This window comes from Macaca fascicularis, chromosome 15, assembly GCF_037993035.2.
Source record: "Macaca fascicularis isolate 582-1 chromosome 15, T2T-MFA8v1.1".
NCBI classification, from domain to species: domain Eukaryota; kingdom Metazoa; phylum Chordata; class Mammalia; order Primates; family Cercopithecidae; genus Macaca; species Macaca fascicularis.
In genome coordinates this window covers 113,583,988-113,827,780 of record NC_088389.1, presented here as the reverse complement: position 1 = coordinate 113,827,780, position 243,793 = coordinate 113,583,988, and the positions used below count along the sequence as shown (strand labels likewise).

Here is a 243,793-nt window from a genome sequence, read left to right as displayed (position 1 = left end):
AAAAAAAAGAAATACATTTAATCTAGTATTTTACACACTTATTTGACCGTGGGTCTCTTTCTTATGTAAAACAACATTTATTATCCCAAAGGATGTACTGTGGTCTGCTAACTTGGTCCTAACCTTCTCAGCCCCTTCCCCTCCTTTCAGCAATAATTCATGATTCGGAAGTTTGAATTGGAGGAAGTGCATTCTATGCGAATATAGAAAAAGCTGCTCTTACTATATGCTGCTAAAATAGAGATCATAAGCTGACCGAATGGACTCTCTGTGGTAACAAGATACCAAATTATAAACAAGACCGAAGGCGGTGGTAGACAAAGGTTAAGTCCTACAGCCCCTACAGTTAAAGAATAAACTATGTTCTAACTGCCTCAAGGTTTTTCTTTTTCTCTACCAGCAAACAAGCACCGGTCTCCAGATAAGCAATATTGAAACAATTGCAGCTCACCAACCACCAGACACTGACTAACTGACCTCCTGCTCCACAAAGCATATTACAGCTCTTGACTGGACAAGAGACTGATTTCAGTAACTTTCTTCTAAGAGACCACAAGCCGGTTCTGGCTGATTTATAGAGGCTGAGCATTGATTACTTTCATGTCCCTGCTTCACCTTTTGATGTGTGTGGTCTAAATTTTACTGTATCTTAATGTTGTCTCCACCCCAAAGTAAACATGGGTTTTATGTTACATACATGTTCATTCTGTTTATATATGTTGACTCACAAATATTCGTAAGATCCTCCTATAACCTACTGAATATGTATGTATACCTAATTTCCTTGGGCATAAATCTCAACCTCTCCCTTTTTTCCTCTGAAATGCCTGCTATTGTCCTCTGCCAGAGGCTAACTTCCCCATGTCAGGATGGCCACCCTGCAAGCTGCAACTTCTTGTAAGAAATAAAGTCTCCTCTCCAAATTTAAGATCTCAAGATTTTAAGTTGACAATGCCTATATATGAAATAATAGAAGTCAGACCTATAAACAGGTTATCAAAATAAGGCATAGTAAATGCATAAGGTATTAGAGACCCATAGATTATCCCACTCTATTGAGCTGAGCGTCCCGTAAACCTCTAAGAGAGGCTACGCAGATATGACAGGTCCTGATTTTATAGCCATTGAAGCTATGGTGATCCCGATTAGTGCAGAAGCGAGTCCTGTCTCACCATCACGCTGCCTTCTGATGGTGGTCAGGTGAGGCTCATAGTTATCCAGGGTGCTGCCAAGGCTAGAGCTTGATGCATCAATCCTGAAGTCCCACCTGATTGCCCAATAAAAGATAAATCTCAGGGGGCTGAGAAACGTGCCCTTCAGTTCACGTGTATTATCCTCAAGGGGAACATTATTGCTTTACAAGCTTGGATTCTTTGTTCTGAACCCTAACTGTAAACCAGGAATTGGGGCTGAGAGCTTCTTCCACGTACAGCCCTAGGCTCGGCTCTGCATCCAAGCTCCGCTTTCTAGAAGTGCTTATATTATTAACCAGGCTGCAGCCGGAATTCGCTAGAAACCACAATGTGGGCTACTGCTTTGCGGAAGGAAGAGGAGCGAAGGACGAGGCTGCCCCCTAGTGGGAAAGCCACAAGAAGCAGCGACGCTTCCAATCAGCTCACACCTTGAAGTATTGCAAGGAGATGAATGGGCTCCGCATTTCCAGCTTCAGGGACTCCATTTCAGAGCCGCTGGGGAGGATATTGGGGTGCAGATTCTTTTACCATTACGGAGTGGTGGTATGGCGTTGAGAAATAAGAATAGGCGAACATCTTATCTACCAACGTCTAGCCTCTATAAACAGCCCCTGGTTAAATCCAGATTCCGGGTCCTGGTTGGGAGATTTTGATTTAGCAGGGCAGGAATGGGAAACAAGGGAGGGTTTGGGTTTTAAATCAGCGTGATTCTGATCATCTCGCAAATTTGAATATTCTGCGCTGGGAGGCGACTTTCTGTTTCACTTTCCCAGACCCGGGTCAGGGGCCAAGCCCTTGCAAGTCGAGAGACCCAGGACTTGCTCTCTTCCCTCTGCGTTCGCTCAGCCTCCAGCTGCATCTCCGGTGTCGCGAGGGTAGCCAGACCCAGCCAGCCTCCCCGGGATCCGCCCACCAGCCGCGGTTTCCATGGCGACCCGATGGCGCCGCGTTCCGCAGCCTTAGGGCGGGGCAAGGGGCGGAGACCTATCTCTCTCTCTAGGCGCTCAGCGCCCGACATGCAAGTGGGAAGGGGATTCTCGTCCAGGACGGTGAGGCTAAGAAGTAACGTTTCTTCTACTTATTGTTATTATTTATTACTTTGAGTACTTCTTGCGCCTATTTTAAAAAATAAACTTTAAGTGTTTCTTTATTGTTTTTGTTTGGTTCGGTGGGGAGAATATATGTGACATATTTTTCTAGGATTTGTTTCTTAACATTTTCTCTTCAGATTCAAATACTTCGGACAGACTCACCGACTGCCCGGCTGAGAGAATCTGTGAGGTCTACCTGCCTAGCAGTTTGCCTTTGCACGGTCCTCCCGTGAGGAGTGAGAACACACAGGTATGTGACTTCTGTAACTGTCCACGCTGGGGTAGTTCCCAGGCCGTCGACTTTCTGTCCCTTTCTTGACTGTCCAGTCTCACCTTTCTCTCCAAGGGCTGCTGCTTCAGCGGAATCCAGATGTGGGAGGCCAGGTTCTCAGGTGGCCTAGTGGGAATGCAAGGGCTGTGCTCTCAGAAGCATCTGGGGGTGAGCTTGCCACACAGAAGCAGAAAAAACTGTTTCAATCAACTTTCTTTATGAGAGAGACACACCTGGCTGGAGGTGCTGGTTTTTCTACTTGACAACCCTGAGGCCTGGGCATACCTCAAAGGTGCTTCAGGTAGCTTGGTCAGCATGTTTCAGCTAGTCAGGTCCTGCCCCCGCGGTCTGTGGGCTTTTAGTTTTGGAGTGGGTATAATGGATTCCTAGGATCCTGGATGACCTCACATTCAGGGTGCTTTCTTGAGGGCAGTTTGGCTGTTCAAGCTGGCTGGAGGCCAAATGGAAATCTGGACATCTCAGGAAACTGGTTGATATGCTGGGTTAGTGAGGATGAGGGAGGGGGGTGTTGCTTTACTTTTCACACTCACCCAAAGAGTTACCATCTATTACCATCTCCATTTTGTAGAAGAGGAAAGGGAGGCACAGAGAATTTCAGAAACTCCCAGGATCTGGCTTCCACGCTCACACTCAGTACTTTGAATTTAGCTTAATTATCTTTTTCCCTAAATGGAGTGTTTATTCATGCTACCTTTTGCCCACTCCTATTAATCTAGCCAAATTCATTCACTCATTTATCAGTGAGCTCTTTCATTTCTGACCCCTCCCCTGTGACTGTAGTTCCACGGGACCAGAGACAACCACATGTGTTTTATGAAGTTATGTATCTGGCATGCAATTAGGCTCCAAGGAAAGTTTGATGAGTGGATAAAGAGCAAAGAGAGTGAGTGCCTCAGAGTTTTTGCATTTATTGGATAAATTAGGAGGAGAAGGAAACATAAGTGACATTTATAATTACCTTTTCTGGACCAGGCACCTAAGATATTTTATCCCCCTTTATTCCTGTACCATGAGATAGGAAAAGTTTAAGACCCACTTTGCCACCCCCCCCCCCACTCTGTTTTTATGAATGAGGAAACCGAATGTATTAGTCCGTTCTCACGCTGCCGATAAAGACATACCTGAGACTGGGTAATTTATAAAGAAAAAGAGGTTTAGTGGACTCACAGTACCACATGGCTGGGGAGGCCTCACAATCATGGCGGAAGGTGAAGGAGGAGCAAAGGCATGTCTTACATGGTAGCAGGCAATTTAGTGTGTGCAAGGGAACTGGCCTTTATAAAACCATCAAATGTTGAGAGACTTATTAACTACCACGAGAACAGTATGGGGGAAACTGCCCCCATGATTCAGTTACCTCCCACTGGGTCCCTCCCATGACATGTGGGGATTATGGGAGCTATAATTCAAGATGATTTTTGGGTGGGGACAAAGCCAAACCATATCATTCTGTCCCTGGCTTCTCCCAAGTTTCATGTCCTCACATTCTGAAACCAATCATGCCTTCCCAGCAGTCCTGCAAAGTCTTAATTCATTTCAGCATTAACTCAAAAGTCCACAGTCTCATCTGAGACAAGGCAATTCACTTCCACCAATGAGCCTGTAAAATCACAAGCAAGTTAGTTAATTTCTAGATACAATGGGGGTAAAGGCATTGGATAAATACACCCTTTCCAAATGAGAGAAACTGGCCAAAACAAAGGGACTTATAGGCCCCATGTAAGTCTGAAATCCAATAGGGCAGTCACTAAACCTTAAAGTTCCAAAATGATCTCCTTTGACTTTATGCCTCACATCCAGGTCATGCTGATGCAAGAGGTGGGCTCCCACAACCTTGGACAGCTCTGCTTGTGTGGCTTTGCGGGGTACAGACCCCCTCCCAGCTGCTTTCACAGCTGGTGTTGAGTGTCTGCAGCATTTGGTGCATGGTGTAAGCTGTTAGTAGATCTACCATTCTGGGGTCTGGAGAATGACTGCCCTATTGGATTTCAGTGGTTCCCAAACCTCAGTTCTTGGCTTTTGTGTACCCATAGGCTCAATACCACATGGAAGCTGCCAAGGATTGGGGCCTGCATCCTTTGAAGCCATAGCCCAAGCTGTACCTTGGTCCCTTTTAGCCATGGCTGGAGCAGCTGGGACACAGGGCACCAAGTCCCTGGGCTACACATAGCAAAGGGGCCTGGGACCTGGCTCAGGAAACCATTTTTTCCTCCTATGTCTCTGGGCCTGTGATGGGAGGGACTTCCACAAAGCTCTGTGACATGCCCTGGAGACATTTTCCCCATTGTCTTGGTGATTAACATTTGGCTCCTTGTTACTTATGCAAATTTCTGCAGCCAGCTTTAATTTCCGCTCAGAAAATGGGGTTTTCTTTTCCATCACATTGCCAGGCTGCAAATTTTCTGAACTTTTATGCTCTGCTTCCTCTGGAACACTTTGCTGCTTAGCATATTCTTCCACCAGATGCCCCAAATCATCTCTCTCAAGTTCAAAGTTCCACAGATCCCTGGGGCAGGGGCAAAATGCTGCCAATCTCTTTGCATAGCAGGAGTGACCTTTACTCCAGTTCCCAACAAGTTCCTTATCTCCATCTGAGACCACCTTAGCCCGGACTTTATTGTCTATATCACTATCAGCATTTTGGTCAAAGCCATTCATTAAGTCTCTAGGAAGTTCCAAACTTTCCCACATCTTCCTGTCTTCTGAGACCTCCAAGTCTCTAGGAAGTTCCAAACTTTCCCATATTTTCCTGTCTTCTTCTGAGCTCTTCAAATGATTCCTAGCTCTGCCTGTTACCCACTTCCAAATTTGCTTCCACATTTTCAGGTATCTTTACAGCAGCACCCCACTCTGCAGTACCAATTTACTGTATTAGTCTGTTCTCACACTGCTAGTAAACACATACCTGAGACTCGGTAATTCACAAAGAAAAAGAGGTTTAACAGTTTTGAAATGGGAGAGTTCCCTGATCCCCTTAGGCTGTGTGACAGGAGTGTGGCTTGCCCCTGACAGAAGGGGGAGCATGCAGACAGGCAGGAGCTGGGGGAGCACTATAGGCTCCAGCCCTGCGGTAGTGTCTAGTGTCTAGGGGTGGGTGCCTGTGGCCACAGTGTTACGAAGCTCTCTTAGCCTTGCCATCCAGAGATGGCTTGAATGTTAACCAGTTCAATGAACCCTCTGCCTTTTTGCAAGGGTAGAGGTGCAGTGTGACAGCTTTCTATATCCTGAGCTCTTGCCCAGCATCCCAGAAGAATCGGGTCACACATGGGCTTGAAGGATGAATGCGAAGTTTTATTGAGTGGTGGAGGTGGCTTTCAGTGGGATGGATTGGGATCTGGAAGGAGGGGATGGAATGGGAAGATGATCTTGCCCTGGAGTTGGGCTGTCCAGTGGCCTAACTCCTCTCCAACCACCCCCAGCCCAACTCCTCTTGGTGTTCAGACGTTCCTCCTCTTCTCTTTTTCTCTGCCACATCGTTTGCTGTCTGTCTGCTTGTCTCATCTCTTTGTCTGCTTGTCTGCTCTGGATCCTGGGGTTCAGGGTTTATATGGGTACAGGATAGGGAGCATCGTGGTCCAAAAAGTAACTTTTTGGGTGCAAAAACAGAAACGCCTATCCTCGTTTAGGGCCATGGGTCTTTAGGCTTGAGAGTGGGAACTTTGCCAGGGAACCGCCCTCTTCTACTCAGTGTTTCCCTGTCTACTGTCTGTATCAGTTCCACATGGCTAGGGAGGCCTCACAATCATGGTGGAAGGTGAAGGAGGAGCAAAGCTATGTCTTACATGGCAGCAGGCAAGAGAGTGTGTGCAGGGGAACTGCCCTTTGTAAAACCATCAGATCTTTGAGACTTATTCACTATCAGGAGAACAGCATGGGAAAACCCACCACCATGATTCAATTACCTCCCACAGCGTCCCTCCGATGACACCTGGGGATTATTGGAGCTACAATTCAAGATGAGATTTGGGTGGAGACCCAGCCAAACCGTATAACTGAGGTTGAGTCATTTACCTAAAGGGATATTGATAGCTCATGGTAGACCTGGGATTTAAACCCAAGATTATTTGCCTGACTCTAGAATCCACACATATTCTTTAAATTTTTTAAAAAGTTAATTAATATTTATTTATTTATTTTTTGAGACAGAGTCTTGCTCTGTCGCCCAGGCTGGCGTGCAGTGGCATGATCTTGGCTCACTGTAACCTCCACCTCCAGTGTTTTAAGAGATTCTTGTGCCTCAGCCTCTTGAGTAGCTGAGATTACAGATGCACACCACCATGCCTGGCTAATTTTTGTATTTTTAGTTGAGATGGGGTTTCACCATGTTGGCCAGGCTGGTCTCGAACTCAGGTGATCAACCTGCCTTGGCCTCCCAAAGTGCTGGGTTGCAGGTGTGAACCACTGTGCCTAATTTAATTAATTAATATTTAAAGATGAGGTATCACTGTGTTGTTCAGACTGTAGTGCAGAGGCTTTTCACAGGTGCAGTCATGGCTTACTACAGTCTTGAACTCCTGGGCTCAAGTGATCCTCCCACCTCAGCCTCTCAAATAGCTGGGATTACAGGCACATGCCACTGTGCCTGGCAGAATCCATATATTTTTAATATATGGATTAAAGCTCTACCTGCTAGAGCTTCCAGAATGATGAAGTAGTGTCCAAGGGGAAGGTAGAATTTTTTTTTTCCTGAGTGAAAAGTTAAAAATGAAAATTTGATTCTTTAGATCAAATTAGATTGATTCTTTAGCTAGTCAACAAGAGTGTGTTGAGGTTCCATCATATACTGGGCATGAGAGGAGAGATAAAATATATGTAAAACAACAAAGTACTGAGGCTGGAGAAGAGAGTTCTTTATTTAGAGGAGACTGTTCTCTCACCTGGGTCCTGGCTTAGAGAATCCCGAAGCTTTGGCCTTAAAGTAGGGGCGGAGAAAATGAGGAGAGTTTTATCCATCAGCTACTTCCATTATAGACTTGCCTGAGATGGAATTGCAGGTTGTTTTGTTTTGTTATTTTAAATGAGACAGATGTTGTATAAGCACCAGAAATAGAACAATGGTGTCTGTTAGATTTGAGGAGGGAAGGTCTTGTTTTGCAATATGTAGTGTTATTTCATTTTATTTTTTTATTTTTATCTTTTTTTTTTTCAGATGAGGTCTCGCTCTGTTGCCCAGGCTGGAGTGCAGTGGTGCAATCTCGGCTCACTGCAACCTCTGCCTCTAGGGTTCAAGTGATTCTCCAGCTTCAGCCTCCCAAGTAGCTGGGACTACAGGCACACGCCTGGCTAGTTTTTGTATTTTTAGTAGAGATGGGGTTTCACCATGTTGGCCAGGCTGGTATTGAATTCCTGACCTCAAGTGATCTACCTGCTTTGGCCTCCAAAAGTGCTAAGATTACAGATGTGAACCACTGCGCCTAGCTTTTTTTTTTTTTTTTTAAATGTCTGCATTGTGCATTGTTTCCCAGTTTGTTGTACTAAAAGAAGAAACTATTTTGTGTTCTAATAATTTACCGCTGTGCAGGTAGTTTGGCTTTTGATAAAAGACAACCTCTTGTTTCCAGTTTGTAACTGATGTATCATTCTCCTTGTTTCCCCTGCCCGTAATTTAATGTGGTTACACTTCTGTTTTCTTTCCTTAAATTCACTTGCTGCTTTTCTTCCCACTCTCTCTCTCAATGTCAGCAGTTTTGCGTGAACCATTCCCTTTGCCTCTCCCTTGACTTCTACTCTGCCTGCTACATCTTTGGGGATTACAGCCCACTAAGCAGTCCCGTTGGCCATTCTGGAGAAAGCAAGCATCTTTTTCATGCCTGTAGGTGGCATGTATCCTGTGTACATGTGACTGCACCCTGTGGAGGAGCTGGGAGGCAAAGTTTATTTCTTGAAAGTTTTCAGTGTCTTGCAAGGAACAGCTGTGGACACGGTGAAGCACAGAGGTCCAAAGAGAAATTCTGTCATTCAAGAAGGAATGAAATAAAGGCTTATTAAGCTACTATCTGTTTATCTGTATACACCGACACTGTCAGTTGTATACCATGCTCTTAATAATTACAAACCATAATAGTAAAACTTTTTTTTTTTTCTGTATGGCTTCCGATATTTTCTTTTCCGTGGGCAGACCAGTTTATTTGTATTTGAATTGATGGCTTATCAATTTGGGTTCTAAAAACACAACTTGGGCTATACATTGCTTATGACAATGCAGAGCCAGCTAAATAATTAAAAGTGAGAGGTAATATATCCAAGAGTTAAGAAAAGCAAGACCTCTGAAACCAGTAGGCTTGGGCTGAAATTCCGGCTTTTCCATCTATAGCTATGTGACCTTGGGCAAGTTACTTAACCTATCTGTGCTTCTGTTTTCAGAGCGTTAAGTGCTATGTGTTAACAGCTACTGTTATTATTGTTGTTGTTATTATTATTACACATTTTTCATATATCTCACTGGACCCTGATTTTATATACATATATACGTACATATAAATATATGTACACACACACACACATGCATACACCCACACACTAAGGTTTTTTTTTTTTTTTTTTCAATTTAAGTACTAGTTTTTGGGTTTCTGAGGTCCTAAGTATACAGTGATACTAATTATACATTGGTACAATTTCCTGACAGTGGGTCTTCATGCTGTTATTGTTTACAGTGAGAAAGCTGTGGAAAGAGCGCTGGGCTTCCAAAAGCCACGGGTTCCTTTATAAGTTGGCCACTTACTTCTTGTGGGCATAGCTATGGTCCTACTCTCTGGAGCTGAGTGTCCATCTCTAATAAGTGACAGGCACAAGTGGCCTAGACAATAGCTAAATCATCTTTACTCCACTGTGGCCTTCATGACACCCTTATCTGCATCATGATGAAAAATAAGGTTAGTGCAAGGCAATGTGCAATGTAATGAGAAAAGGGGAAAAAGTTGAGACCATGAATGGTCTTCAGACTAATTTCCACAGTCCCAGTATCCCGCTCCTTGAATTCGCTCATCTGTTTAGTGTTATTTAGTCCAGTCTACTGAGATTATTGATTGGGGCCAGCCTAGATGAAATGTTCTTGACTTCAAAGAAGAGCTGAAGCATAAAGAGGCTTCTCATTCTTTGGCTTTGCTGGAGTGTGAAAACCAGACCCTTTGGGAGTTCACGTTGTTGGTGAGAACAACCAGTTCAATATCCCAGCAGAATCATAGCTACCTTCAGTTATGCAGTCGGGCTGACTTCATGTTTGTTGATCAGTTATTTATGAAGCACGTTCTATGTGGTTAAAAGTGTTATTGGTGCTCTAAAAATATAAAAGAAAAAAACCCCATAACCTACTATATGTGCCCTAAATCAGAGAGACTAGATGTGGCTACCTTAGAAATTAGATACATCATTAAGTCAAGGAAAGACTGAGGATCTGTCCAGATTGAAGGAGACTAAAGAGGCTTGGCAACTAAATGCAGTGTGTGAATTGGAACTGAATCCTTTCCTAGAAAGGACATTACTGGAACAATTGGTGAATATTGAATGGAGTATGAGGATAAGATGGTCATAATGTATCAATGTTACTTTCCTGGTTTTGCTGGCTGCATTGTAGAGTATGAAAGATAAAGTCCTTGTTTGTAGAAAATCTACACTAAATTTTTCAGGGATGATGGACTATTAGGTTGGCAGCTTACTCTCAAGGGGATAAAATGACTTTTTACTTCGGGTGACTGACCAGCCTTGTCTGTCCAGGATAGTCTCAGTTTCAGCACTGATGGCCATGTGTCATGGAAATCCCTCAGTTCCAGGCAAACAGGGATGGTTAGTTACCCTATTTATACTATAAATAAGGTTTCAAAATGTTTCAAAATAAATATTTTTGTAAAACATTAGATAACTCAAGAAATGAAAATGAAAATTCTAATGACCAATAATAAGCATGAATAAAGAAGCAATACATGATAGTTTCTTTTTTTTTTTTTTTTTTTTTTTTTGAGACGGAGTCTCGCTGTGTCGCCCAGGCTGGAGTGCAGTGGCCGGATCTCAGCTCACTGCAAGCTCTGCCTCCTGGGTTTTTACGCCATTCTCCTGCCTCAGCCTCCTGAGTAGCCGGGACTACAGGCGCCCGCCACCTCGCCCGGCTAGTTTTTTGTATTTTTTAGTAGAGACGGGGTTTCACCGTGTTAGCCAGGATGGTCTCGAACTCCTGATCTCGTGATCCGCCCGTCTCGGCCTCCCAAAGTGCTGGGATTACAGGCTTGAGCCACCGCGCCCGGCCAATACATGATAGTTTCTAAGCAATGTACAGACACTAAGTGGTATCGTTGGTAGACGGTGTCATTCATGGTGAGCTAGAATGGTCAGATATGGTAGATGATACTACACGAGGGATTGCAGGTGTGCTGCCAGTCTGAGGATGTCCCACTACTGTGGTGCAATGTAGACAGGGCTCTTATCATACATGACCTTGCTGTTCTCAACCAGGCTGACCTTGAAGAAGTCACTTCATCATTCTAAGCCTCAGTCCCCTCATCTGCAAAGTAAGAATATTGTATAGAAGATTTCAAATGCTTTTTCGTGGCAGTTGAATCCTTTCCTTAAAGGAAGTCTTGCCATTTAAAATGTACTAGAATTGCTCTAGTTGAAGTGCATGAGGGGTTTCAAATCCTGCAGTTCCCTTGGCCCCTTCTAAGCCCCTTCTGTCATGGTCTCTGATTTTCCTTGCAAATGTGGAGCTCTGCAGAATGCGTTGCGAAAGCCACTGGGCTAGAAAGGATTTCTTTGTCATTTATAATCACTCCTTTGCCTTCTAAGATAGATGGCTCCTTTTTCTCCTGGAAAATTCCATGATACAAATATCTGTTACTTCCAGAACAGACATGATACCTTCAGAAATTATTTGTCAAAGTTCTTAAATACATGTTTCAGAGAAAGTGTCTGTTTAGTGTTATTTAGTATCAGCATTATGTGTATAAGATTATAACGTCTTGTCATTTAGCAACACCTAAACATGCGTTTATTTATGAGATTGATTTGCTATTGGGCAGAGACAAATGCAGCCTAAGAACACTAAACAGGGGTCAGGGAAGGGGGAGAGTACAGGCTAAGTCCAGGCCAACATGGACCATGACTTTTTAAATATAAGGTCATGGTTTCATCCTGAAATTTTTTCTCCAAAAGTGACATGACAGTCATTATACTTTTTGTCATTATACTTTTAGTATAAGGGTTAAGAAAATACATAATGTCAAAAGGCTTCTCTGAGTTCAGATGTCATTTGCATGTGAATATGTATCTCATGAATTGCAGTGTTATTTGTTTATTATTCAGGCATTTTTTTAGCTCACATAAGGATTCTCCAATGACTTGCAGCAACTGTGACTCGCTCCATCCCCGGGGGTCTGCAGCCCTTGGCCTGGGCCAGTTTCTTCTGGCCAAATTCGCTCATCTGGAAGCCTTCACACATGCTGTTGCTTCTTCCTGACACCGCATGTTTTTAAAAAACGTCTCTTTTTTAAAAATTTGCAGATGAATCCATTACCTCCCATACAGACTGGACATTCTCCACGGAATGAAGCAGACATGCCTCAATCCCATGGCCTAAAGCTCTTGCGAGCCAAGTGTGTAACTTACTATGAAAGCATTGGGATCCTCGAGGGTGATTCTTCCAGAAATGGCAGCCAATCAGTGTTGAAGGCTTCCCAAGACACCCAAGTGAACCCCACAGAACATCAGACCTTCAGGCTGAGGAGCCCTCAGGCATTACCTCATTATTTAGCAAATGGAAGGAAACCTCCACTCCTTGAAGTGTCCGAAGTGACTCCCGGAGAAGCAGAGCAATACTGGGACCAGAGAGCCCAGTGGGGGCCCAAGAGGAATTGCTGCCCGACTGAATGGCATCTCCATATGGTGGCTGATGCCTTGGTTCCTGGGACACAGAAGCTGAGTCATATTATAAATTGGGCCCAGAAATTCTTGTCCAGCTCTCCTGAAGAGCACAAGTTGAAAAGTCCCAAAACTGCTGTAGGACTCCCTTGGTCTAACTTTTGCCAAAGTTCGAATGCTCTAGGAAATAAGAAAAAGGGTTATCTGAGATCATCTGATTCTCCCCCTCTGCTCAGAGACCAGTCTGGTACCCAAAAGCATATTCCTAGTTTCCCTTTAAGCTCCCAGAATAACTTGTCAGAAATCGCCTTGTCTTTGGAATTTTCAAATTCCTTCCTGAAGGATTTTCCTGGCTATCAGTCTTGTGGGTGGCAAGAAACTACAGTTAGGAATGAGAGGGAGGGAGGAGCTGCCATGCCCCCTGCTAAAAGTCTTAAGCAGGAAGATTCTGCTCAGCAAAAATATGACAGAGCAGGAAATAGACATATCAGAACCCAGTGAGGATGAGACGTTTCCTGAGAGGTCGGGGTTCAGCCACAACTCAGATATACTTATGTAGATAGTAAGGTTTTAGAGGAGACTGGGCAGAGCCCACCAAGAAATGGTTACTTCTGGAATCCACTGACAGACAGCTCAGAGGAGGAACTTTTAGATGAACCTGGGAGAGGGAAGGGAACTCTCAGAAGGGGTGTTGTAGGCAGGAAATGCAGAGTTTCCGGGAATTTCCTTATCTCCCACAAGGGGTAGCACACTGGTGCCAGAAATCACTGTGCTGGAAGGTAGCGTTTCCTCTCCTGGAGACACACCCCTGGGGGAGGATGTCAGGGTGGAGTTCAGAGTAAAGCCTGCAGGGATGCCCAAGGGTGCTATAGCAGGATGTCAGGTTGACAACTGCAGAGGTGATGACCCCATTCAGAGGCTGCCTGAGGGTCAACAGACAGCCCCCTGCGACAGCTCCAATGGATGGAGAAAGGAATCGGACAACACAGTGTTCACTTTAAGCTCCCCCCAGATCGATACTAATAAAAATGAATGGAGACATGCCACTACAAGGACAGAAGGAGAGACCGATGGGGAGAGTACCAAGAGGCGGTCAGAGCAGTTGTGTGCAGAGTTCTGTTAAAAGCAGCCCTTGGCCAGGTGCGGTGGCTGACGCCTGTAATCCCAACACTTTGGGCGGCTGAACTGAGACGGGTGGATCATGAGGTCAGAAGTTCAAGACCAACCTTGCCAACATGGCGAAATCCCATCCCTACTAAAAATAGAAAAATTAGCCAAGTGTGGTGACTCATGCCTGTAATCCTAGCTACTCGGGAGGCTGAGGTAGGAGAATTGCTTGAAGCTGAGAGGCAGAGGTTGCAGTGAGCTGAGATTGCGCCACTGCACTCCAGCCTGGGCTACAGAGAGGGACTCCGTCTCAAAAAAAAAAAAAAAAAGCAGCCCTCCTGAGATAACTCTGAGGCAGTTTGATCTAGCACATCCTGAAAGTTATCGGGGCCCTCAAGTTGCCACCCTCTCGTTGAATATGTTGGAGGGCCCCCTGGAGAATGTGGCCTTTCATGTACATTCAGGTTCTGGTACCTTCCATGAACCCACTGCAGATGGCACATGGTATATGCAGGGCAGCACCTGGTTTCACCAGTTCCCACCACCTGGGATGGACAGAAGATTAGTGCAGACCCCCTGAGTGGAGACCCAAGGAAATAACTCAAGAGCAAAAGGAAAAGCCGCTGCCTTCAATTTATCCCACTTCCGGGGACTTTTTCACAACTGGTGTGAAGGGATCCTTGCCATTCCAGGATGTCCGTGATAGCCTCTCTTGGAGTAATGACCCATCACATAAACCAGAGCATGGAGTCGGTGTACTGGAGACATATTTCTGCTATTTGCATGTGTGGAACAATATCAGGGGTCTCTTTTCAGAAGAGGGAAACTCCTCTTTACCTTTCCAGGGGCCTGGACTGAATCAGAGTCAGTTATTGTATCTCCAGGAGGGAAAGGCAGGTCTGAAGGGACCGGCATAGAAGGGAAGACGCAACAGTGGAGAGATGGAAGCAGGAGCAAGGCAGCCATGGAAGGTGAGGGGAGTGTCCACCCCCAAGGAGGAGGCTGGGCCAAAGAGGCAGCTCTGGAGGTGAACAGCTTCTGGAAGCCTGAAGGCTACTATGGTATGAAATGAGAGTTGGGCAAAAAAGTCTCATGAGCAGCAATTTGTTGGCACTTGTATAACCTGTCACGTGGCCACTGGGGATGAGACACAGGCCTCCGGGCCTCTGGCTTCATCACGTACTCACTGTTATTAAGACCTCTAGGCTTCATTTTCCATAAACATCAAATGGGGGTAATTATCAGCATATAGTATATACTGTAAGATGCTATGCCAATATTTGTTGTACTTTGTCAGACCAAAAGCCATTAGCTGGTTAAAAGTAATCTTAGTAAATCGTTATTCTGAAAGGTAAAAGCTACAGCATTTTTCTGATTGGATCTGCCTCTCTCTGAGGTGCTGGCATTTTCCATGAGCATGATGATTCTATTCATTTTGCTGTCTTGTAGTTTGTATGGAAATAAGCATTTTATGCCTTTCATCTGAAATACGTTTTAATAACCCAGCATTAGAAAATAGAAATTCGCCTTTCCAGTTTGAATGCTGTGTAGATTAAAAACAAAGATTAGTTCCTTTTTCTTTCATAGAATAAACCCAGATTAGGAATATAAAACATTTTGCTAGATCTTAATGAAAAAATATTCTTATTTGAATTCACTTTCTTTGTTTTTTGGAACTAGGTTACATGATTTGTTGTGAACAGTAGTAAAATATAACATTTCAAAGCTGTTTTGAGAACCAACTGAAATGGTAGAAGATACAGATTATTAAAATATGCTTATAATATTTTTATAGTATTTGCGAGGTGGAGGGACATGCCTTTTATTAGTACAATTAACAGAGTATATCTGCAAAATAAAATCTATGTGCTTAATATGAAATGTGAAAGATTTGCAACTTCTTATTTCGTATTTTTAGGGTGGTTATATTCTACTACCCCCAAAATGATATTCAGAATGACCAGCTCTAGGAGGTCCTGGGAAATGTCTGATATGGCGTGTTCATCTAATTAACGTGGAGAGGTAAAGCCAAGGTTTGACCATTCTTTTGTTTTGTCACATAATATTAATATTTTAAACATTTCGACATTTCAACATTGGCAATCTTCTGAGAAATTAGTTAGTATTCCAGTTTATACAGTGCGGTAAATTGATTATGTATTGAAGGTCTACCATGTGTAAGATACTGTACCAGGGGAAGAAGAGATGCCTACTCCAGGGGATGAAGTTCTGTAAGACAAGTGCATATAAAGTGCCTGGGGAGCAAAAGAGGGAGAAGTGATTGTCCTGGTGGAGTCAGTAAAGGTTTCATTTTGGAGATCAAAGTGAGGGGGTGTTTGAAGGATGGCGAGGAGTTCAACAGGTGAGAAAACGAATACCAGTTGGTAGAAATAGCATGAGCATAGTCATAGAGGAAGGTTGTGTGGATTTGGTTGAGAAAGTACTGAGTTGTCCAATGTCGTTGCATTTACTAGTCAGTATTATTTTGATTGCAAGTGATAGAAGTGCTACTCAAACTAGTGGGACAACAGAAAAATGTATGGCTTGCTTATCTGAAAATCTGTTGAGGCTTCATCCAGCAACTCTGCACAGTGATATCAATTCAGTACTCAACTTTTCTCCATTTCTTCACTGTGCTCTCCTTCCAAGATGGCAAAAACCTTTGTATTTTTCATATTGTATTTGGCCTCAGGCAATCTTCTATAGCTGCATTTCTTAAAGGAAACTCCTCCAAAGATTTCATCAGCTCTGTTTTGTGTTTCTTCTGGGCTCCTTTTAACCTGTGTTGGTATACAGAAAATGAAGTCAAAGATTTGGATGAATCATGGCTCTGCCACTTGTTAACTGAGTATCTTTGGTTGAGTTTCTTAAGCTCTTTGAGATTTACTTTTGTCATCTATAAAATGGATATAATATTTGTCTCACCTGCTTTAAAGGATGATTTTGAAGATTATATAAATACAGTATATGGAAGAGCTTTGAGAATTATAATTGGCAAAACCAGTATTAACAATATGGCTATTTGGGGCGACAGAGTGAGACTCCGTCTCGGAAAAAAAAAAATTAAAATTAAAAAACAATATGGCTATTTGGTACATAGCAACTTATCCTAGAACTAAATGATCTTGTTGGCATATGTTTATATCCCTTTTGTAAAACATTCCCATGTCATCATTGTTACCAGTATCAGAATCATCAAATCAGTATATGTTTATTATGTACTTAGTCCATGTGTGCCAAGCAAGCTGATTTTTTTCTTGTATTAAATTGCAGTCATCATGTACTGTTAGATGACATATTTGTATGGTGTTTTTGAGCTTTATAACATGGAATCCATTTTTCTTATTTCATCCAATGTCTTTGGAAAGTGTAAGTGGTCCAATTATCTGAAACAAAATTTATCAAAAGCACTTTTCCCTGAGAACCTTTTTTGTCCCCTCCAGTGATGAGTTTAGCAATAGAAATCTTTTGTCCTTGTAAGTTCTTAGGACCCACAGCCAGTGTAAGTGAAGAGCTCGAACCTTATATCTTGAACCCAGATGTGGCCTCTGAACTTCAGGTACATACATACACCTTTCTTGACATACCCATTTGGATGTTTCACAGGACTCCAAACTTTGCAAGTTGAAACAACATTGATCAGTCCCTGCCTCACCCCACGTGGTATTCCTGTGCCTGTGTCGTGTCCTCCATCTAGTGGCCAGCCCTGTGGTGCTCCCAACTGCCCAGGCCAGAACACCGAGGCCTCTTACTCCTTCCTCTTCCTCACCATCCAAACTCAGTCCATCTCTAAATCCTGTCCACTGTTACCTCCTAAATGTTTTTGAATACAGCTATTCATCTTCATCCTCACCTTCTTACCATCAGCTCTCCCTGGAGGACTGCGACACCACCTGCCTTGTCCCCCTTAAGCAGTCAGATGCTCACTCAGGCTCTCACTTTGATCTGTTCTACACACTGCCATCAAAATGAGTTTTTCAAACATCTTCGAAGGGCACTCTGCAGTGAATTGCCACTGCCCGTAGAATAAACGTTATCTACATCAGCATGTGTTTTGCGTTCCGAGTGTTTCCACCCCGGCCTCTCATCCTCTTGCTCCAGCCACAGGACCTCCCTTAGTTCCGCTAGCACCGTGCACTCCCTCTCACCCCAGGGCCTTTGCATTTGCTGTTCCTCCTGAATGGAGCGCCCACCCCTAGCCAGCGCCTTACTTAAGTGATACTCACTCTTCAGATCTGAAATTTAGGACCCCAAGGGAGCCCCCCACCCTACCACCTTCAGAACAGATCTAGTCTATTTAACCTATTTTCTCTCAAGGCACCCTATTTTTCACTTTCAAGGAACTTACCTAAAATGTAATGGAATAGGCCAGATGTGGTGGCTCATGCCTGTAATCCCAGCACTTTGGGTGGCTGAGATTGATGAATCACTTGAGGTCAAGAGTTTGAGACCAACCTGGCCAATATGATGAAACCCCATCTCTACTAAAAATACAAAAATTAGCCAGGTATTGTGGTGAGTGCCTGTAATCCCAGCTACTGAGGAGGCTGAGGCAGGAGAATTGCTTGAACCTGGGAAGCGGAGGTAGCAGTGACCCGAGATTGCGCCATTGCACTCCAGCCTGGGTGACAGAACAAGAGTCCATCTCAAAAAAAAAAAAAAAAAAAGGAAGGAAATAGAACACGAGGAGGGTCTACAAGGGCAGTACCAAGTCTGTCTAGCTCACTAAGAACTAGAAGTGCTCAATATTTATTTATTGAATAAATAAATGTAAATTTTGTAGGAAGCCACACTAATTTTTAATGGATTGTTGTCTATCATCTATCGATTATATATATGGGACATATAATATCCGTACATATAGATTCCATATATACAATAACTTCCATTTTGCTAGCTTTAAGAATTAAGAGTTGGATCCTTATAGGAGAATAATCTAAATAAGTACATCTTTTTCTTTTAAGTACTCCTGTCCATTTACTTATTGTTAATTAACAAGTAAAAATTATATATATTATGGTGTACAACATGATGTTTTGATATATGTATACTTGTGGAATGGCAAAATCAAGCTATTTAACATATGTAGTGCTTCACATACTTAATCTTTTCTGTGGTGAGAACACTTAAAATCTAATTTCTTGGCCAGATGTGGTGACTCAAGCCTGTAATCCCAGCTGTTTGGGAGGCCAAGGTGGAAGGATCACCTGAGGTGAGGAGTTTGAGACCAGCCTGGCCAACGTGGTGAAACCCTATCTCTACTAAAAATTAAAAAAAAAAAAAAAAAAAAAAAAAGCCAGGTATGGTGGCGGCTGCATTGAGCTGAGATCAAGCCACTGCACTCCAGTCTGGGCAATAGAATGAGACCCTACCTCAAAAAAAAAAAAAAAAAAAAAAAAAAAAAAGTACTACTTTCTTTTAATGCCATTTCTGGTTAAATTCCTTTTAAAGTACATTGGAAAGCTTTCTATCGTTACAATGTGTGTTAGTTGTAGTTAAATATTTGCTTGACAATTGTTTGTCATTACGAATATTCATTATTTATAGTTCTGTTTGCTCTTTTGTTATCATTGTCTATTACATCTCTGAGTCATTGCAGCTGCTTGACTCATGTCTTTTCTCTTAGCCAATTTTCCTTTCAATCTGCATAGATTTGGAAATTAATTAAACATACTTATTAGGCTTATGTGTTAAATAATAGTTAATAAGGTTTTGAATGAGAACTTAAGGACCAAAGTGCATGTTTCTATGATGGGTGCTTTTTCTTTTTTTTTTTGGGCAGGAAGTAGGATTTATTGGTGGGCATTAGGAGGGAGCAGCACATGGAGAGCCCTCATGAGTGCAGGGCCTGCCACTTGTCCAGAGGGCCATAACTGGAGATGTATTTGACCCCACAGCCATCTGGGATGAGTCACTTCTCAGTCACCGTGTTTTCAAATCATCCGCATGATGCTGTGTTATGTTAGCATTTTCATCTGTGTCCTGGTCTGGCTTCTGGGTGCTTGAAGGAGTTGTAGGCCTGATAATCTGGGAAGAGAGATATTATTGCATATATTCGTGCCCTTAGGAGCTAAAACATTGAAAACAAAATGCTAAACCACTTGAGAATAGAACTGAAGAGAAAACAAACCAAGCATGAAATCATTCTGAGCAATTTTCCTTACCTACATATTCCAAGCATGAAATCATGCCAAGCACTATCCCTTACCAACATATTAAGTAAAATTAGATCTCAGGCAAGTAACTAATTTGTAGTGAGGGGTGGAGAAATAGAAAAAAGTACCATTAATATTTACATTGAGTCCAACTGCTATATTCGTCCACGTGATAATATATGTTTCACTCCAAAAACATTTCTCACAATTATATTTTTTAAAAATTCTGAAATAGCACTAGATTGGTTAAGTAGTTGCTCCCAGAATCCACTTACTACTTGGGAGTGTCCCCTCCGTTACCAAGGCCTCTGCAAAGAGAATATCCAAACTCTGGCATCCTCTATCAACATGATGATAGGAATATGCTTTCCCCACTGCTAAGAACCCTGGATGGGCTTTTGCTTGTCATTCTCCAGCACCTTTTTGGTTCCACGTCGAATGCAGTGGGCTATGTGGAGGAGAACTGCGTTCCACACAGGGACGCATGGACAGTCTGGCTGTGACTGCTGTTCTCCCATCAACAGCCGGGGTACAGCAACCTAGTCTGACTTGCTAGGCAGGTGTCCTTCTTCCCCAGCTTCTCCAGGATTCTCCCAAACCTGTGTCACTGGATGGAGTGGATGGCCTTTCTAGGAGGAGGAAAGCCCTCTTGCATTCACAGGTCTACATTAGCTGCATTTGTCTGTTAGATCCTTTGATCAAACTCACTCCAGATATTGAAAGTCTTTATATACAAAATCCTGGTCTGTGACCTAAGAGAAGGGAGATGCCCTTGAGTTCTTGGACTCACCTTTGGAGCAAAGTCAGCTGGAGGTCATGTCCAGACTGGCAGCCTCAACACAGCATTGTTTCCTTGGTAACCTGAGTAACTCCTAGCTCTTTTCTCACTTCAGGGAACAACAACATAGGCTATGACTTAACTAATTCGTGTAGCAAGTTCACTGAGGCCCTCCTATGAGCTGACATCGATTTAGACTCTGGGGATACAGCAGTGAACACAACAGACAAAATCGCCTCTTCCTTCATGGAGCTTACATTCCAAAGGAGTGAGATAAAAAATAAAACCCATGAATAAATGAATAAGCCACGGAATGTGCCAGATGATGACAGGTGTTTTGAGGAAAATAAGGCAGCAAAGGGAGACAATAGTATTAGAGGCACAGATTTTTAAATACAATGGTAGGGGTGCCTTGCTGAGATGGTAAATGAGTAAAGAACTCAGTGGGGGTTGATCTGGGAAAGGACCTTTCTGAACAGGGCCAGTGGCAAGTGCAAGGCCTCTAATTGGGAGGCTTCTTGTGTTTGTTTGTGCATCTTTTTAGAATGAATTTTTGTTTTTTTTTTGAGACAGAGTCTTGCTCTGTCTCCCAGGCTGGAGGGCAATGGCATGATCTCGGCTCACTGCAACCTTCGCCTCCCAGGTTCAAGCAATTCTCCTGCCTCAGCCTCCCAAGTAGCTGGGCTTACAGGTGCTTGCCACTACACCCGGCTAATTTTTGTATTTTTAGTAGAGACAGGGTTTTACCGTGTTAGCCAGGCTGGCCTCGAACTCCTGACCTCAGGTGATCCACCTACCTCGGCCTCCCAAAGTGCTGGGATTACAGGCGTGAGCCTTTAGAAGGATTTTATGTGTATGTGTGTGCATAGGCATCCTTAACAAATTCACACAGACGTCATCGTTAAAGAGCATAGTGTCTACTACTTTCTTAAGCATGTCTAAGAGGTCTTCCCATACCAACAGACAGGCCTACCTCAGTTGTCAGGTGGCGGTATCATGCTCCATGCTATGCCTGTGCTACGCGTTTTTAACCAGTTCCCCACTGATGCACGAGGCTGCAGCTAGCTCCCAGTCCAGTTCCAGGTCCGGGAACTCCAGAGGCATTTTCCCTGCCCATTTCTCTGTTCTCCTCTCCTGCCTCCTATATCAGATACATATTTGTGTCTTGGCCCCTCTCTCACCAGCAGCCATGCTCTGCCTCCTCTTTTCCTTCCTTCTCAACTTCAATTCAGGAAAGAATGGTCCATTTTTGTTACAGTTTCTGAGTCTTCAATACAGTGTCAGCCTCTTGCTGACAGATGTTGTCCTTTAGTGCCTCATTTACCCACTGATTTAGATGTGGAAAGAAACTGCGTAAGAGGATTTAGAAATGCATTTTGCCAGCATGTCATCTCCAGTATTGGTGTCACTCCCTGATGCTCTGGTGCTTCCAGAGTCTGTATTTGATTTGCCTGTACATGACAGTCTCATTCTGGCCTCTAGTGGATGATGCCATCTCAACATGCAGGCTGGCCGTGTTAGCAATCCCTGCTACAAACAGGCCGCGATGGTGCGAGCAACTCCGTAGCTACAGATGCACATTCTTTTATTAAAAATACTTAACTCTTTATAGCAGATTTCTAACAGAAAATAAAGCTGACTTTGTCTTATGAGCTTTTCAAAGGTCAGGTGCTTTTTTTTTTTTTTTTTTTTTTTTTTTTTAAATAGGGCTGTCCAGATGCCTCCAAAATATGTGAGGAAAAATTGTAACCTTCTTAACTTCCACCTTCCGAATGTGCAAACCAGTTTGTTTCCTGACATAAAACTCCTGCCAAACTTTGAAAAAGCATTGCATCTTTTTTCTCTTGTGGAAAATCTTGAAAACCTTTGTGAAATTGCAATTAATAGCGAAAGTAACTGAGGATGAAGGCATTTCATTGCTTAGCGTAGTTATTTGACAGTTGTCATGTCTCATGTGAGCCTGTATGCAGAGTGACTTTTGCGGCAGTTCTTTTTGCTTCTTTCATTGTCTAAATATTTAAGATTTGTATTTCTTTCTATAGTAAGTGTTTTCTTTACATTTATCCCTCCCCCTCATCTATTTATAACTCTCAAAATTGCCTGGGAACAGAAAGCTGCTCCTTCTGCCTTTTCTCATCTCTTTGGGCTTTGTCTCCTGAATCTCTGCTTGCTCAAGGACTGCAGTGTGCTCTGTGGACTGGTCGCTGAGAGCAGAACCAGTTCTGTTTTTCAGGCTGATGAAGCAGGAGTCAGACTGCCTGAAATGTTACAGGGCTGAGGTGAACAGCCTGCGTTAAGTGCTAGGAGGAAACCAGAGTCCGTTTGTCCTCTCATTGATTGGCTTCTGTATCTCCCTGTGGTGCTGCCTTAGTCAGTCCAGTGAGTTAACGAAATGGGGCCGCTCCCTAGGGTCTGCCATCCAGACAGCTGGCCGGGTGGTCCATCCATGTGTAAGGACATGCAGAGAGTGGAGTGAAAGGCACTGAATTATGTATAAGGAAAGAGGTTTCCTTATGCTTGTTAAAGGAGACAATACTGTTGCCATTGCAGTTTTTAGACAGTGAAGAGAAAGAGAAAGGGGTAAATTCTGTTGAGTAGTCTTTACCTAAATTGTATGGTGGGTTGTCTGTTTCCTTTGAGCACAAATGTTATATAGTCATAGTTTTCAGGTGCCTCCTTATTTCCAAATGATATGTTTTGGGGTCATTTAGCAAGGAAAACACTGGGGAGCCTGATGTTATAGATCTGTATTAAAGGCCTAATGAGCTGTGATCTCTTAACTGAAGTAAATAAAATCATCCAATAAGTCATTTTGTTCTAGGCATATTTCTCAGACCAGAGAGATGAGATTTTGTGAGTTTGTCATGGCTTCGAGGAGATGTACACATTAATTTCCAAAAGATGATTCTCTCTGATAAGCAACTGCAAAGCCGTGCTACCATTAAGCAATTAAGTGGTTTCCTTGTGCTGTTACTGCTGTAGATCTCAAAGCATTTCAAGACCAAGCTCAGCGGAAGCAGAGGAGAGACCCTCCGCTGGGATTTATCCCGGTGCTTATGCCATTGGTAGGTGGCCAAGTCGTTAATAAACCAACTGGCCTAATCTGTCAGACTAACGGAAGCAAAAAGGGAACAGTTGCATGCGCCAGCCCCGATTAAACCGTAAAATCCAGGAGGAACAGATAAGGAGGAGTGAAGACGTGGAGCCATGACTCTCCAAGTGCCCAAATGTTAGCATCACTCTTGGAAGAGCACTCATGACATCTGTGGTCTCAGGAGGAGTTTTTAAAACTTGACTTCAGAGATTTCTGATTACAGAACCATGGTTGAATGGCACCAGCCATTCAAAATAATTTTTTTTTTTTTTTAAATCATCATCTTTTGGCCGGGCGCGGTGGCTCAAGCCTGTAATCCCAGCACTTTGGGAGGCCGAGACGGGCGGATCACGAGGTCAGGAGATCGAGACCATCCTGGCTAACACGGTGAAACCCCGTCTCTACTAAAAATACAAAAAACTAGCCGGGTGAGGTGGCGGGCGCCTGTAGTCCCAGCTACTCCAGAGGCTGAGGCAGGAGAATGGCGTAAACCCGGAAGGTGGAGCTTGCAGTGAGCTGAGATCTGGCCACTGCACTCCAGCCCGGCCTACAGAGCAAGACTCTGTCTCAAAAAATAAAAAAAATAAAATAAAATAAATCATCATCTTTTTCGTCTTACTGCACTGGAATATAAGCTCCATGAAGGAAGAGGTGATTTTGTCTGTTGTGTTCACTGCTGTATCCCCATGGTCTAAAGCGATGTCAGATCACAGCAGGGCCTCAGTTGCTGCATGAATTAGTTGTCATAGCCTACGTGTTGTTCCCTGAAGTGAGAGCATTATAATATGCTCTTACTCCTCTTCTTCTTACACTTGAGGAAGGAGGGAGTGTCTGGCTCAACTCTGGTAGCTCTGTGTGATGAGGGATCGACATGCCTATCAGAACCTCTGCAAAATCTCTCTGCAGATCAGTCTTTCTGTGGTTTCCATGACCTGTGTTGATGTGATGATAGAGATGATTCATGAAGTGGTGAAGTGGCTCCTGTGACCAGGGACTGTTCTGCTCCTGGTGAGAGCACAGCCTTCCAAGGAGAGGGTGGGACCATTGTGTGCATGGTCTGTCTTGGCCTCTGCCATGGGCCATTTTGTTCCGTGGTTTTGGTGGCCACCAGCACAGAAGACCAGCTCTTTCTTTCTGTTTAGGGAACCATATGTTCATCATTAAAGGAGCAGCACTAGAGACATTTTGTGGTTCCAAGTGTTGGGTAAAGATTTAATAGTTCCGACAGTGTTGGATTTTCATGTCTGCAGTTAGCTTCTTGCCTTCTGAGTTACTATAAGAATGATTTGCATAAATCACAGCCACCGAGATGGGGAAATTTAGGGAGTCAATAATTAATACCATTCTCTTCCCTCCCCAGTTTTAGAATTAAAGGAGTCAGACAGTCAGACAAGGAGAAATTAAAATAGCTGCTTTATGATGCGGTTGTGGTTGTGGTTATGGGTTCAAGTCAGCATCAAACTCATGGGACACAAATAGGTTTTAATATTATGTTTAGATGGCTTTATAGCAAGACCCATAGCAGGAGATACAGCAGACACAGCATCTCCATCTTATCAAGGGGCCTGGCAGTGATCCACATACCATCCCTTTTTGCCCTGTCTCCCACTTGGGGTATACAAGGCTGCTATGGATGAGAGTCAAGGTTTATGGGGTCACCTTGACACAGAGAAGCCATAGTTCCTTTTTCTTATTAATGTTTTATATTATTCAAGTCATTTGCAGTTCTAAGACCTGCATGTCAAACCCACAGGTCCCCTATCCCAGGTGCAGAGCCAGTCAACAAACAGTGGAAGAGACACTCCCCATTTATCTTAACTCTGCTGTTTCTTAGGAAACATTTAGGGAGACCAGGTTTTCGCAGGCCTGACATTAACCCTTTCCTCTCCATGGCTCACTTACCATGTTTCAAATTGAATATGTTCAATTCCACTTGATCCAACTGATCCTTTCCACTTCAACCTGCCCCTCTTGTAGGTCTCCCATCTTGGTGTAGTTTGGCTCCACCTGCCAGTCACTCATCAAAACACCTTGGAGTAATCGGAGGTTTCTTCTCTTTCATGTGCCATGTCCACTGCCGCCACTGTGTCCAAGCTGCTGTTCTCTCTGGTCTAGATTATCCCAGGAGTTGCCCAGCTGGGCTTCTGCTTTCACCCTTGTTTTTTGCTGTCCCACTTCCCACTACTCCCATCAGCAGGCTGTTTTGAACATGGCTAACCATCAAAGTGATTCCTAAAAAACAAGAAAGGAGAAGAAATATATTATTCCTGTGTTCAAAGTCATCTACTGGCTTCCAGTGTCCCTCAGAGTCAGTGGCTGTCAGAATTCGGCCCTTACTGCCTCTGTCCTCCCAGGCACTCTCCTGAGTCAACCTGCCCCGCCTCTTTATATCACTCATATATACACAAAAATAGATATGTATCACTTACATACCTATGTTTCCTTATTATCTGTGTTCCCTGCTGGTATGTAAGCTCCATGAGGGCAGGAAATCTGTTTCTTGCTTGTCCGTTTTTCCACTGCTGTATCGCTAGCACCTAGAATAGTGCCTGGCATGTGTAGGAGGTAAATAAGCATTTGTTGAATAAGGATCACACAAATGAGTGAGTGATTGGTTGACTTAGCAGCATGGCCACAGTGGGCCTCCTAGGTCTCCACCCGTAAATGAGATTGACTTTCCCACCCGATTGTCAGCGTATTAGATACCCAAGATCCTTTGGACTGTCAGACAGCTAACCATTGCCTCTGTTCTTCTGTCAGGCACGTTGGAAAGAGAGAGCCCTGAAGGGGTTGGGCAAACTCAGTTTCCTTTTTCAAAATCTCCAAGCAGGTAATTCACACTACCTCCCGTGGGTGAGTGATGGGTGTAAGAGAGGGCAGGAAAATTACACAAACTGAAGTCCCGCCACATAGATGGATGAAGCCAGAGGCATAGAGGTTGCCTGTGACACATGACAACCCCAATTCAGTAAGAAGATGCCGGCAGCCTAAGGACATGCTCCGGAGGAAGGCCAAGCCTGTCACAGACAGTTGTAGTGTGATCTGTGGGCACAGAAAGTGAGGGGTAGCACTCAGTGCACAGGTCTTGTTTTCTAATACTATTCTCTAATAAAGAAACCAGGTCTCCTTGGAGAGATGGCCATTCTAGAGCTGGGGCAAGGAATATGCAAAATGACCTATAACCTCCTATAGTATTAGAAAGTAAGGAATTGCTCAAACAGCAAAAGACTGGGGCATATCAAAGGGGCACAGGAGCAATCCTGAAAAGAGCTGAACAAAGCTGGAACAATTTGAGCAACAAAATAAATAATGTAGCATTAGTTTATAACTGAAAGTATAAAATAAATGTCCCTGAGGCCATAATGATACAAATGACTGAATGAGTGATTAAATAAATAGGGGGGAAGAGATAAATTTTCCCTACAGAAGAATCCCAAATATTTTATGTATTATTAATGTATGCAATAAAGAGGTAGAACTTAGTCCTTCCTTCTGATTTGAGTGTGGGCTATAGTTAGTGTCTTATTGAAACAAATAAGGGGGAAAAAGTGATTTTTCTGGGGAGAAGCCTAGTAAACACTATGGCAGCCAGGTGGTCAAAGCTAACATCATCGGTGATGAGTCGTGTTGAAAGCTTCTACCCCTCATGTAGGGCGAAGGGTGCAGCACCTGTGTAGAACTGTCCCTCCCACACCTAACCCCAGTCTAACCATGCGAAAGCATTAGATAAACCCAAATTGAGGAACAGTCCACAGAATACCTGATCATTACTCTTCAAAGTGCCAAGGTCATGAAAAACAAGAAAAGCCTCAGAGGCTATCCCTGATGAGAGGAGCCTAAGAAGACATGAAGACTAAAGGTAATGTTATCTCTTGAATGGGATCCTGAAACAGGAAAAGGACATTAGGAAAGACGCTATTAAAATCTGAATGCAGCGTGGAGTTTATTAAATACTAATTTGCCAACGTTGGTTTCTTAGTCGTGACAAATCTCCCATGGTAATGTAAGATGGTAACAGGAAAAACGAAGGGAGGGGTATACAGGAACTCTCTGTGTTCCTGTACATCCTAATTATTCTGTACGAAACAGTTTATTACAAAAAGAGAAGAATTAGTAAGCTCTTTCGCTTGCAGTCCACCTAAGCTCATTTACCCTCCAACTTCATAGGCTGACTCCTTGATCCTTGGGGGGGCTTTACTGAATGTGGCTGAATAGACCTAATATAAAAATGCCTTTGATTTCATCAGGCTTTATTCTAGATGTTTCACCTGTACATGCAAATGCTATATCCCTCGGTCCCTGCTCATTTGTCTTCAGCCTAATTTACGTTCTCTGTCCTTATTTTCCAAGATATATATGATTCTCCTAGTCTCAGTTACCACATTCAATACCACAAACAAGCATGTATTTAGATATTAATATGTATCTCCATATTTATGAGGCCATTTAGAGGAAGAAAACTACCATTGATTAGATGCCTGTTGTGTACCAAGAACTATGCTAGGTACTGTTCCATTTGATCCAAATTATGGAAAGGATTTGAACTCTGCTTACTCTGGTAATGGATTTTCTCTCTAAAATTTGTTGAAGTACTCAGAGTTACTGGCATTCTAATTTTCTGCATAAGATTCCATTTGTCATAGTGATACTGGGGAAAAGATATTCATGGGGTGAGTGTCCACGGTACTTAAATTTTCTTCTTTCTCTGATTCTACATAGCTGTAGGTAGTTATACTTTAGGCAAGAATGTAAACCCATTCTTCATTTTTCTCATCTTTCACTGCAGGGAAGGATTTCTTTACTGCCCTGGTGTAGGTCTGTGTGAGGAGTGCGATGCTGGTTATGGTATATTGGGACAGGTGGGGCAAGGACCTGGCTCTATAGCTGCCTGCCAGGAAGGCGTGTGGGAGCTCAGTCTGATGGCGCTCTATCCCATTTTCTGTTGTTGGCCACTAGTCTTGTTGCGCTTGGCTCACAGAGGCAAAGTATGCCAACAATTCTGCATACAAACACATCCATTCTGTACTTCAAACCTCTAAGAGGTCTAGTATAGAAGAGGATGTATTCATTTAACTGCTGGAACTTGTAACCTTTTTCTCACTAGAATCCCGGGCACATTGACCAACACACATTCTCATGGTTTTACAACAGTAAAGGCATTTTTGTAAGAAATAGTAATAAAACATCAGTTTGCATGTTAGCATGAAATTGCTGTCTTCATTGTTTCAGTCAATCTAGAGCAATTAGCTTTCCTCGCTTGTGATGTAGTGAGCAATCTTTATCACTGTTGTCATTATCTTTTTTTTAGGTTCAGGGGTACATGTGCAGGTTTATTATACAGGTAAACTTGTGTCATAGGGGTTTGTTGTACAGATTATTTTATCACCCAGGTACTAAGCCTAGTTATCAATAGTTATTTTTTCTGCTCCCCTCTCTCCTTCCACCCTTCACTGTCTGGTAGGCCACAGTGTCTGTTGTATACCTTTTTGTGTCCACATGTTTTCATCATTTAGCTTCCACTTGTAAGTGAGAACATGTGGTATTTGATTTTCTGTTCCTGAGTTGATTTGCTAAGGATAATGGCCTGTAGCTGCATTCATGTTCCTGCAAAGGACATACTCTTATTCCTTTTTATGGCTACACAGTATTCCATGATGGATATGTACCATTTTTCTTTATTCAGTCTACCATTAATGGGCATTTAGGTTGATTCCGTATCTTTGCTATTGTGAATAGTGCTGCAGTGAACATACACGTGCATGTCTCTTTATGATAGAACGATTTATATCACTTTGGGTATATATCCAGTAATGGGATTGCTGGGTTGAACAGTAGTTCTGTTTTTAGGTCTTTGAGGAATTACAACACTGCTTTCCACAATGGTTGAAGTAATTTACACTCCCACCAACAGTGTGTAAGCATCCTCTTTTCTCCACAATCTCGCCAACATCTGTTATTTTTTGACTTTTCAATAATGGCCATTCTGACTGGTTTGAGGTGGTATCTCATTGTGGTTTGATTTACATTTCTCTAATGATCATCTAAAGCTCTCTATTGAACTTTTTAAAATATGCTTCTTGGCCACATATCTAACTTTTAAAAAAAATTTTATTTTGAAATAATTTTATGTTTACAAAAAAGTTGCAAAAATACTACAGAAAGTTCCTGTATACCATTCATCCAACTTTCCCTAACGTTAATATCTCTAAATAATGTTTTCATTCAAGTCACTGTAAACAAAACATTTTTGACAGGGGCAAGGGAGGTAAGAGCAGGTGAACAGCAGTTTGATACTTTGAAGTTGGTAATCCCTCAAATAAAAAGAATGGTCAAGGTAAAGGCTTTTAAGCATCATGAGCTTCCATTTTCTCCAAGGATTGGTGTGGAATGGGCTTGTAGCTTTGATATAACTAATCACAGACCATGTGGTTCTTTCCCATAGGCTCTAAATGTTTAAAAACTGATGCCTGAATATTCTGACAAAGATATACCTTACAATTGTCAGATGAAATGAGGGAATCCATCCAGTGGCTTTCTCCTTTTCATCACCTGGTATTCTTTTATTCTTAGTCTGTCAAGAAATAACAAAGGAGTAATTATGAAGTGGAAGAGGCTCTTCCTTAGGGCATTGTAATTGGTGCCTGCCAGTTCATCACTCTGTAATAGGAAAATATAATCAAACTAAAATGTCCTCTGTTTGCTGAAAGGCCATGATCTTTTCTGGAGTCTTTGTTAGCAAATTGGTTTTCTCGATGATTGAAAGTTTGAAATCTGCAGGCTTGTCACAACTTCCCAGGATAGGTTTTCCTTTCTTTGAATTGAATGTGGTTACTTACAACTTCCTTGGGGTAGCGGGGATAGTCTCTCAATAGACTAGAGGGATATGTCACTGTTTGGTTTCCTCTGTTTGACCTTAAGCACTAAATTTCTTTTCTTCTTCTAGGATCTGTTGAAAAATTCCTTTGTAAGAATGTCCCTAAAGATGTGGAGAGAGAAAATAAGGTACACGGGCCATGCACTGAGTGAATAATCAACATCCTGATCTCATTATTTAATTTTGAATAATCCTAGCGTTTCCAAAAGGGAAAGACCTTGCTTGAGAAGGAAAGTCATTTGGTAATTTCCTGGGCATGAGACATGGTAGATGGGAGAGGCTGAGTCTGTGAATTGTGTCTTTTTTCCCAAAGCCAGGTGGGGATTTTAGAGTTTTTCTTCACCAATCATTGCTTTCGCAGAGTCATGGCAATTGGAGTGAAAACGATTTTAAAGTACATCATTGGCAATTATGTATATTAACAAGTGATTTAATGCAGGTGGGAACCTTGGCAAACAGCCATGCCTTTTCCAGGTGTTCCTGCTCTTATTTAGATACCCTTTAAAAAATTCTAATATGCAATGTTGGCATCATTAAGCACAAGATAAAAAGCACAGCTTTCATAAAGTAAAAATATTGAGTGTTGTGAAATCCATAATCATAAGTAAAATAAAAAGCTAAGAGTGTCAACCTGAATCCTCAAAGACTCGAGATAGCACATAAATGAGAGGCAAGCTCATCAAAGAACAGATGTTTTCTTGTGTGTCTCTGTGTGTGTTACAAATGCCCATTGATCCACTAGAATGAAATGGATAACTCATAGGTCACTTTTATGATTTACAAATATATTTTTAAATGGTTTAGTTTTTAAAAAAAATCATATAGTGTACTTTCCCTGCTATTTTAAAGAGCGTGTTTTCCATGGGGCTTATATTGTACCTATAGTTTAGATGCTTCATGTAACAAGGATAACAAATTTTAAATACGTGAGTACATACAGCCTTTCTGGCCTCTTGAATCCTAGAAATTTATGTTGCTAATTATAATATTGTGAGGAAAATGCTGCAGAATTCAAGAAAGCATAGGTCACTGAGATTTTATACTAGAAAGGAATAAAGCTAGTACAAGGAAATAATTAATCCAGACTGCGGGGCGGGGGGGAAGTAAAGTGGGTGAGCAGAACATTTGGGGCAGCTTAGAGAGAACAGCAAAAACAGCCTAGGCCACTCCAGAGTGAGAGAAGAAAGAGGGAGAAACAGCAAAGCGGAAGTTTTAAACATTGTATTGGAATTGGGTTCCCTTTGATGTTTTTCAAAAGCATCCATTAAATATTTGAGTTGCCTCTTATTCTTGATGGTTGAATTGATGTTTATTTAAATGAGAAAACAAAGGGACAGGCTCTAGAAAAGACATAATTACATTTTTGCTACACTAACATACAGAATCCTGGATTGGAAGTGAGCATTTCAGATTTTTTTCCAGAATTGAGACAAGAGGACAGGTTTATCACATTTGCCTTATTTATGTAATGTATAAGATTACACAGTGACTAACAATAAAACATGAAATATGAGCATTTTTTGTCAGTTACTCTGAAACCCAGAAGGGCACCATATTGAACTGGGATTACAGCTTTTCAAAGAATACATGGTTTAGAGCTACATGTTCCCGGTGGAGACCCAGTTCTGTGTGATATCATGAGCAATCTCTAAAATGAGAAAGTCTGAACAACTTCCTGATGTCTGATCTGGGAGGGGCAAGAAAGCTTGTGTATTAGTCTGTTCTCACTCTGCTAATAAGATATACCCAAGACTGGGTAATTTATGCAGGAAAGAGATTTAATTGACTCACAGTGCAGCATGACTGGGGAGACCTCAGGAAACTTAGAATCATAGTGGAAGGGAAAGCAAACACATCCTTCTTCACATGGCAGCAGCAAGAAGTGCCAAACAAAAAGGGGAAAAGCCCCTTATAAAACTCTCAAATGTCAGGAGAACTCACTATCATAAGAAGAGCATGGGGGTAATTGGCCCCATGATTCAATTACCTGCCACTGGGTCCCTCCCATGACATGTGGGGATTATGGGAACTACAATTCAAGATAAGATTTGGTTGGGGACGCAGCCAAACCATATCAGCTGGTGATAAAGATGCTTTGACCAATTCAAGGGTCTTGTCCAGCACCAGCAGCTAAGGCTGTCTCCCCTCATGTAGACTGGGCTATGCCTGGGGGATGTAGTCAAACAGGGAGCCACAGAACTGTGGTCAGGGTTTCTCCTTGCCAGACACTAGTAATATTTGTGGACAGCACCACACCAGAGACAGATGTGGAAGACCTTGAGCCGTGGTTGACAAATACCAACAAGATGGCACAAAGTAGTGAACCCAGAGGGATTTAAAATTCTTAAGTTAGGCTTTTCCATTGATGTTTTTCATTTTGGTTTCCAAACTTTGGGATATGGACTCTGTTGTGCGTGAGCTGGCCTGAAGTAGGGAAGGGAAGAAAAGAGATCCTGGTCTCTGTGAGGTATATGTGTTTTGTGCAAATGCAGTACATTTCATTTCTTTTCTTTTGGAGATGTGTGATCTTTCCCTGCTGCACTAGCCTTTTAATGGTACATTGTCTCTTGTTGCATTTCAAGAACACAATAGAGATGCCAATTTTTCTCAGCGGCTACTACTGCCTGATGAAATATGGATTTGCATATTTTCCCTTCTGTTGCACAAGGAGCTTGCTTGGGTTGCACAAGTGTGTTATCACTTCCACCAACTTGCCAGTGACAAAAGCCTCTGTAAGCAGACAAAACAATATTTGAAATGAATGGGCTATTACTGGGAATATGTTCATATGTTGTTGTCAGGTTTGCCTTCTAATGTTTCTTTTGTCTAAAGAAAGTCCTTGGGCAAGTACATTACACCTTCCTGGCCATTATTGTATTAGTTAGTATAATCCTGCTATTTGTTCATTTGTTCATCAATCCACCTAACCTGTAAATTAGATGCTAGGGGAATATGAGGAGGATGAGTCATTGTCACGTACTTTTATGCTCTCAGGGAGACAGACAGACCTAAAATCAATGAATGGAGACACAAGTATAATAGTAATAATAATAATAATAATAATAACCATTAGGGGCATTTATTGAGTACTTAGTTATGTGTCAGGCATTACACTGTTTCATGTACTATATCTCATTTATTTATCTCAATAATAATATGAATCAGAACTTGCTCCATCCCCGTCTTGCAGATGAAGGAAGTCAGCTTTGGAGAGGTTAATGATGTGCTTACAGTCTCATGGTGTATTGTAGAGCCTATTGTTGAGCTCTCATGTTGCTGTTACAAAGGGGAAAAGCAAAGTATTGAGTAGCTGTGGAAGGAGGAAATAATTCAGGAGGAGTTGGCATTGGTGCCACATTTTGAAGACTGAGTAGCATTTTGAAAAGTGGAGAAATGGAAGGTAGAGGAAAGAAGGGCATCCTCAAGAGATTGAATAGCATGAGGAAAACACAGGGCTATTGTATCAGCTGGAGATTACATTTGGCTAACTGGTTACAGAGACCTGAAATAACAGTGACTTAAACTAGGAAGGATTTTATTTTTCTCTCACATTACCTGAAATTCAGAGGTAGATTGCCCAGGACTGATTTAATTGACTTAATATCATCATGGAACCAGTTTCTTTGTTTTTGTTTTGCCATCCTTAGGTCATGACTTCTATCATCAAGGTCACTTCAAGGCCACAAGGTGGCCCCAGTAGCCCCAACCATCATGTCATAGTTCCAGAAAGAAGATTTTAAAAAAGAAAGAAAAAAGCAGGGAAGAGCAAAAGGGCAACTACCATCTGAGTAAACCCCATATTTTCTATTTTTTTTTTTATGTGATGCCAGACAGAAGTGGCCAGAAGACGAGACAGGAAAATAAAAGTATATTATACTCACTTGCCCTTAGAGGCAAGAGGTGGGGCATGCCAGACAGGACTACACGGGAAAGATACCAGACAGTCAGGAAGCAGAAGACAGGAGACAGAAGGCTTAGACCACAGCCTTTACTGGGGTTTACATAGGAAGAGCAAGGCAAAACTGGGTGAACAGTTTAGGGTTTGCTAGTTTGAGTAATATGAGGGGCTCTAAGCTGTGGAGATGGTCTCTAGTTTAGCTGGTGCTTGGCCCTGGGATGATTTAGCCAGAGGAATGTCTTCTCGTGGGGTGTACAGGCCAGATGGAGCAGGTGGGGCTCTGGGTTAGTCTGCAGATCGTGGACATGCTGGGGCTGAACCCTTTGCTATCTCTAAGAATTGGCCAAGGTGTTGGTTGGGGGCAGTCTCTTCCCAGCTAGAAATGTTTTTTTTTTTTTTTTTTTTTTAAGATGTCAAAACATCATAATATATTGAAAATAAAAATATATACAGTATATCCTATTAAAGATTGTTTTTCCTTAAATTTAAGAGAAAAACATTTTGTTTAAAAAATAAGTCATTTTCCAGCCAATGACTTTCTATATCCCATTGGCCACCCCTATTTACAAAGTAGGGTAGGAAATACTGGCTTTTTAAATGTGAGTCTACTGTCTTCCCCAACATTATGGGGATTCTGTTAGGAAGAAGAGGAGCAGGATACTAGGCAGGTGATTAACAGTGCTTGCAGCAGGCAGGAGTGCTTGGAGGAGTGAGCACACTGTGTGTGCAAAGCAGTGCAGGAATAGTGTGCAGGAGGAGGCTGGGGCCTTGCTGTGGAGGGAGTTCCTTAAATGTCATACTAAGAAGTTTAGATTTTAGATAACGCAGAACAGGGAACATTTAAATAACAGAGAGCATTTAAAGGGTTTTGAGCAGGGAGTGGCTGTTTGGAAAGATCAATCTGAAAGCAACATGAAATGCAGGGATGCATTTCTAACAAGGGACTGGGTGATGAGTGAAGAAGGAGTTTCCTAATTTAGATTACTTTGGTTTTCAAAATAGCTTACTCCTGGGTGTTTGTAGTAAGCTTTTCCCCTAGGCAGCAGGAAAATTACAGATCATGAGCCAAATTTAGAAGCTACCTGTTTTTGTAAATAAAACGTTATGGAAACACAGCCACTCCCATTAGTTTACATGTTGTCTGGGGATGCTTTCCTGCTGTGATGATTTTGTTGAGTAATTTGCACAGAGACCATGTGGCCCACAGAAGTGTCATGCGCGTCCCTGTGAAGAGACCACCAAACAGGCTTTGTGTGAGCAACATGGCTATTTATTTCACCTGGGTGCAGACGGGCTGAGTCCGAAAAGAGAGTCAGCAAAGGGAGATAAGGGTGGGGCTGTTTTATAGGATTTGGGTAGGTAAAGGAAAATTACAGTCAAAGGGGGGTTGTTCTCTGGCAGGCAGGAGTGGGGGGTCACAAGGTGCTCAGTGGGGGAGCTTTTTGAGCCATTATGAGCCAGGAAAAGGAATTTCACAAGATAATATCATCGTTTAAGGCAAGGACCGGCCATTTTCACTTCTTTTGTGGTAGAATGTCATCGGTTAAGGCGAGGCAGGGCATTTGCACTTCTTTTGTGATTCTTCAGTTACTTCAGGCCATCTGGGCGTATATGTGCAAGCACAGGGGATGCGATGGCTTGGCTTGGGCTCAGAGGCCTGACAAGAAGTTTCCTTAAAACCTTTTTTTTTTTTTTGAGACAGAGTTTCATGCTGTCACCCAGGCTGGAGTGCAGTGGCACAATCACAGCTCACTGCAACCTCAATCTGGACCCAAGCAATCCTCCCACCCTAGCCTCCTGAGTAGTGGGACCACAGGTACATGCCGCAATGCCTGAGTAATTTTATTGATTTTTTTGGTAGAGATGGGGGGTGGGAGGTCTCACTATGTTGCCCAGGCTGGTCTTGAACTCCTGAGCTCAACCTATCCTCCCACTCTGGCCTCCCAAAGTGCTAAGATTACAGGCATGAGCCACCATGCCTGGCCCTCTTTAAAACTTTTAAAGAAAAAGTTTGCTGACACCTGACTAAAACATTAGACTCTGCCTGATTTCTCTTTTTCCAAGATAATTTCTGTGGAAGAAGAATACTGTGGATATTTTTGCTCATGGGCCTGAGATTTAGGGGCTTAAATAGTACTTACGAAGTTTCAGTTTTCTTGAAAAATAAGTTTTAAAAAATAAACGACATCAAATAAAACAGAAATAAAATAAAATTCTGTTTTATTTGCCTACTCTCCCCTCTTGCAAATCAGGTAAATAGCAGAACATGTTGGAGATGAGTTATGAGCCCCTTACAGGCCCTTTTTATGTTGCACATTTCATGTGTATTTTTAAGTACAATCTCAGTGTGAATACTGAGTCCTCAAATTTAAATTCTCCTTCAGTAGAGCAAATAATAAAAGCAAACCTGTTAATTTGTGGCCAACCTTAAGTAAGGGTCATTTTAAGATTATGATTTGAGGTATGGAAACAGAGTAACTCTTCCCTGTTGTGAAAGAATAATTCTTTCAGCAGATCTTTCTTATGCAAATGGTTGCTCAGGCAGCCCCTATACTTACCACTGTAGCTTCACACTCACTCAGTTGAAAGGGAAACGATGCAGGAATAAATCAGGAATTAACACCTCCTCGCCCCCCCATTCCCCAATGCACGTGACTACGTGACTGTGCTGGGCAATTTCCCATGATGGCTGCACCCCAGCATTTAACTGGGTGGAATCTCGGGGTTGCTGTTGTTTTGTGTCGGAAGTGCAGTGAGAGAAAGTGTTTATGGAGAAGTGGTTGAGGGTTTGCAGTTCATCTGTTCCTCTGGGCACCTGAGATGATGTCCCTGCATTGAGTTCAGATCTTCAGGAGCTGCTTCTCTCCCTGCCCTAGAGAGTCCCCTCAGAGGCATTGCATCTGGCCTGCAACAATCATCAACTAATATTGAGAAACAGCCTTGGGAGACTCATTGTGTTTTGGGGAACATTCATGTATGTTTTGTTGTTGGGAACATTGGACTGTAGGTTACGCTGCCGTCTCCCTATGAGGATGCTCCAGGAGGTCTCACTACCAGAAATCGTGCTTCAAAGTGACTTTTCTTCTCAAGGCACCGAATTGATAACTGACCGTGCTGCTTTAGAGAGCACAGAGTCCAATCCCAGGACATTGGAAGGCCGAGGCAGGAGGATCACTTGAGCCCAGGAGTTTGAGACCAGCCTGAGCACCATAGTGTCTCCACAAAAAAATTTAAAAAAAAAAAAAAAAAAGAAAGAAAAAGAAAGCACAGGGGCCCTTTAATGGTCCACCTCTGACATGTGTAAAGGATTTTGGAGGTATTTATTTTGCGCTAAGCACAGTGTTGGCTCTGTTAAGTTTTCCTATACTTGCTTTGTCTTCGAAGCATTTTTTATTCCTATTTAAATTATTTTTATCATTAAAAATAATGATAAAAATGATCACTGTGCAATCTACAGACCCTTACAAGCTATCTGAACTTGTTTTGGGATTCAGGCTTTGTAGAAAGCAGTGGTTTGTAAGCTTGACCATGTATCAGAATCACCTGAGAGACTTGTTTTAAAACAGATTTCTGGCCCCACCCCACAGTTTGGGATTCCCTGGGTCTGGGGCAGGGCCTGGGTCTGGGCCTTTCTAACCCATTCCCAGGGGATGTTGATGCTGCACATTCTGGAACTGCCCGTGTACCACTAAAATAAATAAAACCTCAACAACAATTGCTGATTATGTGTTAGTAACCTGCCAATCGACCAGTGAAGTATTTTTTTTTTCAATTATTACCATGCAGCTGGCACCAAAATGGACATTACAGGGTGACGTGGCCCTTATCCCAAGAGAATTTTCTGATTGGTTGCAGAGATGTCAAATACATGTAGCTTAGAGAAAAGGGCAATGCCTAGCAAGGTGTAGATCGGGGTGGGACAGTTCAAAGTGAATTGGGTCTTCAGAGAGAAACACAGGATGAAATAGGGCTTGAACTGGTCTTTGAAGTGAAGACTGAGTTTGAGTGACAGAGTGAAGAATGGTGAGAAGGTCCTTTTCATTAGAGGACCAGCATGAGCAATGGTCCAGCAATGGAAAGAAAAAGCCCCCATAAAACCACGTAGGGCTGTGTGATGCAGAAGATGGAACTTCTCACTCCACAGAGCAGCGCACCCTCCACAGCCATGGAGAGGAGCATTCCCCACAAGCTAACACCGCCCTCCCATCTCATTTACCCCTGCTTTCCCTTTGATCAGATCCTCCGTTGTTCCCTGACAATATTCTGTACTTCCCAAGGCTGTTCCTTTGCCTCCAATGTCTCCTTCACCGATGTACACTTTTCCCCTATCTTTATCAGTCTCATAAGGTACAGTTCAAATGCTACCCATCACTTAGTAAAAAGGCTTTGGTCCCTCCCAAGCCCTACCTTAGTGATTAGCCAATAGCTTGCATTGACAAGAACGTCATTCCTTCCCTCATTGACTTGTGGCCAAGCTTTACTCATCCTCTGTCAATTCTAGTTTCTTCTTTGCTCTTCCTCTGTGGCCACTCCTGTTGTCAAAGTATGGTCTGTAGACCAGCACTATTGGCTTTCCTGGGAACTTGTTGAAGTGCAAATATGCCCCACCCCAGACCTGAATGGAAAACTCTGGGCATAGGGCCTGGCCATCTGAGTTTTAACAGACCCTCCAGGTGATTCTAATACATGCTGCTGTATGAGGAAAGCTAATTATTGGCAAATGGCCACCGAAGCCCTCCCAGAGGGACTGCTGTTCTCTAATTGCTAAGAGTCCATTTTAAGAGCTGAGATTTTGCATTTCTTATAAGATGAACAGTTTTAATTTCCTCAACAGTTTGCTTTAAAAATAAAATGAGAATGTTTTCTCCATAAGTTTAACATTTCACTGACTTTATTAGTAGTACAAATGCCCTGACCGCTTTTTAAAATGATTATAATTCAAACATAGATAATGAATGCTTTGGACTACTGCAACAAATTGGATAATAATAATGATTTAATGGAAGTCAAACTATCTAACAGTAGGAAGAAAAACCCTGCTGATTAATTTCATTTTTAAAAAAATCATGTTCATTTATAGTATATTCATACCAAAAGTATTCGAATGCCTTGCTTACTCCGTGTCTAGCTTATATACTTTCTTATAGGAAGAATTGGAAAAATTACAAGGAACTCTTATCTAAAAATACTATATTGTTCAAAGATTTGAAGTATATTGCTTATTTTCTAGTAAAATTGTAACTGCTTGGCCATATATGTAGAGTATGTAGGAATTTTATTTTCTACAAAAACACAAAGTTTTATATATATATATATACACACACACACAAATTTGTATATATACATATATTTGTGTATATATATGTATGTGTATATATATACACACACACAGAAATCTGTGTATCTATGTGATCTAATGGATATTCCTTTTATGATTTTTTTCTTTTTAAACTTTATCGAAGTACCATTAACAAAAGAAAAATGCATCCATTTAAAGGATGCATTGGATATGGAATATAATTTGATGAGCTTTGACAGCTATACTCATGGAACCGCCATCACACTTAAAATACAGAACATTTCTGTTACTATCCCAAGTTTCTTTGTTTACCTTTGCAGTCTATCCCACCCTTCACCCCTGGTCTTAGGCAATAAAAATGGAGTAACGGCTGTATGTACTCTTTTGTGTCTGTCTTCTTTCCCTTGGCGTGATGATTTTGACATTCATCCTTTTGTTGCATATATGGCATATATTAGTAGTTAATGCCTTTTCATTGCTAAGGTATGGCACATTCCATGGTATGGATATATCACATTCTGTTTATCCAAAAGTAAAAATTTAACTTTCTTTCCAAAGTTAGAGAATCTAACTTTTTTCACCAAATGTAAATCACCCAAATACTTACAAGTATTTATTTTTTACTAGATTTTTATATTCTGTTTTACTAGTCTGTTTGACCATTCTGCTAATGATAATGTAGTTGATTAATTGAAGCCAAAATTTGTTTACACTGATTCTTTTTTTTTTTAAGTATCGAAAGCAGAAATTTATTAGAGAAAGCACTCCACAGGGTGGGAGTGGGCTCAAACAAGCAGCTCATGGGCCCCGTTACAAAGTTTTCTGGGTTTTAAGTACTCCTGTTGAGGTTCCTACTGTTACCCCTTATCTGGATGAAGGATTTGGTTTGTGGCTAAAGGCTGAGGTGAATGGGTGCCCCGTGCAGATGAAGGGATGGCCCCCAAGGCCAATCCAAGGCACTTTCCATCTGAGGCATGGAGGAAGGGGAGGGTGGCAGGAACAGTAGCCTTTGATCCTTTGCTACTCAGGTGGTTGTAGGGAGATGGAATTCTTCCTTTGGTTTAGCGTTAGGAAGTTGGCCTGAATTGACCTTAGAGTCCCTGCCTCCAGACCCAGGTGTTTTCTCTCTTAGAAAGTTAGCATAAATTGACCTCAGATTCCGTGCCCCCAAATCTTGGTGTTTTTCCTTGATTCAGCATGAAATGGCCTTCAGTTCTCTGCCTTCAGACCCTATTCTCCTGCCTCAGTTGGGGAAATGTGTATTTCTTTTTTTTTTTTTTGTTATACTTTAAGTTCTAGGGTACATGTGTACAACGTGCAGGTTTGTTACATATGTATACATGAGCCATGTTGGTGTGCTGCACCCATTAACTCGTCATTTACATTAGGTATATCTCCTAATGCTATCCCTCCCCGTTAACCCCTCCCCACAATAGGACCCGGTGTGTGATGTTCCCCTTCCTGTGTCCAAGTGATCTCATTGTTCAATTCCCACCTATGAGTGAGAACATGCGGTATTTTGTTTTCTGTCCTTGCGATAGTTTGCTGAGAATGATGGTTTCCAGCTGCATCCATGTTCCTACAAAGGACACGAACTCATCCTTTTTTATGGCTGCATAGTATTCCATGGTGTATATGTGCCACATTTTCTTAATCCAGTGTGTCACTGATGGACATTTGGGTTGATTCCAAGTCTTTGCTATTGTGAATAGTGCCACAATAAACATACGTGTGCATGTGTCTTTATAGCAGCATGATTTATAATCCTTTGGGTATATCCCCAGTAATGGGATGGCTGGGTCAAGTGGTATTTGTAGTTCTAGATCCTTGAGGAATCGCCACACTACTTTCCACAATGGTTGAACTAGTTTACAGTCCCACGAACAGTGTAAAATTGTTCCTATTTCTCCACAACTTCTCCAGCACCTGTTGTTTCCTGATTTTTTAATGATTGCCATTCTAACTGGTGTGAGATGGTATCTCATTGTGGTTTTGATTGGCATTTCTCTGATGGCAAGTGATGATGAGCATTTTTTCATGTGTCTGTTGGCTGTATGATTGTCTTCTTTTGAGAAGTGTCTGTTCATATCCTTTGCCCACTTTGATGGGGTTGTTTTTTTCTTTGTTTACACTGATTCTTATGATGAAATCCTTTACTAGACTATTACTTTTGAATTAAATAGCCTTATTGAAGATGTTTTAATGAAATTGTACTTGAATTGCAATTTCATTAATCACAAATTTCCTCTGATTTACAGTAATTTTTGGTTGTTGAATGACAGTGCTGATATGTGTGTGGGAAACTACCAATTTTGATGATCCAGTCAAAGGATGATTTATGACCGTTTATGACAAAACACTTCTGCTGTGGTGCCAGTGTTGGTGGATTGGTCTGAACTTCACCTGATACTTGTCAAAGATTCTGGTTTCTGTGACAGTCTCAGGGTGAAATTTGAAGCTAATAATTAACTCCCTGGGTTAACAAGACTGAATGGCTGGAAGCAGCACACTTGTGTCTGAGACCCAATGCAGCAGTGTTTGAAACACTGGGCATGGTGTTTTTTATAGTGAGAGGGACTCCTGTGCTTGCATCCTGCAGATGAGGCCAAATGTTTAGAGCCACCACATGGTTACAGGGCGGTCAAGGAGAACTTGTGGTCATCTTTGTGCCACCCCAGAGACTCCTTCATCTGAAATGCAATTCAAGCAGCCACAGATAAGAAGGGACTCTGACTCCAGGGAGTGTTCTGAGCGGGGGATGCTGGAAAGAGGGAACTCGAGCTTTCCTGTTTGCAAAAGTGGATCGATGCAGAGAAAGCAGTTTGCATGGGATATTACCATAGAATTTTCATTTTGTTTGCCAAAGTGTGTAAGAAAGTAGGTTTATAAACACTTAAAACCATTTTTATTATGTTACTTTCTACTTATTTGCTCCCTACTTTTTCCTAAACCAATTCGAGGTGTTTATAAATATATATAAATCGAAGAAGTCTTATTTTATAAGATGATGATATCAGGGCAAAAGGAAAGTAGGAGTCAGATAGAAAGATAAAGGCAAAGGGGAAATAAACACATAGAAATGCCTGCTCTTTTTATCCTTTAATAATTGTAGAGTTGCTTCACAATTGACTGAATTTTCTCGGGCCTGGAAAAAGAGGCAAGAATGATTAATCTTCTTTTAAAAATCTGTTTCTTGATTTCCTGCTGCTTTATCCTAATGCCTGCTTTAGGTCTACCCTGCCTACTCTTGAAGATCTGTCTGATGGGAATCCCATCCCATGACTCTTAGCAAAACCTTTCAAAATCCAAAGATCTCTTCTGTTTTGGTCCTTCCTCAATATGATTGAACAAGTCCAACCGATGTTGATAAATTTCTTTCCTATATGGAGATGAAATCTGCTCCTTGTAACTCTACCCATGATACTGGTTTATCTTCTGAAATCACACAAAACAATTCTATCCCCACCCTTCTTTTTAAGTGACTCTTATGCCTCTCAAGCCTCATGTTAGCTTTCTCTTGGATAAACATCCCTAGTTTTTCCAGCACATTTTTTTTTTTTTTTTTTAAGATCAGGCTTTCCCCATTCTGGACATATACCCTCCTGATGTTCTCTTGTTTGCTAAGATCTAGTCTTGCCTTATAATTTACTTCTCAAAACTTAGAACACATTTGAGAGTAAAAGGGGTGCCTAATAATTACAGTGAGACAAAAAGTGTAAACAGGAATCATCCCAGGGCAAACCAACGCATAAGCTTTCCTGGCCAAAATATCACTTGAATGTGCCAGAAAATAAGGCAGACAAATTCTGACCAGCAGAACTGCACATATACTCTTACTTTCTGAGATCTGCATACTTTAATTTTTTTTTAATGTAGCTAAAGCTAAATGTTGTTGCAGGTGAGTGTTCCTCTTACATGCCTAGTCTCGTTTCCAATTTGGTAACTGCATCCCAGTGTTTCTTTGGAGAAGCATTTTTCCCTCAGTTGAGTATACCCTGATTTCCAAGGGTGGATACATGACCCAGGTCTGGCCAGTCAAAGCAACATTTCCCCTTACCTTACAATGACTGTTATAAATGGAACAGAACATTAAACATCCACCACAGTGCCTGGCACAGTAATACAATAAATGCTAGCTCCCTTCTTTTTCTTAGCTTTAATGATTGGTGCATTTATTAATGTGCTCTAGACATTTTTCTGTGATTCATGCTGTACTTGTTGACAAATATTTATGAAACATTTCCCCTTTTGTCATGTTTTGAAAAAAAAGTAATGTTTACCCATTTCTAGTTTTCTGGGAGCCTCCCCATTTAGTATGACAAGATACTGACTTCTATAAAATTGCTGTGATTTTTCTGAACCTAGAGGCCTGGTTGAATTTAAAATAATTGGTTACTCTTTTACCATTTGCTTGCTTCTCACAGGCTGACATTTCTTCCTTAGACATACTTGCCTTTAATTTTTTGTTTGATTCCAACATGCAGGGTAATATTATTTTTAACTATCCTAATATGCAGGTACAGGTTATGTGACCTTTTAAAAACAGAATTATTTCCTCTCAGTTATGGACTCCTAAATTTTGTACTTGGCTTAAACCATTTTCTTAAAGTAATACACCTGCATATGGTATATTAACATATGCATTATAGAAATTTAAGTTATATAAACAGGCATATAGTGAAAAAGAGTTTTCATCCTCTCTAGAATGAATGTACTCGCTAAGGGTGTATGTGCAGTTCTGTTGCTCAGAATTTATCTGCTTCCTTTTCTGATACATTCAAGTAGTATTTTGGCCAGGAGAGCTTATGTGTTGGTTTGCCCTGGGATGGCTCCTGTTTACACTTTCTGTCTCATTGTAATTATTAAGCCCCCTTTTACTGTCATTTTTAGGTAGTCTTCACTTTTCTCTGCATTTTTAGGTAGTCACTGTACGTGTGTGTGTGTGTGTGTGTGTGTTTTACACAAATGGTGGCATATTGTACACACTAGGCCTTGCTTTTTTATTTAACAAAATATCTGGATTCTTTTAAATATAAAAATATTTATCAGAGAAGCTTATTTGCAATGATAGTATATCTTCTTCTTAGACACATTTATTCAGCAAATATTATGCACCTAAGACACTACAGGCACTGTGTTTGATAGGATATGTGGTGGTGAATGAAAGACACATGGTTCTTGCCTTGATTCAATTTGATTTCTGTTGGTTATCCTTTCCCATTGGACTGGTTTGATGCTATAGATACTAAAGACTTTCTTTTTAGAAAAGAAAGAAATGACAAAATAACACTCATTCCTTGATGTAAATAAATAGTTTGTATAAAGGTACCCAGGAAGGAAACAGCCTGATGCTTGAACCATAAAATGTATTTTAGTGGGAGTAGAGGGTAGGGTGTATGGAGTGGGAGATAAAGTTTGAGAGTCCTTGCTTTATATATAATTCCCATGACTTTTCTCTGGGCCTGTGTGTTCTCAAGTATGGTAGGTGTACTAATGCTGTGATGCAAGAAGCTTTTAGTGGCATACAGACAAATATTCTTTGTTTAATAGCTATGAATTTATTTTTATATTTTCCCTATGATAAGTGATACTGATTTTTCAAATTCAAAGATCACATATCCTTTTGTTATAAATCTAAGTATGTAAATAATGGTATAAGTACTATGCGAATAAACATGATGATGGTTGTTATGTCAAAAGTCACAAAGGTAGTGATCAAATGACTGCATTTGGGGAACACAGTTGTAGACAATGCTGGCGCTAATGCAAAAGTTTTGGAGAGGGGTAACATAATCAGATTTGTGGTTTAGAAAGATCACTTTAATTGCCCTATAGAGACTGGATTGGCAGTAGCGGAATATGGAAAGTTATGCTAGCCTGGTTGGCAAACAGTAGAGGCTTCAACTAGGCAGGGGCATTGTGGAATAAAACTCATTTCTAAAAACAATATAATATGAGTTGAGAAGGGAGGAGGACCTGAGGAAAGTTCCTTAATTCCTAGTTTAGGTGGCTGGACACTTGGATGTAATCAACCGGAATATGAAATATAGGAGAAACTAATGAACTTTGAAGAAAAAAAGGAGTTAAATCTTAGATGTATTTATTAATTTCGAGGTGTCTGTGAGCACTTCAACAGAAATGTCTAGTAGGCAGTTGGATTCGTGGCGCTGGAACTTAATGGGAGCTTTTGACTGGAGATACACACTGGTAGTTAGAAGACATACATAGCAGTGGAAGCAATGGCTGTGGATAAGACTTCCAGGGCATCTTGAGTACCAAGAGAAGAGAGACAGTGAAAGGGGCTTTTTCTGAATGCACCAGCACTTAAGAGTAGGTAGAAAGAAAGACAGCCATTTTATGGCTGGGAGTGGCTGGAATAGTGAAACTATGGGAAGGGAGAATTTCAAGTATTAATGAACGTGAGCCATAGTGCCAGAAGGGAGAAGCAAGAACTATCTAAAAGATTTGTCAATTAGCAGGTGTCGGGGTAGTACCTTGGTATAAGATATGTAGTGTTTTTGCTAGTCAAATGGGCTAAAGAAGAGAAGAGATTTTACCCCTGAAGAGGTAAACAATTAAAAGCAGAGAAGAGAAGTCCACTTCTAAAATGACAGCACGAACAACTCTAAGAACTCACTCCCCATTGAAGAACAATTGCCAGTGAGAATGATAAAAAACAAAACAAACAAAAACCAACCATTTGTAGTCTCTAGAAATTATCAGTACAGGGGCCTAACAGTAAATGTTTACTGGCAGAAGAAAGAATTAGTAAACTTGAATAAATATTAATGGAGATTATGCAATCCAAAGAACAGAGAAAAAGGAAAGAATGAAGCAAACTGGTAACCATGCCAGCGCACATGTAATGGGAGTGCTAGAAGAAGAGGAGAGAAAGAACTAGAAAAAGGGCTAGAAAAAATATTAGAAGAAATAATGGCTAAAAACTTCCCAAATTTCATGAGAAAATGTTCATCTCACATCCAAGAAACTCAACAAACTCTAATGGGATAAATACAAAAAGACCCCCACACAGACACATCATAATAAAATTGCTGAAAGCCAAAGATAAAGAGAAAATCTTGAAAGTAGCAAGAGAAAACTAAATGACACATCACATACAAAAAAAAACAAAAAACAAAAAACAAAAAACTAAATCCAATCCACACACATCTGATAATCCAGTAAGATTAGCATCTCACCAGAAACTTTTTAGCAGAAACAATAGAGGCCAGAAGACAATGGAATGACATATTTGGAGTTCTAAAAATAAAAATAAACAACACCTGTCAAACAAGAACCTTATATCCACGAGACAGTCTTCCAAAAATGAAGATGATATACAGACTCTCAGATAAACAAAAATGAGGAATTTGTTGCTAGCATAGCAAATCCACCTTATAAGAAATACTAAAGGAAATTCTTCAGTTAAGTGACTCTAGAGTGTATTAGGTTGGTACAAAAGTAATTGCGTTTTTTTGTTGTTGTTGTTGTTACTTTTAATGGCGAAAAACCACAGCTACTTTTGTACCAACCTAGTAATTTGAACCCATTCACACATGCACAAATAAAGAACACTGGTAAAGGTAATTTATGTAATTATAAAAGAGAATGAGAATGCACATTTATTCCCCTTTTATTAATTACTTTATAAAGAAACTTTACAAAACAATATGTACATAATTGTATTGTGGAATCTATAACATATAGAAATATAATGTTTACTAATAAAAGCGCAGAGAAGGTGATGGGAATAAAGCTATATTGGAGTAAGAAAATGACAAGAGGTGGTAATACAAATCAGTACAAATAAATGAAGAGAACCAGAAATAATAAGAAGGTTACCATAATAAATACTAGGAATATGTATTTGCTTTGTGCTCTTCTCTTGGCTTATTTACAAGACATACAAATATATAAAGTAATAGATATTACAATTTGATGTTGGGTTTATACCGTATATGGATTAATAGGTTAATGTGTGTAATGATAATAGCACAAAAAAGGGAAAAGGGTGAGAGAGCTATAAAGGAGTAACATTTATAGGTCTCACTTAAATTAATTTAGTATAAATCTTAAGTAGATTTTGGTAAGTTAAGATTTATATGGCAAACACTAAAATAACCACAAAAGATAACTTTAAAATATAGTGAAAAAATAATGGAAGGAATTAAATATTGTGAGAAAGTCATTGAAGGAGTTAAAATGTTACTTTAGAAAATAAATGTTCATGTAATGCTGAAGAAAGCAGTAAAGGTGTAATACAGGAACAAAAGAGAAATGAGATATATAGAAAACAAAATGTGGATAAATTAAATAACCACATCAAAATGCAGGGATTTTCAGATAGGATAGAAAAAGAGACTCAACTATATGCTATCTATAGGAAACACACTATACATAAAGAAACATACATTGAAATAAAAAGGTGAAAAAGCTATTTCATGTAAACCACAATCACAAGAAAGCTAGAGTAGCTAGACTAATATGAGACAAACAGATATTTAAAAAAATTAGTAGGCAGCAAGATTTCATAATGATAAATGGGCCAATCTATCAGGAAGATGTAACAGTTATAAACATACATGCACAGCAGAGCCCCAAATGCAGAAAGGAGAATCCAGCAGAACTGAAGTGAGAATTAAACAATTTCATGATAGTTCAAGACTTAAAAACTCCACTTTCAAAAATGGATAGACTAGGCAGAATATCAACAAAGAAATGGGATAATTGAACAACACTCTATACAAACTAGACCTAACATACATCTATAGAACATTCTACCTAGCATAACAAGCAGAATACACATTCTTCTCAAGTGCACATGTAAGAATTTACAGGATACACCATATATTAGGGTATAAACCAAGATTCACAAACCTCAATACATTTCAAAGAATTGAAATCATACTAAGGATGTTTTAACGACAATGAAATGAAATTAATATACACAAAAAATCTGCAACAAAATACTAGTAAAACAAATCTAGCATCATATATAAAGGATTATACACTACTACTACTAGGGTTTATCCCAGGAATGCAAGGTTGGTTAACATCAGAAAAGAAAATAGTTAAAGCCATATGCCGTATCAATAGAATAAAGACAAAAGGCACATGATCATCTCAATAGATGCAGAAAAACAACTGATAAAGTCCAATGATATTTATGATAAAAATATTGAACAAACTGGAAATAGAAGGGAACCTCCTCAGCTTGAATAAAGATGTCTACAAAAAGTTCACAATTATTATAGTAGTCAAAAGTAGAAGACTGAAGGGTTTACCCTAGGAAAGAAACAAGACAAGGATGTCTGATCTCACTGCTTCTGTTATAACAACTAGAACAATTAGGATGGAGAAAAGAAATAATAGGTATTCAGATTGAAAAGGAAGAATTAAAACTATCTCTATTCATGGATCACATGCTCTTTTTTTTCAGTAGAAATCCTAAGGAATTTACTATAAAAAACCCCAGTAGAACTAATCAATGAGTTTACCAAGGTGATAGGATACAAGATAAATACAAAATGTAGTTATATTTAACTCACATTGAACAACCTGAAAATGAAATTAAGAAAATAATTATATTTTTAAAAGTATCTAAATAATAAAATACTTAGAAATAAAGTTAACAAAATAAATGCAAAGTAGACTGTTACAACCAGAAAACATTGTTGAAAGAAATTAAAGAAAATCTAAATAAGTGGAAAACATCTCATGTTTGTGAATCAGAAGACTTAATATTGTTAAGATGGCAAGTGGATTCAATGCCCAACAAAATGCCATTTGGCTTCTTTATAGAAATTGACCAGCTGATACTAAAATTTACACAGAAAGTTAAGGGACCCAAATAGTCAAAACAGTGTTGGAAAAGAATAACAAAGTTGGAGAACTCACACTTCTCAATTTAAAAGCTTACTACAAAGATATAATAAACAACACAGTGTAGTGTGGACTTAAAGACAGACATATAGATCAATGGAGCAGGATAGAGAGACCAGAAATAAACCATAACATTTATATTAGTTGATGCTTTACAAGAGCATTAAAACAATTCAATGAAGAAAGAAAGAATAGTCTTTTAAATAAATGACACTCTGACAACTGGCTATACACAGGCAAAATAATGAAGTTGGGCTCCATCATATCATATACAAAAATTAACTCAAAATGGATTGAAAATATGAACATAAGAACTAAAACTCTCAGAATAAAACAGTGACAAATCTTCATGACCTTGTACAAAACAAAGATTACTAAGATATGTCACTAAAAGCATAAGCAACAAAATAAAAAAATAGATTAATTGGACTTGATCGAATTTAAAAATTTTTGTGCTTCCAAGGACACCATTAAGGAAGCGATAAGACAATCCATTGAATGACAGAAAATATTTTCAAATTATGTATCTAGTATTGGATTTGTGTATAGAATATAAAAAGAACACATACCACTTAATAATTTCAAGATGGGAGAAAGGCAGAACAAGATGGCCAAATAGAACCTTCCTGCAAGCAAACTTCCTGCAGGAACATCAAATCAAACAACTATCTACATAAATAAACACCCTATGAAGAACCAAAAATCAGCCCTCTAAAGAATTGGTACACACAAGGCTAGGCTGTGAAGAGTGAAATAAATACCTAACTTTTCTATGCCAGAAATGGAGAAATTTCCAGAAGCATCAAGAACTTTCAGGAAAATATGACCTCACCAAACAGACTAAATAAGGCACCAATAACCAATCCTGCAGTGACAGAGATATGTGACCTCTCAGGGAATTCAAAATTGCTATCTTGAGGAAGCTCAATGAACTTCAGGATAACACAGAGAAGGAATTCAGAATGGTATCAAAGAAATTTAACAAAGAGATTGAAATAATAAGAAAGAAATCAAACAGATAACCTGGAGCTGAAAAATCAAATTGAAAACCAGAAAAATGCAGCAGAATGTCTCAGCAGCAAAATTGATCATGCAGAAGAAAGGGATTCACGAGTTGAAAGATAGACTATTTGAAAATACACACTCAGAGGAGAAATAAACGATGAAAAAGAATGAAGTACATTTACAAAATCTAGAAAATAGCCTCAAAAGGGAAAAATCCAAGAGTCAGTGGCCATAAAGAGGATGTAGTGAGAAAAAGAAGTTGGGATAGAAAGTTTTTTTCAAAGAAATAACAACTTTCCGAACCCAGATAAAGGTATGAGTATCTAGGTGCAACAAGACACAAAGCAGATCCAACCCAAATAAAACTACTCTGAAACATAAAATAATCAAACTCTCAAAGGTTAAGGACAATGACAGGACTCTAAAAACAGCAATGGAAAAGAAGCTAATTAACATATAAAGGGGCTTGGATATACCTGGCAGCAGACTTCTCAGTGGAAACCCTACAGGCCAGGAGAAATAAAGATGACAGATTCAAAATGCTGTAAGGAAATAAAACATTTAACCAAGTATACTATATCCAGCAAAGCTCTACTTCAAACATGAAGGAGAGATAAAGACTTTCCCAGACAAAGAAAAGCTGAGGGAATTTATCTTACAAGAAATGCTAAAGAGAGTTCTTCAATCTGAAAGAAAAGGATGGTAATGTGCAACAATAAATCATCTTAAGGTATAAAAGTCACTAGTAAAAGTCAATCTGCAGACAAATTCATACAACTGTAATGCCATAATAGTGATGTATCAACTACTGCTATCTTTAGCATGAAAACTAAAAGAGAAATCTATCAAAAATAATAACCACAATTTCTTAAGAGATAGACAATATAAAAAGATATGAAAAACAAAAAGTCAGAAAATGGGGGAATAAAGTTAGTGTACATTTCTTAAGTTTTTTTTGATTATTTGTTTCTTTTCATTGTGTCATCAGTTAAAAATAATTTGCTATAGCTATAATGTGTTTTTAGTAAGCCTCATGGTAAGCACAAAGCTAAAATCTATTAATAGATATACTAAAAGAAAAAGAAAACATGCTAACAGTGAAAATCACTTGTCCACAAAAAAAGACAGTAGAAAAGGAAAAAAGGAAGAGAAGACATACAAAACAGCCAGAGGAAAAAAATAACAAAATGACAGTAGTAAGTCCTTACCATCAATAATAATGTTAAATGGAAATGGACTAAATTATCTAATTAAAAAATGTAGAGGGGCTAAATGAATAAAAAGACCCAAGTATATGCTCCTACAAGAAACCCACTTCATCTATAAAGACACACATAGACTGAGAGTGAAGAACTTGAAAAAGATATTCCATGCAAATGGAAACCCAAAAAAGAGGAGGAGTAGCTACACATGTATCAGATAAAATATATTTCATGTCAAAACTATGAAGAAACAAAGGAAATAATTATATGATAAAGGGTTCAATTCAACAAGAGAATATAACAATTGTAATTATGTATGCAACCAACATTGGAGTATCCAAACATATAAAGCTAATGTTAACAGAGCTAAAGGTGTAAATAGACTTTAATACAATAATAGTAGGGAACTTCAATGCTCCACTTTCAGTAACAGGCAGATCATGCAAATAGAAAATCACCAAAGAAACATCAGAATTAAATTATACTCTAGACCAAATGGAATTAGCTGACATTTACAAACATTTCACCCAACCGCTGCCAAATACATGTTCTTCTTATCAACACGTAGAACATTATCTAGAGGAGTCCATACTTAAGGCCACAAAACAATTTCAACAACTTCAAAGAAATAGAAACTGTATCAAGCATCTTTTCTGACCAGAAGGGAATAAAACTAGAAATTGATAAGAAGAGGAACCTTGGAAACTATACAAATAACTAGAAATTAACATGCTCCTGAATGACTAAAGGGTCATGAAGAAATTAAAAAAGAAATAAAAATATCTTAAAACAAGTGAAAATGGAAACACAACATACCATACCTATAGGATACTGCAAAGCAGTGCTAACAGGCAAGTTTATAGCAATAAATGCCAACGTTTATAGCAAAAAATAGCAAAAACATCAAAAATGTAGAAAGACTTCAAATAAACAACCTAAAGATACACCTCAAGGAACTAGAAAATCAGGAACACACCAAATCCAAAATTAGTAGAAAAGATTACAGATCAGAGCAGAACTAAACAAAATAGAAGCTAAAAAATGATAAAGGATCAATGAAACAAAAAGTTGGCATTTTGAAGACATACAAAATTGATAAACCACTAACTAGACTAACAAAGAAAAAAGAAGATCCAAATTAAAAAAAACCAGAGACAACAAAGGAGACATTACAAAGGAGGAATTCAAAGTATCATTAGAGACTATTATGAGCAACTATATGCCAATACATTTCAAGACCTAGAAGAGATGGATATGTTTCTAGACACATACAACTTACCAAGAATAAAACATGATGAAGAAACAGAAAACTTGAACATACTGGTAATGAATAAAAAGATAGAAACAGTAATAAAAATTTTTCCATCGTGGAAAATCCAGGACCTGATGCCTTCACTGCTAGAATTCTACTAAACACTTCAAGAAGAACTAATGCCAATTCTACTGGAACTCAGAAAATCGAGGAAGAAGAAATACTTCCAAACTCATTTTTGTGAGGTGAGCATCATTCTGATACCAAAACCAGACAAAGATACAACAACAACAAAAAAGAAAACTGCAGGCCAATATCATTGATGAAGATAGTTGCAAAAATCTTCAATAAAATATCAGCAAATTGAATTCAACCACACATTAAAAAGATTATTCATTATTATCAAGTGGGGTTCATCCCAGGAATGCAAGGATGGGTCAACATACACAAATCAATAAATGTGGTACATCACATTAATAGAATCAAGGGCAAAAAACCCATATGATTTAAATCATTTCAATAAATACCATAAATCACTCAATGAAATTTAATATCTCTTCATGATAAAATCTCTCAAAAAACTAGGTACAGAAGGAACATACCTCAAAACAGTAAAGGTCACATATGACAAACTCACATCTAGCACCATACTGAATGGGGAAAAATTGAAAGCTTTTCATCTAAGATCTGCAACAAGACAAAGATGCTCACTATCACTACTCCTATTGAGCATAGTACCAGAAGTCATAGCCAGAGCAATCAAACAAAAGAAAGACAGAAAAGGCAACCACATTGGAAAGGAAAAAGTCAAATTATTCTTATTTGCAGGTGATATAATCTAATATTTAGAAAAATCCTAAAGACTTCACCAAAAAAACTGCTAGAATTGGTAAAGGAATCCAGTAAAGTTGGAGGCTACAAAATTAACATACAGATATCAGTAGTGTTTCTATACTAGCTAATAGTGAACTATCCAAAAAAGAAATCAAGAAAGCAATCTCATGTATTGTACAATAGCTACCAAAAATTACCCAGGAATAAACTTAACCAAAGAAATAAAAAATATCTGCAACGAAAGCTATAAAACACTGATGAAAGAAGTTGAAGAGGACACAAAAAAGAAAAAATATCCCAGGTTCATGGACTGGAAGAATTAATATTTTTTAACATACATACTACACAAAGAGATACATAGATTCAATGAAATCTTTTCCAAAATACCAATGACATATGTAAATATATATTTTTAAATCTAGAGTTTGTATTTAACTTCAAAAACCCAAATGGTCAAAGCAATCTTGAATATAAAAACAAAGCTGGAGGCATCACATTACCTGCCTTCAAAATATACTACAAAGCTGTAGTAACCAAAACAGCATGGTACTGGCACAGAAACAGACACATAGACCAATGCAACAGAATAGAAACCCCAGCAATAAATCCTCACATGTATAGCCAATTCATTTTGATGAAGGTGCCAATAACATACATTGGGGAAAGCACAGTTTCTTCAATAATAGGTGCTGTGAAAACTGATGGCCATATTCAGAAGAATGAAACTAGACCTCTATCTCTCACCACAGTCAAAAATCAAATCAAAATGTGTTAAAGACTTAAATGTAAGACCTGAAGCTAAGAAACTACTCGAAGAAAATATTGGGGAGCCACTTCAGGACATTGGTCTGGGCAAAGATTTCTTGAGTTAGACCTTAGAAGCACAGGCAACAAAAGAAAATAAAGAAAAGTGGGATTATATCAAGCTAAAACGTTTATGCACAGCTAAGGAAACAATCAACAAAGTGAAGATACAACCCACAAATAAAAAGAAAACATTTGCAAAGTGTTTATCTGACAATGGACTAGTAACCGGAATATGTAAGAAACTCAAACAACTCAATAGCAAAATGACAAATAATCCAGTTAAAAATGAGCAAAGGATCTGAACAGGTATTTCTCAAAAGAAGACATACAAATGATCATTAGGTATATGAAAAAATGCTCAACATCACTAATCATTGAAGAGATGCAAATCAAAACCACAATGAGATATCTCCCCACAGTTAAAATGGCGACTATTCAAAAGCCAAAACAAACAAACAAGCTAACAAACAAAACCCAACCAAACAAAAACCCAAATGCTGTTGAGGATATGGAGAAAACGAAATGCTCATACACTACGCTGTTGGTGGCAATGTAAATTAGCATAGCCACTATGGAAAACAGTATGGAAGTTCCTAAAAAAAACCTAAAAATAGAGCTACTCTATAAGATTAAACAATCCCACTCGTGTGTGTGTGTGTGCGTGTGTGTGTGTGTGTGTATGTGTATATATGGAAATCAGTATATCAGAGATATTATTTGCACTCTCATGTTTATTGCAGTGCTATTCACAATAGCCAAGATATAAAATCTACCTAAGTGTCTATCAGTGAATGAATGGATAAAGCAAATGTGGTTTATATACACAATGGAAAATTTCTCAGCCATAGAAAAATGAAGCCCTGTCATTTACAGCAGCATGGATTGAACTGGAGGACATTATGTTAAGTGAAATAAAACAGGCACAGAAAGACAAATATTGCATGTTCTCACTCACCTGGGTGCTAAAAAATTGATCTCATGGAGGTAGTGAATAGAATGATGGTTGCCAGAGGCTGGGAAGGGATGAGATAAAAAGGGGTTGGTTAAGCACAAGAAAACAGGCAGATAGAAGGAATAAAATTCAGTGTTCACTACGAAAGTAAGATGACTGTAGTTAACAATAATTTATTGTATATTTCAAAATAGCTAGAAGATAAGGCTTGAAATATCCCCAATACAAATAAATGATAAATGTTTGTCATTTTTGTCTTTTTAATAATAGCTGTTTTAACTGGGGTGAGGTTATATCTCATTGTGGTTTTGATTTGCATTTCCTTAATGATTAATGATGTTAAGCATTTTTTCATATACCTGAAAGCCATGTGTATGCCTTCTCTTCAGAAATATCTGTTCAGATCTTCTGTTCATTTTTAAAATGGATTATTTGCTTTTTTGCTCTTGAGTTGTTAGAGTTCCTTATATATTCTGGTTATTAATCCCCCATCGGATGGATGATTTGCAAACATTTCCTTTTATTCCATAGGTTGTCTCTTCACTTTGTTGATTATTTCCTTTGCTGTGCCGAATGATAAATGAGGTGATGGATATCCCAGTTACTCAGTTTTGATAATTACACATTGTATAGTTGTATCACAATATCACATGTACCTCATCAATATGTACAACTATATGTATCCATAAAAATAAAAAAAAAACCACAGATAACTCAATTTCAAGTAGTCAAATAACCTGAATAGACATTGCTCCACAGAAGACACACAAATGGCCAACAAGCACAGGGAAACATGCTCATACCATTAACCATCAAGGTAATGTAAATCAAAACCATAGTGAAATACCATTTCTTACTCAGTAGGCTGGCTACAATAAAAAATAAATCATAGCAAGTGTTGGTAGGGATGTGCAGCAATTGGGACCCTCATTCACTGCTAGTAGGAATTCTGGTGGTCTTTCTTTCAAAAATATTTTGGCAGTTCCTCAACTTTAAACATAGAATTAACCATCTGACCAACTCAGCCGTTCCACTTGTAGGTATACACTCAAGAGAACTGAAAACATATACCACACAAAAACTTCTACATGAGTGTCCATTGAGGCATTATTCATGTTAGCCAAAAAGTAGAAGTGATTCAAATATCATCAACTGATGAGTATATAATAAAATGTGGTATATGATTCCATATAATAGAATATCTTTCAGCAGTAAAAGGGGTAAGTACTGACACAACATGATGAATCTTGAAAACATTATGCTGTCAGAGAGCCCCGTCACAAAAGATCATGTATTGTATGATCCCATCTCTATGAAATGTCCAGAATAGGCAAATTTGTATAGACAGAAAGTAGATGAATGGTTACCTGATTCTCAGGGGAATGTGAGGAATGAGATTACTGCTAAAGAATATGGGGTTTCTTCTGGAGGATGATAAAAATGTTCTAAAAAATGATATGGTGATGGTTGCACAAATCTGTGAAAATACCAAAAACCTCTGATTGTGTGCTTTTAATGAGTGAGTTATATGTGTGTGAATTATATGTCAATAAAGCTGTTACAAAAGAAAAGAAATAAGAGGGCTTATAGTCAACCACTGTAGAACACAAATTTACGTGTTGGTGTCTCCATCTCACAGGCTTTTATAGCAGTCCTGTAGATTGCTATTGCTAGATCAAGTTGCAAAAAATAAAAATAAAAATAAACCCCAAAAACCAAAAATGCCTAAAGACTTTAAGTGATTTACTTAAGACATTGGCTAACTTGTGACAAAGCCAAGAAATGCCAGTCTCCACCCACTCAGGCCAAGCTGGTCTTCTTTCTAATATATTGGATTTTTTTTTTCTGAGGTTATCTACTCACTCCTTATGTACTTTGCCCCAATTGCCTGATTTTGAGACTCAGAAGTCTGATTTTGTGGTAGGAACTGTTCTAAGCCCTTCAAGTATATTAACTAATTAAATCCTTACAAAAGCTCTGAAAAAAAGTGCTACTTTGATCCCATTTGCAGATGAGAAAATGGAAGTATGGAGATTAATTTTTCCAGATCACGTAGCTAGCAAATGGCAGACCTTGGATTTGCACCTCAAAGAGTCTGGCACCAGGCCCTATTGCCTTTAAACCAATGCCTTTAAAGACAGATTCTCTTTCTTTAAGTCTCATATCTTAGACCTCAGTTTCCACTGTAAAACAAGATAAAGAGATCTGCCCTGTTTAGTGGTGCTGATGTTTGATACTGGAGCTCTACCTGAGTGTGCCAGTGGCCTTGGGTTCCCCTGCACTACAGCCAAAGGTGAATGGTGGTCATTCAGTGAGTTCTCTGCCTAAGAGCTCAGCCAGGAGAAGTGTTTGCTTTGCACTAACTAAACAAATCCTTCCTCTGTCAGTCTGTCAGGTGACCAGGCTGGGGTGGGGGTGCAGCAGGCGGGAGGGAGGAGGAGCCGCAGAGTTTGTGTATACTCAGAGCTTGTACGTATTCCGTCCAATGAAACCATACCACCACATGTTATTTTACACCCTGGCTCTCTGGGTTCTGCGTCAGTGTGGCAGTCCTCAGCTAGTCCCTGGACTTGTCTTTCTGGTTAGTTGTTTAGAGAAGACTTAAAGGTGTAATAGTGCTTTACTTCTTTCAGTCTCTATTGACAACCCTGTGTGTCAAGTGTAATTAAGAGTTCTTGCCAGGACACACAGGCTTCTTTCTCCTAGTGTGTCTGTACCTGGATTTCTCAGCCTTGCATACCTAGAAAAATTCCACTTGGTTGTGGTGTACAATTTTTTAAAATACATTGCTGTATTCAGTTTGCTGATATTTTGTCGGGGATTTTTGCAGCTATGTTCATTAGAACTATTGGTCTGTAGTTTTCATTTCTTGTAGTGTCTTTGTCTAGTTTTGCTATTAGGACAATGCTGGCCTTATAGAATGAATCCAAAAGAATTTTCTCTGCTTCTATCTTCTGAAACAGATTATAGAGGATTTGTATATTTTCTCTGTTAAATGTTTGGTAGAATTCACAGATAAACCCATCTTGACCTGATGTTTTCTCTTTCAGAAGATTATTAACTGTTGACTACATTTCCTTAATAAGTATAAGACTATTCAGATTATCCAACTTTTCCTGTGTGAGTTTTGACAGATTGTGTCTTTCAAGGAATTGGCCCATTTCATCTAGGTTATCAAATTTGTGGCCATAGTGTTTTTTTAAAAATGTTATTTATTGATTATCCTTTTAATGTCTATGCAACCTGTAGCGATGTCCCCTCTTTCATTTCATTTCTGATATTAGTATGTTGTGTCATCTCACTTTTTTCTTAGCTAGCTTGGGTAGAGGCTTATGTATTGTACTGAAGTTTCCACAGAACCAGCTTTTGGTTTCATTGATTCTCTGTATTGATTTCCCATTGTTAATTTCATTGATTCCTGCTCTCATTTTTATGATTTCATGTGTTTTCCTGACTTTGGCTTTAATTTCCTCCTCTTTGTCTGGTTTCCTAAGATGGGAGCTTAGATAATTGATTTTAGATTTCTTCTTTTCTGATATAAGCCTACAATGCTATTAATATAAATTTCCTTCTACTGCTTTGTTTGTGGCTAACAACATTTGATAAGCTGTCTTTTCATTTTCATTTAGTTTCAAATATTTTAAAGTATCTCTTGAGATTTCTTCTTAGACCTATGGATATTTATAAATGTGTTACGCAATCTCTGAGACTTGGGATTTTCTGGCTGTCTTTCTGTTATTAATTTCTGGTTTAATTCCTTTGTGGTCTGAGAGCAAACATTGTATGATTTCTATTCTTTTAAATTTATTAAGGTATGTTCTATGGCCCAGAATATGATCTATTTTTGGTGAATGTCCCACATGTGCTTGAAAAGAATGTGTGTTCTGCTGTTGTTAGGTGAAGTAGTTAACAAATGTCCATTATATCCAGTTGATTGATGGTGGTGGTGTTGAGTTTATGTCCGTACTGATTTTCCACTTGATGGATCTGTTAAGTAGTAATATAAGGGTGTTGAAGTCTCTAACTATAATAGTGGATTCATTTATTTTTTTTCCTTGTAGTTCTGTCAGTTTTTGCCTTATGTATTTTGATTCTCTGATGTTAGGCACATATGCATTAAAGACTGTTATGTCTTCTTGTGTTATCAACCCCTTTATTATTATGCAATGTCCTTTTACATTCATGATAACTTTTCTTATTTTTATTTATTTATTTTTTTTTTTGAGACGGAGTCTCACGCTGTTGCCCAGGCTGGAGTGCAGTGGCGCAATCTCGGCTCACTGCAAGCTCCGCCTCCTGGGTTCACGCCATTCTCCTGCCTCAGCCTCCTGAGTTACTGGGACTACAGGCGCCCGCCACCGCGCCCGGCTAATTTTTTTGTATTTTTAGTAGAGACGGGGTTTCACTGTGGTCTCGATCTCCTGACCTTGTGATCCGCCCGCCTCGGCCTCCCAAAGTGCTGGGATTACAGGCTTGAGCCACCGCGCCCGGCCTCATGATAACTTTTCTTGCTCTGTCATCTACTCTGTCTAAAATTAATATAGCTACTCCAAGTTCCTTTGATTAGTATGAACATGGTATATTTTTCTCCATTTGTTTCGTTTTAATCAATATGCATCTTTATATTTAAAGTGTGTTTCTTGATATTTCTGACAATCTCTATTAATTGGTACATTTAGATCATTGATGTTTAAAGTTACTGATATCATTGTATTAATATTTCCCACGTGTGTTACCATTGTCTGTTACCATTTTTCTTTGTTCCTATTTTGCCTTCTACTCTTTTTTTTTTCTGCCCTTAGTGGTTCTAATTTGATTTTTTCTCCTGTCTTAGTAAACCAATTATGCTTCTTTTCTTTAACTTTTAAAATTCGTTGCTCTTGACATTGCAATATACATTTCAACTAATCCATGTCCACTTTCAAAAAACACTATAAACCTCACAAGTAGTGTGAGCACCTTATAATAAAATAATACTAATTTCTCCCTCCCATCCCTTATATCATTGTTGTCATTAATTTCACTTATATATATACATATACAAATATATATATTTGAATACGTTGTCGCTATTTTTTTTGAACAAACTATTATCTGTTAGGTCAATTAAGAATAAGAAAAATAAAATTGTATTTTATCTTCATTTGTTCCTCCTCTGATGCTCATACTTTCTTTATGTGGGTAGATACAGGTTTCTGACATATACAATTTTCCTTCTCTCTTCTCTAAATGATTTCATTTACGTTTCTTAAAAGGCAGCTCTACTGAAAACATCCACTCAATTTTTGTTTGTCTGAGAAAGTCTTTATTTCTCCTTCATTTTTGAAGGATAGTTTTGCAGGTTACAGAATTCTAGGTTGATAAGGGTTTTTTTCCTCTCAAATAAGTAAGATTTGTTTTCTCTGCTTTTTAAAGTAGTGTTTTCTTTATCTTTGATTCTCTGTAGTTTAAAAATGATATACCCAGATGTATTTTTTCAGCATTTATTTTCTTGGTGTTCTCTGAGCCTCTTGGATCTGTGATTTGTTATGACATTACTTTGGGGAAATTCTCAGTCATTGTTTTAAACATTTCTTCTACTCCTTTCTCTCTTTCTTCTCCTTCTGGTATTCCCTTTACAAGACATTCCACACTTTGTAGTTGTTCCACAGTTCTTGAATACTCTGTTGTCTTTGTTTTTTGTATGTTTTCTCTTTGATGTTCAGTTTTGGAAGCATTGATTGAGATATTCTTGGAGATTTTCCTTTCAGCAGTTTCCAGTCTATTCATACCCATCAAAGGCATTCTTCATTTCTGTTTCAGTGTTTTTGATCTCTAGCATTTCTCTTTGGTTGTCTTAGAATTTTCATCTCCTTGCTTACCTTGCCCCTTGGTTCTTGCATGCTGTCTACTTTATCCATTAGAGCCCTTATCATATTAATCATTGTTGTTTTATATTACCAATCTGATAATTCCTACATCCCTGCCATTTCTGAGTCTAGTTCTGTCTCTTCAAACTATGTGTGATGTCTTTTTGTATGTCTTGTCATTTTTTCTTGATACCTGGACATGAGTTACTAGATAAAAGGAACTACTGTAGACATGCCTTTAATCATGTGGTGATTAGGTGTGTGTGTGTTCGGGGATAAGTGCTTTATTGTCCTATTATTAGGTTTCAGTCTTTTATGAGGCTATGCCTATGGAGTGTGCATTGTACAAGTGTTCATAAGTATTTTTCCTTCTCTTTAGGAGGAATGGGATGGATACAGTGGGCTGGAGTTGGGTATTTCTTTTCTCCCAGGTCACTTAGGCTCTGGTAAAACAATATTAGTTTAGGCTCTGGTTAAATAGTTTCTCCTGTGGGCAGACCTTGCTAAGAAGAACAGAGTACACTGGCATATTTCAAAATGGTTACATTTCCCCTTCTCCTGATTGAAGCACAAGGGTATTTTTGTTTAATATTTACTGTGAGAACCTTGTCAAGTTCCTGGAGGTAAAGTTCAACCATGTGTGGGGGCTCCCCTCTAACTGGGTCCCCTGGAGTTATTTTTAACTCTCAGCCTTGTCCACATTGAGCTGCCAGCAATTTGTCAATTACAGTTCAGATTTTCCTCTCTGGCAGTGGTTCCTGCTGTGATTTCTGCTCGTGAGTGTCTACTGGAAGAAGCTGGAACTCCCTATACTTGCCTCTCTCTTCAGTCTTGGGGGCAGCAGTGTTCCCTGTGTCCTCATCTCTCATACAGACCTAAGAAGAATTGTTGGTTTTTTTAGTCTTTCAGCTTTCTACTTATTGTTTGGACAGAGTAGTGACTTTCAAACTTCCTGCATGCTGGACTGGAAACCGCAAGTCCTATAGCTACAAATTAATTTTTGTATTTGTAGACCTGAAAAATATTTTTATTCAAAAACTATTTCCCAATAAGATTTTTAGTAAATACTAATTTATATCTGTATTTACCAAATAAAAGACAAAAATTATTGTCTTGGCTACATGGTCATATTCTTTAATTATTTTGTGTCTTTCTGTAATACCATCTCTGGCAGTTTTCTGAAGAATGTAATTTTTTATGTAACCTTCTTTGTAAGTAAAAATTTCTGCTGTCTTCTTCAAAGCTTCATTTTATGGCTGCAAAATTGGAAATTATTGACACCTTTAATTGATTTTCCTTTGTAAATCATATTTTTATTGAATATATTATACTATGTTCTCCAATCCTGGAGGCCTAATGCCTAGATACCTAGTAAACCCACAGTAAGTTCTGCTAGAGGAAAGATAATCTCAATCTATTTTTTCTGTATTAAAATTTATATGTATAGCAGCCATAATATTTTCACAAATTTTGTGCCTGTATTAGTCTGTTTCCATGCTGTTGATAAAGACATACCTGAGACTGGGAAATTTACAGAAGAAAGAGGTTTATTGGACTTACAGTTCCACGTGGCTGGGGAGGCCTCACAATCATGGTGGAAGGTGAAAGTCACATCTCACTTGGTGGCAGACAAGAGAAGAGAGCTTGTGCAGAGAAACTCCTGTTTTTAAAACTATCAGATCTCATAAGACTCACTATCATGAGAAAGGGCAGGAAAGACCCGCCCCCATAATTCAATCACCTCACACTGGATTCCTCTCACGACACGTGGGAATTGTTGGAGTTATAATTCAAGATGAGATTTGGGTGGGGACACAGCCAAAACTGTATCATTCTGCTGCTGTCCCCTCCCAAATCTCATGTCCTCACATTTCAAAACCAGCCATACCTTCCCAACAGTCCCCCAAAATCTTAACTCATTTCAGCATTAACTCAAAAGTTCACAGTCCAACGTCTTATCCGAGACAAGGAAAGTCCCTTCCACCTATGAGCCTGTAAAATAAAAAGCAAGTTAGTTACTTCCTAGATACAATGGGAGTACAGGCATTAGTTAAATACAACCATTCCAAATGGGAGAAATATGCCAAAACAAAGGGGCTACAGGCCCCATGCAAGTCTAAAACCCAGCAGGGCAATTAAAGCTCCAAAATGATCTCTTTTGATTCCATGTCTTACATCCAGGTCACGCTGATGCAAGTTGTGGGTTTCCATGGTCTTGGGCAGCTTTGCCTCTCTGGATTTGCAGGGTGCAGCCCCTGCTCCAGGCTGCTTTCATGGGCTGGCATTGAGTGTCTGTGGCTTTTCCAGACAAATAGTGCAAACTGTCAGTGGATCTACCATTCTGGGGTCGGGAGGACAGTAGCCCTATTCTCACGGTTCCACTAGGTGGTGCCCCAGTAGGGACTCTGGGGGGGGACTCTGACCCCACATTTCCTTATGTACTCCCCTGGCAGAGGTTCTCTATGAGGGCCCCACCCCTACAGCAAACTTCTGCCTGTACATTCAGGCATGTCCATATATCTTCCAAAATCTAGGTAGAGGTTCTGAAACCTCAGTTCTTGATTTCTGTGCACCTACAGGCTCAGCACCCCATGGAGGATGCCAAGGCTTGGGGCTTGCACCCCGTGAAGCCACTACCCAAGCTCTATGTTGGCCCCTTCTAGCCACAGCTGGGGCAGCTGGGATACAGGGCACCAAATCCCTAGGCTGCACACAGCACAGGGACCCTGGGCCTGGCTTATGAAACCATTTTTTCCTAGGCCTCTGGGACTGTGATGGTAGGGGCTGCTGTGAAGACCTCTGACATACCCTGGAGACATTTTGCCCATTGTCTTGGGGACTAACATTTGGCTCCTCGTTACTTCTGCAAATTTCTGCAGCCATCTTGAATTTTTCCTTAGAACATGAGATTTTCTTTTCTATTGCATTGTCAGGCTGCAAATTTTCCAAACTTTTATGCTCTGCCTCCCTTATAAAACTTGAATACCTTTATCAGTGCCCAAGCCACCTCTTGAATGCTTTGGTGCTTAGAAATTTTTTCCACCAGATACCCTAAATCATCTCTCTTGAGTTCAAAGTTCCACAGATCTCTAGGGTAGGGGCAAAATGCCACGAGTCTCTCTGCTAAAACATAACTAGAGTCGCCTTTTCTCCAGTTCCCAACAAGTTGCTTATCTCCATCTGAGACCATCTCAGCCTGGATTTCACTGTCCATATCATTATAAGGATTTTGGTCAAAGTCATTCAACAAGTCTCTAGGGAGTTCCAAACATCCCCCCATTTTTCTGTCTTCTTCTTAGCCCTCCAAACTGTTCCAACTTCTGCCTCTTACCCAGTTCCAAAGTCTCTCCCACATTTTCGGGTATCTTTTCAGCAGTGCCCCATTCTACTGGTACCGATTTATTGTATTAGTTTGTTTTTAAGCTACTGATAAAGACATACCCAAGACTGGGAAATTTACAAAAGAAAGAGGTTTATTGGACTTACAGTTCCATGTGACTGGGTAGGCCTCACAATCATGGCAGAAGGTGAAAGGCACATCTCACTTGGCAGCAAACAAGAGAAGAGAGCTTGTGCGGGGAAACTTCTGATTTTACAACCATCACACCTCGTAAGACTCACTATCACAAGAACAGTGCATGAAAGACTTGCCTCCATAATTCAATCACCTCTCACGGGGTTTCTCCCACAATACATGGGAATTGAGGGAGTTACAATTCAAAGTGAGATTTGGGTGAGGACACAGCTAAACCATATCAGTGCCATTCAGCAAATATTTTACAAGACAAAACTCGTATAATAAATTGTGATTATTTGGAAATTCTTTTCAAATATAAATGCTGCAAATTTGTAGGTTTTCCCAACTGTATTTCATTTCAATGTAGGACATAAAATTATGCAATTAAAAAATAGGAGCTCCATAAAATGTCTTACAATAAGTTGACATTCCAAACACAATTAGAAAATTTCAAAGCTAAATATTGTTTACCATGAGAATTCTGATCATTTAATTGTTTAAGTTTCTCCCTTGCTTTTATAGGAAATTCATAAACCTTGTTTTTATAATTGGAACTTTTCAAAGCAAATTGCAAAAGCTGAAGTTTTTTATACTTCATTCATTGCATACTTGACTAAAATATTTCAAATGATGCTGAACAAACCAAATCTTAGGGGACTTGTTCATAAAATTTTCAATGTCCATGTAGAACACTTAAGGTTAATTTACAAAGTAGTTGTTAAAGGCTCAAGCTTTCCTAAAATTTGATTAGTTGGGTGTATCAAATAGAGCAAGTATATTCTGCCTTGCATATAAATTTCTCTTTCTTTTCTTTTTTTTTTTTTTTTTTGAGATGGAATCTCACTCTGTCACCCAGGTTGGGGTGCAGTGGCACAATCTTGGCTCACTGCAAGCTCCGCCTCCTGGGTTCACGCCATTCTCCTGCCTCAGCCTCCCGAGTAGCTGGGACTACAGGTGCCTACCACCATGCCTGGCTAATCTTTTGTATTTTTAGTAGAGATGGGGTTTCACTTTGTTAGCCAGGATGGTCTCGATCTCCTGACCTCGCGATCCACCTGCCTCAGCCTCCCAAAGTGCTGGGATTACAGGCGTGAGCTATGGTGTCTGGCCACATATAAATTTCAACATCAGCTTCAAGCATAACTTCGTAATTTATTTACCTACCCCAGGCGAGCGTGTGTGTATGTCTGTGTGTGTGTGTGTATATATATATTTATATGTATATACATATATGCATATATGTACATAAATATATAGGTATATGTGTGTGTATATATATGTGTATGTGTGTAGAAAGCTTGACAATGTGAATTCTGATTAGCAGATGTGATAGCTTATCTGGTTCTAAATATATACTATGTTTGTACTACAACCAATTTCTAGTACATTTCTGCCTCATACAATTCTTAATTTAGTAAGAAAACTAAATTTTTACTATGACAGTTTACTTTGCCAAAATTTATATTTCTACTATTATTTCAGAAATAATTTTATCTTCAGTACTATCCTTTTACATTAATTAACAGTAGCATTCACAATAATGTCAGATGTTTCAATTTTAGGAGAATAGTCTTCTAAAAGCTTTACTTTGATTCAATTAATTGGATGAAGAAAATAATCCTTATTGAAATTACCTTGCATGATTGTCCATTTTTAGTGTGTGACCATGTTAAGATAAAACTGGCATCATTTAACTATTGTCACGTTGGTTTTCTTACATGTGCAGAAAAACTTGGAATAAAACAATGAACCAAATTTTTTAAGAGCAGTGATTTAGTTTAGATGAAAATTCATGCTCTCCAGATGATATTTAAATCCACCTTTTGTAGTTCCATGTGCTGAATCATCTCTAGGTATAGTGTTCTTGCAATAACTATTACATTAAACTTGAATTAAGTGCTGATATTTCTTCAGCAGATTTGCGTCTTCTGGTTTTCAAGTAGTCACTGTTATTGCAGCCCCATGGTGGATAGTAAATGTCAACATTTTGTAAAAGTTACACTTTGGTTGTCAACTATTTTTTAGATTGGTAAATTCAGCGCTCAAGTTTTTATCAGATACGTGCTTTCATTTGTTAGCTCATTGTGGTTGAAAAGATCTATTGCAGAAATTAAAACTATATTATGAAATAGTAAAATAAATAAGTAATTGTAGATTTATATTATGCAGCAAGTGAGAAAACCTCTTTATCTTAGTCTGCCTTCTGTTGTGATAACAGAATACTACAGACTAGGTAATTAATAAAGGAAAGAAGTTTATTTAGCTCACAGTTCTAGAGGCTGGGAAGTCCAAAAGTGTGGTGGTGACATCTGGTTGAGGCCCTTCTCGGTGCATTATAACATGACAAAGGGCATCACCTGGTAGGAAGGCAAGAACAAGACAGACAGAAAGAGCTTACTCTTATAACAAAGTCACCCCTACAATAACAAACCAACTCCTGTGATAGTGGCATTATTTCATTCATAAAGGCAGAGCCCTCGTTAATGCATTCATGAGAGCAGAGGAATTAAGTTTCCAACACATGGATTTTGAGGGGACGTATTCAAACCATAGCACTCTGTCACAAGAACACGTAGACTAATCTACTTGTAGAACTGCTGAGTCCCTGTTTTATGCATGCTTTCATGCACACTAACCTATCACTTATGTTTCCCACAGATCTTAGTTTTGGCTACCTACATCTTTGTGTGTCTTGCAGGCCATTTTGGCATTGCACAGCACAACTGGCTGACTGTAGAAGTAGCTTCCAGTAGTTTTCCTAGAATTAGCTCTCACCAGAAAGCGTTAGCCATCTCCTGTATCTAGGACTTTAAATAAACAAACAAACAAAAACTAACAAATATCCTCCATGCTGTCCTTGAGAAAGAGGCACTAGTTATATTTCATCTGGAAAGGGCTGGGGAAAGAGATGAATTATTTAAAATGTATCCATATGTTACAGTGAAAACTGTTTATCACCGTGCATCTTACACATTACTAGACAAAACCATGACAGAACCATGAAGTACAAAGTGGAGGTCTCACTAACCCATCCCAACTTAGCATAATTAAACTAAAAATGACAATGCTTTATTAAAGATGAACAATCCAGGACAATCAGATGGGTTGCTGTTGAGACCATAGGCACAACCCAGAATTGTTATGTGCAAGCCAGGAAGGTTCTGGATAAACTGGGATGGATGATTATCCCACTATTAGTTAAGTGAAGATAGTCAAAGAGGCAGTTATATAAATGAGTGTGGAATCCCTGGGAGGTGCCTGTTCCCGATCTACAAATTTGGGAGTCATCAGTAAGTTGATCATATTTAAAGTCATAAGATTGGATGGGGCCACTAAGGGAAGTGAGTGTAATTAGGAAAGAAGAGGGGTTGAAGATCTATGTCCTGGGCATTCCACCACTGGGAGGGTAAAGAACATGAGGAACCAGCAACAGAGACTGAAAGCTGGAACTCCAATTGTAAAGTTTCCCTTTATTAGGTTGCAAACAGTGCTCAGACTTCAGAGAACCAGAATATTCACTGAGTGCTCGTTATCTGCTGGGAGCTTTCATATTTTTGTGGAATTCCTGAAGAAGAGGTTGAAATTAAGTAACCATGGGCCTGAGGAGGGAACACAGACTCCTGATGCAGGTCAATATAAGATCAGAGGAAGAGTATGTGTGTGCCACATAGAAAAAGGCAGGTGTCTTCTAAAGAAATTTTTTAGAATAATTTTTGTAATTGTGTGAGACAAGGAAATTACCTCTTTGGACCAGATATGATGTATGGGCCATACATTTGTGACACCTGCTGTCTATAAAGTCTTCAAAAGATATATTTTTCTTATGTTTTCAGGCAGGTTAAAGGAATCCCAGGGTCATATAACTATTAAGTGACAGATCCTGGGATGGAAACTTAAGTCTGCTGACTGAGAGCTGGTGTTCTTTTTATTGCATCAGACTGCTTTCCTGGAATTTCTGAAACCAAATCATGCTGGCAGTTGACTGCTGAATCTAACCATCATGCTGGCTCTGTCTTGTATGACTGTTGCAGTGAACAGATAAAGTGGAGAAAATTATGTTTTGTTTGTTCCAGAATATTCTCATTAGTACTTTTATAGTTCCACCCCAACCCATTCAAGCTGTAAATGGAAAATGAGGAAGCTTTGTGTATTTGTCACCAGAAGTCCCTTGTCTTTGAAGTCTGAAGGAAATGTAGGGAACCCAATGATAGGGTTTGGCTGTGTCCCCACCCAAATCTCATCTTGAATCGTAGCTCTCATAATTCCCATGTGTTGTGGGAGGTAGCCAGTGGGAGATAATTGAAACATGGGGGCAGTTTCCCCCATACTGTTCTCATGGTAGTGAATACATCTCACAACAGCTGATGGTTTTATAAGGGGAAATCCCTTTTGCTTGGTTCTCATTCTCTCTTGTCTGCTGCCATGTAAGGCGTGCCTTTTACCTTCTGCCATTATTGTGAGGCCTCCCCAGCCACATGGAACTGTGAGTTCGTTAAACCTCTTTTTCTTTGTAAATTACCCAGTTTTGGGCATGTCTTCATCAGCAGCATGAAAATGGACTAATACACCCAAACACAGATAGAAGAAGGGTCACAGAGCATCCAGGTATTCTAAAGGCCTTAAAATATATTTATGGCCCTGTAACCTGACTTGGGAATTGAATGGCTCCAGAATGCTGGCCATTGTTCCTGGACTCCACTGCCTTTGCGTTTATTCCTCTCTGGTTTACCTCTGGATTCAGGCTGCCTGCTTGTACTGGGTGGCATGAGTGTTCTCCCTTGGCTGTGCCTCTTGTTTTTCTTACTAACCCGCAAGAGGTGATGGGAAGAAGGTTAGCTCTGACTCAGCAGGCTGGTAGATGAGGCTAAATGTTGCTACCTACTTTCTGTGGGATCCTGGGGCAAGCCACACACAATTTCTGGGCCTCCTTTTTTCATTCTAAAGTAGGAATGAAAATACCTCCCCCCATTATTTCCATAGATAGTTGTGAACCCATAATAAAGTATTTGTTATTTCACCTACATGAGAACACTTTATTAATGCAAGGAGCAAGGATTCTTATTTTAAAAGCAAGCAGGAAAAAAATAGTAGGCCAATGTAAAGAGAGGAAAAGGCAGGCTTTAGAAAAATTGGATTGTGAGCAAGGAAATCACCATGGGGTAGAAAGAGAGATGGCCAACCTAGGTAGAGAACTTGTGGAAATCATGCTCTGACTCTTTGTGCTTTAGAAGTTCCTGACTTTTGAATGTTTCAAAGGCCATCAGGTACACTCAGGAAGTGGGAACACAGGGTGAGGGCAGAGAAGGGGAGGAGACTAGCTTCTTGCCCAGCTGTGAGTTTTCTCACTGTGACTCATGCAGAGAGAAATCTAGTATTCAGAAGTGCCTGGCCTGTCTGAAATTACACGACTGAAAATAAGAACTGTGGATGGTACTTTCAGTGCTGGGAAGAAAGGGTTCTAGAAAGGTTTGAACTTTCAAATGAGACCTTACAGTCAAATAGATAAAGCAAAGAGGCCAAAGGAGAGTACCAGCCAGTCAATTTGCAGAAGACTGTAGTTCACAGGGCTTTTCACATCCCTTCTCTCCTTTCCTCCTGACAGTGACACTATACAAACCAGGCAGGTATTGTCCTCAGTTTTAAACTAAGGAATCTGGACCACATTGATGCAAAGACCTGGTAAGTAGCAGAGTGTACACTAGAACTTGGGTCTGCCTCTTAATCTACTCTTTACTTTCCAGCTGTTTGGGGTCCATATTTGCCAATGCCCAGACAAGTTAAGCAACTTCTAAAAGGTCACACAGCAGTAAGCAGCAGAACCAGAACTCAACCAGATGTTGAGACTCTATACCCTATGCACTCTCCACTATTCCATGCAGCCTCCCAAGTGGGTGGTGGAAATGTTGTTTGACAACCGTCAGGTACTCAGCATGACTAGGAGAAATATCCTGGCCTCAGTGAGATGACATTCCGTGGCAGTAGGTGACACACTTGAGCCTACCATATCTGCCAGGGAACGTGCCACACAATCCTCACTGTATGGCTAGGCAAAGCTTCTGGAATTTTATCTTTTTATTTCCCTTCTTAAGGCTTCCCTGGTTATGAGGACTAGAAAAGAACATCCAAAGGAGGGAAGCGTTCAACAGCCTTGTGCAACGGGTCTGGTATGAGAACTCTACTGGCAGGGGGTGACAGTTGTGAGTCTTTGACAAATAGCTGAATTACTGGGTTGGAGAAGAAATGCTGTAACTTCCAGGAAGGAAAGAAGACAGCTCAAGGTCCCTATGATGGAGAAACAAAAGAAAAGGGGCTCAGATAACTTTCTATTGATGTAGATCTTTTCTGAAGTTTTGATAGCATTAGAGAAGGTCTTCTTAAACTCAGCAACAATTTTTTAGGGTTTTGGACAATATAAATGGTGGGTTCCTTTGAATGTACAATGAACAAGAAATTTAATATAAGCAGTAACATATTAAAATGAAAAGAAAATGAGTTTAATGAGATATATACACCATTTAATACATGTCTTGTGGAGGAGCAATATGTCCTAAATTGAGAAAGAAAGAGCAAGACTGAGAGTGAGAACAAGAGAGAGAAAGAGAGAATATGAATATACATGGTGTATAAGGGAAGTAGTGATGTTAATAATGTGTCTTTTAGGAGAGAGAATCGATGGGACCTACGAAACTATGTCTTAACTAAAATCATTATGGTTGAGTTGAAATTCATGAAACATTTCTAATTCCTACTATAATTATATTATATAGAAATATGTGCAAAAACAAGTTTTCTGAAGTGATCCTTCATGATAAAATTAAGCAGCACAGAGTATTTTATTAAGGCACAGTAGAAGACATTGCTGTACCAAGTTCTCCAATGATATGCTTTATTTTGGTCTGAGTGTATAGTCACTAACTGCCATAGAAGGGGTGTCTGTGGCTAGCAAGGATTAGTCTTGTCAACAGTACCTGACGTTTTCCTAGTTATGTCTCGGTTACAGTTGGCACTATCAATACTGAGAGACCAATCGAAAACAAATAACTAGGTTATGAGTTGGGCTTCAGTTATAGTTTCCTGAGTGTGTATGTGTGTGTGCGGGTGTGTGTGTGTGTGTGTGCATGTGCATGCATACATATATATTCAGAGAATCAAGTAGCCTTCATTGATCATTTTCAGTATGTTAGAACATGAATATGGAATTCCAAGGAAGGAACCACGTGGTATTTTTAAAGACAGAAGCCTGGAAAACCCCCATACAACATTTTCATTTTGTTTCCATGCATGAAGAAAGGCAATGGATTAAGGCAGTGGATTTATAGGCTTAAGCAGCGGCCTGGGAGGAAGAAGATGTGTATCAAATCCAAACGCACCTTCACCAAGGTGTGGTCTCTTTTCCAACCTGGGTTTCCTTAGAATGAGGGGCAAGAAGAAGAGAGATGGTGTATAAGGCCCCTTCCAGCTCTTTATCTTTGAATCTGTGATGCATTGTCATGAGTGAAGAGCAAAATGCTAATTATTCAGGAACTGGTCATCCTTTCTGTAAAATTTTAGAACTAAAAGAAGCCATTTAGACTAACCTCAGAATAGTTAAACTATTTTATTAAGGCCACACATTTAGTTTTTCCTAGAGCAGGGTCAAGATTTAGGTAATTGATTCCAAGCCTAGTGTCCCATCTGATTTTATCCTCTTACAGTTACTGGGCACCTACCATGAGTGACACCCTGTGGTTAGGCACTGGGATTGTCAGAAAGCATAACATTCAGTCATATTCTCAAGGAGATCATAGTCTTACTGGGGAAGGGAAGATAACTGTCTGGGGAGATATTGACAAACACCAGCACAAATAGCCTTTGGTCCTTGAAGTATCCTCCCCTCTTGGTTTTGCGACGCCATGTTTGTGGGCTTTCTTTTACATCTCTGGCAGCCTTCTGGGACTTCCTGGAAAAAAAATCTATATCTGTATCTAGAGGAAAAAAGTCTCTATTGTTCCTTCACACCACCTGCTTTTCAGGTCTGAATTCCAACTGTCAGAGACTGACGTCTGTAGGAAGTTTTCCCTGGCACAGCAGAGCCATAAGCCCTTGTGTGACTTTTCAGTATCTCCAGAGGTTTTAGGAAGGATGGTGTCTTCTTAAAATGCATTTAGATTAAATAACTGGGTGCCCAGAATGAGGCCAAAAACTAATCCTGGCCCTTCTGCTAACTTGCTTTCGGAAAGTGATGTAACTACTCAGCCTCTTGGTCTTCCAGTTGCAAAATGGAGATAATATTTGCCAATGTATCCTCTTTTCAATGTTGGAGTTCATTACAATTTATAACTATTATATAACACTGTTTCCCCATACAATGGCATCCATTCCTCTGGCTTCAGTCCTTATCTACATACCAAGATGTCTACCTCCTACCTGCTGACCCATCTAGAAAGCTGGGGGCTAACACAGTCTGTTTCTGGTCCCACCTGCGTGTTCAATCAGTCACCAAATCCTATCACCTAAATTCCCTAACAGGCCTCCTGCAAATTCCTTGCTCTCACTCTCTTTCAATTCATTCTCCACATAGGTGGTGTCCCAAGGGCTGGGTTGGAAGAGAGATTTGTCCAGGATATAGCTGGGAAGGGGTGCATTTACTGTAAATAATGTAAAAGCAATAATAAAACATATTAAAAATCAGTCTGTTTTTTATTATCACTCTGCACTGGCAATTCTCAACAATTTCAGCAGTAAAATACAAATTCCTGAAGAAAATTTTTTTTGATGGTCTGAGTTCTATATAATTACTGCAGTTGCTATTGAGTCTTAATAATATACCAACTTCAAATTAGCTCATTTTTAATACTTACTCTTTAATAAATGTTGTATTTTACATGGAAATTAACTCAGAGAGCTCCCAGTTACATAGCGGCCCCTGACATGTGTGAATTTGGGTATACACATTCGTATGGAGAGTTAAGTTCATGATGATTCTGGGATCAGAGGAGTTCACTTTGGTTGCAGTTCTTGTCTCCAATTCTTCTGGAACTACACAGTCAAGCATTTAATCAGTAGATCCAAAATAAACAATGAGAATACAGTGACTATAAAGATGAATAAACAGAACTTAAATTTATTTCACGTAACCACAGAGACTTTATATGTTTAACATTTATTATGGTGAAACTATGAGGTTTAATATCTTTGGTGTGTGCTCACTTTAGTTCATACATGAAGTGATTTACTAAAGTTAAATAATGCTTTTAAAGTTGAGAGTATTGTTTTTAAAAATATGATTTTAAAACCAAATAATTCAAGAGAATAATGATTATTACTGAAAATAGTTTGCCCTTGTGGTATAATAAGAAATATACATCTGGTCTTTGTCTCCCGTTTCTGACACAGAACTGCTCCTAAAATCCCTCGGAATTCCCTGAGTGATAGGAGTGTCCTTTGTTCTAATGAGATGACTCTTGGTGGGCCCATAGATGGCTTCGTTATGGGGGTGGTTGTCAGAAAGACCAAACTTTGATTAGAAGCCTGAAACTTTCAGTACCACACTTCGACCTCCAGGGAGGGGAGAGGCGCTGGAGAATGAGTTAATAATCAATCTCACCTACATGATGAAACCGTCATAAAAAACCCTGAACAATGGGTTTCAGAACTTCTGGATTTGGAGGGTGGCACCTGGAGAGCAAGGCCGCTCCATGCTCCCTCTTCACACCTTATCCTGTGCATCTCTTCCATTTGGCTGCTCCCGAGCTATGTCCTTTATAATAAAGCTGGAATAGTGAGTAAAGTGCTGCACAACTTCTGTGAGTGGTAGCAAATTGTCAAGCTTGGGGGAGGGGATGTGGGAACTCCCCATTTATAGCTAAGTTGGACAGAAGTGTGGGTAACCTGGGGACTTGGCACTCCTTAAACGTATGGAGTCCGATGTAACGTCCTGGTAGTTAGTGTTAGAATTGAATTGAATTGTAGATGCCTTGTTGGTGTTAAAGAATTCATGAATTGGTCATTGGTATAGAACCCCTATCCCTAACATTTGGTGTTAGAAGTGCTGTGAGTAAAAACAGCTCACTGCCCTGTAGAAGAGGGGGTGTTAAAAACAATCTGCTGTGGTTGGCTGTTGAGTACCCAACATGGTTGTCAAGTACCATGGTGCAGTGTCACAGCTTCATGGGGTGGCCAGAGTGAGATTTTTAAAAGCTCGGGTCTGATCCGTGCTTAAAGCTTCTGGGTTCAAGCCCTCATTGTGGCCTCTTAGGCCACCACAGTCTGCCCCTGCCTACCTTGCTGCCCCATCTTGGGTCATTCCTCCCTCACTGTCTAAGCCACACCTTCCTGCCTCAATGCCGTGTTACACACCGTTTCCTTTGCCTGGAGCAGTCTCCCTGGGTGCCATGCTCCTCTTTATCCTGTATTATCCAACCTCCTTCCTACTTCAGTGTAATGTCTCTTCCTGGGGAACGCCTTCTCCAGTTCCCTAATATAGCCTCCCTATGATCTCCCCATGTGCTGTATTTCTTTAGCATTAACCAAGGGCCACTAAACATGGGACCATTTGATTGCTGAAGCCTTCTACAGCTAGATTCTAAGTAGCCTGAGGACAGGCACAATATCTGTATGGTAACATTTCCACTGGGACTTCAATGCCTGTCCCACTGGTGTGCCATAATCTTTGTGGCCAGTGAGAGGACACCTGGCAGCCGGCTCTTTCCTAGAGGAGTTGACAAAGGGGGCTCTTTAAGGTCCTTGTGTTTTTGTTTTTACAGTCTTTAGGGAGGCAGATCCAGATCACCGATTGCCTTGTCTTAGAAGACGATGGGGTGGTTGCTGTGGCTTGTCATCAGCCCCACTCTCTCACTCTGCCTTGCTGCCATGGGGCCGGCCAAGCTGTGGCAGAATGTGGGCTGAAGAGGCTTTTCTAGCAATGCAGGGATGTTCTTCAGGCACTCAGCACTGCCACTTTATAGAACATCTCTGTCCTCCCTGCCAGGAGAATCCTGTGGACTGGATTTGAATGGTTTTCTCCCTGTTTTCCCCACCAGCTCCCCATGAAACAATATCTCATTAGCATGGGATTGTATAAAAAATATGCTATGTTGAATGGATACTACATTCACTTGGCTTAAAAAACTAGCACGATATAAAAAGATATCCTTTGAGAAGTCTCACTCTAACCTACATCATATCAGTTTCCAAGGGCTGTTGTAACAAAGAACCACAAACTGAGTGGCGTAAATATCAGAGATGTATTGTCACACAATTCCAGGAGCTAAATCTGAGATCAAGGTCCTGGCAGGGTTCGTTCCTTCTGAGGGCCGTCAGAGGGAATCTGTTCCATGCCTCTCTCCCATCTTGTGGTTTGTTAGCAATCTCTGGCGTTCCTTGGCTTGTAAAGCATCACCTTAGTCTCTGCCTTCATCTTCACATGGTGTTCTCCCTGTGCATGTTCCTGTACCCAAATTTTCCATTTGTATAAGGATACCAGTCATATTGGATTAAGGGCTCACCCTACTCCAACATTCTCCCATCTTACATGCTGAGGCACTGGGAATTAGAACGTCAAAATATGAATTTGGGGGATCACAGTTCAGCCCATAACACATATCTCACATGATGTTTTAATATCAGATTAGACATTTATGCAGGTAAAAAACACTTTATGATTATCTGAACATAGAAGGTAACACTGATATAGACAGGAGGCAAGGAAATACTGGATAGAAGAGGGCACTTCCCCAGCAAAGGCACCACCCTCAAGCCTGGAAACCTGCAGACCTAGATGGGAATGGGCATTCCTGTTTTCACACCCAGTTGTTACCCTTTGGCCTGCCATAGCCTCCTATCCTGTACCCATGTACACCTTAAACCCTAGGCTCCACAAGCAGATGAGCAGAAGAGCAGAGGAACAGAAGAGCAGCACAGCAGAGGAGGAGTGTCTGAGTGTTGAGAGGAGTTTGGCCACGGGATGACCAAACTCCAGGGGAAGATCATTTTCCCACTCCATCCCCTTTCCAGCTCCCCATCCATCCTGCTGAGAGCCACCTTCACCACTCAATAAAACCTCCTGAATTAACCATCCTTCAAGTCTGTGTGTAACCTGATTCTTCCTGGATGCCAGACAAGGATCTGGGTACCAAGAGGGCATTGAGCTGGTTAACATTTAAGCTGTCTGCAGATGGCAGAGCTAAAGGAGCACTGTAACACATGCTTACTGGGGCTTTAGGAGTCACAGGCACCCATCCCTAGACACTACCATGGGGCCAGAGCCCAAAAGTGCTCACCCTGGCTTGTACACCATCCCATCTGCAGGCTGCCCCTCCTATAAGGGGTTTGAGTGCCTGGCAGCTGAACATACGCACCACACCCCTGTCGCATGTCCTGTAAGGGGGTCAGGGAACTCTCCAGTTTCAACACTATTTTACATATAGGCTCCTCAAAGTAATTTTTGCACAGTTTTAATATGCACCAGTCTTCTCAGAAATGTAGCCACCAGATTTATTGTAGGAATGGTGTGCTTTTGTTTGTTTGGAAATTTACCAAGAGTTGTTTGTGTCTTTAGAAAGTCATGTCATTAGCAGCACTGTGCATAATATTTTTGTCACCAAGACAACTTACTTAAAGCACTCTAAAAATTCCAGGTTCCTGCTACTGTAAAAATGATCTGAAAATGCTTTTTGTTACATAATTGTTCTTTCTGAAGTGGAAAGAATGTGATTGCACAATGTTCTAATCCAGGTTTACCAATATTTCCTCTGAAAGTATTATGGGATGTACATATGAGAGATATATATACACACACACACACACACAGACACACACATACATTTGGTGTATGTTACATGTTTGTGGCTCCTAGGAGGTATAGAGCATAGTCATATTGTAAAATGCTCTGAAGATTCTACTATCACTTTTTATAATTCATACTAAGATTATTAATTTTTATTAGCTTCACATCCATCATTCTCATCCAGTTGCTGGGGGCTCTGTCTGCTCTGCCTAATTTTGTTCCTGAGGTTTCAGAAGCCCAACATAATACTTGTGTCTTCAGTTAAGGATTTGTAATGATGGGAAATGTTCCTGAGATTTTTAGATATGATGACTCTTTAAAACAGAAGGGTTCCTTGTTTAGCATATGCACCCATACAATTTAGTTTGAAAATTTCGGTCAGACAGAAGCTGTCAAAAAGAGAACTGAATATTCGGTTAGAGTTTTCAGCTTTCACCCAAGTTCACAGATGAACAATTTAGGAGGGCAGAGGCTGTGTGCTCTCTGTTGACATTCATGGATCAATTGGTGTGCAAATATTGGATTCTTTCTTGGTGTAATAACAAGCAAGTAGCATCAATTCTACTCTCCAAAATAGCAAAATTATGAAACACTCAAAGGGACATATGTGTGTATGTATGGATTTAGAAATCTTTTTTATCCAGAGAAACACAGCACATAGTAGGGGATTAGTAAAAGTTTAATTAAGAATCACACTTTTACTCCAGCCTGGGCGACAGAGCAAGACTCCGTCTCAAAAAAAAAAAAAAAAAAAAAAAAAAAGAATCACACTTTTTTAGGGCTAGAAGGACCCTTAGGGATAATCTAGCCTATTGCACCTGTTTATAGTTCCCCTTTTCAAGTGATGACACTGAGGTCCACAGAGGTTAACTGAATTGCTGGTGATTGTTCATATCCTTGCCCTGTTTTGAGAGATCTTATGAAAAACAAACTTCTTGCATTTTTATGTGGATTTTTTTTGAGGACTTACCTTATGGGCTACTAGATGGCTCTCTGAGGAGTATCCCCATAAGAACTCTATTTTTGGCTTTTTTAGCACTTCATTTGTTTGCTTCAAATATCATAGATAATGAAACTTTAAGGTAGATGCTTCTTTATAACTACCTTTTAAATTATCTTGTTTATGAGGACCTATAAAATAAATATCTCAAAAAACTCAGACCTAGGGATACTTGTTATTCTTCTGAGTTACTTTGATACTACTTAATGGAAAGTAGGATTCTACTTTTTTCTTTGCCTTGGCTACTGGGGAATCCAGACTCAAATTTGTGAAATTAAACATCTTAATAGCACATAGGATGTTATAATTTTCATTTGGTAAACTAACCTAACCTGTGGCCTTATTTTATTTTTTCTACCCATTTTCCCGTCTTTATTTCTATTTTCTCCCTTCTTTATTCTTATCTTACTGAATTGTAGGTATTTTAAAGTTATATGAGATCATTTTTAATATTAAGCTTAACACTCTTCCTTGGAACTATTATTTATTTAACACCAAAACATGCTACACATTGCCAATAGACCAACCTTAGAAGTTGTGGTAAGACAGGTTAAAATGATAGAGAATCTACATAGTTGTCTTTTTGAAATAAATTTTAGGGCCCTACTGGGTAGAAAAAATAGAAACGAACTCAGGGTTATTTTGAGCTCCAAGGCCTCTTGAGCTAACTGGGAAAATATAATATTTAATACATATTATACAATATGTATTTAATACATAAAATACAATATTCCTTAAAAATATAAGAGTGAAATTAATTCAAAATTCTCTTAAGTGGTATAGTAACCCTGGATGGGGGATCTGGGCTCAAATCTGACTTGGAAATTCTGTCGTGTTACAACTCTACTCCAGAGATGTGGATGTTTGATTATCTTCTTCTGTGTGTTTTGTAGTCTTTGTTATAGCTATAAATAGGGTTCTGTCCTGTCTGTATTTTAAACAAGAATTCAGTCTGCATTCAAACTAATCATTATCTTGTTAAGAAATTTTTTGTGTAGCAAATTGAAGAGGCAACTCCAAAGATTCCTTGAAAAGATAGCTTCAAAATTGTGATAATTAATAATTTTTTAAAAAATGAGTTAAAGGACTAATCCTAGAAACATTCAGAATTAAGACTATAGATGTTTATGAGAATAAAAATACATGATATTAATATTTTGTGTAAAAATATGTACATATTTGTTTTAGGTATTTGTACTCTTTTACAGGATTTGGCTTATTAAAGTAACAGATTATCCTTGTGATTCTGATTTAAAATGTATAATTGATTAAATGTTTTCTAGTTGTAAGCCAACATTTTAGTTCATGCCACTCTGAGCCCTGGTTTATCTCTTCCTCCAAGAAGTGACTGTTAGTGTAACTCAGTTATCAGTAAGCAAGTGAATGTTTAATTTCTGGGTGCTGTTTCCTTTTGTGCACAAGCTGTCTCACTTTCCCTGGATGTACTGTGCTCTTTCACACCTGTGTGTGGTTCTTCGACCTACACATTTGTTCCAGATACCCACCACCAGTCCTCTCTCTTCTCTAGCAGGACTTTCTTCCTTCCTTCCTTTCTTTCCTTCCTTCCTTCCTTCCTTCCTTCCTTCCTTCCTTCCTTCCTTCCTTCCTTCCTTCCTTCCTTCCTTCCTTCCTTTCTTTCTGTTTCTTTCTTTCTTTTTTCCCTTCCTTCCTTCCTTCCTTCCTTCCTTCCTTCCTTCCTTCCTTCCTTCCTTCCTTCCTTCCTTCCTTCCTTCCTTCTTTCCTTTCTTTTCTTTCTTTCTTGTGTCAACTTTTATTTTAGGGGATTTAGGGGATATATGTACAGATTTGTTACATGGGAATATTGCACCAAGTAGTGAGTGCAGTACCCAATAGGCAGTTTTTCAAGTCACAACCCTGTGCCTCCCTTCCCCTGCCCCATCCTTACTCCCCTTTCTCCCCTCTAGTAATACACAGTGTCTATTGTTGCCATATTTATGTCCATGTATGCTTAGTGTTTAGCTCCCACTTGTAAGTGAGAACATGTGCTATTTGCTTTTCTGTTCCTGAGTTAATTTGCTCAGGATGATGGCCTTCACCTCCAGCCATGTTGCTGCAAAGGACAGCATTTCATTTTTTTTATGGCTGCATGGTATTCCATGGTGTGTATATACCCATTTTCTTTATCCAGTCTACCACTGATGGGCACCTGGGTCGATCTATGTCTTTGCTATGGTGAGTATGGCTATGAACATATGAGCATATGTATCTTTTTAGTATAATGATCTACTTTCCTTTGGGTATATACCCAGTAATGGGATTGCTGGGTTGAATGGTAGCTCTGTTTTAAATTCTTTGCAAAATCTTCAAACTGCTTTCCACAGTGGCTTAACTAATTTACATTCTCATCAACAGTATCTTAGGGTTCCCTTTTTTCCACAGCCTTGCCAGCATCTGTTGTTTTTTTTTTTTTTTTGACTGTTTAATAATAGCCGTTCTGATTGGTGTGGGATGATATCTCACAGAATGGCTATTGTTAAATATTATTACTTAATAATATTAACAATATTAGCAATAAGTTAAATATTATTATTAAATTGTGGTCTTGATTTGTATTTCACACATGATTAGTGATGATGAGCATTTTTTCATGTGTTTGTTGACTGTTTTATGTCTTCTTTTCAGATGTGTCTATTGATGTCCTTTGCCTGTTTTTTAATGGGGTTATTTGTTTTTTGCTTGTTGCTTTAAGTTCCTTATAGATTCTGGATATTAGACCTTTGTCGGATGCATAGTTTACAAATATTTTCTGCCATTCTGTAGGTTGTCTGTTTACTCTGTTGATAGTTTCTTCTGCTGTGCATAAGCTCTTCAGTTTAATTAGGTACCACTTGTCAATTTTTGTTTTTGTTGCAATTGTGCAAGCAGGGTTTGTTTCAGCCTCTGTGCTGCTCTTCACTCCTGCCTGAATAAATATCTTTGACTGTCGACTGTGGAATCATGAATCCTTCAAGGACAGATCATGACTTTGGCCCAGAATCTAGTCCATAGCAGTCACTTAATACATGTTAAATTGAACTAAACTGATGAGTTTAATCAGCATAAATTGAAGATACTGACCAGCTAGATAACAGACCATTAATTACTTCACCAACTCTTACTCGGGATCCCATAACATCATAGAGAACTCTGAGAGATGTAAAAGAGAATCTAGTTCTGTCTGTTTTATATTTTTTTGTTCTATGGAGAATTCGATTTGAAGCAAGACTTCTACATAATAAAACAGCATGAAAGCCACTGATTGTTGATAAACTCCTTTATTTTTAGATGAGTAAGCTGAAGTTTTTAAAATATAAAATAGAGATATCTGATTTCTCTCAAAAAATGAAAGGATCCACCAACACAGGTTCCCATCCTTGAAAAGTGTTAAGCTCCTGGAATCCTCTCCGGTTTGCTGCAGTCCTCACCACTCCCTATAGTTTCTCTGTTGCAAAAGCTGAATATCAAGAGCAACACTCAAACCCAGAAATGCTTACTCTGGCATATCACAGTGATACACCTGGCCTTCTCACTTCATTGATGTTACTTGCCTGTCACTGAAGATAGTTAAACTTCAGGCTCTAACTTTTGCAATAGATGTATTTCTTTGAAGTATTATGGGAAAAATATTGTTTACAAATCAAACTGTATCTAAAATGCATGGAGTTTGTTATTCAGAGGGATCAACTGTAAACTCTTTTGTACATCAAATAAGCACACCTGCTTATGTTTCTATTGTTTTGACAAGAACTACATCTTAACTTGGCATATAATTCTGAGAGCTCAACTTGTTCTGTTAAAATTCTGCAAAAATGTCTTCCTTTGATGAGCATAACATTTACTTTTCCACAGGGGAAGCTTGAGTTCAGTGTGATTGTTTTTTCTTTGCAAGTCATCTGTTTGTCTGGCTTTCTTTTCCTGCATGAATAAGATCATATCACTTATAAAATTTTTATCATGAAAATAAAACTATTGCCAAGACAGGTTTAAGGCTGAGCAGCATTAGTTTTTGCCAGGGACATGGTGAGCTCATTAGAGCTGTAGACTCCAACTCTCTTTCATCCTACAAAGTTTTCCCTTTTGTACATAGTTTTATAAAAACAGTTTTACTGCCATATACATGTCATATAAAATGTACCCATGGTAAGTGATTTTTCAATGATTTTTGGCTTCAGAAATTTTCCATCATCCCAAAATTTCCTTTGTGTTTATTTAAAGTTATTCCCTACTCCCAACCCCTAGCTCCATGCGAGCCCAAGCTAGGAATGTGCTTTTTCCAGTCATGATCTCAACCTTGGGCAAGTTGAGTTATTGGCCCTCCCTCTCCCTAATCACCAAGACCATCACCTTCACCAATGCCATTGGGCACATGAATCTCTACCACTCCAAATCAAATAGCAGCTGCCTATTGTTACAGCCTGTCCCCTGTCTGGGCAGACCTTGGTGGGTACTGAGCTGGAGGAGCCTGGGAAAAGAACTGGAGCAGCCCCGGACAAGAACGCCTCAGAATCCCATAGCTTTTACTTGAAGTTCAGCTGTTTTTAAAGCATAAATCCTTCAAGATTCTTGTTTACAGCTGTTTTCGGTAAGGGGCTTTGCTGACCTCACTCAGCCATAGCCAGAAGTCTCACCTTTTCATATATGTTAGATCTTTTCTTCCTCAATTTTTTCTTCTTTTTTTCTCAAGGATGTCAATGACCAACTGATGAGATCTTTGTGCTCTGTAGTCTGTTGCTATCTCTTTTTATCTTGTAATCTTCATCTGTTTTCTCATGGAGCTTTTCTAGTTGATCTCTAATCTCACCAATTCTGCTTTCTGGGATGCATCCTCTGCCCTGCACTGCCTTGGAGGAGAATTTTCATTAGCTATTGCAGTATTAGTTTCTTTACACTTGTTTAGTTCTTTACACTTGTTTTTTGTCCTTGCTATGTACCTTTTTTTTTTTTTTTTTGAGATGGAATTTTACTCTTACTGCCCAGACTGAAGTGCAATGGCGTGATCTCAGCTCACTGTAACCTCCACCTCCCAGGTTCAAGTGATTCTCCTGCCTCAGCCTCCCAAGTAGCTGGAATTACAGGTATGCACCACCACACCCAGCTAAGTTTTGTATTTTTAGTAGAGACGGGGTTTTGCCATGTTGGCCAGGCTGGTCTCGAACTCCTGACCTAAGGTGATCTGCTCACCTTGACCTCCCAAAGTGCTGGAACTACAGCTGTGAGCCCCTGTCTACCTTTTTATATCAGCCTTGCACCTCAGTTACTTCTATTTCCATCAATTGTTTTCTTAATTTTGTGAAGTTATTTTCCTCTATACTTTTGAAAATAAAAGTGCTTTCTAAATTATTTTTCTGATTCCTTAGTATTAGCAAGAATAATTTTTCTCTGCATCTTTAGAACAATAATTTCTTTCTTTGATGTTCAAATGTTGTATTTATATAATTTTCCTGATTACTCAACCTTGAATAAAGTGTGACTCTCTTCTGGTGTTTGCCAGCTGATAGGACCCACATATTCTATTTGGATTCTCTCGCTGTTCCCTAAGGTACCATCCGAGTTCCTTTTTCAGAATATAAGCTGTAAGTCAAGCAGATACCTAAGCCCCTTGCTTAAGTTGTTCATATCTAGAAGACTTTTATCCCATTCAATGCTACTCCAAAGAGGCAGGACTACTTTTCTTCCCATTACCTAGTTTTCTAACTGTGAGCCAGTGTAGTTATGACTAAAAACTTTGAATCAGCATGAGGTCTTGCTGCATTAGAGGTAGAATGTGGGGAACTTCAGTCTCTAAAGTGGATTGCTTCCTGTTTCTGTCCCCACCTGTACATGATTTGACCTCACAGGGTGCAGTACACTCACAGGATGACCAAGTTTAATGACTGGGTATTATAGGCTTCAACATCAGTCTGGTAATGAAGCACTGAGGAATTCTCAGGGAAGAATTCCTTCAGTAAAGAAGGTCTCCTTCAAGGAAATAGGTTTCTTGCATCATCATGGTAAGCCTTCCCAGCTGTGTTGCTCTCTTTCAGAGACCCGTATATGAGCTCACTGAAGACATTACTTAGTACAGTCCATCTACATTACAGTTAGTACAAATTCCTCCCAGTCATTAAAAACATCATTGATTTATAGCCTTAGTTTCCACCATTGTTGTGATTTTTCCTCTATGTTGATATTTTAAAGTGGGAGGAGAAATTAGTAACCAATACAATTTTTAGTATTTGCTAAAATACTAAAAATACTGATTAAATTGATGAAATGCTTTCGTATTCAGAGAGAAGTTGTTTTCCATGACCCTTAAGATTTTTAGCATAAATTTCAGAAAAATACATTTTCTGCTCTAGTTTATACAGTTGACCCTTGAACAACACAGATTTGAACTGTGTAGGTCCACTTATACATGGATTTTCTTCTGCCTCTGCCACCCCTGAGACAGCAAGACTAATCCCTCCTATTCCTCCTCCTCCTCAGTCTACTCAGTGTGAAGATGACAAGTGTGAAGACCTTTATAATGATCCACTTCTACTTAATGGGTAGTAAATATATTTTCTCTTCCTTATGATTTAATTAATAACATTTTTTTCTCTAGTTATTGTAAGAATAAGTAGATAATACCTATAACTTACAAGTTATAGGTATTATAAGTAGATAATACCTATAACTTACAAAATATGTGTTAATCAACTGTTTATGTTATCATTAAGGCTTCTGCTCAATAGTAGGCTACTAATAGTTAAGTTTTTAGGGAGTTAAAAGTTGTATGTGGATTTGTGACTATGCTGGGACTGGGGTTGGAGCCCAAGCCCCCATGTTGTTCAAGGGTCAAATGATAGAGAGTAATATTTTGGGAGAATCCGTGCTAGAACAGTGAATCTCCTATCTTTATGTACAGTGCTTCTCAAACATGAATGTGTGCATGTATCCTCTGGGATCCTGTTAAGAGGCATATCCTGCTTGTCTAACAAGCTCCTTACTCTTAGGATAGGGAAGGTGGCAGAAGAGCTGGGGTGCTGTGTCCAATCATTCTTGTTTTGATTGCCATTCAATTCAGGAAGACACAAATTGGAAAAATTCTGCAACGCTGCCATTTCCAGACTTACAGAGAGCCTGGTGTTTTGTGACCCCTGCTTCCAAAGCAGAAACGGTCACCAAATGATTGTTCTGTCAATAAGTGTGTGTCATTTCATGTTCAAATACTCGTGGCTTTTTTTTTTTTTTTGAATCTGGGAGGAGACTATTAGAGTAAGGAGGTGGTAACCACAGATAAGTCTTATCATTTTCATGACACTAATCATAAGTTTTTGTTTTTTATAAAGCTTCTAAGGGTTTGAAGTGGGGTTTGTTTATAGCAGGTGACATCTTAAACATTCACAGACAGTCCTTTGAGACCTTGGCTACAGCAAGAGGTCTCAAAGCTCCACGAGGGGATTTATGAAACGAATACAGCTGTCTTTCAAATAGGAAAATAGCCAGGTGTGTGTTTGGGGCTATGGGAAAAGACAGTGAGTGATCTGCTTTTAAGGAAGTGGTTCTGCTCTAGAAGAGCTGACTTGATGCGTTCACATTCAGTAAAAATGCTCCTATTGATTTGCAAGATATGTTGTGTTTTCTACACCTTAAAATAGATTCCATTATAATTCTTTGTTTGCAAATTAGGGCATGTTTATGGTGTCAAGTTTAAATCAGAATTAATTTTCAGAATAAGATTGCTTTTATCCTCTTGTCTGCTTGACAGCATGATTACTTCCTTATTCTAATATTTTCCTTAGAGAACTGTTTTCATTGTTGACAATTTCAGTTTATGGGTTATGTTGTGGCTAAGAATTGCAAAGCATTTAGTTGGAAATATCTAAAAAGTAAATTTGGGACCTCACTTAAAAGAAAGATAATAGTGGCGTTTTCAGTAATAGTGCCATCTGAAACTAGCCTGCTGGGATTATTTGGACAACAGATTCAGACACAAAAGCAACATACCAAGGATGTTTTAGACCTTAGATGTTTGGAAAAAGCAGATTAACATAAGTACCACCAACGTCAATTCTGTAGACTTGGACAAATCATTGCTATGGTTAATTTTTCTTACTATCTAGTATTTGCAAAGTATCTAAAAATTAAATTGTATCTATATCTTAAAATAGATTAGCTCCTTCTGAGGGTAAAGTTCAAGTTTTATATATCCTCTATAAGGAAGTCAATCTTTAAAGAATCTTTTATCTTTCTCTTTAAGAAACATAATTTGTTGAGAGCTTAACCCACATCCATCTCTCCCTTCCTTTTACCTCCCTCCTGCCTCTGAGCATTTACTGCTTTCTAGTCATTGTTTTTTTCAATCCCTTCATGTATAAAAATCGCTTGTGGCTGATCTACCACTCCCTACTGAATGCCCAGTCTCCTATCTCTGCCTAATCCCAGACTGTGCCTAAATAACTTTTTCATGCCTTTCCATATCATTCTGATAAAAGGACTTTGAGTGGCTCCCTGCCCCAGCCGACCTAGCTTCTGACTTCGTTCAGCACACCTTTTGATAATTGTTTCTAGCACTCTATTTTTCTTATTCCCAGCATGAACCCATCTGCTGTTGTCTTGCTGCCTCTAGCTCTTTCTTCTTCTATGTCAGCATTTACCATTGTCCTGCGTTCTGTATGCTAAATGATGTCCTATGTTTTTCAAGATTAACTTTTAATACAGATATTTCACAACTTTTAACTCTCTTCTCCAAATTAACCAGTTTTTATGATTATTATCTTTTTATTACATACTTACTATCTTACTTACTCATTTTGCATCCCATGACTATGTTCTTTTTTAGTATCTACTATCAGGTTCAGTCCATAAACCAACAATCCCCAAAGAGTATTTTGCTACATAAAAATAGGAATACTAATTAATACCACAGACTGGAGAATACCAATATAAGGCAATTATATGTAGGCAAAACTGTATGTGTTTAAAGAGATGAAAGAAGGAAGAATTGTTTAATATAGGCTGTTACAGAAATAGGATAACATTTCAGTAAAACAATCAAGGTGAATTCCTACTTTATCGTGTTTCATAATTAATCTATATGGAATAAAGAATTACATATAAAAATCTCACCCAATTATAATAAAAACTGACAAAGAATAGAACATTTGCTCAATATGTGGAAGAAGAATAACTTTTTCATTTTTGAAGAAGTAAAAGAAATTGTTAAAGGATGATTGACAGCTTCAAAAATAGGCATGTTTAAACATTTTATGTAATTTAAAAAACTCAAGGGACTGACATAGTTCACATTTTTAAAATGTTATACCCATGAAGAAGACACCTCAAATTTAAAGGATAAATAAAGTGTAAGCTCTGCAAGGAAAAACCATTTTCTTGTATTTCACACATAGTAGATAGATAATACGAATGATTAAATGAGTAAGGGGGAACAAATAGAAAGCACACTTTTAAAAGCTTGTCATTGCAAGAATAAATATGTGAAATAAACTCTGGACAGCTCAAACATGCCAAATGAAATCATTGTTAATTTATACCATACGATACCAGTGAGGTTGTAGTGGAATTGGCACATATTTCTTGCAGTGGTTCTTTAAATTGGTTTGTACCTTTTGGAAGATAATATGGTAATTTGTAATAAGAGCTAATAATCCCCTATGCATAAGTTTATCTTCATGAAGTAACCAAGGTTAAATAGGTCATATGTACACATTAAATGATATAAATATGTAACATTTCCATATTCGATATCTATTTCTACATTAAACGTGTTCAATCTAACTTTATCTGCAATACTATTAGGGGAGTGGTTATATGCATTTTCGGTTTGCACAAAGGTATGCTATGAAACCATGCAAATAATATAAATTCTAAAGGTGTGTGAAGACTGTTTCTTAAGTAAAAACGGAATGCAAATTATCATATGATTGTAACTATAAACAATTCCATAAGTTCATAGAAGACAATATGCATACATGCAGAAATAAAAGCAGTTTTATGAGGGTGGTAGACTTATGGACTTATTGTTATTTTTTTATATATTTTTAATATTATAGCTTTAATTACAATACACAAAGCAGTCCCTCTACTATATATCTCATATATGTATATACATATATACATATATGCAAATATTATTTACATTCTCATAAGCCTGGTAAAGCTATTGTTCTCCCAAGGAAACTGTAATAATTACTTATTGACTAATAGACTTTTCACTAACCACATTGATACACTTGCTACTGAATATTTACAAGAGAATGGGAAGTGCAGTTTTAACTAAGGGTCAAGGGGAGCAATTTTTTTGAAGAAATCCTTGGAAGAAATTTTTTTTTTTTTTTTTTTTTGAGACGGAGTCTCGCTCTGTCGCCCAGGCTGGAGTGCAGTGGCCGGATCTCAGCTCACTGCAAGCTCCGCCTCCCGGGTTCACGCCATTCTCCTGCCTCAGCCTCCCGAGTAGCTGGGACTACAGGCGCCCGCCACCTCGCCCGGCTAGTTTTTTTGTATTCTGTAGTAGAGACGGGGTTTCACCGTGTTAGCCAGGATGGTCTCGATCTCCTGACCTCGTGATCCGCCCGTCTCGGCCTCCCAAAGTGCTGGGATTACAGGCTTGAGCCACCGTGCCCGGCCGGAAGAAATTATTTTGAAGCCTATTCTCCTCTAACATACCTGTGAAGTTCGAAGTGGGTATTGGTTCCTGCCTACAGAGAATGGGGCTTGGAGACGTTCAGGTTGTGTTTGCATCAACAACAGATGGGACCATTTTCAAGTGGATTGACTGGTGATTATCCATTAGTAGATAATTTTCAACATTGAAAATATTAACTGTACTTATTTTTATGTCTTGGATTTATGGGTGGCTTTAAAAATAGTTGGTTTGTTGAGACATAAATTACACACTATAAAACTCACCCTTTTAAAGTGTGCAATTCAGCATTTTTTAAAAATTTATTTTTTTAATTATAAGTTCTAGGGAACATGTGCACAACGTGCAGGTTTTTCTTACATATGTATACATGTGCCATGTTGGTGTGCTGCACCCATTAACTCGTCATTTACATTAGGTGTATCTCCTAATGCTATCCCTCTCCCTTCCCCCTACCTCACAACAGACACCGGTGTGTGATGTTCCCCGCCCTGTGTCCAAGTGTTCTCATTGTTCAGTTCCCATCTATGAGTGAGAACATGCAGTATTTGGTTTTCTGTCCTTGTGATAGTTTGCTCAGAATGATGGTTTCCAGCTTCATCCATGCATTTTTAATATATTCAGAGTTGTGCAACCATCAGCACTATCTAATTTTGGAATATTTTCACTACTCCAAAGAAACCCTGTACCCCCTAACAGTTACTCCCCATTACCCCTCTCCCCAGTTCCTAACAATCATGAATCTACTTTCTGTCTGTATGAATTTCCCTAATCAGGACGTTTCGTGTAAGTGAAATCATACAGTATGTAGCCTTCTGTGTCTGTCTTCTTTCACTTAGCATAAGGTTTTCAAAGTTCATCCATACTGTAGCATGCATCAGTACTTCGTTCCTTTTTATGGCTGAATATTTTCATTATATAGAGATACCATTGGTGGATGGACATTTGGGTTGTTTCTACATTTTGGTTGTTGTGAAAATGCTGCTACAAGCATTTATATACAAGTTTTTGTGTAGACATGTGTTTATTTTCAATGCTCTTGGGTGTACCCTTAGAAGTGGAATTGCTGGGTCATATGATAACTCTGTGTTTAATATTTTGAGGAACCGCTAGACCGTTTTCTAAAGCAGCTGGCACTAGTTTATAACACCATTGCAAGTGGCTCTTACTTTCTTCTTTTGTTTACTTATTCCTCTGTAACGGACATATATTAATAATTAGAAGTAATTTTTAAAAATCTATGAGCTCCAATCTGTGGGTAACAACCCTGGTGTAATGAGGTTTTATTTCATTTGGTACCATCTCTGTCTTTAAACTGAAAAAAGGCCCTGTCTTATATGAGATATATATATATATATATATATATATGTGCTATTGTGATCAAAGAGGGACAAATTCTTTGTTGGGGGAAAGAATCTGTTCACAATCAGTGTGATCAAATGAGAAAGCTCTTTAATAAAAGGTGTGGACTAAATGTTCTTCACAGGATTTTCTGGACAATCCTCAGGTAGCTGAGAGGAGGGAGGGAGAGAAGAGGGATCAGAAAGCCTGGATGTAAGTGGGAAAATTTCATATCAGTACGTTTGATGTATACCTATGGATGTTAATATTGATGTCTGTACAGATATCTACACGTATGTCTATGTGTATACCCATACCTATATTGATATCTGTTCATGTTGACTATCATAATTTGGACTACTGCAGAATCCTGAAGTGATTTGCTTCAATAAATAGATAAGTGTGATCTCTATGTAAAAGAATACCTCTGAATTGCATGGGAGAACTGAAATAAATAAGCATTGGTTTCTTATCTGTCATAATTACTGTGTATATGATGAATTGGTGGAACTCAATTTTTGTGAGTTTTAGAGTTCAGTGAGACCACCATTCTGAGCCATATTGGAACCTCAGGGAAAGGGGAAAATCAGTATTATTGATAAATTTTTATTGAAAGTTTTGATCTTTTGTTAATCATAAATTTTGTTTGAATTATTTTGATTTTTAAAAATGATTGCACTAAATATTATTTAACTTGGTTACTGAGATTTTCGGTGTCCTTTAAAATTTGCACTGATGGGGAGTGCCTCATTGTCTTCATCCCAGTCCTAGCTCTAACTTGAACTGGACTTTAGGTAAAGGGGCTAGAAAACAGAGTGGCATTTTATTTGTGGAGAAACTGAGTCATAGGTTAGATCATTTGACGTATTCATGTAGTGACTAATTGGGAATCAGATGAGTAACTCCTCACTCCTGTTCTTTTATCAAATCAGTAAGTGATACTCCCTTGTTATATATTTACTAAGGTTTGACTCCTTTAGCTTAATTACCATTTCACATATTTGATTTTAAAAATGAACTATTTCTACATTTTTCAATATTGTCTCTGGTTTTTAAACAACTAAACATTGAGCAAAATTTTCCTAATCACTAGCGGTGGAGTCCTTTTCCTAGGTCTTCCAGAATTTTCTGGACAGAAGAAGTACTCTATTTTAAAGCCAGGTAAGGAACTGATATTACACCGAAGTGGAGTTTTCTGCTTAATTCTTTCATTCCTCTCAAAGAGATTAGGGACAAAATCTCTCTCTCTTTCTTTTTTCTTAGAGCTTTTCAGTTTGAAAGTAAGATAGTCAGAAGGGCCAGAGGATTATGAAAATTTCAGTGCATTGAAATGTTTGTTAAACCCATTGGAAGAACAGTACATCCTGGAACTATTATTGGCAAAGCAAATAGTGAGTGACATTCAGAGTTTATGCTGTTTGCTCTGTGATACTGCTGGAATGAGTTTATGTCACACACAGGGGTTACCAAGTGGTGGCTCTTTCTGGGCTGGCCAATAGCTGTTTGTTCTTCAATTTATTACCATGGTAAAGTAAAATCTTCATTATCTTTAGCTCAGATCACTGGAAAGAGAGAAATCTACAAATGAGAAGAGAGCATTAATTTAGCCCAGCGTTTTCCAAAGTTACCCCTTGGTAATAGCTATAGAAATAGTTGCTTGGGGAGATAAATTGGGAAGTGCTGCATAATAATGTCAGTCGTGGAGATGAACATGCTCATTAGCAAATGAAAGGCTCTGAAAAAATCCTGAAGGGGAAAGCAAAAATCTATAGAGTTTGGTTTAACCTAGTTTTGCCCAAATTTTGTTATGAGACCTCTTAGTATTGTTGTGAAACTAATTGCCCCAAAATTTAGAGGCATAAGACAATAATCACTTAATATCTCCTAGAGTGTCCATGGGTCAGGAATCTGGGAGGGATTCACCTGGCTACTTCTTCTGGTTTAGGATACTTCAAGCATTGTAGTTAGGAGGTTAGGAGGTAGTTGTCCAAAACAACAAGTGGCAAGAGCCACTGGAGACTTGCTGGTCATCTCTCTTCCTGCCATGTTAGAGCTTTTCCTTGTAGCTTCTCTATGTAGGCTAGATTGGGTTTCTTCACAGCATGGCTTTCTCCAGGTAGGAGTATTAGCTGGTAGCTCCGAGTTCTGATGCCAGTATGGCAACTCACCAAGTAGAAGCTGCTATGACTCTTAAGACATAATTTTGGAAGTTATGCAGTGCTACTTTCATTGTATTCTGTTATTACAAGTGATCACAAGCCCACCCAGGTTTAAGAACAGGGGAATTCAATTCTACATCTTGTTGAGGGAGTAGTAAAGTTCTAGAAGAACATGTAGGATGGGAAATAGTGTTGTTATTAATACTATCTTTGGAAATTGTGTTCTTTCACCAAACCCTCTTTTTAAATTTAATATTGGTTCTATGAAACATACTTTGGGAATGTTGTTTTAGACCATTATTACCAGAGTTGTCTCCATGTAGAAAGATGAACTGATCAAAAAATATTTGTCTTTACAAACTCCGGAGACATCCATATATGCAAGCCACAAAGGGATGATTTGGCTTGACTATATTAAAAGGTACCATTATTTTAAATCTTATAGCTTAGAGTATACCCATTTAGATGTTTAGTTTTCATGGATCAGAGAGAGTTAATGCTGTAACTCCTATATCAGTGCCAGTGACAAAACCAGGTTGTGTGGAGTCTCTTGGCATTTATGTATCTAGACTAGAAGAGATTTAGACATGATCCACTGCAATCCAGAATGGCTCTGGAAAATCTTGGCCGAGTGAGATGAGCCCTTATCAAATTGAATGGCTTCTCGGTAGCGTAGCCACATTTTGAGAGACTTGTCAATAAGCTTTCTATTTTTGAGATTATGGTTCAGTGTGATGAGCTGTCTTCTAACCCTCTAGCTTTCATATGTTGAAAATCTAGTACACAGTGTTAGAGGATACCTCCTGCTGGGTGACACCGTTCTCAAGTCAGCCTTTTGGATAAATTGTTTCCTTTTAATCCAACAATACTCCTCCTCTTCTCTAACAACCTATCTCATATTTTTTTTTGTCCTCAGATGCAAAATAATTTTTTTCTCTGTTATTGGCATTTATGTAATGGCATGTACAGTATTTGTTTCCTGCAACATTTCTGTAATTGCTTATTGGTCACATGACTTTTTTGTCCATTTAAAATATTTTATACATAGATGATCCTGTCATTTGTGAACAAATCCTGTTGTTTGAATAAATGCCCTAGGGTCAGAGTTAGAAAGGACCCAGGAGATCACATTGTGTGATTGTTTCATTTTTTTTTTTTCAGATGAGGAACTAGGAGCTAGAGGTAGAGTGTTATAGAAACATCACACTGCTAGCTAGTGTTAGAGTTAAAACCAGAACCTAAAACTTAGGATGCCAATCTAGGACACCTGTTCAGTGCCTTGCACATGGTAAGCTTTCAACAAATATTAGGTGACAAGATGATTTAGTCCCTTTTATTCTTGAATGGTCCTGCCAGCTTTGCAGGAACTAGGACGACCTGGGTATTTGCTCTTTGTCAGTGTTTTGTAGCACTTATACACATTACTTATCACTCTGTGCAATTGTAAGCTGTCTGGGTTGGATATTGGTTTCCTTTCATGAGACTGTGAGTCACTGAAGACAAGAACATTATACTTGTTTCCTTGTATGCTGACTGCTTGGCTCAGTGCTTAACACGCAGCAGGCACTCAATAAGTATTGAACAAATGATTGAATGAATGAATAAAAGCTAGTGTGTTGCTCCCATGTGAGTCAGATGGTTTCAATACTGTGTCAGTGTGGTATTTAACAAATTGATTCTCAGGAGAAAATGTGGTTTTATTCTGCTGAATAGAAAATTACAAAAGATTTGTCCAAACCCATAGAATGTACAGCACCAAGAGTGAACCCCAGTGTAAACTATGGACTTTGGTGATAATGATGTGTCCATGTAGGTTCATCACTCTTAACAGATGTGCAGTTCTGGTGTGGGATGTTGATAACTGGGGAGGCTATGAACATGTAGGGGCTAAGGGTTTATGTAAAGTCTCTAGACCTTCCACCTACTCAATTTTGCTGTGAAACTAAAACTGCTCGAAAAATGATAAAGTCTTAAAAAAATTATACAAGGATAGATTACAAAGTATTTTAAAAGATGGGATTATCCAGAAAAGTCATTTAGGTATCTCAGGTTCAGGGGTAAAATGGGAAAGAGAAAGACTGACTTCAAGAATGTGAGCTCTAAAGAATGTCGTCTCTGAAAATGGAACTCATTCTGCCTTTCTTCACTTTGTATTACCGAGACAACTGGCTTTTCTGAGCCAAAATATACCTAGCCTTTTGGTGACATTAAAGCATTTGGTCACACCATGCCTTGGAACCTCATGGATACAGCAGACATATACTGCAGAATCATTCCTATAACAAAATAAAATCTATTTTGTACCTAAGGATGTGTTGTTTCCTTGTGTTGCATATTTCTTTTAAGGCAGCCTGTTTTGATGGTTGTATAGTGCTTTTGGCAGAAATTAAAACCAGTGCTGTAGCCTTTGGCTCTCATCTGCGACTCTACTTGGAGAGTTCAGAGTGTGAGCAAATATCCAGGATGTGAGAAGGAAGGCATTGAACTGGGTAGAATTTTTCAGTGGCTTCAATGGCTACCTATATATTTTTCCTCTTCCTATATGTTCTCCATAAATACTTATTTTCAGGTTAAGCCTAGCCTAAGGAGGAGACACACTCTAAAACTAATGATCAAGCTTCTATTTAATATCATACTCCTGTATAAAGTTTTGACTTAAACGGGACAAGTGCAATTCTGTTAGAAATAAATACTCCCTAAAGATAAAAACTTAAAGCAGTAATTGGTTAATTTTAATTGACTTTAAATAAAGCTACTTAGATTCTTTCTCACACTAGTGGTGGCCCTTTTTTTTTTTTTTTTTTTTTGAGACGGAATCTTGCTCTGTTACCCAGGCTGGAGTGCAGTGGTGCAATCTCAGTTCACTGCAAGCTCCACCTCCCGGGTTCACGCTGTTCTCCTGCCTCAGCCTCCCAAGTAGTTGGGACCACAGGTGCCCGCCACCACGCCTGTCTACTTTTTTTGTATTTTTAATAGAGACAGGGTTTCACTGTGTTAGCTGGGATGGTCCCAACTTCCTGACCTCATGATCCACCCGCTTCAGCCTCCCAAAGTTAGTGATGGACTTTTATTGATTTCTATTGCAGAACCATTTTGGCCCCAAAGGCACTATTTGAAAGTCATCTGACAAAGGAATATACAGTTTATGACAGAAGATAAATGGAATTTTTATTCTTTATTTTTGTTTAAAGATAACTGACCTATATGGGGATAAAATTAATTGATTTGAACACTTTTCTCTGAATATCTATAGGCATCATGCTGTTTAGTGAAATATTGATTAACAAATTGCTAGTGTATTAATGCAGGATTTTTCTTGATCACTTTGTCAACTAGAAACCTCTGCTGGCTATATCTCTGCCTGGGCCTTGCTCAGCCATGCTACCTGCCACGGGGTGGGGGGGGGGTGGGGGGCCCACCCACTCAGCCTGCCTGGGCTGTGCCTGGCTTGTGCACTGGTTCAGCCTGTGGCTGGGCCGGATGTGCCCCAGCCCACTTGTGTTATAGCTCATACCCACGGTTAGTGGTTCCTGAGTTCTTGTCCTGTGTCCGGGAAGAATGAAGATATTTCATTCTTCACCCTGACAATTGAAGGGTGAAGAGGACAGAGAAGAATGTTATTGAGTGATGGAACAGTTCTCAGTGGAGAGAGGACACAGGGGTGGCCTCCCACCCCAAATTGGGTGGTTTCTTCCCCAGTGCGTCTGGGTCCAGGGTTTTTATGGGCTCAGAATGGGGGACTGCATGCCGATTGGTTTGTGAGTATGCAAAAAAAGGCTAAAACAAAGGTACCATTCAAAGGTGGGCATGACAGTGTAGAAATCCAATTAGGAAAGAGTAGATATATGTGAAATAGGTGAAGGGTGGGGACCAATCAGAGGAAAGCTACTAAATGGGAAGAGAGTTTTCAATCTGGTCTAAGGATTTACCCAGGACTGTCTTCAGCTTGAAGATAGGTGTCACCAGGGACCTGCCCCATCTGCCTAGGCATTTGACTGCCTCCTGCCATTGTCACTATGAAGTTCAAGGAACAAAGTAACATGGAATAAAAACTATAATATTGAAGCCATCATTATTATTTTTAAAGAAGAATTGCTAAGAATTGCTAAGATGCTTCATAATTCAAGCAGTATGTCCTTCCATAAGTTATAGAGTAGAAGTGGAAGTTGGATATCATTCAAATAGTTTTTGCAAAAAAAAAAAAAAAAAAAAAAAAGGAAAAAAGAAAAAGCCCCTTTGTAGTAGCAGGTGTTTCCTGGCTCTGTTTCTTGAGTTTTAGATCAAAGAATAGGAACAAATATAATCTCATCTAAGAAATATGGGAAATATTGTCCATCAGTAGCAGGTTTGATTGTTGTTGAAATGCATGAAGAATTAGGAAAGTCATCCCTAATTGGTTTTGGCATCAATGGCTACTGCAGGTTGTGGGGTATGCATCTTGGTAGACTCGCCAGGTTTCCCACATCCTTGTGGTTAATATCCTGTTTCAGAGCTCCTAGCAGACAAAGGATTGCCTGTCCCACCCGAGGACCCAGGACTAGGGTTGTAACTAACCCCATCTGTGGTGCTTTGGAAATAAAGCTCTCTTTCTTGTTCCCAGTCTCTTGTTTTGTTTCTGTTCCCACCTTTTCTTTTTCCACTCTTACTGGCAGCACATACGTGACACTTTCATTCACATTACTAGAATTGTTCTACTTGGGATCTCAGTTTCTCAATCTCATTCTCTCTCTTTGAGCCGTTTTCTTTTTTTCTCTCTCTTCAACTTTCCTTTCCCAGCTTATCCTAACAGAAGGATAGCTAAAGTTTCAACTATGGGCTCCTGGGGACTGTAAATAAAATTCAAGAGATCTGCAAACATGGATGGGAAAAAAACACGTATATTTTTACTTCTGTCCTACAGAAAAAAAGCATCTCCTTCTACCTTGACTATAGGCAACCAGTCATCTTGTATTAGCAAAACTTGTGTCTGGTCACCAATAGAAATCACAGTTATTTTAATTTAACATTATATTTGTTGCAGAGTCTCAAAATGTACTTTATGCTTATCAGTACTTCAAAACTATGGTAGTCACTGGATTAGTGGCTAGCTCATATTATTTACTGCATTAAAGAAGCATATGTATTACTATATCACAGATTATTTTTTAAACTTTTGGTAATGGTAGATGAAGATAATAGGTTTTCTTTACAATCTATGTATTGTATTTTATTCACTTAGAAATATTATTCTGATATAGGTCCATAGGCATTACCAATCTGCTCAGAGCATACAAAGGTCTAAAACTTTTCTGCAAAACAAGCAGGGCTGGGAATCCATTGTCTGTTTCTGTGTCTTTCTGGCCCATAACAGCCCTAGTAACTTAAAAAAAAGTAATATGATATATTAAAAGAAAATTAGGTTTTTGATAATAAAATTGTGCTTTTAATAAAATTATATTTAATTAAAATATATTGCACATGATGCTTTGGTGCTGATAGTCAACAGCGAATGTCTGGCAATGTTGGTTATTTGAATTCTAGAAGATTGCAAGCTGCCACACAGGGCAGTAGGTAGCTACTGAGAGTCCTCCCAAGGAAAGTGCAAAGCTGTAGATAATGCACCAACCTTAGTCTTTACTGCCTGAAGCAGTAATAGGAATAAAAGTCAAGAGCTATATCTGAGGCATGGGAAGCTATACTCACAATTGTCTGTCCTCTTAATAATCACCTTCAAGGGAAAACCTGTAAGGTAGATTTCTGAGTCTGCTTGGGCTACTATAATAAAATACTATAGACTGGGTAGCTTGAAAAGCCAAAATTTATTTCTAATAATTCTGGAGGCTAGGAAGTCCAAGATCAAAGTGAAGGCTGATTTGGTTCCAGATGAGGGCTGTCTTTTGGGCTTGCAAACAGCCACCTTCTTGCTGCGTCCTCACATGATGAAGATAAAGAGAGTTCTGGTATCTCTTCTTACAAGGGCACTAATCCTATCATAAGGACTTCACCTCTTCATGACCTAATTACCTCCTAAAGGCTCTACTTCCCAGTACCATCACATTGGGGTTAGGGTTCAACATAAGAATTTTGGGGCACAGAAACTTTTACTCCATAGCAATAGGTTACATTTTATTCTCCTTTTATATATAAGTAAACAAAGGATATGAATGCTAAGTAATGTGCCTAGGCCACATAGCTCTTCAGTGGGAGGCCCAGGATAAATCCAGTTCCACAGGCATCCAGATTCCAGCTTCTCCCCTGCTAAACCAGCGTTTCTGAGCTGTACCTTCACAGCTCCGGTTCATGGATCTCAATACATGCTATGTGAAAAATTCAATCAGAGGTCAGAGAAACTTGAGAAACTTTGGGTTGAGCAAAACTAAATGTTTTCTTTTACCACAGGACTTCTCAGAGACTTTAATGTGTCAATGGACACAGTGACTCTCCAATGGAAGATGTACCATCTGCAACTTTTTCAGACCTTATCTGTGTGTGCAGCTACTGCTCCTGGACCATCTGTTCACAAAACTTGGGGTCCTACTGTTAGTCTTTCTTTTAAGGGACTAAAGAATCAAAAATGATTTCATTAACCATGTTTGGTTACCTATTCCCCACACTGTTGCAAAAGGGGAGTGGTGGATTTCAGAATGATATATGACAAAATAAGAATTTTAAGGAAGAAAACAGGGAAGAATGAGAAAATAAATTCAGAAAAAATTAGCAAATCGTGAGATACCTGTGCAGTTATTAGATGTGGGAAGCCAGTGATATCTTACTGGTGCTGTAACTAACTGCCATATTCTGAATGGCTTAAAACAACACAAATTTATTATATTAAGTTCTGGAGCTCTTAAGTCCCAAATCCGTGTCAGTGGGCTAAAAATCAAGGTGCTGACAGGGCTGTGATCCTTCTGGAAGCACTAGAGGAGAATCTGTTTTCATGCCTTGTCCAGCTTCTAGACGGTCCTGCCTCTGTGGGTGAGATGTGCCTTGTCCACTGTTTCTGTAACCTGGCTGGTGATGTGCGGAAGAGAGCCCAGCTGAAGTAGTGCGCAATCAGTGCTACACCGGTATACCAGGAAACTGGCTCTCCCCGCAACCGCGCTGCCCCTCCATCAAAAAAGCAAAACAAAAATCCAACAAAACAAAACATCAGGCCTTATTTGTAGAATCTGCCAATTTGCTGCAGTGTAAATACTTCTATCCTTGCTGATTTCACACTCCTGGTGTGACATCATTGAGCAGGCAGCAAGGAAGAGAAGCAATTGACGACGCTATCACACGACTGTTGGTAATCTTTTGATAACGCCTCGGCTTGGTTTTTGGTTCTAGGTTTTGCTAATGGCCTGTTGCAGGGGTTTTTTTCTAACTACCTCCAGGGTTAGAATGCATCCTAGAGTTCGGCATGGATCTCTGCCGCCTTTGCTTTTTGTCTGAGACTGTTAGATCTGTTGTTCCCTTCCTCTCTTCCACTTTTCCCCATTTATGTTTTTCAAAGCTGTCTAGTCAGAGAAAAGAAAAAGATAATCGTTCAGTTTGTTTCTCTCCAGTTTTGCATAATAATTGACACGTTTCAGAATTTTACTGATTCACAATAGGGCTTGGGGCGGGAGAGGTTAGTTTGGAGTCCCCAGATACCAAGTTGCTTCTCTCTGAGCGAGAATCGTCAGTTTGTACATAGTATTGTATCTTCAAGGAGGGAGAAACTGCGGCAGCTTTATTTACCATCTTAACCCTGAAATCTCACCAGTAAGCATTTCTGACTAATTTATAGAAGAGCTACAGCCTTCACAGATATTCTCATTTATATCGAGGTAACATCCCAGAGGAAGGTTTGGGCCATTTAATATGCCACAGATTAGTATTAAATTTGGTCAAAAGACTGAATTCTCCTGAAAAAATTTTAAACAGAATTACCATATGATCCAACATTTCTACTTCTGGGTATAATACCCCAAAGAATTGAAGGCAGGAACTTGAACAGATATATGTACACCCATGTTCATAGCAGCATTATTCACAATAGCCAAAAGATAGAAGCAACTCAAAGGTCCATCAACAGATGAATGGAGAAACGAAATGTAGTATATACCTACAATGGAAATTATTCAGCCTTAAAAAGTAAGGAAATTCGAACACATGCTACAACATGGATGAACCTTGAAGACATTATGCAAATGAAATAAGCCAGTCACAAAAGGACAACTACTGTATGATTCCACTGACGTGAGGTACCTAGAGTAGTCAAATTCACAAGACGAAAAGTAGAATGGTGTTTGCCAAGGCTAAGCGAGAGTTAGTGTTCCATGGATACAGAGTTTCAGTTTGGAATTATGAAAAGTCCTGGAGATGGATGGTGGTGATAGCTGCACAACAGTGTGATTGCACTTAATGCCACTGAACTGTACACTTAAAAATAGTAAAAATGATAAATTCTATGTTACATACATGTTACCGCAATAAACAAAAAAGGACTCTGTTCTCGCCGTTATGTTGATAGTGTGGAAGCCTGATCGGTTAAAGAGCCTCAGGAAGCAGCCTGTAGTCTGAAGAAGTCAGATTTATTGACTTGAAATAGCAGAGGGTGGGGTGGGGGCGCTCCAGAAGACCCGAGGAGCACGGCTCCGTGGGAAGGAGGAGGGAAGCGTCTGTTGGAGGGTTTGCGCTCCTTGTGAATGATTCTGAGAATGGGCTGAAGAACCAGATCAATGCTGGATCTTTTGCTGTTTCTGAAGTGAGATTAGAAGTGAGGATTAACCAGAGAAGGGTGCTGTATGAGGCATGGGCAATTCGACTCCTGGGTATGTATCCCCAGTGTTAGATGAGAACAGCAAGGCAGATCTCCCCAGCATTAGATGGGAACAGCAAGGTGGGTCTGGAGCATCACTGGTAAGAAAGCAGTAGTCACCTACAGAGGGAATCTTTAGGACATCTTGTAGATAGGCATGACCTTGGGAGAATGCTCTTCCTGTTATACGGTCTCTTGGCTGCCTTTTTTTTTTTTTTTTTGGTGGAGTCTTGCTCTGTCACCCAGGCCCAAGTACAGTGGTGCAATCGGCCCACTGCAATCTCTGCCTCCCGGATTCAAGTGATTCTCCTGCCTCAGCCTCCTGAGTAGCTGCGATTACAGGCGCCTGGCACCACACCCAGCTAATTTTTTGTCTTTTTAGTAGAGATGAGGTTTCACCATGTTGGCCAGGCTGATCTCAAACTCCTGACCTCAGGTGATCCACCTGCCTCAGCCTCCCAAATTGCTGGGATTACAGGTGTGAGCCACCGCGCCCGGCCCATTTGTTGAGTTTTGACAAGTACATATACCTCACCCCATTCAGATAGAGAATATTGCCACTACCTAGAAAGCTGCCACGCATCTCTTCCCACTCAGTCCCCGGGAGGAAATCAATGCTATGCTTGTGCACTATAAATTGGTTTTGCCTTGCTGGCAAATAACATTATTTAGGCTATAAAATTAATACGTATTTATTAAAGAGCACTTTAAAATAACATTTAAGAAACATAATGGAGATGATAAAACATGTAAAACATTTTGTAGTCATTATTTTTACTTGTTTTCTCAATTAAAAGCTCTTTATAAACATCATTTTTAATGGCTACACAATGGCTGGCTGTCTGGACAAGCTCCTATAGCACCATAATGGCTGTTGAGGCACCTCCCGCTCTCTAACGCAATCTGAGGCCCTCACAAGGAGTGGGGGAGCCAGTGCACAGGCGTGGAGGGAGACTGGCTGGCCTACAAGAAATATACTAGCTTTAATCGCTCCAGTCATTTTCTCCCTCCTCCTTTGTCTGAGCTGCTTACATCTCGGCTGTTGGCTTCTATGGTGATTTATCTCACTGCCTCACCCATTATCTTATTAGTTACTAAATCCCCTTTGGAGTATGCCCTGATCAAAGAGATCCTGAAACATTTTTAATGAATGCTCGCTTGGTTTTAACCACTCAGGAGATGAATGTGAAAAGCTACAGGAGTCCTGGGCTCACAGGGGACAAAGTCCTGTTCCATGCTGGGGCCCCTTACAGCCAACTGACAGCAGTGGACGTGAGCTGGTCCAGGGCTACGGATGTGGGTGTGCTGGCACTTGTACAAGGAGTCTCAAGGTATCTCACCAAAATTTGCCCTCCCCTTCGCCCATTTCATTAATTGATAATAAGTTTTAACAAATAATAACACTTCTTATTATGTACATGGCACTTCCTAAATACTGTATCTGCATTAATTACTTTAATCCCCAGAACAACTCTACAACATAAGTGTGCATTCTTATTATTTTCCTCATTTTGCTGATGAGAAGACTTGGGCACAGTAATGTCAAGTGACCTGTTTAACTTCCTATCTGTGGTAAGTGGGATCCCTTGTGGAAACCTAGATAATGGGATTTCAGAGTCTGATGGCCCTCTGCATTAGTTCTGTTTCCTGCAGAAACAAAATAGTGAGAACTTTTCTTTTTCACTTGATGTTTGGCTCTGATAGAGTCATAGTTTTTGTAGAGTCAGCTCTGTTAGTCTCAGTTCACAACCAAGAGGGCCAGGTTCCTAAATGGTGCATGAGCCAGAGCAGGGATCAGAGTGCTTTATCACTAAAGGGTCAGGGGAATAACTCAGGCTGCAGGGCCACGCAGTCTGTCATAACTACTCAACTCTGCCTTTGTAGCAGCCATAGACGATATGTAAATAAAGAAACATAATTATGTTTTAGTAAATCTTTGAATCAGATGGCAGGCTGCATATCTCAAGGGCCCTCGTTTGCTGACCCCTGGTCTAGAGAAGTGCTTCTTAAAATGTAATGAGCAGCAATGTTTTTGAGAATCAGATGAAAGCAAAGAATTCCCTACCCATAATGAGCCAACTGAACATATACCTACAACCTTTTATATTGATATCTGTGTCATAGATATCAATACATAGAAATATGTCTAGGCATATATTATATATATGCATACCATCTGTATATGTCAACTGATACACTTTTGTGTATATTAATGTGAAATATTTACATATATTGATATATTGCCTTGAACATTTATTTTCTTCAGAAAAAAGAGAATATAAGTCAATCTTTAGAAATAATTTATCTTGTAGTTTTCATACAAGATTTAATTGCACTCCCTGACAAACCGAAATAACTACAAATGATATAATTAAAATAGAAAGCAAAAATTAAATCTGCTCCAGAGCAACTGTAATATGAAGGCAGATTTTGAATCTGCCTTCAAAATCTTTGAAGATTGAATTGATGCTGTATCACCTTCCTTTGTTCTTAAAGGAATCAGGTCATCCTGGCAGGGTTTTCATCATTGTTACTGTCCATGTTATCAACAAAATGATTACCAATCTACATTTTTATTTTAAGGGTCATCTGAGTTGAAAGACTTCCGATTATCTTCAGACTTCAACTTTAAGAAGCACTTCCTCTAGTAAGGAAAAGTTGGCATCATCTTTGTGTCAGTCAGGAAAAGCTGGATTATGCTGTGATAATGAATAACCTCCAATTCTTAGTAGCTTGAAAGAACAAAGGTTTATTTCTTGCTCATGTCCATCTCGGATGGGTTAGAGGCTTCATTCCACAGCATTGTTATGCTTACTCCCAGGTCCATGGCTGGCAAATTCTAGGGCTAGGCAAATTCCATGACTGACACCTGTCTTGGAAGAAGGGAAATAGAATGTGGTGAGGCATGCACTAGATCACAAAGCAACTGATTATATTTCTTGACCAAAGCAATGAGCTCCATGGGATGGGGAGTTACAATCCCACCACATTTTTGGAAAGAAAGACAAAAACCAAACGTTTGTGGAACAACACTCTCAATATCACAATTGACCTTCTCTAGTCGCTTTTTCCCAGAGTAGGATTGTGGCCAAAGTAGTTTTTAGTTTTCCATCTTCCTCTCTGACTGCCCAACCCCTAGGTCTGATGAAGTTGATGATAGATAATTCCTCTAGCAGTTGGCAAGGCTGCTTTCAGATTTGTTAACAGAATCTTAAAGGTCAATATATGTCAAATGCAGACAACAATGAGTCACTGCGGGTTTTCCCTTCCAAGCAGCAAAATCAGATGTGTTGTGAAATATTACAAGCACACTTTCTTCAGAAAAAGTTTGTCCACAGGGTCCGTAAGAGCTGTGTAGGAAATACATTTAATGTCATTTTGAATATGTCAATGTTTTTATCACTTTTTTAAAAGGTGAAGTTTGTCTTTGAAGGTGTCTTCATCTATAAAACAGATGAAAGCCAGGAAATAGCTACTATCGGATCTCATAAGACCCATTCACTGTCACAAGAACAGCATGGGAAAGACTCGCCCCCATGATTCAGTCATCTCCCACCGGCTCCCTCCCTTAGCACTTTGGAATTATGGGAGCTACAAAATGAGATTTGGGTGGGGACAGAGAGCCACACCATATCATGGCTGCGCTGAGAGATATTGGTAATTTTGTCCTGTTGTCTGTGTAAGGAAAGTGGTCCAGCTAACAACTCCTCCGTTGCTTGCTTCAAAATTGCCAATGGTGTACTTGATGTGGAGGGGAAGTCTTCAGGCCAGAGCTGTTGGTTCAGTTTTCTTCCCTGGTACCAAGCCATCATGTAGGATAACCATTGGTAAAGCACATGACTTTATCAAGGGTCCTCTGATAAAGCTTTTCAATGTGAAAAATTTCCTTATAGGATGTTTTAAAGCAAGGACTTTGTATTGAAACAACTCCAATTTTTAGTAAAGTTTCAGCCTTTGAAAATTGAGCCTTCTTGGGCTAGGTGTGGTGGCTCATGCCTGTAATCCCAGCACTTTGGGGGGCCGAGGCAGGTGGATCACTTGAGGTCAGGAGTTTGAGACCAGCCTGGCCAACATGCTGAAACCCCATCTCTACCGAAAATACAAAAAAAAAAAAATTAGCCCGGCATGGTGGCACGTACCTGTAATCCCAGCTACTCAGGAGGCTGAGGCAGGAGAATCGCTTGAACCCAGGAGGTGGAGATTGCAGGGGGCCAAGATCACACCACTGCACTCCAGATTGGGTAACAGAGCAAGACTCTGTCTTAAAAAAAAAAAAAAGAAAAGAAAAGGAAAAAAGAAAAGAAAAAGGAAAAGAAAAAAATGAGTGTCTTCTTTTTATAAAGATTTTTTACTGCTGATATAATTTTGTAAGACATAGGATGCTATTTCAGCTTTTCTGACTTTGTGCATCCAATGAGATCCAATGTGTCATATCAAAAGCACTGTGGCTTTTGTGTCCTATTATATTTGATGATAAATCTAAAATCAAATGTTATGTAAAACTCATATTTCATTTGTCAAGTTTTACTGGAGCGTGGCTTAGTGATAAGCAAAGGTAATCTCTATAATGACATAATGTCATTGTATGCTTTTCTTATTTTATCTCCCATAAGAAACTATATGACTTAATAACTTGGTGGTGATGATGGAAACTATACTTTAAATGACCACACCCAGGAATCTCCCTCTATCTCATATGGACACAACCATATGGATACAACCAAAACCCTGATAAAATAATTTGAAATGAAAATATGTTTTCTATGCAGGCAAAAAAATCAAAGCAACAGGAAAGAAATACAAGAAATAAAAATATGTACTTATGCCTGATTTATTGACCCCCTCATTCAAAAGTTGATCTATAAACCAAAATTAAACTGGATTATTTACCAAAACAAAATCCCTCTTTAATTATTTTTGAGGCTATTTGAATAACTAATGAACTGCAAGTTTTGGGTATAAAGTCCTTCTTTTTAAAGGAAAACATTACTGAGATATAACTTTTTTTTTTTTGAAAACTTTCAGCCTTCAAGGACTCTCCATTAATGGATGCCTGAGACAATGCCATTAAAGCTTTAGTTAAAAAGCATGGAACCATGTAATAATGTTAAACGTCTAATTTACATGTTACTTTACATTTATGCATCACGTATCAGCCTATAGAGTGGATTCTTATATCGTATTTGTATTACATTATTTGGAATTTTATTAAGCACCCTTTGGAGTAGGCATCATCCACATTTGTCAGTTGAGTAAACTGAGCCCCAGAGACATTAAGTGATCTACTAACTAGCAGAAAATTACAGAAGTTAGACCTTCCAGTTTCAAGCATAGCCAAACTTGAAGCAAACATGTTGAAAACATTTCTGCCACCTCCTCCAGTTCTGCAGCATGCTTATCATAGAGAAAAGCAAATCACAAATAATTGCAGACTTTCCCCAACATGATTTGATTTCCACTGTCTTGGGCTGAAAAGGTTAATACCATGCATTTACTGTACCATTATAGAAAGATCATTAAATGACTGCATCTTCGGGAGTTATCATTCTTCCACACTTTGGGGAAAGATTTATTCACCCACTACGGTAGGACGGTCACGAGCAGATGGCACCTGCATGAAGGCACTCTACACTTACAGAATTCACAAAAGACTGATGAGATTTGACTTCTTAACCTGAAGGCTTATCAGGCTGTGGTTTGAGAAATCTTCAGATAAGGTGGCATTAGAGACCTATGTCTGGTGTCAGAGTAGCAGCAGTTGTTCCCACGCTCTGCAAGAAACATCTAGAAAGAACCTTAATGGAAAGCAATATGGGTTTCTTTTGTATTTCAGAGGCAGAATGATCCTGAGGTTGAAAGATTTTCATTCATCTAATTTAAGTCGGCTTCTAATTTGTGGACAACCCAAAAGGAGTCTAGTAAATTTTGGCCATGGTGGAGACCAAAGTGTAGGGTCTATGCGTAAACAACCCCTGGACAAACAGAACTTTTGTCCCTGTTGTACCTCAGTAACTAACTCCCTGTCGAGAGAGGCTGCCATCTTCCACTTTTTGTTTGTTTTAAAATACATTTCCTCAAGGCTATTAGTCTGGGAAAATCTAATGGAATAATCACTACTTGTGATGATACATTAAAAGCAAGCAAATGATGGCCCCAACATGAATTGAAGGTTGATTTATTCACAACTTAGTTTGAAGTGTCCTTACTTCAATCACTTGTCTTCCTTATAATTTTTAGGTCATAAGGCACAGAAGTAAGTTGATATTGTGTTGCTGAAGAATAGCATGGGAGATCCTAGACACTTACTTAAGACTGGGGTTAGTTTGATGCCTTAGACTTTCTACTTTATAAGAAGAAAAATATTCTACTAGATGAACCACAGTAATTGGTCAGCTTGTTATAAAGAAGAAGTGTTGAATAGATTATAATTTGCTTACAGAATGCCTATTCTTTACCCACTATGACATATTAATCATTTTTCCCTCAAATCCTTTGAAGCTGTCTTTGAGTTACAGAAAAAAAAAAGTGGGAATCATGTAAACCTGTTCATTATTTAAATTTGGGAAGTTTCTGTACTTTCTGAGCCCCAGTTACCTTATTTATAAAGTGTGGGCCATGATGATCAGGGAGAGCTGTTGTGAAAATTCAGAGAGAATGCATATAAAACCTCTAGTGACTAGTACTAAGCATGTGCTGGATAAATGCTACTTTGTTTTCTTCCAGCCTACTTTGATTACACCCTTCTCTCAATGCCTGTAGCACATACTGTTCATTCCCCAGTATTTCTATAAAGATAACCCTGTCTCCTAAACTAATAGAGCAAGAATCCCTTATATGTCTGCAGGATTTGGCACAGTGTCAGAAATAATTTGGGGAAACACCATGAATCCTCCCAAAGCCAATAGCCTGTGTGCATAATAGCTTATTTGGTAGAAAAAAAATCACCAAGGAGTGTGTGGCCCATGTCATAAAATATGCTGCCGCTGGCCAATAAAAACCTCATCAAATTGAATTCTGATTGGCAAAGTATACAAGTAGATGAAGAAGGCCAACATTTCTTAAATAAATTGGCAGCCAAGTTGTGGTTTCTCCAGATTATCTTGAATCTTTTGAATCCTGGTTCTTGAAGAATTTTGACATAAGTCAACATTAAATGGAATGATAAAACTGGAAATGAAGTCTTGGCAGGGAGTTCCAAGAGTCCCTGTAGCCATGGTTTCAAATCTTAACTACACTCACTTTGGAATATGAATGCCAATGGTCTGGTTCAAAAAAGGCACGGTATACTTTTTCTATTTCTTTGTTAAAACTGTTACTATTTAGATAGATATGGTTTTAATTACTTTTAATGCATAGGTTTTAAAAAATAGTTGTAGCTTTTTTTTAGCATTTTAGCAAATATTTTCCTCATTATTAAAAACAGCATAATTTTAATGTTAGCAGTATTTATTAGCTACTTCTTAAATTCTGGACATTTAGTGATTTCCAATATTTTAAGGTAAATGCTGTCTCAGTGATACTTGTTCGTTTGTTTTTGTTTGTTTGTTTTTGCACAGAGATTCCCATCTCCCTTTTTATGACTGTGTATTTATGCTAGATTTTCCAAAGTAGATTTCTAGTTCTAATGGGAGGTAGTTGGTCGGGGTTGGGGGGAACTTAAAATCTTGATTCACATCTTCAAGCGTTCTCAAAGACTGAATTAATTTGTATTTCACCAAGAATGGAAGAGAAGAGAATGCCCGTTTATCACACCCTTGCCAGTGGCTGCTCTTTTGTTGTGGGGTGGGAAACTGACTGGTGGGGACAAAGTGAACTTCAATGATTTGAGTGGAAAAAAATATTGTGTTGTTTCATGACTGCTTTAAAACTCTTATCTTTGATTACTTGGTTTTATATTTATCCATATGTTAGCTTGTGTATTTCTTCAATTGTAAATTTGTGTTCAAGTTCCCCTGAAGATATATTGGGTTTTGCAACAAATTTTATTCATTAACTTTAGGATAACATTCTTTACTATCTAGATATCAAGTTATTATATCAATGTTTTATTTTATTTTATTTCTTATATGTGTGTTGAAAATTGACTTTTAAATCAATAGGAATTTTCAAATATAGTGTTTTTTAAACTATAAAAACAATGTTTTTTAAATGAGAATCTACAGAATTACAGAAAAAAGATTTTAAATTACCCATAATTCTACCACCTAGTGATAAACACAGTTTACATCTTTGTATCTCCACTGTCTTTTCTCTATGTGTGGAAATTTAAAAAACAAAAAACAAAAAACCAAAATTATGATCCCAAGTATAGAGTTTTATATCTTTTTTCATTGACTGCATTGACAGCATATTCACAATTGATCACTTCTGATTTATTCTCAGTTAAACATCCTTTGAAAACATACTTTTTAATGGTTACATGAAATGAATGTGCCAATTCACTAACGGATATTGGTATGGTTTCTAAATGTTTACTTTTATATGTAATAGGATGAAAAATCTTAAGATAGAGTCTTAGAGGTATAATTACTGGATTAACAGACATGAACATATATATTTTTAAATAGCTTTCTAGAAAGTAGTAAAACACTCCACCAGAATGTCAATATCACCTCATATGCTAGCATTATTGCATTATTATATACAATTATTATTATTATTTTTTTGAGACAGAGTCTTACTCTGTCTCCCAGGCTGGAGTGCAGTGGTGCAATCTCAGCTCACTGCAAGCTCCGCCTCCCGGGTTCACGCCATTCTCCTGCCTCAGCCTCCCCGGTAGCTGGGACTACAGGCACCTGCCACCACTCCCGGCTAATTTTGTGTATTTTTAGTAGAGACAGGGTTTCACCCTGTTAGCCACGATGGTCTTGATCTCCTGACCTCGTGATCTGCCCGCCTTGGCCTTCCAAAGCGCTAAGATTGTAGGCGTGAGCCACCTCGCCCAGCCACATTATTATAAATAATTTTAAATAAGAATCTGCTTATTTGATAGATTTAATTATATATTATGTTTGCTTTGCCACTGCTCTTTAATAGCAAAGTTGAACATTTATTAATACATTTATTTATCATAAGCTCATTATTTGCCACTATTCTTCTAATACATGTTCATATTCTTTTCATATTTAAATATCTCAGTTTTATTTAAGAGCTGTCAGTATAGAGAATATTAACCTCTATAACAGCTATTACAAGTAGTTTTTAATCTTGTCACTTATAGTTAAGAAATTTATGTTCAGAATTACAAAATTTGTTATTTATTAATCTCCTTTATGCTTTCTTCCATTGTTTTTAGTTTAAAAGGCTTTGATACCCTAAAATTATTTACATATTCTCCCATTTTTTTCTGTTTTTCAATTTTGTTTTCTCAATTAACTCTTAAGATATTATTCTTGGAAACTAGAAATGCACAAAGAAAATATGACAATTGTATGTATTCTTTTTTCCTAACTTTATTGAAGTATAATTGACAAATAAACATCGTATATATTTAAGATGAACAGTGTGATGTTTTGATATATGTATATATTGTGAAATAATTACCACGATCAAGCTCATAAACATATTCATCACCTCACATAGTTACTTGTTTTTTCGTGATGAGAATACTGAAAAATCTACTTTCTTAGAAGATTTCAGGTATGCAGTATATTATTGTTAAACTATAGTACCAGGCTATAGTTTAGGCCTCCAAAACTGATTCACCTAAAACTGCAAGTTTATACCCTTTGAAGAACATCTCTCCATTTTTCCCGCTCTCCCAAACCCTGGTAACCACCCTTCTACTCTCTTGTGTTTATTTTTGGAAGAATTGATGTCTTGTCAACATCTGAATCCTGCACATTGTCTTCAGATTTATTTCTGTTTCATGAAGTATTTCATTGCATGCAATTTGCTGTTTAATCTATCCGTTGAGTTTTAAATGTTATTACATTGTATTCTTAGAAGTTTTCTTTTTGCTCCCTAAATCTGCCTAACCAAGTTTGATTGTTTCTTGTTACTTGCTCATACTTTCAATACTGTTATTTCTTTAGTGACATTATGCATTCTTATCTTACATTCTGCATCTAAAAATTCCAGTATCTGCAGGCTTTGTGTGTCGGAATCTGCTGCTGTTTGTTTCTCACAGTTCTTGCTTATGGTGTCATGTGGTTTGTGATTTTTTTTTCATGCAAATTCATGTTTGATGTTTTTAGGGAATGCCTGGAGAACTGGGTGAATGTACATTTGTCTAGAGGGGATTTGGTTTTTCTTTTTCCTGATTCCTGGAACACAACTAACCCAGAATTACTGTGAAAGAAATTCTTGGGGCTTTTCAGAACAAACAGGTGATCTAAATTTAGGCCACCAACAGCGTGAGAGCCAGCTACTGATTGTGAGTAATCAGGTCAGGGAAGACAGACAATTTCTACTCTGCCTCCCTTTTGGAGGTGAACATGGTTTATTCTTTCACTGAAGAATCCATTTAAGGCTTCGCCTCTGTCTCTTCTGACTCCCCTCTTTGTGCATACTCTGGGCCTCCCAGCTTGTCTTCTGTGGTGCCCTTCAAATACAAAGTTTGAAACAAGTCCCCACCTTTTCATTCTAAGTGCTAGACCACGCAAATAGGCCATGCCAAGAGGTTATAATGTTAGGTTTGCCAGCACTTGGCAAACACCTGTTCTCAGCCCATATGGCAGGAGGTGGAGGTTGAAGAATTGGGAGAAGGAGTTTTTTAAAAAAATAAATTATTGGTATACTCTGAAGGGGGAGGGAAGTGCCTGCTTGACCTCAAGCCAATTGGGAAGGGTGATAAGAACCAGCAGGAAAGTTTGTTCCATGTCCCCTGTGGTTTACGGACCACAGGAACTAATGTCTGCCTCATATTCTTTTGAGTTTCTTTGGTTCCAAAATAGGGTTGCTTTGCTGGTTGTCATCTTTTCATTTGAAAGGGCCGCTTTGCATAGGCTGAGGCATGCTAATTGCTCTGAGGCTTTAATAATTCTAATTACTAAAAATGAATACAACAGGAGTTTTGGTCATTTAATTTTCTTTAAAAATATGATTGTTTAAGTAATAAAATGCTTTTTTTTGATAAACTTATAAGAGTTGAATATCCGCATGGATCTGTGCATTCTTAGCAAACAAATTGATACAAAAAGTAGAAAATATGAACAAAATGATATGTTTCTTCTACTTTAGAAACTGATTCATTGGAATTAGAGAGATTCAGTCTCTTATGAATCCATAAAACCTTTTAACTGTTAGGGAAAATAATTCAATCTTATTGAGGGGGGAATTTATAATGTTGCGTCTGGAAGGAAATGTACATGGCTTTTGTAGAATGGGCTAAAGCTTGCACAGTGGTAGAAATGACAATTTTTGATTACCAAATTGTCAGCATGGGGCACATTCCTTCAATTTTCAGCAATTTAAATCCCAGCATTAATCAGCTTTTGTAGATGCCACCCACTGTTCATACAGCAGCTACGAAGGCAGTAATGAAGAACTGTAAAATTAGCATTAGATCAGTGATCATGCTGACTGGAGTATTCTCATTTTGTGTGAAGATAGGTTTTTCTTATTATTCAGGAATTGGTCAAAACATGCCATGTCCTCATTAAATGACTTCTGCGAGTGCTTTCTTTCAGGACAATAAATGGTGCTAATAAGTTGGCAGGCCTCCCACTAAGTAGACCTTTGATATACGTTTTGTGAGCACATTAACATGAAATCAGAGTTACAGAAACACAGGGAGTACTCTCTACAAATAATTGTCTTTTTCTGGAGTGGAACATAAATCAAACTATCACGTTGCTCCCAGGAAGCCTAAACCATTTATAAAATAATGACTTTTGTTTTTATAAACTGGCTTAATTCATCCATTTCTTTATTACTCATTAGGTTCCTACAATGTGCAAGGCACCACAGGGGCTAAACAGATGCATAGGCATAGCCCTGCTGTAAAAGTGCTTACAATATCCACATACACTCCATTGTTTGGTCCCCTTGTTTTTACTTCTTCTATATTGAGACTGTGGAATTGAAGAGATGTGCCGGTATTCTTCCAGCATGTGACACTGCTAATGAACTCCTTTGTCTGTAAGCTACTGCCTTGTGATTTTTTCAGTACTGATGCTAGAGACTGCCAGTTCTTCACTTCTGGTGCTCTTGGTTTATCTTGGTACCAGACTACGTACATTTTCAGAAAGGCTTCTCAGAGTTGGGTTGTGTATAGATTGGTCCCTTGAGGGAGAATGAAATAAATTGATTGATACAGGATGAGATATTGTGATCAGGATAACTGTTATTGGCTGTCACCATGAGTAGCTCTGTGGAGCAAGCAAGGGTGTGAAATAGAAGTTCCATCAGATGTAGTTCAAGGAAAAGAGAGCCCACGTGTGGATGGTTCTCAGTAGAGTGGTTTAGTAATTAGTGATAAAAACTGTGAACAGAAGGTCTTAAGTTGAAGTTCGATGACCGTGCTTCAGAGAGTACGTGAACTTCCTAAAATTAAAACCCCTTTTTGTATTTAAGAAGCTGTGTTTTCTTGGGAAGATAATCTCTTAGCCTTCAGTGGATTCTCTAAGAGATCCATGAACCCCCACAAAAGAATTATGAACCACTGGCTTAGGTCAGGAGTAGGTGAACTTTTTCTGAGAAGAGCCAGATAGTAAATATTAGAGGCTTTGAAGAAGATACAGTTTCTGTCCACAAATGAGTGTGGCTGTATTCCAGTACAACTTTATTTACAAAAACAGGGTTGTCCAGGGGGCCACAGTTCTCTGACTTCTGGCCTAAGTGCTCAAGTAGGTACATCCAAGTTTTCCCTTTTATATAGATTGTATCTGAAATAAAGCATATTTATGTAATTTTGTTGTTTCTTTCTTATTGAGGTGTAATTTACATGGGGTAAAATGAACACATCTGCTGTGTACTTGACAATTTTTTACACATACATACACCCATGTAAACACTGCCCAGATCAAGGTATAGAACATTTCCATCACCCCAGAGAGCTCACTTGTGTTCCTCTCCAGTTGTAATCTGTCCCCAACACCTGGAAGTAACTACTTTTCTCTTTTATAGCACCATGACTTCATTTTGCCTTTCTTTGAACTTGATTTAAATGGGATTGTAGACCAGTGTGTACTTTTTATGTTTTGCTTCTTTCACTCAGCTTGTTTTTGAGATTCATCTGTATTTTTCAACAGACAAGATTTTTAAAACAGGTTTCCTGACTCACTCATATTGTTGTTTCCAAAGACACTGCTTGTTTAAACAATGAGAGTTTATTGGTCCTTTTGGTGTTTGGAGTGCTAGACTAGGGGCCACAAGAAGAGGCAGGAATATTTCTTTCTCCACCCTCCCACTACTTGGAGTTAAAGCATAAACACACATTTAAACATGTGTGTTTAAATGCAAAGAGGAGAATGGTTTAAGAAATGAACAACAGTAACAGTGTCCAGGACTGCCTAAAGTATATAAAACAAAGTGTTAAATATGTCTGTTGATTTAGCTTCTATCATAATTAGTGAACTTCATGAGAGTTCTTTTAGGAGAGTGACATGTCAAAAACCGGCTTGGCATGAATTGATGAAAATGGGAAATAAGAAAATGGAGATAGAAAACAGAGGTTTTGTCCAGAGGGCAAAAAAGAGAGAGGAGGTGATGACTGCATAGAAATGTGAAGTCGAAGGAGCCTTTTGATTTCTAATTGATGAGACTTGAACATGCTCTAATTCCAGTAGGAAAGATTCATAGATTCATTTGAGATGGAACGATTGGATAAGAAAAATAGATGACAGTAGTGTATGTTTCTGGAAAACGCTGGAGTAGATGGGATCCAAGGATTAGGAACTGACTCTGGAAAGGAAGAGAAGTGTTCAACCAATGTAAGAGAAGTGGAGAAAGATGAAAAATTGCACAGAAGAATGTGGTGGTAGGTATGGAGAGCTTTATCATTCTCCATGAAGTAGGACATCATTGGTTCTGTGGAAAGAGGAAGCTGGCACTCTAAGGACATGTCTAGGGAGAGGTGCCATAGATTTGGAGTAGACATTCTAGAGAGGGCAGTATGTTGACCAGATGAGTGTTGCTGCTCATTTGTTTAAAATGTAAGTATGTCGTGCGACTTGCTGCAGTACAAGGCCAGAGAACATGGATAATGTTCATGTGGATTCTGATTATGCCAGACAGGACCTTGGGATACTGGCCAGATTATCACTGAAATGGTGGATCTGGCATTTAAGCAGGAAGAGAATGAAAATGAAGAAATTAGAAGGCTGATGGTAGGAGTGACAGTAAAGGAGATTGTTATTTGGAGGCCCTGAAAAGGAGAAGAATGGTCACAATGGGAATATTTAATAAAATAGTTTATAAGTAGGAAGGAAAAGGAGGCAGGGTCTAAATGAGAGATGTCCTGATCAATAATTTCAGTGTATGACGAAGTCTAAAGCCATCCTAGTGTAGCAGGTGGCTGATGGAACACAAAGGAGAAGATCAGGTTGTGAGTGATGAGGATGTCAAGAGCCCAAGATCAAGGTGTTAGATGGGTCATCCACTTAGTTATTGAAGTCAGCCAGGATGTTGGGAGGACTTGAGGTAGAGAGGAAAGGTACGAGCATGTGCTGAAGTCTCTCAGGAATGGTGGTGACTAGGGGAAAAGGGAAGTGATGAGTCACTGGAAGGATGGCAGATGGCCACTGTCACACATGACATAGGGGTAGATGATCATTGCTGTCAAGGGGTGATGGGAAGCTCAGAGGACAAAAACTCCATGTCCTGATTTTCAGCTACTTTGACAGTGAAAGAATAAACAGTGTTCACCTGTAAGGGATATGGGCAAGTATTTGCATCGGGGGTCTCTCCTAAAACAAGGTAGAGGGATTAAGCAAAGAAACAGATACATTCATAGAAAATTAGCGTATGGAGTAGCATTTCCAAAGAGCTAGCTCAAGGATTTAGATGGGTGGGGGAGGAATAGGCTGAATCCAGGGCCCAGAAGTACCAGGTAAGAGGGATGAAGGTGGAGGAAACCATGACTGGCCAGAGAATTATACTTTGCGTATTCCTGATGAAAACACATGGTTTTTTTGCAGTTAATCTCTTTGAGGAGAGTGGTCACTGGGCCTCATGTTCAGATGTCTTCTCTCGGCTTAGATAATGATGATCTTAGCAGCTGCTATTTCTGTAGCCACTTGGCCTTGGGTGGTGTTCTTCTAGGCTGCAGTCCTGCAGCCAACACATGGGATGGTGTAAAAGTCCTGTTATTATTGAGCCTTATAACCAAAATTCCTGGCTCTGATTATTTTCAGCTTTGATGTCTTAGCATCATGCCCACTTGGCGTTAGTTAGCTTGGATTTGTAATAAGGCAAGCACACATTTTCATGGCGTTTACAGGCTTTAGAACAGTTTGCAATGGATTTTCAAGCACATGATCCCATATTATACCATGCATTTTCCTTTTATCAATGCAACAATTTTGTCTTAGTGTATTTGCTATTCTGGGAAAATTCAAGTCAAAAAAAGAAAATTTTATTTTCAGTTAATCACTTCTGTTAGATTCACTGGTTTGTCAAGTGAAAACACAAACACATTGAGAGGAATTTCGATTTGATAAATACACTTGGGGAGTAACAGGCAAGGTATCTTGTGTTGATTCTCAGTGACTCCAAATGAGTGTAGTTGAAACTAATCTTATCAAGTAGGTCTTCCTATCATTGTCTAGACTTGATAATGGCTGCTGTTTATCTTTTAATTTATTTATTCATCATTTTTTCACTTTTAATATAGTGCTGCTCAGTATAGGATTCTATACTATCTCATTTGACTTTGTGACTCTTTGAGGTAGGAAGAGGTGGCAGATATTTCAAACATTTCACTGCTAATGTAAGCCTCAGTTTGGCTTCAGAAGCAGCAAAAGGAGGTGGAAAGAACATGAATTGTTGAAATTTAACCTCTTGTAGATGCCCAGGCTTGAGTAGGCTACATAGCAACTCTTAAACCTCATTTTCCTCCCAGTTAACAATGAAAACTATGAATACTTATTTAGCTTGTACAGTGAATATGGACACTCAATAAATATGAAGCTTTGCTTTCCTCCTCCTAGCTCATCTATATTTCTTTATTCTTGTCACCGAAGTGAGGTTTGGAGGTGTAGAAGGGATGTAAAATGGTCTTTTGTTTAAAGCACACTGGTCCTGGTAGTGTGCAAGTGCTAAACAATGTGACCTGTTGTATGTCACACTTTCTGGATATTCTAATATTAGTTTCAGCAGTTACATGTTTTTAGAGAACTAACAATATTTTAATATAATTGTAGGCTCTATTAAAGTACACAAAGTTAAATGAGGGGTTTGAAAGTTGATACATCGTACCAAGAATGTAATGACTTGGGAAATGCAGAATAATTTGGTCAGATGAGGCAAAGATTTTTCAGGATTTGTCACTGAGATTTTCTTTTTATGGGAAGAAAAAGGAAATCATTCTTTGTAGTTCAGATGGACTGATACCCCTACGTATATTTATGTAGATTCATCTCCTGTCCTTTTCTGCGGCAGACACGTTGGTTATTGAGTGCTCTGAGGTTGCATAAAACATTTTGATTAAAGGATCTCTTATGTTGTCCATCTCTTTTTATTGCATGGACTGACTCAGTGTTTCTTGCAAGCTCTCTCAGTTTCTTAACCATGAAGACACTATGAAGAGGTAACTCTCAGAGAATTGCTGCTTTTTAAATTTTCTCTGTTGATTGACTTACAATTATGGTTCATGGATTTTTTTTAAGGATTCTTATTTGTTCAAACAAGAATAATGAATTCAAAGAGTTTTCTGAAGCAAAAAGTTGGTCATTTTATGGAAAGCTTAAGGAAATTCTTATGTAAAGCCAAAATCTAGTACATATCTTAAGAAAAATTCATTGATATTAAGATTAAATATATTTTCCTTTTTCTTCTGTCAATACGTCTTACAGGAATTTTCACACCAAGATTTCTGAGGGCTGTGTTTGGAAGATTCTTTCATCACTTGCCACAGATAGAAATGTCATCTTGACCTTGTTTCTGAAAGATGTTTTAACCTCACTAATTAAGCAGCCTCCACTTGCTATTCAGTGAAGCTCTCTTGAGAGTGAAGGGCCTTTGATTGGGGAAATTCCCTAATTGAATGGGACTTCTCATCATGAAGCAGTCATAACATGTTGATTATAGTTTTACCATTAGGAATTCTATTGCTTAACACAAATGTATTATAACAAGAATTTGATTAACCTAAGTCAATATTAGCCTGTAGATATTTGGAACTAGTGAAAAGATCAAGTCATCTTAGCAATCCAGGAAGTCTAAGGAAAGAGGATGGGTTTTTGATTCACAATCATAAAAATAAGTCTTATACAATGGTGTTTGGCTTTTTAAATAATATAAATATATAATATATTTTTATTATATTTTATATAATAATAATTCTCCAATGATCGCTAATATCTAATACCTCTTTTTTTCTGTGTCTTTCACCCTTCATTAAGAAATTTTTATTATGCAAACATTCATGAATGCTCAAAAGGAGAATTTTAGAATTAATTGCCATATACCCATCATACACCTTTAACAATAACCAATTTTTTTTCAAATATTGAAAAGTCAGTCCCTTTCACTTTTTTGTCCGTTTGCTGGAATAATTTAAAGCAAATCCCAAATATATTATTTCACTCATAAACACTTGTTTTCACCTCTGTCAATCTGGTTTATGCTGTTAAAATAACTATAAATACTAACATTTACCCACTCCTTTATAGTCTTAAAATGCCTTATCTCATTATTAGTTATCATAAAAATTTGGTAGATATTATCATCACTAATAAGCAGATTGTTTGAAAGAACCTCAGAGGTTCCAAGTGGCTAAATGATATTCTTGGGGACTACCGAATGATGACAATGGGTTTCAAGCCTGGGCCTCCTACAAACACTTCACTCAGCTTTACACTCTGCAGTGTGTGTGACCATATCAAGCCAAAGGCTGCTGCCTTGGGTATTTGACTTCAAATGCTCAGAGCAGAGGATCCCTTCTTTTGGTTTTGTGATAACTGAGGACCCACTGAAGGAGGAGGAGGACCAGAGGGAAGTGGCACATGCAGATGTACACTAAGCATGGCTTTTTATTCTGATGTTTTGACATCTGGGGTCATGCTGACTCTGAAGAGACTGTCCCTCCCAGGGCTAGCCAATTCCTACAGACAGCAAATTACTCGCCCACAAATGTGCTTTCCCAACCAATCCAAGGCTTGTACCTGCCTTTATCTAGCTCTTACCTTTCCAAGCTACTACCCACCTGTCCGAATCGCCCCAGGGCAGGGTACCAGACAACCAGGGGTGGCCTTTGTGCCCCAGAGCCTGGCGAAATTACTCAAACTAGCCAATCTTAAGCTGCTTAACCTGCCTCTCCTGTGTCTGTCTTCCAGTGGGAACCACGCTGAAGGCTCTTGCCCACGTTTTTCCCTCGTTCCCTCTGCCTCCTGCCTGAACCCGGTGCTTCTGTGTGTAAGCCCTGCGTGATGTAGCATGCCCCCTCCTCTGAGGAGCTCTGAGTATAAGAAACTCTCTTTTCCTCTGAGGAGCTCTGAGTATAAGAAACAAGATATAGAAAGAAATTCTATATCAAAAAGAAATGTCTCTTTTACATTTGTGCCACATTTTTTTTCTTCACATTTTGTGCTTCATTTTGTGATTTCACTGTTTAAAATGATCCCAAAACATAGTACTGAAGTACTAGGTGTTTCTGCAAATTTGACTGCTTTCTAAAGCATGTTTGTAACCCCCATATCAATACACAAGGTCCCTTTTGTGGCCATTTGCAGACATGTCTAGGGCAGCAACAAAGCTGAGTCACTTAAGGTGTGCATTTGCAGCTAAGGTCCAACAAGATGAGGATTTGCCTTTTTGTTTCTGCTCTTATATGGTAAAGAAATGTCCTCTGGGAGGCTGAGGCGGGTGGATCACCTGAGGTCAGGAATTTGAGACCAGTCTGGTCAATATGGTGAAACCCTGTCTCTATAAAAATACAAAAAGTTAGCTGGGCGTGGCGGCAGACCACTGTAATCCCAGATACTCGGGAGGCTGAGGCAGGAGAATCGCTTGAACCCACAGGTGCAGGTTGCAGTGAGCCGAGATCATGCCAATGCACGGCAACAAAAGCGAAATTCTATATCAAAAAGAAATGTCTCTTTTACATTTGTGCCACATTTTTTTTCTTCACATTTTGTGCTTCATTTTGTGATTTCACTGTTTAAAATGATCCCAAAACATAGTACTGAAGTACTAGGTGTTTCTGAGTGCAAGAAGGCTGTGATGTGTGTTAAAGAAGCTTCCTTCAGGAGTGAGCTATAGTGCCGTTGGCCATGAGTTCGGTGTTAGTGAATCAACAAGATATGTTAAATAAATGGTCACTAAACAGAAACACACATAAAACAAGGTTATATATTGATTGATTGATGAAAATGTTGTGACCAGAGATGAAAATGTTGCAAGAACTTAACTGTTTTTCCCATAAGAGCTATGGTTCCGTATTTGCTAATTCAGTGTTTACAGCAACGTTATGAAAGGTTAACTACAATGAATAACGAGAATCAACGTGGTGTGTGTGTGCTGAAGATAACATACTTAGATAATTTTATCCATTGAATAAATTTACACACTCATTTCACCTTATCGGCATTATATATTAACTTTTCAAATGTGACTTTATAATGCAGGCTTTCCACCATGGAAAAGTAAAAATGTCATTCAAGTAACCTTAGTGATCTGCTCATGCATAGTGGATCAGGGTGCACAGTATGATATTTCACAATTTGTTTTTCTTTATCAGTCTTCACAAAATAGAAGTATTTGGCTGCCTTGCTCTTACCACCAGTAGTGTAGGATCCTTGGCCCTGCAATGCCTGCACCTGAAGACCCTGAACATCGGGAGCGTCCCCAAGGTTTCTGAGGCCTGCCTGGTCAGGAGCCTGGAAAATTTATGAGAAGTAACTGTGCTTAATGTTGCTGTCTTCACAATGGTGAGACTCTCTGGACTCAGAATGACTTTTTCAGTTGTTTCCGTGTTTCTATATTGCCAGAATATAAGGCTAGTAATGCTTTTGTAGCTTTTTCATGTCATCGTGAGTTAATGAACTGAAATGCACATTTAAAGGGGGACAGAATCTCCTAGTATCTGTGTGATAAGAAGGGTTTGCACACTGGGTTATGACTACTCAAAAAAAGAAATATTTGAAACTGGAGAAGCAAATATAATTCTCCTAAGGAAATATTGCTATTTAGTAGGTAATATATCTAATAGTTGACCAATCAACTGAATCTTTTGCCATTTGTGTAACTGAACTAACATTGACAGGAATCAATAAAATTACAAAAAACATAAGAGATGTTAACAATGATAATAGTTATCATTTATTGAGCCTATTCTATGTTCCAGGAACTGTACAAGGCACTTATTATAATATTATTTCATTAACTTCCTCTCTTCCTTGTGTCAGAAGTAGCAGCATCTCCAATTTGCAGGCAGAATGATTGAGGTTCTAGGAGTTGCAAGAGGTATGGTACAGGCCACAAAGCTAGCAAGCATAGATCCAGGCTTTCTGATTTGCTATCACGAAATCTCATTGACTTCCTTCTGTATGGAAGGAGGGGGCTATACTTCTCCTTCCAAATATGATTAGTTAAAAGTGATATGAACATGGGATGGGCTGATTTTCATAAATTGAATATTGATTCACATAATATTCTGTGAATTTAGAGTGGAGAGTATTTCTGGCTGAGAACAGATGATCACCATGTGACTTTTGTAAGCTTTGTAATATTGGTTGGTTGAAAGCCAGTGAAAAGATGTTCTGATGTAAACAGCTGAATGAAAAATTTTATGAGTTCAGTTTTATCTTTTACTAGCTTCATCTGGGGCTCTGAACTGTTCTTGCCTTGAATGCTCTCTGAAGAAGCAATGAGAGAACAGTACTACATTTCTTTTTCTTTTTAATAGAAATGTCATATACTTGAAAGAAATTATTCATTAAAAGTTGAAAGTCTGTTCTCAGCTTGCTAGATGATTTAGATACGTTTGGGAAAGTCTTTCACAAGCTCAAAGTTCTGGGAAGAAATAAACTCTCATTCTTAGTCTGTTTTCACTCAAAACTGCAAAACACACAGCAACAGTAGCTTAATCTTACTCAATTTCTAGACATTCACTTTTAATGCATGAAAAACTCTTAAATTAACAATATGTACATAATGTTGGATTGCTTGATATCTTAAATAAGATGATAGATGCTGTGCTACTGCTTGCTGCTTAAATTCTTAGCGTCTAGTTTCATAAATGCTGTATCACCATTAATATTTGAGGTCACTTAATTAATTTAAGCATAATATGGGATAAGCACTTCCATGACTCTCTGATTTTTATTTTGGGGATTTTACAATGGTGATTCTGCAGATTCTGGCAGTAAAGTATGCAAGCTCACAAATTTAGAGGCCACCCCCAAAATGTCTTTGGGGGTGCTCCAGGTGCTGCTCATGAAGCAAAGCACAGTTCCTGGGACAAGTTCAGTGCTTCATAAATTTGTGCTAAGGACTAGGCTGAGACCACGTCGTCAAGGCCATCTCATAGCAAATTATGTATAAATTAAAATTTTGTGAATGAAGTCTCATTTCAACTACTGAGTGAGGGCTTGTTATATTTAGGAACTATGCCTCAAATTATTTGTAAAATGAATAGCTGCTTCCTGATTTGCCTGCTATATAAGTTTGACTTTCTCTGACAAAAAATTAAAGGGTGGATCACCTGAGTATATGAGAAAATAACTTAGCATAACATGGTATGGTGAACAGGATCTCGCCTGTGATTTTCCATCTTTTTATGCACTGGAACATCAGACCCTTTCTGTGATGTTCTCTGAATGCCAGACTTTTCAATACATTCTTAAAAGAGTCACCATGAAAAAAAACATGCTAACTTTGCCCTTGAGATTTCAGCCTTTGAAGTTTAAGGTTTTACAAGTAGGCTTTTGTAGTCACTTATGTAGAGATCATAAGTGTGTATGTGTGTGTGTGTGTGTGTATATATATGCACTTAAATCAGACTATAACAAGTACGGGGAATATTAGCACATCATAATGAGGCATCATAGATATATGGATAAATAGAACATATGTAGATATATGGAAAGACAGAGACAGAAATGTCAGGGTGCATGAAGGATATAGAGGGTTTGATTATCCTTTCTCTGTGGGTGTGTACATCTACAATAAGCCACTATTCTCAGATCCTGCTCCATTATAAATTATGAGAGGAAAAATCTGGGTGTGTGTTCAGTTCCTAGAACCATCTGATATGATTTGCCTCTGGGTCACCACCTGAATCTCACCTTGAATTGTGGTAATCCCCATGTGTTAAGGACGGGGCCAGATGGAGATAATTGAATCATGCGGGAGTTTCTCCCCTACTGTTCTCGTGGTGGTGAGAAAGTCTCACGCGATCTGATGGTTTTATAAATGAGAATTCCCTGCACAAGCTCCCTCTTTGACTGCTGCCATGTAAGACATGACTTTGCTCCTCCTTGCCTTCCACCCGTGATTGTGAAGCCTTCCCAGCCATGTGGAAGTGTGAGTCAATTAAGCCTCTTTCTTTTCTAAGTTACTCAGTCCTGGGTATGCCTTTATCAGCAGTGTGAGAATGCACTGATACATCATCTTAGTTGCAATTAGGCACTTAATAATTTTATGATTATAATGATATTAGGGAGATAAATAAAATCTGTCAACAGAGTAGAAAGTAGTCATAAACATGAGGGTTAAAAATATAAACATAGTGAACAGTAGTTAAACTAAGCAGAAAAATCACATTAAAATCGTGGGATTAATCATAGGTTAGATTTGATTTTTTCTGTGTTTATAATCTTCCAGTTTGGTATATTTTGATCTTTTAGTAACACTTCAATTTCTTAGTGTTTTACAACTCATTTTATTCTAATAATAATTGTAAATGAACCCTATTAGGCCTAAACTTGTTATTAATCTTAGAATCTTACTACCAACTATATTTTATATCACTAGTATTACCAAGGTCTCTCTTACTTGCTGATTGTATTAATAGAGAACCTGGGTGCTTGTATAAGATGACTGACTCTTATTAGTTTAGCTCTGAACTGAAAGTTCATTCAGTATGGACTCTGGAGCCATCAGCCCTAGATCTGACTGTAGCTTTGTTGTTTACTTAGGGATAACCTCAATGAGACATTTAACTCTCAGACTCACAATTTTCTTATTTGTAAGAAATAAGAAATAACATCTATTTTTGTAGGACTATTGTAAGCACTAGAACTAGTGTCTATAGGAGGCCTACCTAGGAATCTGGCATACTTAGGCACTTCTTAACTGGGAACCATAAATATGATGACGATGACGATGACGATGATGATGTTGACGATGCTAACTCATCTGAACAAATTCATATCATGCCTCTAGCACACTTGATTCATTGCCCTGTCCTCTATGTGCAGAAAGATTTGAACTTGAAAACAAGTCCTTGTTTGTTTCCTCCTGTAGGTGAGGGATCAGCTTGCCCATATCGTTGTGACACAGTGTCATTAACTGGACAGCCTGGTCCTCAGCTCCTGTCCTCAAGTAACAGGCATGAGCTTGGTGGAAATCAGCACGAATCTGCGAGCCCTCAGGTACTTTTTTCTGTGTAAGCATCCCAACCAGACCCCAGCAAAGGCACCCCAGTGTTCTTTAAGATAATGGGTTTGGTCTTTTGATTTTTCTTTATTTAAATCACCCAAATAGAAATCTAGTTTATGTTATCTTTAGTGTCTTTTTATAGCTCATTCTTGTAATCTTAGATCACTGTTATGATCAGAAAATTCTATGAAAATCTAGGGAAGGCAAAACTTCTCTAGATACTTAGAGCTTATTGTGTTTGACCAAGCAGATGTGGGGAGGATAGAAAACAGAATTATTTTCTTGCTTAAAAAAGGGAGACTTGGGATAAGGCACAATGTGACCGGAATTGCACTGGTATGTTTCTTCTTTATAACAGCAAACTCCACAGAAGTGTCCTCTCAACTAGTTGTCCAATTCTTGTTCTACAGATAGGAGAAGGGAAGCTAAGTGTGCCCACTTGTGAAAAGCCTCTATTAAGTCCTTTTTACTTACACTCTAGGTATCTTGATGTGAGTGGTTGCTGACAGATTACCAATGCAGGAATCCATGTGTTGGCATGGAGCTGTCACCAGCTCAAGTATCTGGACCTGAGCTCTACAGGGATAAGCAAAAGAGGGTAGGAAACTTAGAGATTATATATTTTTTAAAAATCTGGTTGCTTTAAGAAAAGGGACCATGAATTAGTTATTCATTTCATTTTATCATTTTATGGGCACCTGTGAGTCTATAGTGTAGATTATGATAAGATAGGCCAAAGGAACATCTATAGATTCCTAAGCAGAGAAAATACATGATAAATGAAAGTATGAAGGAAGGAGATTTATTCACTCAACTGTAAGGAGAGTTATTTTGTAAGGGGAATATATACAAATTATCTATTTTGTATCATCTGGCATGAACTGCTCTATAAACTTCAAATTAAAATATGGTCACATTTCTTCACTTTTATAATGTTTACTTAAGCAATTCCTGCTTCATTTATAGGAAACCCATTTTCCTCCTCTCTGGTTTTTCTCACTAAATTATACTAGAACCCTGGGGGCAACACAGTCTAAGAAGGTGGGTAGGCTCTATCCAGCTTCACCCAAGAGAAGAGACTGAAATCTCATTAGTCCACTACTGCCATTGTTTCCTGCTGCCATAGGGGTGATGCTAAAGATTCATGATTCACCAGATTCCAGAGTCCCCTGCTTCAGTGATGCTTCACTTGAGCCAACTGGGTTCGTTGAGATTCATCTCACTATCTCAGTTCCAAGCAGTGCACCATGAGACTGAGGTATCAAAACTGTATCAAGACTGGTGTTTAATTCCTGTCATTCCCTTATACAGCTACCTTCTAGGATATTAGTTGACTAATTACAACTGGTGTGGCACTTGTCAACTGGTGGTTCCAGAACTGCCATCGCTCTTCCTCCCCAGGTAGCATTTCCTTTTAAATTTTCAAATCATAAGGGTTCTAATTGCCCTTTCCCAGGATATTGGAACTAATATACCACCCTTCCAATGGAGATTACTGCAGTCATTTCCAAGGGCCCTACATTCACCAATCTGAGGGAGATTCCCAGTTATGCTTGGACATGAGGCTACCTTAATTATTGTTGAGTAAAGTAAAAACTATAATGTGAGAAACAAGAGAAACAAGTAGCCTAAGAATCACTACCAGGGTGTATATCATTCCTGTAAGTAATGTTAATTAGCCAGATCCCTTGTTAAAACACCAATATATAATTAGGTGTCATTGTCCCATTTAATAATTGGAAATGCCAACCCCAGAGCAGGAGTTGTATACTATCCAGACTCTTCTTTTCAAATACCCTCATTGCATTTTGGTCATGTGCTGATTATCAGAATTTTTTAAAAAGAAAACTTAATATTAAGGAAATCTAATGAGTTCTCTCTTTTATACTATATACACCTGACTTTTAAAAGACAAGGAAACAAATCTGTAAATTCCCAGAGTTGATAAATAAAATACAGGTTTTGAACTGGTTTCATATAATGAGAAGAAATTCCCAGGAAGGGTCTAGCAATGTATTTTCACTAGAAATATAAATCAATCCACATGTATAATTTAAAATCTTCTAGTAGCTACATTAAGAAAAGGAAGCATGAAAATAATTTTAATAATTTATTTTGACCCAATATATTTGAAATATTATTTTTACATATAATCAACATAAACAATATTAATTAGATCTTTTATATTCTATTTGCACCAAGTGTTCACAATGTCGTCGGTATTTTATATTTATAGCACATCTAAATTCAGGCAGGCCATATTTCAAGTGATCAAGATCCATGTGGATAATGAGTGATATTGGACAGTGCAAATATAAACTGTAGGATCTTGTGGAACAGGAATGACATCTCATGATAGTATTATATTATTTTAATCGTTGGAAACCATTTTAATCATTGGAAAACGCGTCCCACAAAGCACCCTGAGGAAAAAAAAATAGTTTTATTGTTAAGTAAATTTGAGAAATGTTGCACATTATCTTCTGAAAAGAGATTTATAATAGATGACCCGTATATCAAAATCACTGGGAAGTCTTGCAATAAAGAAGTCTATTAAACATTGTTCAGCCCAATGTTTTATAACTTACTTGATTATGGGACTTTCAACTAACATTTATGAAGCTATCATTCTGTAGAATATACATTTAAAATGCTATCTCATACTGCGGCACATTTTTATCTGGAATTTGGAGGGACATAATTGGTTCACATTTGAAGATTTTCATGATAACTGAAGCTTTACAAGATGGGTCCATGAAAATGACAGAGTAAGGACCTTCAAAAATATCCCTGTCCATCATAGCAATTGAAAAACTGGAAAAAATAGCCAGAATCAACTGTTTTCGGAACTCTGACTTGCAGCACTCTTTGGGGCATTTATGCAAAAAACAAGATAAAAAGCAAAAGAACAAGAAATGAAAGAAAAAGAATATAAAAATGTAACATAGTTGGATCTTAGTAAGAACAGTGAGCTTTGTAGTTATTGTTTTAACTTACCCTAGTCCCATCTCCCTCCCCAGCTCAGTGGCCACTTAAAAATAACATCTCGGCCGGGCGCGGTGGCTCAAGCCTGTAATCCCAGCACTTTGGGAGGCCGAGACGGGTGGATCACGAGGTCAGGAGATCGAGACCTTCCCGGCTAACACGGTGAAACCCCGTCTCTACTAAAAAAATACAAAAAACTAGCTGGGCGTAGTGGCGGGCGCCTGTAGTCCCAGCTACTCGGGAGGCCGAGGCAGGAGAATGGCGTGAACCCGGGAGGCGGAGCTTGCAGTGAGCTGAGCTTGTGCCACTGCACTCCAGCCTGGGCGACAGAGCGAGACTCAGTCTCTAAATAAATAAATAAATAAATAAAAAATAACATCTCACAATTTTGGTACTGATGGAAGCAGTAAATAATTCATTCCCAAAGAACTGTCATTGTTTGACTGTCTGGTAGTTCCCTGGAAGACCCCACTCAAAAGACTAGTCTTTATTTTACCTCTGTTAAACTTAGTAGGGCTAAAATCCTCTTCCCAGGGATTGTTTGTTGAATATTTTAACATCACAGCTACTTGAGGCAATGGATAACAGCTGGAGCAAACAATACACTGACCAAAAAGCTCAAAAGAAAAGGCTAAGGAATTAGATGTCCATAAGGACTTTATTTTTAAAAAATTATTTTTATTTTTATTTTTTTTTCAGTCAGTATCTCCCTCTGTCATCCAGGCTGGAGTGCAGCAGTGCAATCTAGGCTCACTGCAGTCTCCACCTCCCAGGTCCAAGTGATTCTCCTGCCTCAGCTTCCTGAATAGCTGGGACTACAGGTGTGCACCACCATGCCTGGCTAATTTTTTGTATTTTTAGTAGAGACAGGGTTTCACCATGTTGGGCAGGCTGGTCTCAAACTCCTGACTTCAAGTGATCCACCTGCCTCTGCCTTCTAAAATGCTGGGATCACAGGCGTGAGCCACTGCACCTGGCTAGATGTCCATAAGGACTTTAAAAGCTCCAGTATATCCCTAGAAATATGGAAAGTCATGTGCAGGTACAGGGCTGTGTGCATGCACAGCAAATACCTGAGAGAACCCAAACACTCCTGACTGGTTGATCTTGAGACTCTTTGCAAGTAGAAAGTGAAGTTAAAGCAGAGTTGAAAACCACCTGGCTGAATGAATGTTGAAAGCATGTCCCAATACATACACAGAGCCTGTCAGTAATTATTAGGAGATTTAATGGTTCTAGATATTTTAGGCACATTCTGTCCAATTAGTAGCTAACCATAAGCTAACTGAGCAGAGACTTCAGTGGCCATACATGAGAGATAATATAGACTTTATTATTATTCTCTGGAATAATATTACTATTATTATATAATATATATATTATTCATTTGTTGATTCATTTGATTGATTCACTTGTTATTCAAAGACAAAAAATGACTTGAAAATAAAAGGATGAAAAAAGATATACCATGCAAACACTAACCAAAAGAGAGTAGGAGTACCTGTAATTAGTAATTAGTAGCTAGTAATATAAACAAAATAGACTTTAAGACAAAATTTTTTACTAGAGACAAAGACATTTTATAATATGAGTCAATCTATCAAAAATATTCAGCACTTAAAAACGTATTTGCATCTAACAACAGAGCCCCAAAATACATGAAGCTTATTTGGCAGAATTTATGGGAGAAATAGAACATTCAGCAATATTGATTGGAGACTTCAATACGTCACTATCAATGATGAGTTGAACAACTAAAGACAAGATCAGCAAGGTAACAGAAGATTTGAACAACACTATTAACCAAGATAGTTCACATATTATCTCTCTCTCTCTCTGTAGATAGATAGATAGATAGATAGATAGATAGATAGATAGAGATATATCTAACTATAGATATATCAAGAGATATATCTATGTCTATATTTATATATAAAGAGAGATATGTAGGTACCTACATAGATATAGATATATAGAAAGAACACCTCACCCAACAATGGCAGAATACACATTCTTCTCAAATGGACATGGAACATTCTGCAGGAAATACCAGATATTAGGACATAAAACAAATCTCAAAGAATATAAAGAATTGAATCACACAAAGTATGTTTTCTGACCACAGTTGGTTGAAATTAGAAATCAATAACAGACTAAGGGAAATTGACAAATATGTGGAAATTAAATAACAGATTCCTAAATAACAAATGGGTCAAAGGAGAAATCACAATGGAAATCAGAAAATAATTTGAGATCAATGAAAATAAAAATACAACTTACCAAACCTTATGGTATGCAGTGAAAGCAGTGCGCAGGAGAGAATTCATTCTATATATTAAATAAACTCAAATCAGTCCCCTAACCTTCCCTTTTGAGAATATGGAAAAAGAAGAGCAAACTAACCCCACAACTAGCTGAGGAATGAAATAATATTAGTGTGGAAGTAAATGAAACAGAGAATAGAAACACAATAGAAAAAAATGAATAAAACCAAAAGTTGGTTGTTTGAAAAGATGAACAAAATTGACAAATCTTTAATCTAGACTGACCAAGAGAAAAATAGATAAGACTCAATAAAATCAGAAATGAAAAAAAGAACATTACCCACCCTACAGAAATACAATGGATTTTAAAAAAAAACTGTAAACAATCACATGCCAAGAAATTAGATAACCTATATGAAATGGAAACATTCCTAGAAAAACATCAACTACCAAAATTGCCTAAAGCTGGAAACCATCTTCAAGCTGTGTTCTCACATGGCAGTAGGAGAGAGACAGAGAGAGAGAGAGAGAGAGAGAGGGGGAGAGAGAGAGAGAATGAATAAGAACATGCGTATGAGCATATTCTCTGGTGTCTCTTCTGATAAAGGCATTACTCCTATCATGAAGGCTTCTACTCTTATGACCTCACTAAATCCAAGTACCTCCCAGAGGCTCCAACTCCAAATACCATCACACTGGGGGTTAGGGATTCAACATACAAATTTGGGGGACACAATTCAGTCCACAGCAAGGTAACTTTAACAATTTTGTCTTCAATGTCCCTGCCATTCCTCCCTATAATTGCAATCCCCACCCTTTAATAGCCAGACACATCTACTTCTTTCTTATTGGGTATTCAAGTCCCAAGGAAATCTGAAAATGTGATAAAATACTTGTTTTAAGTGGCTCTGTATAGTTACCCTTTTTCACAGCCAACTTCCAAGATGGCCCCAATATTCCCCAGCTCCTGGGATTCACACCTTTGTGTAGTTCCTTCCAACATTGTATTAGCATTGGTCTGTGAGACCAAAGAATACAGCAGAAGTGAAGGTATCTCACTTCTGAGATTAGGTGATAGATGGCTCCATCCTGGCTGCTTGATTTCTCTCTCCCTCTCTTGTTCTCTTCTTTCTCTCTCTCTCATCACTTCCTCTGGGAGAAGCCAGCTGGCTTCTCATGAGGACACTCAGGCAGCCTATAAAGAGGCGCAAATGTTGAGGAACTGAGTTCTCCAGCCAACAGCCAGTGAGGAACTGAGGCTTGCTTGCTGCCAACGCTGTGAGGGAGCTTGGAAACAAACTCCCTCAGTTGAGCCTTTAGATAAAACTGCAGCCCCCACAGCAACTTGACCTCAACTTTGTGAAGCACCTTGAGCCAGAGACACCCAGCTAAGCTGAACCCAAACTGCTGATCTAGATAAATTCATAAAAACATAAGTATGGTCTTAAGCTGTAAAGTTTGGGGGTAACTTGTTATGCATCAGATAACTACTAATATACACTGAGAAGTGTTCAGTATAAATATTCTGGCTTGCTGAATAGGACATCGATGACCTCCAGACAGTTTCTGCTTGAGCCCATTTATCAATATCAAATCTGGCCCCTTTATGGATATTTATTTTAACAAATGTGTTCTTGAGCTCTGTGTGGCTTCCTTATTAATAACAAAATGAATCTATGATCTTTATTTTTCTTCTTGTTATCTTATCCTTGGATCTTTTCCAAATAGTTGAAGCTTCTGTGTACATAGTCTCTGATTTTAAGATATTAATTCTGCCCCTTCACATACCCGTAACACCTAGCACATTTTGTACACTACTAGGTGATAATTCTTAGTTGATTGCTTAAAGCATCTTCTTTGCCAAAGCTACCTGAAAGTTTTTTTAAAGATAAAAATAATGAAATAAAGAACACAGAGGAGGTCTCAGTTTGGAATGTGTGCAGTGTGAAGGGTCACATACACATCACTGGTTACTGTCTGAAGATTTGTAACTTTTTTTTTTGGAGACAGAGTCTTGCTTTGTCACCCAGGCTGGAGCGTAGCAGCACAATCTGGGCTCACTGCAACTGCCACCTCCCAGATTCGAGCGAGTCTTCTGTCTCAGCCCACTGAGTAGCTGGGACTACAGGTGCATGCTACCATGCCTCACTAATATTTGTATTTTTAGTAGTGATGGGGTTTCACTATATTGGTCAGGCTGGTCTCGAACTCCTGACCTCAGGTCATCCACTGCCTTGGCCTCCCAAAGTGCTGGTATTGACAGGTGTGAGCCACTGCACCCAGCCACATTTTTTTTTTTTTTTTTGAGACAGGGTCTCATTCTGTCACTTAAGCTGGAGTGCAGTGGCATAATCAGGGCCCACTGCAGCATCAATCTCTTGGGTTCAAGTGATCCTCCCATCTCAGCCTCCCAAGCAGCTGGGACTACCAGTGTGCAGCCACCATGCCTGGCTAATTTTTGTATTTTTGGTAGAGATGGGGTTTTGCCATGTTGTTGCCTAGGCCAGTCTTGAACTCATGAGCTCAAGCAATCCGCCTGCCTTGGCCTCCCAAAGTGCTGGGATTACAGGTGTGAGCCACTGCGTCCAGCCAGCAACATCTTTTTTATAATGCTTAAATGATTTCATGTCATGGACATTGAGATTTTATGTCTATAGAATGATAATGGTTTAGAATAACTGAATTTATAGAGAATTAATGTCTGACTGATTATAAGAAGTTGATGGCCTCCTGGCTTCTAAATATTATTACTATTACTATTTTTAGTTTGAAGTGAAGTGGGAGGGTATGGTGATGGCTGTGGCTTACTGGAAGCAATTTTGTTTTCCTGGGAACATTGAATGATGTTCTTGTACCTACTTGTTCTTACTGGGATATATCTTTTTAAAATTTCAAATAAATAAAGGACCGCTTTGTGGTTAAGTTTTCATTTCCTGGAATCACAAAGCCGAGTATTCCTGAACTAGGTGCAGCAATGCAGCTCCTGTCATTTAATTTAATGAGCATATTTAAAATGTATAATAAGTTCAAAACAATGATGGTGAACTGTTTGCAGTGAGGGATAGAAAAGAATATCCAAGACAAGTTCTTCCCTCAAGATACTAATTATTTAATTTGAGAAAAAAATATACACATGCAAAATCTAAATGTCATACGTACGTGAAGATGAAAGAAATGGATGTAGCTTTAAGAGCAGGGGTGGCTTCCTGGAAAAGAGTGTAACCTTAGATAGTCTTGAAGGACCAGTAGGATATAGATGGGTGGGAAAAAGGAAAAGGAACTCCAGATGAGGGCAAATTGCCCCACATTGTGATATATTTTTTAACAGTTTACAGTTGCCAATAGCTTCCCTATGCATCAAGTTGCCCCCACAATCCTTTGAAGTACTTAGGGCAGGTGTGATTATTCCCACCTGCCCTAAGGCAGGACGTTTTGAGTCAGAAAGCGAGTTGAGGCCTTTCCAAGTTAATTCGTGTAAGACAGTAGTTGGCAAATGGTAGCCAGCTGCCTGCTTTTTACAACTCGAAGTGGTTATATTTTAAATAATTATATAAGAACCTATATAACATTTTTGAGTGTGACTCTTGGCCTATGATTAAATATAAATTAAACGCTGCCAAGACTAAAATATTTACTACCTGTAAGAACAAGTGTGCTGACTACTAATTTAGGATCTTCATAATGCTTCAAATAAAACATTTTAAACTTATTGTAATAAATATTTTATCGTAATGAAATAAGATAAAAAGATATGGCACTATTACAATACACTTAAGTATGGATCATTCTGTAAGTACAATTTTATCTCTGTGTCTTTTACATCTAAACTTATACCATGTTCTTGTTATCCATCATTTTTTCAAAAATATATTGATGCTTGCATAATATTCCATTATATGAATATAAAATAACTTATTTATATATTATCCTGTTGTTGAACATACAGATTCTTCGAATTCTAATTAGTAAAATAACATGGTAATAAATATCCTTGTACACAGGTGTTTGCATCTTTGATTGTTTCATTGGTATAAAGCCCTAGAAATAGAATTACTAGTTCAAAAGTTATGAAATTACCATTTTTAAGGATTGCAATAAATATTGCTAAGTTCTTTTAAGAAAAGCTGTACCAGTTTATTATTCTAATAGTAGCATATGAAAGTGCCTATCTTGTTACACCAGAGGAAAATCCAGGGTTCCCTTAAATATGTACCCAGCATTATATGGGGGGTGTCTTATTTTATGGTTTTGCTGATGATTCTTGATATTAAAAAATTTTAGTATTCTTAATGGCATTTTGCATTTTTAATTTCTTTTGTATTTGATGTGTGTGTATATATGTGGGGTTTTTGGCCCTTTTGTTATTGAAATGTACATCTTGTTTCATAGATTTGTAAATAGTCTATAGATATGATATTGATGCTTGATCTTTGAAATATTTTGTAGATATTTGTTCAAGTATATCAGTTTATGTAAAATTTTTCACTTGATTTTCGTGTTTTCTTGATGTATTGAGTACATTTTACGATAGAATATAGTTGAACGTGTACAAAATATATGCGTTTCAATACATACATTCTTAAACCTGAAAAATCTCTTCTTAAAGATAGTGTATAAGACAATCATTTACCAATTTGGATGAGATCAGGTGTGTTCATGGTAGGATGGCCGTAGACCATTTACCAATTTGGGAGAGTCACAGACAAACCCCTTTATGGAATTCATCTGCTCTGGGGCAGAATTGTAATGTGTAACCAACTGATGTTCTAGAAAAAATATAACAATTGTTCTTGGTTCCTTGCTGTGGTACTACATATATATTAGAGAGAGGATGCAGAAATGGATCTGAATGGAAAAAATAGGGCCATATTGGATAGGTATGAATTCGAACTACCCATGCATTTTTTTGCTCATTTACTACAGGTATGTTTGCTACAGATACGCGTCTCTACACTTACAGATCACTGGGCGCATGATCTTATCTTAGATTGATCAAATTGACAAGCTTCTACCTTTGTTTTCTACTTCACCAATGTCATCCCTCTTTCTAATAATACTTCTATCCATTACCTCCTACATAATTTATGTAACAGTTGGTAGGGAAAGTAAACTTGTCAGAATCCAACAAACTTTTATATGAGAAGAACTGTCAAAACAAATAGAAAGGGAGACATAATATATTTACTCCATTGTAGCCTTGAAGTCCTATTTTAATTTTGGCCTAACTTGTTATCTGTGTTTAAACCTGTCTGCCTTTGTTCCTTTTTGTTTTGCATCTTGGACTATCTGGATAAAAGTTGTGGTTGTAATCTCTTTGATCAGTCTCCTGCAAATGTTTGAATTTCACTTTTAAATCTGACTGAAATATAATGAAGAAAAAAGTGATACAGGGTGTGCTGGTGCAAATGATAAAATCAGTTAGATTTGTACTACTGATTTCATCTGCTGAGATAAAAGTAGCTCCCCTGGGTGATGCAGAGCTAATCAAGCGTTGTTATTCAGCTAGAATCATAGTTCTCCCTGGGATACCAATGGTAGTGGGCTTCCATGAGTGATAGATAGGTCAGGTTCATTCTCTCATTAGGAAATTATCGTCATTTTAGAAGGAGGCTGTGTCTCTAATTACATTGATGTGAAGTAGAGGTTGCAGAGAGAAAACTTCCTAAGTATGGAATATTGGCAACCAGCAGAACGAGGATCGTTTTTTCCATCCTGGCTTTGTTCCAAGGGCCAAGATCATACTAATTAAAGTACAGAGAAGAGAATGACCCGAGCCTTATGAGCTTATTTTGTCACATTTTCAATCTCTTACTGATGCTGGGTGTCTAGGCTACATTTCCTGGTAACTATGGCAACATCCCCATTTTTCGTTGGCTCTCCTGGGACTGTCTTATAGGATTATCTGACTTATGCCTTCTCAGTATTTTCCATTTATATTTTACTTCCATGTCTTAAATAAAACATTTAATTGACTGAAATGTGAATTCAAACCAGTTACGTTGCACTGTTTATTGTACCCAAGCCTGTACTTCAGGAGTTTAATTTATGGAGAGGTGATCACGTCGGTAAATACGTGACAAGTACGTGGAGATGCTGGTATCTCCTTGTTTTACTAAAACTCTCGGAGCAATGGTACCTCCTGAGCCCAGCTGGCCTAGTTTAGCAGGATTTACTCTATTATGAAGAAAAGAATGTTCTATTCTAAAAGTGACGGGAACTTCCAACCGTGGTTGAATCATTTGAGAGAAATGTATTACAAGATATATAAAACCTTTCCCGATGTGGTCTTCCTCACATAAGGGAATTTGTTTCCTTGGAAGAAAACATGTAACATCATTCTGTGTTTATGAAGCCAGTGTCTCCATCCGGTGGTGCCATCACAAGGTTTTTATACTATTGTTCAGGCTAGAAATGAACAGGAACAATTATAAAGCAAAACAAATCAAAAAACAGAGTCATCTCTACTCATTTACTAACAGACTATCAAGAATGAGAGGCAGATTACTTTTTTCTGTGTGATGCAATATGACTTCTAACTAAAATGTTCAGGAAAAGACTGATTTCATGCTTGCACAAGTCTGAATCGTCTGTTTCATTTACTTTGAGAAGAAGAATTGCTTTGGAATGTGGACTTTGGAGGCAGAGTCCCTGGTCCAAGCCCCAGCTCTTTAATTGTTGGTGTGACCTTGGATAGGTTAATCAAGCCTCTCTGTGCCTCAGTTTCCTCATCAGTAACATGAGAATGATAGCACCTGGCTTAGGGTCATTGTGGGGATGAAGGGAGCTAATACAGGAAATGTCTTAGGGGCTTGGAACACAGAGAGCACTCTGTGTTAGGCATTAGTATTTTTCATACGATTGAGTTTTTCTTTATTCTGAAGAATATGCAGTATTTATTGTACATAAACTCAAATTACTAACTTAAGAAAAGGTGGTTATCTCTTCTCTCACTAATATTTTTTAAAAAGCAAAAACTATTTAGTATTACTCAGTGTGAGTAAACTCATGAAGAATTTTGTATTTTCATAATGGTTGCAGGGAAGACTTATTTCCTAGAATGCACCAGTCTAATGACTCACTGGAACCCAGTGAGATACCAGAATTTCAGTACTTACAGCTAATACCAAGAAATTTTTCTGTTATGAACAGAAATTAAAGAAAATGTCCATTTTAAAGTTGGGGAAAGAAATGTTTTGTGTTTGTATAATTATTTTTAACATTGAGAGGCATAGATTTCTTACTAGATACATGTGTTCCATTACTGACACCTGAATAATTCTTTTAGTGAAAGTCCTAAGAAATTTTCCATGCTCTTGTTAGCTTTATGAAGTACTCTCCATAGCATGCTATGTGAAATGTTCAAAATCTAACCCAGGCCATCTTTGATAGTGTGTGCAGGCCACATATACTATCTGGCTCCATCATCTAGGGGTGGGGCAAAGATCATCATACTTAGGATTTAACCATGAAAGTTCCTTTGCCTTTGATGTTGGCATAGCCATATCTGTATGGAACTCTCTTACATTTCCATTATTACCATCTGTGATACTTGTCTGTCTCCTTTATGTAACAGGTCTGGGAAGTGGAAATATGTTTGATACAAACCTACTTCCCCTCATTTCTATCACTTGCTTCCTGTTCTCCACTCTCCCCTGTCTTCCTACAGTTCCATAATTTTTGCATTGAAACCTGGTAACTAACCTAACAGAAGAGTTTTAGATGGAATTAATGCTTTTGGAGGGCACAAATATGGTACTGAATATGGATTTTGTTTATTCAGAATTAATTATTTTTAGGAAATCCAATCAGTGGTAAATTAAAAATATTGCTTAATGAGATTTTTAACCTTTCTACCTATAAACTTATTTTAAACAATTTGTTGTTTAGACATATAATTTGTTAAGGCTGGCGGTGTCTTTGAGGATGATTCTCAGACATGAGTATTTTTTTAATCATCATATCACAAGGCCGTTAACATAGTTTAGCTATTTGTCCCTGCCCAAATCTCATGTTGAATTGTAATCCCCAATGATGCAGGTGGGACCTGGTGGGAGGTGTTTGTGTCATGGAGGTGGGTTCCTCACAAATAGTTTAGTGCTGTCTTCTTGATAGTGGGTGAGTTCTCAGCGTTCTGGTTAAGTGTGTGGCATCACCGAACTTCAAACTATACTACAGGGCTACAGTGACCAAACGTCATGGTACTGGTACAAAAACAGGCACATAGACCAGTGGAACAGAATAGAGAGCCCAGAAATAAGGCCCCACATCCATGATCTTTGATAAAGCTGACAAAAACAAGCAATGGGGAAAAGACTCCCTATTCAATAAATGTTGCTGGGCTAACTGGCTAGCCATATGTAGTAGACTGAAGCTGGACCTCTTCCTTATACTCTATACAAAAATCAACTCAAGATGGATTAAAGACTTAAATGTAAAACCTAAAACTAAAGGAACCCTGGAAGACAACCTAGGCAAACCATCCTGGACCTAGGAATGGGCAAAGATTTCATGACAAAGACACCAAAAGCAATTGTGACAAAAGCAAAAATTGACAAATAGGATCTAATTAAACTTAAGAGCTTCTGCACAGCAAAAGAAACTAACAACAGAGGAAACCTACAGAATGGGAGAAAATATTTGCAAACTAAACATCTGACAAAGGTCTAATATCTAGCATCTATAAGGAACTTATCAAATTTACAAGAGAAAAATAAACTACCGCATTAAAAAGTGGGCAAAGGATATGACCATATGAACAGACATTTCTCAAAAGAAGAGATACATGTGGCCAACAAACATATTAAAAGAAGCTGAATATCAATGATCATTAGAGAAATGCAAATATAGTTACCTTATCCTGCTGAGAAATTCCTAGTACTGTAAGTTAGTTGGCAGCTTCTGACTGGTTAGCATGAAGTTTCATTTCTCTCTCTCTCTCTTTTTTTTTTTTTTAGACAGGGTCTACTTCTGTTGCCTAGGCTGGAGGGCAGTGGTGCAATCTTGGCTTACTGCAACCTCCGTTTCCTGGGTTTGATTCTCCCAGGTAGCTGGGGCTACAGACGCATGCCGCCACACCCAACTAAGTTTTGTATTTTTATAGAAACGGGTTTCACTATGTTGGCCAGGCTGGTCTCGAACTCTTCAGCTCAGGTGATCCACCCGCCTCTGCTTCCCAAAGTGCTGGGATTACAGGTGTGAGCCACTGTGCCAGGCCTCATTTCTGTTTAATAGAGGTGTTTACAACAAACAGCTCATGTTAAGTTTCGCTTATATTTACAAATTAAGGAAGGCTGAGGTCACTATGAAGCCTAACTGGCTTTGTCTGCTCAGGGGTACTTCAGGCCTGGCCTCCATTTTCATTTACTTTGACAGCTGCAAACCATTGAGGTCAGTGATTCTCAAGTTTTATCTGCATCAGAATCACGTGGGGGACTTGTTAAACACACAGATTGGTGAGCCACACCTGAGTTGCTGATTCAGTGGGTTGAGGGTGAGACCTCAAAGTTTCTAACAATTTCCCAGGTGGTGATGATGCTGCTGCCCTAGGAACTATCCTTTGAGAACTAGTGATTTAGGTTATACAGAGATCCCTTGTCCCAGAAGAGGCCTTTTTGACTCTGAAACAAAGGTAAACATTTGCTGAAGAGGATCAAAATTTCATGTCTGGAATTTTCATCACAAAATCACTCCAGAATTTGTGATTTTAACAAATTCTGGAGTGGACTTAGTTCTCATCTCCCTCTCCCCACCATCTTCTCTTGTTTCCTGGGCTGCTGTTCCCTCCTACCTGGTTAATGTTAATTCAGGCTCTTCTAGTTCATTTATGAGCAAAATTAACGTGTGATGGTATTATCCAAAACAGATGGTTCCCTCCCATGAGTAATTCTGGTGCCAGAGGTTAAGATAATGATTATTTTCACCTCGTTATTAATACACATCACAGTAACACTGTAATAATTCTCTGGATTATTTCTTTAATAATCTCAAAATGAAACGCAGATGTCTTTAGATCTTTGCCTCTATCTTTTTTTTGCTTGAATTTTTTCCCCAATGTTTTCCTTTTTTGCTGTCCGGACATTTTATCAAACGTCTTCAAAATGTGTACTTAATAAGTTCAATTTGCATTTTCACTCTGATAGGGGAGGGGAGGGTTGGTATGTCAGGGCTAAGGTAAGTTTGAGGGTGAAATTCAAGAAACTATTTGTAAAAAGTATATTTAATGACCGATTCTAATAACTTTTTCATCCTCTTTTTCCTATCCAGAGGTGGTTCAGTGGCTAATTATTGTCATACTAATTTGGAATGTATAGAACTCAGTTTCTGTAAGAATGTCACCCTGGATGTAGTTGAAAAACTTTGCAAAAATTGTAGACAATAAGAGAACGCTGATTATGTCCACTTGTGTCTCTTTTAGTCTTATATGTCATCATAAAGTGAAACGGAAACCTGACATTCGCTGTGTACTGGTTTGTGTTTCTTCATAAGCCATCATTGTTTCCATTTTATTAACACAGAGTTGTAGCAATCATTAAGTATTTCCCAGAAAATAGCTTCTGGTAATTTCATTTAAGGATAAACCAAGTTTTCATGACCTTTTCAAGAGCAGAAAATACATTAGTTTCTTTGTGCTTTGGAATTCATGTAAAAATTCCAAAGTGAAAAATATTTGGAAAAAAATAAAAAATTTTTCAGTCATGAGTGACTTCTGATTTTGGAATACTGTTTATCAGAATTATACAATAAGCTAATGGGAAAAAAAATCAGGACTTGTCAGAGTTGAAGTTAGCATTTCAGGTGTCCCGTATTTCAAGAATTATGTGAGTAGTCCTGCTCTGTGAAATCCAAGCTTTTTGAGTAAAATCTGAGGTTTTTGTAATGAATCTTTCATGAAATGGGGGAATCCATTGAGCAACACTTCTATAGGGCACTCTGGGCCTTTTTAGATTTCAAAGCAAACAAAATAATAGAACAGTTTGAGAAAATTTGGTTTGCCAATAGTAAATATCGTCTAGAAAAATTAATAATTTGTTTATTGCTGGAAAACATTAACTGAGAGCTGAAAGGACATAATAAAATCTACCTTGTCTTTAAAAATCTTCTCTAAAGGCATGGCATTCTGAACAAATATGTTGGTGGGGAAAGTATCTGTCTTCTACCTCATTTTGTGGCAAATGTGACCTCTCTTCTTTTTTTTTTTTTAACTAGACCTTCATTTTATCCACCTATCTTCTATGATATTAAAGACTTGCAAAATCAAGGAATTCATGTAATAACATTAGGAATCTTGATTCTGTATTTCTAATTACTACATTAGTGAAAATTAGTGTCCTAATTTGTTAATCTAAGACTCAAAGGTATTGGTAAAAAGATTTATTTGAATATGTCATCTTTTAAATACTGAATTATATAATGCTTTCCAGAGGAATGGGAATGGCTGTAGAATTTTTTTTGTTGTTGTTTTGAGACAGAGTCTTGCTCTGTCACCAGACTGTAGTACGGTGGCGCGATCTTGGCTCACCGCAAATTCCGACTCCCTGATTCAAGCAATTCTCCTGTCTCAGCCTCCCGAGTAGCTGAGATTACAGGCATGCACCACCATGCCCAGCTAATTTTTGTATTTTTAGTACAGCTAATTTTTGTATTTTTAGTAGAGACGGGGTTTCACCATGGTGGCTAGGCTGGTCTCAATCTCCTGACCTCATGATCCACCCGTGATCCGCCTGCCTCGGCCTCCCAAAGTGCTGGGATTACAGGCATGAGCCACTGTGCCTGACTGGCTTTAGAATTTTTTAGATCTCTTTCTGACTTATCTATCTGACAAAGTCTCATTTTGCACTTCTGGGAACAGGAGCTTTAATCCTTTTTTTTCCTAAAAAACAGATGAATATTTTAACATCTCTTCATGTTATAGCATTGGTAACTACTTTCATGTCACACAGAAAATGTGTATTTCTCCATTATTTAGGATGACTATGAATGTATCTATGATCTAACAATGTACATATTACATCCCCTGGAGCTAAAATAAATTTTTGAGTGTTTTGAGATCAAATTCATAGGCTTCTGTAGGAAGAAATCTATTGTGGTCTCAGAACATAATTTGTCTTTAGTTAGAATAGTAGCTTGGGAAAAAGGCGAGTGTGTCCTTAGCAGCTGTAAAATAGTAAATTAAGAACAAGGAAATGTTGACATGCCTATCATTCTGATAGTTCTAACATTAAAATGAGCATAACTGCCTAAGAATTGTTTATAATTATTTATAATGTATAAACCCTGTCTACTTTCAAAAAGACTTTGAGACTTTTTATAGGTAAAAACACATACACACACATACATACAACTGGGCAATTCAAAATTATATTAAGAAAAAACTGATTGGAAACCAGTTAGAGAAAGAATATAAATAGAACTGGGGTTAAGCTGAGAACTGCAGTTTAACAATGGAAATCTATGCAGACTCAATTCAGACTGTAAGTTGGAATTTGCTGGAAGGTAAGGCAACATGGGGAACAAAATAAACATCATGGTCCTTTCTGCCATCTAAAAAGAGGCGTAACAATACTTCACAAAGGCAAAATTAATACTCTTTAAGGAGAATTGATCATAGGATCCTTCTATAATATTAAGAAACTGAAAAACTTAATCAGACAAAATTGTATAAGGTTATGCAGATGATAGTTGGTATTTTCTTATTTTTAAAATTTTAAGTTATTAATAGAATTTCCAGTCTTCCCGCATTCTACCACCATTTCCTTGTGATGACATCATTTCTTTCCCTGCAAGTTGATTACTATGTTTCTAACTGGTTTAAAAAATCTTAGAGGTCATGAAGGTAAAAGACTGGTTTGAACATAAAAACATTCCTTGCCAATGCATAAAGTTAACTTGTGCTATGAGAATATGTGAAATGTGTCTGTCCTTCCCTTCTTTCTACAGTGCAGGGTTGACAAACTTTCTGTAAAGGGCCAGAGGGGAACTATTTTAGGCTTTGCAGGCTGTATGCATGTCACAGCTACTCAGCCATTTTCTTGCAGCGTGAAAGCTATTGAGTATGACCATGTTACAATAAGGCTTTATGGACACTGAAATTTGAATTTCACATAATTTTCACGTGTCCTAAAATATGTTTCTTTTTATTTTTTTTAAACATAAAAACCATTTCAGTGAATGAGCCCTACAGTAGTGGGCGGTGGGCTGGATTTACTGACATCTGGTATCTCTCAAAGGGCCAACATCCTGGTTTTTAACTTAAGTATTCTCAACATACCCTCACTAAACACAGACAGGTGACAAATTCTAAAAATAGATTTGTAATTCTCAAGTTTGATGCTATCTTTCTCCTTTGAGAAACAATCAGTACTAGTCATAGCCAATGATATTTGAAAGACTCTTCATGCATTTATCATGCTTAGAATCCAGGCTCAGCTATATCCACTCCAGATAATCTGTGGTCTTTTATTTTCATCTTCTTTTTTGTTGTTAGATTGAAGATTCTCCATCTCTATGGCTGCGCCATCACTTCTGACCTGAGCAAAATAAAAGAAGCTTACGGAAGTGTCAAAGTATTTCATGACATATCTGCCCTTACCTGCTACCATTTTCAGGAAAATAGAATTTCTGCCAACAAAGATATTGAAAATATACATAAATATGCCCAGGAGTTTTCCCCATTAAAATGAGATATACATTATTTTTTGGTTTGGAAATAATAAAAAAATAATTGTATGTGAAACTTCATCATCTTACCAAATAATGCATTTTTCTATGCCAAACACCACCTCCTCCAAGTAATGATAAAGTTTAAAAGTCCAAAACTTTAAATATTGGTATTTTCGTGCTTATTAACATTATTGGCTTGTAATGGTTTTAACTCTTGAGATTACTACTAACTGGCATATTGTAATCTATTTTCCTTTAGCCACTCAACATATCATGAGAGAAGAGTAAGTCAGAAAGCTCTAGAAGGAATATTTTATTCTTTAGTATTTAATGGTATGTACAGTGGCTTTATATGTACACTACAGCAAATATGGTGGTGATTTCTGCAGGCCTTGTGCCAGGACATGGCAGTGGCTTCCAGAAAGCCCATACATCACATAGGGTTCTTTCTCAACTGCACCCTTAGACATGAGTCTGTAGAAAACATTGCATGCCAAGGAAGTGGTTGTACACTGCCTTCACTGGGTTACCATTAAGAGGAGGATTCATGTCAGTGTGGAAGGTTAAGGGAGGTAAGAAAGATAAGCAGCAGCACAACATTGACAACAAGCACCATGATGGGGTGGGTGGAAGGTGGGGTGCTGGGGGTGGTGACTTTGTCTCAGTATCATTGCTGAGGATTATGGAGATCAACCTCAAAGGTATTCTGTGTAGAGGGCAAGAGAGTTGGGGTATTTATTCTACCATGCATTGTTCATGGGCTGCTTCCAGAAGGGATACAAATTTCCAGGCACCTATGGCTCTCTGAATACACAGGTAAAGCAAACCCTACCAGCAGGAGGGTACTCCTCCAAGAAGTGATGCAGGGGCTGGTTTGTGGAAATGCATGGGGGGCTTATGGGGATGGGGCTGAGCAAAACAGCATCTGCTACATGTGTGATAGAGAGAAATGTGCCACAAATTTGAACTGGGTGATCTGGGTTTGAACCCTACTTCTACTAGCTGTGTGATTTTACTTATATCACTCAACCTGATGCTTAGTGTTCTCCTCTCTAAAATCGAGAAACATACTTTATGAAGGATGCTTAAAAGAGTAAATAACATAGCTGTGATGGTTAATATTGAGTGCCAACTTTATTGGATTGAAGGATGCAAAGTATTGTTCCTGTGTGTGTGTGTGAGGGTGTTGCCAAAGGAGATTAACATTGGAGTGAGTGGACTGGAAGAGGCAGACCCACCCTCAATCTGGGTGTGCACAATCTAATCAGCTGCCAGTGTGGCTAGGATAAAGCAGGCAGAAGAAAGTGGAATGAGCAGACTTGCTAAGTCTTCTGGTTTTCATCTTTCTCCCAAGATAGATGCTTCCTACCTTCAAACGTAAGACTCCAAGTTCTTCAGCTTTTGGACTCTTGGACTTACACCAGTGGTTTGCCAGGGGCTCTTGGGCCTTTGGCCACAGACTGAAGGCTGTACTGTTGGCTTCACTACTTTTGAGGTTTTGGGACTCAGACTGGCTTCCTTGATCCTCAGCTTGCAGATGGCCTATTGTGGTACTTCATCTTGTGCTCATGTGAGTCAGTACTCCTTAATAAACTCCCCTTCATATACACATCTATCCTATTAGTTCTGTCCCTCTAGAGAACCCTGACTAATGCAGCGGCAAAGCAGCAAAGTGGGGAAAAGACACTGGACAGAGGAAACAGCATGCAGGAAGTACAGAGTCTTAAAAATAGTGCATAATATTTTGGAAACAGTATGGCTGGAGGGCAGGGTACATGGGCAGAAGGTGTGAGGATGGTGATGGGGTTGTGGGATACTTAGAAGGGAAGCCTAATCTCTGTATGGAAGGTCAGGCAAATGATACTAAGTTAAGGACTGAAGTAGGGGAGGAAGATACCTGGTCAACAGGGTGGACTGAGCTGATGTGGGAAATACATCATCCTACTTCAAACATACAGAAATGTAGAAAACAAATTTAAGAAAAAGATTAAAGATGGTCTCAAAATTTTAACTCCTCCTCCTGCATCAAGAGGTGGAGACTAATGACCTTCCCGTTGAGTCTGGGTTGGCCTTAGTGATGAATAGAATGTGCCAGACCAATAGAAGGTAGCAGAGCTAATATTCTGGGACTTCCAAAGCTAGATTGTATAAGAAGCGTTGCAGCTTTGGAACAAGACTCATTGAATATTCATCCTTAAAACCCTGAGACAATAAGAAACCCACTTACCAGATGGAGATACCATGTGAAGAAGCCCTGAGGCCACATGGAAAGTGAGAGTTGGATTAGAATGAAATCCATCAGTATAATTCACCACCGTTAACAAAATGAAGGAAGCCAGGTGCAGTGGCTCACATCTGTAATCCCAGCACTTCAGGAGGCCAAGATGGGCAGACTGCTTGAGATCAGGAGTTCAAAACCAGCCTGGGCAATGATGAAACACCCCATCTCTACAACAAATGTAAAAATTAGCTAGGTGTGGTGGTGTGCACCTGTGGTTCCAGCTACTCAGGAGGCTGAGGTGGGAGGATGGCTTGAGAACTGGAGGAAAAGGTTGCCGTGAGCTGAGATGGTGCCACTGCACTCATGCCTGGGTGGCAGAGCCAGACCTTGTCTCAAAAAACCAAAAAAACACAAACAGAACGAAAGAGCAAAAACAACACGATCATTTAAGTAGATGCCAGAAGCATCGAACAAAATGCAAAATCTACTCATGATAAATATTCTCAGCCATGTATGAAGAGAGAATTTCCAAAACCAATAAAGGGCATCTACAGAAAGACCCTCTCGTCACCATCACAATGGTGAAAGATGAAGTGATTCCTCCCCATCCCCTGTGACTAGGAATAAATCAAGACTATCTGTTCTTACTATTGCAATTCTACCTTGTATTAGAAGTCCAAAACCAGTGCAACAAAGCAAGAAAAAGAAATAAAAGACATACAGATTGAAAATGAAGAAGGCAAACCATCTTTTCTTCCCTATAGATGACATAATTGTGTATGGAGAAAATTCTAAGAAGTCTATAAAACAGCCACCAGAATTAAAAAGTGAGTTTAGCAAGGTCTCAGAATATAAGTTCATCATTATAAAAATCAACTGAATTTTTATATACTGTTAGCAATTGGAGATTGAAATTACAGTGTTATGTCTTTTACAGTAGCATAAAAATCAGAATATACTTAGGGATAAATTTAACAAAATATGTGAAAGACCTATAAATCATAACCTACACAACACTGTTGAGAGAAAATAAAATTAAACAGAGAGATATAATCTCACTGATGGGCAGATTCAATACTGTTATCAATTCTCCCAAAATTAAGCTATAAGATTCAACACAATCATGATATCTACAGAATGTATTTTTGTGTAAATTGACAAACTGATCTTAAAATTTCTACGGTAATACCTAGGACCAGGAGTATCTAAAACAACTTTGAAAAAGAATAACAAATTTGGAAGACTGATACTACTTGATTTTGCAACTTATATTCACCTTATTATCAGGCTATGTAATCAAGACCAATGGTGTTCGTGAAAGAACAGATGAGAAATCAACAGAAAGGAATGTAATGTAGAGCCCAGAAATAAACCCACACATATGTAGTCATTTGATTTCTAACAAAGGTGATTCAACAGGGAGGGGATAGTGTTTTCTATTTTTTAAAATAACGCTGGAAGAACTGAATATCCATATAGAGAAAAGTGAACTTTAACTTTTTATTCACTTAATACACAAAAATTAACTTAAAATGTATCATAAAAGCAATGGTAAATAAAACTTTAATATTTCTAGTAAGAAAAGGGATATCTTTGCAACTCTGGGTAGACAGATGCTTCTTAAATGGGTCACAAAAATACACACTATAAAAGAAAAACTGATAAGTTGAACTTCATCAAAACGAAAACTACTCTTAAAAAGTTACCATTGAAAAAATGAAAAGGCAAAGCACAGGAGATTTTCAAAGTACCTATATATGTGACAGAGGACTTGTTTCCAGAATATGTAAAGAACTCTTATAAAACTGAATAAAATGATACAGTAAAAAGTGGACAAATGATTTGAACAGACATTTCACAAAAGAAGATGCAAGAATGGTTGAAAACATATGAAAAGCTGTGCAACATCATTAGTCAACAGAGAAATGCAAATTAAACCTACAGTCCACATTACATATCTAATTTAAGAATTAGAATGCTTAAAGAGACTGATGCTTTAAGAATTAGAATTCTTAAAGAGACTGATGCTACCAAGGGTTGACAAGAATGTGGAGCAACTAGAATTCTCTTACATTTCAGGTGGGAATGTTAAATTGTACAGTCACTTTGGAAAGCACTTAGTTGCTTATAAAGCTAAATATATATCTGCCATATGACCCAGCAATCTTACTGCTAAGAAATTCCTCAAGAGAAAATAAAACGTATGTTCCTTAATACAAAGACTTGTACAGGAATAGTCAAGGCAGTTTTATTCACAATAGCAAAACCTGGAAATGACCCAAATGTCAATCAACAAAGTAATGGATGCACACTCTGTAGTATAATGTATAATGTGATCCTACTCATTACTACAAAGAAATGAACTACTGAATTAATCTAAACACCTTCTGCTGAGCAAAGAAAGCCATGCATGGAAGAGTGCATAGTGTAGAATACTACTGACATAGTATAAAACTCTAGAAAAGACACCATCATATTAAATCTGTATTGAGCAAGAGTAGGTTGGTGGTGAACTGGGGTCTGCAGTTGGGTGAAAGATTGATGGGAAGGGAGTCAATGACAATTTTGGCATTGTGGAAATATTCTACATCTTGGTTAAGTGGAAGTTAAACAGATATTTACATCTGTGCAAGTTCACTAAACTATACTTTAAAATGGGTACATTTTATTGTATGTAAATTTTACCTCATTAAAAGTGATTAATAAATAATTTCATTCTCAGTAACAGTGGTCGAAACTCTCAAGTTTATTTATGCTGAAGAAACTTAAGTAGGATCTTTCTTAGGTATCCTCAGAGTTTCATAACACATTACTTCTTCTCTAAAGTAGTATTTGCTTTAAAGGTTTTAACAGTTTCTGTTTGCAAAAAGTATTATCAGTTACAGTTGGACAATATTAAATGGCACGTTTACAAGACCAAAAATTAAAGTCCTCAAAAGCTACTGTATTTTGACATAAACTTGCATGACAAATAGTTTTCAGTACAACAACCTGTCATGTTCTGCAACCGGCCTTTTGTCAGAGTTTTGATCCTTTAACACTTACCTCCTTCCCCGTTTTATTTCTTCTTTAAGAAAACAAACTTACACTTGTGTATTAGTTTACAATTACTGTAAACAAACGACCACAAACTTAGCAACTTAAAACACCATTTATCATCTCAGTTCTGTGGTTCAAAAGTCCAGGAACAGCTGAACTGCGTTCTCAGCTCAGTATCTCACAATGCCAAAATCAATATGTCGATTTGATTTCAAGCTGGGGATGTGTTCTCATCGCAAGCTCAGAGTCCTCTGCCAAGCTCATTCAGGTTGTTGGCAGGTTTCAATTCCTTACAGCGACAGGACTGAGGTACCCATTTCCTTGCTGGGTGTCAGCAGGGTGACATCCTCAGCTCCTTAGAGGCTATCTTCAGGTCCTAGCCACCTGGTGTTTTCATGACACGGCAGCTCACTTCTTCAAAGCCAGGAGGGGAATGGAATCATATAATGTCATCACAGGAGTGATTATCCCATCATATTCACAGGTCCTGCTCACTTCAAAGGGGACTGTGCAGAGTATATACACCAAGGGGTGGGAACCAGGGTGCCATTGTAGAATTCTGCTTACCACAGTTTGCTTTTTCTGCTGTCCAAAAGTGAACTGAGGTCCACTTATTTTTATTAGATTTGATTTCTCAACTTGTTTCATATATAATATGAAACAGCGGCCAGGTATGGTGGCTCACGCCTGTAATCTTAGCACTTCAGAAGGCCGAGGCAGGTGGATCACCAGCCAAGGTGTTTGAGACCAGCCTGGGCAACAGGGAGAAACCCCAGCTCTACAAAAAATACAAAAAAAAAGTTAGCTGGGAGTAGTGGTGCGTGCCTATAGTCCCAGTGACTCCAGCGACTGAGATGGGAGGATTACCTGAGCCCAGGGAGGTTGAGGCTGCAGTGAGCCGTGATCACACCACTGCACTCCAGCCTGCGAGAGAGTGAGACCCTGTCACAAAAAATAAATACATAAATAATAAATAAAAACACAGACTTTTGTCTTAACTGAGAGGAGCAAGATGGATGAGACACAGTTTGCTAATGTGGAAAAATGATATGAGTTTTGCTTAGTCATCACAAAATGGAATCAGAAGTTTGAAATGCAACACTTCTTGCTCAGTTCTAATAATGAACACCAACTCTGCTCTGGCTCGAGACATGAAATGGTATTTGATATTGTTTGGAGCCTTACAGAGATACTTAATTTTTAAAAATTTTTAAAAATTTAACATGATACTTAAGTTTAAAAAATTTTTTAAAATTTGCAAAATCTGGTAACTGTCAACACAATACCTATACAGCAATGCTATAAATCAATAATAGAAACAATATGCAGTCAAAGGGGAAGTTCAACTGGGTCTCTAATGCTTTATTTAAAAAAAATAGATCTGAGGAAAATAGAATAGGATGTTCACATTTGCTAATTATGGATAGCAGTATATAAGTGTTATTATTTTCTCTTTTTCATGCCTTACATAAAGGGTAAGTAGATCATTATGATATATGCTGACACATTCCTTTTTGCAAAATCTCCTACATTTTTCCTGTAACTTCCTTAGGAATAGTAAGCTCTGAGTATATATTCATGAGAAACTAAGACTCAGCTCTTACAGGGGTATGTATGTTTCAGAGTGTTCCTGAACCTACTAGTTGGTGCCTCAGTGGTATGCCATTACTAAGATATCTAGTTCCACTTTAAATGGCATTTCGGATCTTTCTGGGGCAAAGTAACTGCAGTGTTAAGTCATACTCTGAGAAGCACTCTCATACCCGAAGAAAATTTTACGGGGTGGATTACAATAGGCTTCCACTAAAAGCTTTCCCCACTTACCAGATGAAAAGCAGGTTACAGTGGTGTTGCCCCTTCCCGTTATGGGGAGTTGGGCCAATTTATGATGTAGGAGCAAGGGATCACTTCTCATGACTCACCACCCTAGTCACTGTCTAAGATGAGATCACCTCAAGTATGTTTTGAGAGCACTAAGTCTGTGGAAAGCTCACGGAAATTGAGACCAAACCAAACCAAAACCCAAAACTCAAAGTTACCATAGTCAAATACGTTTAGGAAATATTCGATCGAACAGCTTTATCTCAAAGGAATATAGGATTCTTTCTAAAATTTATTTGTGTTTTACAAATGTATCTGATCACAAAACTCTTTCTTTCCAAAGATGTCTTTTCACTGCTTTGAGAAACATGCTCTAACAAGATTATCTCTGATTTTTAAAATCTTTGAGCAGGCAGAGAGGAAGCTGATCTTTCAAAAAGTCATGATGACAATCATGGGCAAGCTCTCCTTACCTAATAATTCACTGGCTCTCAAAGGCTGCTCTGTTATCTCCAGTTCCTGGCTAGCTGTTTCTGGATGCTAAAATAAAAAAGAAGCACCTCCTATTTCTTTCTTTTCTCTTTGCTGTTTCTTGAAAATAATTAGAGACAGATTATATGACAGTGGCTTTCCCCTGAGTATATCTGGGGTTATTTAAAAACATTCCTGCTGCTTGATACCTGAACTGACATACACACTAAGTGATGTGTTTGTGAGTGGCAGGTCACAATGCAATTGTGTAAACGTTTGTAGAAAAAGCAGGATCCAATTCTTTTACTTAAGCCGGGAAATGGTTTGGTTGGACAGAAGAGAGAAAAGCTAAAAGATCTGCTTGATATTCACATTTTGTCCTGCTAATAAGGAGCTACTAACTTAATCATGTGATGAAGTGTGGCTTATTTGGGGGACAGTAAAAGCCCTGAGAGAGACTAAAGGGTGAAATATTTGATCTATGTGGTGGCAGCAAATTACAGAGGGCTCTGGATGCTCGGATGAAGAGTTTACCCTTAGTTCTCTTTTTATTGGAGCACCACTGGGGGTTTATGAGTTAGGGTACAGGCTTCCTCAACCTCAGCACAATTGGTGTTTTTGGCCAGATAATTCTTTGTAATGGGAAGGAGAGGAGGCTCTGGCCTGTGCATTATAGGATATTCTGCAGCATCCCTGCAGCTATCTACTAGATGCCAGGAGCATCTCCCCCTTATCAAATTAAGACAGCCAAAAATGTCATCAGACACTGCCAAATGTCCCCTGGGAAACAAAATTGTTACCTGATTGAGAATTAAAGAGCTGAAGAATGACAAAATAATTGGTGTTTAAGAAGGACTGTCCAGCTGTGGTTGTGCAGAATAAACAGGAGGATGGCAGGACAAGAGCCTGGCAGAATATATTAGAGGCTGTCTCTTTACCTTAGGTGTGGTATATTGTAACAGTAAGGGCCTCCAATGAAGTACATTTCTCTGTATCCCTGTTTTTTTGTAGTCCCCTCCCACATTGACTTAGGGCTTGGCCATGTGACTTGCCAATGTGTCTTGTCAATGGAATATCAGCAAATATGACACAAGCTAAAGCTTGAAGAGCACTTGTACATTGGGGCTTACTGGCTTGGAACATTGCCACCATGTGACAAAACCCATGCTAGCTTCCTGAAGACGCATGGCCCAGCCAACAGCCAGCACTAGCTTCCAGAAAAATGAGTGAGGCTCTATAACCATTCAGCCCCAATTGAGTCAACAAGAAAGCCACCTAAGAGATCCCAGGTCAGCTAGCAGACAAACCACCTAGCTGAGCCCTGCCCAAACTGATGATAATGGAATTATGAACAAATAAAATGGTAGCACTTTTAAATCACTACTGCTGTTATGCAGTGATAAATAACTGATATCGTAGGTCTGAAGTATATTAACATTGGTAGAAATAAGTATAAGAAAATGCATGCACAAGACATTTGGAATAATTCGTGTTTTTTTTGTTGTTGTTTTGTTTTTTGACGTAGTCTTGCTCTATTGCCCAGGCTGGAGTGCAGTGGTGTGATCTCAGCTCACTGCAACCTCTGCCTCCTGGGTTCGAGTGATTCTCCTGCCTCACCTCCCAAGCAGCTGGGACTAAAGATGCCCGCCACCACGCCCAGCTAATTTTTTGTAATTTTAGTAGAGACAGGCTTTCACCATGTTGGTCAGGCTGGTCTCGAACTCCCAACCTCAAGTGATCCACTGACTTCAGCCTCCCAAAGTGCTGGGATTACAGGCATGAACCACCGTGCCAGGCCAATTCATGTTTCTTGATGACTCTTCAATGAAGGGGCTTAGGGAAAGGGCAAAGCAAGTCACAGAACATAAAAATTCAGAAATAATGAGCACAAAGGTCAGAGTGAAAATTCAGGAATAAACTTGTGCAAGCAGTCTTCAAAAAAGCACTTCTGCCTAAGCAGTTAAAAACATGAAAGCATCTATTTTGAAAGACATAGATATCCATTAATTGCTAACAGTAGAAATATAATAATAGTTCAAAGATTTAGTTTAATAAGTATATTTGTAAAGCTTTAAAGGCATTACCAAACTAGCCACTTTTTAATTCATATGGAAAATCAATCTTTAGAATAAACAGGAAAGCACATAAGCTCAAAATCAATAACAACTTATATTGCACTAATGATAAGATTCATTTCAATGTAGCAGCTGTCCAACTGTATACAACTATATTCACTTAACAATTAGGTTGGTAAGACCAGGACTTCTAATGGAATGCCTCTCATAATTTACCAGTTAAATTTGCAGGTGGGGGTTATCAGTAGTAGTTACAGTTTAATAGAAGCTGTTAGCGTTGAACATGTTTATTGTACAATTCAAGAGGAAATAGGTCTCAGATGTTTAGCACTTAGCTCTATGTTTAAGAACACTAGCCTGGTAGGAACGTGTTAGTAATATTAATGATCATATTTTTAAAAAATCAAAGTAATAAACGATAAAGAGAATCCAGAATGAGATAAAAGAAAAACACAGAATCAGAAAGTCTAAAATGTGGAGGAAATGGATAACGTAAATAAAGTAAAAATGAGCCAAATGTATCTTCACAGGCTGTGAGAATCGCCTAAAGGCACGGTTACACAAGCCGTAAGACAGACTGAGGGTCTCCTGGAAATGGATGGACAAAAGTGTTTAAAAGGATCAAAATGGGTGGATTTTAAAGATCTCATATCCATTAAGCAATCAGTATTAAAGAAACAATAGTATTGTCGAAAAAAGTGTTTAAAACCAAAGAGTAACATACCTTTGGATATATAATTTCCATGAAGTTTGTTTAAAGAAAAAAACCTCCAAAACGACCTTTGTTTAAACAATGCTGCCTGCCAAGCGATTTTGTTTATTAAATTTTTTCTCAGGTTTAGGAGACAAGGATTGAGAAAACATGTGGAATTGGAGATCTGGAAGATCTGTGTTTAAGCAGTGGGACCTTAACGTTAGACGCACAGAAATGCGTTAACGAAAGCCAGTAAAACTGAGAATGGGGTCTTCTGGTAAATCTTGTACTCTGGTTTGTAAGAAACTTGTATGTAAAGAAGTTTACCAAGTTTCGGGAATAAGATAATAAAATGCACTTAACCCATTCGGATTCCTACCCCTACCTACCTTACCTCTGGCCGGTTAGCTTCTCACGCGCGCGCCGGCACCTTCTGTGGAGAAGGGGGGCGCTGGGCTCTACCCGAGCAGCGATTACGCGGAAGGGCAATGCTCCCCCCGCACCCCCGTTCAGGCCAACCAGGTCTCCCCTTCCTACGCGGAAAGCAGCGGCGGGCTCCGGGGCGTGGGAACTAGAGAAGCGAAGGCGCGCGCTCCTCCTCCCTGGCTGGGCGGAGCCGCACCCGCCGGGAGAGTGGTGAGGGCCACCGCGGCGCGCGGGCGCTCAGTAGGGAGAGGCGCTTCTTCGCGGTGCCCGGAGCCAGAGCACACCCCACCGCCCCCGGGACCTGTTGGAGACTGACCCAAACCGTCGTCGAAGGGAGCAGCCCGGCAACCCCCGACGTCCCCCGCCCCGCCCGACGTTCCCGCAAGTGGCCAAACCAGCCGGACAAGCCAAACTCGCCGGGTCTCCCGGCAGCAGCAGGTGGCCCCGTCCTTCCAGGGAGGGCCGTGCGCCCCGCGGCGCTCCGGAGCCCTCTCGGCCGCCCCCGCCAGGCGGGATGGAGGCGGACGGGGACGGAGAGCAGCTGGCCCGACTGCGCTCGGTCTTCGCCGCCTGCGACGCTAACCGCTCGGGACGCCTGGAGCGCGAGGAGTTCAGGTCACTGTGCGCGGAGCTGCGGGTGCGGCCGGCCGACGCCGAGGCCGTATTCCAGCGGCTCGACGCCGACCATGACGGCGCCATCACATTCCAGGAGTTCGCACGTGGCTTCCGCGGGGCCCTCCGCGGGGGGCGGCGCCAGGACTGGGGTCTGCTGGGTCCTGCGCTGGCCGTGGCTGAGGCGGGGCCCGAGACCCCCGACAGCGAGGAGGACGAGGGCGACGAGGACGCGGAGGCGGCGCTGGCCACCTCGTGGGGCCCGGCGAGTCCCGACCCGGCTTGGCAGGATTTCCAGGCGCGACTCGGGGAGGAAGCCAAGTTCATTCCCAGGTGCGAGTGTGAGCTGGGGCGGGAGGTGATCCTGGCGCTTCCTCCTTTCTTCTTCCCACTTTCTTGCAGGTGTGCAGACCCAATGCACTTGACACTTCTCTGTGAGTTGCTTGTCTTCCTTCACCTACTCGCTTTGACTTTTCCAAGATCCGCTAGAGTTAAGAAAAGGGAGAGAGTCAGCGTTTGGGGAGAAAGTTTTACGTGCTGAATCCTGAGCCTGCAAAGGGCAGCGTGTTAATTACAGGAGCTCTCCTGAAATCTGCAGCCGCTGGCGCCCCGCGCGGGTTTAGGCGCGCGCCCCACATCTCACCGCGTCCTGGTTACGTCACCTTCTACCCCAGGCCTTAGGCTCGCACCCCAGGGCTGGGGCCCGGGCTGTTTGCCAATTTGGCGTCCTCTGTAATAGTTTTCTGATTTGTTGTTTTCCTAAGACTGTATAGAAAAGGAAACTGTTGAGTTTTTATATTGCTGGACACAAATATTCATTGATGTACCTGCTAGGCATTTTACAGAGTTCACACGTTTGATTTTCATAACATCCCTAGAAGGTAGGCTAGCTTATTTCTGAACTTAGACTTAGAAATTAGACAGACGTGAAGGGACTTGCCCAGTTAAGCAGCAGAGATTCGACCCCACATTTTGTGAACTGAAAAACTCACTTTTTATGTGACGGAATAAAATGAAAAAATGACATTATATTATCTGCTCTTATTGCTGTGACAGAAATAAATAACGTGTCAAGTCACGGACTTAATTATCAGGAGGTAAGAGGATGCCTGCAGGTGGGATTTCAGGGCCTGGAGGGAGAGAGGCTCAGTTTTTCTTCTTTGAGCTTCGTTTGCATTTGTCCATCCCTTGGTGTGGTGGGTGTCTCCAGCTGCTATTTTTCACTTCATTCCCCGGCGATACACACATTTCAGTCCTGTAAGTGTTTTTCTGCTTTATGTTTGGAGTTTAGCTGAAATTTTATTGAGCTCTGGCTGTCGTTATTAAGACGCTCTGAAAGGCATCATTTTGGTTGGCAGTTGGCACATCTGAGATGGGAGATTGAAAAGGAAGTATCCCTGGAAGGTTGTCAGTGTGCTTGTTCATTGGAAGTCCTCACTTCCTCCTCCTCCCAACTTCTCCCTCCAGCTTGGAAAGTGAGGGGAATATTGGGCATGGAGAGTGACTCACTGCCATAGAAGGGTTGTGTAGAGAAAGTGGGTGTGTAACTATCTTTTCTATTGTTTACAGATGAGTTACTCCCCAACCAGGGAAGTACAAAATTAAAACACTGCCACAACCTATACTCTTTCTTTGAGTCATCTTTCATCTGTAACTTAGTTTGGGTGCAGCTAGTTTAAAAAGGTAAGAATTTTAGGAATGAGGCAAGGTGAGTGCATATCATATTGGATATGATGTATGCATACATGTGGATCTGTTTTTCACAGCTGTCTAGTCTCAGCAACAAATATTTCACATACAACCTTAAATGATTGAAATGACCTGGATCAGTGTACAAACCAGGACTTAATATTGTTGGTGGAATTATTATTATCATGTTGCCTTTCCAAACTCTTCAGAGATTACTACGTTTAATGGGCACTGGTGTCACCTGGTAGACTTGTGTCCTAAGCCTCACCTCACCTCCTGATTTGAGATTAACAAGTACAATGTTTGTCTTCCTCTCATGTTCAAGTGGAAGAGATCTAAACTGCGTTGCTGCATCAGATTGTTACCATGGCAGCCATCCGCTGTTTTGGTAAATTGGATTAATTCTACTTCACTTCCTCATACAGCTGTTCACCTTTTCTTCCATCCATCCAAATGTGATTTAAATTTTTTTTTTGTTATTGATAATGCTGTCGGCATTATTTCAGCCAAATTTATTCCACAAACATTACCAATAGCCTGCCATATGTGAGATACTGGCTTAGGTACTGTCCTAGGTCACTGGGGACAAAGAGAAGGATGGTATGTAGTTCATGCCTTCAAGATGCTCATGGTGTAGATGAAACATTTTTCCAACAACTTCATTGAAGAACATTTAAAGCCAAAGGAAATTTGTAGGAAACACTCTGTATTGTGGACATAGCTCAACAGACGGCTGCAAGCAAGAATTTTCTGTAAAAAGTCATTAAGTTGCTCATGTTTGTACACAATATTTTGGGACTTGTTTTAATATAGAGTAGAGTTTCTTCTGAAGGGAGAGTTGTCTTTCCAGGAAGTGTGCCATTCCAACTGGTGGCTTTGTTTCCCACCTGGCACTCAATCTTATCCCTGGGGACAGCCTGCCCCAGGGCTATCCTGGGGAGTGTTCACATCCAGTTTGAGAATAACGGATATTAAATAGGAAAATGTTTGGTTCCTATAAAGGTAAAGCATGACACTGTTGATTTTCATTTAAAGGATCTTTCAAGCAAAATATTAAGCAATTTTGGGTTAAACTCCCCAGTCATCAGTAATTGTGATGTTAGAGGGAAGATAATACGGCATCATGAAGGGATGAAAGGGGCCTTTGGGATGTGTGTCATTCTTGAGTTCATTTTCTCTTAGAAATTTGAGGGACTTTTTCTTTTGAAGGCTGAGGAAGGAGTGTCCAAGGAGCTGTGTGACATGGTAAGCTGAGCCTGGCAGGTGTGAAGGGTCTGCAAGGTGGACCTTGACCACTTCCTGGTCAGTTTGATAAGGTCGGCCAACAGGTGAAGGCAGCAGGACAATGCGACGTGGTTACATGGGGGAATTTGGGAGGGCAGTTGCTACAAGGCTAAGAAAAGTCCTGGAAGCAGGAAGAAAATGTGTGGGTGTTGAGGGTGGAGGGGCAGGGCAGAGAGCAAACTTATAATGTAGCCTTGCCAGTTTCTGATGCCAGGGTCATTGTCTTGGTGATCGGGAGTTCCATACTCAGGAGATACTCAGTAAATAGTCAGCAAATGTTTGCTGAATGAATAGAAGATACCAGTAATCTTTGATTCTTGTTTCAGATATCTGCATTTTGAGAGAAAGTGTAGTTCATGCTGTGAGCTTTTGCAGATTTTCTCACTTTTTTTTTTTTTTTTCCAGTTACTGTTGTGAGCCGGTCATGGTGTTTAGAGATTGCCAAGAGAAGGAAATAGGCTGTGTGTGTGTGTGTGTGTGTGTGTGTGTGTGTGTGTGTGTGTGTGTGTAGAGCATTTGATGGATGGCTGAGAGGAGAGATGAGGGTCTCTTCTCTGACCTCTAGTCAGAGCTGAAGCTTTTCAGTGTTTTCTCAACTCCATTTGCAGCAATTTTGAGTGTTATCTGTGAATTGATTCATGCTGATAAATTAACTTGGAAACCCCCACATTCTCACAAACAGCAACGTGAGGGTGCAGCTGGCACTGGAACCATCATGGGCCTGTGAGTGGGCACAGGTATCCCAAAAGTGTCCAAAGCAGGGACAACCTCAGGTCAGGTACCTGCTGTGTGACAGGTATCAGTGATGGGTGACCTGCCAGGCGGTGCTGGGCTAGGATTTGTTGGGACGTCAAAATCAGCACCGTTAGCTGTTTCGCATAGTGTGCGGTGTTTCTACATGCACCATGTTGAAGGGGATTCTTTTATTTGGTAATTTAAAAACACATTTAATTGAGAGGAGCCAAAACTTTCCATATGTGAATTGTATAGAGATTGGCAAAACGGCTTACCTTATTAAACTCAAGAGGAAAGGCTCCCCCATCGGACAGCAATCCTATTTAATTGGGAAATTTTGAAAAACAAGTAGTTGCCGGTAAGCAGAGGCAAAGTTTCAGTACTGGTGAGGGTTGCTTCTCCATTTCCTCTTCTTGGGTGCTAGTTTAGCCCTTTTCAGAATGATTGCCTTGTTTTGTAATAGTGTAGTTGCTTCACAGCTCCCTTAATTTACATGATACAGTGCTTGACAAGATAGAAAAGGGAGGGGAGAGACAGAGGCAAAGAAAGACATAAATACATCAGGAGTGAGCCAGAGAGCGAGAGAGAAGGCCAGAGATAGAGTGGCAGAGGGGGAAATGGTGAGGGGGAGTGAAACACAGAGATTGGATGGAGGGGAAAGGAAGAGAGACTGATGGATTCCATCTTGCCTCGGTTTCCCCTCTTTACACTCAGTGAGCCTATGGCCCCGAGCCACCTTGAGATGAGAGAGGCAAATCAGCTCTTCTCTCTTTGATCTCAGCTCTTGAATATCTTCCACATGTGAGCATCTTGGTGCTTTGTGATGTGTTTGTGGTATGTAAAGATATATATATATATTTTCATGCTCATGGTCCTCATCCATGAAGGATGAGTACAACACCCACACATTTTCTTCCTACTTTCAGGACTTTTCTTAGCCTTGTAGCAACTGCCCTCCCAAATTCTCTTGTGTAACCACGTCACATCCGATTCTCATCCAAGAAGAGAAGATGTGTTCTAGCCTTGCAACATGGTGGTGGGCTGCACCCAAGTCCTAGATATCAAGGGTATTTACCTTGAGTACCAGCTTTGGGATCTGTCACTGTGCTTACCATAGGTTTTCTGGAGGTTTCTTTACCTTTTCCGGATTCTGAACCAGGATCCTAACGTCTGTGTCTCTGTTTATGTCTGTACCTGGATCTCCTTGTTTTCTAACTGTTGCTATTCTGTAGCTTTTTGCTTTTTCTCTTTAATGTGTCCTCTGTCACAGTTATGTGTATCATTACTCTGCTGACTGGGAGAAACCTGTCTCTTAATAACTACAGCTCATTATTGGTGTATAGAAATGCTACTGATTTGTGTACATTGATTTTTGTATCCTGAGAATTAACTGAATTCGTTTATCAAAGCTTAGGAGTCTTTTATAGGAGTCTTTAGGGTTTTCTAGATATAAGATTATATTGTCAGCCAACAGAGATAATTTGACTTCCTCTTTTCCAGTTTGGATGGGTTTCTTTCTTTCACTTGCCTGATTGCTCTGGCTAGGACTTCCAGTACTGTATTGAGTAGGAGTGGTAAGAGCGGGCATCCTTGCCTTGCTCCAGAATTTAGGGGGAATGAACCTTTGATCCTTCCTCCTGGGCCTTGTGTGAATCTGTGCAAGCCTTAGGTTTTATGGGCTCTACTTGCTGGGTGGTGGCCACTTCTGGTTCTGATATTTGAATTTAATCTCAAGGTAGTAATTTCTTTTTGGCTTTCAGATTTGGGAAAAGTATTCTGGCCTTCTAGTCCTTAGAAGGCTCTCTGTTAGCCACCTGGGCAGTGGCCTGCTGTAACCCTCAGAATTCACTGATTGCTCAGAGCTTTGCTCTCAGAATTTGAAGAAAGATGATTTATTCTGTCATTCTGGTTTGTGCAAAAATCAAAGGCTTAAAAAGAAAAAGTCTTAAAACTTAGTGTTATCAGGGAAAGTTTACTGCCAGATCTACAGACTCTTCTCTAGCTTTTCCTCGAACCTGAACTTGGGATTTACTCTTCTCTAAAATTACTGTTAAATTCAGTTACACTACCCCTATCTCTTTAAGCGTGTAACAATCTTTATCTGTTTCTTGTTTTCTGCCCGTGTTATCCAATCTTTTTTCATTTGTAAAATGCAAGTGGCTGCATCATATGGGGAATGGTTAGTGTGCCATGGTGATTCCAAATGTGTTTCGAATCCTTTTTCTCTCCTCAGAGGGTATATACAGTATACATTCTTGCTTCATGTATATAACTTATTACAATTTAGGTAGCACTTGAGTGCAGTATACAGTTAGAAGAGGGAAATGGGAAGAGAATATTTATTCTGAGTGGTCAGGGATGCCTCACCTGACTGTATTAGTCTCATGTGAGATTGTAAAATGTAAAGTAAACACTGTCTGTCTCCCGGAGGGAAGTTCTAATGGTGGAATTTATCTATGACACATAGGATTTCTTTAGAATTACTTTGTCTAACAAACAAGTTCATTGCTTCAACTTGTAAATATTCAGGGTCTTCCAAATGATAATTGCTTTTCTCAGAGTAATTATAAGAAAAGAAGAGTGAATTTTAACCTTTAAGGCCTTAGTCTATATGTCTTATAAAAACAGGATATACAGTTCCAGTAGTGCAAATGTTTCTTTGATCCTTTCTCTAGTTCACCCAATATTGACATTGCCCTTGACATCTCACTAGGCACTATGCATACCTGACCCTGACCTTGTTTCTCGCCTTCTTAAATACTCAGGAGTTTCTGACACCTGAAGGACCTGGGGTGTGGAATAATGAATGGGAAAATTCCTCCTGGCGCACCGAAACACCACTCATTCTGGACTATGGATGTTTCACATCGAATGTTTCTCAAATTGGGAGCCATAGACCCTTCGTGGTCATTACATATATCTTCGGGAGTTTTAGGAGACCAAATATTCTTATTTTCATTTTGGCGATAATGTAAAATAAATTGATGTGAGCTCATTCCAGATCACCTGCATTACAGATTCGGATGACTCTTGCATTACAGATTTGGGTATGGAATGTCAAAACCTGCCTTTGTGTTCGTGAGGCATCCCGTAACACTGTGCGCATTGTCATGAGCTAAGAAGGAAGGCCGAAAGGTGGGCTGTGCATGTGAGCCATGTTTCCACATAATCCGAAGGTGACTGACAACAGAGTCCTGGATTTTCTGTAGTCTCAATATAAAAGTGATGGGAGAATGGGGTTTTGATCATAGAAATGTGCTCCAGATAGCCATGTATGAGCCAGTCCCACACTGACATTGACTGTGTAGATTTAGCTTGGAAAACTGCATGCCCTGTCAGATTAGCTGACTATTACTAATTCTGATTTCACTGATTTTGTAAATGTGTGTCAGTGTTAGAAATGTACTGATGCTATTGGTATAAGGAGTTTATATCCGATTTGTGTTTGTTCATAGTTAAGTGTAATGTGTTATAAGCAATATTTAAGTTAACTGTGGAGTTCACAGGAGTCTTGTTTTTTTTTTTTTTTGAAACGGAGTCTTGCTCTGTCGCCCGGGCTGGAGTGCAGTGGCTCAATCTCAGCTCACTGCAACCTTTGCCTTCCCGGTTCAATTGATTCTCCTGCCTCAGCCTCTTGAGTAGCTGGGATCACAGGTGTGCACTACCATACCCGGCTAATTTTTGTATTTTTAGTACAGATAGTACTATGTTGGCCATGCTGGTCTTGAACTCCTGGACTCAGGTGATCCGCCCTCCTCAGCCTCCCGAAGTGCTGGGATGACAGGCGTGAGCCACTGTGCATAGCCTCACAGTAGTCTACCTGTTAATCTAAGTATGAGAAATATTATTCTAATGGGACTTGAAATCCTCAAGAACTATATAGGACTGTAAACACGCGTGTTTCATTTCTCAGTATGCATTTATCTCCTCTGTCATTTAAATTGAGGGCATAACACTATGGAAAAAGTACATCTTAAATCTCCCAATCCTAAGCAAGGAAGATCTGTGTTATTTTCCCACAGAGGAAACTCTTCTCGCCCTTTTTCCTATTTTTCATTCATTCATTCATTTATTTACTCGTTCATTCCTTCACTAAACAATTTTTTTTTTTTTTTTTGTCCACTGTATGCCCAGGACTGCACAAGGCACTGAGTACTTAGAAATAGTCTCCTGCCAAAAGTCCAAGTTGCTTAGCTGGTTTCTCTCTATTCAGAAGGTGGTGACATCAGTGAGGATATAAAGTGGCGAGAATCACGAGGTAGATGGCCTGGGTCCAGCTCTCAGTGGTGGTCAGAAATCAAACAGACCAGCTACACTCAGGGAGTTTCCTCCCCTCTACCACAGAGAAGTGAAGCCTTCACGCCTTCCCTTGCAAGGCTGAAGTGTGCCAAAACTTCTTTCTTTTGTAGTCCAGCATGAGTAGGACTGCAGGTCCCTGTCAAATGACCTCCAAGCTCCTTTCGCTCTTACTACATACACCGTGGGCTGTGATTAATGGAGGAGGGTTCACAAACATGGAGGCCTCCAGGGCCAGGCAGGTAACATTGACCCAGTGATGTGGACTCTATGGCCAGTAAGAGCCTCTGCTTTGTATGCTGGGAGGAAAGCCACTTCTCAGCTTGGCTACTTTTCAGCTCCAGACAGCAGCTGCCGTGCAGGATGTGGGTCCAATGTTGACAGTGATGCTGGATTTTAAGTGCCAATTTCCAATTTTGCATAGCTAAAGAGACAGCATTTCCAGTGTGCAACCTGTGAATGTGCCCTGGTTAATTCAAATGTTAGGTTCGATCTCATTTTGAAGATCCCTGTTGATGAGCATGTCGTTCCATGACATCCTAACTTAGAACTTTAATGGTGTTACTTATTTCCCCTCTAAGTTTGTGGGATACCCTTTTGACCCAATGACAGTTTATCTTTACTTTCTTGTTTGCTCTTAGATGATATTGTACTTTGCAGAGTTATCTCGCTCAGGCTCAACAGATGTTGTTGTACAATATTTTCTACTTCCAGGTTATGCTGCCCTAATGGGTATGTCCCAGGGGAGGAGGGCTGAACTATGAATGCATTGGGATGTCTAGGATACCTATTACTCTAATATTTTTCTTTCTCTTCATCTGAAACTGGAAGTACTTGGCTGTCACAGTTTTTAAGACATGTAAAAAATCAATTGGAATGAAATGATTTGTGATGAAAATTAAGGGAATTATAAGGGGTCATATTTTCTGGTATTGTAGTATTATTTTCTTTCATTGTTGGAATTCTTCGTCCGTTAGGCACCGTTGTATTTTAGGGCTAAGAAATTTGAACAGCCATAACAGCTGTGTGTCTGGGTTTCTTTTCCTCTTTCTTTCTTTTTTTCATTTTCTGTCTTTTTTTATTTTGTCTTGGAGTAGTATCATACAGGTTCAGTCAAGCTTTATTCCTTAAATGTTCTCACATGTATCTGTCCTTGTCTTCCATTTTTAAGTGGCCAGGCGGAAACACTCAAGGTAATGGCATGTTCTGAGAGCTCCTCCCCACCAAGTGCACACCAAGAGCAGCCGCTATCTTTAATTTCAATTTTTAAAATTTAGTTTTGGGGTGTCTTCGGGGAATGTTCAGCCTTGATACCCTCTGTGATCATTACAACTATAAAAGTACGGTGCATGCTCAGATGGCCATTCTGTTATAATAGTATCTTTGATCAAGTATATCTTTTAAGTATCTAGATAGAAAGAAGAGAAGTACTTAAGGAGTTATTTATTCTGAAATCCGAGTGCAGTGGTGAAAGTATCACCTATTGTTAGCTGCCTGTAGCTACCTGGTGCGAGGGCGAAGGGCTTATGGGAGGTTTAGGTAGCATTTCCTGATTTGTTACCCATCTGCCTAGCATGGTGGACTTTACCATTTCGTCCCCTGGGATAACACAGTCACTTCATAATTCTTGCTTCTGTCAAACAGAGTTACAGTCTCCTCTGGGCTGAGGTGGAAGAATTCATGAAGAGCCAACACACATTTGTTTAGAAAGTCCATTTTAGGGTACCCCTGTGTCATGTTTTCTGATGGGAATGCTGTAAACTAGTGTTAGTGTTTGTAGTACAGAATACTTTTTCTTTTCCTCCTTGGGGATCTCTTGGTATAGCATGTACTTCCAACTGGCAGATATGGTTTGCTTGGGGATGCTAATGAATGAATTACCCTACAGGCATTTCTGCTTGAACACAGTGTATACATTCCAGAAAAGCCTAGTGTTCTGCAAACATACACAGGGCATTTGGAAAAAAAAGTAGAAATGGTGCAGACCACTCGATAGCTATACTTCTGTAATGAGAATACTCAAATAAGCAGTAACAATCATAAAATACTAGCACAGTAAAAAAAAAAAAAAAAAAGTCATGCTAGATTCTTAATAGACATAGAAATACAGTACTCCATAATACCTGTAGGTATCTTAAAAATGGTAGCTATTGGGTACTAGGCTTAGTACCTGGGTCATGAAATAATCTGTACAACAGAGCCTCATGACACAAGTTTACCTGTACAACAAACCTGCACATGTACCCCTGAGCCTAAAATAAGAGTTAAAAAATAATCTGAAAAACTGTTTAAACATGAAAATATAGGATTTTGCAGGGTTTTTTTTTTTTTTTCCGAAGGTGAAGGTAGCTTGATGGAGATGTGGGGTTGCAGCTGCTTTTAGTTAGTGGGGCAAGGACAAAATGCACAAGGATCCAAGAGAACCCAGACAACGCAAGTGGACAGTCTGTGCTAAGAGGACGATCACGGTGCGAAATGGCATCAGGTCCACACTGCATTCCTTTGTAGCCTGAGGCATGCAGCTGTTAATGGACTTGCATTTCAGTGGCTGTTGCTTGGGGGCATAAAGCATTAACACACTGGGAAAAGTCATTTCCACTTTAGCATCCTTCACTTACTAACCTAGGGAGTGAACTAACTGATGCTGCAGGTACCTGCATTATGGCAGAGAAATCCTAAAAAAACATCTTGAGTACAGAACTCATGGGAAGCTCCAGCAAGGCACAAAGACAGAAATGAATGTCAGATTGATTCTGTGTACACAGATTCAAGGTTTTATATTGGTCTAAAAGGATAATGCATCACCTCTCTCCTAAGAGATTATACCAAATGAGCTCTCTTCAGGATAATAAAAGTCCATCAGTCCACAAAAGTTTAGAAATCTATTAGGTTGTTAGAATCCTAATAGTCCTGGCTAAAATGAAAATATGATGGGATAGCTGAGCACTTGGAGCCTTGGGAAGTGACCTACTCTGTTGAATGATATTTGACATTAAGGTTTTTATCAGTAACAATTAAAGTTCTTATTCAGCTCTTTTCATCAGTCCTGACTTACATTCACTGTGAGGCTGGCACATTGGTCTACATTGATTAACCCCAATGAAAGTGCAGTGATTTTAGACATTTGTATTAGAGTTCTCCAGAGAAACAGAACCAATAAGATGTGTGTATGTGTGCATAATGTACATAAACACAGACATACATATAAAATATATGTGTTATGTATATACCATATGTATACACATATGTCTTGACATATTATTTAGAAAGAGAGAGTTGAGAGAGATTGATTTTAGGGAATTGACTCATGTGACTATGGAGGCTGGTAAGTCCAAACTCTGCAGGGCAGGATGGCAGGCTGGAGACCCAGAGAGGGGTTGAGGTTGCAGTCCTGGTAAAAAGGTCATCTGCTAGCAGAATTCCCTCTTCTTCCTGGGAGATCAGTCTTTGTTCTAGGTCTTTACTGAATGGATGAGGCTCACCTACCCACATTATGGAGGATAAACTGCTTTACTCAAAGTCTGCTGATTTAAATGTTAATCTCATGTATAGAATACCTTCACAGCAACATACTCACATGTTTGAGCAACTATCTGGCTGCTGTGGCCTAGACAAGTTGACATAAATAAAATTCACCATCATAGCCACTAAGAGAGTTTTTTAGATATTCTCAGTTTTGAGAAGATCACTGAGCATTTTTGAATGCTTCTAGCTTGTAAGTAACAGAAAAATTCAAACTATTTTAATCAGGAAAAATTCCTATACATATATTATATCCCCCCACCTTCCAAATGCCTCAACACTCCACAACAAAGTACCTAAGTCAACTTTAAAGTTATTAATATTTTTCATCTTCCAAGAAAAGGCTTGCCCTACATCTGCTTATGGCTGTGAGATGCCCCTCTGGGAGAAGAGGTCTTACTATTCAGCCTTGTTCCTACCCCTCCACCCTCACTCTACAATCCATTTCTTCATCAAAATAGTCGTAACTTCAAACTGAGCACCTCACGGAAGCTACATCTTGGATTTGAGCATAGCCATCCAGCAAGCCACACAAACATTATGCTTTGCTGGACTTTCCTGGGCAAATTCACTGCTTTCTGGCTTCCTTTCTTCTTCTCCTTCCTTCTCATGCCTTCCTTCCCTCCTTTCTGCACATGCTCTGTGAAAGGAAGGCATTGTGCCAAGAAGTCCAAAGGCTGACATTTTAATGAGGAACAGAAAGAAATTCTTTCCAGTAGGAGTGGGTTCTTATCTGCTGTGTCCAACTACTAGTTTTTGTCCCTGAGTTGGAAGTTGCTTACAGGGTGTAATATGAGAGCACAGGGAAGCCAGAAGTGTTCCACCAGGTATAGGTCCTAAAGCAGCCACAAGAGAGCTGCTAGATTCATTATTCAGCAGCTCAGTGGGCACTGGTGGTAAATCACGTCTTCTCTCTGCTAGTCAAGGGCGTTTCTAGAAATGCAAACTCCCAGGGCCCACCGCAGACTTACCAAAGCATCTGTATTTTAACAGAATCCCTGAATGGTTTGTGTGTGTAGTAAACTCTGCTGAGAAAATGAGAAGTGAGAGTGTGGGATGTGGCCACATCTGCTGGGCAGATGTTTCCAAAAGGCAGAAAAGACCCAGAAAAAAATCGCTGAACTGAAGTAGAAGAGAGAAACTTCGCTGACTTCAAAATGTTGTCTTGGGGTGCTTCTGGTTATTTGATACCTGAATTTCGAGATGTTCATGACTGAGTTTACCTTGAGGATACAGTCCTTTATACTCCATCAAGTACTTTGTGTATTTTGTGAATGTATTCTTCAAAGACAAAACACATGCAAAAAAAGCACACGGAGCGGAAGCGTATAGCTTGCTGGGTTTTCAGATGGAATGCTTGAATAAATCAGAATGCAGGTGAAGAAACAGAACATTTCACTACATTGAGGAAGCCCAGGTTCCCCCTCAATCACTGCAGACCCCTCTTTCCAGAGGAGTCATCGTCGTTTGCCTCTCTGTTGATGTTACATACATAGGCTCGTGCAGTGCATCTGGCTTCTTTCAGTCACCGTGATGTTTGGGAGCTTGTAGTTTAAAACTTTTATTTTCATTGATGTAGACTCTTCCGCAGTGTGAAAATACCACAATCGATTTATCCAGTTTACTAAAAATGTCCATTTGGATAATTTCTACTTCACGGATGTCACACCTAGTACTGCAGTGATCATCTGTCACAAGACTTTTGGTAAGCATATGGACGTGGGCAACGCATTGGTCAGAAAAATTGTTTGCAAAATCTTGAAGGTTTCCGTGCTAATTCAGGGTCATCACATGAAGTCTAGTTTTACTCTGGGAGGTAGTAGAATGATATCCCCAGGGATTTGTGGAGATGGTGGTTCAGCTTGGCTTTTGAAGTTACTGTGTGGAGTGTCTGTCCTTGCCATCAGGCTGCCAGATGACGTTTTACTATTCTCAGTACTTCCTTCCTTTCTGGGTCTTTGTCTGTTGAAGTTTTGGAAAACAGATTATCAGATACATTAGAATCGTGTTTTTTAAAAGCCCCGTTTGAATGTAAATGATTCCTATACCAAGCAGGAGTGTCTCAGAAGCTGTTTTTCTTTTTTTTTCTGACATTCCAGCCTCCTTTTGGATTCTTCTTGGCATCAGATACCTGAGTTTCAGATAGCTGGAGTGCTGCCATCATTTTGAAATTATAATATTATGATTATTTGTAGCTTTACTCCTGTTCCATTTTTATTCATACATTAACTCCTTTTTCAATTTTGTGTATTTGGAGGTTCCTCAAGTAGACACTGTGGTTCTAAATTATCTTTTTAGAAATTCAGCCACTTAGAGAGAGATAAGCACAAAACATGGACTTATATTATTTTGAATACAAATAAGAAGCAGGTGCCCAGCCGGGAGTGGGCGTGGTTCACGCTGAATGAATCCACTGGAGTCAGGCACTTCATATGTTGGTCACTGAAATTATTTTTAATCCGTTCTCTTTTGAGTCTTAGGGGAATGCTTAAAAAATTACACACCAAGATAAACAAATACTACTGCTTTGTGGATTCTCCTTGTCCACTCGAGCAAATTATTGTAATAACTTTATGACAACTTTCTGTATAGGACTGGGATTTAAAGCAACAATTAGGCATTTATTTCCATTTTCTTCAGTAGCTTTTGCATTCGTTTTGCTGCCCAGAGGGTATCTTATTATCCAAGCAGGTGAGAGAGGAGTGCGGCTCAGACCACAGGGAAACAGAACTGGAAACCAAGGGAATGTTAAAGGTTTGGGATAAAAAAATATAAACTGAGATAAATGTAAATATACAGCTTACTGAAATTGCTTTTTCCTTATCTGATGAACCAGTGAGTTAAGATGATGACTCAATTAAGGGAAGACTGGTTTTTCTTTTCTTGACTTTTCTTGGAGGTTGAGGTCAGACTCTGTTGGCAGATGGTGTTTGCAGATCTGAAGGCTGTTTGCTCTTTTAGTGAACTCTGGCTCTGGGAGCACAAAAGTGGACCAGTGGCAGGACAACTGATCCTTGAATAATGTGCAAAAGTCGGATTTTAATGAGATTTTTGGCTACCTTTTTTTAAAAAACACATTTCAGAAAGTCACCCTTCTGTTCTGGAGAGAATCAAATGAAAAAGTAATCAAACGTTCCAGCAGGTTGCTGGGAAAGCAGTGGAGTGGACAGATGATGGGCAGTGGGGTCTGTCTCAGGAGGCTTCTGCCTTGTGGAAAATGTATCCCAAGCACCATGGAGTGAGACCGGGAGCCTCTCAAAGGGTCTTAACTGTTGAAATGTCAAATTAGAGATGTCAGCAACATTTTATTTCTGAGGGGAAATGTGTTTAAGAAATTCATAAGAAAATCTCTACAGCTAATTTTACTTGGTTTGATATGTTTGATCTATTTTTGTATCTTTTCATAAAACAGACTGGAACACTGTTATTGATTTATCTTTGTGTTTGATGGTTAGGTAGCAGGGTAGGTAGGTAAAAATCAGTGATTCTTAAAAGTAGATTATAAAATTCTGTGACATGTCTTTTGGGACACTAAAGAAATAATATCACATATATAAATAGTTTTAACATAATTCAAAGATGTAATAGACAATAATATCACGCTTAATTACATTAACTGTCATAGCAAACTAATGTAACCTTTGAAATAGGCTTTTAAAAGGGCCAGAGCACCAGGCACAGTGGCACACACCTGTAATCCCAGCACTTTGGGAGGCCCAGGCAGGTAGATCACCTGAGGTCAGGAGTTCAAGACCAGCCTGAATAACATATCTCTAAATACAAAAAATTAGCCAGGCATGGTGGTGCATGCCTATAAACTTGGGAGGCTGAGGCGGGAGAATCATTTGAACCCAGGAGGCAGAGGTTGCAGTGAGCTGAGATTGTGCCATTGCACTCTAGCCTGGGTGACAAGAGTGAAACTCTGTCTCAAAAAATATATTTAAAGTAAAATAAAAAGGCCAAAGCAGGTTTTGTAGAATTCTAACAAATTTTCTTGCCAGTGTCATGTATATTCAAGCATAAGGTTTATTTAACTGTTAACAAAATGTGATGAGGAACCAAACAGTTATCTTTCCATGATACCAGTAATAATTCAGAATTAAATGCCAATGATTTAATAATCAATGGTAGGTATTCAATATATAATAAGCGCTAATTCAGGAAATATATTTGCTATTGAATGAGCAAGTAGAATGCACTTACATATTCCGCAATGTACTGATTTTGAAAGAAAAAGTGTTCTTTACTGGTATTCATGATTCTGTAGTATATTAATAAATCATTTGGAGATTTTAGAATGACAAGCAAATCCTTATCTTTTGTAGAAGCTAATGGTGAGTTATCTATGTATGCAATATATTGTCTTTGTTGATCTCCATAGAATCATGTAATTTAATTTGTTTTTGGAACTCACATATATGCTATTAACAAATATAAATATTATTTTGTTAAAAATGCCCCCACATTTATTATTGAAGTATATTCAAAATATATTCAAGATTTGATACATGGGTTTAGCCATTCAGCTGATGTTGAGATTTCAGCAACCTCAGCTCACAAAAACACAAATCTGAGGTGGAATGTATTCGTCCATTTTCATACTGCTTTGAAGAAATACCCGAGACTGGGTAATTTATAAAGAAAAAGAGGTTTAAGGGACTCACAGTTCCACATGGCTGGGAGGCAAGGGAGGAGCAAAGGCACATCTCACATGGCTGCAGGCAAGAATGTGTAGGGGAACTGTCCTTTATAAAACCATCAGATCTCATGAGACTTATTCACTATCAGTAGAACAGCACAGAAAAACCTGCCCCCATGATTCAATTACCTTCCACCGGGTACCTCCCATGACACATGGGAATTATGGGAGCTACAGTTAAGATGAGATTTGGCTGGGGACACAGCCAAACCATATCATGGAACAAAATGAAGGGGACTTTGCATATCAGAAATAGTTCCAGATACCAGCAAGACAGACAGTTTCTTGAGTTGGACTTATTTTCAGCATTCTTAGCATCTGTTATATGGTAAATAGTGGGCGCATCCCCACTGAAAACAATGTGAAAGGAGAAAAGGGAAAAAATAGCGGAGAAGGCAGCAGCACGCTGAAGACTGGTGCATACTGGTGCGTGTAAAGTTCAGATGGAATCTGGTGTGCCTTCTAGAATCTCCTGCTTTCTCACTGTGTTCAGCAGGGGAGACCCTTTTTATCTTGGCAATCATGTTTCCCATAGTTCGCCCTCTCCCTAACCCTGTGCAGGCAAGGCTCACCTGCTCACTCCTTCCCACCATTGCCCTCTTTATTCTCTGTGAGTCAGAGTTCTGAGCCTGTCGCAAATCCAGTACAAAACTCCACCTTCTCCACATCAGTTCATGTTGAACCCTTCTTCCCAGACCTCCTGCCTCCTTCATTCATTCATTAATGGAGAAGCTGCTCCAGGTCAAACCTATAGGTACTGTCTGCTGCAAGTGATATGAGACTGATAGGGTAACCGGGAAGGTAGAACATCCACAGAAAACTCAATACACAGAACTCAGATAATAAAGTGTGGTGGGGGTAGGAGGAGAGGGATTTCCCTGTGACTGGAGTATTCAGGGCTGATTTTCAGAGGTGACTTTTGGGAAAGCCTTGACTGATGTGTAGGATTTGGCTTCTACATAGCATATATGAAAGGCTTAGATTCTGATCAAAGACTCAGATTAAAATGTACTTTAACCAGGGAGGAAAGAATTTGTTTCTCAACTTCTGCAGTCTCAAAAATTGGAAACACACACACACACACACACACACACACACACACACACACACAGAACAGTGATATGAAATCAGTCAAGAAAACATGCTTCATCTGAACCTTGTCTCCTTTGTTGAAAAGTAACATATTTTGTATTGAGCCCTCTACAAAATACTTGAGGACATTGAGCACCTAAGGATGGAAAAAGAATGAAGGAAATGAGATAGGAAACTAGAGTGGCCGTAGAATTGATTCCCTAAACCAGGATTTGTTTGAGAATAAAATGAGGCGAACTAATTTACTTTAAATTATGTAATTTTATCAAAATACTATTTTATTATCTAACAAATTGTTTTCATTATATGGTGGTCCTATATACTAGTGCTAGTCAAAAATTTTAAAAGTAAAGTTATTTGTAAAATATGTAAAAGGTTGATGTACATTGAAGTAAAAATTTTCTTATCACTTATGTGAACATTAAAAATTTCATGTGCAAAATAGTACTGGAACATATTCATGTATTTTAATGTTAATTACCTATATCTATCTCTAATGCCAGAATTAGTGGTACTTTTCTGAAGAATACATCTTCCAATGTGGTCATATTCTTAATTTTTTCTATAATATCGCTTGTAATATTTAGAGTTATGGTTTCATTTTTTGACTACTAAATTTGAAATTGTTGATATCAGCAGTTGACTCTTCTGTGTAGATCATAATTTTTTTTTAAATTAAGAAAACACTCTCAAGTGTTGAACTATAATTGTAGAGTAAATTCTAAGTGGAGGATATCGTTAGTTCTTTTTTGTCTTGGTATTGACATGTAAATATTAACATATGTGAATAATTCAGTCCACGATTGCCACAGGTTCTATGTCTTTGCCGCCTTTCAAAATACTTCCTTTAACAAATACTTTGACAAATTTATTAACATTTATAAGACAAGACTTATCAAGTTGTGTTCATTTATGTTTCTTTTAAATGTTTTCCAATACTTAGATACATCAAAATTGTAGGACTTCTCAATTCTATCCTATTGTTACAGAATATAAATTTAATCAATAAAGATAGGAAGACCATCAAAAAATTTTTCTCATAAGTTCAGATATTCCAAATAATAATTACAGAATTTCATTTATACATTTGAACTCTCATCATTTAATCTGTTTAATTCCTTAGCATCTTCCTGTTTTCAGGCTTACTTTTCAATTAACTTCAATCTGCAAAAAGCTTGAAAAATGGATGGTAGCCTTTATAGTTCCCATTGTTGAGTGATTTGATTAAAGTTTTCCAACTGATTTTGAAGAAAATGTAATGAAAACTTAGAGGACTAGTTTACAAAATGACGTAGCACATTTAGGATGATTTGCTAAGTAGTTCTTCAAAGGTCCAAAGATTTCCAAAATCTGAATGGTGATAAGCCACAAAGAGAGAAAATGACAATTGCAAAAAATGTTTAGATAATGTAATTATGTGTGTAAATATATTTGAAATTTTGACTTTTAGTCTGCAGAATATTAAAGTGTATTTGGATTCAGTTATATGTGCCAACAATTCCAATGCGTTTCTACTTCACAGATTTCTTGATTTGCTAAAAATACAATTTTTACTACAATGCTTTATTCTTTTATTTTTCACTGAATTTATGATAGCATTTGTAATAATAAGATTGAATGTTTTGTCTTTGACAGAATGAACTTCTTGAACTTTGATTCCATCTGCTTTTTTTGAAGCATCTCATTGCACTGATATAAAACTAGCCTGATTTACCTTTGTAGTGAAGTTCTTTTTCTGCTAATGCAGACAATAAACACAGCTATCATTTCACTCTTTGCATTTATACAAGATAATCGGTAATAAAAATTTGTGCAGAATTAATTTGAAACAACAGTCTCTTGACCTAAGAAAAAAGTCATGTTTCACAGGTGGTATGTAAGTAAGCCTTCTGCAGCTGCATGAGGAAAATTGTAGACTCTGAAGAATATGGTTGTCTTAAAAGACGTAGATCCTGTTGCTTCTTCAGGAGCTTTATATTTTCTGATTTTCATATTGCTAATGATACCACTATAGGGCACCATGACATCACTGTAGGGCACCATGGTGCACCATGGTGTAGGATAATATCGAGAAGCTTTTTTTGAAAAAAAGGTGGTATAGTATTCCTGTGTAACATGTACTCACTTCTCCTTATTAATATCTTGCTTTGGTACAGTGCAGTTGTTACAATTAATGAACTGATTATTGATTCACTGTTATTAACTGAAGTCCATATTTGGATTTCCTCAGTTTTTCCCCAAAGTCCCTTTTCTGTTGTTGTTCTAGCATCCATTTAGGACACCACGTTCCATTTCGTTGTCATGTCTCCTTATGCTCCTCTTGGCTATGACAGTTAACCATTTGGAGCAGTTATGCATTTATCTACTTTCTTGAGGAAAGGAAATTGAGTACTCAACTTTTTATTAAGCGTGCACCCTTTTTTTGTTTATTTTTTGAGGTTGTTGCTGCCAGAAGGGTTTACTGCAAAAGATAAAAGCATTGCCATCCAATAAAATAACTAGATATACACTTAAGCCATATAAAAAGCATCAGCTTACTGTAGCAAGAGCATCCGAGGTACTGTCCATCGCTCTGAGGCAGGCCTGTCCAACTTCTGTTTTCGGTACATATTTCATGTGCGCTATGCTTGTAAATTTCCATTTTCCCACTGACTTGACCACACGGCTGCCTGGCAGCATTTCGCACATCTTGCAGATAGGAGCACAACTGACTGACTTTCGAGATGGTTGGCCGAGGCAACTGCTTCCAGTCTTTCTCCACCACCGTCTGAGTCCTGAAGGAGTTTTCTGTCCCCAGCTTCTCTTGTCCAAGCTTGCTTTGTTTTATCAGTGAGTGTGAGTGTTCTGTTTCCTGCCCCTGAAACGAAAGTTTCTGGTAAGGGTCAGGAAAGGAGAGATGGGTTTATTCCTGATTATCTTCTGATTTAGCCACGTATTATTCTATCTTTTCCCTGGCATGGATGTCTCACACACTAAAAAGTGAAAGTGAAAGTAGAGATGCAACAAATTCACCCTGGATTATTTTAATGCAACTGTTAATAAGCTTAAATGCACAGTTGGTACGCAGTTTAAGAACAGGTAATACATGTTAATGCAACTTTTTGATTACAGTGAAAGGGAAATTCTAGTTAGATGCTTACCGTGGACAGGATACAGGACAACGAGCATAAACTGGGAGTGTGTGTCAATCTGGGAAGGTGACATGTCATCTAAAGAGAAATTTTACATAAAAATGGATACTGTACTCCTTATTTTCTCCTCAGCGCCTATCTTTTTTCTTTTTAACCAAAGTAGAAGTATTTTTTTCCATGAAAAATAGCTATAATATACCGACTTGCACTAACACTACTAGATTATGCCTACATTTAACTTGACTCAGGTTAAGTTGATAGAAGAGAAATACAGGGAGAGCAAATGTGCATTGCAAGACAAGTGCTCTTAAAGAGCTGTATATTCTTATATATACATGTATACACATATAGCACATACATACTATAATATCAACAAAATGAACTTCTGTATATGAAAAAGTTTGATCTGGACTTGGGGCAGGATGTGAATAAAAGCCTGTTTATCTGAGTGTGGAAGAGTAAGGTCTGCATTGTCCCGTGCACATTGCTACACTCAGGGCCTTATGTTAATAGATGGTAACAGGGGTCACCACAGCAAGGCTCATCTATCCCTCTGCCTATTACTGTAAATAAAGTTTTATTGAAACACAGCCAAACTTATTCATTTATGCATTGTCTAGGCTGCTTTCACACTGCAGTGATAGGGCTAAATAGTTGCAAGAGATAGTATGTCCTGCAAAGCCTGAAGTATTTTCTACATGGTACTTCACAGAGAAGATATTACTTACCCAGGGACTGTAACTTTTGCAGACTGACCTTGAACATGACCTAATTTAATTCTCCCTTTTCAGTTCCCAGAGTACTGCCACCCATAAGACATTTCTGTTCATGGAGCTCCCATACTACAAGGTTTTCTTCCTTTGAGCCCCTTTTGAAACACCACCCAGACGTGGACAGGAGACAACCATCTACTTCTTTTTAACTCAGTTGGGGAGTGGAGTCAGGAGTAATAATGGATGGGAACAATGGCTGGCACTTACTGATTACCAAGATTGTACCTCACAGCTACCCTTAGGTGGTAGCTTCTATTGTTATACCCACTTTACGGTTGAGGAAGCTGAAGCTGGAGAGGTAAAGTGTTTGGCTCTGAGTCATAAAGCTTAGATGTGGTGGAGGAAGCATTGAAATCTGCCCAGGCCATTCCACTTATCCCGTGCTGTATTCATTTATGACTCCAGAAGCCCTAGTTGTTTTGAGGCTGTGCCCACAGTAAACCTTCAGCACGATGCTTTCTGCTGTTTCTACCTTCCTGCCTCCATTGGCGAACTCCCAGTAACTAAATATCAGTGATTGAAAATAGGAAGCAATTTGCAATCTGGATTGTTTCTAGACATTGAATGGATCTAGTTAACTCTCTCATCTTCCAGGAAATTTTCATTTTAATACCTTTTGGTGATTGTTATAAAAATAGGTACTTAGGTAAGTAATATTTCTCTAGATGACACAAACCCAGAAAGACTTTCACCTGCAGGAGATGTATGTGGTTAAGGGGGCCTGAGTGAGGCACTGGTGGTTTAAAACGTAGATTAGAAACTCCTCTGATCAGACAGCCACAAAACCGAAGCCAGAGAAGCCTCAGCCCCTGGACCACGTTGTCTTTCCAAGTCTGCTAGTTGCTGGGGCCAAGTTGAGGAGACCATTGTTTGTTTTCTCTAGATTGGAGAGCTGGATAGCCATTCTGTATGCAGATTGAGACCACAGCCAATCGTAGGCAACTCTGTTAGTGGGAAGAAGTCATCCTGTCTAGAAAGCAAGACTTAAATTTTAGAAAGGGAATTAATACTGCTCTGTTCTAGTAGCATAGCTGGATTTGGCCCTTAGAATTTATTTTCTAGTTAATTTGGGGTTTATTCTGGAAGCATGCATACTATGTAATAAAAATACATTTTTAAAAGAGTACTTTTTATTTAACTTGTATGGGAGAAAAAGGATAAACCTTTGCACTTACTGACGAAACAACTGTGATTCGTTCGGGGCATTGAACGAAGTAGGTGAACTGGTATTACATTAGTAAGAACGTACTCCTTGTTCGTACCCAAAAAGAGAAATAATTATACTATCAGATTTTAGTTGTCTGTAATTTTACCTATTCTGGAGTAAAAACTAGTTACAACTCCTGAAGTTCTACATTTCTGGATTAAATGATAATGGCCTTAGATTTATCTTTATCTCTGCACATTTATTTCAAAGTCCTTTGTTTAATTCCTTGCTTCAGCCAAAACTGTGAAAATGCAAACTCGATCATGACACCTCTTGCTTTAAATCTTGCCATGGCTTCCCATCCTTTCGGGATATCCCCGCCGACCCCCTTCAATACGCTTTTGGTCCTTGAGGATGTGCTCATCGGGCTCCTGCTAACTTCTCCAGCCCCAGCTCTCCTGCCTGAGGCTGTGCACATCCTGTGGCTATTGATACCTGGAAGAGACCACCCCCTACTGCACCGCCTCTCTGCCTAGTTGACGTCTATGCACGCTTCAGGGAATACCCCAAGGACTGGTCACGTTCACCTGTTCTATGCTGTCAGCACATCTTGTACTTAATCCTCACAGAACTTTTCAATCACGTGTGAGCTTTATGCAGGCAGGAACTCAGCTTCCTAGCATTTTATTTTCAGGATCTCACATGGTACCTCTTGGATTGCATGCATGTTTTAATGTCTCATGTTCAGATGCTAGGATCTCAGCATCAATGTTCTTGTGGCATTCCTTAGTGTAGAATGATGAAGACATTGGCATTTAATACTGTGTGCTTTTGTTTACAAAAAATTGGGTTTTAGATACATAAAACATACAGTTTGAATAATTTAGCGCCCTATTTTAATGCTTAAATCAGTAAGACTTGGGATCTGAGGGCCAGTTTTCCTAAGCCCCCTACTGGATCACTGTGTTTCTTAGTGTGGAGTGAAGTTTTCTGTACTTAACTGGTTTCCAGAGATGTCCTGAGATCAGCTGTTTCCAAGCTTTCTACATACCAGCCCTACTGCATTCCAGATATATAAACACAAATATATATGTCATCTTCTGAGTAAAATGTTAATCTTATGAAAATGCGTGACCTTTAAAAATTTCTGTATATCTTAAGTATACCTGTTTTCTCTTCAAATACATGTAATTTCCCTCTCAGCTTCAATGGGAATATTTGCTATTTAAGGTTCTTATTTCCCAGGGATCCTTTAAAAATTTTAAGTTGTGAAGTTTTCATCAGTAATTAGCCATTGCTACTGTCATTCATACAAATCATCATATAATTTATTGAACAAGAAGATAAATAACATCTAAAACATTGATAATTCAAGGTACATTTTTCTCTCATTGCATTTCACTTGATATCTTCAGACACAAATTAGATGTATTAGTGTTGGTTGCTCTCTCAGCACAGAAGTAGAGACTGCTTTTTTCTTGACTGGCTAATGCTTACGACTTGATCCTTGATCTTTCTTTACCTGGTGTTTGCCAAGTACACCTGTAAACAGATCTGCGTGGTATTTGAGAGTGCAGGTGTAATTGCTTTAGATGAGCCCCTGGGTCCCTCATGAATTCAAAATGCTTTCAAGCCTTGTCACTGCTCGTCACCTTTCTCAGCACTCACTTGTGCCAACTGGGTCAGGCCCAGAAGAAAACAGAGCTGTGTGTCTGGCCATTGTATCGTTTCTGCTTGTTTAACTTTTGACGTCAGAAGCTAGGACACCGGAAGAGGCCAGTAACTACTACACCCTTGGCGAGGAACAAAAGATTATCTTGGCACCAAGTAATGGTGCCAAGTTTATTGAGTTGGGAAATCCACAGGCATTTAGCTGCCCAGGTGAGGCACAGCGTATAAATCTTACGTAGAGGGACCAGGTATTATCTTTTGCTATGATGAAGTATTTTTTGTTTCTTTTGTTTTTCCTTTTTCTATCAGGTGTGAGAATCGCCAAAAGCGTTATGTTACAGTCTCTTGGCATAACCCCGAAGGTGCATCATTTCCACAGTATAGACCAAGCGAAGCACACAGGCAGATGGGGTCAGGGATGGAAGGTGGGACTCTGCCCGCTGCATGTAATAGTCCTTCCCCCAAATAGCTTTAAGTAAACTAAATTGTATAAGGTTATCTCATTTTTATCTTATTCATGCTTTCGTTCTTTTAAGGAGTCCTCTTGTAATGTGGGTAATCCTTGTAGCAGTAAAACATGTCCTCTTCCAAAATAATTTTTAAAAAATCTTGTTATATTACATATTCCTAAATGGAGGTATGTACTTAAGACCCCTGAAAACTGGCTCAGCACTTACTTTTGGTGTGAAGAGCTAGTTCTTCCCTGGAGAGCCCAACTCTGGAGCCAGATGGATTGAGTGGGAATCCTACCTCTGCTGACGGGACATACTTGCCTAAGTCTCCTCCTTAGTAAATAGGATACTAGTGATAACATCTTCATAGAGTTATCATGAGAATTAAATGAATAATATATGTAAAGGCTTAAATCGGCACCTCGACTACATATATAAGGTGATTGATAAATGTCTGCTTTGGCATATGAATGCTTCAGAATAACCTTTTGTTCCCTTCTAAAAAGAGTGGGTAGTGATTGTTAAGACTTACCTGATCATAAAAGTTTTATTGCATACTTATGGTGTCAAGCTATCAAGTAAGGAGGTAAGGAAGTATGTTAATATGGAAGAAGATGATAAAATACCCAGAGAGGAAACCATAATGCCAACTTTCTAAGCTTAAGCTGACTGTAACAAAGAACTGGCTTTGTAACAAAGAACAAGTCTTACTGGCTTCATGCAATGCAAACATTTTTTTTCTTATGTATCTGACAGATGGAGGTGATCAGGTAGCTCTCCTGAGCAGTCTTCTACCATGTGGTGATTCAGGGATCCAAGCACATTCTATCACGAGGGTTAGCCATATTGGAGTTTTTCACTTCAGTGATGAGGATGAGGGAGAAAGTGGGAGAGAGTGAAAGAGAGAGAAAGGTGGGAAAGGGAGAAAGAAGGAGAAGGTGGAAAAGGAAGAGAGAGAAATTGAGAAAGAAAGTGAGAAAGAAAGAAAAAAGAAAGAATGAAGGAAAATGTGCTGAAGATTTTGTAAGCGATTTTAGAGGTCAAGCCTGGAGGTGGCAAACACATAACATTTCTGTACCTACTCCATTTTCTAGAACTAGTCACATGACTCCAACTATTGGCCAAGGGTTCTTGGGAATCAGATCTCCCTGTGTGCCCCGTAATGCAAAGCAAGATAGTTGAGTTTCCGTGGTAGAGTCCTGGCACAACAGGTAACCATGTGACGTATTTTCTGTTAGTGGCAGATATTTCCTATAATTATTCTATTTGTATACTTCACTGTAAACTATTTTTTAAATTCTCTGTAATGAATTCCGGGACCAATAAATGACCCAAGAATTTACAAATCATTATGTTTCTTTCTCATTTTAGAAATTTGTAGAAAGTGAGGGAATCTACTCAGATGTCTACTTCTGAACATTTTGATGTTGTACAGATAGCCAGCAAACAAGGATTTGAGGTGACGATATCTTTGTGTGTGTGTGTGTGTGATGGAGTCTCACTCTGTCACCCAGGCTGGAGTGCAGTAACACGATCTTGGCTCACCGCAACCTCTGCCTCCCGGGTTCAAGCGATTCTCCTGTCTCAGCCTCCCGAGAAACTGGGATTACAGGCGCTCACCACCACACCTGGCTAATTTTTGTATTTTTAGTAGAGATAAGGTTTTACCATATTGGTCAGGCTGGTCTTGAACTCCTAACCTCAGGCGATCTACCCACCAAAGTGCTGGGATTACAAGCATGAACCACTGCACCTGGGCTAGATGATGGTATCTTAATCTCCTCCTGACAGGCAGGATTCTATTAAAGAGCAGGTTTTTATGCTTTGCACCTTCCTGGTAGTCAGTAAATGACAAAGGTGCAAAGAAGTTAATGATCCATTGAAATTACGTCGGACAATCTACGAGTAGAGATTTTTCTTTTATTGCCCCCTAATAAATATGTCTTACTGTTGCAACCAGAATTTGTACTCAGTTCTGATGGGAAAGATAATGGCAGTTTTCTGTGTCTTATACCACCAAATGAGGAGACTTACTACTGCAGGTTTATTAATAATATTTTCCTTGAGCAGTTCTTTTGAATCATATTGGCCTCTGTACAGATCAAGCAGTTTGTTTATAAGAGTAAGCCTGGGGCCAGGTGTGATGGCACAGGCCTGTAATCCCAGCACTTTGGGAGGGTGAGGCGGGTGGATCACCTGAGGTCAGGAGTTTGAGACCAGCATGGTCTCAGAGACATGGTGAAACCCTGTCTCTACTAAAAATACAAAAAAAAAAAAAAAAAAATTTAGCTGGGCATGGTGGTGGGCACCTGTAATCCCAGCTACTTGGGAGGCTGAGGTAGGAGAATTGCTTGAACCTGGGAAGCGGAGGTTGCAGTGAGCTGAGATCACACCACTGTACTCCAGCCTGGGTGACAGAGTGAGACTCTGTCTCAAAAAAAAAAAAAAAAAAAAAAAAAGAAAAGAAAAAGAGCAAGCCTGGGAGAGTTTACAGCCACATGGACACACCTTGGGGCCGTGCTTAACTAAGCTTCAGAGTTAATATGTACCTTATGTTTTTCAGTGTTTCCTAGATCTATGGATTGATTTCGAATCCCATTTCTTCTGCCAGAGTTTAGCTATTTAACACATAGGGAAGCAATATGATATTATAGTTGATCAGGTGGCCCACAGCGTGAAACTGAGTTTGAATCCTTATTCTGCCACTTAACTACCGTGTTACCATGGGCCCTATACAGTATGTGTTTGCTAGGGCTGCCTAGGTATTTGTGGTAAGAAGCATCACAAACTGGGTGGCTTAAATAACAGAAGTTTATTTTCTCACAGTTCTGGAGGCTAGAAGTCTGAGATGGTATCAACAGGGTTGGTTTCTTCTGGGGCCTGTCTCCTTGACTTGCAGATGGCTGTCATTTCCTGTGTCTTTACATGATCTTCTGTGTGTGTGTGTGTCTGGGTTCAAATCTCTTTTTATAAGGTGACCAGTAAGATTGGATTTGGAGCTACTCTAATGACCACATTTTAACTTAATTACCTCTTTAAAGACCCATTTCCAAATATAGTCACATTCTGAAATACTGGGAGAAGAAAGATGCTTCATGATGTTGTTGTGAGCATTTGAAGAGAGGATGCATACACGTTTCCTCACACATTACCAGGAATATGGTGACTACTCGCTACATATAACTATTTTTATTACAATTATAAAGTGTATTCTATCTGTCTATGTCTTCTTTTCCAGTTGTGAGATGGCTCTCTGCATGGCTTTTCAATTACTGAGGCCTGGGATTATTGTCGTCTTTCTTGCGCCCTCATAGCATCTTAAAATGCTGCCTTCCACAGAATAATAGGGCAAAAGCCCAAGGAAGGTTGATCAAGTGGATGGGTATGAATTTTGTGCTCAGGATTTCTGAGTGGTCTTCTGTGGCTGTTGCTTTGGTGTCACTGTGGTGTCACACCATAGATGGCTGTGAAATGCTCTCAGATTTCCTGGTTCCTGGAGTGGCCTGCCCAAAAACTAGAAAAGGACCTGGAGAAGAGTAATCTCTCCATGTCAGGGACAGGAGACAGAAGTCGTTGTGCATTGTCGGGGGAGTAACTGTAAAATCACAGAACCAGATCACCAAACATAAGAATTATCCACACATTGGAGGCAATTTTTAAATCAGGCAGTTTGTCAAAGTGGTTGACTTTCCTGCAATTATTAGCTATCCCCAACATTTCTAGGCTTAATGAGAATCAATGGAATTATTTGATGCTGGTTTTATGGTAAGTTATCATCTCATGCCTAAAGAATTGACTCTTCTCTAAATTTTTGGTATTTCTTGTTTCAACTGGTATAAATGTTCTTTGCTTTAAAAAAGTGCTGCTACTGTCACAACCCAGTCACAACCTGTGTTAAATACTAGCAAGCAGGGATCCACTAGGATCAGAAGAAGGCGGCCAGATTGCAGAGTCTCTGATATAAGTTGTCAAGGAGGCCAGTATGCAGCCCATCAATCCGGAGAAGCTTGGATATGCTGGGGAATAGTGTGCTTATTAAGTCTACACATGGCTATAGTATCCATCCATAGCAGATGAGTTACACAGGCTTCATTAACTAGACACAAAGGGCATATTATTCATAGATCATGCTAGATCACTCTTAGTGAATGAGCTCTTAAACTGTGAGTCAAGGACACCACCAGCCTCACCAACGAGCGCCTTTATCCTCCATCAGATCAGCTACTGAATCTGGTTAATTTTTCTTTTGAAATACCTCTAAAAATGTTTGTCTTTTATTAAAAGGTTTTAAATAGTAACTATGAGGACTGTCACAAATAAAGAGTGCGATACAATAAGAAATATGTAGTTGGGCTTTGTCCCAGCTTCCTGGAATACAGCTCCTAAAACCCTTGGAATCTCCAGAGCGTTGAGTGTCTTTTGTATGGTAGTGAGAAGGCTGGTAGCTGGGAGCCCCTAGACCTTCAAGAGGGGATTGGACATGATTAAGACTAAGAAAGACTGACATGATTAGAAGGTTGGAACTTTCAGCCCCATCCCTGACCTCTAGGGAGGAGAGAGAAGCTGAAAATTGAGGTAATCACCAGTGGCCAGTGATGTAATCTCTCACATCTGTGCGGTAGAATCACCATAAAGCCCCCAAAACAATAGTGTTTGGATTGTTGCTGGGTTGGTGAACATACCGAGGTGCTGGGAGGGTGCTGTTCCCAGAGGAGGCATGGAAGTTCTGTGCACCCACACTCTGCTCCCATACCTTGCCCAAAGCATCTCTTCCGTTTGGCCATCCTGAGTTATATTATTTATGATAAACTGGTAAACTTAAGTCAAGTGTTTTCCTGAGTTCTGTGAGCCATTTAAGCAAAGTACAGAACCTAAAGAGGGGGGTCACAGAAACCCCTGATTTATAGGTGATTGGTCAGAAGTGTTGGTGGCAACCTGGAACTTGTGACTGGCATCTAAGTGGGGAGCAGTCTTGTGGAACTGATCCCATAACCTGTGGGGTCATTGCTAACTCTGGGTGGTATCAGAATGAAATTGGATTGTTGGACACTCAGTTGGTATCTGAAATGTTGGAGAATTGGTTGGTATGAGGAAAAAATTCACACATTTGGTGTCAGGAGAATTGTGACTGACATCAATGCAAATGTATATAAAAATGTGAATTTATATGAAGTAATTTTTAGCTGACCATAACATAATAGTTATATTCATTGCTGTGGTTTGACTGTGTCCACACTCACATCTCATCTTGAATGGTAATCCCCTTAATCCCCATGCATCTAGGGACAGAGCTGTTGGGAGGTGCTTGGATCATGTGGGCGGTTTCCCCCATGCTGTTCTCACGATAGTGAAAGAGGTCTCAGGAGATCTGATGGTTTAAGGAGGAGCTCTTCCTCCTTCACTCCTCACTCTTCTCTCTCCTGTTACCATGTGAAGAAGATCCTTGCTTCCCCTTTCGCCATGATTGTAAGTTTCCTGAGGCCTCCCAGTCATGTGGAACTGTGGGTCAGTTAAAACCTCTTTTATGTATAAATTACCCAGTCTTGGGTATTTCTTTATAGCAGTGTGAAAATGGACTAATACACCCACTGTTATGACCATAAAGGCTGAAACATGTCTTATTAGGGGTGGGTGAAACATGGAATTAAGTAACTGATTTAATGTTACCTAATTGTTCTATAAATTGATTTATCTTTCTATTAAAATTTAGAAAAAAAAAACACAGCAGGAACAACAACAAAATCCTTCCTTATTAGTCACTTGCTGTACATTTTCACTGTCCTCACAGGTCCCCATCTCCTGTTGTGGAAAAAATCCAACCATATCTCCTGACTGCTGTCTTCCCTTCCTTCCGATCATTGTATGATTGCTGGTTTTTCTTTCCTTAGTTCTTCATTTATGTTTCTCTTTCTTAAAAGTCCCCTGCAGAGTTGCCTTTAACATTTTATAATTTGTTTAATTTTTCTTTATTTGGCAGAGAAGAGCAAGTTAGTACCTTGTACCAAAACATCAACCTTGTGGAACCGAGATTAATTCAACCATATGAACATGTTATAAAGAACTTCATCCGTGAGATCAGACTTCAAAGCACAGAAATGGAAAATTTGGCCATTGCGGTGAAGAGGTATTGAAGTCCTTCCTTTATAAGTGGCCTGTGGGTGCTTTAACTTGCTCTCTGACCTGGGCGGCAAATGGACTGAACTGCATTGTCACGCTATGATATTGGTGGACTTACTGAGCTTCAGGAGTCTAGAGCTTTCAAAATTAAGCCAACACTGGAGAAGTAGGTCAGCTACCAATCAATCAGTAGGTCATCATGATCCTATTATATAAACTCTTCAGGATCAATGACTTGATACAGAACAATTAAGAGATGTATCTTACATCTTGCTGCTTAAAACACACAGGAGAAACTTTATCTAGAGAAGTAGGTGGAACACTATTTGAAGCCTGGCCTTGTTACCTACATGTATGAGACTTTGCGAGCAGGTTACTTAATCTCCCTGAGTTCAATTCCTGCATCTGTAAAATGAGGATGAATATCTTCACGTCCTCTGGGTGTTAAGACTTAGTGGATGATGTCATGGGTGAGCCCCTCACACTGCCCACCACATGGGTGCTCAGCAGTACTGCTTTGGCTCTCTCTACTCTCTAGCCCTCCTCACTTGACCCTCCCCCTCTGAACTGAAAGCCAAAGAACTATTAAACTCTTACTCTAATACAGTTCATATAAGCCATAGCTAGCTTACATAGGATATCTGATTGGTGTTAACAGCTATATCATGCAAAAAAAGAATTTATATGTGTTGCAGTCCAAACATCAGCCTCTTTGCCCCCTGGAAAAACTGCATTCCTTTAGCATATATTGGGAAAAAGAGGGCATTGTGCTTGTCACAGTTCTGGTGTGTTGTGCCCCACAGATGCTCCTTGCTGCCATGTGCTCCACCTGCAGCTCCCAAGATGCTGTGCACCCTGCTGGTTTCTGCCTGTAGCTTATAAACGCAGCCCTTTTAATAGGAGGCTGCCATGTCTGCATAGGGGCGGGTGACTTGTCTTCAATTCTGCTGTCTCTTTATCCCTCCCATCCACATGATGCTGAAACTATCTAGCTGAACCTTCGGAGTAACTAAAGGACATTATAATGTAGGAAAGAAAATATTTTAAATTCTTGATACAAAATAGGACCTTTCTTATAGTCCTAGAATCAAGCAAAAGTTAATCTATTCACAAGGGACTTCTTATGAACATTTTTAGTACCTGACTGACCGTTTTTCTCTCAAATTAGCCTTCTAGGGGCTTCCGGTAGGATAAAGCGTGGTCCTCAGAACTCCAAATTCTGTAGAGCATGCTGGAGTGTGGATCAGAGTCCCAGAGTTGGCCTCTTTTGACATGTGACAGGCAGACACACACATTGATTCTTCAGAGCACCCAATAAGTATTAAAACAGACAAACTCACAGGTATACACATAGGTACACATATACAGACCCACACAAAGGTATGTGGGTATACACACATACACATGCCCCCGTCTGAATATAATACCATGTACACCTATGAGGGAAAAAAACAGACTGGCGTGCTTGATGTTCTCATTACCAGCTAGGCTGCTTTTTCACGGTGGAGTGAGTACATCACATTAATTAGAGCTATATTGGTTTCCCCATCCACTCCCTTCTGTGCTGCTGGGGCCATCCAGAGCCAGGCTCTATGCAGAGCCTAAGTCTCCTGAAGGCTCCTTTCTTAGCTATCAGAGACGTCAGGAAGTATTTAAATGGCTACTTGTAAACCATTCCTTACATTCTTAGCCATCCATCCTCACCTCTATTTTGGATTGGGGGAGGGTTTTGGCCATTTTGCTCTGCACTGCACCCGAAGAATGGGTTCCCAGTGTCCTGGTGGGAACCCTGGACTAAGGTCACAGTGGGCAGACATTTCACTAGAAATTAGAAATTGCTGGGGCAAGCACTCTGTCATTATGCATCACCCTGATTTGCAAAAGAAGAAACACGTTGCTCAGAAGTGAAAAGGGCAGAGAGAGTCCATTACGGAGCAGTCCCAGATGTGTGGGATGGGATAGCTAGAAGAAGTAGGTGGGAAATGATCATAGCAAAGGGAGAAAGGATATGTGCCTTAGCCATTTACAGTCCCAGAGTTGACCAAAAAAACCACCAGGCATTGCTATGGAGATACATAATTTCTGGACCTCAAATAGCAGGTATTTATAAGCAGAAATGAACTGATTTCCCAAGTTTGGTTAACATAACCTTAGACAGGCTATAAGCTGAGGAAAAAGTAAATAGGAACAGAAAATAATAATGTTACTGAAAACTTTACTTTGGGGTCTTTTTCCTCCCATAATATTTCCTTGGAGTTTTATGTGGAAGCTGAACCAATGCATGAATAAATTGTGTTGTGAGGGAGTAAATAAGTCAAAAGCAGGTAAGTTGCTATAGCAGAGACCCATCAAACTAGAAGACAAAAATCTTCTATTTAAGCCCTATCATTTATTAATAGCATGTCATTTGTCCAAATGAATCACCTCTAAAGCTCATGGTTTAGATGCAAATCAATGTGCTTTGCCTCCATAGAGATGTGATTTATAATCGCACTCGTAACAGAAACAAAATTTTTCTAAAAGGTAACCTTATATACATTCTAGAACTTTAGGGGACAAATAAGAAATAATGATTGAGATCTTTTTTTCCCTTCTCACTTTAACATATAACATTGTGAGTTTTTTATAGTGAAATTTCAAAATTATATCTAACCATCACTTTGCCACGGAGTTCTTTTTTTAATCCAGGATTGTAACTCAGTCATGACAGGAAAAAAAAAAAAAGATTCAGAATTTATTGAGAGCCTCCCAGCACTTTTGATATCTTTATTCTTTGCCACAATCTAGTTTAATATCATTTTATCCAATGTATTCATTTATTTGATATAGTCAGGTACCACATCACGATGTTTTGATCACATAAATGACAGTGGTCCCATAAGAATATAATCCTATATTTTTACTGTATCTATTCTGTGTTTAGGTACACAAATACTGGCCATTGTGTTCCAGTTACTTGCAGTATTCAGTACAGTCCATGCTGTTCAGGTTTGCAGCCTAGGAGCAATATGCTATACCGTATAGCCTAGGTGTGAAGTAGGCTCTACCAGCTAGGTTGGTGTGAATACTCTGCGATGCTTGCACAATGACAAAAATCTCCAAAAGACACATTTCTCAGAATGTAAGCTAGTTGTTAAGGAATGCATGACCGTATCTAGTTTTAAAATGATTTTACACCAAAATGGTCAAATTGCCAATCTCATTTTGTTATGTAGATGGAATGGGGAATATCATTTTGAATGGTGTGTTTCTCTTCATCTGTAATATATAGGGCTTCACATAGATGAGTCTGAAGTTTCTCTTCATGTTTCAAGTTCAAGAGTGTAATGACAAGGTGTGCATCCTTTTGAATTTCAGAGCCCAGGACAAGGCAGCTATGCAGCTGAGTGAGTTGGAAGAGGAAATGGATCAGAGGATTCAGGCTGCAGAACATCAGACACGGAAAGACGTGAGTTTCTGGGTTGGCCATTCATTCAGCAGATCTTTATGAGGTGCTTTCTGTGGAGAGGGCCTAGACACTCTTCTGGGTATCATGCATGGGTACAGCAAGTCCAGCTTCCCGCAGATCCTCCCAGCAAAGGAATTTTTACTGGTGGTGTTTTTTGGGGATGGGGTAAGAAGAAATAGAAATAATAATCAAATAAAAAAGTAAAGCAAATAAGTTCAGATAGTGACAAGTACAGTAAAGAAATAACGTGCAATAGTGACTGGAAGAGGAGGCAGCTTAGGTTGGGGGTTAGAGGCCTCTTTGAAGGGGTAACATCAGAGACAAAGCCTTGGGAGAAGGCAGAGGCAGCCTTCATAGAGAAGGTGACTTGACTTTCCATACCTGTGTCACTGCCCACACCCGCTGCCCACTTTAAATCTAGATTAGAGTGAAATTAAAATTCTGTCTTCAAACTTTGGTGTTTCATAATGGAATACAGTCATCACTTGGTACCCAAAGAGATTAGTTCCAGGACTCCCCCGCAACCCTGCATACCAAAATCTGCATGCTCAAGTTTTTAGACAAATAATGTATATTTACATACAACCTACGCATATCCTCCAGTATACTTTAAATCATCTCTGGATTACTTATAATACCTAGTATTTAACACAATGTAAATGCTTTGTAAAGAGCTGTTATACCGTATTTTTATCTGCATCACTTTTACTGCTTAAAATATTTTCAATCTTTAGTGGTTGAATTTGCAGATGCAGAACCCGTGGATATGAAGGGCTGACTGTATGCCATTATTCAGCATTACAGGAACCATTTAAAGTTAAAAGTGATACGTTACCTTCAGTGATTTCCATTGAAGAAAGAATTTTTTTCTTATATTTTTGGGTGATTAATGTTTATTGAAAACAGAAAATAGACAATGCTCGGTTAAAAATGTCACTTTTATTTATTCATTCACCCTGTTAACACTGAATGGCAGCAAAATAATGTGCAAGTGGCCTGAACGTTGGCATCTGGGAGACCTCAGTTTGCATCCTGGCCCTGATCTTATCCAGGTGACATTGGGAAAATAACCCAACCTCTGAGCCTTTGTTATTCCATCTCTAAAATGGGATAATGCAACCTACCTGCCTTCACGGGAGTTAAACATGATGATCTATATGAAGTGCCCGCCACAGTACCTGCAATGTGGTGGCTGCACCCTGGTTGTTACTGTCCTGCTCTTTCCTGTGGCTCTGTGTATTCTTGATTCCTTTTAGATTCTTCACCTTAAATGGCTTTACTGCATATATACCCTGGGGTGTCTTTGTCTCCTTATACAAAGTTTAATAAGAAGCTGGACATCATATTCAACCAGATAAATGGTTCAAGATTCATGGTCCAGCTTCAGAGCAATGGATCACCCCTTCTGCTAGCACTTTCCTTTTGGTAAAAAGGAAAGAGTAAAATCATTTTTCTACCTTTTTTCTCTCTCCATCTGCTGTGTTTCATCTGTGCACTCATTCATTCATCAAACACATATCAAGCACATGTGTTATTCTGTCGTCATATGTTACTGCTTCTTCTAGATAAATGCCTCCCAAATTTGTTGCTGGTAATGAGGATATTACCATGGCCCCCACCTTTTAGAACTTCATGTTTTGTTAATTACAACATCTTTAGTTTCCTTGGCTTCAGCCCGGAGGTGGCAAACCCATGCATCTGTGGCATCATTTCTCTATTCCACAGCAATGACACATGTGGCCTGTAAGTCACCATATACACGTGGTCTCCACACCTCAGCACGCCAGTCCAGGACCTCACTGCCAGCTGAGCAGCTTTGGCACTGTGAGGAAACTGTTTGCCTGTCCATCCCAGTGTCCACCTCACACCTTTCTAAAGATAGCTTCTCTGGAATAACATGCCCAGGCCAGTCCAAGATTTTCCCTCATTTCCTTCCATTCCACACGGCTCCCCTCAGCTCTCCAGGATTCTTCACCCCCAGCTCTGGCCCAGTGGCCTTGCTGTGCCTGACTCTGCTTTGTCTCCAGCTGTTTTCTTTGCCTTGATGATTATCTCCTCAATCCTTTCCTCCTTCCCAAATTCTGCAAAGCTCAGAGGAACCCTCACTTTCTTCTTGATGCCCTCCCCTGCTCCTCTAGCCGCATTCACCTTTTCCTGACCTGGACTCCTATGGCATATATAGCATATATTGCCTTGCTTCAGTTTTTTTTTTTTTTTTTTTTTTTTTTAACTGTAACAGCTTTATGAAGGTATAATTGGCATGCAACAAACTGCATGTGAAGTACAGTATATGTGAAGTTTGGACATATGTACGCACCGTGAAACCATTCCCACAGGCAAGATCATAGGCATAGCTATCCACCCTAGAAGTTTCTTCATGCCCCTTGAAGGCATAACAAGCCTTTCTTCCTCCTTTCTTTGCCCCTTTTTGCCAGATAATCATTGTTCTATTTTCTGTCACTGTAGATTAGTTTGAAGTTTTCAGAACTGTATAGAAATGGAATCATGAAGTATATACTATTTCTTGTCTGGCTTCTTCCACTCAACATAATTATTTTGAGACGTATCCATGTAATCAATAGTTTGTTCTTTTTCATTGCCGAGTAGTATTCCATCATGTAGGGGTACCACAGTGTTTAGCCATTCATCTGTTGAAGGACCTTTGAGTTATTTCCAGGTTTTGGCTATTGCAAATTAAGCTGCTATGAATATACATGTGCAAGTCTTTATAGAGGCATAGACTTTTGTTCCTCTTGAGTAAATTCCTGGAGTGGAATGGGTTGATCATCTGTGTAGATGACTGTGTATTTTTGTAAGACACCGCCAACCTGATTTCCAGAGTGGTTGTACAGTTGTGTTTCAATCAGCAGTATATGAGAGTCCCATTCTTTCAGCATTCTAATTGGTGTGTAGAGGAATCTCATTGTGGTTTTAACTTGCATCTCTCTAATGAATAGTTGTGTGGAGAATCTTTTGTTGGGTTCATTTGCCATGTGTATAATTTTTTTTTTTTTTTTTTTTTTTTGCTGAAGTGTCTTGTTAAAAATCTTTGGCTCATTAAAAATATAGTTTTTTTTTTTAAATACTATGTTTTGAGAGTTCTTTTATATTCTGAATGCAAGTCTTCTATCAGATACCTGATCTATAAATATTTTCACCCACACTGTGACCTGTCTTTTCATTCTCCTAACAGTATCTTTTAAAGAGTATAAAGTTTTAATTTTGATTAATTGTAATTTACCAATTTTTTTCATGGATCATACTTTTCTTGTGGTCTTTAAAAATCTTTAACCCAAGTTCACAAAGATTTTCCCCTATGTTTTGTTCTATAAGCTTTATTGTTTTAGGTTACATTTAGGATCTATTTTGTATTTGGTGTCAAGATATGGATCAATGTTCATACTTGTTTTTTGCATGTAGATATCCAATTGTTCCCACACCTTTATTAAACAAGAGTAACCATTTTCCACTGAATTGCTTCTGCACTTTATCCAAAATAGTTTATTCTATGGATGTAGGTTTATTTCTGGGTTCGGTGTTCTGTTCCATTGATTACTTTGTCTATTGTTATGCTAATATTACATTGTCTTGATACCTATTGGTTTATAGTATGTCTTGATACCTATTGGTTTATAATAAGTCTTGAAATCAACTAGTATTAGTTCTTCAACTTTGTGCTTTTTTTGAAAAGTTGTTTTGGCTATTTTAGTTGCTTTAATTTCCATAGAATCAGCCTTTCAATTTCTTTTTTTAAAAAAAAGCAAACAAAAACTCAAAGTCTGCAGGGAGTTTGACTGAACTTCATTGTATCTATAGATCAATTTGGGTAGAATTGACATCTTAACAATATTGAAAATATGATTTATCTATGTCTTCTTTTAGCAATGTTTTGTGTTATTCACTGTACAGATCTTGTACATCTTAGATTTACTCAGTATGTCATATTTTGATGATCCTGTAAATAGTATTTTTAAAATTTCAATTTCCGATTGTTCATTGTGAATGTATAGAAATACATTTGAGGTTTGAGTATTTGTCTTGTATTCTGTAGCATTGCTTACATTGTTTGTACACAGTGCCTTTTTGTTGGTAGATTTTGTCAGATTTTCTAGGATGATGATTATGAAATACATTAATAATAACAGTTTTGTCTTTCGAATTTGGATGAAGCTTTTTATTTTTCTTGCCTTATTGCACTGGTTAGAAGAATAAAGGAGATGAGAACATTGAATGTGATGTTAGTAGTGTAGTGTTCATGGATGCCTTTATAAGTGGAGTAGAATCCCTTCTGTTCCTAGTTTGCTGAGTATTATTGTTGCTGTTGTTTTAATCAGGAATGGATGTTGAATTTTCTCAAATACTTTTTCTGTCTTACAATCATGTTTTTTCTTTTTTAGAATGTTAATGTGGCGAATTACATTGATTGATTTTTGAATATTAAAACAAACTTGCACTTGAGATAGGCCATAATTAGTAGTGATGTACTATCTTTTCTATAGATTGTTGAATTCAGTTTGCTAAATTTTACTTAATATTTTTGCATTCATATGCAGAAGAGATATTGGTTTGTATTTTTAATGCCTTTGTCTGATTTTGGCATCAGGCAAATTCTGGTCTCATAGAATGAGTTGGGACGTGTTCCCTCCATTCCAGTTTACTGGAAGTTTGTCAAGAGTTGACCTGAACCACTACCATGCCTCACCTGCATTACTGTAACAATCCCTTATCTGATTTCTCAGCATCTACCTGTCGCAGGTTTGGAATGAAATAGGCTAGTGATCATTTCCTTTATTGAGCTCTTGATAAAATCTTTCTTTTCTTTTTTTTTTTTGAGATGGAGTCTCGCTCTGTCGCCCAGGCTGGAGTGCAGTGGTGTGATCTCGGTTCACTGCAAGCTCCACCTCCCGGGTTCACGCCTTTCTCCTGCCTCAGCCTCTCCAGTAGCTGGGACTACAGGCACCCGCCACCACGCCCGGCTAATTTTTGTGTATTTTTTTTAGTAGAGACGGGGTTTCACCATGTAAGCCAGGATGGTCTAGATCTTCTGACCTCATGATCTGCCCGCCTCAGCCTCCCAAAATGCTGGGATTGCAGGTGTGAGTCACCACGCCCAGCCTAGATAAAGTATTTCTAAACCGTAAAATGTTTATGTTTGGGTTTGTGGCTGTGGATCTAATGAAGAGACTTGCAGTCAAGTCCATTTTGATGCCAGGAAGGCTGCCTCGTTAGTACCTCATTGTGAGACCTCTGTGTCTTCATCCACATGTGAGGCAGGCAATACTTGTTGTCTCACCTGTAAAGCTGGATGAAGTCAGCTTTTAAAAAAAGTTACCTTAAGGGAAGATATTGCTCTTCTGCTAAGCATTCCACATGGATTATTTAATTTACATGGATTATTTAATTTATATAGATTATTTAACTTGGATTATTTAATTTAATCCTTACAATAGTTAAAAAGAAAATGGAGGCATGGGTAAGTTTAGCAACTTGCCCAGGCTCCACAGCCAATGAGTGGGCAGTGAGACACACTACCTCTGGCAGGTATTTCAGAGCCTTCGTCAGAGAGGCCCTACCTTACCCTCTAGCAGACTGACTTCCTGCCACATCTCCCTGTGTTTTCTTTCTTTCTTTTTTTTTTTTGTATCATTTCCTGAAATTGTCTTTCTGTCTCCTCCACTAGAATGCATGAGAACATCAGTTTTATTGTCCCCCTCTCTGTCCCCATGTCCCCAGTCCCTTAGAACCATTGGTTGGTGATAAGTGAATATTTGTACACTGAATTTTACTGGCTATCAACATAAAACTATTTGAATACTGAATGTAAGATATAAAATTATATAATTTATTAAGAGAAAAGGAAATTTAGAGATGTTTCAGCCCATGAGAACTTCTGAATGGCAATCCCCTGACCTCCTGGGGTGCCTTATTGCCATTCTCTGCTCCAGAAGAGAAGGACACCCCTGAAAAGTACCAGCCCACAGGGAAGCACTTTGTGTATCTATTTGCAGTGATGTGATTGGGGTTTAGATAAGGGATCATCTCTAGGGAAAAGGATGCACCCAGGATGCCTTCTTGAGTCCTGATGACATGATAGGATTCCAGTAAGCATAGCAGCCCTTCACTGTGCCATATCTTTTAACTAATTATAGCAATAATTAATTAATTGATTGGCGTGTTACGGCCTCTATCACAATGTGAGTAATAGTCTTAGAGGTGTCACTCCTGGGTGAGGTGTGTATGTACGTTGTGGGATTCTGCTCTTCTGTAAGTTTTGTAGGCCTCCATTCCAAAATTGCGGTACTTCTGAAGTCAGTTGATTTCCTTCTGATATCCCTTCTCACCCTCCCTGTGTAGGAAAACTGAAGTCAGCCTTAATTTGACACAAAATGTTTCTCACCTGTGGGGTTTTGAAGGTTGTTTAAGAGGGTGAACCTATTTAAATGAACACAATATATTTTTTTTTCCTTTAGGAAAAACGCAAAGCTGAGGAAGCCCTCAGTGACCTCAGACGTCAGTATGAAACTGAAGTAGGAGATCTGCAGGTGACCATTAAAAAGCTAAGAAAGGTAGGCATGTGGCAGCTGGACTTTTAGGAACAGCCTCAGCATCTCAGTGTATCTAAGTCATTAACAACCAAAAACATTTGGAATCCTATTGAAGTGGCACATAGATCAGATTTCAGAATCAAGGAATTCTTTGGAAAGACCTTCTTTTCTTTTCTTTTTTTTTCCTTTTTTTTTTTTTTTTTTGAGACTGAGTCTTGCTCTGTCAACCAGGCTGGAGTGCAGTGGCAAGATCTTGGCTCACTGCAACCTCTGCCTCCTGGGTTCAAACAATTTTCCTGTCTCAGCCTCCTGAGTAGCTGGGATTACAGGCACATGCCACCACACCTGGCTAATTTTTGTATTTTTAGTAGAGGCAGGGTTTCACCATGTTGGCCAGGCTGGTCTCGAACTCCTGACCTCAGGTGGTCCGACTACCTTGGCCTCCCAAAGTGTTAGGATTACTGCGCCCGGCCTGAAAGACCTTCTTTTAAGAGCCCCTTGAGTTCCTCTTTATTTTCCAGGGGCCACCTGTCTTTTTCATAGATCTGATAAATATTTTCTGATCCCTTCAACCGTTGTCCATAAAACTTCAGTTTGCTTTCCTTGGTCTTCACCAGCTTAGTACTCAAGTCCTTCGTGTCTAGTGGGCTGCATGCCTCATGACTGTTTTTCTTGGTCATGTCAAATATCCCTGTGTCCCTATCCCTAGCTTATTGCAAAGTGCATGGTAAGTATTTAGGGAATATTTATTAAATGAAATGAATATTGCTCTTCTAAGTAGAAAATTTCAGATCTAGGGTACCCTGATCACCAAGAGTCACCTGTTTTTGAAGAAGAGCAGAACTTGTTGAAGTGTGAGCAAAGATGTGATTAGTGTTTTGTTTTTTTTTTTTTTTTTAATGTAGTTAGTTTTTGGCTTTTCCTCTATTTGGTTTCTAATGAGCAGGTTCTGTTTGGCTCAGTCATATCTGGCAGTTGTTTACCAGGTGGCTCTGTAGGGAGTGGAGGGGAGGGGAGGGATGCGTATCATTTGTCAATTTCCATGGTATAAATACTCCTGTCATTACTAATTTCATGCTACCAAGTTGATATCACTGAATTTAAGGTTGAGAAGAGATGCTTAAAGCAGACTCTCACCTGCCGATACAGGCTGGCTCCAGCACTGTACTAGACACACTTCTTGGATCTGTTTTTCGTTTTTCCCATAACTAATGGGAATGTGTTAGCTAAAATGAAAATGGATAATTAAAGAAGGATCATCCTTGCTGGGCATGGTGGCTCATGTCTGTAATCCTAACACTTTGGAAGGCTGAGGCAGGAGAATTGCTTGTGCTCAGGAGGTCAAGACCAGCGTGGGTGACATAGTTGAGATCCCACCACTGTAAAAATAAATAAATTAATTAATTAAAAAAATTAACTGCATGTGATAGCACATGGCTGTAGTCCCAGTGAGTCAGCAGGCTGAAGTGGGAAGATCACTTGAAGCTGGGAGAGCAAGGCTGCAGTGTGAGCCATGATTATGTCACTGCCATAAAAAATCATTTCTGAAAATGGTGATGAGATTAAGTGACAATTAGCTATACTTTGTATTTTATACACTATTGCAATGTAAACCTCTGGGATGATTAAGAATTCTCCCCAGTAGCCTCCTTAGAAAATTAACATCAATTTGAAGCTTATATCTAATTTTCAAAAGTTATTAGGCCATGCATACTATGTTTATATTACAGAATTGAATAGACCAGTCTTCTGTTTATGCTAGAGCCACAAATTCACCGAGTCAGTGCCCTGACTTATTTTTGTGGCTTCCCAAATCTTTAGTCTAAGGGAACGTCTACAAGAAGAGATGCTGCAAATGATGAGGGCCAAGTGATCTGAACAGTAAGAAAGGCCATATGTTGGGAGACCTGAATCCTTGTCAAAACTGTACCCATTTTTTCCCTGAAGCACCTGGGACAGTTCAGATCATCTTTCTGATTTTTAGTTTCTGATCTGTAAAATGCAATTAATAATAAACTGTCCTTCCTATCCATAATGACTGATATTTTATTGACTGTGCAGTTCACTAAGCTCCTTTTCATGATTTAAAAAATCAAATTCTCAAACTTTCTCTGAGGAGGCTATAAATAACCTGCTTTTAGAGATAAGGACTGAGTTCCAGAGAGGTTAAATAACTTGTTCAGAGTCACACAGCTAATAACTGATGGAGCCATGTTACTACACAGTTTGTGCTTTCTCACTTATACCAGACTTCCTGCATACCTGATGTGGTTGTTATGCAAAACAGCAAGATGTTTATTTGAGAGTACGTTAAGAGCTATAGTTTACTAATTTGTTACAATAGCCACTAACTGTGTCCTTGATTCTGAGAAACTCATTTTTTCCAGGTGGTTTTTCTTCTCTGAAGTCAAAATGCGTGTTTAAATCAATGGCTCTTCTCAGTCATAGTCAGCCTTGTGGCAGTCATGACGTTTTTATGTACACACTATCCCTTTATAGCATCTGGCAAGGTGAAGAAGGTCCAGAATCAAAGCACTTAGACTTGGTGAAATGTGGGATCCATTTTGATCAGTGCATAAACATTCCATAAATGAATCCCAGCAGATCCCCACCATTCCCAGAGGATGTAAGCTGTTTGTAGGAAAGGCATTTTGTTGTTGTTGTTCTCCAGGTTATAAATGCTGTGGAACCAGTTTAGTCTGGTAATCATAACGAGTATGTAATTGTAATAGAAATGAGTCAACCAGCAAGCAAAGCTCATGCAGAAGTGAGTTAATCCTCAAGCAAAGCTTAAATGTAGGTATTTATATAATCAAGTGTGTTTGTGTCTCTAGCTTCATGTTATACTCAGATTTTATTGATTTTAGTTATTTAATAAGCATTTCTTGAACTCACCATGAAGAGAACATATAGGCGAATCGGACGCTAATTCTGCTCTTAAAAAATCTTGCTCTCTAGGAGGGAAGGTAAGACATTTCTAAATAATTGTAATACAGAGTGGAAAGTGTTAAATGCAGGTAATACAAAGGAGAATAGAAAGATCCAGATTTCAATGTAGCATAACTGAGTAAAAGCAAGAATTGGATTGCTTAATAGTTGAATGATTTCCAAAAAGGGCTTTTCAGCTGTTTCCAGAAAAGTTCATTTCACAACCAAACCCCCTTTTTCAAATGTTTAAATTATTTAGAACAAAATTTCAAATCCTTATGGATTTTAGGTAGTTTAAAGATTTATAAAGTCGCATAATGTTGAAAATTGGTGACTTCTAGAATTCTCATATGTATATTCAAGGATAGTCCTAAACTTAAAGCAATTCAAAGTGAGTTTGTAAGCACACAACTTTTATTTGGTCTTTCAGCTCGAAGAACAGTCAAAACACATAAGTCAAAAGGAAGATGTGGCTGCATTGAAAAAACAAATTTATGATTTATCAATGGTAAGAATTACCTTTTCGCTTACAGAAATGCACTTCCTGTTAGACCACATCATCATGCTCTTATTTCAGTGTTCCAGGAAGACCAGCTTAAAGAGAAATTAATGCTATAGTTAGAAAAAGTCCTTAAAATACGTTTGATCAAAGATATTATTTATGCAGGCTTTTCCCTCAATAATATGCCACTTATTGTGAAAGCTTTAACTTATTTTTCTTACAAAGTAGTAAAGACATAGTGTTTAAGTTTTGTAAAACATGGTAAACCCTGTATTCTTCCAACATCAGCTCTGGTCTGTAGGATGTGATGCTTTGTGATGAGGATATTAGTGCCTTGCCCCTTCCTCCAAGTTTTTTTTTTTCTTTTCTGTCGCTTTTCCGTCTTACGCCAGCCACGTCTTTACTTTTAGTACTAACAAAATGGATAACATTTACATCTCTTCTGTTATCTTTACTAAGTTTTATTTATTTTGGTTCTAGATTAACTCCCAAATTTGAAAGCAAATAAAGAGCATTTTCTTTATTATGATTCTAAATATTTTCACTGCAGAGCTAAGAAATGAATGAGGCTTGCATTTCTTTCTCTCCATTCATTATCTCTGTTCCACTTAGAAGGCTCCCAGCTTCGTGGTCAAATGAATTCCTAGTTCCAGATTTTTCCACATCTTAGTTGGCTTTGTATTTGGATAATGACATTCTTGTAGAGTTATTTGTTTTTCTTGGGTTTCTTGTTGCAAAAAGAAGCTCTACTATTTTCATGATATCACTGATTCCTTAAGACTTATTCTTTCCAATGCATGAAATTTGTTTAGTTTTTCTGCTTGAACATACTAATTTTGGAGTCTATAAAATTTCAGTTCTTTTTTTTTTTTTGAGGTGGAGTCTCTCTCTGTCGCCAGGCTGGACTGCAGTGTCATGATCTCAGCTCACTGCAACCTCTATCACCCGTGTTCAAGTGATTCTCCTGCCTGAGCCTCCCAAGTAGCTGGAACTATAGGCATGCACCACCACGCCCAGCTAACTTTTTGAATTTTAATAAAGACAGGGTTTCACCACGTTGGCCAGGATGGTCTCGATCTCTTGACCTCGTGATCACCCACCTTGGCCTCCCAAAGTGCTGGGATTATAGGCGTGAGCCACCACACCTGGCACAATTTCAATTCTTATTGGACTGTTTTTTAAACTTGCTACCCATACATTCTGCAATTTCTTTTCACTGGGCTTTTCACTGAATTGCAGCATTTTGCATATTGCAATTTTTTGGGAGGAGAGGGTTATCCTCATTTCGCCATAGCACATCCTCAAGAAACTTCTTCAGAAAGAACATATGAGAGAGAAATTTTCTCTGTTTTTGAATATTTGAGAATGTCTACATTCCCCCTCACAATTTATTAAGTTTGTCTAGATAAATAGGCTTTTCTGGGACTCCTCTGGGATTTATTAATTTAATTCTTTCTCGGTACCATTTTTTTTTTTTCAAATACCTGGCAGTGGTTGATGATCTGTTCATATTTTAAAGTGAAGGACTAGCTTGGTTACTTGAGGTAGCTCGTGTAGGATCCTGTGGGGTGTGAACAGATCGACTCACCTGAAGGCCTCTCTCCCGAAAGAGTGTCTTCCTAGGAGCTCTGTGTGTGAAGCTGGCAAGGGACCTCAGGTACCAGCGTGAGTGGGGCAGGGATATTCAGAGAGAAGCCTTAGCTTTTTTTACAGGAGCCACTCAATTTTAAAAAAGATAATCTCTGTCTTGTCTTTAGAATCCACTCTGGCTGTCTACTGTTACTTGCTAGGGTAAGACAGGGGATGGGCTTGGTGGGAAGGGTGCCTTACTATACAGTTTTAATCTCTCTTTCCAACCCCATATCTGGTTCCGTCTTTCTGGAGTTCGGCCTGGTCACTTGTCTCCTCCTGGGTTCTGTGTCAAAACCTTGAACACACTTCCTCTAGACTTCCATTTCTCCACTCTTTTCCCTTTGGCAACACATTTCCGTCAGTTTCCATTTTCTAGAAGTGCGTTTAAGTCACTTGAATGCTCTGGCCCCCTCTTCCATTCTTTTAGCTGTTATTGGTTCATTTCCTTTGGCATTTCATTTTAATGAGGTTTTGGAAGGGGAAAAAGACAAATTCATGTGCTCCATCCACCATCTTGAACGGACGTCTCCAATATTATTTTAAGAAAACACAGAAATTTTCGGATCACACTGGTTTATTTTTAAGTGCAAAACTTAAAATATTAAGTGATAGAATTTATTTGTAAAAAGTAGCCAGTGTACCTACCAGGTACTACAGGTACTATTGATTCCACAAAATGTTTATCAATAATTTTATAGCTCTCATGAAATAAAGCAGGCACTCGAATGGTTGGTGTCAGTTAAATTTGCCAGTAACGTGTTGAAATACATCATGGTAAACCCTTGACTGTTGTAGTTTGGTATCAAATATCAAGCATAGAAAAATGAAGAACAACTTTGAGAATTTAGATTTTTGACACTTTATTAATTTATAATGATTTCAAACTACCTTGAACTGACAAATAGTTCTTTGAACACCGAGATTTGAAGAGTTGTGGAAGGGTGAGAGTGGTGTGGGAGGGTGACACGACACTACTTCATTTCTCCCAGCCAGAGGAAAATATGAATCTAATGACCTCCACTTTTCCTTTTATCCAGGAAAATCAGAAAGTTAAGAAAGAGCTTTTAGAAGCACAGACAAACATAGCCTTCCTTCAGAGTGAATTAGATGCTTTGAAAAGTGATTATGCTGATCAGAGTCTGAATACTGAAAGGTATGAACTTTGCATTTTATTTGTTAGTTTGAGTAGAATATTGAGATGATCATCTGAGCAAAAGAAGAAGCTCAGTTATGGAATAATGAAGAGTTAGTAACTTTGCTAATATCGTCTTTATTTTCTAAGGATTTTATTTTCAGTATCAGATTTCCCAGTGTTTTTTATGTTTTTAATTTTTTAAAGCAAATAGAATAATTATTGTCTGCGTAGGCTAGCGTAGGGCTTAATAACTGTTTGAATTAGCTGGGAGCTAAAAGAATATACCTACAGTGTCAAGGGTTAGTGCTTATTAAAGTGCTTTGAAGTCAGAAATCCTGGCCATAAATAAGGGAAGGGAAATCCTGGCCATAAGGAAGGGAAAAGTAGGCAAGTCTATTTTTGTGTGTGTTAGTTTTGCAGTATGGTGTTAATACAATAAATCCTAATACATATACATACACTCACAGACATGTATTTATATATAAGGAACATAGACATGTATATTTTTATATGGATGGTAAATATAAAATGCATAGATAGGTGTATATGTGTGTATCCCCTAGGACATGTATGCTTGGGAAAAATATCTTTTTTGGGGTTTGTTTGCAAACTTTAATCGGAATTAAGGTCTTATAAGGTCTTAGAAAACAGTGAAATATTATTGTTTACTACATACAAGTCTCTGAACTAGATAAGGAGTTATGAGTATATATATATATTCTCAAAACACAGAGCCCACATCATATATATATCATATATCATATGATATATTTATTTAGTTGGGGAAAAGAAAATTTAGTTGGGGAAAAGAAAGCAAAAAGATTATAGGGTTTAACAACAGAAGAGCTAAAAAATATCAGAAGCAGTGCCACTAACGTAGTCATGGTTTGGGTTAATTGCTGTGTGATCACAAAAAAGATTTTGTTTTAGTTCAGAAGAGGTGAAGAACTGTATTAAAGAGGTGATGCTGGAGGTAAGCCTAGGTAGAAAGATAGCTCTGTGCTGGGAAAGGGGGAAGAGGCAGCCAGGATGGCACCATCAGCAACTCAGGGCTGGTGGCACTGCTGCCTGCCAGGCACTGTCCTGGTCCTTCACAGGCATTAACTGATCCAGTGCACACAACATCCAGTGAGACAGGGACCTTCATGATGTCCATTTTACAGATGGGAAAAGAGAGTCTCAGAGATGTTCCAGGTAAGGCAGTAACCAAAGCAGGGGCCAGAACATAGGGAAGGATACGGCTTGGGGAAAGGTGATCAGACCACAGGGCAGAAAGAGACATTTTGAATAGAAAAGCAAAAATTTAAAAAAAATGAAGAAGTTTAAAAGCTAGTTTAAGGTTATAATAGAAGGCCCCCGAACTTTGGGTTAAGGAACTTAAATTCCTAGAGACAATTAGGAAATGTGTACTTTTATCATCCAGGGAGCGGATGGACAGGTTATTGTGAACCAAAGATAGCCTGGGCGTTTTGGGAAGCTAGTGATGAGGTTTGTGTGCTCAGCGGGATAGGGGTTGGAGGAGAGGCCGGTGTTCTGAGCGCAGTTTGGGGAAGAAGCCAGAGCTTCCATCATAAAGCAACAGAGGGATTGCCACAGGGTGAGTGTCTCATGAGCTTAGCAAGCCTGGTTCTTTGGGGGTCTCTGTGGTTTAGGTAAGGAGAGGAGGGAGGGCAGGAGTAGGGTGAGACAGGGAAAGAGGAAGGAATCACAGGAAAGGAGAAAATAGATGGAGTTGGGATTATATAAGGATGAGCAGGGAAGGTTCAGAGGATTGAAGGCACAGTTTCTGAGACGCCCTGAGGAGAAGGGACCCAGGAGGTTCAGCCCTCATGGAGAACAGAGCTGGGTCAGCGAGAGTGGGGATGGAAGAGCTGGTGGGTGCTGAGATGGGCTGAGGAGGAGAATCTCTAGGCTTGTGATGTCAGAGGTGGGGCGGAGCCTCACAGGAGAAAGCACAGGATGTGAGTGTGTTTGTGGAGTCGCAGAAGGAGAGGAGGCCGCTGAGGCTACAGAGGCCCAGCGCAGGAGCACGGGAAATGTAGAAAACTGTGGCCAAGGACACTCGTCTTTGAAAAAGGTGGAAAAGGGTCTGGGAGGGTAGGTATAGATGAGGCAGGGCTTGACACCTAATTCTCACTCAAACATAAAATATAATTTTACAGGGATCTGGAAATAATCCGAGGATACACAGAAGATCGAAATAGTCTTGAGAGGCAAATTGAAATACTCCAGTAAGTTATCAGATCAAATGCTCATTACATTTACATTTCACTTATTTTTTTGTTGATAAAAGACATAACACATAGAACGTGAGTTTGCCATGCTCTGAGGACTGCATTTGTGGCTCAGTGTGTGTTTCTTCTGAGGGTGTGTACTTGGCATCTCCTCTTAGCTTTCTGATGCTTATAATCCTAAATAAATTATCCAGATGTGGAGAACAGAGTATAAATCTCTAAACATCTTGGGAAGTCAGGGGGTATGTCCAGTGTGTCTTTATTATGCGTGTATAAAGAAGAACAGCCCTGAGCACTCAGCTTTCTCTGAGTTCTGTACCGCGAGTTTTTCAGGCTTCTCCTATTAGTGGGGCCACAGGGCTCTGCCTCCACAATTCTTTCTCAGTTTGTTGTGTTTACTTAGAAGTATATTCTTCTTAGTTTTTTTTCCTCTCCCCAAGTAGAGATATACCCACTCTGTCAGCTTTATGACTAGGTTATAGCAGTTCCATTCTCTGAGAGTCTTCCCCACAAAACCTAGCTCTCTCCCTCCCCTTTCTTTCTTTTCCACCCGTGCCGCATTGTCTTCTGGTTTCAGTTCCCGCCAATGAAGTCAGGTCAGGTTTGACCTTTTTTCTTTCCCACCATTTTTGAATGCTTATTAAGTCTCACCTGTGGCAGTTGTAGAGTTCATGTATTTCAGTAATTCTTTGAGTTATTTTATTCATTCATTCATTCAACAGATTTGTCAGTACTTCTTACAGGCCAGGTATGCCAGGAGTAAAGGATAGAGTGGGAAGTGGGTGAAAAATCTCTTTCTCCTTATGGGGCTAGTCTAGGAGAAGAGAGAAATGGATCAATAATTATAGAAATAAATATGAAAGGCCAAACGAGAGAGATGCAGCAAAAGAAAGGTACATGTCCCCTAAGGGGAGCTTTGGCCTATCAAAGAAGGTCAAGGAAGTGTTCCGGAGGAAGTGAGGATTGAGCTAAGATGCGAAGGGTGAACCAGCCTTAAGCTGGGGAAGGTTGGCCACTCTGTGGGGTAGGAGCTGTGGAATCATAGCTGTGCTGTACAAGAGGGTGCTGAAGCTCTTGACAGCTTAAATGACTTCTGTTAAGTCATATGGAAATAAAAGTTAGGATTTGAACCCAGATCCGACTGAGATCATCACCCAAGTGTTTACCTGCTACACGACAGTGCCAGGTGGAACAGTGCCAGGCCGTGCATAGAATGCAGGAGCTGCCAGGAGCATGAGGCCAGATACAACACACTGCATTCATCCCTGACCTCTGACATGTGGGAACTGGCTGGCCAGGTTCAGGCATTTAGGGAGCTTTCGAAGACCTGCATGAAATCTGTTCAGTCAGCGGGGCTGCGTGAAGGAAGAGTGAGTTCCACAGCTCAGACAGGTGACTCCTGTAAGGCCCTGCGACTTTTAAGGAGAGAGGAGTCATCGATTCAGGTCTTCTACTTTAAGTAATGAATTACCTCAGTTTATGAGGTTTGAAGGGAAGTGGTGGAAAGTTGCAGAAGATGATAAGCTATTCCACATTCTGAATGTTACAGCTAGAAAAGAAAGTGATGGCAGTGACCCCCCAGTGATACTTTCCCTGTCTCTCTTTCTGCTTGTTTCTTTACTCTGCAGAACAGCTAACCGGAAGCTACATGACAGTAATGATGGCCTTAGAAGTGCCCTTGAAAACAGTTACAGCAAGTTCAACAGATCTTTGGTATGCCACGTAGTTTTTTATCCTGTATTTCATTCTTTCTAGTGGTGGAGTATTTCAGTGTTGATGAAAATAATGTAATTTCTTAAAGGAGAATGTCACATAAGTCCTTACAATAATGAGAAGATCTTTCTGTAAAATAAAACGAGGCAGCATTCTTCCAAATTAAAAAGTATACTACCCCTCTGAAGAAATAAGTGTCTTGATGTTAACCAACTCTTTTTATAGATGTTCTAGGGATCTAGAGATAGGTGTGTAAAATGTAATCTTTGGCCTGAAAGAGTTTATCATGTAGTAGGAAGTTAAGATGTATACAGATAGATAGGAGAATCCCATAGAGGTGAAAATAAAATACTGCCCAGTTGAGAGCTGGGAGAAAGTGCTTCTGTCTGAGGGGTGAGTTTAGACTTGTGAGTATTCTTTATGCCAGTGAGATGCTCAGAATGGGAGTCTTGGATTTCAAACCCTCCTACAGAAATCAGCTTAGCTCATTTGGAATTGTAAGGGCCTCTCCCAGACTGCATTTGTCACAAGGCCTCTTATCCCACTTGTGGAAGTCAGCTTCATGTGTGAGATTCCAGGGTCATATTGGGATATGGAGGGGTCAGTCACTAAGCCAAATTATGGTTCAAGAAGAGACACGTTCAAGGAAGTTGGTGGTTCACGGTCCTGGCAATGTGGGGAACCACAGTACTCCTTTATGGAATGTGCAGTAGGGTTTGGACGTAAGATAGGATGAGGAGGCGAGCATACTATGGCAGTCATTTTTGTCGCAATGTTTCCCTTGACTTTTTTGCTCACATTTGCTCAGGTAGTGTAATATAACTTTTAGTTATACTAGAAGTTTGAATAGTGTGATACAGTTTTAAAAAGTGGGTTTGTGTGTGCCTGTGTGTATGTAAAGTGTTTATATGAAAATTACATGAACTAACAAATAATTACTTCTATATTACAGCGTATAAATAATATCTCACCAGGGAATACCATTTCTAGAAGCAGTCCCAAATTCACTGGTCATTCCCCTCAACCTCTAGGCTATGACAGGTATGTTAACACGTCTTCACTTTTTGTTCGAGTTCAGGATCACAGTTAAAAGGAAAGTAAATTTCCTTGGAGGTGGATTAAAATAATAGAATATATTTTGGTCACTAATTTATATTTTCCATGATGTTAAAAGTTTCTAAAACATGAATCATGTAAAAATTAAAAGTGTTTCAGAGAGGCAAAGTTATTTCCTGAAGATTTTGTGAGTTGGTTTTATTTATATTCACCATTACCTCATCTCTAATCATGTCTTGTTTCTTAGAAGTAGACTCAATAAGAGATGTTTCAGGGATGCAAGTAGAATTATGGTATATGATGCTGCAGTATTTCTGGTGTATAATGTTGAAACTTTTGGCATGATCTGTAAATATTTAATAGCTCAGCATAATATTATGTGGCTATGTTGCAGAAAAGGGAAACTTTCAAAGCAAATATAAATATGGCTAGTAGATCCTTATAAAATAGCTACTGTATTGAAGGAGTCACAGAGGCTTACCAAAAGTTAGAATTTAGCCCTGCATTTAATCAAATGAACTGAAATATTAGGCCTTTTATTACGTGAGACCTAGTAATCACTTAGAGATTACACGAGTGTATGTGTATGTTTATACACATATGTCCAGTGTTGCTAGTTAAAAGTTAAGTTTGTAATATGTCAAAAATTTGAAATTGGAAGTGAAAGCATAAACAAAAAGTTGCCAATTCTCTATTTCTTTGTGACTTTTAGCTTCATGTTTATCCCCTTTTCATTGGGGTACTTTTGGTAACAAGAATAATGTACTTAACATCCTGGTGTTAGAAATGGTCAGGTTGCCATTTAGGAAGACCTGTTACGAAGGCTTATTGGTGACCACTTCCAAGAAAATTCTATCAGGTTTAAGTTGTTTCTACTGTTTACTGATTTGCTCAATAAAAAAAATCTAATGGCTTGATTTATAGATAGCTGACTATTCTGTTATTGAGAAATAACAGATTTTTAAAAATGTGTAGATGTGATGTCATTTTTGACTAATATTTAAAATGATTCTAAGCAAATTGGGGGGAAAGGTATACAACTGACAAGTATTTCAGAAATTTCACCGTGATTCATTTTGAAAAGATTAGACACCATGAAAAGCTTATAAGAACTGGAGTAGAGCTCATCAACAAAACATTCTGCGGGACAAAGTCATCGCGTCCCCAGCATGTTTGAGTGATGTAGCACTCATGTGCCTACTTCCTTGAGCTGTAACGAGAGACCACCATAGCCTCAACACCATGCCCTTTCTGGGTGTGTATGTGTGTGGGGGGGTGATTATTTTGATATAAGAAGTTAACATTTTATTTTCTTTTTGATGCTGATATAAAAATGTAATAAAAGCATGTACATCAAATTAGATGTACAATAAAATTATATTGTTTTTGTAGCTTTATTTGGTTTTATCTTTAAAATTTATGTTGGCTTTGTTTTTTGCAAGAACTCTAACAAAAATTTAATTTGTTTTGTAATTTTACATAGTTAATTATAATGAAAATATTGAGGGGTGGCAAGATGGTTGACTTTGAAAAGGATATGCAGTTCAATTGAGTTTGAGAAAGTTTGACCTGTACCTGTGTTTTTATTTTTATTATTTTTACTTTGAAAAATTTTTCAACTTTTATTTTAGATTCGGGGGTACATGCACAGATTCGTTACATGGGTATATTACGTAATGCTGAGCGTGCCTATATTTTCAATTTAGAGTCTAGATGTTTATTCAGGTGAATTCTTAATTTGGGACTTCATGTTTTCTTTGCTCCTTGTCAAAATACAAGTGGGCTTAAAATAAATCATAACCAGTAGTGAAGACATGGAACTGAAGTAGTTTGTAGTAGATTATAACTAGAATGGTTTTCTTATGTACTTTACAGATGGACCTAAAATCAGTTTCAGAAGGAGAGTTTTATAAATAATGCAATAATATGTTAGCAATATATTTTCAATGTTATTGTTAATAATACATATTAACAATAAATATTAAAATATATTAAAGTATTTTATTATTGTTATTAACAATATATTAACACACACTCACATGCACACGTGCACACACCTAGCTAGCTACATAGATTGAGATATGATATAAAATTCTTGACTCAGCATAAAGACTTTATAATTGAGCAGTATTGAGAGAGAGGAAGTTAAATCATCTTTTTAGTTAATTTTAAACATTTGCTAATGGCATAAAAATACTTTTGACTTCTCAGATTTACATGGCTCATACTTAATTATATTAAGCTCACCTCTCATCTAAGCATGTCTACTTCTTGTTTCTCATATCTGAAGACCTATGTATCGTGCTTATTCTCCCTTTCCAATGATTCACGTAAGTGTATTGGTAGGATGGTGCTCATGGTGTGTAGTGGGTGGTAAATAAGTCATAACCATCATTGGTAAACTTAGATTCTTATGGAAATTAAATGGAAAAGCAAAAGTAAACAGGGATGTATACAGTTTCTTTTGATTCTCTTATTCGATGTGAATTTCTCCCTCACTTATAACATCTCCAGAGTTTCACTAATGTTAAGATCTATAGAAGTCAGGAGTTCAAGCGTTTATCTGAGGCACCTCCCTCCCTATGAAACATTTCCCGGAGGGGTGTTTCCAGACGGTGTGTCAACATTTAGTGGCAGAAAACTTATGTGTCAAATCATACATTCCAGCAATGTTTCTAATTGCTTATCATTTTCATCAGATGTTTCTAATTGCCTATCATTTTTTGCCATGTTGATTAGAAATCTGACACCCAGGCCGGGCGCGGTGGCTCACGCCTGTAATCCCAGCACTTTGGGAGGCCGAGGCGGGCGGATCACAAGGTCAGGAGATCGAGACCACGGTGAAACCCCGTCTCTACTAAAAATACAAAAAATTAGCCGGGCGCGGTTGTGGGCGCCTGTAGTCCCAGCTACTCGGGAGGCTGAGGCAGGAGAATGGCGTGAACTCGGGAGGCGGAGCTTGCAGTGAGCCGAGATCGCGCCACTGCACTCCAGCCTGGGCGACAGAGCGAGACTCCGTCTCAAAAAAAAAAAAAAAAAAAAGAAATCTGACACCCAGAAAAGCTTATCTTATTTTGTCTTGTGCAACCTGAGAGGATGTGGTCTTCTTCATGTATCAGCTCTTCAAGTATTTGAAGAGAGAAACCGTTAAGGGTTAAGTTGAGTACACCGAATCTTACTTTTCAGATCTGAGGGTCTTGAGTCTGACATTGTGGTTGCCTTTTCCATTTGGGCTCTCAGCAGCCCTTTTAAGTACAGATGTTATCTAGAAATGGACACAGTGTTCAGAATATAGTCTGACCACCTTAGAGTAAAAAGGCTCATATGTTCTGCATACGTTTTTATAAATACAACTTGAGATTGTGTTTATGTCTTAGGTACCCTCATTCTTTTTGTATCAGGAAATAACATGATTTTTTAAATGACCTTGTTTGTTAAGTGTTTGATGTAAGGGTCTTTATCTTAACTGATTGCTGCATAGAATGAACGGATGCTGCTTTGAGCATTTTATGTCCCCTAATGCCTAATCATGAAATACACTGCGGCTCTTAGCAAAAGTGAGAACGTCGGCCTACTTGATTCCATCTAATAGCATGTGGTCTATTGCCTGTACGTTCTTGAGCATCCCCAGCCCTCAGGTAAATTGGTCTTCCCCTTTATTACCAGGTCATCCCGCTCTTCCTATGTGGATGAGGACTGTGACTCCCTGGCCCTCTGTGATCCTCTGCAGAGGACAAATTGTGAAGTTGACAGCCTGCCTGAAAGCTGCTTCGACAGCGGCTTGTCTACCTTGAGAGATCCCAATGAGTATGACTCAGAAGTGGAATACAAGCACCAGAGGGGATTTCAGAGGTCACACGGGGTGCAGGAGAGCTTTGGAGGTGATGCTTCAGACACGGATGTAAGCCTAGAAACCACTGCTCTCCTAGGCCTTCTACGTGATTGAAATCTGTCACCGTATTTGCCTTCTGTCTGTTATGGGAATCTGTTTTAAAGGTCACAAACATAAAGCCTAGTTAATAAAATGCTTTTTTCTCCACAGAGTTAGGGAGAAATTCTCATAGGTTGCCATTCACTGTCACTCTATTCCCGAATATTAATAGCATTGACTGTTGATTTAGCTGCATAGTTTTCTTCTTTGTAATCCATAATACGTACATTTTAGGCTTTGTTTCTTAACTGCTGACATTTTTTTAAAAAATAGGTTCCTGACATAAGGGATGAAGAGACATTTGGTTTGGAAGATGTGGCTTCCATCTCAGACTGGAAGCTCCAAGGAACTGTTAGTGAAGGCAGCATTGTTAGTTCATCGAGAAAGCCCATCTCAGCACTCTCCCCCCAGGTAGGTGTCTCTGAGACACTCCTGTTCATGAACACTGCTTATTTTCTGTGCAGTGTTACTTATTAGGATGAAAACTGGCAATACCTTTATCATTCACTGTGGCTTTTCCCCCCAGACAGACCTGGTAGATGACAACGCTAAATCTTTTAGCTCACAGAAGGCTTACAAGATTGTGCTTGCTGGGGACGCTGCAGTGGGGAAGTCTAGTTTCCTCATGAGACTTTGCAAGAATGAATTTCGAGAAAATATAAGCGCCACCCTGGGTATGGCTCCTGTTTTGGTTGATAAGGGGAAAATGATCTTCCTTAGCTTGATTTTCTCTTCTTCAGGGATTACATACACAGATAATTAAACAGCTTTCTCTTTCTCTGTGTATGTGCACATGTGTAGATGTGTGTGTGTGTGTGTGTGTGTGTGTGTGTGTCTCCTAGTCTATGGAAAGGTCCTTCTTGTTTTGGCCAAGGCCTGCTTTTAGGAAAGGAAGACTAAAAGGACAGAGATATCTGGCTGGGTGCGGTGGCTCATGCCTCGGCACTTTGGGAGGCCGAGCCAGGCGGATCACTTGAGGTCAGGAGTTCAAGACCAGCCTGGCCAACATGGCGAAAGCCCATCTCTACCAAAAATACAAAAATTAGCCAGGCATGGTGGTGGGTGCTGGTTGTCCCAGCAACTCGGGAGGCTGAGGCTGGAGAGTCGCTTGAACCTGGGAGGCGGAGGTTGCAGTGAGCCGAGATCGCACCACTGCACTTCAGCCTGGGTGACAGAGTGAGACCCTGCCACAAAAAAAAAAAAAAAAAAAGCTATCTGCTTAGCCAATCAGATGAATCAAATCAAATTTAGAGCCTGAGATATCAGATTCATTTATTCGGCATGGATTTCCTGAGTCCCACTAAAAGCAAGATGCTGTTGTAGGTGCAAAGGATACATAGTGAAGAAGGGTGACAATCCCAGCCTGCACTGCACTTACGTCCCAATGGAGGGAAAGGGTACAAAAAAGAGGTTTAGGGAGTGGTGCAGTTTTACACAGAGTGGCCAGGAAAACCCTTTCTGCTAAGGTATCATTTGATGTTGACAGTGAAAATATGGATTGCCACTTTGTCATTATGGTCAAAACCATAGCCAGACATATGCTCCGTTCCCCACCTTCACAACAGAACAGTAGAACAAGTAGTATCCTGATTTCCCAAATGTGCATAATAATCAGTAAAAGGAGCTGAAGATATGCAAATTGTCATTTATTTTTCTTCTTCGTCTAAAGAATTCTTATTTTGATCACCCGAAATGTTAGAACAGTCCTCTTCACAATGGGTGTCTTTGTAAATTTATGGTTCTCTGACACACTCTTCAGGATAACAAAGCTGAAAGTTTACTTCAATTTGATTCATAGAAAGACTACATACAGTATTTGGTTCGGTTGTCAGAGACCATGATGCATGTAAGTGTGTGTGTGCTCTAACGTGTGTATATATACACACATGTGTATACATGTTTAGATATACATACATTTATACACATATACCTACATATACACATACATGCATATACACAAAACATGTATCTGCACCTACACATATACATACATGTATACACCTGCACATTCACGCATGCCCACTCATACACACATGTACACACGCCCACACACACACACAAATATGACTGAGTTCATCCAGTCATCAGGGAAAATAAAACATAGATTTTTTTCCCTTGGCTCATAAATTAAATCATTCCCCAAGTCAGCCAACCTGCAGATGGTGCCTCTGCACACACGTGTGGTCTGACTTGCCATTCCTATTTGAAGGTCACTCTCCTTAAAGGTCATGTTCATTCCTCCCTCCCTGGCTGAGCTGTGGCTTATTGGCTTTTGCCTCATCTAAAGAGGGCTTGAAAGTAAAAAGCCAATGGAATTATTTACATCATGCTCTCCACTCTCATGTTCCTTTTCAGGAGTTGATTTCCAAATGAAAACCCTCATTGTGGATGGAGAACGGACAGTTCTGCAGCTCTGGGACACAGCTGGTCAGGAAAGGCAAGTGCTTTCCGCAGCGCTGTGGGCTCTCCTGGGTTTGCACTAACAAGCCTTGCAGGCCACTTGATGTTCTTCATACTCAAAATTCTATAATTATAATATACTTTATAATTATATGCATAATTACATGTATAATTATACAGTGTATTATAACTGTAAAATGCTTATCTTTTCGCACATCTTCTCCTCCTTCATTTACCTATGACTGCTGTGAGAAGAGGATCTTTAAGCTTCTTTTGAACCGATGTTCAGTTGAGACAGAGTGTCCTTTGCTAACAAGAGAGGCAGCACTTTTGAGTGCAGTGACAGCCTGAGGAGCTCCCTGGCTGTAGAACAATAAATGATGGAGAAGAGAACCAGTCAGCTCCCCTTGATTAAGGGCAGAGGCACAAACCAGATAGCGGACTCGCATCTGGTGATGGCAACTTACCTTGCATTCCTCACCGATAAGCAGAGCATTCAGCACCGATTTTAATCTTGTCTAACTCCTTGGAAACAAAATCATTCAGTTGTTCAACCCATAAGTATGGGATGCCTGCCTCTGTACCAGGCATTATTCAGTATGCTAAGATTCAGTGGTGAACAGACAGGCACGAATGCCTGCCCCCATGGCACTCATTCTCTAGCAGACTGGGAATTTCAACATTTAAAAAATATTTGTGGTTGACATGACTGTATTTTTAAAGTACTTATAAAATATTGCACTGGGTTTCGAGTTAGGGCATGTGTGTTGAGGTGTGCTCTTCCCACGGCAAATCCCCTGACCCCCATGTATGTAAAGTCCTGGTATGTTACGGCATTCCACACTGGTAGTTCCTCCACCCACCCACCCACAACACTCCCTGACCACCACCACCAAAAATAAATATTCTCTAGTTTGTACCTCCTTCCAGCCTCCTCTGTCCCACATGTGGCTTCTGGTAGCTTGTTGCTGAGGTTGAAATTTTTGGAAACTGTGCTCTCAACCTTGCCCTGGTTATGCTCTGGGGATTGTAGACATTTTTGGGGTTGTTTGGTAGGGAGAAGGATTGGATTTTCTAAGTCGGTCACCCAGACTCTCATCCTGTTACCTTTCATTGGGTCATTCGAGACCTTTGGAATGGCTATTTCTCAGTCGTATATTGCAGTGAGAGTCTTCTCAATTTGGGGTTGATTTTAGAAGATGAGAAAAAATGAGCATAAAAGAGAAGAGGAATGAGGCAACACAAACTGACTGATTATGCGGTTTTCTCTTTCTCAGATTCAGAAGTATTGCCAAGTCTTACTTCAGAAAGGCAGATGGTGTTTTGCTGCTGTATGATGTTACATGTGAGAAAAGCTTTCTTAATATACGAGAATGGGTAGATATGATCGAGGTAAGAAATCACAATGGAGAAACAGAAAATTACACGAGGAAGTTTTAGGCCATCTTGGAAAATGCTGTTGCTCTTCTTTGTCGGAATAAACTTGATTAGGAACCGTTGATCCAAGCCATCAGGAGGAATTGGATGCTACAGGCAGAACTGGCCGCATTCATCTCTTCCTTAGGATGTGGGCACGTTTCCCTGAAGCCAAGGACACTAATGAAGGAAGTTTTGGGGAATAAAACTTCTAGGTTTTCTTATAGATAAAATCAGAATCCCATTGTAAGCAAGTAAAACTCCAGATAGCCTAGGAAGAAGCTATTACAAACAAGGAGATGGTGTGGTTGGGTGTGTAGTGTAGTTGAGGGCATGTAGGGGCATCCATGGGCATGGGAAGTACAGGTGAAACACCACCTGGATATGAGTGTGTGTCAAGGTTCAATTTGTATGGGAGCTCTCTTCTCTTCTCAACCTTATTCTGGTAGTGATTTGGGATCTTTAGATGTCTCAGGGTACTACCGAAATACCAACTGGTATTTTAAATATGAGCATAGCTTCTGTGCTTTCTGTGGTTAAATAAGATGATGTCTTTCACCTGAGGAATGTTCCTGTCCTCTGTTTTCATGGTAAATAATTTTGAAAAGTAGGAAATGATGTTGACCCCATTTAGCATGCTGCCAGCAGTTATTAACATAACACTACAGTTCAAGCTATGGTTCAGCATGCTGTCTTGAAAAATAAAAGTAGTGGCTAATCCAACTTTTCAAGTAAGTATATTATCTATAATTTAAGCAGGCATTAAATTGCAGTAGTGGCTGAACAGAGGACTGGTTGCTGTCTGATCTCAATTTAGCTTCTGGCATTATTGTTCACTTTCTAACTAAAGAAGTAATGTGAGAAATGACTGATTGCAATTGGCAGTAAGACTTTAACAGTGATAAATAAATATGCACTGTGTTCTACCAACTTATCATGACTTAAAATGATTGTAAACACAGTGAAAGAGTGTTTACATTTATGTAACATTTTTACTTCACAGAATTTCCCATGTTATAGTCATCTCTCTAGCATCTGAGAAATGAAATAAAAAACATTATCCTAATATTTTGTGAGAAAGTTGAAGCATAGAAAGCATAGGTAGCGCTTACTTATTTAGTGGTTAGGAATAGAATAGGGGCTTACACCAAACCTCCTGATTCAACAGTGGTTGTCGTTTTGATGAAGCACCAGCGTGAGCAGAAGATTACTTGAAGAAGCCTCTGACATCAAGAAGGAATCCCAAGGCCTGTAATTCCAGCACTTTGGGTAGTCAAGGCAGGCAGATGGTTTGAGCCCAGGAGTTCAAGACCAGCCTGGGCAACATAGTGAGACCCCATCTGTACAAATAATACAAATATTACCTGGGTATGTTAGTATGGACCTCTAGTCCCAGCTACTTGGGAGGCTGAGGTGGGAGGATCATATGGGCCCTGGGAGGTCGAGGCTGCAGTGAGCCATGATTGTGCACTGTACTCCAGCCTGAGTGACAGAGCGAGACCCCCATCTCAAATATAAAGGAATCCTAAGGTGTAATTAGAGCATAGAGGAGTGGAGGCTACGCAGATGAACAAATGGAGATCCCTGGGATAGAGCAGTAAGTCCAGAGAATATCAGATAACCCTAACTCATCCATATTAGTGTTTAAAATCCACAGCAAAATTGTTTTATTGTTGACATTTTTGGATTAGTCTTTATTTAAAATCTTTGGGTTATGCCGAAGAAAAGGAGGCACAAAAGCCTAGAGCAGCCACGGCGAAATAACCCTTATGTCAAGTGGCGCACTGCCATAATTTGCAAAGCACCTTCACGAGCTAAGATATCTTTTCTGCCACTGGTATCACCTTTTCATAGGGTCTGAAAAGGAAGAAAACTGTAGAAGAGATGAATTCTTAAATTTGTTCTGGAGGAAAAATTAGATACTACTAACGGCGTTTGACTTTCACCTTAGAAAAAGAGTGGGCACAGTGAAGTTTCTCCATGGCTTACTCTTTCTCATTTGAGGAAATCCTGCAGGGACAGTTTATATGGCTACTGTAAATATGGGTAGAAATGAGTGGTGTGATCACCTGGATAGACCAGAGGATTGAGAAGCAGTAGACTGTCGGCGGTGAACAGACCCTCTTAATTAATAATTGATACACTTCGATGGAAAACTGCTGAGTTAAAAAAATCTTGTAATAGAATTACGGATAAAGTAAAATTATAGCCATTTATTTACCTGGCATGAATATTTTATTGATTGAATATTTGGGTAAAAGCTGAATGGAGATACTTGAGATGTAAGATCTCTTCCCAACTTTAACACATTCAAAAATATTTTTTGACTATCTACCCGGTCCCTGTGTAGCAGTCTAGGTTCTCGGAATATATCTGTTAAGAAAACAGAGCCCTATCCTTATGGAGCTTGTGTTCTAGTAGGGGAGACAGATGAAAAGCAGCAAACATAGATCAGTAAATGAAATGATATGCTAGAAGGTGATAATGTTATAGAAACAAAATGAGAGTGGGTTGAAAGGCCTGACGATGAGGAAGTGGGCTGCTGTTTTCATCAAGGCAGCCTCACTGCGAAGGAGATATTTAAGTTGAGACTTGAAGGAGGTGCCCTTTACCTCTGTGGCTTTGAGGCGTCATTTAGATGCCTGCATTCTTGGGCTTACTGAAATGAATATTTGACTAATAACTTTCAAGTGATGCCCCTCGCATCCTGAGATCATTAAAGAAGACAATTAACTAGCACATGAATGAGTGAAACAGCTAATTTTGGAGAAGGCCATTCATTCCCGTCTTTCCTTTGATTTTATTACACTCTGGAGCCTTCTGTCCAAGGAAAGTTGCCTGAAGAGAAAGGAAGTCAATTACAATTTCATGTTGTGGCACGTTTTTTGATCCTGCATCAGGAATAGCCCCAAACCCAATGAGTACGCAGGTATCTTTAGTCACTGCAAAGAGTAATTTCCACATGTTTTCCTCAGGGCTGCCACTTCTCTTATTTAGGAACCAGAAACTTGTGTTTCTGTGCTAGTCAGGTTGTCTTCTTGTATTCTCATCATAGCCTGCTGAGATGGGGTATGCCCTCATTCAGTCCTTCATTTTACAAACAGGGAGACTGCAGCGGAAACCTGCGGAGGCTTGCCTGATCTCACACAGCCAGTGGGTCCAAACTGGTGGAGGGGTGGGTCTCAGACTTGACTCTGCCACACTCATCTCACACTCCATGAGTTCCACTGTGACTCTGGGACCCTGTGACCATTGCATAGGCTGACATGGGAGCCTTATCTTAGAAACCATTACTTTGAAAGATTGGTCCTTGACTCTTTCTTAGAAAAATGTTGACCTTCAGGACTTTTATATTTTGCTTTTGTTGTAAACCAGAGAGCAGTGAGTGTGGAACTTCCAAACTGCCTTTTTGTTTCATTATAGCTGAAGAATTACTGTGTGTTTTATAACTGTAATAATGAGCTTGACTTGTGACCACTAGTGTTTGAAGTAACAATTGTAGAAAATTATGTGGGCACCACAGCCAAATATGATTCTGTGGTCATGCCTTTTGAGTTTATATTGACTTGTTGTGCTCTGTGTGCTAGAGATAAGAAATTAACAGATATGTGTTTCCTTTGCCGTAAAACTGATTAATCCCGGTGCCGTTTAGCCTTTTCATTAACCTAAGGATGGGGCATTGTATAGAGGCAAGGGTTATGGAGTTAGTTGGGACCCAGGCCCTGACCCTTATACCTTCTTATTTAATGTCTCCGAATTTCAGTTTTCTCTTCTATAAATGGGAAAATGTATGACTGTTTTTAGAGATGCGTTGGGGTTTAAAGATATCCTCTATATAGGATCTGGCACAAAGGGGGCAAAGGGAAAATGGTAATTGCTGTTGCTGTTGTTCTGTGGTCAGCGTAATGTGTCCAGTGTTTGATGTGTGCCCCATTTTTCTTTCTTCCTGGTAGGATGCAGCCCATGAGACTGTTCCCATCATGTTGGTAGGAAACAAGGCTGACATTCGTGACACTGCTGCTGCAGAGGGACAAAAATGTGTCCCAGGGCACTTTGGAGAGAAACTGGCCATGGTAAGAGTGAGGAAGCCTCAGAGTTGGAAGAGAACATAGGGGTTTGATGGCTTTGAAGTCAGTGACCTTTCACTTTTGTCTGCCTTTGCTTGAGAGGTCCTTTGACAAACCTCTCCCATCTGAGGCGTCTGTCCTTACCACAGGCAGAACTGCCATGACTCCCACCTCTTTTATGCCAAGGATTAAGTCCCTTGGGAAAGTAAAACAGTCGCATAATCATTTTCTCCCATTGAGTATCATTGACAAAAGGAACCTAAATAATCCCATCATCTTCCTCCTCCCTCTCACCTAGTTCCTAGAAACTTTCTCTAGTCCTGGAATCCAAGTAAAGGAAGAAAATAGTGTCCTGTTTTGAAAAGATGGCTGCGGTTTCAGAGGGTTATAATGCCAAAGGTGGAAGATGGTACAGTGTTCACCTGTGTGGAAGGGAATTGGAAGACTTCTCTAAGATTTGTGTCTAGTTGATATGAAAAATCATTCCCATATACAAATGCATACGCATTTTGGGGTATGCATTTGTATACAGGAATAAACTCATTCCTATTCAGATTGTTGTCATGGGCAGTGTTTATTCTCCCATCAGTGTCATCTGTCATCATGTCAGAATGCTACCTGGCTCTCTTCTGACCTGTCTTACCCGTACAAGTACTTAGATGCACTTTGGGGCAAATAAATTCATATTGCAGCAGTCTGATTTGATGTTGATAGTGTTGTCTGTCATCAGCACCAGGAAAGAACTACTCTGTAGCATATGTATGTGAACTTCAAAAGGAAGTTTCAGTTTTAATATTTTAAGCTGGAATAATCGTTCTTGTTTTAAAATTTAGAACTGCACACCAAATGTGATAAATGTCAAAACTAGGCAATGAATTGCAGAAGAGATTCATTCAATCCATGTTTATTGGTATCCACCATGTAAAAAACCACTTCATTATGTGCTGGGCCAAGAGCAGAGAACACAGCAAACAGTCCTCGCCCTCGTATTGTTTACTATCTGAGGGAGACAGATGTTAAGCTCATGAAATCCACATGCTAGACACGGTCCCACACAGCCACTTTGAGATCTAGTTCTTCTTGGCTGCCTGCCAGCTTTATTCCCTCTCCACAATTTCCCAAAGTTTGCTTCTTTATGCATCGTGTGACCTCCACAGTCCCGCATCCTCAAAGGCAGTCTCTGTTTCACCCCATATCGCCCTGGATGTAGAGGTCAACGCCAGCACTGACGGTTTCTACCGGAAATGCATTTGCTTTGTGGTGTTTGCAGATTTTGTATGGATTTGTGGGCTCATGGGTAAAGTTCCCATTGTGGCATTTTTCCCCATTTCCTGGCTTTTCTCATTCTCTCTGTTCTAGAGCAAGTATCACCTCCTTCCCTTGTCCCACACAGGACTGTTTAACCCACACCCAGGCCCACAACACTTAGTTCTCCTTTATTAAGAGAAAACGTCTTCAGCTGGTCAGACAAAGATACACAAAAATAACTTGAGCAATTATAATTGTGGCAGTTGCTGTGCAGGAGGATCAGAGAGTGCTCGGAAGGTTTACGATGGGAAGTCCTAATACAGACTTTTCAGGTTAGGAACGACTGAATCTTAACTTCAAGGCAGCATTACCTAAAAATCCCAAAAGTAGGTAGGTGTCAGACTGGTGGAGGGTGGAGGGAACCTAGGTGATGGGAAGAGCAGGTGCAAAGGTTCCGAGGTGCGAAGGCTTTGTGGACACTGGAGAATTGGAGGAAGGCAGAGGAAACTGCAGCTCTGTGAGTGAGGGGGGATGAGTGAGGTGAAAGGTGAAGCTCGGAGCTTGCCTGGGGCCACGTGAAGCTGGGCCTCATTGGCCATGGAAAAGCATTTGTACATTATCTAAAGAGGAACAGGAGGCATTGAAAGATTTGAAGCAGGAGAGTGACATGATATCATATGCACTATGGCTGGGAGGTTGCATAATAGAAGACTAGAGGTTGTCCTTTGGTTTCAGCAAACATGGAGGCTGCTGGAGCCAGAAAGGAAAAGTTAGCGGGAAGGAGGGTGTGTTAGCTGCTGGCCAAGAGGAAACAGACTCTTGATGGACATGTAAATCCTGAGTGGTTATCTTGAACTCATTTTTATCTGTCTCGGAATATTTGATAAAGAACATTTGGTAGCATGTGTTTTGACTGTTGGAAAGAAAAACCTTAAAACATGAAATGTTCTATTTTTTAAATGTAAAGTAAAAATCCTCCAACTAGGAACTGTTCCTGGAGTAACTATGCTTAAATCATTTTCTTTGTAAGTACGGGAACTCTGAATTCAGTTTCTTAGCTATTAGTTACTCTTAGCATGCTCAGTAGGAACATATTTTTATGTTACTGATTTTAAAAGCTAAAATTTCAGGAAACTCAATGAAGGGCTTCATTTAATTGTGTATATTTCTTTTCTACAGACATACGGGGCATTATTCTGTGAAACAAGTGCCAAAGATGGTTCTAACATAGTGGAAGCTGTTCTGCACCTTGCTCGGTAATGTTTGGGAAAATGGATGTAGGACTGAATTTTCGCTTGTTGCATATGTCACATTTCTTGTCCAGAATGTGCAGATAGAATATATGCGGGAAAACACTCTCTTACTTTCAGTCATGGTGGGAGAAATAAGTATGTGGATATTATAAAAACTGGCAACGTTGCTGTGAACACTGGCAAAATATCTTTACTGCCAAACAAAAGAGGTGCATCTGAGGTGTCATTGACATTTCTGAAAAATGTCACCACAAAGTTAATAGTTGACTTGTATGAATCATTTCCAGGAACCAGATTTTATACACAAGGGACTATTATGAATACAACTGTCAATTATGATATTTCCCCAGGCAAAAGGGGGGAAAAACAAAGCAAATTGTATGTCATGCCAGTTAGAAACACTTTGTCAGAATTATTACCTAGGTAATTATTAAGCTAAAGCAATAGTGTTAATAATAAATAACATTTGGGAAGTACAATAGAACGAAAATGGCGTTATTAAAGAACTTGGATATAAATGTATGTGGTTTAATCCTTGAAGTAATTCTTAGGAAATAACATTATACATTAGATTTTTCCCTTCTACCTAGTTTTCTGCCATAAATGAAAAGATTATTATTTACTGGCCTAAAGGGATTAAATATCAAAAAAGGAAAAAAATCAAAATGTACATTACAAAATTCAGAGCAATCATCTTTAATTGCAGACAAAGTTAAAATATAACTTTAGGCATGTCATTCTTTTTCTGATTATTTGTAAGGTTTTATAAGAATCTCAATTTTAGTATGATAATTGGCCTCTTCTGCTGGTGAACATTGATAGTTAAAATACTTTGCAATATTTTTAATGCTGTTTTTCAATTAATGACTTAGGGCCGGGTGCAGTGGCCCATACCTGTAATTCCAGCAGATCCCATTGGTTTCAGCAATATGGAGGCTGCTGGATCCAGGAAGGAAAAGTTAGCGGGAAGGAGGACGTGCTAGTTGCTGGCCAAGAGGAAACAGATTCTTGATGGACACTTAATTCCTGAGTGATTATTTTTATCATTTTTATGAGAGGCAAGGCAGGAGGATCACTTGAACCCAGGAGTTTGAAACTAACCTGGGCAACATAGTGAGACCTTGTCTTTATTTAAAAAAAAAAAATATATATATATATATACACACACACACACACACACACACCCCTATATATATATATATTTGCACACAAACATACACATATACACATTAATGACTTGGCATTTATAGTGCTTAATAAAATAGAGTTCTATTAATAGAATGTTTGGACTAGGGCCACGTGATAAACTATTGCCCTCACTTAAGAGAATCAGGATATGGACTTTGGGTGTCCTGCTTGGCATTAGTTTGTGGCAGGCTTGGCAGATGCCCTATATTCACACTCAGAGTCTTTGAACATTTCCCTCTTTGACATCAGTCCAGGAAAGATAGCCGCCTCCCCCTACAACACTGGAAATCATTTTTGTTTCAAGCAAAAACAGTGCTAACCTTGAATGTGCCCTAGCACATTTTTCCCTTTTGCAGTAGGCTGTTTTGTGCATCTCTGTAAAGGAATACCCAAGACTGCAATTTATAAAGAAAATAGGTTTAATTGGCTGATGGGTTCTGCAGTCTTTACAGGAAGCTTAGTGCTGGCATCCGCTTGGCTTCTGGTGAGATCTCAGGGTGGAAGGTGAAGGGGAGCCAGCGTGTCACATGACGATGGAGCGAGGAGTGGGGAGGGGCTACACTCTTTTAAACAACCAGATCTCCTGTGAACTCAGAGCGAGAACTCACTCATCACAAGGGATGGAGCTATGCCATTCATGAGAGATCCACCAGCTTGATTCAATACCTCCCACGAGGCCCCACCTCTAACACTGAAGGTCAGATTTCCACATGAGATTTGGAGGGGACAAACCTCCAAACCATTTCATCTTTTAAAAGAAAAAAAAAGCAAATATTTGAACACTCATACATTCAACTAAATTAGATGGGGTTTCTTGGGTTTTTTTGTTTGTTGGTTTGTTTTTGGCTGTGAATAGTAGGAGAATCATGGGCTAATATCACATTCGTGAAAAAAGAGTCAGAGTAAAACTTTTATCTATCGGGTTGAATAACAGATTCCACGCACTTGTGGGTACACAGGGAACACCAGCTGTTTGGCCAAACAAGCTACATTCAGTAAAGAGGGGAGTGTTCAGTAAAATGCAGAATTTGACTTCACTAAACATCAAATAACTGTTGAATTGTCAGGTTTTTACTTTTCAAATGGTTGTGTTGGTGTTTCATTCATATGTTGCTGAGAACTGCTGGATGGAAGTGATCTAGTTGCTGGGGCAGATGGCAGCAGGGAAGGATCTGCAGGTCTTTGGAGCATCCCTGGGATGCCTTAGCCTTGGTCAACGGAGCACTGCATTGCTGCTCCCATGCAGCAGTAATGGATGCGGCGGGTCAAGCCTTGCATGTGGTTACTGGCTGCTCCCCAGCATATTGGAGGATTATGGTGTCACGAGGCTCCAAGTCCGTTCTTAAATCTATTTCTAAATAGCTATGAGGTCTTGAACAAGTCCCTGTCTTTCTTTTGGCAACTCTAATTTGTAAAATGAGGGAGGGGGCCGAAGAAAATGACCTCAGAGGTCCTTTCTAATTCTAACAGTCTGTGACTCTGTATAGACTCTATATGTGACAGCCTGTACTCCACTGAATATCTTAATCACTGTTTAATGCTCAATTGTCTTACGGGGTCATATTAAAGTTAAATGGTTCCAAAGTGCCCCGGTGAAGAATCAATCTCTTTATTATGTCATAAAGATGGGAGAGGCTGTAAGTTTCCTTTGACTTTTTCCCCATCTGCTCCTATGAGGCATGTTGGGTCAGCCAGGTGTTGGCCCTGCTTACAGTGAAGCTTGGACACCAGCTTGTGTGTGTTTACTTAAAACAACTGGTATGCAAAAGCATTTTGATAACTGGGTTATTTCAGCTGCATAATGGATAGGTTATATTTATTTTAAAAAGCTTTAGACAAGTAAAGAAATCAGATAAGCTTCTTGAAAATCATTTCGCATAGAGGTTTTTGTTTTATTGTTATTGCATTATGGCCTGGCTTTGGGCTTCTAGTGATGTTAGTGATGTGTTAAATATAAAAATTATAAATAAAGCAAACATATGAAGACTTCAGTTGCTTTATACTTAGCCTTCAGATTTGCTTATCAAATTACCCAACCTTTAAATGGAAATGTTATAGTCTCCACAGGTAAAATTATCATTTGTTCAAATTTTACAACCTTGGGAAATTTATGGGTAATGCAAAACATGTATGTTCTCAATTTAGATTTCATAGGGTGAGATCATATAATGGCATAAAACTAGGAGAAGGTATGGGTTTGCACTGTCTGAAACAATTTATTTTTAAAGGGATGCCATAAATATTTAGTTAACAACTGAACTACTCTGCATTTTCTTGGAAAATCTCTCAATCCCAGGAAGAGTTTCTCCTAGAAACGCAGTTTCCGTGTAGTGCTGATAGGCCGTCGTTCATGACCATTGTCCCATTAGCAAGTAAATTTGCCATCACCAGAACCACAGGCTGTAAACATTTTGCAATAGATTCAAGTTCAAGAGCCATTTAATTATCAGTTGCCTGAAATTGGAGAAAACACAAAAAAACTTAGGCTGATGTATCAGTTCAGCATCAGAGCTGAGCCCATTGGGTATAAATCTGTCCATAAGACTGAGCCATTTAAACTACAGTCGTTAAGCGTATGGTAGATTTTGGTGAACCCTAATTTTCCCAGCCTTAAATCTGTTTTAGATGTTTGGAATTGTATCTTTACAATTTCCTTAAAGTGGAGCATGCCTGCATTTTTGGCTGAAGGCCAGATGAAAGTGTGGGTATATACTTTCCCCCTTAATATTTGCTTTCAGGTTCAATAATGTCTGCATTATGGGCACTGAGCATGTGCATAGTCCCATGCTGTGTTCAGTAGAGACATCAAGGGATTAAAAGACTGGCCTTGCAATTTAACATTACAGAAAAAAAAATGACGATATATGACCAGGCAGCTATGGGGTACGCAGCTGATAGAGGCCATTGGATCTACAGGAAGAGAGAGATGTGAATTGTTCAGTGAAGATGCTATGGTTATTGTACCCATTTTACAGATGAGGAAATTGGAAATTAGAATACTTAATCAGCTTGCTCAGTGACACAGCTAGTAAGTGGCAGCGTGAGGACTCTTCACCACCAACCTGGATCACTGGCTTGCTGCTTAAATGTTGGTAATCTCATGGTCTCCGGCTGTTGTCTCTTTCTTTTCGCTCTCTGTCTGCCTACATCTTCCATCCACACAGCTTCTGGAACCATCTCTACCTGGTAACTTCCAGTTTTTGTATTTTTTAACCCCCCACCTCTTTAAAATTCCATAAGCCGAGAGTGAACTCCCCACTGGAAGCTCCATAGCCATGGTGACTCTGCATATCCAAATCCTAGTGTGTCCATGTGGCTTTAAACGTGTTCCTCAGTCTGCATTCCCTTTCTCAGGAGTCTACCAAAATTACAATTAAACAATAGTCACCTGGAGTCAGTCTTGATTCCTTTTCTCTCTTGCTTCACGCCTTGCCTCCAGTGGCTTCTGAAGGTCATTTTTCAGTCTCTTTTGAATCCATGCGTTTTTCTCGCTTTCTCCCTTTTTCTGCTTTGGTTCAGGCCTCAAAATTCCCTACCTGGGCTAGTGCAAGAATCTCTGCCTCAGAGTTTCTCTAATATCAGTTCATCCTCTACCGTGTAATCAGGTAATCTTTATAAATAAAGATCCAGTTAATATTTACTTTCTTGCATCCAACCCCACATTGGTGTCCTACCGACAACACAGAGTCCCAGCTTCTTAGCATGTGGCTGATAGCCCATCACAGCCTGATATGGTTTGACTGTGTCCCCACCCAAATCTCAACTTGAATTGTATCTCTCAGAATTCCCATGTGTTGTGGGAAGGACCCCGGGGGAGGTAATTGAATCATGGGGGCCGGTCTTTCCTCTGCTGTTCTTTTGATAGTGAGTAAGTCTCACGAGATCTGATGGGATTCTCAGGGGTTTCCACTTTTGCTTCTCCCTCATTTTTCTCTTGCTACCGCCATGTAAGAAGTGCCTTTTGCTTCCCTCCATGATGCTGAGGCCTCTCCAGCCATGTGGAACTCTTAAGTCGAATTAAACCTCTCTTCGTTCCCAGTTTCGGGTGTTTTTATCAGCAGCGTGAAAGCAAATGCCCTGACCTCAGCTACCTTTCTGGTTGAATTTCTATCTCTTTTTCCCAAATGAATGATAATCTGTAGACACAGCAAACTTCATCCAATCATGGCCAGGCTCTTTTATGCCTCTGCCTTTCTGCATGCCATTCCCTGCACCTGGAGTCTCCTTTTCTGTTCTTTCAAAAGGTCTCTCCAATATCAAAAGTCTCTATGAAGCCCCATCTCTGTGAAGCCCACAACACATCTGTGGGCACAGAGTGCATCTGTGGTAGCTGCTGTCTTAGGACTATGAGATTATTTATTTAGACATCTGACTCTCCCTCAACGCTCACTAGCTGAAGGTCCCAGAGCCTGGCATAAGTTGGGCATTTATTCAATGACAGAATGACCGAGATTTTGCATTTGGAAGTTGTGTTAATTTTCTGTCGTCCTTGTAACAAACTCCCACAGATGCAGAGGCTTAAATAATGCAAATTTATTATCTGACAATTTTGGAGGTCAGCAGCCTGAAATGAGTCTTCCCGGGTGTTTGGGTTTGAACTGTGTCTCCTCTTTCTTCTCCTGAGTCTCTGTTGCCTCATTTGTGAGGTGAGGATAGTACTACTCACCCATCTCCTGTCGGGTGTGTGTGTTTGGGGTATATATCAAATATGAAAAACATGTATATTGCATTTACCAGCTGGCCTACAGCTAGAATGAGCTTATTTTTTTCCCTGCTGAGATGTCCTCTTTCCAACTGACAGTGCAGTGGTTTTCAAAAGGTAGGATTTATCGGCACCTTCTGCAGCTATGCTGGCCAGTTTGGTAGCCACTAGCCACTCACAATGTGGCTAATCCAATTCAGATGTGCTGTATGCAATCAGTATAGACTGGATTTTGAAGGCCTTCGACACATTATCTCATTAATAGTGTTTTTATTGACCACATGCCGGAATGACCATATTTTTGCTATACTGGGTTAAATAAAATATATTAATAAAATTAATTTTACCTATTTCTTTTTACCTTTTAAAAATCTGGCTACTAAGTAATTCAAACTGACATGTATGGATCCCATTGTATTTCTGTCGAGCACTGTGGCTCTGCTGGAGACACACACACTCCTGGTAGTTTCAGTTAAGTGCTTCATCTTAAACCATCCCAAAATGTAGTTGCCCAAAACAACAACCAAATTTTATTTCTCACAATTGGCAAAGGTGGTTGGATCTCAGCCAGAAAGTTTCCCGACTGCTCTCGTGTGGGTATCTCCTATGTTTGCAGTCAGATGGCCACCAGGGCTGTGGCTCGGGTTGGATGTCAGCCACCAGGGTGCTTCTCCTTGTGGCTTCGCTCCATGTGGCATCTCAGTCCCCAGGGCCACTCTGGTGGCCTCTCTCCATTGAGGAACCCTGGACTTCTTGAACCCTAGACTTCAAAAGGGGTAGCGGTTGATGCAGCCCCGCATTATAAACACTTGGGCTTAGAAGTCACAGAATACCATTTCCTCCATATTCTATTGGTCAAAGCAGGTAGAGAACCAGCTCTGACCAAGAGGGTAGGGAGGCAAACCTTCACCTCTTGATGGGAGAGGCATCAGGCACTGACAAGGAAGGGCAGAATTATTTGGGGCCGTCTTGGGGAGGCACTCATCTCGCCCACAGAGATAGCCATTCAGCTTGTCTAAGGTGAGACTTCTGGTGTTCATATTTCACAAGCATCCCCAGTGGCTACACCTGGAAGGATACTTCCCTAGGGGGTTTTTATAACATCTTGGAGAGTAAGACATTTTTTTGTGAGTCTTGCCTCTAGCAGTTAATACTGGAAGAAACTTATAATGACAGAAAAGGATGGTGATAAATCCATTGTTACCTCCATGATCACCATTGCTTTTGTTAAGCTCAGCAAGCATTACATGAAGCTGGAAACCAGGTTCCAGAGTGTTAAGGAGCAAGCTGTGTGTATCACAGGTTCTGCAGCATCCTGAAACCTTGGAGACAGTGAGGGGAGGAGGGGGTGTGTGTGTGTGTGTGTGTGTGGCCTGGCGCTCAGAAAACAGGTGCTGGAGCCAGCCTGTGTGGTTTGAATCCCACTTCTGTAGTCATGTAACCTAAGGGAACTGTCTTAACCTCTGTTTGCCCTCATTTCCTCACATACAAAATGGGGCACAGCAAATTTATATGGTTCTTATGAAGATTAAGTCAACACCTATAAAGCATTTAAAACAATGTCTAGAAGGCCATGCAGACACTCAGCATGGCTATTTTTATTTCTACAGAACCATCTGTGGCTTAGTTTTTATACCTCAGTAATCCTCTCTCTTTCTCTCTCTCTCTCTCTCTCTCAGAGAAGTGAAAAAGAGAACTGACAAAGATGACAGCAAATCCGTTACCAATCTCACCGGGACCAATTCCAAAAAGTCACCACAGATGAAGAATTGTTGCAATGGCTAAGTCCCAAACATCCTTGACCTGTGAAGTCTTCATTTCCAGAATACTGAATTTGTGTGACTTATTTGGCTGTTGACAGAGTGGCATATCCTACTGACACTGTCATATGGAGAGTTACAGTGCAGGAAACCCGAACCCTGCTCTCAGGTCCCTCTGGAACTTTGGCTCTTCTTTGTTTTGTCTCAGTGAGTGGTTTGGGCCCTCTGGTTAAATAGACTAGTCATGTCCTTACAGGTCTTAAAAGTTAACATGTAAATGTTTTCTAAAATGGTAAAAAAAAAAAAAAAAAGAAAAGAAAAAGAAAAAATCACATGCTCACATCAAAGCTGTAGAGGAAACTCACATAATTAGATTCATGTGGTAGCTGAATTAGGTCCCACAAAGTCAGCATTTAAATATTTGATATTAAAGTTCTAGTAAAAAGGGGTTCTCATCCTAGGTTTGCTGTTAACTGGCCTTGTGATCTTGGACATGTCACAAGCCCATGTCGGATCTGTTTCTTCATCTGTAAAATGCACAGCTTGCCCTCAAAGGCCTTGCAGCCCTTGGCACCTCAGATTCTGTAGGAAGCAGTAGGAAGGAGAGTGTGGTGGCCCACAGCTAATAATAAGAACTGTGGTTATTCCTGCTTTTTTAATATTGGAGTATTGATTTTTCTCACTTCTGAAATAAGGACAGAATTTAATTGAGAAAAAAAAATGGAAACATCTATTTTTTATGTATAAAGAAACATGCTTGAGACAAAAATAGTTGTATATAAAAGAGGATATTTCATAATCTCAGAATAGTTACAAAGCCCATTGTTTAAATTTGGTGTTAAAAATTGTAATGAAAACATGTAAAGCCACATACTGCTGAAAGCACAATGCCCAGGAAAGTTGTTACTCTTCACTTAAGGGAGTGGTTGCCAGGGGCTGAGAAAGGGAGGACAGGGTATGTGGTTTCTTTGAGGGATGATGAGAATGTTGTGGAATTCAAATAGGGGTAATAGTTGCATAACTGTTTGAATATACTAGGAACCACTGAATGGTATACTTTGAAAGGGTGAATTTTATGGTTGTGAATTATCTCACTAAAAAAAATACTAGTACTTAGAGTGATTTAACATGTTGCAAAATGAAAATATCCCTGCTGATTTCAAACCTTCCCATGGTTTAGAAGCGTAACCTGTAATGTAATCCAAGTCCCCTAACTCCCTAGTTGCTAACATTAACTTCCTTAAGTAATAATCGATGAAAGAAATACTATGTATGGTTTTGAAATAGCGTCTTTAAAAGAGGAATTGCCATTAGGAAAGGTGAGTCAGGGTCCTTTGTTTAATGTGACTAGTCCCTCATCATCACCAATGACCTGGTTGGGCCTACTCTCCTTCCAGAATCTGCATTGCTTCCCAGACCTCCCCACTGAGATGTCTCTAAGAGCCAAAGGAGTCAACAGCTGAGCCTAGGGTGGGGCTACAACACAGAATTCTAATTTACCTTGCTTCATCTAGGTCCAGGCCCCAAGTCGCTTCCTGAAGGAACTTAAAAAAATAGCTGTTATTTATTGTATTATATAAGCTAAAAACATTTATTTTTGTTGAATCAAAACAATTCCATGTAGCAATACTTTTTCTGTTCACGATGTTTGTGATAGAACCTTATATTCCGCAAGCGTCAGTTTTTTAAAAAACGGGAATTGACCAGATATGTTACAGGCAAAGATTATAAACAGCTACAACATCATTTAACTTTTGTAAACATACCTTCTCCCTATTGAAGACATCTGATATTTTTGCTGGAAAGTTGGATCTATCCTCAGCAACTCTGCCATGAATTCCTGTTTCCTGGTTCCAGAAAAAGAAAAGATTACATTTCTAATCAGAAAGAATGTCTTGCGTATGGGAAATTTTTCAAAATAAAGGGGGTATTATTTATGTGGCACGACGAAGCAAAAGTTTTACCATGGCTGTTTGTCTTAGTGGCATATTTTGATGAGATTGGTGAGATTGGATCTGATATAGATGCTGATATATGGGACACATGTTTAGGTTTTGGTGCAGTTGCACAAAACTGTGTTAGTTTATATGTTACTGTGTTGCCTTTATTTATTCTCTCCAAAGTGTCTCTTTTTATTTGTTTTACAATCTGTAAAAGAGTATACCTGTAATGCAGAAGTATTTTCATAGTCTTTGTCTCTGGATTGTCCCGTCAACGTATCCGACATTGATGAGATTACACCAGTGCCTTTGATCATCAACCAATCGTCTTTAACTATTTGAGCCCTGATAAATATTTTGGTAACATCATCCAAATTAGAGACTTAGAGCTCTGGTTAGCAATCATGTTTCAAGAGAAGCTTCTTAATGTATGCTGCAGTGCTGGGAGATCCTGATTATTACCAGCGTTTTGATATCATGAAGGTGTTCTCAAATTTAAAGCACATTTTCAGTAAGAACAAAAATATTTAATGTTTTTATCTTAGACTTAATACATTTGCATATTACTGTTGAAGTTATTCACCTTGTCCCTGTTTTTCTTTAAGAGCTTTTAAAATCACAGTTACACTATAGTCCTTTATAAAATGTATCCTGATACATTGTAAAATATTTTAATTTTATTATGGAAAATAATGTTGGATAAGGAGATATTTTTCACTGTTAACTTTTAGCCATGCATTTTCATAATTTATTTTTTTCGCTTGCTGCTTTATATGACATATGTGACATTTGATTATCTAATACTTCATGGGATTTGCATAAACCCAAGTTGCACAGCCCTCCTGCTGAAGATAAAATTGAGGTTAAAGATAAAGATTTATTTTCATATTGGTACAGTGATCGGCTTCAGAGTGATGATTTTTGTGAGCTTTTATTGGATGTGTGTGTAAGAAATTTCATATGTATATATTAAGTAGGCCTCTGAGTATTGAATAATTGTTTTATGATTTTGATTTATATGGTTTACATTTTCATTGTGTGAGCCATATTTTGTTTATACTGTTTATTTCTCTTCAAACCATTAATAATTATAAAAATAAAGTGTAATTTTTATAGCAATGCAAATGTCTAAGGAACTACAAATGTTTTCTACATTGTAAATTCAATAAAGCTTGCTTCCTTTGGCCTTTTGACTGTTTCCTTCAACTTTACTGCAGATATCCCTGAAGTAATTTTAATTCTAGGATGTGTCTGCCTGAAACCATACCTCTAAAACACTTGCCTTTTCTGGCCATGGTGAGCCGAGTTTTGGGAGAGAAGAATACACGCCTGGTGTTCAGTGCTGTGGCACAGACAAGTCATCCTGGCCAACGGGGCAGCAGGTAGACCAGCCTGGGGCAGGACAGCCAGGAATAGTGAGGCTTTTGTAGAAGAATGTCAGTACTCTGGCCATCCTCATGTCCTCTGAGGAGTTAGACCTTTTCCCTGATTCTCACCCCTTTCTTTCTACCCCCACATTCCCATGCACCCCAGTAGGCTGAGGCTACCTGCCCTCACTCCTATAGTACCTTTTTAAAATTTGTCAACATCCTTGTTGCCCTTATTGCATAGACAGATGCCCCCTGCCCTTAGCCACTTTGTCTGCTACCACCTCCCTTCTGTTGTGTGCAGTGCTTGATACTTTAATCGTCCTAATTGTTGAATGGATGGTCAAAGAATTAACTAGTTAAATAAGGTAGGCTTTGCAAAGAGTGTCTGCCAACACCCCTACCACCACCAACACACACACATAGACACACATACATGATGATGATGGACAATATAAGAGGCAGTATAATGTCCATGGTTATGAGCTCTGAGGCCAGCCTGCCTGGTTTGAACCCGGCCTCACATGTAGTAGGGTAACTGTGAGCAAGGGACTTAACCTCTATGTATCCCAGCTTCTTTATTTGTAAAATAAGAATGATAACAGTACCTTTCTTGTGGAGTTGTTCTGAGAACTAAATGAGTTAATGTATGTAAAGGTCTTGAATCATGCCTGACACTGTGATTGCCCTCAATTAAAAAAAACAAATCACTTTGCAGCACCGTTGGCTGCATTGGTCTTGTTCAAGACCCTGGATACTGCCACCAATGAATAACAGACCTCCAGGAGTATGCCAAGTCACACTGGGGATAGAACATGTTAGAGGATTCTCTTTGACATAAGTTCATTGACTACCTTCCACGTACGTTCTTGGTGTTTCAATGGACACAAAGTTGGGGTATCATATAGGATAGGTTATTGTAAAGGGTGGATTAACAGAGGAGGAAACAATTGAGGAGAGAGAAGGGTCTGAAAGTTAGAATGGAAAAGTTTGAATGGAATCGTGATTAGGGTAGGATCTCCATTTACTAATGGCTGATAGGATCAAGTAGTGGAAGGGACGAGGAAAATATTGGAGCCTGACTGGGATTTTGAATCTAAATGATAACAAAAGTGGTAGTGGGATAATGGAATTCTCTAACTCAATGGAAACTGAACTTAATAGCTTGTTGAAAAAGAAAGAAAGATTGCCCATAGATATATCCCCAAATCCACATAATGGGAATGAATCCCCAGGAAAGCATATCATTTTGCAAGATTTAAAATAAAAAACAACTTTTCTTTTCAGATACCAGCATGGAAATATATTTCCGAGGATGGTTCCAAGATGGCCAAATAGGAACAGCTCCAGGCTACAGCTCCCAGCATGAGCGACACAGAAGACAGGTGATTTCTGCATTTCCAACTGAGGTACTGGGGCATGTTGGACAGTGGGTGCAGGACAGTGGGTACAGCCCACCCAGTGAGAGCCGAAGCAGGGCGAGGCAATCAGGAAAAGCAAGGGGTAAGGGAATTCCCTTTCCTAGCCAGGGAAATCGTGACACACAGCACCTGGAAAACAGGGTCACTCCCACCCTAACACTGCGCTTTTCCAAGGGTCTTAGCAAACGGCACACCAGATTATATCCCATGCCTAACTCAGATGGTCCCACGTCCACGGGGCCTCCCTCATTGCTAGCACAGCAGTCTAAGATCTAACTTCAAGGTGGCAGCAAGGCTGGGGGAGGGGCGCCTGCCATTGCTGAGGCTTGAGTAGGTAAACAAAGTGGCCAGGAAGGTCAAACTGGGTGGAGCCCACCACAACTTAAAGAGTCCTGCCTGCCTCTGTAGACTCCACATCTAGGGACAGGACATAGCCAAACAAAAGGCAGCAGAAACCTCTGCAGATTTAAATGTCCCTGTCTGACAGCTTTGAAGACAGTAGTGGTTCTCCCAGCATGGAGTTTGAGATCTGAGAATGGACAGACTGCCTCCTCAAGTGGGTCCCTGACCCCCGAGTAGCCTAACCTGGAGGCATCCCCCAGTAGGGGCAGACTGACACCTCACATGGCTGGGTACCCCTCTGAGAGGAAGCTTCCAGAGGAACGATCAGGCAGCAACAATTGCTGTTGAGCAACATTCGCTGTTGGTAAAAGGTAAAAGCAAAACATCCACAGATTAGCAAACTGTACATAAGATTGAGAGTCATTTGGTAAAGAATCAGATTTATTGAATGCTTTCTAGGGTGACATAGCATATCATTTCTCTCCTCCCTAAAATCCCATTAATAATAGAGTCAAAGGGAGTTTTAAATCTATCCACAAGAACAGAAGACAAAACCATCAAAATTGTGAAGCTGGAAAGCAGATGGATAACTGAATATTGAGATAATTGAGTTCTGAGTTAACAGACCCAAGAAAGCTGAATCCTAGGTCAGTCCTGGGAGAGAGTTGTGAACAATTCAGATATATATCCTGGATTTCTCAGAAGGCTCAGAAAGTGATAGAATTAGGTACCTCAAATGGTGCTGTGAGGCAAAGTGGTGTGAATGCAGTTTGAGAAGCAACTCTGTCCTTACAGATTATTCTCTCATGCTACACCGTTATTACCCTGTGTAAAGTCTGGTGATGTGTTTTCTTGAGTGAGAAAAACAGAGGGCTTCTAGAGTTATGGATGCCACTGGATGCAGTCGAATGTGTTGGTGCTGTTCAAAATTTGGTGGAATTGATGACATCATCTATTCTGAGTGCCAAATGCTAAATGCTAATACTCCCCACTCAGCTTTCAGAACACTGATCCTTTATCCTCCAGAGATTGAGAGACTTTTCTCCGAAGTGCTGCCCTAACAAGAGGAAAGCCCTAAAGATACATCAGGTATATTTACAACAAATGGCTCCCCTGATCACCCTGCAGTAAAGTTCAAAGTTGACAAGTTCTTCCCTACATTCAGAACTTTAAATCAGGTTATTAGCTCCCCTGAGCAATCCAAGGATCACTGGATATTTGTGGAAAGCCTCTTAACATGGAAAATGCAGACCAAAACAAACAAACAAAACAGAAAAATATCAGCACAGGGAAACAGAACATATGCAGAGAGGAAAAAAAAAAATCTATCAATGTATTCAGAGAGATAGATGTAACTATTGCAGCCATGAAACAAGAACAAGGTATTATCAATAAGGACATTCATAGAGCAAAAATAAGCTTTTAGAAATTAAAAACATGATAGAAGTTACTAACAACAACAACTAAATAAACTTTGGAAGATAAATTTGGGGCACCTTGCAGAAAGAAGAGCACAAAGAGAAGACAGGAGAGGAAGGATGTCCGATGTCCAAAAACAACTGTTCCAGAAGGATACAATGGAGAAAATAGGATGGCCTAATCATAAATTATTCAAGACAAAATATCCAGAACTAAAGAGTGTGAGTTGCTACATTGAAACAGCCTACCTAGAACACAGGAGAATGGACGGAAATAGAGTATACTGTCATTAGAGCCCTATGTCTGGAGAAAAATACTCTCCAAGTTTCCAGAAAAAAAGGAAAACAAATTAGGAAACAGGAATTAGAATGGTTGTATAGATCTCAACAGAAACACAGAAAGAAGACAGTGAAGCAATGCCTTCCAATTTCTGAAGGAAAATTGTTTCCAACTTGTAATTCTACACCCAGCCAAAATACTAATAAAATGTGAATAATAATGACATTTTCAAGATATTTAAAGTCTCAAAAAACCTGATCTCTCCTACGCTATATGAGAGGACTTCAAAAAGTTTGTGGAGGCCAGGCGCAGTGACTCACACCTGTAATCCTGGCACTTTGGGAGACCAAGGCGGGTGGATCACCTGAGGTCAGGAGTTTGAGACCAGCTTGGCCAATATGGTGAAACCCCGTCTGTACTAAAAATACAAAAATTAGCCAGGCGTGGTAGCAGGTGCCTGTAACCCCAGCTCCTTGGGAGGCTGAGACAGGAGAATCGCTTGAACCCGGGAGGCAGAGGTTCAGTGAGCCGAGATCGCGCCACTGCTCTCCAGCCTGGGCAACAAAGAGTGAAACTCCATCTCAAAAAAAAAAAAAAAAAAAAAAAAAAAAGTGTGGAAAAACAGAATTGAAAGATAAAAATTAAAAATATAAACTAGTTTTCAACATAAGCTCCATCAAGTTCAAGACTTTGGTAAGCAATGATACCAGCCATTAGGCATCCCTAAAGAACCGAGGGTCCTGGGAATTTAAGTATGTCAATGCAGTCTTTTTTACGTGATACTGCATTCTGGTTTTAGCTGTCCCAAGAGAAAGTGTTTGGCCATGGAGAGAAAGAAAGAGAAAAGAGAACTGGAAGGGAAGGAAGGAAGAGGGAAAGGAGGGAAGGAGGGAAGGGAGGAGGAAAAGAAGGGAAAGAAAAGAAAGGAATAAAAGAATCACAAAGTGGCACACTCTTCCTGCCTATGTTGCTGCTGGATGTCCAGTGCTCAGCTCACACTCATCTTCCCAGGTTGCCCATCTCTGGTGAGTCCTGTTTCCAAAAACGAACCCATCGATTTTCAACTGATACACCCAGAGGGTCTCTTACAAAATCTTAGGAAGCTAAAATTAAGCTTATTCTCAGGAAATAAAGGAAAAAATGAGGAAAAGAGTGAAGGTAGGAAAGAAGAAAGGAAGAGAGGGAGGGAAGAGGAAGACTAATGTTCTATGGAAAGCAATTTGTAAACTTTCTCAGCAGGGCATGGTGGCTCACACCTGTAATCCTAGCACTTTGGGAGGCAGAGGTGGGTGGATGGCCTGAGGTCAGGAGTTCCAGACCAGCCTGGCCAACATGGTGAAACCTTGTCTCTACTAAAAATACAAAAAAATTAGCCAGGCGTGGTGGTGGATGCCTGTAATCACAGCTACTTGGGAGGTTGAGGCAGGAAAATCACTTGAATCTTGCAGTGAGCAGAACCTTGCAGTGAGTCGAGATTGAGCCATTGCATTCCAGACTGGGTGACAGAGTGAGACTCTGTCTCAAAAACAAAAAAGAAAAGAAAACTTTCTCTAACATATATTTGCATTTTATTAAAACACTTTTATGTCACTTGCCTGTGTTTTTAATAACTACAGGCAAATGAGTCTTCATCATATTTTAAATGTATTGGTTAATAAGAAATTAAATGACTCAGATGATCAGACCCTGTGGTAGACATTTGCCACTTCTTTTTTTTTTTTTCCTGGCATCTGGACACCCTTTTCTTTAAGGGGAGTCTCTCTGTGAATATTAGTGGGAAGCAGAACTCTACATATCACTAGAGAAGCTGAAAGGAAAGAACACTGCCTCTGCCTGTCTCCTGAACCTGGGGTTTAGGTGTGTAACCTAGACTTAGCACAGACCATGCCTGCGCCCAGCACCCAGCTCTAAAGGAACAATGCAGACTTGAAGGGCAGGTATTGAGTCACTCACATCATGGTGCTGTAGTGGCAGGCCAGCACGAGGAACATCCTGACTGGACTCTAGACTCTCTGGGACGTGGCGTTAGCTATACCCCCTGGGATTCCGAAGCTTATTGTTTGTAATCTGCACGGGGTTCTGTCAAGGCTTCCTGTCAATTCTGTAAGTTACCCATTGGCCTTTGGATGAGATCATTTTGCTAAGGTTCAAAAATAAAACACAATATAGACCGGGCTTGGTGGCTCATGCCTGTAATCTCAGCACTTTGGGAGGCCAAGGTGGGCGGATCACCTGAGGTTAGGAGTTTGAGACCAGCCTGGCCAACATGATGAAACCTAGTCTCTACTAAAAATACAAAAATTGGCCGGGCGTGGTGGTGGACACCTGCAATTCCAGCTGCTCAAGAGGCTGAGGCAGGAGAATCTCTTGAACCAGGGAGGTGGAGGTTGCAGTGAGCCCAGATCATACCATGACACTCCAGCCTGGGCAACAGAGTGAGACTCCGGCTCCAAAATATATATAGTGTGTGTGTGTGTGTGTATATATATATAGTGTGTATTTATATATACAATTCATCCATGAATCAATCAAAAAGCCAAAAAATTAGTCTGTTATATAGGTCTTATTTTTCTACTTGATCTGTATTACTTTCCTATTGTTCTCTAATGAGTCCTCACAAACTTTATGACTTAAAACAAAGCAAGTTCGTAAGGGCAGCAATACAAAAATGAGTCTTATGAGCTAAAATCAAGGTGTCAGCAGAATGGCCTTCCTTCTAGAGGCTCTAAGGAAGAGTCCCTTCCTTGTCTTTTCCAGCTGCTAAGAGGCCACCTGAAATCCTTGGCTTATGGCCCCTTCCAGCCATGGTGTCATTCCAGTTTCAGCTTCTGTCTTCACATCTCCTCAGACCCTGACACTCCTGCCTCCTTCTTTCCCTTACAAGGACCCTTGTGACTGGATTGAGATTACCTGAATAATCCAAGAGAGTCTTTCCATCTCAAGATCCTAAATTACATCTGCAACATTCCTTTTCACAGTAAGGTAACATATTCACAGTTTCTGTGGATTCGTACTTTGGGGATCCATGATTCTGTTTTTTGCAATATCTGCAATAATTATATATGATTATCTTTTTATTGTCACAATTTTCATGTTACTAGGTGACATACATTTTTTAAAGGAAGAAAGTTTTATTCTTTAATATTTTTCTTTTTAACCTTCTAATGAGGTGTGTTGGTGATTTTTAAAAATTCCTAAGTATCCTTTGAGAGCAGTAAGCGAGCAACTTGCCATTTCAAACATTAAATTTCTGTAAATGACCACAACTTGACTTGGCCAACTAAACACTTATACAGCACTGATTGGAAGAGAAGTCTTTGAACTGCTGGAGAGAAAATTTTAAAAAGGAAGGTATACTTCTTATTCTTGAAGAACATATTGGTTAGTTCACAAGATCATAGAAAAGGCTATCTTCTCATCAACTGGAGAAAATAGAAGCAGTAGTAAATTCCAGCTGTTTAGCAGCAGGAGAATGTGGGTTCCCACAGGATTTCCCCACCAGCCACTGGTTTGTCTGCTCCATACTTCTTAATGTTTTAGAAGCTGTTCAAATGGCTATAAACATATATGGCCTTTTGAGAAGTTTATAACTCCTGAGATTTTAGACTCAGTGAAATGTCAATGGGAGTACTGATCAAGCACACAGGGGAATTACTAACATACATGGAGGCATATACAACTGACCGTGTGCTGATGGTCTATCATAAAGGATGCTAGAAATCCACCCACAGAGTATCAATCAGACTTGTGCTTAGCTCATATTCTGGAAGGCACAGATATCTATTTCTTACTGTAGACAGGAAAGCTAGTATTTCCCAAGTGTTTACTGTGTCCTACAAGCTTTTGACGTGTTTTCTCATGTTATGCTTGCAATAACTCTTGTTTTAACAGATAAGGAAACAGGCTTAGCCAAGTCAAGTGGCTTAGCAAAGTTAATTCAGGGCCAACATGACAGAGCTGGGACTCAAACCTAGGTCTGGTAGAATCTTTGCACTACAGTACCCTGTCTTAGCCAATGCATGTCTTAAAGATCACCCAGCCATGGAAAAAGGATGAGATCATGTCCTTTGCAGGGCCATGGATGATGCTGGAAGCCATCATCCTCAGCAAACTAACACAAGCAAGAACAGAAAACCAAACACTATATGCTCTCAGTCATAAGTGGGAGCTGAACAATGAGACCACATGGACACAGGGAGGGGAACAACACACGACCAGGCCTGTCAGGAGGTGGTGGAGTTGGGGGGAGAGCATTAAGATAAAGAGCTAATGCACGCAGTGCTTAATACCTAGGTGTTGGGTTGATAGTTGCAGCAAACCACCATGGCACACATTTACCTATGTAACAAACTTGCATATCCTGCACAGTATCCTAGAACTTAAAATAAAATTAAATTTAAAAAATAAATAAATAAAAATAAAAGTTAAACAAAAAATAGATCACTCAGACTTTTAAGTCCTAATACTCTTGGAGAAGAAAATATCTCATGACTTGATGATTATAATGTGTGTTTTTTTTAAAAAAAAAAAACCCAGGAAACAACTTCCCTTTCTGCTGTCTGAACTCATCGGGTTGAAGTGCTTGGGAGGAGGGGATGGCAATGTAAGGTGGCTAATGTTCTGTTTCAAATTCAAGGCAACCATCTCAATGGTCTTTTCCTTGGGGTGGATCAGGACTCTTGCAGTTCTTGTTTTAGTAAGACTATAGTTTCTATAGGGTCTTTTTTTCCCATTAGTCTTGGCTATTGGAAATTCTGCAGTTCTCCTAAGAACTAATTCTTGATTTGCCAATTCAATGGGCAGTGGTGGGAGCAGAGTCGGGGAGAAACTTTCTCATCTCCATAGATTCAGTCCATGAGCAGACTCTCTGGATAGAGTTATCAAGCACTAGTGCTAAGAATGAGTTCGGAGATTATCCACACACTTGTTTTAATTGGTGAAGTAGCTGGTAATCAGGGGTAGCCTGTGGTTGTCATTGTGGTGTCAGAACCGGACCCAGGACCCAGGCCTCTTGTCTTCAGACTGATAGTTCAAGATGCCATACTTCCTCTTGCTTTGAAGCAACAAAACCCGACAGTGTGGGGTTGCTTTCCTCCACTCTGTCTTTCTTTTTTTGTTTTGTTTTTTTCTCTCTTTTTCCTTCCTTCCATTCTTCCATCCTTCCTTCTTTCCTTCCTTCCTTCTTTGTATTTTTTTCTTTCTTTTTGGTGGGTACAGAGGGACATAGGGCTAAGCTTCAAGTCAGAGAAGGGAAGAAGAACTAGATGCACGTGACTTGGTTACTAGTGAGTCTCTTAAGCATAGAAATAAAATTATTTCTCTCATGAACAAACAAGTAAACAAGATCCTAACCTAAGCTACTAATGGCATTTAATGCACAGCACTGACTATCAGGTAATTTTCTTTTTAAAAAGAACCCTAATAGGCATAAAGATAGGAAATTAATCACTAGACTTAGGGGAAAAGACTTGTTCATGTGAGACAGTTTTACAAAGGAATACAAAGCACATAATGACTCATCAGAACACAAACTCAGGAAACCCAGCTGAGATGGCTATTTTTCTCTTGATAGAATACTTAAAATATTATGAAAACTCGCCTTCCTTCCTTCCCTCCCTCCCTCCCTTCTTCCTTCCTTTCTTCCCTTCTTCCCTCCTTCCTTCCCTCCTTCCCTGTTTTCGTCCTTTATTCTGTGAAGTATGTACTTATTTACTCATTTTTTAATGAAAGCATTGTTGTAAATTGAATTACATCTCCTAAAATATATGTCAAAACCTAAATTCCATTATCAGTGAATATGACCTAATTTGGAAGCAAGGTTTTTGAAGATGTACTCAAAATACAAGGAGGTCATGTTTGACTAGGGTGGGCCCTAATACTATGTGACTGGTGTCCATACATGAAGAGGGGAAACATGTAGAGGCACACACAGGGAGGACACCATGTGACAGACTGGAGTGATGTGTCTTCAAGACAAGGAATGCCAAGGGCTGCCGGCAACACCAACAGCCAAGAGAAGGGGATCAAACGGATTCTCCCTGGAGTCTTCAGGGGTGCCTGGCCCTGTCAACACCTTGATTTTAGACTTCTGATTTACAGAACTGGGAGAAGATCAATTTCTGTTGCTTTAAGCCACCCAGTTCATAATAATTTGTTACTGTTTTCCTAGGAAACTACTACAGTCACTAGACATTTCCAGAATTCCTGCTACAGCCAGGTGCTTTGAGGGTGTGTGTGTGTGTGTGTGTGTGTGTGTGTGTAGTCAGGAGGAGAGGACCATCTGAACAAAACACAGCTGGTGCCCTCTAGGATCTCACAGTCTAGCAGTAACGTTAAGAGACTTTGTGAGCGTTCCACTTTACCCACAGGTGTCTCCACTTTCAGAACAGCAGTCGAGGGCAGGTGACCTCTATGGCTATATACACCTGTTCCACTTTCAGTGAGGAAACTGATTGCAGGAAAAACTGCAAGGAGAGGAAATATTAGTAATCTTTAGAGTACTGTAGGTAGAAATTGAGAAGGCCAATTTTTTAAATTACTTAAGGAATTTTGAAAAGATTTAGGATTTCTGTTTTGAGTTGTTTCGGGGTCCTTAACCAAGATGAAGAAGACTGGAGAAATCAAATAGAAAAAGGTAGGAAAGTTCTGTCTGAACATATGTTTAGGGGAAAACGGGGTGCAGAGAGCATCAGCTCCTTGGAGACCTGGATCATATGCCATTTCTTCAACATCAACCCTTCCCGCTTCTTTCATGTACTTTACATATTCAGGTTGGGTTGAATTAAGGTGTAGTCATTTCCCCAGATCTTATTTTACACAGGACAGCTGAGCTGGTGAAGAGAGGTGGGGAACCACAGTGGCCTAACTTTTGTGCCAGTGAACATACCCAGGTGGGTCTCTTCCTCTAAAGTCAAGGTCAGGCCATTTCCTTTATGAACTTTAGAGGAGATGAAAAAGAAGAAGATGGAGAAAGGAGAGTGGAAGTCTGGGGAGAGTGGAAAAGCAAGGAGCAGCAAGAGCAGGTTGAGGAGATAGTTGGAACCCAATCAGATGGTGGTGGCCAGCCTGCTTCAGCCTAGTGGACACTTGGAGTTGGGCTCACACCTTGATAGAGCCCAACCTGAATGCTTTCCAACCTCTCCTTTATAAAATAACTAGGGATGGCTACAATTTTAAAAGTAGCTGCCCACTGATTGATAATGTCAAATTTAGCAATCCTGTTCAGAAGACATATAACCTTCTGAAGAGGTTTATATGTCTGATGGAAAGAGATGAGTAGACAAAGAGGAGGCAGCACGACACAGCACGAGGCACTCAAGAGCTGCATTAGGGATATGTCTAGATCAGTGTTTCTCAAGTTTTAATTTCCCACAAAAAATTCTTTTTAGACATATTTTCCTAATTGCCCTCTGCCCAGGAAATGTTAATGCCACAGATATATTACATGTATGTTTATGAACTGTGCACATAGCTGTGTTTTATATATTTAAAAAGTTAAGGTCCCTCCCACCCTCCCCTCCAAGAGAAACAATTTTCCCCTCTTGGGGATAATATCATCCCCCTTGAGAATTCACATCTAGATGACTTCCAAGACCTAGGAATTGCTGAGTTGGAACAGAGGTCATTGTACCCAATATTGTATACAGATGGGCTTAGGAATCTGACAGACCTGGCCTTGAATTCCACTTCTGCCACTTCCTAATTCTGT

General features: G+C 39.4%; 1 protein-coding gene and 1 long non-coding RNA gene across 4 annotated transcripts; one reads left to right on the top strand and one right to left on the bottom strand.

The window, feature by feature from the left end:
- Positions 1-2,171: 2,171 nt before the first annotated feature.
- RASEF (RAS and EF-hand domain containing) lies at positions 2,172-232,443 on the top strand. 2 transcript variants are annotated; one of them, XM_074015780.1, is made up of 18 exons: positions 2,172-2,242; positions 2,422-2,534; positions 186,020-186,166; positions 189,517-189,607; positions 196,078-196,173; positions 199,511-199,588; positions 202,252-202,367; positions 204,512-204,580; positions 206,212-206,296; positions 207,249-207,337; positions 211,019-211,253; positions 211,557-211,694; positions 211,810-211,957; positions 213,639-213,720; positions 214,961-215,075; positions 219,053-219,172; positions 221,594-221,670; positions 229,237-230,038. In XM_074015780.1, the coding sequence occupies exons 3-18, from the start codon at positions 186,138-186,140 to the stop codon at positions 229,340-229,342; spliced, it is 1,674 nt and encodes a 557-aa protein (XP_073871881.1). In that variant the 5' UTR covers positions 2,172-2,242; positions 2,422-2,534; positions 186,020-186,137; the 3' UTR covers positions 229,343-230,038. The 2 variants fall into 2 exon arrangements, with proteins under 2 accessions (XP_073871881.1, XP_005582067.3); XM_005582010.5 differs by lacking the exons at positions 2,172-2,242; positions 2,422-2,534 and adding an exon at positions 155,179-155,884 and having other exon boundaries at positions 229,237-232,443.
- LOC141408566 (uncharacterized) lies at positions 150,094-155,043 on the bottom strand. 2 transcript variants are annotated; one of them, XR_012423983.1, is made up of 3 exons: positions 154,908-155,043; positions 150,320-150,394; positions 150,094-150,230 (listed from the first exon to the last, which is right to left on the bottom strand). It is a non-coding gene; the product is annotated as an uncharacterized lncRNA (long non-coding RNA). The 2 variants fall into 2 exon arrangements; XR_012423984.1 differs by lacking the exon at positions 154,908-155,043 and adding an exon at positions 151,747-151,878.
- Positions 232,444-243,793: the final 11,350 nt, after the last annotated feature.

What these genes read in the sequence shown, in the direction of transcription:
- RASEF (XM_005582010.5), top strand. Translation starts at nt 155,454, where the DNA reads ATGGAGGCGGACGGGGACGGAGAGCAGCTGGCCCGACTGCGCTCGGTC. An exon ending in AACATCAGACACGGAAAGAC is followed by an intron (nt 189,608 to 196,077) that starts GTGAGTTTCTGG and finishes TTTTTCCTTTAG; the next exon opens with GAAAAACGCAAAGCTGAGGA. An exon ending in GTGATGCTTCAGACACGGAT is followed by an intron (nt 211,254 to 211,556) that starts GTAAGCCTAGAA and finishes TTTAAAAAATAG; the next exon opens with GTTCCTGACATAAGGGATGA.